Below are 205,000 nucleotides of genomic sequence, written 5' to 3'. Positions count from 1 at the left end.
AAGGAGGACTAAAGCTGGACTGAAGGAGGACTAAAGGAGGACTAAAGGAGAACTAAAGGAGGACTAAAGGAGGACTAAAGCTGGACTGAAGGAGGATTAAAGGAGGACTGAAGGAGGACTGAGGCTGGACTAAAGCTGGACTGAAGGAGGACTGAAGGAGGAGTAAAGCAGGACTGAAGGAGGACTAAAGCTGGACTAAAGCAGGACTAAAGCTGGACTAAAGCTGGACTGAAGGAGGATTAAAGGAGGACTGAAGGAGGACTGAGGCTGGACTGAAGGAGGACTAAAGCTGGACTGAAGCAGGACTAAAGCAGGACTGAAGGAGGACTAAAGGAGGACTGAAGGAGGACTAAAGCAGGACTGAAGGAGGACTAAAGCAGGACTAAAGCTGGACTAAAGCAGGACTAAAGCTGGACTAAAGCAGGACTGAAGGAGGACTAAAGGAGGACTAAAGCTGGACTGAAGGAGGACTAAAGGAGGACTAAAGGAGAACTAAAGGAGGACTAAAGGAGGACTAAAGCTGGACTGAAGGAGGACTAAAGGAGGACTAAAGGAGAACTAAAGGAGGACTAAAGGAGGACTAAAGCTGGACTGAAGGAGGATTAAAGGAGGACTGAAGGAGGACTGAGGCTGGACTAAAGCTGGACTGAAGGAGGACTAAAGGAGGACTAAAGGAGGACTGAAGGAGGACTGAAACAGGACTAAAGCTGGACTAAAGCAGGACTGAAGGAGGACTGAAGCAGGACTAAAGCAGGACTGAAGGAGGACTGAAGGAGGACTAAAGCTGGACTAAAGGAGGACTGAAGCTGGACTAAAGGAGGACTAAAGCAGGACTAAAGCTGGACTAAAGCTGGACTAAAGCTGGACTAAAGCTGGGCTGAAGCTGGACTAAAGCAGGACTGAAGGAGGACTAAAGGAGGACTAAAGCAGGACTAAAGGAGGACTAAAGCAGGACTAAAGCAGGACTGAAGGAGGACTAAAGCTGGGCTAAAGCTGGACTGAAGGAGGACTAAAGCTGGGCTAAAGCTGGACTGAAGGAGGACTAAAGGAGGACTGAAGGAGGACTAAAGGAGGACTGAAGGAGGACTAAAGCAGGACTAAAGCAGGACTGAAGGAGGACTAAAGCTGGGCTAAAGCTGGACTGAAGGAGGACTAAAGCTGGACTAAAGCAGGACTGAAGGAGGACTAAAGGAGGACTGAAGGAGGACTAAAGCTGGGCTGAAGCTGGACTAAAGCAGGACTGAAGGAGGACTAAAGGAGGACTAAAGCAGGACTAAAGGAGGACTAAAGCAGGACTAAAGCAGGACTGAAGGAGGACTAAAGCTGGGCTAAAGCTGGACTGAAGGAGGACTAAAGCTGGGCTAAAGCTGGACTGAAGGAGGACTAAAGCTGGACTAAAGCAGGACTGAAGGAGGACTAAAGGAGGACTGAAGGAGGACTAAAGGAGGACTGAAGGAGGACTAAAGCAGGACTAAAGCTGGACTAAAGCTGGGCTAAAGCTGGACTAAAGCTGGACTAAAGCTGGACTAAAGCTGGATTAAAGAGGGAGCTGGACTGAAGTTGGACTGAAGCTCGTCTTTGGTCGTACAACGGCTCTACTTTAAATCTTTGTCCCTGTTTCACTGTACGACCTTCGACCTTCGACCTTCCCCGCGACACACGAGTCCACCCGGCTGAGGCTCTGAAGGTCTTTGAGCGGCGTCTGAACAGGCAGTTTTCTGCAGTGTTTTCTCTCCTATAACTGTCCACAGGTCCCATAAAGAGGTTCCTGCTGAGATAAAAGTGTCGTCCTGAGTTCTGCCGCCGCTGGTGTGAACTCTGACCCGAGCAGATGTGGAGCAGCTGTGCATTAGCAGATATTTCGACATAACTGATCATCGTCTTAACGCTCCGAGAGAGAGAGAGGAAACACATTAACACGAACGCTAATCCTTCACCGTCTGGATTAAACCAGGACCGGAGCCGGACCGAGAGCGGACTCACGAGGCTCACAGCAAAACAACAAAACACTCACTTCCTCATTGGACAGGAAGTGACATAGATAGAGGACAGTGATTTTAAACTGTTGCCGTGCCGACCGTGTTCTGTCAACGGGAAATGAGTCAAACTGATGTGAACGTCTCAGGAATAAAAAAGCACATGTGGACAGAAAGCTAGTCCAGTTTACTTTCCAGGTTCCATTAGCCTCCTCAGTGTATTCTCTCTATAGCCTTTAGCATTAGCCACCAAACATCTCAAATCATGAACGATTCAGATGTTTTCAGCTGTTGTCAACCCTTCAACCACGTTTAGGAGGGGCCAAAGCCAAGGGAGAAATCATTAATAAATGTGCAGACATTTGGAGATTTGACCTTAGATACAAAGAAGCGTCTGAAAGTGTCCTCTGAGCTAAATGCTAAATGAGTTGGACGAACAAACACATCTAATAGACATTAAACATCATCTTATGACAGGTACAGGATAAAGAAACCACAGGAAAGTACTGTAGCTGCCTTCACTTTCATATGTAGTTAGCATTGTTAGCATTGTTAGCGTTGTTAGCGTCGTTAGCGTAACTGTGGGGTGTGAAGCAGGAGCTGTGCTGTTTTAATCAAAGGACAGTCCAGGTATGAACTATGATTTCAAGCTTATATTGTTATTATGGTCAGTTTATTTGTTTGTTCGTGTGATTTGGTGAACGTTTGTGTTGAGCCCATTAGGAAATAAGAGTTAAGAGTTAACAGTTAACTTAAAATATGACGTGAAGGCTGCCACCTACTGTTTGTATGGATCAATTACAGGTTAATTACCGTCACAATATATATGGACTTTTTTAAATGTGGCAAGAATATCAAACTGTGATTAGTAGCAATCCTTATGATCAGACTTCCATATGTTGTTATAATGGGTTTAATCAGAAAAACAGTCATTATTCCAGAAACAGTGTTTAAAGGGACCATACGGAGTTTAAAAATGTAAAAAAAATGTTAATGACGAAGTATTTTGATCCCCCGACATGTTCCTCCATGTCCTAATGTGTAGAATGAGCTCAGCACGAGCTTAATATTGAAGCTACGGTTACACGTATGGCCTGAGGTGGCAGTAGTAAGCATGAAATGACAAACTTGCATCCTCTTAACTCCCGCCTGAACCGAGAGCATTTTTTTATCACATTTTTGTCATATTTTTGTCATGTTTTTGTCATTTTTTTGTCACATTTTTGTCATTTTTTTGTCCATTTTTTTAATCAAATTTTTGTCATATTTTTGTCATTTTTTGTCATTTTTTTGTCATTTTTTGTGATTTTTGTCTTTTTTTTTTATTTAATTTTTTTTTTCATTTTTTGTCATATTTTTGTCAATTTTTTGTCAATTTTCCTGTGACATTTTTGTGACATTTTTGCCACTTTTTCATAAATTTTTCGTCACTTTTTTGTCAATGTTTTCTCACTTTTTTGTCACATTTCCATCATTGTTTTCGTCTCAGTTTTGTTGCCATTTTCACAGCTTTTTTCCAGAAGCTTTTGGATTGGGGTAAAGCCAGGTTCTCGGTTCAGGTGGGAGTTAAGAGGTTAATAAAGTTATTAAAGTGTACAGTTTTGCGTGTGTCGTACCAGGCTCTGGACTCCTCCCAGCGTGTGGTTGGCGTTGTACATGGAGTAGGTCACCTGGTACACGCCGTCGTTGGTCTCGCTGTTGCCGTAGAAACCCACGCCGACGGCGGCGCTGCAGACACACACGTATCATCAGTAAATATAGTATAGTATAAGTGTGTTTCCCTCCAGCTCCGCCGTCTCTCTGTGTCTGAGCCCGTTTATCAAATCCATTCTTTCAGCGCCGTTTGTTTTCCCGCCGCTGATTTTCTCTGACGGGTTCGGCTTTTCCCAAATCTCCGCAAACGCCACGTCAGGTCTTTGCTTTTGTTTGTCTCAGATTCGAGCAGAAATATCCAGCGCGGCCGTCGCTGTGGGGGGAGGATTCTGCCTGATTCTGCTCGGTTTGTTCAAATCAAAATATGCATAAATATGATTTCAGAGCTTAGATTTCTCAGGAACCGAGACACGTAGAATTGAACAGTTTTCACCTACGGAGAGCTGAGAGTCTCAGCTTTCAAACGAGCCACAGCCTGTGTCCATAACTATAACACAGAATACACTGTGGTGCTACAAATACAGTGCCTCTCGAAAGTATTCAGACACCTTGAACTTTTGCACATTTTGTCATGTTTACAGCCCTAAACATAAAGATTTTATTTAGATTTTTTTTACTGAACGTTCACACACAAGTAACAGACAACTGTGAAGTGAAAGCAAAATTAGGGCTGCTCGATTATTGAAAAAATAATAATCACGATTATTTTTGTCATAATTGAAATCACGATTATTCAAACGATTATTTGTTGCCTTTAAAAAAATCCATCAAAAAAATCCATCAAAAAAAAGTGATTAAAAAAAAACATCAAAAAAGTGACAAAAATCCATCAAAAAAATGACAAAAATCCCCAAATTAGAAAAAAAAAGTTAAAAAAAATAAAGAAAAGTTTTTGAAAAAATAAATAAATATTATAATCGATTTTTTGCGATTATGCTAATTTTGTAATCGTTTACTGTTGTAATCGAAATCGTAATCGAATTTCGATTAATTGCACAGCCCTAAGCAAAATGATACTTGATTCTGTTATTTTTCAAAAAATAGAAAACCGAAAATTGGGGCTTGCATAAGTATTCATACAGCATGAATACTTTGTGGAACCTCCTTTTGCTGCAATAACAGCACAAGTCTTTTGGGTTTGACTCTACAAGATTTGCACATGTAGAGACTGACATTTTAGCTCATTCATCTTTACAAAACAACTCCAGCTCTGTCACATTAGAAGGAGAGCGTTTGTGAACAGCAGTTTTCAGATTATTCCACAGATTTTCAATAGGATTTAGGTCAGGACTTTGACTGGGCCATTCTAACACATTAATATGTTTTTATTGAACCATTCCATTGTAGATTTAGCTTTGTGTTTAGGGTCATTGTCCTGCTGAAGGTGAATCTCCGCCCCAGCCTCAGTTCTCTTGTGACTCCAGCAGGTTTTCCTCCAAAATGTCTCTGTATTTGGCTCCATCCATCTTCCCAACTATTCTTACAATCTCCCCAGTCCCCGCTGAGGAAAAGCAGCCCCACAGCATGATGCTCCCCCCCGTGTATTTGACACTGGGGATGGTGCACTCAGGACCATGAGCAGTGTCAGGTTTGCTCCATACATAACGTTACATTTGGGCCAAAAAGTTCAATTTTTGTCTCATCTGACCAAAGCTCCTTCTTCCACATGGAGCTGTGTCCTCCATATGACTTCTAGCAAACTTCAAACAGGATTTCTTATGGCCTCCTTTCAATAATGTCTTTCTTCTTCCACTCGTCCATGAAGGCCAGATTTGTGTAGATACGACTTACAGTTGTCCCATGTACAGATTCCCCCAGCTCAGCGGCAGGACTTCACAGCTCCTCCAGAGTTATCTTGGGGCACTTGGTTGTATTTCTCACCAGTGTCTCCTTGTTCAGTTTATTAGTTTACGTGAACAGCCGTGTCTTGGTAAGTCGGCAGTGGTGCTTTACTCTTTCCATTTCCGAACAATGGATTGAACAGTTGCTCCGGGAGATGTTTAAATCTTGGGAAATCTTTGTATAACTTAAGGCTGCTTTAAACTTCTCCACAGCTTTATCCCTGACCTCTCTGGTGCTCCTTGACCTTTATGATGTTGTTTAGTGACCAACACACTCCGACCACAGCTCTGAGGGCCTGAAAGAACAGCTGAGATTATACTGAGAGTAGATCACACACACTTTTCTATTTTTTGAAAAATAACAGAATCATGTATCATTTTGCTTTCACTTCACAGTCGTCTGTTACTTGTGTGTGAACGTTCAGTAAAAAAATCCAAATAAAATCTTCATGTTTAGGGCTGTAAACATGACAAAATGTGCAAAAGTTCAAGGTGTGTGAATACTTTAGAGAGGCACTGTATCTTGTAGCACCTGTTAGATCTTCTAAGTGGTGGGACTTTTTCCATCGTCCCACAGATATTGAGCTATCATCACACATGTGTCTTTCCCCTCGGACTTCACAAAGGACATGCCCATATTTGGATGCAGAGTGTTGTCGGGGGGACTCTGTGTCGGCGTTAGTGAATGAATATGTGTGTTTCTGTGGGAGCTTCAGTTTGTTATTCAGGAGTTTATCAAAACCCTTTCAAACACTCTCTTCCCTCCGAGCGGCTGATTCGCTAAATGGACTTTTCATGAAAGTCTAAACGAGGCAAAGTGTTTGTTTTTCAGACGTTATTTCAGCCGAGAAACAAAGCGGCTTCTTCTGAGGAACGAATCACGGAGAAGAAACGACATTTACACAGATGTTTCTACAGGAGACGTGAGGCTGGAGGTCAGAGTGGAGGTTTGAGTCCAGTACAGACGACTGCTCAGAACTAGCATCACGTTCTGGAGCTGCAGTTCTTTCCTCCAGTGAGATGTTCAGAGGAGTTTCGGCTCAGATCTGCTGAAGCTCAGACGCTTTTGGGAAAATCTGCTCATCAATATTTCAATAAAACATAATTAAGACTGCGGGGCTGGAAGAGGAGGAACAGGGAGGAGAACAGAAGAACAGAAGGACAGAAGGACAGAAGAACAGAAGAACAGAAGGACAGAAGAACTGAAGGACAGAAGGACAGAAGGACAGAAGGACTGAAGAACTGAAGAACTGAAGAACTGAAGGACAGAAGGACAGAAGGACAGAAGGACTGAAGGACTGAAGAACTGAAGGACAGAAGGACAGAAGGACAGAAGAACTGAAGAACTGAAGAACTGAAGGACAGAAGGACAGAAGGACAGAAGGACTGAAGGACTGAAGAACTGAAGGACAGAAGGACAGAAGGACAGAAGAACTGAAGAACTGAAGAACTGAAGGACAGAAGAACTGAAGGACAGAAGGACAGAAGAACTGAAGGACTGAAGGACAGAAGGACTGAAGGACAGAAGGACAGAAGGACAGAAGAACTGAAGAACTGAAGAACTGAAGAACTGAAGAACTGAAGAACTGAAGGACGGAAGAACTGAAGAACTGAAGAACTGAAGAACTGAAGGACAGAAGAACAGAAGAACTGAAGAAGGGAAAATCCTGTCACTCAGAAAGGTGTTACTCCGGGTCTGAAGTGCCGTCATGCACGAGCTTAATATAGAAGCTGCAGTTACACGTATGACCTGAGGTGGCAGTAGTGAGTATAAAACTACTAACTTGCATCCAGCCCCTTTAAAGGAACAGGCCACCGTTTTTCCACACTGAGATATGTTCTTACCTGAGCTGTGACGAGTTCTTTAGGACCTGTCTGATCTTCAGTCACGTAAACACAGCGCAGACGGCGTTAGCATTTAGCCTCTCCCTCTCTCCTCTATAGCTCCAAAACAGGTCAAGATAGAAGCTACCAAGCTCTTCCACGTTTTCCCTATTTAAATATGGTTACGTGAAGTGTTCCACTACAAAGTATAATTACACACAATTAAAGAATGTGGATTTTCTAAGCGGATAAAAGGGGGAACTATATTGTAAGGCGTAATAATACCAGGAGTAGTTTGGCATCCGCGCAGTAAAGTGAAGATTACTGCGCGGATTTCGTTTAATTTTGTGTGACCATATTTGGATTGTGTAACTACTCACGTAATTGTAGTTAACCTCTTAACTCCCACCTGAACGGATCCCATTTTCTCCAGTTTGGCTTTACCCTAATCAAAAAGCTGCTTGGGGAAAAAAGCACCAAAACAGCCACAAAAAATGAGAAGAAAACAAGGATGTAAACGCGACAAAGATGTGACAAAAATTCAACCAAAAAGTGACAAAAATTCAACAAAAAAGTGATAAAAATTTAACAAAAAAGTGATAAAAATTCAACAAAAAAGTGATAAAAATTCAACAAAAAAGTGACAAAAACGTAACAAAAAAGTGATAAAAATTCAACAAAAAAGTGACAAAAACTCAACAAAAATGTGACAAAATTCAACAAAAGTGACAAAAATTCAACAAAAAAGTGATAAAAATTCAACAAAAAAGTGATAAAAATTCAACAAAAATTCAACAAAAAATCAACAAAAAAATGACATAAATTCAACAAAAAAGTGATAAAAATTCAACAAAAAAATGACAAAAATTCAACAAAAAAGTGATAAAAATTCAACAAAAAAGTGACAAAAACTTAACAAAAAAGTGACAAAAATTCAACAAAAAAGTGATAAAAATTCAACAAAAAGTTACAAAAATTCAACCAAAAAAGTGACAAAAATTCAACAAAAAAGTGATAAAAATTCAACAAAAAAGTGATAAAAATTCAACAAAAAAGTGATAAAAATTCAACAAAAAAGTGATAAAAATTCAACAAAAAGTTACAAAAATTCAACAAAAAAGTGTCAAAAATTCAACTAAAAAGTGATAAAAATTCAACAAAAAAGTGACAAAAACTTAACAAAAAAGTGATAAAAATTCAACAAAAAAGTGATAAAAATTCAACAAAAAAGTGACAAAAATTCAACAAAAAAGTGATAAAAATTCAACAAAAAAGTGACAAAAACTTAACAAAAAAGTGACAAAAATTCAACAAAAAAGTGATAAAAATTCAACAAAAAGTTACAAAAATTCAACCAAAAAAGTGACAAAAATTCAACAAAAAAGTGTCAAAAATTCAACTAAAAAGTGATAAAAATTCAACAAAAAAGTGACAAAAACTTAACAAAAAAGTGATAAAAATTCAACAAAAAAGTGATAAAAATTCAACAAAAAAGTGACAAAAATTCAACAAAAAAGTGACAAAAATTCAACAAAAAAGTGTCAAAAATTCAACAAAAAAGTGTCAAAAATTCAACAAAAAAGTGACAAAAACTTAAAAAAATAAAAATAAATTTCAAATGAGGTGTTACACAGGCCTACATAATGGCCAAAGAGGACAGAATGCATTTGGTTCAGGCGGGTGGCAAGAGGTTAAACTGGAAAAACATGGAAGAGCTTGGTAGTTTCTAACTTCACCCCCCAGGAGGAGAGGCTAAATGCTAACAACATGTTTGGTCTTGTTACGTGACTGAGGACACGTGTTAAGACCAGACGGGTACACATCAACTCATCTAAGCTCAGGTAAGAACATCTCAGTCTGTAAAACACTGGCCTTTTCCTTTAAGTACTTCCTCGTGCTGAGCATATTTTGTTCAGGGTGCCCGGGTTTGTTTTTGTGTGTGTTTTTTTTAATGATTTTGTCATCGTTGAAGAAGAAAAAACAGTTTTGACCAAAGAAAAGAAAGTGAATCTGCTCCAGAGCTGAGGATCTGGACTTTACTCAAACCGTGTTCCTTCACTGGAGCAACATCTGCCCTTTGACCCCCGGGTTTTCCTCCTTCGACACATTTAGTTTCTGCGTTTCTGAACGAGGAGCCGCTTCTCGCTGACGCGGCTCGGCTGTAATCGGATCAACTCGGAGCTGACAGTCACATGTTTTTTAGGGAAATGAAATTAAAGCGAAGAGGCCACGGAGCCGGTGACATAACCGGCGCTTCATTTCACCGCTCGGGCTGAAGAAGATGTTCCTCTCAGACGTTCTCACAGGACGTCTGGTCTCCTCCGGGCTTTGTCTGTGTGAGATTTCATCACAAAACGCTTTCAAAAAGAAGCTCTGAAACCGAAATAAAGAGGTTTGTGCAGCTCGGGGATTGTCGAGGCTGAAAGAGACGCCCGGAGACTTTAGAAAAGGTTTAGGGAAGAACATTTTCTGGGGGGAGAAAATGGGGGAAACTGAGCTGCTTTAAATGAGGCTGGGAAAGTGTAGCGTTTATTATTCATCTGTTTGTTTGAACATTTGTGCTGAAAGTTTCCCTCCGGATGAAGGAACGTTACTAAAGCTGCACGATTCGTCTGGAGCAAATGACGGCCGGAGCTCAGGGGGAAAAGTCAGAATAACTGGACTAAAACAAGGCACATAAATCGATCAGATCATTTCAGGAGAGAGGAGAGAGAGGAGAGAGAGGAGAGAGAGGAGAGAGAGGAGAGAGAGGAGAGAGAGGAGAGAGAATAGGAGAGGACAGGGGTAAATGAGGGGAGAGAGAGGAGAGAGGAGGAGAGGAGTGAGAGAGATTATCTCCCTTTCTTGAAAAAAAAATCAGTGATTTTGATCCAAACTAGCCTCTGTATAGCTTCCTACAAATATCATGAAAAATGGTCTAGATCAGTGGTTCTCAACCTGGGGGTCGCGAGACAAATTTGGGGCGTCGCCAGATCATTTAGATAAAATATACATATTTTCATTAGCATATAATGTAATGTTTTATTGTAGCATGTGTTTGTCATTCTACCAGAGTAACTTGTTCGCAGTTTGATGAATTTTATTTCAGCCATTTGTTTTTCTTCTTTGGTTTTTAAGAATCATGTCGGCTAATGTTCATATTTCTCAAGGTGTGACCCGGGCGGAGGGTCACAAATCCCTTTACCGGTTATAATGGGGGTTGCGGCTCCAAAAGGTTGAGAACCACTGGTCTGGATTGTTCTGCAGATACATCCCAAAGCAATTGAATTCTCCAAGTTCTTGCTTAAAGAGTAACTAAACACCAAATCCACTTTGTTTTGCTGATAAACGGGCCAAATGGTTGTTGAATAGAGTCAGCTACATGTCCCAGTCAATATGTTGACATTTGGTGCAAACTTGTTCAAAATCTCATTTTAGTGTCTAAAACCACAGGGTTAGCGCCCCCTACTGGTTTCACGCAGCAACTACATTTGATATTTTGTGGTTGGAGGAGAGTGTGTCCACGGCGTCCACAAAACCTCATCAGTTCTGCCTCTGTGCCTCTGTGGCCCCGCCCACACACGCCTCTGTGGCCCCGCCCACACACGCCTCTGTGGCCCCGCCCACACACGCCTCTGTGGCCCCGCCCACACACGCCTCCGCCTCCGTCACGCAGCAACCAGGACACGCGTCGCGCACACACCGCCTGAGCTCATGAGTCAAACCAGTAGATGGCGCCCCTGCGATGCTCACACTTGGGCTGAGGTGGAGTAGAGGAATAAATCCCTTAGAAAAGCTACTGTGCGATGCTCTGTCTCTGTTCGCAGTCACTGACAGCGAGCGAGTATCTACCAGCGGCGATCTTTTTTTAATTTTTTTTCGTAGGATAGTTGCTACTAGTGATGCGCGGGTTGCGGGTTCCACCGTCGTCTTTACAGCAGGTTTTTGGCGTAAATATACGTCGGATTTTCATAAAACAAGCAGCGTTTTGCAGCTTGTGATCCAGAGAACGCTTTTGTGGAGCTCACGTGTCCTGTTTTCCACCGTATGTGCGACTGTGGTGACTTCGCGTTAGGCCGACCTCTGCTCTTCCTCTCTCCCTCTTGCCCAGTGCTCTTCGGAGGGAGAGAGAGAGAGAGAGAGCGCGATGACATGCCGGTGTAAAGATTTTAAACTACCCCCCATTTCAGGCTACCCCCCGGTAATTTGAAATCAGTTTCAAGTTACCCCCGGGGGTAAGATGAACGCGATTTCAAGCTACCCCCCCTGATTTCAGATTACCCCCCCTCTCAACTGCTTTCTTCATCCATAAAATACCTTACAGGACCCGCAGTTGGAGCCGTAACTTTAAGGATAGTGGAGTTTACAAACTAAAGCTAACCTTACATTAGCCCTAACCTTAAGGATAGTGGAGTTTACGAGCTAAAGCTAACCTTACATTAGCCCTAAACTTAAGGATAGTGGAGTTTGCGAACTAAAGCTAACCTTACATTAGCCCTAAACTTAAGGATAGTGGAGTTTACGAACTAAAGCTAACCTTACATTAGCCCTAAACTTAAGGACAGTGGAGTTTGCGAACTAAAGCTAACCTTACATTAGCCCTAAACTTAAGGATAGTGGAGTTTGCGAACTAAAGCTAACCTTACATTAGCCCTAAACTTAAGGATAGTGGAGTTTGCGAACTAAAGCTAACCTTACCTTAGCCCTAACCTTAAGGATAGTGGAGTTTACGAGCTAAAGCTAACCTTACATTAGCCCTAAACTTAAGGACAGTGGAGTTTGCGAACTAAAGCTAACCTTACCTTAGCCCTAACCTTAAGGATAGTGGAGTTTCCGAACTAAAGCTAACCTTACCTTAGCCCTAACCTTAAGGATAGTGGAGTTTCCGAACTAAAGCTAACCTTACCTTAGCCCTAACCTTAAGGATAGTGGAGTTTGCGAACTAAAGCTAACCTTACCTTAGCCCTAACCTTAAGGATAGTGGAGTTTACGAGCTAAAGCTAACCTTACATTAGCCCTAACCTTAAGGATAGTGGAGTTTACGAACTAAAGCTAACCTTACCTTAGCCCTAACCTTAAGGATAGTGGAGTTTACGAGCTAAAGCTAACCTTACCAGATGAAAAGTTACGAGAGTTGTAGCTATTATTAGCAATTAACATCCGGGCATTTTCTATTTAACACAGCCGTGCCAAACAAACAATACATATTGTGGCGGGGGTAATCTGAAATCAGGGGGGGTAACTTGAAATCAGTTTCAGGTTACCCCCGGGGGGTAATTTGAAATCAATTTCAAAGTACCGGGGGTAAGGTGAATGGGGGGTAGTTTGAAATCGCTACACCGGTCCTGTTCATACGGATCATATTTGTAACGCGTAATATTTAATGGTTGCAGGTGCGGGGCGGGGCGGGTTGTAAAAATAGAACAACGTTGCGGGGCGGGCTGGGGCGGGTTAGAACCTGCTCCAAATGCGGGACCCGCGGGTTGAAAAAAACCCTGACCCGCATCACTAGTTGCAATCACAAGTCATGAGAATGTACCAACTCTCCTACGAAAAAATAAACCTTGCGCACAGTGGTGACAGCGGTAACAGCATCTGTCAGTCCTGTCAGATCGGAAAGGCTCTGCCACGCCCGTTTAGTTGCACTTTAACTTAACATGTTCATATTCACTTAGATTTAGTCGATGAAACTTTTGTTTTAAACTCCGTCTAAATGCAACGTCTTTACAGCAGGTTTTCATGTTAATATGAGGCAGGGTTTCATAAAACAAAAGCTGAACTCGGAGAAAGAGTGAGAGGGACTCGTTTATCAGATAACGAATAAGAAGTTTGTTGTTTGTTGTTGCTGATGAAGCTGAAACATAACTGAGCTCCGCGATGTTCAACAACAGAAGTTCATCTCGAAGCTCAGATGTTATGACGGATAAAACATCTGCTGTACATGAAGTATGGAGGTCATGACCGCGGTCCCTCACCAGGTCAGGAGGCCGGCGGTCACGGCCGTCCACGTCACGCAGCAGCTCCGCGGCTTCTTCTCGTCCTGGTCCGGCTCGTCGGGGCGGCAGCAGCAGAGGCAGCTCAGGTACACGGCCAAACACAGGAGGTTCAGGCCGAGGCAGGCGGCCGCCAGGCAGCCGAAGAACACCAGGGTCTGAGGAGGAGAGAGGAAGGTTAACGAGAGAGAGGAGACTGAGGAACACCAGGGTCTGAGGAGGAGGAGGAGGAGAGAGGTTAACGAGAGAGAGGAGACTGAGGAACACCAGGGTCTGAGGAGGAGGAGGAGGAGAGAGGTTAATGAGAGAGAGGAGACTGAGGAACACCAGAGTCTGAGGAGGAGGAGAGAGGTTAACGAGAGAGAGGAGACTGAGGAACACCAGGGTCTGAGGAGGAGAGAGGAGAGAGGTTAACGGGAGAGAGGAGACTGAGGAACACCAGGGTCTGAGGAGGAGGAGGAGGAGAGAGGTTAACAGGAGAGAGGAGACTGAGGAACACCAGCGTCTGAGGAGGAGGAGGAGGAGGAGAGAGGTTAACAGGAGAGAGGAGACTGACAGAAGAGCACCAGGGTCTGAGGAGGAGGAGAGAGGAGAGAGGTTAACGAGAGAGAGGAGACTGAGGAACTCCAGGGTCTGAGGAGGAGAGAGGAGAGAGGTTAACGAGAGAGAGGAGACTGAGGAACACCAGGGTCTGAGGAGGAGAGAGGAGAGAGGTTAACGAGAGAGAGGAGACTGAGGAACTCCAGGGTCTGAGGAGGAGAGAGGAGAGAGGTTAAAGGGAGAGAGGAGACTGAGGAACACCAGGGTCTGAGGAGGAGGAGGAGAGAGGTTAACGAGAGAGAGGAGACTGAGGAACACCAGGGTCTGAGGAGGAGGAGGAGAGAGGTTAAAGGGAGAGAGGAGACTGAGGAACACCAGGGTCTGAGGAGGAGGAGGAGAGAGGTTAACGAGAGAGAGGAGACTGAGGAACACCAGGGTCTGAGGAGGAGGAGGAGAGAGGTTAAAGGGAGAGAGGAGACTGAGGAACACCAGCGTCTGAGGAGGAGGAGGAGAGAGGTTAACGAGAGAGGAGACTGAGGAACACCAGGGTCTGAGGAGGAGGAGGAGAGAGGTTAACGGGAGAGAGGAGACTGAGGAACACCAGGGTCTGAGGAGGAGGAGGAGAGAGGTTAACGGGAGAGAGGAGACTGAGGAACACCAGGGTCTGAGGAGGAGGAGGAGGAGAGAGGTTAACGAGAGAGAGGAGACTGAGGAACACCAGGGTCTGAGGAGGAGAGAGGTTAACGAGAGAGAGGAGACTGAGGAACACCAGGGTCTGAGGAGGAGGAGGAGGAGAGAGGTTAACGGGAGAGAGGACACTGAGGAACACCAGGGTCTGAGGAGGAGGAGGAGAGAGGAGAGAGGTTAACGAGAGAGAGGACACTGAGGAACACCAGGGTCTGAGGAGGAGGAGGAGAGATGTTAACGGGAGAGAGGACACTGAGGAACACCAGGGTCTGAGGAGGAGGAGAGAGGTTAACGAGAGAGAGGACACTGAGGAACACCAGGGTCTGAGGAGGAGGAGAGAGGTTAACGAGAGAGAGGACACTGAGGAACACCAGCGTCTGAGGAGGAGAGAGGTTAACAGGAGAGAGAGGACACTGAGGAACACCAGGGTCTGAGGAGGAGAGAGGTTAACGGGAGAGAGGAGACTGAGGAACACCAGGGTCTGAGGAGGAGGAGGAGAGAGGTTAACAGGAGAGAGGACACTGAGGAACACCAGGGTCTGAGGAGGAGGAGGAGGAGAGAGGTTAATGAGAGAGAGGACACTGAGGAACACCAGGGTCTGAGGAGGAGGAGGAGAGAGGTTAACAGGAGAGAGAGGAGACTGAGGAACACCAGGGTCTGAGGAGGAGGAGGAGAGAGGTTAACGAGAGAGAGGACACTGAGGAACACCAGGGTCTGAGGAGGAGGAGGAGGAGAGAGGTTAAAGGGAGAGAGGACACAGAGGAACATCAGGGTCTGAGGAGGAGAGAGGAGAGAGGTTAACGGGAGAGAGGACACTGAGGAACACCAGGGTCTGAGGAGGAGGAGGAGGAGAGAGGTTAACGGGAGAGAGGACACTGAGGAACACCAGGGTCTGAGGAGGAGGAGGAGAGAGGTTAACAGGAGAGAGGAGACTGAGGAACACCAGGGTCTGAGGAGGAGGAGGAGGAGAGAGGTTAAAGGGAGAGAGGACACAGAGGAACATCAGGGTCTGAGGAGGAGAGAGGAGAGAGGTTAACGGGAGAGAGGACACTGAGGAACACCAGGGTCTGAGGAGGAGGAGGAGGAGAGAGGTTAAAGGGAGAGAGGACACAGAGGAACATCAGGGTCTGAGGAGGAGAGAGGAGAGAGGTTAACGGGAGAGAGGACACTGAGGAACACCAGGGTCTGAGGAGGAGGAGGAGGAGGAGAGGAGAGAGGTTAACGGGAGAGAGAGGAGACTGAGGAACACCAGGGTCTGAGGAGGAGGAGGAGAGAGGTTAACAGGAGAGAGGACACTGAGGAACACCAGGGTCTGAGGAGGAGGAGGAGGAGAGAGGTTAACAGGAGAGAGAGGAGACTGAGGAACACCAGGGTCTGAGGAGGAGGAGGAGAGAGGTTAACAGGAGAGAGGACACTGAGGAACACCAGGGTCTGAGGAGGAGAGAGGTTAACGGGAGAGAGGACACTGAGGAACACCAGGGTCTGAGGAGGAGGAGGAGGAGAGAGGTTAACAGGAGAGAGGAGACTGAGGAACACCAGCGTCTGAGGAGGAGGAGGAGGAGAGAGGTTAACGGGAGAGAGGAGACTGAGGAACACCAGCGTCTGAGGAGGAGGAGGAGGAGAGAGGTTAAAGGGAGAGAGGAGACTGAGGAACACCAGGGTCTGAGGAGGAGGAGGAGAGAGGTTAACAGGAGAGAGGAGACACTGAGGAACACCAGGGTCTGAGGAGGAGAGAGGTTAACGGGAGAGAGGACACTGAGGAACACCAGGGTCTGAGGAGGAGGAGGAGAGAGGTTAACGGGAGAGAGGAGACTGAGGAACACCAGGGTCTGAGGAGGAGGAGGAGAGAGGTTAACGGGAGAGAGGAGACTGAGGAACACCAGGGTCTGAGGAGGAGGAGGAGGTTAAAGGGAGAGAGGAGACTGAGGAACACCAGGGTCTGAGGAGGAGGAGGAGAGAGGTTAACAGGAGAGAGGACACTGAGGAACACCAGGGTCTGAGGAGGAGGAGGAGAGAGGTTAACAGGAGAGAGGACACTGAGGAACACCAGGGTCTGAGGAGGAGAGAGGTTAACAGGAGAGAGGAGACTGAGGAACACCAGGGTCTGAGGAGGAGGAGGAGGAGAGAGGCTAACAGGAGAGAGGAGACTGAGGAACACCAGGGTCTGAGGAGGAGGAGGAGAGAGGTTAAAGGGAGAGAGGAGACTGAGGAACACCAGGGTCTGAGGAGGAGGAGGAGAGAGGTTAACAGGAGAGAGGAGACTGAGGAACACCAGGGTCTGAGGAGGAGAGAGGTTAACAGGAGAGAGGAGACTGAGGAACACCAGGGTCTGAGGAGGAGGAGGAGGAGAGAGGTTAACAGGAGAGAGGAGACTGAGGAACACCAGGGTCTGAGGAGGAGGAGGAGAGAGGTTAAAGGGAGAGAGGAGACTGAGGAACACCAGGGTCTGAGGAGGAGGAGGAGAGAGGTTAACAGGAGAGAGGAGACTGAGGAACACCAGGGTCTGAGGAGGAGGAGGAGAGAGGTTAACAGGAGAGAGGACACTGAGGAACACCAGCGTCGGAGGAGGAGGAGGAGGAAGGTTAAGTAAGGATTAAACACCTCGGAGCTGCATTAGTCGGTTCTAACGCCCGACACAGTGTTGTTCCTCCTGCATTATAACGTCTAACGCGGCTCCTCGTTGTTTAATCCGCTTATACCAGGGTCCCACAAACCTAACATTTATAATAAATGTGTTTTTCATTGACTAAACTCACTAAATCTGCCAGACTACGGGACTATTTTGTGTGGGTTATTAGCCGGTCACTGAAGGCTGGTCTCAGAGCGAGTCATTCTCCGCAGCTATTACGAGGATCTCAGTCAGGCTCAACGACACAACATCAGCACAGAATCACAACACAACAGGACTAACCCGGAAACACTTTTCCCTGGAAGGAAACACCGATATGCGGCACTCGTGGGCAGGAGTTATTTACCTTTTACAAGGTTTAAGGGGAGACACTACAGGCAAAACTCAATTTTTTTCAGTTTTCAGGTTTTGGGCCAAATCTGTCTCTGAACATACAAGCTTTCACCCGGAAACAGAAAACATGCCAAATCTTCACAATAACATGTTTAAATATTGCGCTGATTCAATGTTCCCCCATAGACTTATATGGGAGAACACAATTTCAAGGCCCTTTTTCTCCAAACACATGTTTCTGTCATTGTGGCGACACTATGTCCACGTCAGTCGGACCTAAAGACTTCACATTTTCCAGCCTTGGACTGAACAATATTTGGAAGATTTTTTCAGAGGGATTTTTTATTATTTAATCCCTTAAGCCCCATTTATTGAGTTTTGAATGTCAAAAAATAAGGCGAGAATTACATTTTTACAAATGTTTCCACTAAAAAACAGTTTATTTTAAAACTAAACAAGAAATCCTAAACCCCCTGTGAAAAAGTCTTGGCAACTCATTCATCAATAAAATGAAACCATAAATTTGAATGTAGCTCTGTCCATTATTCAGATTTCGTCGCCGAAAAGATGGGAAATTTGGGGCATTTTTAGGCATAAAACACCTTGTTCTTGTATGAAAAGATAAAATGACAGAAAACTTGCCATGTATTTTTTTCTCACATTTATGCCAGTGATCGACAGCAACAGTTTCAAATTGATATCTGTAAATATACATTTTTTCCCTCTTCACCTGCAGTGTCTCGCCTTAACCTGAAGCTAAAGCTAGCTAGCTCAACCAGCTCAACTGTTTATGGAAACAGCTGCGGTGGAGTCGCTCACACCTGGGCCCCCCCAACTCAAACTTTTATGTTTGACTTTACTAATCCAGACAAATATGCTTCAATGCAGGATCATTTTATGTACGCCTGAAAATGATGAATAGCCTTAACCGTTTCCAATAGAAATGTAAAGCTCATATGTTATTAACAGTAGCTAACCTAGCTGCTCACTCTCCTCTACAAACATTTAGCAAACACTAAATCCATCTCATACGTTCCTGTCAGTCACTAATTACGCCTTTATCTGGTTCAGCTGTGTCATGGTCTAAGTGTGAAAATGACCTCTGACCTCCTAACAAAATCATCTTTAATACACTGTTCATGGTCTTAAATCAGTAAAGACCAGAATCTGTCCTTCTCCGGTGGATTTATCCTCTCGCTCCTCCTCAGCTCGTCCTCACAGAGAGCGAGCCGTTTGATCCTCCGTCTGTTTTCCTCTGGGACGTCCTGAACTGACGGAGGTGATTCAGACTCAGGATTATAAATAACCGCAACAAGGAGAGCAAACAAAAGTAACACGCAGCGCTTCGGCTCTGACGTCGATTAACCTCTTAACTCCCACCTGGCTTTACCCTAATCAGAAAGCTGCTTGGGGAAAAAAGCACCAAAACAGCCACAAAAATGAGAAGAAAACAAGGATGTAAACGCGACAAAATGTGACAAAAATGCGATAAAAATGTGACAAAAATGTGACAAAAATGTGACAAAAGTTCAACAAAAATGTGACAAAAATTCAACAAAAATGTGACAAAAATTCAACAAAAATGTGACAAAAATTCAACAAAAATTCAACAAAATGTGACAAAAATTCAACAAAATGTGACAAAAATTCAACAAAATGTGACAAAAATTCAACAAAAATGTGACAAAAATTCAACAAAAATGTGACAAAAATGTGACAAAAATTCAACAAAAATGTGACAAAAATTCAACAAAAATGTGACAAAAATTCAACTAAAAAGTGACAAAAAAATCAACACAAATTCAACAAAAATTCAACTAAAAAGTGACAAAAACTCAACAAAAAATCAACAAAAACTCAACAAAAAATCAACAAAAATGTGACAAAAATGTGACAAAAATTCAACAAAAATGTGACAAAAATTCAACAAAAATGTGACAAAAAGTGACAAAAAATTAAACTAAAAAGTGACAAAAATCAACAAAAATGTGACAAAAATTCAACTAAAAAGTGACAAAAAAATCAACACAAATTCAACAAAAATTCAACTAAAAAGTGACAAAAAATCAACAAAAACTCAACAAAAATTCAACAAAAATGTGACAAAAATGTGACAAAAATTCAACAAAAAATTTACAAAAATTCAACAAAAAAGTGACAAAAACTCCCCAAAAAAAAACATAAAAAGGTGACACAACACAACAATAACGCGAGGAAAAAGATCAGTTTGTGGGTCTTCGCTTTCAAATGAGGTGCTACACAGGCGTTTAGCCAAAGAGGACAGAAGGCATTGGGTTTAGGCGGGTGGTAAGAGGTTAACAAGGAACAAAAACCTACAGGATTTTTATTCTAGTTGAAAAGTTCCATAATCGAGCGTGACGTGAACATTTATGGAAAGACGTTTGATTGGCTGAGCGTGTTTTGTGTGGATCAGGTCTGAGTCCCACAGACAGAGAGGGGACAGTTCTGCGCTGAATGGAGATCATGTGACGCCCGAGTCTTGTGATTCTGAACCGAGGCACAGGCTGGGACCAAATAACAGGATATTAGAGGAAAACAGAAGCAGCTGCAGCAAAATGATCCGTAATCTAATCAAAGTCACAATAAGGACGGATCCGGGGCAGAGAGTAACGAAGGAAATGCCTTTACAGTTCATTCTCATCTTCATTTTGTAATTCTGAGCCAGTTTCAACCCCTTAACTCCCAAAAGCTTCTGGAAAAAAGGTGTGAAAATAGCAACAGAACTGAGACGAAAACAATGATGGAAATGTGACAAAAATGTGACAAAAAAGTGACAAAAATGTGATAAAAAGTGACAAAAATGTGATAAAAAAGGCGATAAAAAATGAAAAAAAAAAAGACAAAAAATGTGAAAAAATGACAAAAAAGGGACAAAAAATGTGATAAAAAATTACCAAAATTTGACAAAAAATTAAAAAAAATTGACAAAAAAATTGTCAAAAAAATTGACAAAAAATTGACAAAAAATTACAAAAAATTAAAAAAAAATTACAAAAAAATGTGATAAAAATGACAAAAAATGACAAAAAATTTGATAAAAAATGACAAAGAAATGACAAAAAAGTGACAAAAAATGTGATATAAAATTACCAAAATGTGACAAAAATTTGACCAAAAATGTGACAAAAAAGTGACAAAAATGTGATAAAAAATGACAAAAAATGACAAAAAATGACAAAAAAATGCGATAAAAAAGGTGATAAAAAATGAAAAAAAAAAGACAAAAAATGTGAAAAAATGACAAAAAAGGGACAAAAAAATGACAAAAAATGTGATAAAAAATTACAAAAATGTGACAAAACAATTACAAAAATTGACAAAAAATTGACAAAAAATTGACAAAAAATTACAAAAAATTACAAAAAAATTACTAAAAAATGTGATAAAAAATGTGATAAAAATGACAAAAAAATTGATAAAAATTGACAAAAAAATGACAAAAAAATGACAAAAAAGTGACAAAAAATTTGATAAAAATTTGATAAAAAATGACAAAAAAATGACAAAAAAGTGACATAAAATGTGATAAAAAATTACCAAAATGTGACAAAAATTTGACCAAAAATGTGACAAAAAATTACAAAAATTTGACATAAATGAGTTGAATACCCAACAAAAAAATGATGGAAAAACAATCTGATGCCGTGAGGAAAAAGCTCCTCTCGGTTCAGGCGGGAGTTAAGAGGTTAAATTGATCCATCGTTTGACTGTTTTCAGCTCTTGGTCCAACAGCGTTCAAACACATCCCTCCATTTGACATAAATATAAAGTCTTATTTGCAGGAAGTATACGGAGCCCAGGAAGGGACATGAGTGAGATTAAAGAAGAGGGTATTTCTGTCCGGATCCCGACGACTGAGCCGAGGGACTGAGCTAAAAACTCGGCAGCTGGAATTGAATATTATTATGGATGATGGAGCACGGGAGGATGTGAGGGATCAGCATCGACAGCAATTTATGGAAAGAATTAGAACCTCTGATCATTTCTAGATTTTACAAAAACATCCGTTATGTTGGAGAAACTGTGGCAAAGTGTCTTATCCCTCATGTGGGACAGCCTGGTACTTGTTAAAGGGATTATACAGAGTTTAAACATGTTAAACCTAAGTATGTTCCTCCTCTTACATCAGGGGTCGGCAACGTCAGGCCCGGGGGCCAAATCCAGCCCTCCAGCACAGAACCTCTGGCCCCCAAGATGATTTTGAGAAATATATTATGCAAATAAGAGATAAAATACTTGTTAAAGTGCTGCGAGTAATACGAGAAATATTCAGTATTTTAAAAATGTCCCGCTTGGTCAAATATAATGGTAAACAGTGATTCTCTACTGGGGGGTCGGGGCCCAAAAGTGGGTCACGGAACCATTTTCAGTGGGTCGTGAGTCTATGGGGAACTTTTATTCAACATTTTCCATATGAAACTGCACAGAAACACTAACTGTTATTGAGTTGTTTTGATCATAATTTCAGAAATACAATATTTTATACGATATATGACAAATGACATCATCCCCTCCTGGAGCCGCCACCTTAACGTGGTGGAGGGTTTGAGCCCGAATGATCCTGGTGTAGGGTCTCAGGTCCTATAGGTGACGGGTTAGACAAAGAGCGGTTCAGAAGCTCCTTATGAGAGACCAACAGGCCCGGTTAATCGTGAGGCCGTCCTCCTGTGGACCCACCACCTGCAGGAGGCGCTATAGGGGCTGGTGCAACTCCAACAGCCCCCATGACCCGGCAACGGACAAGTGGAAGAAGATGGACAGAGCCGTGGGAAGATGTTTTAGTTAGGGGGCGATGAGGGACAAAATGTACCCCCAAAATACTTTTTCTGTGCATAAATCCTGTTTATGAACCTCTTAACTCACGCCTGAACCGAGAGCATTTTCTCCAGTTCAGCTTTACCCAAATCCTGTAGGCCAGTGTAACGCCTCATTTGAAAGACCTACAAAACTAAATGGATCTTTTTCTTCACGTCAGATTTTTTTCCATCACTTTTTTTTGTTGGGCAGTCGACTCATTTTTGTCAAATTTTCGTGACTTTTTTGTGACTTTTTTGTCAATTTTTTGTAAATTTTTTGCCAGTTTTTTATCAAATTATTTGCATTTTTTGTCAAATTTTCGTCCATTTTTTCTCACTTTTTTGTCAATTTTTTCTAAATTTTTTTTCACTTTTTCGTCAAATTATTCACATTTTTTTGTTAAATTCTTATCACTTTTTCGTCCATTTTGTCTCAATTTTTCGTCCATTTTTTCTCACTTTTTTGTCAATTTTTTGTCCATTTTTGTAATTTTTTCTAAATGTTTTGTCACTTTTTCGTCAAATTATTCGCATTTTTTAAATTAAATTCTTATCACTTTTTCGTCCATTTTTTCTCACTTTTTTTGTCAAATTTTTGTCATTTTTTCTACAGTTTTTGTAACTTTTTCGTCAATGTTTTCTCACTTTTTTCACATTTCCCGCCTGAACCGAGAGCATTTTCTCCAGTTCAGCTTTACCCAAATCCTGTAGGCCAGTGTAACGCCTCACTTGAAAGACCTACAAAACTAAATGGATCTTTTTCTTCACGTCAGATTTTTTTTCATCACTTTTTTTTTGTTGGGCATTCGACTCATTTTTGTGACTTTTTTGTGACTTTTTTGTGACTTTTTTTTGACTTTTTTGTCAAATTTTTGTAAATTTTTTGCCAGTTTTTCATCAAATTATTTGCATTTTTTGTCAAATTTTCGTCATTTTTTTCTCACTTTTTCGTCAAATTATTCAAATTTTTTTGTTAAATTCTTGTCACTTTTTCGTCCATTTTGTCTCAATTTTTCGTACATTTTTTCTCACTTTTTTGTCAATTTTTTGTCCATTTTTGTAATTTTTTCTAAATGTTTTGTCACTTTTTCGTCAATGTTTTCTCACTTTTCTCACATTTCCATCCTTGTTTTCGTCTCAGTTTTGTCGCTATTTTCACACCTTTTTCCCAGGAGCTTTTGGATTGGGGTAAAGCTGGAGAAAATGTGCTCGGTTCAGGTGGGAGTTAAGGGGTTAGTATTGCCTGCAGTTCACAAACTATCCACCAGGGGGTGCTGCAGCGCCCTCAGCACCCTGGGTTCCCACGGCTTTGAAGATGGATGGGTGGTTTGGGTGTTTTGGATGATGAAAATCGTCCCTCCACGACAAAAACCTGCCTCCCCCTGCCCTGCATGTTCCTCCAGAAGGTGGTCGGGGACACAGAGGAAACCTACACAGACTGCGGAGAAGCTAAACTCCACAGAAGCGCAGACTCTGGCCCTGAGTTCGTGTCTTGCACCACCTGCTCTGAAGCTCCTCCCGCTCTAACCCAGTTCTTGGCCTTGTTTGTCCATGTTCCGCACAGACGACGGTAGTTTTCCTAAATGTGCTTCTTCCACAGACTCCGCTGCGGTTTTCTCTCCACCTGCTCCTGACCTACTTCCTCTGAGTCTAAAGATAAACTCCAGCTTTTCCTCTTCTTCTCCTCCTCCTCCTGCTGCAGGTGCAACACGAGCAGGCCTGAATTATGTAAAAGTCTCCCATTTTCCAGCATCTCCAACATGTCTTTCTGGACGGAGGGCACTTCAGTCTCACTGTGCACGGCCCACACTCACAACCCTCCTCCTCCAGATGCATCATGTGACAGAGGTCAGAGGTCAGAGCTGCTACTGTAGAGCAGAGGAGGCAAGTCTGCGTTGTGGAGGCCGATTTTCATCATCGCCAAAACATCCAAGGGCCGAACCTCAACACTGTCCCTGAAGGAAACAACTATTTAGTGCAAATGCCAAAGTTTTACATCAGTGGTTCCCAAGTGTCAGGGCTTTGGGATCCACCATCACCCTCGGACGACGAGCCCAGGACCCAAATAAAACTACAGTTCAGACGCTGGAAGCTCTGCCTGGTCATATATTGTATAAAATATTGTATTTTCCACAAGTTTTTGTTGAACAAGCAGTAGATTTCCCTTTATGACTGAAATTATGATCAAAACAACCCAATAACATTCACTTTAACAGACAGTTCGTGTTTCCATGTAGTTTCAGACGGAAAATATTAAATAAAAGTTCCCCATAGACTCGCGACCCACTGAAAACGGTTCCGTGACCCACTTTTGGGCCCCGACCCCCCAGTAGAGAATCACTGTTTAACATTATACATGACCAAGAGGGACATTTTTAAAATACTGACACTATTTCTCGCATTATAAGACTTACTTTAACAGGTGTCTGAGCTCTTATTTGCATAATAATATTGGGGGCCAGAGGTCCTGTGCTGGAGGGCCGGATTTGGCCCCCGGGCCTGATGTTACCCCGGTTATAATATTTCCTCAGGGTTCACAGATGTGGCCACACATGTGTTTATCCTGTTGAAGACATTGACAGTTGCTAACCGGTAGCATGCTAACGTCTTGAGCAGCTTAAACACTGACTCGGACTCAGACTGAGGCTGTGTCCGAATGTCCACACCGTCCCCTATATAATCACTATATAGTCACTATATAGTCACTATATAGTCACTATATAGTGACTATATAGTGACTATATAGTGACTATATAGTGATTATATAGTGGTCACATGTCGTAGGGGTCTCCGAATGTCCAGAGAGAAAAAAGTAGTGCACTCGAAATTTCCCTCAATGCATCTGGAAAAGTAGTGAGCATCGATGGTCACTAAACGGGTCAATATAGACCACAATGCATTGCGAGAGTGGGAGAAGAGCCTGACAGAGACAGGTCTGTGAACTAAACACGACTGAAGTAAATCAGCTGCTTCAGTCGTGTGTTTGTGTTTCTCATGAATAAACGACCTAAACGTAAACGGTTATGGTGAAAAGATGCTAACGTTAGCTGCTAGCCTTTAGCTGGAGCTGTTAAATGACCGATAGCTTCATGCTAACGTTAGCTGCTAACCTTTAGCTTGAGCTGTTCAATGACCGACAGCTTCCTCTCGAATAATCCAAGCCATTCATGTAAAATCCATGTGAAATATAAAGTGTCTGACTCGTATTTATCCATAAATATTCCTCTGTCTCTGAGTTTGTTTTTTATCACAGAAATACTTTATTCCCGGAGTTTATTGAACTTTTATCAGATGTCGTCGCTCAATCTGCTGGTGTTCGGACACCGGGCTCCCGACTCTCGGCGTCTCTGAGCTCACGCTGGGGAGACTTTTTTTCTTTTCTTCTTTTTTTCGTAACGATAGTTTTAATTTTAATTTAAATGTCAAATAAAACGCCTGTAAAAGTGACAAAATAGTCGTTCTGTTTCATAAAATAAACGTTTGTAACAATAAATAAATTCAGATAAAAAACAACAACAATATATCTGCAGCCGCAGCGCAGAGAAAGTAGTGGCTTGTGTCCGAATCGCCAACAGAATCAGTGACTATATAGCGCGGGCCTGTGTAGTGAATGAGGGGTCAGGGACTAGGATGGACATTCGGACACAGCCTGAGACTCTACATGAACGGATTATTGCCTTTTTGTCTGAGAGGAAGTTATCGATCATTTAACAACTCAAGCTAAAGGTCCGAGCGACGTGTCTGTTTCCTCCGGGGGGTTCACTCCACTAAAACATGTACAATACACCAATCCTAAACCATGAACCGGTGCAGCCCGACGAATAGTTTACAATCCCTCTGAGCAAACCTGTGTCACTAATGTGTCTCTCTGTGTCTTTGTTTAGTTTCACACGTCACAGACACAAAGACACAAAGACACAAAGACACAAAGACACAAAGAGGAGCCGCTAATGAGCCGCAGACACAGCCCTCGGGCCTCGCGTTTCCCCCGTCACAGCAGAGCGTGAAGAGCGTGAAGAGCGGGAGGCGAGCGCTGAGCGTGGACGACCTCAGTCACATCAGTCTGAGATTCATCACAGACACGATTCTGATTTAACGCTGAGGTCTGAGTTACATCTGCTCAAACTGTGACAGGCTTTAGGAAGAGTTCACTCCATCCCGGCCTCGTTTAGTCCAGCTTTAGTCTTTTCGACGAGGGAATAAAAGAAAACTGAAGTAACTCCCTTTGTTTGTGAGACTCACGGGACCAGGAGGAGCCGAGTCACGTGAAGAGGAGGATTTAAGCAATGATTTTAAACTAGTAAGTGTCCTGCTCAGGTCTGTAGAAGCTCTGGGACAAATACAGATCATGGATGAGCAGAGCCGTGGGAAGATGTTGTAGTTAGGGGGCGCTGAGGGACAAAATTTACCCCCAAAATACTTTTTCTGTGCATAAATCCTATTTATTAACCTCTTAACTCCCGCCTGAACCGAGAGCATTTTCTCCAGTTCAGCTTTACCCAAATCCTGTAGGCCAGTGTAACACCTCATTTGAAAGCTAAGACCTACAAAACTAAATGGATCTTTTTCCTCACATTAGATCACTTTTTTTGTTGGGCAGTCATCTCATTTTTGTCAAATTTTCGTCAATTTTTTCTCACTTTTTTGTCAAATTTTTGTAAATTTTTTGTCAGTTTTTCATCAAATTATTCGCATTTTTTGACACTTTTTCATCCATTTTTTCTCAATTTTTCGTCAAATTTTTGTACATTTTTTGCCATTTTTTCTCAATTTTTTGTCACTTTTTTGTCAAATTATTCGCATTTTTAAAATTAAATTCTTATCACTTTTTGGTCCATTTTTTGTAAATTTTTTGTAAATTTTTTGTCAGTTTTTCGTCAAATTATTCGCATTTTTTGTCACTTTTTCGTAACCTGGCTAACACCAGGCTGCTGAGTGCGCTCGAATTATTTCGAACTGCACAACAGCCTGGGGACCATGGCCAAATCTCCGGTGGATTTGGGAACCAATCACAGAGCGAGGAGGGACGGCAAGACGATGACGCGCTATTCGATATACGGAAGCTTGTAGTTTATTTACGGATAATTAAAAAAAAAGTTTATTTACGGATCCAACGTGACAGCAGCAGACACGATGGTATTTTTTGATCAAGCTTTAGACCTTGTTCTAAATAATTTAGCTCAAAAGTTTACAGCGGGTACGTCATACGTCATCTCATACGATGATACGATTGGCTGGGGCTACGTGCAGACGCAAGAGACTTTTTTTTTTTTTTTTTCGTATCGCCCAATAAACGACTATGGACGATCGTAAACCACACCTCTCCTACGAGAAAATGAATTGGTGGTCCCCAGACTAAATATCACTTGTGATTTTAGTCTGGTGTTAGCCAGGCTAACTTTTTCGTCCATTTTTTCTCAATTTTTCGTCACATTTTTCTCAATTTTTTGTCAAATTTTTGTCCATTTTTGTAATTTTTTCTACATTTTTTGTCACTTTTTCGTCAAATTATTTGCATTTTTTAAATTAAATTCGTATCACTTTTTCGTCCATTTTTTGTCACTTTTTCGTCCATTTTTTCTCAATTTTTCGTCCATTTTTTCTCATTTTTTTAAAATTTTAGTCAAATTTTTCTACATTTTTTGTCAAATTTTTGTCCATTTTTGTAATTTTTTCTACATTTTTTGTCACTTTTTTGTCAAATTATTCGCATTTTTTAAATAAAATTCTTATCACTTTTTCGTCCATTTTTTCTCACTTTTTTTGTCAAATTTTTGTCATTTTTTGTAAAAAAAAATTCACATTTCCATCATTGTTTTCGTCTCAGTTTTGTCGCTATTTTCACACCTTTTTCCCAGAAGCTTTTGGATTGGGGTAAAGCTGGAGAAAATGTGCTCGGTTCAGGCGGGAGTTAAGGGGTTAATATTGCCTGAAGTTCACAAACTATCCACCGGGGGGTGCTGCAGCGCCCTCAGCACCCTGGGTTCCCATGGCCTTGTCGATGAGCCGTGATCAGGAGAGCAGCTGGAGGAGGAGACATTCCAGTCTGATCCGCTCATTAAGGAATGTCCCTTAAATATCTCCAGCAGGCGGAGCAGGCGGACCAGGCGGACCAGGATCTGTGTCAGAGGCTCCACCAGGTCAAATACAGAGCTCCACAGTCAATCCAAAAAGAAGACGACATGTTGAAGAAAAGGCAAAGGTACAAGGCTGTGACATCATTCACTTCCTGACTATAGAAACTCCGTATCCCAAGAACCATTGCGACATCGCGCCCGCTGGTCAAGGCAACCAGGCTTTCAGCAAACACGGCCAGTTTCTTTTACTTTGCAGACAAAAGTTCTATATTATTTCACTGTTAAACAATCTGAATCAGGCTAATGGGAATAAAAATGATCTGTGGTTCGTTTAACCTCTGAACTCCCGCCTGAATGTGTTTTCTCCAAATCTAAAAGCTTCTTCGAAATAGCGACAAAAAACGAGACGAAAATGAGAAGAAAGTGAGGATGTAAATTGACTAAAATCCAGCAAAAAAGTGACAAAAATCCAGCAAAAAAATGACAAAAATCCAGCAAATAAATGATAAAAATCCAGCAAAAAAAAGACAAAAATCCAGCAAAAAAAAGACAAAAATCCAGCAAAAAAGTGACAAAAATCCAGCAAAAAAAGTGACAAAAATCCAGCAAAAAAAATGACAAAAATCCAACAAAAAAATGACAAAAATCCAGCAAATAAATGATAAAAATCCAGCAAAAAAAAGACAAAAGTCCAGCAAAAAAAGACAAAAATCCAGCAAAAAAAGACAAAAATCCAGCAAAAAAATGACAAAAATCCAGCAAATAAATGATAAAAATCCAGCAAAAAAAAGACAAAAATCAAGCAAAAAAATGACAAAAATCCAACAAAAAAGTGAAAAAAATCCAGCAAATAATGACAAAAATCCAGCAATTTTTTCTCACTTTTTTGTCCCATTTCCATCATTGTTTTCATCTCAGTTTTGTCGCTATTTTCACAGCTTTTTTCCAGAAGCTTTTGGGGTAAAGCCAAACTGGAGAAAACGTGCTCGGTTCAGGCGGGAGTTAAGAGGTCACGAACCTCTAAACTCCCGCTTCACTTTTTTGTGGCTTCATCACAGTTACTAAAAACGCAACAAAACAACAAAAACTTCTCAAAAATTTCAAATAAAAAAGGACTAAAACTTGACTTCTGTAGGTGTTTTGTAGGTCTTTCAAATGAGGCGTCGCTCTGGCCTAAAGGCTGTGAACTCCAGTCCAGAAGATTTAGATTTAGGTAAAGTCGAAGTGGTTAAAGAGGGGGTGTTCTGCTTTCTTCAGTCCCATAGCACCAGTCTATATCACACTACACTGATGACAAACCTTCTGCTGGTCTGTAAATGCAGTAAATTAGAATAACTGCCTTGTATAAAATGTCTCTCTCAAAATGGCTGTAGTGAATGTCTTGAAATAGGCCTCTGTCTCTTCAACCCCTTAACTCCCGCCTGAACCGAGAGGATCTTTTTCCTCACGTCATCAGATTTTTTTTCCATCATTTTTTAGTTGGGTATTCAACTCATTTTTGTAACTTTTTCGTCACTTTTTTGTCACATTTTTGTCATTTTTTTGTCCAATTTTTTTTATATTTTTTGTCAAATTTTTATCAATTTTTTATCAAATTTTTGTCATTTTTTCGTCAGTTTTTAATCAATTTTCTTTTCTTTTTTGTCAAATTTTTATCACATTTTTGTCATTTTTTTGTAGCATTTTTATCAAATTTTCTGTCATTTTTTGTCATTTTTTTTATCAGTTTTAAATCACATTTTTGTCATTTTTTTGTCCATTTTTTGTGACATTTTTGCCACTTTTTCATCAATTTTTCGTCACTTTTTTCAGTTTTGTTGCTTTTTCACAGCTTTTTTCCAGAAGCTTTTGGATTGGGGTAAAGCCAAACTGGAGAAACTGTGCTCGGTTCAGGTGGGAGTTAAAGAGGGGGTATTATGCTTTTTTCAGCCACATAGCACCAGTCTATAGCACACTACAATGATGACCAAACCTTCTGTTGGTCTGTCAATGCAGTAAATTAGAATAACTGCCTTGTATAAAATTGCTCTTTCAAAATGGCGGAAGCAAATGACTTGAAATAGGCCCCTGTCTCTTTAAGAACCTCTGACCCTTTCCGACACGCCCCCTCCACACGCTGTCAACACTGCGCTCGTTGCGCTCGTTGTCTCAACAGTATTGAAACTACGATCGGTGCATTTTAATTTTTATTGTTGGAAAGGAGCTACTGTTTATCACTTTGTGAACAATGGCCACACAGGATATTATTTGGAGACGAACCTTCCACACCGGACGCTTGGAAGGGGCTCTTGCCTGAAAAATAACTGCTGTTTGGAGGCTTCTCTTTGCATCTGCCATGCCCTATGGATCTCTAACTATACCCCCATGGACGACACCAGGATCTGCAGGAGCCCATATGATTCAAAGACGGACATTATCTGTGCAGGTGGACAATGGTTTTTCGAGGTTACCCGTTAGCTTGTTATAATCGACTACAGCTCATTGTTGATGAAAAGTCTGCAATAAACCACAAATGTGTAAAGCCAGGCTCATTGTGTGATCATCGTAAAGGCTGCTTCGAGTAGTTGCTGCTTTATTGACGTTATTTGTGCATAATATGCTGCCTGTTTTCAATGAATGTTGTGAAGGTGAAGGTTGTTAGCTTGTCGCGGCTAATAGGGCCTTAGCTCCGGGAGAAACCACTCGGCTACGACTCACTGCAGATGAAATGTGAGCAATAAACTACAAAATCAACAAGCCAGGCTCTGTGTGTGATCATCATAAAGGCTGCTTCAAGCAGTTGCCTGTTTTAGTGACGTTTTCAATGCATAATATGCTGCTTGTATTCAGTGAATTTTCCCGTTAGCTTGTCGCGGCTAGCTTGTTAGCTCCGGGAGAAAGCCACTCGTCTATGACTCATTGTAGATGAAATGTGAGCAATAAACTTCCAAATCAACAAGTCAGGCTCCGTGTGTGATCATTGTTAAACGGTTCTTTATGAGTGTGGTGGTTTTATTGACTTTATTTGTGCATATTTCTCGTTTTCACGTGATGACTCGAGGTTTAGCTTAGCATTAGCTTTCTCCGGAGGCTCTGTGCATCATCACGGCCCAGCGCAGAACCAGACACTGAAATAAGTGTTCTTGTCACCGGTTTTAATCCTGGGTGTTTCGGTAACAGAAACACTGATGTGTGTCTTTGTAAAAGTCTGCTGTGGCTCCGGTTCACAACACATGAAGCTAATCCTCCATGATGACTCTGTTTACATCTTAGGGCTGGACACTGCGGGGAGGGGGTTCTGCTGAGGGGCAGTGGTTGGTTACTCGGCTGGTGACGAAAGGTCGGAGGCGTCTCCTGGAGGTCGAGGGCGTTTCCTGAAGGAATCAGGCGTTTTATCCCTAAAATGGCCGCCATCAGAGTTTCTACAGATTACTCAAAAATACGTGAATGTGCCAAGGCAACACTTCAGGCATGGTTTTAATGAGGGAATGACTTAATAACATGATGTAAAGCTTGAAAAAGTCGATTTTGCATAATACCCCCCCTTTAAGAGGTTAAGAACCTCTGAGCCTTTAGACACGCCCCCTCCACACGCTGTCTGTGGCATCAGTGGGGAGGGGGTTCTGCTGAGGAGCAGTGGTTGGTTACTCGGCTGGTGACGAAAGCTCGGAGGCGTCTCCAGGAGGTGGGGGCGTTCCTAGGAGGACTCAGGCAAACCTATCCCTAAAATGGCCGCCATCAGAGTTTTTACAGATTACTCAGAAATACGTGAATGTGCCAAGGCAACACTTCAGGCATGTTTTTAATGAGGGAGTGACAGAATAACATGATGGAAAGCTTGAAAAAGTCCATTTTGCATAACACCCCCCCCCCTTTAATGTCGAGAGTCACGTTTATGAACAGATGACGCGGTGCTTTCTCGGCCCCTCCTCCCCCTGTACAGTGGAGAGCGAGGTCACCGCCTCAGGCCCAAAGCGCTTCCACCAGAGTAAACTCATCTGAGCGAAACCCACCGCAATTTCCTGCCGCTTCAAATATACGAATATGAGCCGGACTTTAGGAGGACGGGGGAGGACTCAGCCTTTCCTGCTACACGTGGATACCAAACGTGTGATTATTCCCTTGTTTCCGCTCCTCCTCGTTTCCCCACGGACTCTCCCTCCCCCGGGGGCCGCTCCGACAAAAGGCCCCGCCCCCAACATCAGGACAACAGAGAGAAAGAGAAGAAAGGAGAGAAAGAAGAGGGGGATGGAGGGAGAGAGAGGGAGAGTGCCCGAGGGATGGACCAGTTAAAGAGAAATGTCACAGTGAGCTGGTGGGACAGAGAGAGAGGAGGGAGAGAGGGGTCTATTGGAAAATCTATAATAAATATAAATAAATCAATGCTTTGCGCTCACTGATCGGGGAAAGCGCTTTCATAACCTGTAATATCAGAGATCAGAGCTTTGTCAGGCAGAACGTTGGATAAAATGTCCAGAAAATAAACAGCTTTCAATCAAAACTTGTGGCTTTTTGACCAGATGTCGGTCATTTAGTGCAGCTGTTAAACTAAAGTATAGAATGTGTTGCTCAGGGGTCGGGCCAAAGTGAGCCACAACAAACGACCACGATAACATTTTTACATAGGGCTGTGCAATTAATCGAAATTCGATTACGATTTCGATTACAACAGTAAACGATTACAAAATTAGCATAATTGCAAAAAATCGATTATATATATTATTATTTTTTTCTAATTTTTTTTTCTTTCTTTTTTTTCAAATTTTTGGATTTTTGTCACTTTTTTGATGGATTTTTGTCTTTTTCTGCTGGATTTTTGTCTTTTTTTTATGGATTTTTGTCTCTTTTTTTTATGGATTTTTGTAATTTTTTTAATGGATTTTTGTCTTTTTTTTGCTGGATTTTTGTCTTTTTTTATGGATTTTTGTCTTTTTTTATGGATTTTCGTCTTTTTTCTGCTGGATTTTTGTCTTTTTTTATGGATTTTTGTCTTTTTTTATGGATTTTCGTCTTTTTTCTGATGGATTTTTGTCACTTTTTCTGCTGGATTTTTGTCTTTTTTTGCTGGATTTTTGTCTCTTTTTCTGCTGGATTTTTGTCTTTTTTTTATGGGTTTTTGTCTTTTTTTTAAATGGATTTTTGAAATTTTTTTTATGGATTTTTGTCTTTTTTTTGCTGGATTTTTGTCTTTTTTTTTGCTGGATTTTTGTCTTTTTTTTCTGGATTTTTGTCTTTTTCTGCTGGATTTTTGTCTTTTTTTTAAATGGATTTTTGTCACTTTTTTGATGGATTTTTTAAAGGCAACAAATAATCGTTTGAATAATCGTGATCTCAATTATGACAAAAATAATCGTGATTATTATTTTTTCAATAATCGAGCAGCCCTAATTTGACATTTCTTTTGGTGGTTTTGATTAAAGTCACGATCTGTAGATGAGCAAAATAAACAGGAACACGAGATTATGATTATGTTTGTGCTTAAAATCTCTAAATAAGAGTTGATTAGAGTCTGGCTCCGACCGCCCCCACGACCCGGCCATGGACAAGTGGAACAAAATGGATGGATGTTAATTTGAACAGGGGCGAGTTCGTTTCATCAGCTCAAAGGATGAAGGTGATGAAATCCTTTATCCCTGAGGTTTTACGACTCCTGAACTCTTTCATCTGAGTCGTCCCTCGCCTGTTTCTGAGGAGATACCAGGTTATGCAGAGGTTCTGTTCATAAAGGAAATGAACAGAACCGGCGACAAAGAGCAGCCCTGCGGAGCCCCACCTGCACCGGGTACAGGATCAGGGTCTGTGTTCCGGGGGTTTAAAGGGGGGGTTTGATAAAGCGCTCGTGCTGCAGCTGCTGTGGGAAAACTGTCCCAGAAAAAGCTTTAATTTCATGGTGTTTTTCAAAACAAAAGCCTTAAATTTGTGATGTTTTCAAAATAAAAGCCTTAAATTTGTGATGTTTTCAAAATGAAAGCCTAAAATTTGTGATGTTTTCAAAATGAAAGCCTTAAATTTGTGATGTTTTCAAAATGAAAGCCTAAAATTTGTGATGTTTTCAAAATAAAAGCCTTAAATTTGTGATGTTTTCAAAATGAAATCCTTAAATTTGTGATGTTTTCAAAATGAAAGCCTTAAATTTGTGATGTTTTCAAAATGAAAGCCTAAAATTTGTGATGTTTTCAAAATGAAAGCCTTAAATTTGTGATGTTTTCAAAATGAAAGCCTAAAATTTGTGATGTTTTCAAAATAAATACCTTAAATTTGTGATGTTTTCAAAATGAAATCCTTAAATTTGTGATGTTTTCAAAATGAAAGCCTTAAATTTGTGATGTTTTCAAAATGAAAGCCTAAAATTTGGGTGTTTTCAAAATAAAAGCCTTAAATTTGTGATGTTTTCAAAGTAAAAGCCTTAAATTTCTGGTGTTTTTCAAAATAAAAGCCTTTAATTCGTGATGTTTTCAAAATAAAAGCCTTAAATTTATGGTGTTTTTCAAAATTAAAGCCTTAAATTTCTGGTGTTTTCAAAATGAAAGCCTCTAATTTGTGATGTTTTCAAAATATAAGCCGTAAATTTGTGATGTTTTCAAAATAAAAGCCTTGAATTTATGATGTTTTTCAAAACAAAAGCCTTAAATTTATGGTGTTTTCAAAATAAAAGCCTTAAATTTGTGATGTTTTTAAAATAAAAGCCTTAAATTTGTGATGTTTTTCAAAATAAAAGCCTTAAATTTATGGTGTTTTCAAAATAAAAGCCTTAAATTTGTGATGTTTTCAAAATAAAAGCCTTAAATTCGTGTTGTTTTTTAAAATAAAAGCCTTAAATTTATGGTGTTTTCAAAATAAAAGCCTTAAATTTGTGATGTTTTCAAAATAAAAGCCTTAAATTTATGATGTTTTCAAAATAAAAGCCTTAATTTTGTGGTGTTTTTCAAAATAAAAGCCTTAAATGTGTGGTGTTTTTCAAAATAAAAGCCTCTAATTTGTGGTGTTTTTCAGAATAATTTCATTTAAAGGGACTCTTTGTAACGTGGGTTTGATAAAGCGCTCGTGCTGCAGCTGCTGTGGGAAAACTGTCCCAGAAAAATGAGAAACAAAGTCATTAAAAATTAAAGCTTATACAATGAGTCTATTCTTAGCCCTGGTTTCGTGAGGATCAGCGTCGCCTCCGCCTGAAGCTGAGGCTGAACATCTCCCAGGCCTGGTCACGATGGAGATGTTTCCTGAGATGTTTCCTCATGAAGACCGAGCCGGCAGACGATACGAGTCTCTCTCCACAGGCCGGGAAAGTCTGGGTGATCTTAGTGTTTCTGAAAAGCGTTTTCCTTTTTGTCTCCGGGCGTCGAGGAGGAAACTGGTTCCATTTTGTGCGGCGGAGACGGTGAGAAGGAGAGAGCGTGAAGTGAAGAGAGAGCAGCCGCTGAAGTGGAAACTGAAGTCCGCGACGAGAGACAAGTGGAGCAGAAACATCAGACCCAGAACCGGGAGTGAACTGAAGACGGTCTGCAGAGATCTCAGTTATATCTCACACCAACATTTCAGCAGAGACTAAAACGAGGCGGAAACTAAAGGAAAACTGTGACTAAAACCTCGACTCCTCAAAACTAAAGAAACTGTTAAAGAAGGAACTGAAAGAACCTCATATGGAAAAATAAATACATGTAGATATATATTTGAAACTTCTGCTGTAGATTACTGATATAGATATGAGGGGAAAATGTACAGCAAGTTTTCTATCATAAAAAAGCCTCAAATTAGTGATGTTTTCAAAATAAAAGCCTTAAATTTGTGATGTTTTCAAAATAAAAACCTTAAATTTGTGATGTTTTCAAAATAAAAGCCTTAAATTAGTGATGTTTTCAAAATAAAAACCTTAAATTTGTGGTGTTTTTCAAAATAAAAGCCTTGAATTTGTGGTGTTTTCAAAATAAAAATCATAATTTTGTAGTGTTTCAAAATAAAAGCCTTAAATTGATGGTGTTTTTCAAAACAAAAGCCTCTAATTAGTGGTGTTTTTGAAAAAAAAAAGCCTTGAATTTGTGGTGTTTTTCAAAACAAAAGCCTCTAATTAGTGATGTTTTCAAAATAAAAGCCTTAAATTTGTGATGTTTTCAAAACAAAAGTCCTAATTTTGTAGTGTTTCAGTATAAAAGCCTTAAATTTATGGTGTTTTTCAAAACAAAAGCCTCTAATTAGTGGTGTTTTTGACAAAAAAAGCCTTAAACCTGTGGTGTTTCAAAATAAAAGCCTAAAATTTGTGATGTTTTCAAAATATAAGCCTTAAATTTGTGATGTTTTCAAAATAAAAGCCTTAAATTTGTGATGTTTTCAAAAATAAAAACCTTAAATTTGTGATGTTTTCAAAATAAAAGCCTTAAATTTGTGGTGTTTTTCAAAATAAAAGCCTTGAATTTGTGGTGTTTTCAAAATAGAAATCATAATTTTGTAGTGTTTCAAAATAAAAGCCTTAAATTTATGGTGTTTTTCAAAACAAAAGCCTCTAATTAGTGGCGTTTTTGAAAAAAAAGGCCTTAAACTTGTAGTGTGTTCAAAATAAAGGCCTTAAATTTGTAATGTTTTCAAAATAAAAGCCTCATCTGGAGAAACCCTGTGGATGTTCCTCCCGTCTTTAGCCGCTGCTGTCTCCCACACAGGAAATGCCCATATTTGGATTACAGCGTCATCTCGGCCACAGCCTTTCCTGCTACACGTGGATACCAAACATGTCAGTGGGAAAGACCAGGAGACACAGACATGATGGAGTCACTTCCTGGATGAATCTCAGAGAATAAACGTCGTAAAGCGAGAGTTCTCAGAGCTAAAACTCAGTACTTTTCTCTCACACGTATTTATCCTCTGAATGAGCCGTCTCTCTCTCTCTCTCTCTCCCTCTCTCTCTCCCCTCTCTCTCTCTTCTCTTCCCCCCAAAACACGACTAAATCTCTCTTTAAAACCCGTCTCCGTTTCCCGTATCGCCCCGAGCGTCTGTGAGGTTCAAAGGCTGCGGCAAAGCGTCTCAAATTGCTGAAAATTGCGGCGTCTCGTCCCGGTCGTTTCTGCCGGTCAGACTGAAGGACGTCTGCGACTCTGCCCAGGAGCCGCAGGACGTGACCAGTGTGGAGGACGTGACCAGTGTGGAGGACGTGACCAGTGTGGGCCACGTACGTTATCACAAGGAGCCGCAATAAATCCAACAGGTCTTCAGTATGATAGTTGTATAGTAGAGTATTCTGCAGCATAAAACATGTAAAACAGGAGAACAAACTACTGCAGGAGAATCAACTTAAAGCTGTTGTAAAACACCCAAATATCCAGGCTCAGGTTTCACTGTTAGAAATGCAAACTTCTACTACGTTTTTGTCACATTTTGTCACATTTTTGTCATTTTTTTTGTCGTTTTTTTGTCATTTTTTGTCACATTTTTGTCATTTTTTCATCAAATTTATATCAAATTTTTATCAAATTTTTATCATATTTGTGTCACATTTTTTCTTTTTTTTTCTTTTTTTTTCTTTTTTTTCTTTTTGTTGTCATTTTTTGTCATTTTTTGTCATTTTTTTGTCATTTTTTTGTCATTTTTTTGTCATTTTTTGTCTTTTTTTTGTCATATTTTTGTCAATTTTTTGTCATTTTTTTGTCAAATTTTTATCACATTTTTATCACATTTCTGTCATTTTTTTGTCAATTTTTTATCATTTTTTTAAAATCATTTTTTTGTCATTTTTTGTCACATTTTTGTCATTTTTTGTCATTTTTTGTCATTTTTTTAATCAAATTTTTGTCATTTTTTGTCACATTTTTGTCACATTTTAGTCATTTTTTGTCACATTTTTGTAATTTTTGTGTGTTTTTTTTGTCATTTTTTGTCACATTTTTATCACATTTTTTGTCACATTTTTATCACATTTTTTGTCACATTTTTATCACATTTTTTGTCACATTTTTTGTCACATTTTGGACAATTTTTTGATCACATTTTGCCACTTTTTCATCACTTTTTTGTTAATGTTTTCTCACATTTTTGTCCCATTTCCATCATTGTTTTCGTCTCAGCTCTTTTCCAGAAGCTTTTGGATTGGGGTAAAGCCAAGCTGGAAAAAATGTCCTCGGTTCATCTCATAATTTACATCCCCTCAGTTTGAGCTTGTGTTTAGCGTAAATGAAAACTCTCACACGGGGACCGGACTCGTTCTTTTAGTTTGTCAAACGTCTGGTCTGCGGGACAGAAACGTGGCCGGCGCTGGTTAATCCCGGTCACAGGAGCCGCCTCACATTCCACAGCGGACAATGGAGGCGTCGCCACAGACTGAAACAACTCCCCACGTTTACTGTCACAACACTGGAGTACTTTACCCAGAGGAGGAGCAGAGGAGGAGTAGAGGAAGACCAGAGGAGGAGCAGAGGAGGAGCAGAGGAGGACCAGAGGAGGAGCAGAGGAGGACCAGGAGGACCAGAGGAGGAGCAGAGGAGGACAGAGACCAGAGGAGGAGCAGAGGAGGAGCAGAGGAACCAGAGGAGGACAGAGACCAGAGGAGGAGCAGAGGAGGACAGGGACGGTGATACTGAGGTCCTGGACTTACAGATCTGTTCGCCAGTTTTCTTCTTACTTTTACTCGACTACATTTGACAGATCCATATGACACTTTGTCCTCGTCGTACAGAGGAGAACCTTCTGTATTTACGGCTGGTTTAGTCCCGGTTTAGTCCCGGTTTAGTCCCGGTTTACTCCCGGTTTAGTCCCGGTTTAGTCTCGGTTTAGTCCCGGTTTAGTCCCGGTTTAGTCCCGGTTTACTCCCGGTTTAGTCCCGGTTTAGTCCCGGTTTAGTCCCGGTTTAGTCTCGGTTTAGTCTCGGTTTAGTCCCGGTTTAGTCTCGGTTTAGTCCCGGTTTAGTCCCGGTTTAGTCCCGGTTTAGTCTCGGTTTAGTCTCGGTTTAGTCGCGGTTTAGTCTCGGTTTAGTCTCGGTTTAGTCTCGGTTTAGTCTCGGTTTAGTCCCGGTTTAGTCCCGGTTTAGTCCCGGTTTAGTCCCGGTTTAGTCCCGGTTTAGTCCCGGTTTAGTCTCGGTTTAGTCTCGGTTTAGTCCCGGTTTAGTCTCGGTTTAGTCTCGGTTTAGTCTCGGTTTAGTCTCGGTTTAGTCCCGGTTTAGTCCCGGTTTAGTCCCGGTTTAGTCCCGGTTTAGTCCCGGTTTAGTCCCGGTTTAGTCTCGGTTTAGTCTCGGTTTAGTCTCGGTTTAGTCCCGGTTTAGTCTCGGTTTAGTCTCGGTTTAGTCCCGGTTTAGTCCCGGTTTAGTCCCGGTTTAGTCCCGGTTTAGTCTCGGTTTAGTCTCGGTTTAGTCCCGGTTTAGTCTCGGTTTAGTCTCGGTTTAGTCCCGGTTTAGTCCCGGTTTAGTCTCGGTTTAGTCCCGGTTTAGTCTCGGTTTAGTCCCGGTTTAGTCTCGGTTTAGTCCCGGTTTAGTCTCGGTTTAGTCTCGGTTTAGTCCCGGTTTAGTCCCGGTTTAGTCCCGGTTTAGTCCCGGTTTAGTCCCGGTTTAGTCCCGGTTTAGTCCCGGTTTAGTCCCGGTTTAGTCCCGGTTTAGTCTCGGTTTAGTCTCGGTTTAGTCTCGGTTTAGTCCCGGTTTAGTCTCGGTTTAGTCTCGGTTTAGTCCCGGTTTAGTCCCGGTTTAGTCCCGGTTTAGTCCCGGTTTAGTCTCGGTTTAGTCTCGGTTTAGTCCCGGTTTAGTCTCGGTTTAGTCCCGGTTTAGTCCCGGTTTAGTCTCGGTTTAGTCTCGGTTTAGTCTCGGTTTAGTCTCGGTTTAGTCTCGGTTTAGTCGCGGTTTAGTCGCGGTTTAGTCTCGGTTTAGTCTCGGTTTAGTCTCGGTTTAGTCTCGGTTTAGTCTCGGTTTAGTCCCGGTTTAGTCCCGGTTTAGTCTCGGTTTAGTCTCGGTTTAGTCTCGGTTTAGTCCCGGTTTAGTCCCGGTTTAGTCCCGGTTTAGTCCCGGTTTAGTCCCGGTTTAGTCTCGGTTTAGTCTCGGTTTAGTCCCGGTTTAGTCTCGGTTTAGTCTCGGTTTAGTCTCGGTTTAGTCTCGGTTTAGTCCCGGTTTAGTCCCGGTTTAGTCCCGGTTTAGTCCCGGTTTAGTCCCGGTTTAGTCCCGGTTTAGTCTCGGTTTAGTCTCGGTTTAGTCTCGGTTTAGTCCCGGTTTAGTCTCGGTTTAGTCTCGGTTTAGTCCCGGTTTAGTCCCGGTTTAGTCCCGGTTTAGTCCCGGTTTAGTCTCGGTTTAGTCTCGGTTTAGTCCCGGTTTAGTCTCGGTTTAGTCTCGGTTTAGTCCCGGTTTAGTCCCGGTTTAGTCTCGGTTTAGTCCCGGTTTAGTCTCGGTTTAGTCCCGGTTTAGTCTCGGTTTAGTCCCGGTTTAGTCTCGGTTTAGTCTCGGTTTAGTCCCGGTTTAGTCCCGGTTTAGTCCCGGTTTAGTCCCGGTTTAGTCCCGGTTTAGTCCCGGTTTAGTCCCGGTTTAGTCCCGGTTTAGTCCCGGTTTAGTCTCGGTTTAGTCTCGGTTTAGTCTCGGTTTAGTCCCGGTTTAGTCTCGGTTTAGTCTCGGTTTAGTCCCGGTTTAGTCCCGGTTTAGTCCCGGTTTAGTCCCGGTTTAGTCTCGGTTTAGTCTCGGTTTAGTCCCGGTTTAGTCTCGGTTTAGTCCCGGTTTAGTCCCGGTTTAGTCTCGGTTTAGTCTCGGTTTAGTCTCGGTTTAGTCTCGGTTTAGTCTCGGTTTAGTCGCGGTTTAGTCGCGGTTTAGTCTCGGTTTAGTCTCGGTTTAGTCTCGGTTTAGTCTCGGTTTAGTCTCGGTTTAGTCCCGGTTTAGTCCCGGTTTAGTCTCGGTTTAGTCTCGGTTTAGTCTCGGTTTAGTCTCGGTTTAGTCTCGGTTTAGTCGCGGTTTAGTCGCGGTTTAGTCCCGGTTTAGTCTCGGTTTAGTCCCGGTTTAGTCTCGGTTTAGTCTCGGTTTAGTCCCGGTTTAGTCCCGGTTTAGTCTCGGTTTAGTCTCGGTTTAGTCGCGGTTTAGTCGCGGTTTAGTCCCGGTTTAGTCTCGGTTTAGTCTCGGTTTAGTCTCGGTTTAGTCTCGGTTTAGTCCCGGTTTAGTCCCGGTTTAGTCCCGGTTGAGTCCCGGTTTAGTCCCGGTTTAGTCCCGGTTTGGTCCCGGTTTGGTCCCGGTTTACTCCCGGTTTAGTCCCAGTTCAGTCCCGGTTTAGTCCTGGTTTAGTCCCGGTTTAGTCCCGGTTGAGTCCCGGTTTAGTCTCGGTTTAGTCCTGGTTTACTCCCGGTTTAGTCCCGGTTTAGTCCCGGTTTAGTCCTGGTTTAGTCCCGGTTTAGTCCCGGTTGAGTTCCCGCTCCGCTCGGCCGTTTCTGACCGAGCTTCAGCGATTGCACAATAACTTCACGTCACGCTGAGTCGCTTTCTCTGCAGTTCAGTCACAAACGAGGACATTGGAAACAACGAGAATTCACAATCCTGAGAACGAGGACTGATCATCACCTCCTCAGTCCTCAGTGGAAGATCTTAGTCCTCAGGAAGACTCAGGCTGGTCCAAGGGGATTCCCAACATTCCACTTCTCCAGAGGAAACACTGTCACGGCCCAGGCCCAGTCAGCTCCTCCTCAGGAACCTCCTCCTCATGTGTGGTTTATAGAAGCGTGAATGATCAGTGATAATAATGATATAAAGAAGGACCATGACCAGCCTGGCCCAAATTAGTGTAAATGCAGCACTTTCCATCCAGCTTTCCATCATGTTATTCTGTCACTCCCTCATTAAAAACATGCCTGAAGTGTTGCCTTGGCACATTCACGTATTTCTGAGTAATCTGTAAAAACTCTGATGGCGGCCATTTTAGGGATAGGTTTGCCTGAGTCCTCCTAGGAACGCCCCCACCTCCTGGAGACGCCTCCGAGCTTTCGTCACCAGCCGAGTAACCAACCACTGCTCCTCAGCAGAACCCCCTCCCCACTGATGCCACAGACAGCGTGTGGAGGGGGCGTGTCTAAAGGCTCAGAGGTTCTTAACCCCTTACCACCCGCCTGAACCGAGAGGAGCTTTTTCCTCACGTCAACAGATTTTTTTTTTCCATCATTTTTTTTGTTGGGTATTCAACTCAGTTTTGTAACGTTTTTCTTCAATTTTTTATAAATTTTTTGTCATTTTTTTTGCAAAATTTTAATCAAATTTTAGTAATTTTTTTTAATCATTTTTTGTCACATTTTTGTCATTTTTTCTTCATTATTTTATCAATTTTTTGTCCATTTTTTGTTTTGTTTTTTGCAAAATTTTAATCAAATTTTTGTCATTTTTTCTTCAATTTTTAATCATTTTTTGTCATTTTTTTGTAAAATTTTTATCAAATATTGTATTTTTCGTCTCAGTTTTGGTGCTCTTTTCCAGAAGCTTTTGCACTGGGGTAAAGCCAAACTGGAGAAAATGTGCTCGGTTCAGGTGGGAGTTAAGGGGTTAAAAAGACAGAGGCCTATTTCAAGACATTCACTACAGCCATTTTGACAGAGACATTTTATACAAGGCAGTTATTCTAATTTACTGCATTTACAGACCAACAGAAGGTTTGTCATCATTGCAGTGTGATATAGACGGTGCTATGGGACTGACAAAAGCATTAAACCCCCTCTTTAAATGAAGACTAAAAATCCTCTTGATTAGAGAAGAACAAAGCGTCCTGTCCCGTCGGCGTCCGCTCTGATTTAAAAACACTTTAAAGTCATTTTCACGCCCGGCGCCGGCTGCATCTGTGGAGCGTGTGAAGCCTCAGCGTCAGCGGGAGGTCAGGGGTCACGAGGAGGAAGTGAGGAGAACAATGGCCCAGATGGAGAGAGCTGAACGTGACGTGGAGGCGCCATCTGTCAAATCAACCGCAATAAAACAGGGACTTTTCCAAAACAGCGCTGCAGGAGGCAACAGCGCCGTCATGTTAACGCCACCTGCTGGTTTATGATGTCATTTATTGTCATTTAAACAATCTTAAAGTTGTACAAAAGTGAGGGTTTTATTTTGCTGGATGAACTCCATGTTCGAACAGAGGAACCTGCGAACTGGAGCTGGACACTGAGGACTGGACGGTCTGTGATCTTGGCCCGTCTGCTGAGGGACTCCCATAGGTCCTGGGTCTATCGCCTGTCCGTCCATGGGACTGGATCTCTCCTTCTGTGGTTCTCCCTGAGGTTTCTCGGGGGGACGCACCTGCTGCCGACGCTTATCTGGACTTTATGTTTGCCTGGACACTTCATTCGCCTGAACTTTACATGGTCTTATTTACTGCTCTGTTTTATTGCCTTAATGTTCGGTGCAGCTTTGAGGAAACTCCTAAGTTCCATCCATCCATTTTCTTCCGCTTTATCCAGGGCGGGGTCGCGGGGGCAGCGTCTCAGCAGAGAAGCCCAGACTTCCAGATCCACACACACCTCCTCCAGCTGTTCTGGGGGACCCCGACCTCCTCCAGCTGTTCTGACCACGAGGCCACACCAGGCCAGCTCGGAGACATTGGGCCAGATCTTGTGGCGGCGCACGGGGCGGCGCAGGCTCTTGGCGGCGCTATATGTGCCATTCGCCTCCGCCGCCTGTGAGGGGGCGTCACAAGAGGAGGCGACTGCACTGATGGAAACACGGCTGACATTCACTTCCTGGTTTACATTGCGCTGTCTTGCGTTCTTTCTTAAGCCTTAGGCTCTCACAGGTCAAACTAAAAACTTTATTTACCCCATCGTGAGCTAAACCATGTTCACGTCTCCAGAGAAAAAGAGCTACAGCGTCCGCTGTGGCGCGGATCGGCCGCGCTCGGCGGGAACGCGAAGCAAAACAAAAGCACATGTTCACCCCCCACTCCCACACAACCCTCTCCTGGACGCGGAGTCGATCTGGTTGGAGGAAAATGTGTGTCTCCACCCACTTAAATGCTCTAAGTCTGGAGTGGCAAGATCACAAAGTGCTGCTACTGAGGCAACATGTCACGCTATCGTCTGCGTTTTGATGCACAAGATCAGGCCCAAAGTCCCTCCAGCGTGTCCTGGTTCTTCCACAAGGCCTCTTTCCAATAGGACATGCCTGGAACACCTCCTGAGGGAGGCGACCAGGAGGTGTCTGCTGACATGTACTGCACTTTGGTCTACAGATTAGCACTAATTCTTATTTATCCCATTTTGGCTGTAAAATAATGAGCTTTAAATAGAGAAGATGATCCAAACACTGATTTTAAATGTTGCAGGACAATAAAAGATGATCAGCTGTGGGACTAAACCAGGACTACAGGATGTTTACATTTATTCTGGAGTCTCCGGGCCCAAACTGGAGCCGAGCCAGGGGGGTTTTAAAGGGTTTGCAAATCAAGTGAAAGAGCAGCAATTGTTTGGCCCAAACCGGGACTAATTTGAGCCGGACCCAGACCGGACTGTGTGAATTTAAACCAGCGCTTTGTCTTCAGTCTGACCCCGAAACCAGGACTCACTGGGGCTGAAGAATGTCCACGTTTGGCTCCGGCGCGTTCCCGGCAGATTTCCCCATGATGAAATATTAAAGTTGAGCTGCGAGTGGCTGAGCGGAGCGGACAGGCGACAAACCGGGCTTTAGAGGCGTCACTGAGGCGTCACCGAGGCCGAGGCGTCACCGAGGCGCCCACGCCGTCACTGTCCTCACACGCTTAGACATACATGTGAATCATTTACCGAAGCTTTTCCACACGTTTCTGAGGAGAATCGAGACACGAACGTCCGGGAGGTTTTTGTCCGAGTCACGTGAAAGAAACTCATTTCACGTAAACAGGGGCCGGACTGGGACTGAAAACCAGCCCTGGACTCGGGTCAGCCTGGCCCAAATTAGTAAATGTGACACTTCCACGAATACATACGAGAACCTCTTACCCCCCGCCTTAACCGAGAGCATTTTCTCCAGTTCTGCTTTACCCAAATCCAAAGGCTTCTTGACTGGAGAGCAACACTGTGACGCCTCATTTGAAAGCTCAAATCTAGAAAAGTGATGGTAACTTTTTGTCAAGTTGTCGCTGCATTTTTGTCATGTTTTTGCTGCTTTTTCATTGCTTTTTTGTGGCCTCTTGGCGGGTTTTCGTCCCTTTTTTATTGTGTTTTCGTCTCTTGTTTTTCTTTTTTCCCCCCCATGTTATTGTTGTTTTTTCATCGCTCTTTCATTGCTTTGTCGTCACATTTTACACACATTTCCTTTTAAAATCCAATTTGTTCATTCTACTTCATGTATAGAAAGGTTTTGGGGGCCCCTGCAGTGCCTCTGAGGCCCCCCCCCCGACCTCACTTTGGGAACCACTGGTGTACAGTACTATCAAAAACGGTGCTATACTGTAAAGACTAGGGCTGAATTTGTTCTACAATAATTAAAAAAGAAAGGCTGGACCTCCCAAATGTGGCAGGATATCACAGTAAAAATAATGCTGGCCCTAAAATCGCACCTTGAGGTAAACCCACACATGACAATCCTGTATGTAGATTAATGTTGGTCGTCCAGTTTTGTGCTCTTTCTCCATTTGTTTCCAGTTTATTTAGTAAGTCCTATTGTAAGCCTTTTGTATATCAATGAAAACCCCAATATTTATGTTTAGATCTGGTTTTGCCACATTTTGTCCAGATTTAACCCCTTAACTCCCACCTGAACCGAGCACATTTTCTCCAGTTTGGCTTTACCCCAATCCAAAAGCTTCTGGAAAAAAGGTGTGAAAATAGTGACAGAACTGAGACGAAAACAATGATCAAGATGTGACAAAAAAGTGAGAAAACTTAGACAAAAATGATTTAAAAAATTACAAAAAAGACAAAAAATTATAAAAAATAAATAAAAAAAGACAAAAAATGTGACAAAAAAAGACAAAAAATTGACCCAAAAAATTGACCCAAAAAATGACAAAAATGTGACAAAAAATAATTTAAAAAAAAGATTAAATACAAAACACAAAATGTGACAAAAAAGACCAAAAATTGACAAAAAAAAATGATTTAAAAAATGACAAAAAAGACAAAAAATTATAAAAAAAATAAATTAAAAAAAGACAAAAAAACGTGACAAAAAATAATAAAAAAAAGATTATAAAAAAAGACAAAAAATGGATTTAAAAAAATGACAAATAAGCTACAAAATTAGTTGAAAACCCCCCCAAAAGATGGAAAAAAATCTGATGACGTGAGGAAAAAGATCCATTTAGATGAGTTTTATAGATCTTAGCTTTCAAATGAGGATTTTACACTGGCCTACAGGATTTGGGTAAAGCTGAACTGGAGAAAATGCTCTCGGTTGAGGTGGGAGTTAAGAGGTTAACCTTTGGTCCTTGTAGAAAACGGTCACTCTCTCTCAATTTTGAACCTTTCTGCCTCTAAAGAATCTCCGTTCAGGCTCATCTTTAGTTATTCCATCAAAACAGCAACTTTATTACAAAACTCAAATCAAACTTTTCTCAATTGTATTGTCTAAGTCTCTCCTATTCCTGGTTTATTACCATATCTGTGAAGCCTGACCGTCCCATCTCCGTGTTTTACGTTCCCTGTGAAAAAACATGAGCCACTTAATCTCCAAACACTTCTCATTTCCACTTCTGTGTTAAACGTCTTCCATCACAGCCAGTCCTTCCGCAAATGGCCTCACGTTCCATTTGTTTACGCGTGCATCCTGCCCGACCCCCACACTCCATCCCCCCAGCGTCTCCCCGCCCGGTCCCTCACCTGCTGGTACTCCTCATTCTGCGGCTGGAACGCGCTGTCCGCCGGCTGCAGCCTGAGGTTGATGTGGGGGAAGTTATGGAGCCAGTAAGTCCACCAGGGCGCGATGTAATCCACGCGGTCCGCGGACATCCTGCGCGGCCAAACTTCCTCCGAGATCCCCCCGCGAAACGATCTTCCCAAACTCCCTCCGCTACGACCCGCGCTCACCACCGTCTCATGTCAAAGGAACCGGCCGTGCCCCGTGCGCATTTGGCACTAAACTCCACAGAACCGGCCGTGCGTAAAAAAAAGACGAAGCCGTGCGTAAAACCCGCGCTCCGGATCGTGTTTCTTGGGAGGAGACGGTCACAGTCGCTGCTCTCCCATGCCGGAGCTTGTGTCCGTGCACCGCGGCTGCCCCACGCACGCAGACAATCGCGGGCGCGCGCACACACGGCTCATGGGACTCTCCCGGGAGCGCGCATCTCTCAATGATCTGTAATCGGTTTTGTGCGTAATACCACGCATTTCGATCCAATTACCGCGGATGATAGGGCTAATTCGATGAGCGTGTTTGCAGATTAGTACAATTTTTTTTTTGGAGTGAACAATGAAGTCACGTGGAGAAATGGAGCCGGGGCGACACCACGTGGCGAGTCGAAGCAATTGCAAGCGTTTACTTAAAGTTTAGGGTGACCCAGGGCTTATTCTCTTATTCGGCAAATTTCCAAATCTACGTTTTTCAGGGTGAAGGATCCGGGAACTATTAAAACCCCTTAACTCCCACCTGAACCGAGCACATTTTCTCTAGTTTGGCTTTACCCCAATCCAAAAGCTTCTGGGAAAAAGGTGTGAAAAGAGCAACAGAATTGAGACAAAAACAATGAAGATGTGACAAAAAAGTGACAAAAAATGACAAAAAATGACAAAAAAAATGACAAAAAAGTGACAAAAATGTGACAAAAAATGTGACAAAAATGTGACAAAAAATGACATAAAAATGACAAAGAATTTGACAAAAAAATGACAAAAAAAAGACAAAAATGTGACAAAAATGTGACAAAAAAAGACAAAAAATGTGACATAAAAAATGACAAAAAAGTGACAAAAAATGACATAAAAATGACAAAGAATTTGACAAAAAATGGACAAAAAAATGACAAAAGTGACAAAAAAAGACAAAAATGTGACCAAAAAATGACCAAAAAGTTACAAAAATGAGTTGAAACCCCCCCAAAAAAGATGGAAAAAAATCTGATGACATGAGGAAAAAGATCCATTTAGATGAGTTTTGTAGATCTTAGCTTTCAAATGAGGCGTTACACTGGCCTACAGGATTTGGGTAAAGCTGAACTGGAGAAAATGCTCTCGGTTCAGGCGGGAGTTAAAAGGTTAATGATCCAGTGATAATATAATGGTGTTTAAGGAGCTTATTCCAGTTACCCGTTTTGGCCTGTTCCTCGAATCAATGACATCAATCCAAAAGTATTTGAGAGACGTTACAAATCAAGGACTGGTGTGACCGCCTTCAGAAGTAAAAAGAATGTATTTGTATTAAACAGTACTTCACGAGGTTATATAGAAAGCAAGACATTCCAAAACAGTCAAGAACGACACTCAACACTGTGGACAAACCGCTCCATGTAAACCTACACTGTTTTATATAGTTTACTTAAGGGCTTTTCTGTGAACGTGTGGCCTAAATAAGACAAACCTTCAACTAAAGATCAGGTTCTTTGAGACATTTGGCATCGAGGACACAGGAGTGAGCACAAACGCATATTTAATGTTCATAGGCAGAGGTAGATCATCCATCTTCTTCCACTTGTCCGTTTCCGGGTCGTGGAGGCAGCTGTTAGATCTGCCCAAATCACATCGCACCAGCCCTGATGCTCCTCCTGCAGGTGGGTCCAGAGGAGGAGTGGTAGATCAATCTCAGAATACACAAAGGCAACCTTCATGTTTCCATAAGGAATCGTACCCTCTGCATTTGACCTTCAGTCTCTGTGGGTTTAACCTTTCTGGAATAACTACAGTGCGAGTAACTTTGACCCAACTTTAATCCAAATACATCACAAGTTGAGGTCTCATTAGAAAGCTGAATACACCATGAACTAAATACTTTCTAATCCTCACTTAGAACCTTGATCATTTGGTTCAGACAACATGCCATTAAGGAGAATAAAGATTCAGATTAAAGTTTTCCATTTTTTATTACAATTTTCTGTACACGGCTTTACTTGAGCTCCTTCACAGCCAAACCTGCAACAGACGAGGCACAAATCAGTCAAAACAGTTTAGTAAACGGAAGGGAACAGAAAAAACCTGCAACACCTGTACAATTCTACAAATGAAAGATTTTCTTCGCTATGACACAGAACAGGATTGTGGATCAAGTCTTGGCCAGAGGTTTCCAAACTTTTCAGGCAGAGAAAGTTCAAAACGACTAAGAAATGCAGGAGTGAAAACTACAAATATCAGTTTAGTGAAAACACTACGTTAAATACAGTGCAAATACTTTTCCAACTGCACATGGTATTATGTCGTTTCCCTGTAAGGCGTCTTAGACTTAATTATTTCCACAGCAATGACTTTCTCCTGCAGTCCTTTTTAAAAGGCGGGAGTAAATTAAATGTATATTCTCTTGCGGCCCACACTTTGGGAACCCCTGCTGACCTAAGTTGAAGCTTCCTTTACTGAGCTTTATCTGCTCAGGTTATTCAGGTTAGGAGGTTTTGCCACTGACTGACCTGGAGGCAGCGACTGCTTGAGCTTCTCAGCCTTTTCCTTGTCGGTGATGACCAGAGTGTACAGGTATCTGCTGCAGCGCACCTTGAACTTCACATTGTCCTTGTTCTTCTTGATCTTTACGGCTAAAAAAAACAAAAACACAGGATTACAATCAATAACATAACGAGAAAAGCTTCACCGCACGACTGCTTTGTTACTCACACTTGGCATCCTTCCTCCTGGCTGTCAGCAGGAAATCTTTGATTTCTTCAATCTTGCGTGGCTGTAAAACAGAACAGGCTTAAGTTTATTCATCGACGTGTGCAGGTCACGGTGCCTTCAGGGTGAACCGGGAGCTTCCAGCGTCCGCTCAGTGATGTAAGACATAAGATAATCCTTTAAGATAACGTGGAGCTGATCATTTGGACTTTTGTCAGTGGACCGGTGGAACTGTCGTTTCTGTGGCACCGAAACGCAGCACTTGGTCCATCCTTGATCTGGCAAGCGTGTTAATGCCCCACAGACACAAGGACTGGGCGCTCGGACAACTTGCTTTAAGAGAATTTAAACTTTTGCTGCATTAAGGATCACAGCTGCAGTTTCTAACATGAGAATCTACAGCCGAGCAGCTGGTACTTTTACACCAACACAACAACTTTCTTGACTTAAATGTGACAAAAACTAAAGAGCTTGTTGTTGACTTTAGGAGGAATCCAGAGAAACCGAGCTTTATCCACGGGAAGAGGTGGAAAAGGTCGACTCCTTTAAGCACTTGGGGACTGTTTTTGATTCCTCTCTACGATTTGATAAAAACACAGAGCAAAGTGTCAAACGTGGACAGCAGCGAGTTCACCCGATGAGGAAACTGAACTCTTTTAATGTATCAGCAAATATCTTAAGTCACTTTTATCATTCTTTTATTGAAAGTGTCTTAACCTTTTCTTTTATTTGCTGGTTTGACGCCGGTCTGTGGAATATCAGAACCGTCTGAACCACATTGTCAAAGTGTGTCAGATTTCTGGTGTGCGTTTTGAAGACCTCGCCTCACTCTGTAAGAAAAGAGTCGTACAAAAGACTCTTGCGGTCGCACTTTACTCTGATGCTTCCGGGAGGCGATGTGTCGTCCCCCAACAGAAAAGAAATCGCTATTCAAAATCCTTCATTCCGACTGCTGTCAAAAATTTAAATAACATCTAGGAAGGCAGAGTTTATCTTCTTTTTCTCCCTCATTTTTACTGGTCCCCTTGTGTCCTGATGCACTTACAGTTCATGACGTCTGTATATGGTTGTTTGTGTCTCCATTTACTGTTTATGACCAGAGAGCAGTGAACAGAATTGCCCATTGGGATGAATAAAGTTGATTTGATAACTTTCTTACAGTAAAAGGACTGACGGCGCCCATGTCTCACTTAACACAAGATGTTTTATACAGTGAATCTTAAAATGTGAGCAGATGAAGTCAGATACATAATGTGATTCTCAAGAAAACGTCTTATGCCAGTGAAGTTGACCCTCATAAAACTGGTACGAAACATTTTAGGAGACTAAAAGTGGAGCTTATTGTCATGACTGCCTTAAAATCCAGATTATTATATTACCTTCAACATTTTTTACTGCTGACAATATTCAAAGCCAATGTTAACAGTAAAAATCCATTCATACGTTCATATAAATGTGCGTGACTGTAAAGCTGAAACTAAACCTCGCACTTTCGCCACAAAAACATTAAATAAATAAACTGACAATGTAACGCTACGGGGTAAAGCTATATTACATAGTGTAGATAAACACTGCTGAGGCTCGAAATAATATAATTTCACGTCCAGAATCAGAAATTGTACCAAAACAAACCAAACAGCAGCGGACAGCGCTAGCTTACAGCCTATGCTAAGCTAACGGGAGTAAAGCTAACACCAACAGCGCGTTAAACTGCACCAAATAAAGCAAGAAAAAGGCCAACAGTGAATATTTAACACGTTTTGGAGGCTTTAATGCGTATTCGCTCTGTTCACACGACACTATAATAACTCGTGTTGGTGAATTTGATGGAAAGTGTCTCACCATGTTGCTGCCGGGTCCGCGGACTGAACGCTGTGGAGGGAAACGCACACATCAGGTCAGTTTTACGGGAAAACAAACATGTTATTTCACAAATGTTTCAACAGTTTTATTCCGAACAATCATGTGAACGTGTAGTTTGTGGCGGATGGCGCGTGGCTGCGTGGATTTAGCGGATGGATGGAGATGTTTGTGTAAAAATGTTCCGACACTCACTTCAGTCTGACAGAGAGGGGACGAAGAGGGGCGGGACTTCCGGTTTACGCGCTTATATAGGGCCGTACGGGGCGCGGCAGGGACAAAAGAGACGAGAGTTACGTTTGGAGAAATTATTTAATCTCTTAACTCCCGCCTGAACCGAGAGGATCTTTTTCCTCACGTCATCAGATTTTTTTGTTGGGTGTTCAGCTCATTTTTGTAACTTTATTTGTCACATTTTTGTCATTTTTTGTCACATTTTTGTCATTTTTTTTGTCACATTTTTGTCATTTTTTGTCACATTTTTGTCATTTTTTTCGTAAATTTTTTGTATAATTACAAGTTACATTTAGGTCATTTTTTGTCACATTTTTGTAATTTCTTTGTCAAATTTTTATCAAATTTTTGTAATTTTTTGTCAAATTTTTGTAATTTTTTGTCCATTTTTTTATCACATTTTTGTAATTTTTTTGTGAATTTTTTCTATAATTTTTGTAATTTTTTTGTTACATTTAGGTCATTTTTTGTCACATTTTTGTAATTTCTTTGTCATTTTTTTTTATCAAATTTGTGTCATGTGTGTTTTTTTTTGCATATTTTGTCACATTTTTGATTTTTTTTCGTAAATTTTTTATCACATTTTTGTCATTTTTTGGGTCATTTTTGGTCAAATTTTAGTAATTTTTTGTCCATTTTTTATCACATTTTTGTAATTTTTTTGTCACATTTTTGTCATTTTTTGGTGAATTTTTTATATAATTTTTGTCATTTTTTGTTACATTTTTGTCATTTCTTTGTCATTTTTTGTCACATTTTTGTCATTTTTTCGTCAATTTTTTGTCAATTTCTTGTGACATTTTTGCCTCTTTTTCATCAATTCTTCGGCACTTTTTTGTCAATGTTTTCTCACTTTTTTGTCACATTTCCATCATTGTTTTCGTCTCAGTTTTGTCGCTATTTTCACAGCTTTTTTCCAGAAGCTTTTGGACTGGGGTAAAGCCAAACTGGAGAAATTGTGCTCGGTTCAGGTGGGAAGTAAGGGGTTAAAAAAAATGTTTGGACAAATTATGATTTATTTCCAGCTTTTATGAATAAATCAATAAATAACGGTAGAACTTCCCTCTTTGTAAACATTTATTGATGAACGTAGTGCATTGACAAACTCCAGAGACACATGAATCACACACAAATGCATCCAAAATGTAGAGTATAGTGCAAATCGAAATCAAAACGTCATACACGAAAGATAAAAAGGCGGGAAACCGAGCTGCCTTTTCTTAACGAGAGCTTCTTCGTCCCAAAGGCAAAACATTTCAGTCAAGTCGAGGCTCAAAAATCTTCCCAAAGACGTGGAATTATGAGAAAGTTCAAAACAAAAGTGACGAAAGTCCAAAACAGCAACAAATGACGACCAAAGGTAATGAAACAACTGATCCAATAACTGCTCATTTGTGCCGTCGTATTTCTAAAGTGAACTCAAAGTCTCCAGTGTTTGTGACTCAGGAATGCAAAAAAGGAACAAAACAAAGTAAACCCGACTCTGTGTTTGTCCTACGACTAAATCCTGAACGCTTTAAATGCTTTTTTTCGCGCCCGAACATCGACACAAATCCACAGATAAATATTCCGTGATAAATTTAACTTCCCTTTAAAGTTTTCCATGAGCGTTTTTCGTTACAATTTCCCGGTGGCACAAACACGGATAAATGGGATATTTACATTTGCAGCTCCTACATTCAAAACCTTTATCAAAAATATGAGGATTTCAAACTTTCAGAGAGAGTGCTACAATTGTGGAATTTGTGCGGAAGACGCGGAGGAAGAGACGACAGGAGGCGGGAGGGAAAAAACGGGATCGCGAGTTCAGTTTTTCTTATGATTTTGTGCCGATTTAGGATTTGTTAAACCAGTTTCGATCAGCTGACGGCCTGACCGGGTTATTCCATCAGTGCGTTTCTTCTCCTCTGGTTGTTATTTGCCATTTTTCAGCTTGTGCAGGGCATAGGCGCCATCTGCTGGAGGAGGGGCCACATTGCGATTTACTTTTCTAACCCCACGAGGTCCCGACATCTTCAATATCGACGACTTTTGGATAGAACTGTGGAACGAAAAGTCCTTCAGCATCTCCACGGCCGTGTTTATGTTCATGTTCATTTCGTTTGAACCCAAAGTAAAGCACAACACTGGAAGAATTACCATCTTACATGAGATAAATGACTTAAATCTGCTTGAGTTAAAGTTCTTCTATGTTGAATTTGAGTCGGTTTGAACTAATCCAAGATACAAACGCTAAAGCGCCAACGGAACAAGAATAAAACCCACTTGAAATCAAACAATAATAGATTGAAATGACACAAATTATCTGAATTAGGAGAATAACTACTAAAGGTTTTGTTTCATCTAAGACCAAATCAACCCAAACCTTAGATTTGATCTGTTCATTCAATAAAACATTTTTTGGGTCATTTTTTGTCAAATTTTGGTAATTTTTTGTCCATTTTTTGTCACAGTTTTGTAATTTCTTTGTCAAATTTATATCAAATTTTTGTCACATTTTTGGCATATTTTTTTATCACATTTTTGTCATTTTTTTGGTCATTTTTTATATAATTTTTGTTAAAAAAAAATGTTACATTTAGGTCATTTTTTTGTCATATTTTTGTAATTTCTTTGTCAAATTTGTATCAAATTTTTGTTTTTTTTGGGCATATTTTGTCACATTTTTGTCATTTTTTCCTCAATTTTTTAATCAGTTTTTTATCAATTTTTTGTCATATTTTCGTCAATTTTTTTTGTCAATTTTTAATCAAATTTTGGTCATTTTTTGTTACATTTTTGTCATTTTTTCGTCCATTTTTTGTCAATTTCTTGTGACATTTTTGCCTCTTTTTCATACATTTTTCGTCACTTTTTTGTCAATGTTTTCTCACTTTTTTCTCACATTTCCATCACTGTTTTCGTCTCAGTTTTGTTGCTATTTTCACAGCTTTTTTCCAGAAGCTTTTGAAGACCAGACCAAATCAACCCAAACCTTAGATTTAATCTGTTCATTCAATAAAACATTTATTAACTAGATCAGTATAAACATCTCAATCTGAGCATAATAATCCAAATGTTAGTTGTTTTGACTGGTTAAGAAGTTGTTGGGCATTTGTCCCAGATTATTTCACTTGTTCTGAGAAGTTTCTGACTCGTTTCGATACATTTCGTCCTTATTTCAGGTCATTTTCTTTGCCAATGGGGTAAAAACAACGGTCTCATCTCATTGGTGATTTTACTTTCTTATTTCAAGCGAGATTTACCCTAGAACTGGTCTGAAATGTCCTCAAACAAGCAAAGCAAACTCGGTCTGATCAGGAAAAGTGTCTAAATGAGTGAAAACCGCTCAAAACAAGAAACATTTCCTCAATTCAAGTCATTTAAGCCAATGCTTGATATTTACTTTTTGTAGTGTGATCGGGTGCATTGACAGTGTTTCTACCTTTTTTCTCTAGTGTTAAGTTCTCTCTGATTTCTCTCTGGTTAAAGTGGGTTTGTCTAAGTCCCGCCTCCGTCTCGCTCCCGCCGCGCCGCACGTTCTGCTACGGTCGGTTCGAGGTCGACAGAAGTTCCTTTGGTTGTGGTTTTGAACGAACGGCGAGTGGAAAACACGGCGAGACGACGGCGAGTAAATACGGGACGTTTATCGAGCACGGCGGGTACGGAACAGTCCGAGACCAGAGCACCAGGAGGTCCAGGGGGTCCAGGAGGTCCGGGAGGTCCAGGGGTTCAGCCCAAAACAGAAGCACTGTGAGGGCAGGGCGGTGAGGTCACGGCGGTGAGGTCACGGCGGTGAGGTCACGGCGGTGAGGTCACGGCGGTGAGGTCACATCAGCCCGAAACATCAGGCCTGTGACACCAGGACTTTCACCAGACAAAGATCAGAGCAGCTGAAGGAAAATGCTGCTGTTTTGCTTCTGATACCGATACTGGGGTTTGAGTATCGGCCGATATCCGATATTAACCGATATCAAGAGACTTTCTTAAAAAGTGAACAAAGTGAATGTTCCTTTCCTCCATTTTAAGATAAATAAAATCTTATTATATCTATTAATAAACTAACACCATGTGAGTTGTGTGGTTTTATCTATTTTTAAATGTTTATTATTGTTTTTATTTTCTTGTGCAGCACTTTGGAAACTCTTATGAAATATGCTATAGAAGTTGGATTGGAAAATCTTATATCTATAAATAAACAAATGGAAAAAATCATTCAAGGACCATCTTCACCATCGACACGACCTCACACAAACTGATCCATCTTTACAACGTGTGCAAAACTAATATAATAAAACAACAAAATAGTATTTTATTTTCCCACTTTAGGTATTTCTATATTTCTATCAGGGTTGCCAGATTCTCAAAAACACGTTATATCTCACAAAGCTTCCAAAACTATTTCAGCACAAACTATTTACTTCCTCTGTATCCGGGGGCATCGCAAACTATCGTCCACTATTTAGTTTATTTTAGTTTATTTGTTCATTTGAGCAGTTAAAATTCTGCTCAAAAGGAGTGGGCCGAAGCAAAAGCTTATAAACGCCCACCCCGAAATCACTATAAAGACGCCAACATGGCTGCAGCGCCGGAGCAGAACGTGGCTCAAAGCAATTACGCCGACGTGAGACGTGAGACGGGGTCAAGTCTTCTGACCAATAAAAACGCTCGGCTGCAGCGTCGGCGGGACGATATGAGACGATGTGCAACACTGTGAAAGAGTCTGACTCCAGATCAGAGTGAAAGGAAAGGTAAAAATCAGGTATCGGGCCTTTAACCAGACTCTATCTGGCTCTGAAACTGCTGATCGTACATCGTACAGCAGCGGCAGGGCCGAAGCCGATGATTATCAGCCCAAAGTAAAGCAACACTGGAAACATGACCATCTTAAATGAGATAAATTACTTAAAATTCCTTGAATAAAAGATCTTCTATGTTGAATTTGAGTCGGTTTGAACTAATCCAAGATACAAATGCCGATGGAACAAGAATGAAACCCACTTGAAATCAGACAAATCATTGTTTTTCACTTGAAATGACACAAAATCATCTGAATTAAGAGAATAACGACGACTAGAGGTTTTATTTCATTTAAGTCCAGACCAAATCTACTCAAACCTTAGATTCAATCTGTTAATTCAAGTAGATTTATGTCATTTCTTCCTTAAAACGATGCTTTTTCCAGTGCACTTCCTTCAAACGCCAGTGTTGTGCATAATATATGAGCTAAATGGGTGCATCGACAGTATTTCTACCTTTTTTTCTCCCATTTAACTCTTAAAATGTCAAAAGTTCTCTCTGATTTGTGTGATAGTGTTTCTCAAAATCATCTGTTCTGTGCTGAAGGGCCGGATTTGACGTTGCCTCCCCCTGTCGTACAGGCTCAAAACGATCGTACAAATATGATCGTTATCGTACGTCTGGCAACCCTGATTTCTATCATAGTTTTGGCCCCAGTCTGGATTAGCTAGCATTAGCGTACCGTTGCTAGCCGCGACGTTTGCGTGGCTCGCAACAATATGCTAAAGCGAACGGATCGACTGGATTCTTCAGGTCCATGACGACATTCAGCCGTTCAGGCGGGTCAGAGGTCAAAGCGGTGAGAGACGAAACTGTATCGGTTCAGTATCGGATATTTGTAGCCGATCTGGTATCGGATCGGTGCGGCCTTGGATTAAAACCTTCCAAATGTAGTGGAGTCTGTAAAGTGCAGATGTTTTTAAAGGGGGGGGTATTCTGCAAAATGTACTTTTTCAAGCTTTCCATCATGTTATTCTGTCATTCCCTCATTAAAAACATGGCTGAAGTGTTGCCTTGGCACATTCACGTATTTCTGAGTCATCTGTAAAAACTCTGATGGCGGCCATTTTAGGGATAGGTTTGCCTGAGTCCTCCTAGGAACGCCCCCACCTCCTGGAGACGCCTCCGAGCTTTCGTCACCAGCCGAGTAACCAACCACTGCTCCTCAGCAGAACCCCCTCCCCACTGATGCCACAGACAGCGTGTGGAGGGGGCGTGTCTAAAGGCTCAGAGGTTCGTGACCTCGTAACTCCCGCCTGAACCGAGAGGATCTTTTTCCTCACGTCAACGGATTTTTTTTCCATCATTTTTTTTGTTGGGTTTCCAACTCATTTTTGTAACTTTTTTGTCATTTTTTTGTCATTTTTTGTCACATTTTTGACACTTTTTCTTCAATTTTTTAATCAATTTTTTGTCATTTTTTCGTCAATTTTTTGTCAATTTCTTGTGACATTTTTGTGACATTTTTGCCACTTTTTCGTCACTTTTTTGTCATATTTTTGTCACATTTTTTGGGTCATTTTTTGTCACATTTGACATTTTTTCTTCAATTTTTTAATCAATTTTTTGTCATTTGTTTGTCACATTTTTATCAAATTTTTGTCAGATTTTTGTCATTTTTTCTACAATTTTTTAGCAATTTCTTGTGACATTTTTGCCACTTTTTCATAAATTTTTCGTCACTTTTTTGTCAAATTTTAGTCATATTTTTGTCATTTTTTTGGTCATTTTGTCACATTTTTGTCATTTTTTCTTCAATTTTTTTAAATAATTTTTTTGTCATTTGTTTGTCACATTTTCTCAAATTTTTGTCATATTTTTGTCACTTTTTTGTCACATTTTTGTCACTTTTTTCGTCACTTTTTTGTCACATTTCCATCATTGTTTTCGTCTCGTGCTCGGTTCAGGTTGGAGTTAAGGGGTTAAAGAGACAGAGGCCTATTTCAAGACATTCACTACAGCCATTTTGAGAGAGACATTTTATACAAGGCAGTTATTCTAATTTACTGCATTTACAGAAGGTTTGTCATCATTGTAGTGTGATATAGACGGTGCTATGTGATTAAAAAAAGCAGAATACCCCCTCTTTAAACTAGAAAATAAATCTCTGAACCGACGACTGTGTGAAAATCCACAAACTCTCACGAAATCCACATCCAGTCTCACGTCCAGGGGAATAAAGAGCTTTCGTTTCATTTCCATCGAACCTGCTGCAAAAGGATCAAACCGAGGCTGAAACTGTAGAAAAACGGTGCATATTTTCAGGCAGTTTGTAAAGACGAAGGCGGAGACGCTGCAGGAGAAACGGGCGAGAAGTTCAAACCTCGGCTTTTTTTGGTTCAAAGCTCAATAAACGGCATCAATGTCGTTATTTCTGATGCCGCTCGTAATACAGAAACACTACCCTTTAACCTCTTAACCCCCGCCTGAACCGAGCCCGTTTTCTCCAGTTTGGCTTTACCCGAATCGAAAAGCTTCTTGGAAAAAAAGGGTCAAAACGGCGACAAAAATGAGCCACAAAAAAGTGATGAAAAAAAAGTGACAAAAAGCAGTGCAAAGAAATGAAATGATTAAATGAGTTTTGTATGTCTTAACTTACAAATAAATGACTTCCTGTTTCGATCCAACACGCCAAAATAAAAGCACCGTCTTATTCATTAGTTGAACTTTCTTTCTGCCAAACTATAAACAGACTAAACAGTTAAAATGTGTGCGTTTAATTATATTCCTGTGATGTTGCAGGCAGCGCACTGCAAAAAGTAATTAACGCGATCAGTATAAACATCTCAAATTGAGCATAATAATCAAGTTTTGTTGTTGTTTTGACTAGTTAAAGGAATAGGCCACCGTTTTTACATACTGAGATATGCTCTTACCTAACCGTAGCCGAGTTAATATATCCCCGTCTGGTCTTTGTCCGTGCGCTCACACATACGCAGCCTCTCCCACATGTCACATAGCTCCAAAAAAGCTCACGATAGAAGCTACCAAGCTCTTCACGTAACTTTATTTAAATAGGGAACACGTGGAAGTGTTTTCATGCGAAGTATATTTACACAGAAATGTAACATGTCGATTTTATAAGCAAATAAAAAGGGGAACTATATTGTGAGGCGTAATGATACAGGAGCACAAATAAATAAATATACTTCGCATGAAAACACTTCACGTAACTTTATTTAAATAGGGAACACGTGGAAGAGCTTGGTAGCTTCTATCGTGAGCTTTTTTGGAGCTATGTGACATGTGGGAGAGGCTGCGTATTAGGGTTGTGCCGATGGACGATATCATCATCCATTGTGATGGATGATGATATCGTCCATCGTGATGGATGAGCAACATCACGATGTAGAGCCTCCATCGTGATGCCACGCCCCCTCCCGTCAAAAACACGCACTGATCTTCTGTAGGCCTTGTAAAACTACAAACTTTGCAGGGATTTCACTGTAAATTAAATCACGGATGTAACTAATATGTACGCTAGTGTCAGTACCTGCCAGAAGCCATGATGTGTTAGCCGTAATTATTAACCTAAAGACGCAGCTCTCTCTCTCTCTCTCTCGTGGTTTTGTTTTGCTTTGCTTTGTACGGAAACTTAAAGCGTTTTAAAATGACGAGATGGCTTTCTCGTCGGAGCTAGCTGAGCGTGCATGGGTTTAGATTATTCTCACGAGGGACCGAGAGAGGAAAGAGAGAGGAAAGAGAGAGGAGAGAAAGAGGCGGTGCAGGAGGTACGAGGTTACGAGCTCACGGACCGGGCGGCGCGTGGAGCGGCTTCAGAAACATAGGCTACGACGCAAACTTCTAAATACTGTCCCTTTCACCCACTGTTTCTTAAACATTACGTTAAAACTGAACAAATGCAAATAATAAGCTCTGATTTACATATGTATTAGTGTGATCAGAGCCTTGGTATTGAGGAGTTGATGCTCTGAAATCGTTCTCCTCTAAGACTTTACGCACGAGTTTTAACACATTTCTTTTGCAAAAGTCGTGTCCGTGACTCTGTTCAGATCATGTTTAGTTTAGATTCATTTATCTGCAATCTCACATTTTCCTAACATACATAGTAATATGCAGCTTCTATATAGGCTATGGAAATGTCTTTAAAAAATGCTTATAATGAGAAATGGACGATGATTCACTGTAAACATCGTCAACGGCCGATTAAGGGGACATCGCCCAACCCTACTGCGTATGTGACCAGACCAGAGACCAGACGGGGATATATTAACTCGGCTAAGGTTAGGTAAGAACATATCTCAGTATGTAAAAACGGTGGCCTATTCCTTTAAGAAGTTGTTGGGCATTTGTCCTGGATTATTTCACTTGTTCTGAGATGTTTCTGACTCGTTTCGATACGTTTCGTCCTTATTTCAGGTCATTTTCTTTGCCAATGGGGAAAGAAAATTGGTCTCGTCTCATTGGCAATTTTACTTTCTTATTTCAAGCAAGATTTACCCTAGAACTGGTCTGAAATGTCCTCAAACAAGCAAAGTAAACTTGATCCGATCAGGAAAAGTGTCTAAATGAGTTAAAACCGCTCAAAATAAGAAACATTTCCTCAATTCAAGTCACTTTTTCATCAAATTATTCACATTTTTTTGTCGAATTCTCATCACTTTTTCGTCCATTTTTTCCTCAATTTTTCGTCAAATTTTTCTCACTTTTTTGTCATTTTTTTTGTCAATTTTTTTTCAATTTTTTGTCACTTTTTCGTCAAATTATTCGCATTTTTTTGTCGAATTCTTATCACTTTTTCATCCATTGTTTCCTCAATTTTTCGTCAAATTTTTCTCACTTTTTCGTCAATTTTTTGTCACTTTTTCGTCAAATTATTCACATTTTTTGGTCGAATTCTTATCACTTTTTCGTCCATTTTTTCCTCAATTTTTCGTCAAATTTTTCTCACTTTTTCGTCAATTTTTTGTCACTTTTTCGTCAAATTATTCACATTTTTTGGTCGAATTCTTATCACTTTTTCATCCATTGTTTCCTCAATTTTTCGTCAAATTTTTCTCACTTTTTCGTCAATTTTTTGTCACTTTTTCGTCAAATTATTCGCATTTTTTAGTCGAATTCTTATCACTTTTTCATCCATTGTTTCCTCAATTTTTCGTCAAATTTTTCTCACTTTTTCGTCAATTTTTTGTCACTTTTTCGTCACTTTTTCGTCAAATTATTCGCATTTTTTTGTCGAATTCTTATCACTTTTTCGTCCATTTTTTCTCAACTTGTTTCGATACATTTCATCCTTATTTCAGGTCATTTTCTTTGCCAATGGGGAAAGAAAATTGGTCTCATCTCATTGGCAATTTTACTTTCTTATTTCAAGCGAGATTTACCCTAGAACTGGTCTGAAATGTCCTCAAACAAGCAAAGTAAACTTGGTCCGATCAGGAAAAGTGTCTAAATGAGTTAAAACTACTCAAAATAAGATACATTTCCTCAACTCAAGTCATTTAAGGCAATGTTTGATGTTTACTTTTTGCAGTGTGTGCTTTTATTTTGGCGTGCTGGCTCGAAACAGGAAGTTGTGCAGTTGTGAGTCGATCAACTGCGCACTTTCACATGTAGGATCTGAAAGGGAAACTGAAGAGCGACGCGGACACTTCCTGGATAAACGGCGTAAAGACAGAGTTTGGTTTATTTTCCCGCTGCAGCGTCTCGCCGTGAGTCCTTCCTGTTGAGGTGCGGAGGCGTCTGATCGGTTTCTTGGCGTCAGGTGTTGCTGAGCTCCGAGTCTGTTTTTTTTTTTTTTTTGCAGGTTTGTAGTTGACGCTCGTTGCCGTGGCAGCGTCCGGTCTCATAGCTGGTGCACGATGCTGTCCGTGTGGCTGTTCCCGTCGGGACGCAGACGCTGCCATTGGAAGTGTGTGCTGAGCGACCCCAGCTCGTCCTCCTCGCTCTCCTGCTCCTTGGCGAACTCCAGGAACACCTGCGGGAACCAGAGCTGACGTGAGCTTTAAACTGCGGGAACCAGAGCTGACGTGAGCTTTAAACTGCGGGAACCAGAGCTGACGTGAGCTTCAAACTGTGGGAACCAGAGCTGACGTGAGCTTCAAACTGTGGGAACCAGAGCTGACGTGAGCTTCAAACTGTGGGAACCAGAGCTGCTGTGAGCTTCAAACTGTGGGAACCAGAGCTGACGTGAGCTTTAAACTGTTAACCACTTTTTCAAATTCAATCAACAGGTGTGAGGGACGACCCCGGTTTGTTTGTTTCTGAACTCTAGTTTAACCTCTTAACTCCCACCTGAACGGATCCCATTTCATCCAGTTTGGCTTTACCCTAATCAAAAAGCTTCTTGGGGGAAGAAGCACCAAAACAGCCACAAAAATGAGAAAAAAACAAGGATGTAAACGCAACAAAAAAGTGACAAAATTCAACAAAAATGTGACAAAAATTCAACAAAAATGTGACAAAAATTCAACAAAAAATCATCAAAAATTAAACAAAAAAGTGACAAATCAGTGACAAAAATGTGACAAAAAAGTGACAAAAAAGTGACAAAAATCCATCAAAAATTCATCAAAAATTCAACCAAAAAGTGACAAAAAAGTGACAAAAATCCATCAAAAATTCATCAAAAATTCAACCAAAAAGTGACAAAAAGTGACAAAAATTCTACAAAAAAGTGACAAAAAAGTGACAAAAATCCATCAAAAAAATTCAACAAAAATTCTACAAAAAAGTGACAAAAATTCAACAAAAAGTGACAAAAATGTGACAAAAATTCTACAAAAAATCTACAAAAATGTCACAAAAATGGAAAAAAAAGAAAGAAAGAAAAAACATAAAAAAGGTGACACAACACAGCAACAACGCAGGGAAAAAGATCAGTTTTGTGGGTCTTAGCTTTTAAATGAGGTGTTACACAGGCCTACATAATAGCTAAAGAGGACAGAATGCATTTGGTTTAGGCGGGTGGTAAGAGGTTAATAAATCCATAATCTCCACCAAAAGGCAGTATTTGTCCACAAATACTGCTGTTCCTTCAGTCATGTGTATTCTCATTTGGCTCATTATATCACTACGTATTTTATGTAACGGATCAGTTTTCTTGGAGGGGGCCCAGTCTGGAATGCCCGCGGGCTCGGGTCGGGTCGGGCTTTATGCGTAAACAAAACTTCCTAAAGCTGATTTCATTTATTGCTACAGTAATGTTTAAAACACTTGAAACTTGTGCCAAATGTGGGAAATCCAGGGACGGGAATTCAGTGGCAAAACATTCAAACAATGTAAAACAATTGTAAGTCGGTGGTACCGCAGATTAATGATACTGGTTTTACGATACCGATATCTGAACGATACTTTTATGACACCTGCACTAAAACATTAGTCGTCTAGAACCAGAAAACAGAACAATAATGATCATTTATTCTAGAAAATCCATCCATCCATTTTCTTCCACTTGTCCGTTGCCGGGGGAAGCTGCACCAGCCCCTGTGGCGCCCCCTGCAGGTGGTGGGTCCACAGAACGACGGCCTCATCATTAACCGGGCCTGTTGGTCTCTCATCAGGAGCTTCTGAACCACTCTCTGTCTGACCCGTCACCTATAGGACCTGTTTACCCTGGGAGACCCTACAGGGGCACGAAGCCCCGACACAGAGCTCCAGGCAGTGTTCATTTTGACAACATATTTTAGTTTTAGTTTTAGTCTTTGACTAAAATGTAATTCAATTTTAGTCGAGATTTAGTCAAAAAAATATATTCAATTTTAGTCTAGTTTCAGTCGAATATTGATTATAATCATATTTAATCTTGTTCCTCTGCTTCATGGAGCTGCTCCACATGAACAAAGCTCAGAGCTGATCCTTTAAACATGATCTGAGGCTCTTTCAGACGGTCAATACAAGTTTGGATGATTTTAGTCTCTCCTTTTCATTTTTATTTAGTCTCATTTTAGTCGACTAAAATATCTGGACATTTTAGTCATAGTTTTAGTCTCATGAAAAACCTTTACTTTAGTCCAATTTTAGTCACAAAAATATCACTTTGACTCAAATTAAGACTAAATATTATAGTCGCCGAATTTAACACTGGCTCCAGGATCATTCGGGCTCAAACCCTCCACCACGTGACGGTGGCGGCTCCAGGAGGGGAATTCTATAAAATACTGTTTAAATTTGTATCATTTATTTGGGCTGAACCAACCCAGTCACTTCCTGTCCCTGAAACAACAGCATCAATAATATCATGATCCTTTTACGATACCAGAACTAAACGGTTTTCCCAGACCATACTGGTTTCAGGGTCCCGCCCCCTCAGACTGAGTATAGATCATTAAACATTGAGAGTCAGAAACAGAAGAACGAGGTCAGACCTGCTCCAGTGTGGACTGTGAGAAGTTGTACTCCTCGAAGTTAAAGGACTGTCTCGCTGCAGAAAACAGAAACGACTTTAATAAGATCAAACAGAGACACAGTTCACCGTCAGGAGAGAGTAAAGAGTGACTGACCCTTCTCCAGCTCCGTGAAGGCCGTGGCCAGAGACTTCACGTCCTCCGTGGGGATTTTATAAACCATCAGCGTCGCGAAGCTGCGGGAGACCAGGTTACACCAGGTTACACGTGTGAGACTTAAAGACACGCGTGTGAGTGAACCAGACCAGGTTACACGTGTGAGACTTAAAGACACGCGTGTGTGTGAACCAGACCAGGTTACACCAGGTTACACGTGTGAGACTTAAAGACACGCGTGTGTGTGAACCAGACCAGGTTACACCAGGTTACACGTGTGAGACTTAAAGACACGCGTGTGAGTGAACCAGACCAGGTTACACGTGTGAGACTTAAAGACACGCGTGTGTGTGAACCAGACCAGGTTACACGTGTGAGACTTAAAGACACGCGTGTGTGTGAACCAGACCAGGTTACACGTGTGAGACTTAAAGCAGTACTAAGTAACTCTTCCCCCTAGAGTGCAACTGCAGGTGTAGTAGCAAGTTACGATTTTTTAACTTATTAATTGTCTTGGAGAGTAAATACTACGCTGACAGGAAAGGCGAAGGGAGAGAGGGTTACTGTGCATCCAATTATACCACGGAAATATTTTTTTTTCACTCAAACTTGGCTGTAAATACTGTTTAAAGTGACGTTAGCCCGCAGTTAGCTTTGCCCGTTAGCATGTTAGCTTCTTCTTCGTGATTCCATTAGTGTGTATTGCTTTCTCCGGACCGGTGGCAGTGAAGTTGCAAACATGGTTTTCTGGTCAGAGACACCAGGGGGAGATGAAAGACCCTCCAATCATCCCATAAACACTTGTATTACCTCCACAGGGACTACGGGGAGGATTTATTAAGGTAAACACGTTACTTAGTACTGCTTTAAAGACACGCGTGTGTGTGAGCCGCGGCCGTACCTCTCCTGACGCCCAGCGTGGGGGAAGATCCTCATGATCTCCTTGTGTAACAGCGCCACCTGCTGGAGCCCAGTGAGGTCCTCCCTGAGCTTCACCTCCAGGCTGTAGCCGCGGCCGAACTTCCCCTTCAGCTGCTGGATGGAGCCGATGCACCTGGACGTTCAGACAGAAGAGCGAGTTAGCAACAGACACGAGTTTAAAGAGGGGGTATTCTGCTTTTTTCCGTCCCACAGCTCCAGTCTATATCCCACTACAATGATGACAAACCTTCTGCTGGTCTGTAAATGCAGTAAATTAGAATAACTGCCTTGTATAAAATGTCTCTCTCAAAATGGCTGCAGTGAATGTGTTGAAATAGGCCTCTGTCTCTTTAAGAACCTCTGAGCCTTTAGACACGCCCCCTCCACACGCTGTCTGTGGCATCAGTGGGGAGGGGGTTCTGCTGAGGAGCAGTGGTTGGTTACTCGGCTGGTGACGAAAGCTCGGAGGCGTCTCCAGGAGGTGGGGGCGTTCCTAGGAGGACTCAGGGAAACCTATCCCTAAAATGGCCGCCATCAGAGCTTTTACAGATTACTCAGAAATACGTGAATGTGCCAAGGCAACACTTCAGCCATGTTTTTAATGAGGGAATGACAGAATAACATGATGGAAAGCTTGAAAAAGTCCATTTTGCTTCCCCTGAGCCCTGACGATGGTTTCTCTGTCTCTGCGGCTTCTCTCGTCCGGGTCGCCCTGAAGGTAACATTAACCTGCTTATTATACGGCCATTTGCCAACTGAACACACACAAAATAAACTTCATACTCTTTTATGAAGTGCAGTGTGGCTAGGCTAAGTTGGAGAGTAGGAGGTGGTGAATCTCTGGGTAAGTTAAAAGTCGGACCCCAGTTAACTTCACGAGCGATTCCCCCAAACTTCTCTCTTATGGACGAGGACAGAGACAGTGTCCTCGACTAGGACGTGTGGAGTGATATGAAAGACCTGTATTACAAGGACGAACTCCGTTGCCATTGGCAGCGGTCATTATTTTTTTCAGAGGTCCTCGGCTCTATCAGAAAAGAACGTTGGAAAATCCCATCAATGGAGCTTCTACTGCATTGTGAAGAGCCGTATAATAGAGAACCATAGAACATTTGTATCATTTGTGACAGAGAAGAGACACTTCCCACATTTTCTTAATTTTAAACCCATTTGTCCACATTTCCCTGCAGTTTTTCACTTTTTTCCTCAAGTTTTGATGACCAACAGCATGAAAAGTTGGATCTAAAGATAATTCGGTTCCTGCTTTCAACACTTAAAAGGGACTATACAGAGTTTAAAAATGTTAAAATGATGTATTTTCCTCCCCCTACATGTTCCTCCATGTCCTAATGTGTAGAATGAGCCTAAAATCCTGCACTGTCACTCAGCAAGGTGTTCAGGTCTGAAGTGCCGTCATGCAGGGGTTAAATATAGAAGCTGCAGTTATGCATAAGGCCTGAGGTGGCAGTAGTGAGTGTAAAAATACCAACAACCACCATAACGTGTGGGAGACCTACAAATTTACAATACCTGAGCTGGCCCGACACCATGATGGCCACGCGGTCGCACACGGCCTCCGCCTCCTCCATGTAGTGCGTGGTGAGGATGGCTCCTCTCTGACGGTTCCTGAACGCAGCACGAATCGCCCGCCTGCAGAAACACAGACTTTAGGATCTTTGTTCTAACGCTGAGGATCAGGACTCTGTGGTTCTCAAACGCTAAACCTTATTCAGATTCATGGAGGCGTTTGTGATGCGTTTGTGACGTTCTTATTAACCTCTTAACTCCCACCTGAACGGATCCCATTTTCTCCAGTTTGGCTTTACTCTAATCAAAAAGCTTCTTGGGGAAAAAGCACCAAAAGAGCCACAAAAAATGAGAAGAAAACAAGGATGTAAACACAACAAAAATGTGACAAAAATTAAACCAAAAAGTGACAAAAATTCAACAAAAATGTGACAAAATCTCAACCAAAACGTGACAAAAATTCAACAAAAAAATGACAAAAATTCAACCAAAAAGTGACAAAAATTCAACCAAAAAGTGACAAAAATTCAACAAAAATGTGACAAAAATTCAACAAAAAGTGACAAAAATTCTACAAAAATGTGACAAAAATTCAACAAAAATGTGACAAAAACTCAACCAAAAAGTGACAAAAATTCAACAAAAATGTGACAAAAATTAAACCAAAAAGTGACAAAAATTCAACAAAAAGTGACAAAAATTCAACCAGAAAATGACAAAAATTCAACCAAAAAGTGACAAAAATTAAACAAAAAGTGACAAAAATTTAACCAAAAAGTGACAAAAAATAAACCAAAAAGTGACAAAAAATAAACCAAAAAGTGACAAAAATTAAACCAAAAAGTGACAAAAAATAAACCAAAAAGTGACAAAAATTCAACAAAAATTCAACAAAATGTGACAAAAATTCAACCAAAAAGTGACAAAAATTCAACAAAAATTCAACAAAAATTCAACAAAATGTGACAAAAATTCAACAAAAATGTGACAAAAATTCAACCAAAAAGTGACAAAAATTCAACAAAAATGTGACAAAAATTCAACAAAAATTCAACCAAAAAGTGACAAAAATTCAACCAAAAAGTGACAAAAATTCAACCAAAAAGTGACAAAAATTCAACCAAAAAGTGACAAAAATTCAACAAAAATTCAACAAAATGTGACAAAAACTCAACCAAAAAGTGACAAAAATTCAACAAAAAAGTGACAAAAATTAAACAAAAATGTGACAAAAATTCAACAAAAAAGTGACAAAAATTCAACAAAAATGTGACAAAAATTCAACAAAAATGTGACAAAAATTCAACAAAAATTTGACAAAAAATCAACAAAAATGTGACAAAAATTCAACAAAAAAGTGACAAAAATTCAACAAAAAAGTGACAAAAATTCAACAAAAATTCAACAAAAATTCAACCAAAAAGTGACAAAAAATAAACAAAAATGTGACAAAAATTCAACCAAAAAGTGATGAGGTGCTACACAGGCCTATATAACAGCCAAAGAGGACAGAATGCATTTGGTTTAGGCGGGTGGTAAGAGCTTAAATAGAGATGGAACTAGAGTTGAACAATTGAACAATGATGAAGTGACAAAAGGGGAGAAAAAACACTCCATATTTTCTCCCAGTTCTTCCCGTTTTGTTTCAGAATTCTTTCCCCCTGAACATTCCCCTGAATAACCCCGTGTGAAGAGTTTGAGAACCGCAGATCCACGTGGCGACAAAGTGAACTGACCACATCCTCTGCTTGGACTTGGGGTCCATCCCCGACGACGGCTCGTCCAGCAGAACGATCTGAGGGTTTCCCAGCATGCTCAGCGCGAAGCACAGCTGCACAGAGGAGACGCCGGTCAGACTTTCACACACGGAACTGTTTAAGCCCAAGCACCAGGACAAACAGGACGGATCAGCTGGAAAAACACAGTGAACACGGACAGACAGGGGGCGCTGTGGCCAGAGCGAGGCGGAGGAAGTCAGTCAGCAAGTCCTTCTCTACAGGCCTCAACCACTTCAAGATCATATAAAAGTATATTATAGAACACTATGTCAAAGGCCTTCGAGGCTTCAAAAGGGAATCGAAAGTTTTCCTTTATCCTTTTATAGTCGAGTAAAAAAATCTGAAAAAAGGCTCCGTTAACACTTTTGTGGTTCCGGAATGTTAGGGGCAACCTTGTTTTTATGTTAATATAAGATGTTGGGAACATATTTCATGAATATGCCAATATCGCCTTCGTTTGTTTTTTATTAAAGAAATAAGAAGAGAATGTTTACCAAAAAGTCTGTCAGATAAAATGAAATATCTGCAATATTAAACAAGATTTTTTTCATGAAATTTGCACTGTATGTGTAGTTTGACATTATCTCATTTCACAGGAAATGTTAGATTTATAGATTTAAAAATGAACAAATTATGTCAGTTTTGTCATAGTGGAAACAAGATGGCTGCCATAACTGAACTGGCTGATAGTCAGTTCAATTGTTGTATCTTCAAAACGATACCGGATTTTCTGAAATAATTTACACAGTATATACACTATATCAGCCTCATGACGTGTGCAACATTCCATCTTCATCGGTTAATGCATCAATAAATTACATTCAATTTAATCTGTGAATGTTAACTGAAATGGCTCATTTCCATCCATGTGCTGTTGTCACATAACATGAAATATCTTCAACATTTTCTCATGAAATTTGCACTATTAAGGCTGAACATGGTCATGATCGTTGTTTGGAATTACAAGACCCTGCAGTTGTTTTTCTTGACCACTGCTTTCAGCCGAACGAAGCGAGACCTACGTCTGGACTAAGGTCACATGACTGTCTCATAAAGGCGTCCAGAAGAGGAGACAATAATAAGAATGAGGAAAGTGTCCGTTTGTGAATCCGGTCACTTCAGGAGGAGGAGGGCAGGACCGCACACACCGGAGAACGACCAGGGCAGGACATCGAGGCGGTTTGAAGGACCCGACACTCATCTCACAGGAGCAGTCAGACCAAAACTCGTCAGGCCCCGGTTCTCGCACATGTCCCGAATAGAGGAAACAACAGCGTAACAACACGTGACCCGAGCGCAGCCTTTTACGCATCACCTGGAGGTTTAGGGAAGCAGAATATATCCCAGCGCTTCAAGCACCCACTGCTCTCGCCCCGCACTGACCAGCTGAACTTACAGATGAACTACACTCAAACATGTCCTTTGGAAAAGCCGATAAAGCCAACACACCGAGACGCTTTGAAACACAGTGAAGAAAAGCCGGTAATATTATTTTCTCGTGAGTGAGAGGGCGAGTGAGCGCTGCTGTGGGTTATGTGTCTTAGCCAGGCGCTCTTCCAGGATCCGTACGCCGAAAAAAGCTAGGTCTGAAGACAAGAGGAGGTCCGAGGCACAGCCGACTTGTAGTAAAAATCCTTTATTTTATGAGGGACACCAACGCGTTTCGACCGCTTAGGTCTTCATCAGGGCAGACACTGTCCCTCATAAAATAAAGGATTTTTACTACTACTTTTACTACTACTCGGACCTCCTTTTGTCTACAATATTATTTTCTTGAAAGGGGATCCGCCATGGAGGAAAACACAGGCTTTTAACCTTCTGCAGTGACACAGACGAGTCTCTGGCCTGTGACAGAAAGGGGGCGCTGAAAACTGAGTTTGGAGGGACGAGAGGAGCAGCAGAAAGATAAACTCGAGTCTGTCCCCAGCTCGTTATTAACCTGCAAACACGTTTTCTCTCTCTTACGACACTGACCTGTTGTATTTTACTTTTGATAAATGGCTTGCCTTGAAAAAAAACTTGAGACTGGGACCCGTGAGACTCCCTCGGGCAGTCAGAGGAGGACAGTCCTGCGGGGGCGCTCGGGAGAGGGCAGGAGGTCTCTGGGTGTGAGACTGGTCCTGCAACACCAAGAAGAGCCTCCACTTTCTGAGGAGACTGAGTTTCCTGACTCCAAAATGGCCGCCTCTTGCAGATTTACATCCTGTTACTGGTTTTAGGAAAGTTTCACGCACCAGCCATGGGGGGCGGGTTCCACGCTGACCTTTGTGGGCGAGGTTGACTGAAAATAAACCCTGACCGGACATTATCATTATCAGACAAGTGTCCAGAGGTTTCAGAACTGGGGCTGGTTCTACATTCCTGACTTTTGAATCCAGCAGAGTTTCTTCCACTTAAACCTTCAGATTTCTACATTAAAATCACACATTTCTTTGCCTTTTTGAGCAGCTCTAACCAAAGCAACAAGACAAACAATAAGAATCATCAGCAACAACATCCCAGAGTCCCGAAGCAGCTGACTGAGCGACAGACAGAGTTTTTCAGCAGGATTTGGACACGAGCAGCAGAAAAAGAGAGACGTTATTTACTCTGTTATTCATTACCTCGGCAGCTGCAGCCAGAGTGGATCCATCGCTGGCCTGTTATTTCTCTACACAGGTGGAATCGTTACCAAACGCTGCCCTGTTTTCCTGAGCACATTTTAAACACAGTGATCTTTGCGCCTCTGCGGGGACAGTACCTTCCTCTTGGTTCCCGCCGACAGAGTCTTGGCCTGTTTGTTCAGATGTTCCTTCAGCTCCAGAGCGTCCACCACTCTGCCAAAGCACACACAGAGCAAACGTGAAGCTCTCGCTGAAGTCCTCCGAAACAAATCACATTCAGCTTCTTTTTAAAGACACGATGAAAATGCCACATTAGATCATTTTGAAAGTGTCAGTTCAGCATCAATTCTTTTATAAGTACATTTTTAATGAACCTTTGTTGACGTCAACGACCTTTAGTTGGAAAACTGGGAAAGTTGATGCTACGATGCTCTGTGATAAACATCATGACACCACAGCAGTGTTTCCTTAAAGAGGGGGTGTTCTGCTTTTTTCAATCACATAGCACCAGTCTATATCACACTACAATGATGACAAACCTTCTGTTGGTCTGTAAATGCAGTAAATTAGAATAACTGCCTTCAAAATGGCTGCCCTAAACGTCTTGAAATAGGCCTCTGTCTCTTTAACCCCTTAACTCCCACCTGAACCGAGCACATTTTCTCCAGTTTGGCTTTACCCCAGTCCAAAAGCTTCTGGAAAAAAGCTGTGAAAATAGCAACAAAACTGAGATGAAAACAATGATGGAAATGTGACAAAAAAGTGACGAAAAATTCCAGAAAAAGTGGAAAAAATGTCACAAAAATGTCACAAGAAATTGACAAAAAATTGACGAAAAATTAACAAAAATATGACAAAAATTTGATAAAAATTTGACAAATGACAAAAATTGAAGAAAAAATGACAAAAATTTCACAAAAAAATTACTAAAATATGACAAAAAATTGATAAAAATTTGACAAAAAATGACAAAAAAATTGAAGAAAAAGTGACAAAAATGAGTTAAACACCCAACAAAAAAAAAGATGGAAAAAAAATCTGTTGACGTGAGGAAAAAGATCCTTTCGGTTCAGGCGGGAGTTAAGAGGTCACGAACCTCTGAGCCTTTAGACACGCCCCCTCCACACGCTGTCTGTGGCATCAGTGGGGAGGGGGTTCTGCTGAGGAGCAGTGGTTGGTTACTCGGCTGGTGACGAAAGCTCGGAGGCGTCTCCAGGAGGTGGGGGCGTTCCTAGGAGGACTCAGGCAAACCTATCCCTAAAATGGCCGCCATCAGAGTTTTTACAGATTACTCAGAAATACGTGAATGTGCCAAGGCAACACTTCAGGCAGGTTTTTAATGAGGGAGTGACAGAATAACATGATGGAAAGCTTGAAAAAGTCCATTTTGCAGAATACCCCCCCTTTAACTTTGCGAAAGGAGTGAAACAGCGCCCCCAATTTGACGCGGGTGGCCAAAAAGTGTACTGCACCCATGATCCAGAATGAATGAGAGAAAGTTGGTATAAAACCAGATATAGCGCAAAAGCAGGTCACCCTCTGACGGGCCAAAGAAACTACTTTAAACAAAAAGGCAGAAAAAAAACACTTTCCAACTTTTTCTTAATTTTTCCACATTTTTTTTTTGCACTTTTTATCCAATTATTTAACTTTTTTCCACTTTCCCATATTATTCAACCCACCACTCCTCACATTTTTTTCTCCAATTTTGTTGCCCCAAACTACTATTTATTTTCCCACATTTTCCCCCAAATTTTACATTTTTTCCATCCATTTATTTTTTTTTTTTCAAAATCTTTCACTTTTATTTTTTCAATTTCCCCCCTTTTTTATTTTCTAACTAGTGTTTCCCTTTTTATTTTATGTCAAATGCTGATGACCAAAAGCATCAATATAAATATAAAGATTATTTTCTGTTCCTGCTTTCGATACTTTTATTTTTTCTAAACAGTAGTAACTGATGCCAGTCTGGTTTGGTTACTTTTTGATGATGCCGGGGACGTCCTCTCCCCGGATGCCCTTCACGGCGGCGTAGATCTCCAGATGCTCCTGGAGGGTGACTCTGGGCCACAGGGGGCTGAGCTGAGGGCAGTACCCCACGTGGTCCACAGGAGAGTCCCCTAAGATCACCTGGAAAACAGAGAAGACCAGGAGAAACATCACCAGGTCTGAACCAGGAGAAACACCAGAACCTGCCTCACAGACTGATCCCCCTGATGTTTCTCCTCACCACAGACTGACCCCTGAAGGCTCCCGTACCTGTCCTGACGTCGGGTCCGTGTCTCCTGATAACATGTGCATGACGGTCGTCTTCCCGGCTCCGTTTGGACCCAGCAAACCCAGAACTTCTCCTGAAAACGTGCATCTGATTTAAGCTTCACGTGAATCTACATTTAAACCAGAAACATCTCCGATCTTCACCTTTCTTGACGCAGAAGGAGACGTTCTTCGTGGCCACGTTTCTCTTTTTGCTGAAGGAAAATCCCTCTCTCTTTCCTTTGTAGATCTTCCTCAGGTTACTCACCACCACCACGGGTTTCTGAACGGAAACAACGGGTTTAAAACCTGTTAAGGACCACCTGAACCGAGCACATTTTCTCCAGTTTGGCTTTACCCCAATCCAAAAGCTTCTGGAAAAAGCTGTGAAAATGGCAACAAAACTGAGACGAAAACAATGACAAAAAATGACCCAAAAAAGACAAAAAGTGACGAAAAAATGACAAAAAATGTGACAAAAATGTGACAAAAATGTGACAAAAAAAGACAAAAAAGTGACAAAAAAATGACAAAAACTGAAAAAATGACAAAAAAATGACTAAAAAATGACCAAAAATGTGACAAAAAAAATGACAAAAAGTGAAAAAAATCACAAAAAAATCACAAAAAATGACAAAAAAAATGACAAAAAAATGACTAAAAATGTGACAAAAAATGACAAAAAATGTGACAAAAAAAGTGACAAAAATGACAAAAAAGTGACAAAAATGTGAAAAAAATGTGACAAAAAATTGCAAAAAAAGACAAAAAGTGACAAAAAAATCACAAAAAATGAAAAAAATGACAAAAAAATGACAAAAAAAGACAAAAAAGGACAAAAAAATGACAAAAAAATGACAAAAATGACAAAAAATATGACAAAAAATGACAAAAAAGTGATTAAAAAATGACAAAAAAAGACAAAATATGTGACAAAAAATGTGACAAAAAAGTGACAAAAAAATGACAAAAATGTGACAAAAAATTATAAAAATGTGACAAAATAGACAAAAAAAGACAAAAAAAAAAGACAAAAAAATGACAAAAAAAATGACAAAAAAGTTACAAAAATGAGTTGAAAACACCCCCAAAAAAGATGGAAAAAAAATCTTGATGACGTGAGGAAAAAGATGTAGATTTAGATTGAGAGATAGATTGAAAGATTTAGATGAGTTTTGTAGATCTTAGCTTTCACATGAGGCGTTACACTGGCCTACAGGATTTGGGTAAAGCTGAACTGGAGAAAAGGCTCTCGGTTCAGGCGGGAGTTAAGATGTTAAGGTTCATTTAAAGGAGACGCTGCAGGAGAACCGGTGAGGAACATCTGCTGTACCTCCTCACACGGCTGACAGTTCAGAGCCTCCTTCACCCGGACTCGCTCCATCTTCACGTCCTCGTCCTCGTTCTCCGTCTCCTCCGGGACTCGCTCCTGACGAGACTTGGACTTGGAGGAAATCCTGGTTCAAAACAAAAACGGGTTATGAGACTCTGGCTCTGAATCCTGCTCCTGTGAAGGTGTGAACGAGTGAAGAAGCACCTGCAGAGCTGGTCCGTCTTCAACGTGCTGCCTCCAAACCGGATCTCCATCCAGCGCAGCAGGAACAGCAGCACGATGCTCTGCAGGTACGGCTGCAACACAGACACCAGAGGTTTAGAGATATTAAACATCTGCAGGAGAGCACTGACAGACAGATGAGGGAAAACGGTCATTTCATAATCTTAATAAGGCAGTTTATTTACAAACATGGCCAAAATGTTCAGCAGCAAAACCTAAATAATGCACAGAGCCAGGTTTAAATGTGTGGTTTTATTCGTGACATAGATTGAGATTTGCTTGAGGGATTAGTTTACTTTTTCCATAAGTTCTATAGAGCTGTATCTACCTGGAACCGTATTCAGTGTCAGACCTGGCATAAAAAGTGGGCAGGACAGGAGGGGGGACAGACTCACATTGCGATGTTGTGGTGCCGCCCCCTCCCCATGCTTTCCCCAGACCTGTGGAAGCCGGTGGTTTGCGAGGGGGGGTTCTCTTGTACACGCGTAACATGCTGATGCAGCGCAATGTTTAATAAAGATTAAAGAAATAAAAGTGTCCCTCCGCTGCTGCAGATCCAAGCTGAGCGGGCGGGACAGAGAGGCCTCGCGCTGGACACCGTTCGAATGCACAAAGTTACGAAATGTACAGGATTTAACTGATCAGAAACTGTCATATCGGCTGTGGAGGAGTTACAGAGTTATGCAGCAGTTACAAGAAAACTGTAGCGTGTTGGAACATTTGAGCTACAGCTGCAGGATTCTTGGAGCGGCTGAATTGGAAAAAAAGAAAAAAAAGTTGCTCTGCGCCCTGTAAAATGTGCTTCTTTCTTTTGGACTGAGCTGTGGCGACACAAGGAGCATCATCAGGAGGTAAAGACTGAGACACGATGGAAACGTCTCCTTAAAACTCAGGTCAGACCTGGTGTTGTGGCACTTGAGGCGTGTGTGGTTTATTTATGGAAAACTGTTGTTGTTTTGGTGTTAGGGGTGTGCGCATTGATCTACTGTATCAAAGATTCTAATGAAGACAAGGCAGCGCGATGTAAAGAGGAACATGATGTGAAGGTTTCCACAGAAGAGCAGCTCCGAGTGCTGCTTGTAATGAACCAGCCTCAGTCGCCTCTTTTTCTTAAATAACACCCTCTAGTGGCGCCACATGCAAGATCGCACGTGCACCATGTTGCGTTTAGAGTTACGCACGGACTGCGCCAGTCACAAGATCTGGCCCAATGTCACTTAAAGGTGTTACTTCAGGTCCGAAGTGCCGTCATGCACGAGCTTTATATAGAACCTGCAGTTACACGTATGACCTGAGGAGGCAGTAGTGAGCATAAAATGACCAACTTGCATCTAGTCCCTTTAAGTAAATAAGATTTAAATAAATAAAACATTGTTGTAAATGTTTGTTGTGACGTACGGCCAGCACGGCGATCAGCAGGTTCTTCCATAAGAAGTTATCCTCATTCAGAGACGGGAGGAACGTGGCCTGGAGGAGAAACAGCAGAGGTGTTTGTGTAGCAGAAGTACTACAGTAGAAGTACTACAGTAGAAGTACTATAGTAGAAGTAGTAGTAGTAGTAGTAGTACCTTGGTGATGGAGTTGAGGCAGCCCATGAGTGGATACAGTGGGTTCAGCAAACACAGCGCGTTGTGGAGGTTCCTGGTCAGACCCGGACTGTCGTTAACGAAGGTGAGCTGCACCAGAGACGCCGACACCACACACACCTGACCACCAGGGGGAGCCAGAGAGATGTTAGCAAAGGGACCAGAGGGGGAGCCAGAGAGACGTTAGGAAGGGACCAGAGGGGGAGCCAGAGAGACGTTAGGAAGGGGACCAGAGGGGGAGCCAGAGAGAGACGTTAGGAAAGAGACCAGAGAGGGAGCCAGAGAGACGTTAGGAAGGGACCAGAGGGGGAGCCAGAGAGACGTTAGGAAGGGACCAGAGGGGGAGCCAGAGAGACGTTAGCAAAGGGACCAGAGGGGGAGCCAGAGAGACGTTAGGAAGGGGACCAGAGGGGGAGCCAGAGAGACGTTAGGAAGGGGACCAGAGGGGGAGCCAGAGAGACGTTAGGAAGGGGAGCAGAGGGGGAGCCAGAGAGACGTGAGGAAGGGACCAGAGGGGGAGCCAGAGAGAGACGTGAGCAAAGGGACCAGAGGGGGAGCCAGAGAGACGTTAGGAAAGGGACCAGAGGGGGAGCCAGAGAGACGTTAGGAAAGGGACCAGAGGGGGAGCCAGAGAGACGTTAGTAAAGGGACCACAAGGGGAGCCAGAGAGACGTTAGGAAAGGGACCAGAGGGGGAGCCAGAGAGACGTTAGGAAAGGGACCAGAGGGGGAGCCAGAGAGACGTTAGGAAGGGGACCAGAGGGGGAGCCAGAGAGAGACGTGAGCAAAGGGACCAGAGGGGGAGCCAGAGAGACGTTAGTAAAGGGACCACAAGGGGAGCCAGAGAGACGTTAGGAAGGGGACCAGAGGGGGAGCCAGAGAGAGACGTTAGGAAAGGGACCAGAGGGGGAGCCAGAGAGACGTTAGTAAAGGGACCACAAGGGGAGCCAGAGAGACGTTAGGAAGGGGACCAGAGGGGGAGCCAGAGAGACGTTAGGAAGGGGACCAGAGGGGGAGCCAGAGAGACGTTAGGAAGGGGAGCAGAGGGGGAGCCAGAGAGACGTTAGGAAAGGGACCAGAGGGGGAGCCAGAGAGACGTTAGTAAAGGGACCAGAGGGGGAGCCAGAGAGACGTTAGTAAAGGGACCAGAGGGGGAGCCAGAGAGACGTTAGTAAAGGGACCAGAGGGGGAGCCAGAGACGTTAGGAAGGGGACCAGAGGGGGAGCCAGAGAGACGTTAGGAAGAGGAGCAGAGGGGGAGCCAGAGAGACGTTAGGAAAGGGACCAGAGGGGGAGCCAGAGAGACGTTAGCAAAGGGACCACAAGGGGAGCCAGATAGGCGTTAGCAAAGGGACTCGAGGACATAGAAGAAAATGTGACAGAAATTTGACAAAAAATGTGACAAAAAGACAAAAAGTGACGAAAAAAGTGACGAAAAAATGACAAAAAATGTGACAAAAAAAAAAATATTTGACAAAAATGTGACAAAAAAATGACAAAAAAGTGAGGAAAAAATGACTAAAATAATGACAAAAAAAATGACAAAAAAAGACAAAAAATGACAAAAAAGTGACGAAAAAATGACAAAAAAAGACAAAAAAATGACGAAAAATGTGACAAAAAAATAACAAAAAAAGGCAAAAATGTGAGAGAAATGTGACAAAAAAGAGACAACAAGTGACCACAAAAATGACAAAAAATGACCAAAAAAAGACGTTGAAACGTTAGGAAGGGGACCAGAGAGGGAGCCAGAGAGAGACGTTAGGAAAGGGACCAGAGGGGGAGCCAGAGAGACGTTAGTAAAGGGACCAGAGGGGGAGCCAGAGAGACGTTAGTAAAGGGACCAGAGGGGGAGCCAGAGAGACGTGAGCAAAGGGACCAGAGGGGGAGCCAGAGAGACGTTAGCAAAGGGACCAGAGGGGGAGCCAGAGAGACGTTAGGAAGGGACCAGAGGGGGAGCCAGAGAGACGTTAGGAAGGGACCAGAGGGGGAGCCAGAGAGACGTTAGCAAAGGGACCAGAGGGGGAGCCAGAGAGATGTTAGCAAAGGGACCAGAGGGGGAGCCAGAGAGACGTTAGGAAGGGGACCAGAGGGGGAGCCAGAGAGACGTTAGCAAAGGGACCAGAAGGGGAGCCAGAGAGACGTTAGCAAAGGGACTCGAGGACATAGAAGAAAATGTGACAGAAATTTGACAAAAAATGTGACAAAAAGACAAAAAGTGACCAAAAAAGTGACCAAAAAGTGACAAAAAAATGACGAAAAAATGACAAAAAAATTACAAAAAAATTACAAAAATGTGACAAAAAAATGACAAAAAAGTGACGAAAAAATGACAAAAAAAATGACCAAAAAAATGACCAAAAAAATGACAAAAAAAGGCAAAAAAATTACAAAAAAAGACAAAAATGTGAGAGAAATGTGACAAAAAAGAGACAACAAGTGACCACAAAAATGACAAAAAATGACCAAAAAAAGACGTTGAAACGTTAGGAAGGGGACCAGAGAGGGAGCCAGAGAGAGACGTTAGGAAAGGGACCAGAGGGGGAGCCAGAGAGACGTTAGGAAGGGGACCAGAGGGGGAGCCAGAGAGACGTTAGGAAGGGGACCAGAGGGGGAGCCAGAGAGACGTTAGCAAAGGGACCAGAGGGGGAGCCAGAGAGACGTTAGGAAGGGGACCAGAGGGGGAGCCAGAGAGACGTTAGCAAAGGGACCAGAGGGGGAGCCAGAGAGACGTTAGGAAGGGGACCAGAGAGGGAGCCAGAGAGACGTTAGCAAAGGGACCAGAGGGGGAGCCAGAGAGACGTTAGGAAGGGGACCAGAGGGGGAGCCAGAGAGACGTTAGGAAGGGGACCAGAGGGGGAGCCAGAGAGACGTTAGGAAGGGGACCAGAGGGGGAGCCAGAGAGACGTTAGGAAGGGGACCAGAGGGGGAGCCAGAGAGACGTTAGGAAGGGGACCAGAGGGGGAGCCAGAGAGACGTTAGCAAAGGGACCAGAGGGGGAGCCAGAGAGACGTTAGCAAAGGGAGCAGAGGGGGAGCCAGAGAGACGTTAGGAAAGGGACCAGAGGGGGAGCCAGAGAGACGTTAGGAAAGGGACCAGAGGGGGAGCCAGAGAGACGTTAGGAAGGGGACCAGAGGGGGAGCCAGAGAGACGTTAGCAAAGGGACCAGAGGGGGAGCCAGAGAGACGTTAGCAAAGGGACCAGAGGGGGAGCAAGAGAGACGTTAGGAAGGGGACCAGAGGGGGAGCCAGAGAGACGTTAGCAAAGGGACCAGAGGGGGAGCCAGAGAGACGTTAGCAAAGGGACCAGAGGGGGAGCCAGAGAGATGTTAGGAAAGGGACCAGAGGGGGAGCAAGAGAGATGTTAGGAAAGGGACTCGAGGACATAGATGAAAATGTGACAGAAATGTGACAGAAAAGTGACCAAAAAAGTGAAAAAAAATTGACAAAAAAATTGACAAAAAAGTGAAAAAAAATTGACAAATAAATTGACAAAAAAAGACAAAAAAATGACAAAAAATGTGACAAAAAAATTGACAAAAAAGTGACAAAAAATTGACAAAAAATGACAAAAAAAGACAAAAAAATGACAAAAAATATGACAAAAAATTAACAAAAAATGACAAAAAAAGACAAAAAAGTGACAAAAAAATGACAATGTGACGAAAAACTTACAACAAAATGACAAAAAATGTGACATTTTTTTCAAAAAAGACAAAAAAATTACAAAAAAAGACGAAAAAATGACAAAAAAAATGACAAAAAATGACAAAAAAAGACAAAAATGTTACAAAAAAATAACAAAAAATTTGACAAAAATGTGAGAGAAATGTGACCAAAAAAGTAAACAAGTGACCACAAAAAGACGTTAAAACGTTAGGAAGGGGACCAGAGAGGGAGCCAGAGAGACGTTAGGAAGGGACCAGAGGGGGAGCCAGAGAGACGTTAGGAAGGGGACCAGAGGGGGAGCCAGAGAGACGTTAGCAAAGGGACCAGAGGGGGAGCCAGAGAGACGTTAGGAAGGGGACCAGAGGGGGAGCCAGAGAGACGTTAGGAAAGGGACCAGAGGGGGAGCCAGAGAGACGTTAGCAAAGGGACCAGAGGGGGAGCCAGAGAGACGTTAGTAAAGGGACCAGAGGGGGAGCCAGAGAGACGTTAGGAAAGGGACCAGAGGGGGAGCCAGAGAGACGTTAGGAAGGGGACCAGAGGGGGAGCCAGAGAGACGTTAGGAAAGGGACCAGAGGGGGAGCCAGAGAGACGTTAGGAAGGGGACCAGAGGGGGAGCCAGAGAGACGTTAGCAAAGGGACCAGAGGGGGAGCCAGAGAGACGTTAGCAAAGGGACCAGAGGGGGAGCCAGAGAGATGTTAGGAAAGGGACCAGAGGGGGAGCAAGAGAGATGTTAGGAAAGGGACTCGAGGACATAGATGAAAATGTGACAGAAATGTGACAGAAAAGTGACCAAAAAAGTGAAAAAAAATTGACAAAAAAATTGACAAAAAAGTGAAAAAAAATTGACAAATAAATTGACAAAAAAAGACAAAAAAATGACAAAAAATGACAAAAAAAGACAAAAAAATGACAAAAAATATGACAAAAAATATGACAAAAAATTAACAAAAAATGACAAAAAAAGACAAAAAAGTGACAATAATGTGACGAAAAACTTACAACAAAATGACAAAAAATGTGACATTTTTTTCAAAAAAGACAAAAAAATTACAAAAAAAGACGAAAAAATTACAAAAAAAATGACAAAAAATGACAAAAAAAGACAAAAATGTTACAAAAAAATAACAAAAAATTTGACAAAAATGTGAGAGAAATGTGACCAAAAAAGTAAACAAGTGACCACAAAAAGACGTTAAAACGTTAGGAAAGAGACCAGAGGGGAAGCCAGAGAGACGTTAGGAAAGAGACTCGAAGAGAGAGATGTTATCAAATACGCAAGGACTGAACAACAAGGAGTGATCAGGATTACAGAGTCCTGGATTAGTCCTGGTTTAGCCCCAGTTTAGCCCCGGTTTAGTCCCGGTTTAGTCCTGACTCACCATCATAGAGATGACGGAGAAGAAGTCCCTGTTGCTCTGGACTCGAGCGAAGACGAAGGAGACGACGTAGGTGAAGAGGATCATGGCCGGACCGAAGCCGATGATGCACAAGACCTGAGGAGACACAGTTCAGTTACATCGTCTACAAGATCATATCGAATCTGTCTGGAAGATATGAGAAAAAAATCAGCATAACAAAAGGTAAAATATGGGGAGAAGTGGAGAAAATAGAAGGAGAAGTTCAGCAGAGTAACAGCAGGGGGCGCCGTACCACCGCGGTGAGGTTGCTGGAGCTGAGCAGGTTGCCGGTGTGGAAGCTGAAGAGGATGGCCGTCATGGCGGAGAGGATGAGGTAGAAGAAGGGGATGTCCACCGCCGCCTGGCCGCACCAGTACGCCGAGGGCAGCAGGCCGGAGATACGCAGCGTCGAGCGGCACTTTATCTGAGGAGAAACACAAACGGCTGCAGGTGAAGAAGAAGCTACATGTGGAGACGTCAATATGAAACTGAAGCTGTAGATCATATCAGATCACATGTTAATGAGACAAAATGTATTGCATTGTCATTTTACCTTTTCATTTGATATTTTTGACAAAGCTAAATTATTTTGTTATATTTTAGTCACAAAGATTTGCTCAGATGGATTTTGTATCTTGTTCAATTCATCATTTTGAAACATTTCATTTAATATAATATAATACCGTAAATTTTCTAATATTGGCCTGTATTCCATTAGCGGCCGGGTCTCCGACAGAGGCCGGGTTTGCGGCTGGCGGGGGCAAATTAAAGCCGGTCTCTGAAACAGGCCGGGACTTTTATTAGAAACTATAGCAGTAGAAATATTCCCCATGTTAGGAATTTGTCTCATACTGGTGTAAATGAAAACTCACGTGCAGGAAGTAACAAACTGAACCCGGGCCGAGGGGGACGCTGCGGAGGAGCTGATCCCAGCGTAACTTTGACACAGATTTAGCCACTTTTCAAACCTCCTGTGACCATATTTGGAAACAGGGCAACAAATGTTGTGTGACCCTCCAGGGTTTTAATAAAGTCTCCATCGCGTCTTCAAAGCACGTCCAGCTGCTCCGTGTGCAGGTCAGTCCCACGCCTCAAAATAACTCCTCCCATCAGCGCGAGCGTCTCGTCTTCTCTCGGGTCAGTCTCATGATCGATCACAAACACAAACGCTCCGTCTAAACTCGCCTTTTACACAAGATAACAACAAATAATCCGGTCCACGGTAAAAACGAAACAGAAACCTGCAGTGACACTGATGTCAAAGCTCCGCTAACAGCAACGAAACACTTCCTGTTGTCCCGACAAAATAAAAGGCGTCAATGTTCCAGCCGCTGGGAGAGGGTTTGAAATGTTCATTAATAAATGAAACTAATATTTTAGGTGCAAATGGACACAAATCTCGTTATTCTTCATTTTCCTGGTCGTCCCGGCCTATATTAGAGCATTTACGGTATACAGGTTTAAATGATGTTTTATTGGTTCACAGCTCATAAAATCTTCCACATGTAAAGTCTGTAAAGTGTGGAGTTTGTAGGAGCAACTTCAGTGCAGATGTTAAAGAGTGGAATGAAATCCTCATTTGGAGAAAACTGCCTGTTTTTTTTTTAACCTTTCCAAACTTTTCAAAATTTCCCCCAAATTTCCCAAACTTTATTGAAACTTTTCTAAAAAGTTCCACATTTCCAAATTTGTTCAATTTTTAAAACTGTTCCAATTTTTTTAGAACATTTTCCAACATTTAAAAAAAAAAAAATCCAACCTTAATTTTTCCTCCCAAAAAATGTTCAAACCTTTTCAAACTTTTCCCCAAAAAATCCACAATCTTCCAAAACTTTTCCAAACTGTCTCCCACAAAGGAAATGCCCATATTTGGATTACAGTGTCATCTCGGTCAAAGCCTTTCCTGCTACACGTGGACACCAAACATGTCAGTATTTGTGAATGAATGAGCGTGGGAAAGACCAGGGAGCGTTGGAGTCACTTCCTGGGTAAATCTCAGTGAATAAACATGTTAAAGGGAGAGTTTGTGCCGTTTCCTGACCTCTCTGTCTCGGGTGTGGTCCATGGCGAAGTAGGCGGGCATCCCGGCCGCCAACATGCCCAGGATGATGGCCTCGATGTAAACCAGGGCGTAGGACGTGGCGTCGGGGATTTTCTACAAAGAAGAAAACGTCGGTTTATAAAAAAGTCGTTTATGGAAGCAGGTCCTGTTTTCACTCACGAAGTCGAAGGGTTTGGTCCAGGTGCGGATGCGCTGAGTCCCGTTGAGGCCGCGCAGCAGAGCGTTACTCAGGACGTTCACGGCCATGGGCAGAGAGTGGACCGTGGTGCTGTTGAAGGCCAGGATGTACCGGAAACCCTGCAGACAGACACGTGTGTGAGGGAGAACTCTTTATGATGTTTAACCCCTTAACTCCCACCTGAACCGAGCACATTTTCTCCAGTTTGGCTTTACCCCAATCCAAAAGCTTCTGGAAAAAAGCTGTGAAAATAGCAACAAAACTGAGACGAAAACAATGATGGAAAAAAATTTGATGAAAAAGTGTGAAAAAATGACCAAAAAATTACAAAAATGTGACAAAAAACTTACAGAAATGACAAAAATGTGATATAAATATGACAAAAAAATTGCAAAAATATGAGAAAAAAATGAGAAAAAAATGAGAAAAATATGACAAAAATGTGACACAAAAATTACAAAAAATGTGACAAAAAATGACAAAAATGTTTAAAAAAAAGACAAAAAAATTGCTAAAATATGAAGAAAAAAATGAAAAAAAAATTGACAAAAATGTGACAAAAAAATAAAAATAAATGACAAAACTTTGACAAAAAAATTGCACAAATGTGACAAAAAATGACAAAAAAATGATAAAAAATGGACGAAAAAAGGACAAAAAATGTGACAAAAAAATGACAAAATGTGACAAAAAAATTACAAAAATGTGATAAAAATTAGAAAAAAAAATAGCAAAAATGTGACAAAAAAATGACCGAAATTTGATTAAAAATTGACCAAAAAAAGAAAAGAAAAAAAATGGAAAAAATGTGATAAAAATGTGACAAAAAAATTACAAAAACTGACCAAAAAATACATAAAAAATAACAAAAATGTGATAAAAAATTGACAAAAAAATGAGTTGAATACCCAACAAAAAAATGCTGAAAAAAAAATCTGATGACGTGAGGAAAAAGATCCTCTCGGTTCAGGCGGGAGTTAAGAGGTTAAAGAGCTGCCTGTTCGTGGTGCGTTCACTGACCTTGTTGGAGCCGGTCACGTTAATGGCGGCGCTGTGAGGAGCTGCAGACATGTAGTCGCTCTGTTTCATCATCTCCACCTGCAGGTCCTGAGCCTCCAGGTTATGGAGCAGGTCCGAGACGTCCGAGTCTGCGGCCGGAGGAAAACGAGGACAGAATTAATGAAAATAAAACAGGCCCCAGAACGCTGCCTTGGGGGACCCCTGAAGGACAAGGTTGGCATGGATGAAGGTCCTTTATATTGCTTTTAATTGCTTTATTTTCCCAAAACGTTTTACAGAATAAGACTTTTCTAGGTGTGCTCCCGTCCTTGTGTCTTTTACAAAAGCTGGGTCCCTCACGCTGACCTCTGACCAAGGGCTGTGCAATTAATGGAAATTCGATTACGATTTCGATTACAACAGTAAACGATTACAAAATTAGCATAATCACAAAAAAACGATTATAATTTTTTTATCTTTTTTTCTAATTATTATTATTTTTTTTGCTGGATTTTTGTCATTTTTTTCCTGGATTTTTGCTCCTTTTTTGCTGGATTTTTGTCATTTTTTTCCTGGATTTTTGTCATTTTTTTCCTGGATTTTTGTCACTTTTTTGCTGGATTTTTGTCACTTTTTTGCTGGATTTTTGTCACTTTTTTGCTGGATTTACGTCTTTTTTTTGATGGAATTTTGTCACTTTTTTTGCTGGATTTTTGTCTTTTTTTGCTGGATTTTTGTCACTTTTTGCTGGATTTACGTCTTTTTTTTGATGGAATTTTGTCACTTTTTTGCTGGATTTTTGTCACTTTTTTGCTGGATTTTTGTCACTTTTTTGCTGGATTTTTGTCATTTTTTGCTGGATTTTTGTCATTTTTTGCTGGATTTTTGTCACTTTTTTGCTGGATTTTTGTCTTTTTTTGATGGATTTTTGTCACTTTTTTGCTGGATTTTTGTCATTTTTTTCCTGGATTTTTGTCATTTTTTTCCTGGATTTTTGTCACTTTTTTTGATGGATTTTTGTCACTTTTTTGCTGGATTTTTGTCATTTTTTTGCTGGATTTTTGTCTTTTTTTGCTGGATTTTTGTCACTTTTTGCTGGATTTTTGTCATTTTTTCTGCTGGATTTTTGTCTTTTTTTGATGGATTTTTGTCATTTTTTTCCTGGATTTTTGTCTCTTTTTATGGATTTTTGTCACTTTTTTGCTGGATTTTTGTCATTTTTTTCCTGGATTTTTGTCTTTTTTTGCTGGATTTTTGTCATTTTTCTGCTGGATTTTTGTCACTTTTTTGCTGGATTTTTGTCATTTTTTTCCTGTATTTCTGTCACTTTTTGCTGGATTTTTGTCACTTTTTGCTGGATTTTTGTCATTTTTTTTTGCTGGATTTTTGTCATTTTTTATGGATTTTTGTCATTTTTTTGATAGATTTTTTTAAAGGCAACAAATAATCGTTTGAATAATCGTGATTTCAATTATGACAAAAATAATCGTGATTATTATTTTTTCAATAATCGAGCAGCCCTACTCTGACCTCTGACCTCTGACCTCTGACTTGGCGGCTTGTGTCGGTAAAAGCGTCTCGTACCGGAGGAGTTGTGCAGTAAGAGGCTGGTGGCGTATCGATGCGGCGCCTGGTTCCTCTTCAGCAGATACACGGGCAGGAACTCTCTGTCCGGGGAGTGGATCTGAATGTTCCCCGTGGCCAAGGACAGCACCAGGACGGCCGCCACGAACACCAGGAAGAGCGCCAAACTGGGGAGGGAGGTCAGCGTTACTGCCACGCAACTACAGCACTGGAGGTAAAGTGTGGGCGTCGCTCTCACGTGTAGACGAAGGCCTTCCTCTCCCTCCGCATGTTGAGCATGTGCAGCCAGGCCACGGCGCTGAACTGCTGCCTCCAGAGGGCGTGGCCTTTGACGGCGTCCGACTCAGAGAAGGTCAGGAGGCGCTGGTCCAGGTCGTCCACAGACGCGCTGTCGGCCTCGTCCTCCGGCTGCTCCCGGTTAAACACGCTGTAGTCTGGAGAGGAGAGGGTTAAAAACGCTGTAGTCTGAGAGGAGAGGGTTAAACACGCTGTAGTCTGAGAGGAGAGAGTTAAACACGCTGTAGTCTGAGAGGAAAATAAACACGCTGTAGTCTGGAGAGGAGAGGGTTAAACACGCTGTAGTCTGGAGAGGAGAGGGTTAAACACACTGTAGTCTGAGAGGAGAGGGTTAAACATGCTGTAGTCTGAGAGGAGAGGGTTAAACATGCTGTAGTCTGAGAGGAGAGGGTTAAACACACTGTAGTCTGAGAGGAGAGGGTTAAACACACTGTAGTCTGGAGAGGAGAGAGTTAAACACGCTGTAGTCTGGAGAGGAGAGGGTTAAATATGCTGTAGTCTGGAGAGGAGAGGGTTAAAAACGCTGTAGTCTGAGAGGAGAGGGTTAAACATGCTGTAGTCTGAGAGGAGAGGGTTAAACATGCTGTAGTCTGAGAGGAGAGGGTTAAACATGCTGTAGTCTGAGAGGAGAGGGTTAAACATGCTGTAGTCTGAGAGGAGAGGGTTAAACACGCTGTAGTCTGGAGAGGAGAGGGTTAAACATGCTGTAGTCTGAGAGGAGAGGGTTAAACATGCTGTAGTCTGAGAGGAGAGGGTTAAACACACTGTAGTCTGTGAGGAGAGACTTAACCTCTTAACTCCCGCCTGAGCCGAGAGGATCTTTTTCCTCACGTCATCAGATTTTTTTTTCCATCATTTTTTTGTTGGGTATTCAACTCATTTATGTAACTTTTTTGTCAATTTTTTGTCATTTATTTTTTGTCATTTTTTGTCACATTTTTGTAATTTTTTGTCACTTTTTTTAATTTTTTCGTCAATTTTTTTTAATCAAATTTTTGTCATTTTTCTGTCACATTTTTGTATTTTTTTTGTCCAATTTTTATTAAATTTTTTGAAATTTTTTGTCACATTTTTTATCATTTTTTTGTCATTTTTTTGGTAATTTTTTTGTCAATTTTTTATCAAATTTTTGTCATTTTTTGTCACATTTCTGTCATTTTTTCGTCAATTTCTTGTGACATTTTTACCACTTTTTCATCAATTTTTCGTCACTTTTTGGTCACATTTTTGTCATTTTTTTGTCACATTTTGTCACTTTTTTCGTCAATTTTTTGTCAATTTTTTGTCCTTTTTTGTTAAATTTTAGTAATTTTTTTGTCAATTTTTTGTCAATTTCTTGTGACATTTTTGCCACTTTTTCATCAATTTTTTTGTCACATTTTGTCACTTTTTTCATTTTTTCGTCAATTTTTTATCCATTTTTTTTCTTTTTTTGTTACATTTTTGTCATTTTTGTCGTCACATTTTTGTCATTTTTTTGTCACATTTTAATCAAATTCTGATTTTTTTTTTGTGCTTTTTTTTGTCACATTTTTATAAATTTTCTGTTATTTTTTTGTCAAATTTTTGTCATTTTTTCGTCAATTTTTTGTCACTTTTTTGTCACATTTCCATCATTGTTTTCGTCTCACTTTCGTTGCTATTTTCACAGCTTTTTTCCAGAAGCTTTTGGATTGGGGTAAAGCCAAACTGGAGAAAAAGTGCTCGGTTCAGGTGGGAGTTAAGGGGTTAAACACGCTGTAGTCTGGAAAGGAGGATTACAAACCGGCCTGGTCGACCTCAGCCTCCGCCTCCAGCCGCAGAAACACGTCCTCCAGCGTCGTCATGGAGACGCCGTAGTGAGTGATGCCGAGGTGAGGACAGGAGTCGAGCTCGGAGAACAGACCTGAGGAGGAGGAGGAGGAGGAAGAGGAGGATCATATCTCTGCAACAGCTGGAGTCACAAGTGTCTTCTCTCAGCACATGTGAACCAAGGTCCCCAATGGGAATTATTTGGGGAAACAATTGGGGAAAATTCAGGAAAAATTGGGGTGAAGAAATGTAAATTTAGGAATTAATTGAGGGAAAATTGGGGGAAAAGAAATTTAAAAAAGAAGGGAAAAATGTGAAATATTCAGGGAAAAATTTGGGAAAATTGGGAAATAATTTCGGGGAAGAAAATTTGTTTGAAAAATGGGAATTCATTGGGAATCAAATTGGGAAATGTGGATTTATTATTTTTTTCATTTAAAAAAATAATTGAATTCATTGAGGAAAAATTGGGGAAAAAATGAAAACTAAAAATTCAGGAACCTTAGTTTTAAGAAAATTAAAATTGGAAAAAAATTGAAAATAAGAGGAAAATTTGGTAAAAAAAAAAAAGAATATTTGGGAATTATTTGGGAAGAAAATTGGGAGAATGTAAAAAAATTTTTTAAAAAATTGAATTAATTGGGGAAAAATTTAGAAATTGGGGAAAAAATGTTTTCTTTCTTTTCAGGAACATTTGTTTCAAGAAAATGAAAATTTGAGAATTAATTGGGTAAAATTGAGAAAAAATGTTTAAAAAAGAAGTAAAAAAATTTAAATATTTTGGGGGAAAAATGGGAAAACTAGAAAATAATTTCGGGGAAGAAAATTAGTTTGAAAAATGGGAATTAATTGGGAATAAAATTGGGAAAATGAGGATTTATTTAAAAAAAATATTGAATTCATTGAGGAAAAATTGGAGGAAAAATGAAAAAAAAAAAAAAAAATCAGGAACATTTGTTTTAAGAAAATGAAAATTTAGGAATTAATTGGGAAAAAATTTGAAATATTTGGGGAAAATTTTGGGAAAACTAAGAAATAATTGGTGGAAGAAAACTGGTTCAAAAAAATGAAAATTTGGGAATTAATTGGGAAATTGTAGATTTATGATTTTTTTTTTATGGAAAAAATTGAAAAAATTGGGGGAAAATGGAAAAAAATAAATCTAAAATTCAGTAACATTAGTTTTAAAAAAATTAAAATTGGAAAATAATTGGGGGAAAATTTGGGGGGAAAATGGAAAAAAAAAATCAGGCAAAGTGGGAACATTTTGAAATTAATTGGGGGAAAATTGAGAAAAAATGTTTAAAAAAGAAGTCAAAAAATTAAAATTTTTTGGGGAAAAAATGGGAAAACTAGAAAATAATTTCGGGGAAGAAAATTAATGGGAATTCATTAGGAAAAAAATGGGGAAAATGTGGATTTTTTTTATTTTTATTTAAAAAAATAATTGAAAAATTTGGGAAAAAATGAAAAATAAAACAAAATCTAAAATTCAGGAACCTTAGTTTTTTTTTTTATCCCTTACATCGTCTGCAGATTTCTCTTTGTAAAAATATCGCTGCATCATCGTTATTGAGAAAGTCTCCAAAAACACTGGTATTAATTTTTGGCCTTTTCTCCAACTCAAATGATCAAATGAGATTCTAATATGTCGTCAACGCAAACTAACAAGGCCCCAAATCTGACAAATGCGTGACTAAACTCAGCTGAAATTCCCCTCAGCTGTGAACCTGAGTGACAAAGCGTGCCACAGTGCAGTCGTCCTGACCGGGGAAGGTGTCCATGCTCTCGAAGGGCAGGGTGAAGGTCAGCTCGCTCTCGTGCCGCCGCGACAGCTGCGCTTTGGCCACGTGGCTCTGCACCAGAGACGCCACCTTGTCCGTGTCGCACGCCTCGCTGATGGACATCCTGCACACGCACGGACACGGTTACCACGGTGACCCGCAGGGGGACACGCCCACGGCGAGGAGGAGACTGACCTGAGGTTGTATCCCACGCCGCACTTGGTCTTCAGGAACAGAGAGGAGCCCACGCATCGCAGCTGGCCCTGGGAGATCACCGCCTTCCGATCTGAAACACGAGGACAACAAGCTGTTTATACTTCAGCCTCTTAACTCCCACCTGAACATGTTTTCTCCTGTTCTCCAAATTCTCCAAATCTAAAAGCTTCTTCAAAATGGCGACAAAAAAACGAGAAGAAAAAGACAAAAATCCAGCAAAAAAAAGACAAAAATCCAGCAAAAAATGACAAAAATCCAGCAAAAAATGTGACAAAAATCCAGCAAAAAATGTGACAAAAATCCAGCAAAAAGTGACAAAAATCCAGCAAAAAAAGTGACAAAAATCCAGCAAAAAAAGTGACAAAAATCCAGCAAAAAAGTGACAAAAATCCAGCAAAAAAGTGACAAAAATCCAGCAAAAAAGTGACAAAAATCCAGCAAAAAAGTGACAAAAATCCAGCAAAAAAGTGACAAAAATCCAGCAAAAAAGTGACAAAAATCCAGCAAAAAAGTGACAAATATCCAGCAAAAAACTGACAAAAATCCAGCAAAAAAATGACAAAAATCCAGCAAAAAAATGACAAAAATCCAGCAAAAAAGTGACAAAAATCCAGCAAAAAAGTGACAACAATCCAGCAAAAAAGTGACAAAAATCCAGCAAAAAAGTGACAAAAATCCAGCAAAAAAATGACAAAAATCTAGCAAAAAAGTGAGAAAAATCCAGCAAAAAAGTGACAAAAATCCAGCAAAAAAATGACAAAAATCTAGCAAAAAAGTGACAAAAATCCAGCAAAAAAATGACAAAAATCTAGCAAAAAAGTGACAAAAATCCAGCAAAAAAGTGACAAAAATCCAGAAAAAAAAAGACAAAAATCCAGCAAAAAAGTGACAAAAATCCAGAAAAAAAGTGTCAAAAATCCAGCAAAAAGATGAAAAAAATCCAGCAAAAAATGTCAAAAATCCAGCAAAAAAAAGACAAAAATCCAGCAAAAAAGTGACAAAAATCCAGAAAAAAAGACAAAAATCCAGCAAAAAAAAGACAAAAATCCAGCAAAAAAAGACAAAAATCCAACAGAAAAAAAGACAAAAATCCATCAAAAAAGTGACAAAAATCCAGCAAAAAGATGAAAAAAATCCAGCAAAAAATGTCAAAAATCCAGCAAAAAAAAGACAAAAATCCAGCTAAAAAGTGTCAAAAATCCAGCAGAAAAAGTTGCAAAAATCCAGCAAAAAAGTGACAAAAATCCAGCAAAAAAGTGACAAAAATCCAGCAAAAAAGTGACAAAAATCCAGCAAAAAAATGACAAAAATCTAGCAAAAAAATGACAAAAATCCAGCAAAAAAGTGACAAAAATCCAGCAAAAAAATGACAAAAATCTAGCAAAAAAGTGAGAAAAATCCAGCAAAAAAGTGAGAAAAATCCAGCAAAAAAAGACAAAAATCCAGCAAAAAAGTGACAAAAATCTAGCAAAAAAGTGACAAAAATCCAGCAAAAAAATGACAAAAATCTAGCAAAAAAGTGACAAAAATCCAGCAAAAAAATCCAGCAAAAAAAAGACAAAAATCCAGCAAAAAAAGACAAAAATCCAGCAAAAAAAGACAAAAATCCAGCAAAAAAATGACAAAAATCCAGCAAAAAATGACAAAAATCCAGCAAAAAAAAGTGACAAAAACACATAAGGGAATTAAAAAGTGACGACAATGGCAAATATTTGTTTCCTGCCTGTACGCAGTGAGAGGACTCGTTACCTGCCAGGATGTCGGCCTCGTCCATGTAGTGCGTGCTGAGGACGGTGACCCTCTCGGCGCGGCGGCTCTTCAGCAGAGTCCAGACCTGGTGCCGGGAGCAGGGGTCCATCCCGGCCGTGGGCTCGTCCAGCAGCAGGATCTGAGGGGGAGAGGGAGTCGTGAGTCGTCTCCCGAGATGTGTGGACGACGGTGGTGAGGGTGTGTGGACGGTGGTACCTTGGGGTCTCCGAGGATGGCGATGCCCACCGACAGCTTCCTCTTCTGGCCTCCGCTCAGGTTCTTGGCCTGAGCCGTCATGATCTTCTCCAGGTCCAGGTCCTTCAGCACTTTGGACACCTGACACACAACATGTAAGCGCGGTTTGTCATTCATAAAGTAGCCGGTGAAGTTTAAGGACAGGATTAGTTTTAGGGCGTTTCAAACATGTTGAAGGCGCTCTAGTTTCATCTATATTTGCTCCACAGCGCTCCAGGGCCTGTCAATCAAAGCCAAAGGTAAGACTTTAGAAAACAGAAAGGGAGTCAGGCTTTGAGCTGTATTTGACAAAGTGCCCATTAGTTTCCATGTTTCCTCCGAGCCACCAGGGGGAGGTATTGCAGCAATACAGTGAGATGATGCCTCTGACTGAGTAGAAATGCACTTACATTGGTACTGAGAGAAAAGCTTTACTGTGCAGTAAGCAGAGGCACAAGGGAGATGTACTTCACTTAAGACTCATTTTTCCTCGACAAAGTAGTAAAAACATCCTGTTAAGCTGGACGTTTCTCTCCTCTTTGCCATTGTCGTCACTTTTTATTTCCCTTATGTGTTTTTGTCACTTTTTTATTTTATTTTTTCTGTTCTTTTGTCACTTTTTTGCTGGATTTTTCTTTCTTTTTTCTGCTGGATTTTTGTCATTTTTTTGCTGGATTTTTGTCTTTTTTTGCTGGATTTTTGTCCTTTTTTGTCCTTTTTCTGCTGGATTTTTGTCTTTTTTTTGCTGGATTTTTGTCTTTTTTCTGCTGGATTTTTGTCTTTTTTCTGCTGGATTTTTGTCTTTTTTTTGCTGGATTTTTGTATTTTTTCTGCTAGATTTTTGTTGCTTTTTTATTTTATTTTTTCTGTTCTTTTGTCACTTTTTTGCTGGATTTTTCTTTCTTTTTTCTGCTGGATTTTTGTCATTTTTTTGCTGGATTTTTGTCTTTTTTTCCCGGATTTTTGTCCTTTTTTCTGATGGATTTTTGTCTTTTTTTTGCTGGATTTTTGTATTTTTTCTGCTAGATTTTTGTTGCTTTTTTTGGTCACTTTTTAGCGCTTTTCTGTTGTGCTTTCATCCTCATTTTCATTTTCTATTTTATCACTGTTTTGAAGAAGCTTTTAGATTTGGAGAACTTGGAGAAATCATGTTCAGGTGGGAGTTAAGAGGTTAAACATTTATGATCATAGTAAAGGTTTTAATCATAGAAACATGTGTAATAGAGGTCGACCGAGTCCGTCTCTGGGACAGACGTGCGACGGCTCCGCCCTGATGTGACCCAGTTCCTCTCGCTCACTCACCTCCTCGTCGATCTCGTTCTGGGGGATGCCTTTGATGGCGGCGAACACCCTGAGGTGCTCCTCCACGGTGAGCACGTCGAAGATGATGTTGAACTGCGGGCAGATCCCCACCAGCTGCTTCATCTCCAGCCGCTCGGCCACGTCGCAGACCGGGGAGCCGTAGATGGAGGCGGAGCCCGAGGTGGGCGGGCAGATGCCGCACAGGATGTTCAGGAGCGTGGACTTCCCGGCGCCGCTGTGGCCCAGCAGCGCCGTGATCTGGCCCTCGTAGATGTCGAACGTCAGGCCTGCAGACGGAGAGTTAGAATCAGCTTTAAGGTTATTTATCTCCTCAGTAAAAACGTGTGACACCGGCCTCTGAGCGCCTCCACCACGATGTCCTTCTCCTTGTAGACTTTGCGGATGTTGTTGATTCTGGAAAACAAAAACACAAACGAGTCACGGCATCAGATCAACGTTCGCACCAATGTTGAGAAGAAAAGATGAAAATGAAGCCAGTTTTGTGAAGGGCTGGGTATCGTGACACTGTATCCGATACCGGGAACGATACTTCGATACTAAAGTATTTGTCGAACACACCAGAAAACAGATTAAATACATTATTTAAACAGATTAAATAATGTTCATTTATTCCTTTTCCTTCCATTTACTTTCTTTTACATTTGTATCATTTGTTTGAGGTAAAACAACAACAAGCAAGAAACTTCCTTTAACGACAAAAGGGTGGAAAAAACACTTCAAAGTTTTTCTTATTTTCCCCCCAAAAAATTACATATTTTTTCACATGGTTTTCCCTAAATTTACCCCAATTTTTATGTGTTTTTCTCAATTTTTTTCAACATTTTCTCACATTTCTCCCCCCCTATTTTTTCCAAATAATTTCCTTTTTTTCCCAAAATGTACCCCAATTTTTCCACTTTTTTTCCTCCAATTTCCCCCCCCCATTTTCCCCGAAATTTTCCCATTTTCCCCCCTATTTTTTTTCAAATAATTTCCCATTTTTTTCCCAATTTTGCCCCAAATTTTCCCATGTTTTTCCCCCAAATGTACCCCAATGTTTCCACTTGTTTTTCCCTATTTTTTCCAAATAATTTCCCTTTTTTTCCAAAATGTTCCCCAATTTTTCCCCTTTTTTCTTCAAATCCCCCCCCCCCATTTTGCCTCAAATTTTCCAATTTTTTCTCCTATTTCTTCCAAATAATTTCTATTTTTCCCCCAATTTTGCCCCAAATTTTCCCCTATTTTTTCAAATAATTTCCCATGTTTTTCCCCCTTTTTCCCCCAAAATGTACCCCAATTTTTCCTCAAATTTTTTCCCCATTTTGCCCCAAATTCCCCCCCCTTTTTTCCCCCCCAAAATGTACCCCAATGTTTCCACTTGTTTTTTTCCAAATAATTTCCCTTTTTCCCCAAAATGTACCCCAATTTTTCCACTTTTTTTCCTCCAATTTTCCCCCCAATTTTGCCCCAATTTTTCCCATTTTTCTCCAAATAATTTCCCATTTTTTCCCAATTTTGCCCCCAAATTTTCCCATGTTTTTCCCCCCTTTTCCCCCAAAATGTACCCCAATTTTTCCACTTTTTCCCCTCAAATTTCCCCTCCCATTTTGCCCCAAATTTTCCCATTTTTTCTCCTATTTCTTCCAAATAATTTCTAATTTTTCCCCCAATTTTCCCCAAAATCTTCCCATTTTTCCCCCTATTTTTTCAAATAATTTCCCATGTTTTCCCCCAAAATGTACCCCAATGTTTCCTCTCGTTTTTCCCAATTTTTCCCACTTTCTTAATTTTTTCTGTCCAGCATCAAAGCTTGAATATTAAGATTTTTTATTTCTTTTCAGTTCCTGCTTTCGATTCTTTTATTTTTCTTCACCAGCAGAACCTAAACCCGTCCTTTCTCTTTCAGGCTGGTCTGGTTTCTAGCTTTCCGACCCGTTTCCTTTAAAGAGTGCGTTACCGAATGGCCTCTTTGCCCCTGAACTCGGGGGAGATGGGCTCGATGGACACGCCGGCGCCCCCTGGTGTCCCGTTGGCCTCGGTGTCGCAGCCCGAGTTCACCTCCACGTAACGTCTGCTGCGTTTGGACCAATAGGACGGCTGCAGGAAGTAGAGGAGCGAGCGCCGCGAGCCGAACTCCCCTGAGAGGAAAAACACAGGCTTTAGATCAGGAACTTTTACTGATACAGGAAACATTTAATCCAGGACGGAACCAAGAGTAAAAACAAGGGCGAAACCAGGACTAACAGGATGTTTTCTGTTTTATAAAGTGACCAAACAAAATCTAAACAATGAGCCAGGTCTGTGTGGTTTCATGACATATTAGTTCCATGATCTTGTTTAGTTTTTGAATAAACTAGTTCCAACTAAAACAAAAGCCTTCGCCTTGTTTATGAGGTTGCTGGACTAAGCCTTATGCTGCGTCCACACCAAACACGTTTTGGGCGTCAAAAACGCGCCTCAAGCCCGTAGTTGGACGCTTGTGCTTTACTAAAGTCAGACGCTTGTCACAAATGTCACCGAGCGTCAGCTCAGAGAGTGTTCGTCCATCTTGGAAGCAGCTGTTGCCTGAAATACACCTGATACAGCTCATCGTTGATTAAAAGTCTGCAATAAACCACAAATGCGTAAAGCCCGGCTCAGTGTGTGATCGTCCTAAAGCTGCTCTATGTCGCATAATGCTTGTTTTCATGGGAGAAAACCGGAGCTCAATGCGAGCTAACTTTAGCTGAGCTAACTGAGCTAACTGAGCTAACTGAGCTAACTGAGCTAACTGAGCTAACTGAGCAAACTGAGCTAACAAGCTATGGTTTTCTCCCGGAGCTCATTGTAGATGATGTGAGTAATAAACTACAACATCAGCCCAGCTCAGTGTGTGATCATTGTTCTTTATTGACTTTATTTGTGCATATTTCTCGTTTTCACGTGAGGACCGGAGGTTTAGCTTAGCATTAGCTTTCTCCGGTGCTAATGCTACAACAGGCTCCTCGAGGCCCAAACACATTCCCAGCGCAGATTCAGCCACTGAAATAAGTTTTCTTGTCTTTTAATCCTGGTGTTTAGATAAAGAAGCACTGATGTGTCTCTGGTTCACCATTAAGCTAAACCTCCGTGACTTGTGACTTGTTTACATCTGTGGGGCCGGCGTAGAATCTGCCCCAGTGGCTCAGCTACAACGTCACTGTGGGGGGAAAGCTCCTGATTGGTCCACGCTCGCGAATTTTTCCAAAAAGTTAAACATTTCCCAACTCGAGTGTCGGCAGCGCTCGATGCCCTGGAGGCGTCAAACGCTCACCAAGCGCGAAAAGCTTCAAAACGCGCCGCACAGGAGGCGCGTGAGGCGCTGCGGGACCTCCTGACGGCCCCTCGAGGCGCCTCCATGTATTTTAAATGTAAAACTGATGCTTTGGAGGCGCCGGCCGCGTTTGGTGTGGATGCAGCATCAGGCCAGTCCTCCAGAACCATCACCCTGAACACAGGGGCTCCCCAAGGCTGTGTGCTGAGCCCCCTCCTGTTCACTCTGCTGCCCCATGACTGAGCTCCAAAGTACGACTCAAACCTCTTCATCAAGTTTGCAGACGACACAACAGTGGTGGGCTTCATCAGCAACAGAGACGAGTCAAACTACAGGAGTGAGTGAGCAGTCTGGCCATGTGGTGACACAGAACAATCTCTCTCTGAATGAGGAGAAGACAAAGAGATTGTTGTGGACTTTGGAAGAGCCAGCATGTTCCTCTAACAAACGGCAGTGGAGAGGGAAGATCCTGGACCGTACACACCACATCACTGGTCAAGAAAGGTTTGGAGTTTGGGCTATTTGTTTACTATTTAACCCGGTTGTGAGCGGCTCTGACCTGGCAGCACTTGGTCGAGGTAAATGGCCAGCAGCAGATACAGCACACAGTCCAGCACCAGCATCAGCAGAGGCACGTACAGAGGGTGAGGGCCGTTCAGCAGAGACGAGAACACGGCGCCATCTCCCTGCGCCTCCAGGTACACCACCTACAGCAAACACACATCAGCGGAAGGTTCCTCTGTGTTCCTGCGGCTCGTTCCTGCGGCTCGTTCCTGCGGCTCGTACCTGCGCGATGCCGATGGAGAAGGCGCTGGGCGAGAGCAGACACAGCAGCCACACGAGCGGCTGAGGGAAGTCTCTCATCAGCACGGTGAAGAGCGACAGGCAGCCGAACACCACCGTCAGCATGGAGCCCACCGTGCTGGCGAACTTCGGCTTCTTAAAGAGCGGCGTCAGCATGAAGGAGAAGAAGATCTGAGGACAACACAGCCGTCAGGAAACCATACGTCAGGGGTAGGAACCTTTGGCCCTCAAGATGATTTTGAGGAATATTATTATACAAATCAGAAGTACTTTCATCGGTTTAGAGTTTAATCTTAACCTTTTACCACCCGCCTAAACCAGATGCATTCTGTCCTCTTTGGCTGATATATAGGCCCTCATTTGAAAGCTAAGACCCACAAAACTGATCTTTTTCCTCGCGTTGTTGCTGTGTTGTGTCATCTTTTGTATGTTTTTTTTTTTTTTTTCATTTTTGTCATTTTTTGTTGAATTTTTGTCACATTTTTGTTGAATTTTTGTCACATTTTTTGTTGAATTTTTGTTGAATTTTTGTTGAATTTTTGTCACATTTTTGTCGAATTTTTGTCATTTTTTGTTGATTTTTTGTTGATTTTTTGTTGATTTTTTGTTGATTTTTTGTTGAATTTTTTGTCACATTTTTGTTGAATTTTTGTCATTTTTTGTTGAATTTTTTGTCACTTTTTTGTAGAATTTTTGTCACATTTTTGTTGAATTTTTGTCACTTTTTTGTTGAATTTTTGTCACATTTTTGTTGAATTTTTGTCACATTTTTGTTGAATTTTTGTCACATTTTTGTTGAATTTTTTGTCACTTTTTTGTAGAATTTTTGTCACATTTTTGTTGAATTTTTGTCACATTTTTGTTGAATTTTTGTCACATTTTTGTTGAATTTTTATCACATTTTGTCGAATTTTTGTCGAATTTTTGTCGAATATTTGTCGAATTTTTGTCGAATTTTTGTCGAATTTTTGTTGAACTTTTGTCGAATTTTTGTCGAATTTTTGTCGAATTTTTGTCACATTTTTTGTCAATTTTTTTGTCACTTTTTTGTTGAATTTTTGTCACATTTTTGTCACATTTTTGTCATATTTTTGTTGAATTTTTGTCACATTTTTGTCGAAAGTTTGTCGAATTTTTGTCACATTTTTGTCACATTTTTGTCACATTTTGTTGAATTTTTGTCACATTTTTGTTGAATTTTTATCACATTTTGTCGATTTTTAGTCGAATTTTTGTCGAATATTTGTCACATTTTTGTTGAATTTTTGTTGAATTTTTGTTGAATTTTTGTCGAATTCTTGTTGAATTTTTGTCGAATTTTTGTCGAATTTTTGTCACATTTTTGTCACATTTTTGTTGAATTTTTGTCACATTTTTGTTGAATTTTTGTTGAATTTTTGTCACATTTTTGTCGAATTCTTGTTGAATTTTTGTCACATTTGTGTAACTTTTTTGTTGAGTTTTTGTCACATTTTTGTTGAATTTTTGTTGATTTTTTGTCATTTTTGTTGAATTTTTTGTCACTTTTTTGTAGAATTTTTTGTCACTTTTTTGTTGAATTTTTGTCACATTTTTGTCGAATTTTTGTCACATTTTTGTTGAATTTTTGTTGAATTTTTGTCACATTTTTGTTGAATTTTTGTCACATTTTTGTTGAATTTTTGTCACATTTTTGTTGAATTTTTGTTGAATTTTTGTCACATTTTTGTCGAATTCTTGTTGAATTTTTGTCACATTTGTGTCACTTTTTTGTTGAGTTTTTGTCACATTTTTGTTGAATTTTTGTTGATTTTTTGTCATTTTTGTTGAATTTTTTGTCACTTTTTTGTAGAATTTTTTGTCACTTTTTTGTTGAATTTTTGTCACATTTTTGTCGATTTTTTGTCACATTTTTGTTGAATTTTTGTTGAATTTTTGTCGAATTTTTGTCACATTTTTGTTGAATTTTTGTCACATTTTTGTTGAATTTTTGTTGAATTTTTGTTGAATTTTTGTCACATTTTTGTCGAATTCTTGTTGAATTTTTGTCACATTTGTGTCACTTTTTTGTTGAGTTTTTGTCACATTTTTGTTGAATTTTTGTTGATTTTTTGTCATTTTTGTTGAATTTTTTGTCACTTTTTTGTAGAATTTTTTGTCACTTTTTTGTTGAATTTTTGTCACATTTTTGTTGCGTTTACATCCGTGTTTTCTTCTAATTTTTTTGAGGCTATTTTGGTGCTTTTTTCTCCAAACTGAAGAAAATAGGATCCGTTCAGGTGGGAGTTAAGACGTTAAATGAGGCGTTACACCTATAGGCTGTAAGCTCCAGTTGAGAAGCCCTTAGATTTAGGTAAAGCTGAACTGGAGAAGATGTGCTTGTTTAAGGCGGGGTTTTACTCACGGAGGAGATGCCGTACAGGAAGATGAGCAGGAAAATGACCAGGAAGTTGCTGTTTGGGAACAGAGCCGTGTAGGTGGCGATGATGGACATTAAGATGGACATCGTGGTGACCAGGGCTGCATACAGGAGCCCCCAGGACAACCTGCAGGACACGAGGAAAACATAAACATCGTAGAGACATCATCTAACGCTGTCGCCTCACCAGAAGGCGCTGTCGTAGAGCCCCATCATGGTCATGGTGTCTTTGAGCCTGTGCTCTTTCTCCGCCGCCACGTTCACGATGAGGAAGGTGACGAAGGGCGTGAAGGCGAGGACCAGGTAGATGGAGATGAGAGCGTGAGGAAACTTCTGCACCTCCACCGAGCCGGGCTGCCCCATCATGACCACGCGGAAGTCCAGCTCGCTCCACACCGAGCGCTTCGTCTGCATCTGAGGGAGAGGCGGACACGTTCAGGGACGGGAACCGGATCTAAGGGAAACTAGGACTAGATTTAGGGCTGTTTTACATCACAACTCCCGCCTGAACCGAGAGCATTTTCTCCAGTTCAGCTTTACCCAAATCCTGTAGGCCAGTGTAACACCTCATTGGAAAGCTAAGATCTACAAAACTCATCTGAATGGATCTTTTTCCTCACGTCATCAGATTTTTTTCCATCTTTTTTTGGGGGGGGTTATTTAGCAAATTTTTGTCCTTTTTTTGTAATTTTTTGTAATTTTTTCGTCACTTTTTTGTAATTTTTTGTGTTTTTTTGTAATTTTTTTGTCTTTTTTATGTCGTTTTTTTGTCATTTTTTTGTCATTTTTTGTCACATTTTTGTCATTTTTTTGTCATTTTATTGTCATTTTACTGTCACATTTTTGTCACATTTTTTGTCACATTTTTGTCACATTTTTGTCATTTTTTTGTCATTTTTTTGTCACAATTTTGTCATTTTTTTGTCATTTTTTTGTCATTTTTTTGTCATTTTTTTGTCAATTTTTTGTCATTTTTTTGTCACATTTTTGTCATTTTTTTGTCATTTTTTTGTCATTTTTTGTCACATTTTTGTCACATTTTTGTCATTTTTTGTCATTTTTTGTCATTTTATTGTCACATTTTTGTCACATTTTTTGTCACATTTTTGTCACATTTTTGTCATTTTTTTGTCACATTTTTGTCACATTTTTGTCATTTTTTTGTCAATTTTTTGTCATTTTTTTGTCACATTTTTGTCACATTTTTGTCACTTTTTTGTCATTTTTTTGTCACATTTTTGTCACATTTCTTTGTGATTTTTTCGTCACTTTTTTCTATTTTTTTTGTCACATTTTTGTCATTTTTTCGTCACTTTTTTGTAATTTTTTGTAATTTTTTGTAATTTTTTGTAATTTTTTGTCACATTTTTGTCACATTTTGTCAAGGCAAGGCAACTTTATTTATAGCGCGCATTTCGTACACAAGGCAACTCAATGCGCCTTGTCACATATTTTCTCACTTTTTTTCTCACTTTTTTGTCACATATTTTCTCACTTTTTTGTCACATTTCCATCATTGTTTTTGTCTCAGTTCTGTCGCTATGTTCACAGCTTTTTTCCAGAAGCTTTTGGATTGGGGTAAAGCCAAACTGTAGAAAATGTGCTCGGTTCCGGTGGGAGTTAAGGGGTAAAGGCCTCGCTTAGTCCCAATGGTTCTCCCCATATGAAGGCGTGCTGAGGAGGTTCAGACCTGGATGATGGCGGCGTCGATCAGAGACTGGAGCCTGGTGAAGCCTGAGTACCAGTAGTTTGCCGCTCTGCAGTTGGTGGAGCTGGAGAAACAGTTCGCTGTGAAGAAAAACACCAGAGAATAATGAAACTTTTCTGACTGTTCACCGATCGGGTTTGGTATAAAGAGCTCACATTACAATAAAAGAACAAACCAGCTGTTTTGACCTGAGTTAAAGAGCGTTCATGTGTTAACATTAAAGGGGGGGATTCTGCAAAATTGACTTTTTCAAGCTCTACATCATGTTATTCTGTCACTCCCTCATTAAAAACATGCCTGAAGTGTTGCCTTGGCACATTCACGTATTTCTGAGTAATCTGTAAAAACTCTGATGGCGGCCATTTTAGGGATAGGTTTGCCTGAGTCCTCCTAGGAACGCCCCCACCTCCTGGAGACGCCTCCGAGCTTTGGTCACCAGCCGAGTAACCAACCACTGCTCCTCAGCAGAACCCCCTCCCCACTGATGCCACAGACAGCGTGTGGAGGGGGCGTGTCTAAAGGCTCAGAGGTTCGTGACCTCGTAACTCCCGCCTGAACCGAGAGGATCTTTGTCCTCACGTCAACAGATCTTTTTTCCATCATTTTTTTTGTTGGGTATTCAACTCATTTTTGTAACTTTTTTCCTCATTTTTTTGTAATTTTTTAGTCAAATTTTTATCACATTTTTGTCATTTTTTCTTCAATTTTTTATCATTTTTTTGTCAAATTTTTATCAATTTTTTGTCATGTTTTCGTCAATTTTTTGTCAATTTCTTGTCAATTTCTTGTGACATTTTTGTGACATTTTTGCCACTTTTCCATAAAATTTGTATCACTTTTTTGTCACATTTCCATCATTGTTTTCGTCTCAGCTTTTTTCCAGAAGCTTTTGGATTGGAGAAAATGTGCTTGGTTCAGGTGGGAGTTAAGGGGTTAAAGAGACAGAGGCCTATTTCAAGACATTCACTACAGCCATTTTGAGAGAGACATTTTACACAAGGCAGTTATTCTAATTTACTGCATTTACAGACCAACAGAAGGTTTGTCATCATTGTAGTGTGATATAGACTGGTGCTATGGGACTGAAAAAAGCAGAATACCCCCTCTTTAACACGTTTTTTCCCCCATAAATGGCATGTGACTTCTTGCAGTTTTGTTTTGGTCATGTTAAATACAAAGTACATGATTATTATAACGTTCATTCATTTGAAGTTCAGGTAAGTTTGTATCTGCAGCGTTAGTTCTTCTGAACGATTACCAAAGGTCTCGGTGTAGTCGCTGGGCAGGGGCAGCTGGTTGTAGGGGAACCTCAGTCTGTAGGAAGTGGCCGCCTTGTCCAGAAACACCACGCCCACGTAGCTGGACGGCTCGTACAGCGACGCGTTCTCCAGGTCCTCCTCGGTGGCGAACATCTCCAGGTGCTCCTCGATGTCTGAGCCAAACACACGGGTCCGTCACGGGAGGAAACACGGATAAACACGGTAAAGAGCAGAGGTGGGAGTGAGTCACTAAATGCAAGTCTCGAGTCAAGTCCAAGTCGTGAAGGTCCAAGTCCCAAGAAAGTCCAAGTCAATCGGTCATGGGGTCAAGTCAAGTCAAGTCAAGTCTTGCTTAAGTCGGCAAGTCGCCTCAAGTCACAAACGGCAGCGTGTCGACTTTTCAAAATGTGTTTAATCTTGAAAATAACAAGTGCTTTCTCAAGATTGAGCGATTTTAAAAATTTTGGCTAAAATCTAACTTTTTAAAATCTCATGGATTTGGATTTAAAGTTTAATTAATATTTAATCACCAAAATTCAAACTATATATTTTAAATAAACAGTCAATGTACAAAATTACTGGGACAGCATTTTAAGGAAGGTGTGAGGTGACAAAAATGTGGAAAAAAAGTGACGAAAATGTGAGAAAAAAGTGACAAAAATGTGAAAAAAAAGTGACAAAAATGTGGAAAAAAGTGACAAAAATGAGAGAAAAAAGTGACAAAAATGTGATAAAAATGTGACAAAAATGTGGAAAAAATGTGACAAAAATGTGGAAAAAAAAGTGACAAAAATGTGAGAAAAAAGTGACAAAAATGTGAGAAAAATGTGAGAAAAATGTGACAAAAATGTGACAAAAATGTGACAAAAATGTGATGAAAATGTGACAAAAATGTGATGAAAATATGATGAAAATGTGAAAAAAGTGACAAAAATGTGATTATAAAATCTACGAAAAAGTGACAAAAAAGTGGAAAAAAAAGTGACAAAAATGAGAGAAAAAAGTGACAAAAATGTGATAAAAATGTGATGAAAAAGTGACAAAAATGTGATGAAAATGTGATGAAAAAAGTGACAAAAATGTGATGAAAATGTGACAAAAATGTGAGGAAAATGTGAGGAAAATGTGAGGAAAAAAGTGACAAAAATGTGAAAAAAGTGACAAAAATGTGATTAAAAAAGCTACGAAAAAGTGACAAAAATGTGATAAAAATGTGAGGAAAATGTGAGGAAAAAAGTGACAAAAATGTGATTAAAAAAGCAATGAAAAAGTGACAAAAATGTGGAAAAAAAGTGACAAAAATTTGGAAAAAAAGTGACAAAAATGTGAGAAAAAAGTGACAAAAATGTGAGAAAAAAGTGACAAAAATGTGATAAAAAAGTGACAAAAATGTGAGAAAAAAGTGACAAAAATGAGAGAAAAAAGTGACAAAAATGTGATAAAAATGTGATGAAAAAGTGACAAAAATGTGATGAAAATGTGATGAAAAAAGTGACAAAAATGTGATGAAAATGTGACAAAAATGTGACAAAAATGTGAGGAAAATGTGAGGAAAATGTGAGGAAAAAAGTGACAAAAATGTGAAAAAAGTGACAAAAATGTGATTAAAAAAGCTACGAAAAAGTGACAAAAATGTGATAAAAATGTGAGGAAAATGTGAGGAAAAAAGTGACAAAAATGTGATTAAAAAAGCAATGAAAAAGTGACAAAAATGTGGAAAAAAAGTGACAAAAATTTGGAAAAAAAGTGACAAAAATGTGAGAAAAAAGTGACAAAAATGTGAGAAAAAAGTGACAAAAATGTGATAAAAAAGTGACAAAAATGTGATAAAAATGTGACAAAATGTGATGAAAATGTGACAAAAATGTGACAAAAATGTGACAAAAATGTGATTAAAAAAGCTACGAAAAAGTGACAAAAATGTGGAAAAAAAGTGACAAAAATGTGAGAAAAAAGTGACAAAAATGTGAGAAAAAAGTGACAAAAATGTGACAAAAATGTGACAAAAATGTGACAAAAATGTGATGAAAATGTGACAAAAATGTGATGAAAATATGATGAAAATGTGAAAAAAGTGACAAAAATGTGATTAAAAAATCTACGAAAAAGTGACAAAAAAGTGGGGAAAAAAAGTGACAAAAATGTGAGAAAAAAGTGACAAAAATGTGATAAAAATGTGATGAAAAAGTGACAAAAATGTGATGAAAATGTGATGAAAAAAGTGACAAAAATGTGATGAAAATGTGACAAAAATGTGACAAAAATGTGAGGAAAATGTGAGGAAAATGTGAGGAAAAAAGTGACAAAAATGTGAAAAAAGTGACAAAAATGTGATAAAAATGTGAGGAAAATGTGAGGAAAAAAGTGACAAAAATGTGATTAAAAAAGCAATGAAAAAGTGACAAAAATGTGGAAAAAAAGTGACAAAAATTTGGAAAAAAAGTGACAAAAATGTGAGAAAAAAGTGACAAAAATGTGAGAAAAAAGTGACAAAAATGTGATAAAAAAGTGACAAAAATGTGATAAAAATGTGACAAAATGTGATGAAAATGTGACAAAAATGTGATTAAAAAAGCTACGAAAAAGTGACAAAAATGTGGAAAAAAAGTGACAAAAATGTGAGAAAAAAGTGACAAAAATGTGGAAAAAAGTGACAAAAATGTGAAAAAAAAGTGACAAAAATGTGACAAAAATGTGACAAAAATGTGAGAAAAAAGTGACAAAAATGTGAGAAAAAAGTGACAAAAATGTGACAAAAATGTGACAAAAATGTGAGAAAAAAGTGACAAAAATGTGACAAAAATGTGACAAAAATGTGACAAAAATGTGATGAAAATGTGACAAAAATGTGATGAAAATATGATGAAAATGTGAAAAAAGTGACAAAAATGTGATTAAAAAATCTACGAAAAAGTGACAAAAAAGTGGGGGAAAAAAGTGACAAAAATGTGAGAAAAAAGTGACAAAAATGTGATAAAAATGTGATGAAAAAGTGACAAAAATGTGATGAAAATGTGATGAAAAAAGTGACAAAAATGTGATGAAAATGTGACAAAAATGTGACAAAAATGTGAGGAAAATGTGAGGAAAATGTGAGGAAAAAAGTGACAAAAATGTGAAAAAAGTGACAAAAATGTGATAAAAATGTGATGAAAAAGTGACAAAAATGTGATGAAAATGTGATGAAAAAAGTGACAAAAATGTGATGAAAATGTGACAAAAATGTGACAAAAATGTGAGGAAAATGTGAGGAAAATGTGAGGAAAAAAGTGACAAAAATGTGAAAAAAGTGACAAAAATGTGATAAAAATGTGAGGAAAATGTGAGGAAAAAAGTGACAAAAATGTGATTAAAAAAGCAATGAAAAAGTGACAAAAATGTGGAAAAAAAGTGACAAAAATTTGGAAAAAAAGTGACAAAAATGTGAGAAAAAAGTGACAAAAATGTGAGAAAAAAGTGACAAAAATGTGATAAAAAAGTGACAAAAATGTGATAAAAATGTGACAAAATGTGATGAAAATGTGACAAAAATGTGATTAAAAAAGCTACGAAAAAGTGACAAAAATGTGGAAAAAAAGTGACAAAAATGTGAGAAAAAAGTGACAAAAATGTGGAAAAAAGTGACAAAAATGTGAAAAAAAAGTGACATATATCCAAAGAAATATTTCCTCCTGCCTTTTCGCGCTGTATTGATTAGATGTGCTGTGTCGGGAAACCGAACACGAATGTGGATAATCACCATAATGTAAACAAAGATGCGCCGCTTTTACATAATGAATCCTGATCTTTCCACAGTTTCACTCAAATAAATAAAAACTATAAAGTCACAGCGAGTCACTGAGAGTCACTGGCCTCAAGTCCAAGTTAAGTCTCGAGTCTCAAACAGCAAGTCCCAAGTCAAGTCTTTTCGGAGCTTTGGTCGAGTCAGTCTCAAGTCCCGAAAATTGGAGGGTAAAGACGTACGCATCTCCTGGGCCACCTCCTCCATGATGGCGGAGGTGATGTTGTTGATGGGGGTGTAGCCCAGCGCCTTGAGGAACGGCCCGTCCTGCTCCAGCTCCATGGTGCTGACGCTGCCGTAGTAAACGTGCGGGTTCAGGGTGCTGATGAGGATGAGGAGGCCGAGCAGCAGCAGCGGCAGAATCAGCTCCTAAAGAACCGACAGGAACATGAACATGAACACAAACGTCTACGCAGCTGCAGAAATACTTCATCGATTCACATTTGATCAAAGCTCTCGGGAAGTTAGGGCTGCTCGATTATTGAAAAAATAATAATCACGATTATTTTTGTCATAATTGAAATCACGATTATTCAAACGATTATTTGTTGCCTTTAAAAAAATCCATCAAAAAAGTGACAAAAATCTATCAAAAAAATGACAAAAAAACATTAAAAAAGTGACAAAAATCCAGCAAAAAAATGAGAAAAATTCAGCAAAAAAGTGACAAAAATCCATTTAAAAAAAGGCAAAAAAAACAGCAAAAAAATGAGAAAAATCCAGCAAAAAAGTGACAAAAATCCATCAAAAAAATGACAAAAAAACATCAAAAAAGTGACAAAAATCCATCAAAAAAATGAGAAAAATCCATCAAAAAAGTGACAAAAATCCAGCAAAAAAATCCATCAAAAAAGTGACAAAAATCCATTAAAAAAAGGCAAAAATCCAGCAAAAAAGTGACAAAAATCCAGCAAAAAAATGAGAAAAATCCATCAAAAAAGTGACAAAAATCCATCAAAAAAAGGCAAAAATCCAGCAAAAAAGTGACAAAAATCCATTAAAAAAAAGGGAAAAATCCAGTGACAAAAATACAGCAAAAAAAATGACAAAAATCCATTTAAAAAAGACAAAAATCCATTAAAAAAAAGGCAAAAATCCAGCAAAAAAATAATAAAAAATACAGCAAAAAAATTACAAATATCCAGCAGAAAAGTGACAAAAATCCCAAAATTAGAAAAAATAATGTGGAATTTAAAAAAAAAAAAAAAAAGTTTAAAAAAAAAAAAAAAAAAAAAATTATAATCGTTTTTTTGCGATTATGCTAATTTTGTAATTGTTTACTGTTGTAATCGGAATCCGAATCGAATTTCGATTAATTGCACAGCCCTACGGGAAGTCGACTTTATTTTTCAATTAGTTCAGGTTCAAAATCAAAATGTCAGACTTTCTGTCCCGTCTGCCTCATTGTGTAATTGTCAACATCGGACTTCAACATAACCTGGGACTAAATACAGGGGAATAAATCCTTCCATAAGTAAAATCCTGAACTTTTGTTTTTCTCCCTCACATGGATCGATTTCGGTTTAATTCAGTTTTATTTTCTTATAATAAAATAAAGACATATTACAAAAAAAAGACAAATACAAAAACAAATACTTTCCTCCAGTTTCATTTAACGCACAATGATCTTCCATCGTCTCGTCCCTAATACCATATTGACTTTTTGGCTTTGGGGCTTTTCCCACAATCAAAAAAGTTTTCTTGAATAATGCAGTTTCTGTTTTGTCTCAATATTTGCACATGGTCAATATTCTACAATTAAAGCAGTACTAAGTAACTCCTGCCCCCGGAGGCCATCAGCGCCACTGCAGGTGTCGTACATGTTGTGTTTTTTTACTCATTAATTGTCCGTGAGAGTAAATCCTGCGCTGACAGAAAAGACAAAGGGACAGAGGGATATTGGTTGTAAATACTGTTTAAGTGGAGCTAGCCCGGAGTTAGCCTGTTAGCTTCTTCTTCGTGATTCCATTAGTGTGTATTGGTGCCTCCGACCCGGTGCAGGAACAGGACACCAGGGGGAGATGAAAGCCCCCCCAATCATCCCTTTAACACTTGTATTACCCCCAGAGGGACTACGGGAAGGATTTTTTAAAGGGGGGTATTATGCAAAATTGACTTTTTCAAGCTCTACATCATGTTATTCTGTCATTCCTTCATTAAAAACATGGCTGAAGTGTTGCCTTGGCACATTCACGTATTTCTGAGTAATCTGTAAAAACTCTGATGGCGGCCATTTTAGGGATAGCTTTGCCTGAGTCCTCCTAGGAACGCCCCCACCTCCTGGAGACGCCTCCGAGGTTTCGTCACCAGCCGAGTAACCGACCACTGCTCCTCAGCAGAACCCCCTCCCCACTGATGCCACAGACAGCGTGTGGAGGGGGCGTGTCTAAAGGCTCAGAGGTTCTTAAAGAGACAGAGGCCTATTTCAAGACATTCACTACAGCCATTCAACTTTTTTTTCCAACTCACTGTCTTTTTTTTTAAATCTTTTTTTTTGTCACATTTTTGTCATTTTTTTGTCACTTTTTTTGTGATTTTTGGTCTTTTTTGTGTGATTTTTTGTCTTTTTTTGTCAATTTTTTTGTCATATTTTTGTCATTTTTTCTGTCATTTTTTGTCTTTTTTGTCTTTTTTGTCATTTTTTCTGTCATTTTTTCTGCCATTTTTTGTCGTGTGGAGGGGGCGTGTCTAAAGGCTCAGAGGTTCTTAAAGAGACAGAGGCCTATTTCAAGACATTCACTACAGCCATTTTGAGAGAGACATTTTATACAAGGCAGTTATTCTAATTTACTGCATTTACAGACCAACAGAAGGTTTGGTCATCATTGTAGTGTGATATAGACTTCAAAGTTAGGAATCGTGACGGGTCAAACAGAAACTCATGTTCCTCGTCTCCTTCACTCACATCGAAAGGAGCGGCTCATGTTTTAGCTTCACGGCGGCTCATGTTCACCCAGACTCACGTGCAGAGACTGCTGCTTGGTCCTCCACTTGATGAGCAGGTTCTTGTAGAGGAGGCTGCGCGTCTGGTGCCACACGCCGGAGTCTCTGCGCCGGGCGGGGTTCATGTCTCCGCCCGGCCGCACGGGGATGATGTACGGACGGGAACGCACCTGCTCCATCCGCGCCTCAGCTGCACAAACGCACCACAGGTGATGCAATATCCGTAAAACGATATATCGCAACATCAAGGGTTCAATGTGTCAGTTTAACCTCTTAACTCCCGCCTAAACCGAGCAGATTTTCTCCAGTTTGGATTTAACCGAATTAAAGCGTCTTGAAGAAAGCGTTAAGTTAGTGACAAAAACAGAAACTAGGATGAATGTGCAACAAAAGGGTTACAAAAAGTGACAATTAGATTAGACAAAAATGTGAGAAAAAATGTGACAAAAATGTGATGAAAAAGTAACGAAAAAGTGACAAAAATGTGACGAAAAAGTGACAAAAATGTGACAAAAATGTGATGAAAAAGTGACAAAAATGTGATGAAAAAGTGACAAACATGTGATGAAAAAGTGACAAAAATGTGATGAAAAAGTGACAAAAATGTGATGAAAAAGTGACAAAAATGTGATGAAAAAGTGACAAAAATGTGATGAAAAAGTGACAAAAATGTGATGAAAAAAGTAACGAAAAAGTGAGAAAAATGTGAGAAAAAAGTGACAAAAATGTGATAAAAATGTGATTAAAAAAGCTACGAAAAAGTGAAAAAATGTGGAAAAAAAGTGAAAAAATGTGAGAAAAATGTGAGAAAAATGTGATGAAAAAGTGACAAAAATGTGATGAAAATGTGATGAAAAAAGTAACGGAAAAGTGAGAAAAATGTGAGAAAAAAGTGACAAAAATGTGATAAAAATGTGATTAAAAAAGCTACGAAAAAGTGACAAAAATGTGGAAAAAAAGTGAAAAAATGTGATGAAAATGTCACAAAAATGTGATGAAAATGTGAGAAAAAAGTGACAAAAATGTGATTAAAAAAGTAACGAAAAATTGACAAAAAAGTGACAAAAAAGTGATTAAAAAAGTAACGAAAAAGTGACAAAAATGTGACAAAAAAGTGAAAAAAAAAATAACGAAAAATTGACAAAAATGTGATGAAAAAGTGCAGAAAGTGTGGTGGTAAAATATGGCCATAATGTCGATATGTCGATATTGCACCACCTCATCACTGATCAGAGACAGAGAAGTGAGTGTCTTACCTACTGTCCTTCAGCTTCAGCTTCAGCTTTGAGATGTTTATTCCTCAGACTGGTTTAAAGATGACCTCATATGTACCGTGATTATGATGACCGCCTCAAACAGTAGTGAAAGTGGGGGGGACATGGAGGGACAGAGAAATGCAAAACTTAGACTAGATGAAGAACATTATCGAAGCGTTTCATCTGAGAGAAGGTGAGAGTTCAGCAGCAGCAAGTCACATGTTCTCATCCCTACAGATCTGGAAACGCGAGATTAAATAAAATCAATTGTGAAATGAATAAGAACAAAAAAGTCCTAAAAAAACACACACAGTTGAATGAATTTTGGACCAGAGGATGTTGATGTTTACCTAAAGGTGAGATAGGAGGGGAGGGGCTTAAGCTGACTCCTCCCTGTGGTCTTTATCTAGTCTGCAGGCTGAGCTTTAGTGTTGCTGATGAAGAATTTTGTATGAAGAGGCAAAACGTTTGACACTTCAACAATTAGTACAGACGACGACTCAAGAACCTCCATTGACGTTACTCTGGCCTATAGGCTGTAAGCTTTTAGATTTGGGTAAAGCTGGACGGGAGAAAATACACTTGGTTAATGCGGGGGCTCCCCAAAGTCAAAACAGGTGACTAAGGCACTTGATATTAAGAATATTATTAACCCCTTAACTCCCACCTGAACCAAGCACATTTTCTCCAGTTTGGCTTTACCCCAATCCAAAAGCTTCTGGAAAAAAGCTGTGAAAATAGCGACAAAACTGAGACGAAAACAATGATGGAAACATTGACAAAAAAGTGACAAAAAAATGACAAAAATGTGACAAAAATTTACAGAAAATTGATAAAAAATGGACCAAAAAATGACAAAAATTCAACAAAAATGTGACAAAAAATCAACAAAAATGTGACAAAAATTCAACAAAAAAATGACAAAAATTCAACAAAAATGTGACAAAAATTCAACAAAAAATGACAAAAATTAAACAAAAATGTGACAAAAATTCAACAAAAATGTGACAAAAATTCAACAAAAATGTGACAAAAATTCAACAAAAAATGACAAAAATTCAACAAAAATGTGACAAAAATTCAACAAAAAATGACAAAAATTTAACAAAAATAAAACAAAAATTAAACAAAAATGTGACAAAAATTCAACAAAAAAATGACACAAATTCAACAAAAATGTGACAAAAATTCAACCAAAAAATGACAAAAAATCGACAAAAATGTGACAAAAAATGACAAAAATTCAACAAAAAAATGACAAAAATTCAACAAAAATGTGACAAAAATTCAACAAAAAAATGACAAAAAATCTACAAAAATGTGACAAAAATTCTACAAAAAAATGACAAAAATTCAACAAAAATGTGACAAAAATTCAACCAAAAAATGACAAAAATTCAACAAAAATGTGACAAAAAATGACAAAAATTCAACAAAAAAGTGACAAAAATTCAACAAAAATGTGACAAAAATTCAACAAAAAAATGACAAAAAATCGACAAAAATGTGACAAAAAAATCAATAAAAAAAAGGACAAAAAATAAAAAAAAGGGGCAAAAATTCAACAAAAATGTGACAAAAATAAAACATAAAAAAGGTGACACAACACAGCAACAACGCGAGGAAAAAGATCAGTTTTGTGGGTCTCAGCTTTCAAATGAGTTGTCACACAGACCTAATGGCCAAAGATGACAGAATGCCTTTGGTTCCGGCGGGCGGTAAGAGGTTAATAACATTAAACCCGTTACAGAAATGTGAGAGTGGATTTGAACATTTGATCGTTTATACCGTTTAAACCCGTGTCAGAATCAACGCTGTCCTGATGGAAATAAAGCGATTACACGTGAACACATGGGAGACCGAGGCGCACGCGGGCACAGTGGACCACATTCACCCCCTGATGTTTTTAATTACGAAATAATGAGTTGAACCTGAGAACAGCTTCATTTGTGGGTGAAAAGTGAGTGTTAGCCGCGGCTAGCTTCACTTCACGCTGATTCTACCATTAAGCTAGCGGCTAACGGCATAAACGCAGGCACGGCGGGTGTTTTTTTGCTACTTACGGATGAAATACATTAAGGCATATCCTCTCGCTGGCCGCGCAGAGTCTCAGTCACATTTGTCGAGCTTCGTGCGGCGAAAACAATGAAAGAAATTGTTGTTATTCCGTGGTTCTGACGCTACTTCCGCCTGTCAAACTGGAGCCCCGCCCCGCGCCACAAGGCCAGCCAATCAGCGCCACGGAAATGATGAGCGGTAGTGAAGGTGACCAATCAGTGAGGAGGAATGCAGACATGATAGACATAATATAAACACAGCAGGAATATAGCGATTTAAAGGCACATTAAAGCCGCAAGAGGCATTGGAGGGCCCTCGCGCCTCCGTTGGCCTGTTGTAGCATCTTTGTGTCTTTGTTTTGATTAGTTTACTCCACAATTGGCTTGTTGCACGGTGTGGCTATGCTAGCTCCTCTGACCTGAAGGTGTGAGCGCCTGGACTTCCTGTCTGTTTTCTTTTCCTGGAATAATAATCATATTTTCTAAAGATTATGTTGTGGGCGGTGAGTTCCCGGTAGATGATCATTTACTGTGTTCAAATCATGAAGTTCAGATCAGAGACGCCTGTGATCATAAAGGATTGATAGTTTGTCTTGAAGCTAAAGGCTAACATGCTATGAAAATATATATATAAAGGCACTATTTCAAGTTGTGTAATGCATTAACCGCTTAACTCCCACCTGAACCGAGCACATTTTCTCGACGAAAACAATGATGGAAAAGTGGCAAAAATGTCACAAAAATGTCACAAGAAATTGACAAAAAATTGACGAAAAATGACAAAAATGTGACAAAATAATGACCAAAAAATTACAAAAATGTGATAAAATGTGACAAAAATGTGATAAAAATGTGACAATAAAATGGCAAAAATGTGATAAAAAATTGACAAAAAAGGGACAAAAAATTGATGATAAAGTGGCAAAAAATGTCACAAAAATGTCACAAGAAATTGATGAAAAATGACAAAAATGTGATAAAAAATTGACAAAAATTTGATAAAAAATGACAAAAATGTGATAAAAAATTGACGAAAAAATGGAAAAAAAAAAAGTGACCAAAAAAAGACAAAAAAGTGACAAAAATGATGACGTGAGGAGAAAAGATCCTCTCGGTTCAGGCGGGAGTTAAGAGGTTAAATTAGCCTTTAGCTTCAAGACAAACTCTCTGATCCTCACAAACATAAACGTCTCCTCTATGGAAATATTTCTACCAGAAAATCACTGGTCTGAGCTCATCTTAATGGAAATGAATACAAACAGGAAGTACTAGCGCCCACAGCTTCAGCTCAGAGGAACTAGCGTAGCCACATTGTGCAACAAGCCTATTAATGGCCAATTTCAGCCAAATTTCTTTTGTCAACAACATACCTCATTTTTAATCATCATATTATTTTTTTTGTTTTCCCCCGGGTGGCGCTATTTTACTTTATTATACCTTTAACAACCTGCGTAGAGGATGTGGAGCGGTTAAAATGTCACTGTGTCAACGCCCTGGGGTGAATTTGGTCAAAGATTGTTTTGTTTCGAGGAGTCGTGACGCTTGTACCCATTTTGATCTGGCTGTGCCAAACTTCACACCGGGTTTGTCCCATTGGCGGATGTTGCGTTTGGGTTGGTTTTGAGTTTTATGATCAGGGTCATGTGACGGATGTCTGTGCCAAATATTTTTGTCTAAAACAAAACCCTGAAGTCGACCTTTGGGAAACCCTGTATAGCGTAAATTCTCTAATACTGGCCTGTATTCCATTAGCGGCCTGGTCTCTAAAACAGGCCGGGGCTTTTATTAGAAACTATAGCGGTAGAAATATTCCCCATGTTAGGAATTTGTCTCATACTGGTGTAAATGAAAACTCACGTGCAGGAAGTAACAAACTGAACCCGGGCCGAGGGGGACGCTGCGGAGGAGCTGATCCGAGCGCAACTTTGACACAGATTTAGCCACTTTTCAAACCTCCTGTGACCATATTTGGAAACAGGGCAAATGTCGTGTGACCCTCCAGGGTTTTAATAAAGTCTCCATCGCGTCTTCAAAGCACGTCCAGCTGCTCCGTGTGCAGGTCAGTCCCACGCCTCAAAATAACTCCTCCCATCAGCGCGAGCGTCTCGTCTTCTCTCGGGTCAGTCTCATGATCGATCACAAACACAAACGCTCCGTCTAAACTCGCCTTTTACACGAGATAACAACAAATAATCCGGTCCGCGGTAAAAACGAAACAGAAACCTGCAGTGACATTGATGTCAAAGCTCCGCTAACAGCAACGAAACACTTCCTGTTGTCCCGACAAAATAAAAGGCGTCAATGTTCCAGCCGCTGGGAGAGGGTTTGAAATGTTAGTTAATAAATGAACCTAATATTTTAGGTCCAAATGGACAAAAATCTCGTTTTTCTTCATTTTCCTGGTCGTCCGTTTTGCTCAAATAGAAATAAAGGCCTGTCTCTAATTGTGGCCTGGTTCTAATAAAGGCCTGGTCCCAGATGCCCTTGAGTAAATAAAGGCCCCGGCCTATATTAGAGCATTTATGGTATATAATGTTACTTTAATATTAGTCATAATTCTGCACCTGGAATAAGAATGTTTTATGGAAAAGCAAATGAAATGGAAAAACAACATCTTAGGTCTTAAGTTTGTTTAAAGAAAACATGTATAAAAAGTATTATAAAAGTGTAATTGATTTAAACAGATAAACAGCCCCAGCAGAAAGGTCTAGGGCGGCAACTAACGATTATTTTGTAATCAATTAATCTATCGATTATTTTTATAATTAATCGAGTAATCGCTTGGCTGTTAATGGTGCAGGAAAATTTTATTTTTTCTATTTTCTTTAATCAGATAAAGCTTAAGTGGCGCTGCTTGCAGATGTGTTAACAGTAAACTAAAGGGAAATGTTTGTTGGAGGCTTTATTCATGAAATTTACAATGAACAAAATGTACACAGACCCAAACTACATAAACACAGTAGGATTTCATCAAAAATACTGCATTTTTATGTCATTTTTGCTCCATTTAAGGCGAGACGCGGCAGGTGAAAGTATTGATGTTTCACGCAGTGGTGGAAGTGGAGATTTGTATCTGTTTTCCTCCCTTTACATCTTAGTTTTCATGTCAGATATAAAAATGATGATGTTTATTTGATGATGTTTTGTCTGCGAGGTGGGGGCGACCCGGAAGTAGAAAGGCCGTCTTTCCCGCGTGTTTTCATTCATAAATATTGACAGATTTGACATCCACGTGTCCTGCTAAGGGGCCCCGTGACGACGCTTTCACCCAAATATGGTGTTTTTCCTCCTACGAGACGCTGGAGCGGAAAAGTGGAAGAACGGGCCGAGCATGCGCACTCGCTACAAAACTTCAGGGCTGGTTTTCTCTGAATGAGAGAAGCCGCACTCGGGCAGAGCCTGAGCCCTTATAGAAGCTCCCACAGACTCCAAACTTTACAGGCTGAGACACAACAAGATTCTGAAGGTTTTTTCAGAGGGATTTTTTAATATCTAATTCCTAGCCTGATTTATTCAGCTTTGAAACCAAAAAAACAGGCGGAATTTGAGTTTTTACAGATTTTTTCACTGATGATTAGTTTATTGAAAAACTAAACAAAATATCCAAAATCCCCTCTGAAAAAACCTTAGTTACTAATATGTCAATGAAATAAAACCATTTAATCTGGCTCAATTCATTATTTTGATTTCCCAAAATATAGACAATTTTGGCCATTTTAATGCTCAAAATGCCTTATTTTTATGTGAAAACATAAAATGACAGAAAAAGTGCAACACATTTTTTTCTCATATTTATATCTGTGATGTTCAGCAAAAGTTTCAAATTGACATCTCTACATTTATTATTTTCCCCCTATTCACCTGCAGTGTCTCGCCTTAAGTCTGTGTGAACCAGAAAACGATTAATCGATTACTAAAATAGTTGTCGACTATTTCAATAATCGATTAGTCGTTTCAGCCCTAGAAAGGTCACATGTCATGTATATAAAACAGGACAACATTATCTCCACAGAAATGGGCCTTTCATGGTGAAGTTGGTTAAACGTATCCTGGAAAAGTGTCTCTGTCTCGAACTCTCTGACTCAGACCTGAGAGTCTCTGGATGACTTGGTTCCTGAAGCAGCTGATGAGCAGAGAAACCACTAAGTCACTTCCTGTGATGATGTCCCGGGACCAACAGCATCAAAACGTGGATCTAAAGATAGTTTTTTTTTATACTTTCATTTCTCCTATACCTGAACGATACTTGTTTTGATGCCTATTCTAAAATATATGGAGCCAGAAAACAATAATGTTAATTTAATCCATAAAGTACCGAGCAGGACCTCCTCCAGGTCTGAGCATCTCCGGGAGGGATCATTGTTCATGTTCGCCCCTTAAACCGTTCACTGGACGTCTTTAAACTGCAGGAAGTGATGAAACAAAAGAGGAACCGGAAGCTGATCCAGGACTGAGGCCTTCGTCACCGAGGCCGAGCCCAAAACGTCTCTGATGAGCAGCCGACACAGGTGGAACAGGCTGGGGATGGAGTCTGCAGAGAGAGAGGAGAACAGAAGATAAACGGCTGAACATCTGAATAACGCCACGAATGATCTGTGTATGTTTCATTTCTTATGATTTGCAACCAAGTCTTTCCTCACTCTCTTCTTACCGAACATGGGCAGTGGTTCCCAGGTTCTGCTGGTGCGTCGCTGGTCCAGGATGAGTCTCCGGCCCAGACTGAGGCAGGACCAGTTCAGATGCTGCAGCAGGAGGTTCAGCGATGCACCGGGGGCTTCGGAGCATCTGGGACAGACAGAGGACGTTAAAGTCGCTGGTTTAAGTCCTGTCTAGTCCTGGGCTGCATCTCAAAAGTGTCAAAAACAGCTCCTTCCTTCTCCTCCTCCTGTTCCAAACTTTTAAGTCTTTCCCAACTCCTTTAACAAGTTTACCTGACACACGACTAGGGCTGGGTACCGTTCATTTTTTTCTGATACCACTGCTTTAACGATACCAGCTTTTCGGTACCGGTGCCTTAACGGTACTTTTTTCGATGCCTTTGTTATTTTAATTGAGTGTGTATAAAAAGTCTGGTTCAGGAGGAAGTCCAAACATCAGAAAACAGGAGCAGCAGCGTCACCTGGAACTTCATGTTTTGAGCAGAATTCCCACTAAAGCCGTGATAAAAAGAGAGTTCGGACATTATTACCTCCTGAGCTGCAGGAACAGACCAGATCCACATCAGGACGGTTTACTGAAGATAAACTTTTCTAAACTCACTGAGCTGTTCGACAGTGAAAGCTCCTCACACGTCACAGATCTGTTACATAGTGAGAGCGCTCACTCTGTTACTGACAAAGCACCATAACTGTTCCAAACATGGCTAATGCAGAGTGAGCCTCACCTTTTCCACAAACAATCTTTGATCCAAACGCTCCGGTGCAGCTGGAGTTTAAACAACAGCAGTAACTTCAGGCTCTGCGGCTAAAGCTAAAGCTAAAGCTAAAGCTAAAGGTAAAGCTAAAGCTAAAGGTAAAGCTAAAGCTAAAGCTAAAGGTAAAGCTAAAGCTAAAGCTAAAGCTAAAGGTAAAGGTAAAGCTAAAGCTAAAGGTAAAGGTAAAGCTAAAGGTAAAGGTAAAGGTAAAGCTAAAGGTAAAGCTAAAGCTAAAGCTAAAGGTAAAGCTAAAGCTAAAGGTAAAGCTAAAGGTGAAGCTAAAGGTGAAGCTCATGTGTTTCTCGTTGTCACTGCTTTTCTATTTGTCTAAGAGTCTAGTTTCTTATTCAGTCCTGGCTTAGTCCTGGTTTTTAACCAGTTTACTGTAAGTCCTGGTTTAGTCCTGGTTTAGTCCTGGTTTAGTCCTGGTTTAGTCCTGGTTTAGTCCTGGTTTAGTCCTGGTTTAGTCCTGGTTTAGTCCTGGCTCAGACCGCGGCTCTGCCATCTCTGATAATGACTGAAGTGTGAGTAAGTTATAGCTTTGCTTCTGCATTTGTGCTGAAGCTGCTCATGAGTTCAGGCTTTTTTAGACTCACTGTGGATCATTTATTGACGTTTGGAGAGAAAAAGCACCAAAAATTAGCACCGAAAAAAAAGTTTTTAGATACCGCCCCCTTACCATAGCTTTTCGGTCGGTACCAAGTAGGTACCGTTTAACGGTCCCCAGCTCTACACACGGCCGGATCAGTGCCAAAGAGGCGGAGTTTCCTCGACTTACTGCCACATTTCAGATGCAGCCCTGGTTTAAAACTGTTTCATAAATATCGGCTCCTACATTTGGTCCAGCAGGAGGGCGTGAGGGTCCAGCCCGGCCTTCAGGAGCAGAGGCATCCACATGGAGCTGTTCTGCACTTGACTCCCGCACTCCTTCACCAGGTCCTCCACCTCCAGCTCCGTCAGGGCCCTCGCCGATCCCGGACCCGGACTCTCCGATCCCGGACCCGGACTCTCTGATCCCGGACCCGGACTCTCCGAACCCGGACTCTCCGAGACAGAGGAAGGTCGTGAGAAGGTCCTGAAGTCCAGAAACAGCTGCAGTAACTCCGCCCCCTCTGATTTTAAAACATGAGCCCAGATTTCTCTGTGGGCTGTGGCTCCAGCGGACAAAAGAATCCTCACGGTTTCCAGGCTGAGAAAAGAGAAGAACAACATCATGAAACAAACATCGTGAAGAGAGAGTGTGGGCAGTTTTTGGCTCTGACAGGGATAAAACTGAGAAAAGAAGCTACAACTCTCCACAATTAGGCAGGACTGACCCTCTCTCCGGCTCGCTGACAGCCAGATCCACAGCCAGCGACAGCGGACACTTGAGCTCCAGCAGCTCCTCGCTGTCCTGGGCGTCGGGGCTGTAGCCCTCTGTGAGGAGCAGCTGCAGCGCCCCCCTCTGGTCGCTCATCACGGTCAAGTACACGGGGCTCACGTGCTCGGGGCCGCGGTCGATGCAGCGGTCGGTGACGGGGATCAGTCGCTTCAGGACTCTGAAAATACATATACACAAGTTATACAAAGCACATTATCTCCAGTTTGGCTTTGCCCAAATCTAAAAGGTTCTTGAACAAAGCAAGAAAACATGGATGAAAAAACATGCAAAAAGTATGAATAAGTGAGTGACTAAAAAAGAACGTGACGACAACAACGCGAGGAGAAAGGTCTGTTTAGATCCGTTTTGTAGATCTGACACTGGCCTATCGGCTGTGAGCTCCAGTCAAAAAGCTTTTCAACTCATTTTTGTCACATTATTGTTATTTTTTCGTCCATTTTTTGTGTTTTTTTGGTCACATTTTTGTAATTTTTTTTAACACCTTTTTGTAATTTTTTTGCCTTTTTTTTCAAATTTTTGTCATTTTTTTCGTCACATTTCTGTCTTTTTTCGTCATTTTTTTAATCAATTTTTTGTCATTTTTTCGTCCATTTTTTATCAAATTTTTGTCATTTTTTTGTTATTTTTTGTCACATTTTTGTCATTTTTTCTTCAATTTTTTGTCAATTTCTTGTGACATTTTTGTCACATTTTTGCCATTAGCACATTATCTCCAGTTTGGCTTTGCCCAAATCTAAAAGGTTCTTGAACAAAGCGTCAAAGATAAACAAAAACAAGAAGAAAACATGGATGAAAACACAAGCAAAAAGGATCAATAAGTGACTAAAAAAGAACGTGACGACAACAACGCGAGGAGAAAGATCTGTTTAGATCCGTTTTGTAGATCTGACACTGGCCTGTAGCTCCAGTCGAAAAGCTTTTAGATTTGGGTAAAGCTGAACTGGAGAAAATGCACATGGTTAACCTCTTAACTCCCGCCTGAACCGAGATTTTTTTTCCATCTTTTTTTGTTGGGTATTCAGCTCATTTTTGTAACTTTTTTGTCATTTTTTGTCACATTTTTGTATTTTTTTAATCACATTTTTGTAATTTTTTTGCCAATTTTTTATCCCATTTTTGTAATTTTTTCGTCCATTTTTTTATTTTTTTTGTCAATTTTTTGTAATTTTTTTGTCACATTTCTGTCATTTTCCCCCCAATTTTTTTATCCAATTTTTGTCATTGATTTGTCACATTTTGTCACAAATCAGCCTCCCGCCCTACAGCCTCCCGCTCTACGGCTGTAGGGCGGGAGGCTGTAGGGCGGGAGGCTGATTTGTGTAACTCCCCCAAACACACTTATTATTTATTTTAAAATAATAATAATAATGTACCCGCTGTGGCCGAACTGCGCGGCCGCGTGGATCGGCAGCTGCGCCCACTGCAACACGTTCCTGCAGCTCTTGTTGGGATCGGCTCCGCTCGCCAGGAGCTCGGCCACGACGTCCTCGTGCCCCTCCTGAGCCGCGATGTGCAGGGGCGTGGCCCCGTCGCTCACGTGCACGGACACCTCTGCACCTGCAGGACAGGAGCGGGTCAACCAGGGCTTAATCCAGACCGAGACCGAGACCGAGACCGAGACTGAGCCCAGACCGAGCCCAGACCGAGCCCAGACTGAGCCCAGACCGAGCACAGACTGAGCACAGACTGAGCACAGACCGAGCCCAGACCGAGACAAGACCGAGCCCAGACCGAGACAAGACCGAGCCGAGACCGAGCCCAGACCGAGCACAGACTGAGCCCAGACTGAGCCCAGACCGAGCCCAGACCGAGCCCGAGCCCAGACCGAGCCCAGACTGAGCACAGACTGAGCACAGACTGAGCACAGACCGAGCCCAGACCGAGCCCAGACTGAGCCCAGACTGAGCCCAGACCGAGCCCAGACCGAGCCCAGACCGAGCTCTCACCTGCGGCGATGAGCTTCTTGAGGCAGGTCAGCTGTCCGTACTGAGCGGCCAGGAACAGCGGCGTGATGCGGTGGTCGTCCTGTGACTCCAGGTCGGCTTTTGCGCTCAGTAAATCCACGATCTCACCGTGACCCTGTGGAGAACACGTGACCAGAGGATCAGACTGGAAACAAAATGGATGACCCGATGAGGCCAGTTCTTTTTAATATTTGGTTTTCGATACTAATTCTAAAATTTCATCGAGAACCAGAAACAGACAAATATTGTGTGGAGGATCTGCAAATTTACAATGTCAGGCAGGGCCGGACTGGGACTGAAAAACAGCCCTGGATTCTGACCAGCCTGGCCCAAATTAGTGTAAATGTGACACTTCCACAAATACATATTAACCTCTAACCCCCCGCCTAAACCAAATGCATTCTGTCCTCTTTTGGCTGTTATATAGGTCTGTGTAACACCTCATTCGAAAGCAAAGACCCACAAAACTGACCTTTTTCCTCACGCTGTTGCTGTGTTGTGTCACCTTTTGTATGTTTTTTTTTCGTCACATTTTTGTTGAGTTTTTGTCACATTTTTGTAGAATTTTTTTTTTTTTTTGTCACATTTTTGTTGAATTTTTGTCACATTTTTGTTGAATTTTTGTCACATTTTTGTTGAATTTTGTCACATTTTTGTTGAATTTTTGTCATATTTTTGGTAAATTTTTGTCACATTTTTGTTGAATTTTTGTCACATTTTTGTTGAATTTTGTCACATTTTTGTTACATTTTTTTGAGTTTTTGTTGAATTTTTGTCACATTTTTGTTGAATTTTTGTCACATTTTTGTTACATTTTTTTGAGTTTTTGTTGAATTTTTGTCACATTTTTGTTGAATTTTTGTCACATTTTTGTTGAATTTTTGTCACATTTTTGTCACATTTTTGTTGAATTTTTGTCACATTTTTGTTGAGTTTTTGTCACATTTTTGTTGAATTTTTGTCACATTTTTGTTGATTTTTTGTTGAATTTTTGTCACATTTTTGTTGATTTTTTGTTGAATTTTTGTCACATTTTTGTTGAATTTTTGTCACATTTTGTTGAATTTTTGTCACATTTTTGTTGAATTTTTGTCACATTTTTGTTGATTTTTTGTTGAATTTTTGTCACATTTTTGTTGAATTTTTGTCACATTTTGTTGAATTTTTGTCACATTTTTGTTGAATTTTTGTCACATTTTGTTGAATTTTTGTCACATTTTGTTGAATTTTTGTCACATTTTTGTTGAATTTTTGTCACATTTTGTTGAATTTTTGTCACATTTTGTTGAATTTTTGTCACATTTTGTTGAATTTTTGTCAGATTTTTTTTGAATTTTTGTCAAATTTTTTCTGAATTTTTGTCAATTTTTTGTTGAGTTTTTGTCACATTTTTGTCACATTTTTGTTGATTTTTTGTTGATTTTTTGTTGATTTTTTGTTGATTTTTTGTTGATTTTTTGTTGATTTTTTGTTGAATTTTTGTCACATCATTTAAATTATTTTTTCTATTATTTTTTGCTGTTCTTTTTAGCTTTTAGATTTGGGTAAAGCTCGGTTGAGGCGGGACTGGTGGCCCTAGAGCCAGTGGCCCTTCTGTGCTCTTCCAGAATGGACATATGGCCAGTCCGCCCCTGATATCAGGTTCGTAAAGAAATGTGGGAAAAATGGGAAAACGAGAAAAAATCACTCATTTGAGCTGAAACAACCAAGTCAGTTTTTTAGTTGTTTCTTTGGTTTCTGCCTTCAATTCTTGCACTTTCTTTCAAACCTAAACCTTTTTCCCGATACCAGACTGGTGTCGTTGAACGGTACCCAGCCCGACTTGTGGAGGATAGTCGTGTCTTGCCTTATAAACTGCCAGGTGCAGACATGTCCACCAGGAAGCAGTGTGGCTCCGGTTCACCTGTGCTCCCTGGAGAAGAAGCAGCTTCACGACCTCCGTGTGGCCCCCGTCCACAGCTGGAAGGTAACGTGAAAGAAAAGTGAGAAAGTCCAGAGTCTCGTCGTCCTTACCTGCGTCCAGGGGCGGGGCTGGTCTGAGGGGGCGGGGCAGGTCTGAGGGGGCGGGACATGTCTGAGCGGTGTTTACCTGCGTACAGGGGGCAGGACAGGTCGTTGGTCTGCAGGTCGATGTCGGCGTCGCCCTTCAGGAGGAGCTTCACCACAGAGACGTGTCCGAATCGAGCGGCTAAAAACACGGGCGTCTCCCCCTCGTGAGTCTGAGCGTTCACGAAGAGGGGGAAGTCCAGCGTCGACGAGGCGACTGCGAGGAGGAAGAGAACTGTTATCACTGGGGGGGCTATTTCTGATTGATAAGATGACCCATCATGAAAAAACTTAATCAAACTACATTAACCTCTTAAAGGGGGGTATTCTGCAAAATGGACTTTTTCAAGCTTTCCATCATGTTATTCTGTCATTCCCTCATTAAAAACATGGCTCAAGTGCTGCCTTGGCACATTCACGTATTTCTGAGTAATCTGTAAAAACTCTGATGTGGCCATTTTAGGGATAGGTTTGCCTGAGTCCTCCTAGGAACGCCCCCACCTCCTGGAGACGCCTCCGAGCTTTCGTCACCAGCCGAGTAACCGACCACTGCTCCTCAGCAGAACCCCCTCCCCACTGATGCCACAGACAGCGTGTGGAGGGGGCGTGTCGGAAAGGCTCAGAGGTTCGTGACCTCTGAACTCCCGCCTGAACCGAGAGGATCTTTTTCCTCACTTCAACAGATTTTTTTTCCATAATTTTTTTGGTTGGGGATTCAACTCATTTTTGTAACTTTTTAAAGTGATTTTATTGTCATTTTTTCTTCCATTTTTTGTCATTTTTTAGTCAAAATTTTGTCATTTTAGAAATCATTTTTTGGCACATTTTTGTCATTTTTTCTTCCATTTTTTGTTATATTTTTGTAATTTTTTTGTCACATTTTGTCACATTTTTGTCATTTTTTCATCAATTTTTTGTCAATTTCATGTGACATTTTTGCCACTTTTTCATAAATTTATCGTCACTTTTTTGTCACATTTCCATCATTGTTTTCGTCTCAGTTTTGTTGCTATTTTCACAGCTCTTTCCCAGAAGCTTTTGGATTGGGGTAAAGCCAAACTGGAGAAAATGTGCTCGGTTCAGGTGGGAGTTAAGAGGTTAAAGAGACAGAGGCCTATTTCAAGACATTCACTACAGCCATTTTGAGAGAGCAATTTTATGCAAGGCAGTTATTCTAATTTACTGCATTTACAGACCAGCAGAAGGTTTGTCATCATTGTAGTGTGATATAGACTGGTGCTGTGTGACTGAAAAAAGCAAAATACCCCCTCTTTAAAAGCAACAAAAAAGTGACAAAAGAGCGACAAAAACATGCCGAAAAACACGTCTAAAGCGCGATGAAGATGCAACATGAAAGCCACAAAAGAGCAACTAAAAACGGTGACGAAAACATGACAAAAAAGCCACATAAAAGGGACAAAAATGCGATTGAGAACTGATAAAAGCACGCCAAAACAGCAACGAAAGAAAGTGATGAAAAAGAGACAAAAACGTGACAAAAAATGCTTCAAAAGTGTGATAAAAACGCAGTCAAATGAGGCCTAAAGGCATCCATTAGCTTTTAGATTTGGGTAAAACCGAACAGAAGAAAATGTGCTTGTTTAAAATGGGGGGTAAAATTCAAGTTATCTTTTAATTTTTATTTTGTGAGAATTTACTTTATGTTGAAAAATCATGTTTTATTATAAAATGCTATTATTTAACCCCTTAACTCCCACCTGAACCGAGCACATTTTCTCCAGTTTGGCTTTACCCCAATCTAAAAGCTTCTGGAAAAAAGGTGAGAAAATAGTGACTGAGTGAACTGAGACGAAAACAATGATGAAGATGTGACGAAAAAGTGAGAAAACTTTGACAAAAAAGTGACGAAAAAATGACAAAAAAAGACAAAAAAAAGACAAAAAAGTGATGAAAAAAAGATAAAGACAAAAATGACAAAAAAATGTGACAAAAAAATGACAAAAAAGTGATAAAAAATGACAAAAAAAGACGAAAAAAATAACAAAAAATGTGACAAAAAATGTGACAAAAAAAGACAAAAAAATGACAAAAAAGTGATGAAAAAATGACAAAAAAAGACAAAAATGACAAAAAATGTGACAAAAAAATGACAAAAAAGTGACAAAAATAAGACAAAAAATGTGACAAAAAAATGACTAAAAAGTGATAAAAAAGTGACAAAAAAATGACAAAAAAGTGACAAAAAAATGACCAAAAAAGACAAAAAAGTGAGAAAACATTGACAAAAATGTGACAAAAACTGACAAAAAAAGACAAAAAATATGACAAAAAATAACAAAAAAAAAGACAAAAATGTGACAAAAATGCGACGAAAAAAACGACAAAAAAGGACCAAAAAAAGACAAAAATGTGACAAAAAAATGACAAAAAAATGACAAAAAATGTGACAAAAATTGTGACAAAAAATGTGACAAAAAAATGTAAAATGTGACAAAAAAATGACAAAAAAGACAAAAAAAAATAAAAAAAAAAAAAGGGACAAAATTCGACAAAAAAAAAAGACAAAAAAAATTACAAAAATGAGTTGAATACAAAAAAAAATTAAAAATCTGACGACGTGAGGAAAAAGATCCATTTAGATGAGTTTTGTAGGTCTTAGCTTTCAAATGAGGCGTTACACTGGCCTACAGGATTTGGGTAAAGCTGAACTGGAGAAAATGCTCTCAGTTCAGGCGGGAGTTAAGAGCTTAAAAGAAAGTAACATTTACACATTATTTTCCTACAGTTTTGTTGACTTCATGCTGTGACAAACGGCGCTCGTGCATTTCTACTGTTCATCTCTTCACGCCTTTATTATTGATTACAAAACCCTGGCAGGGTCCGGTCACAGTAACAGAGTCCGGACGTTTCCCACCTGCGGCTCTGAGGATCTCCCTGACGCAGCCCTTGTGCCCTTTGGCAGCGCCCTCGTGCAGACAGGTCCAGCCGCGATTGTCCCTCACGTCCAAACTGAGTCCGGCCCGGATCAGAGTCCGGACCCCGGCCAGCGACCCGGAGCGAGCCGCCGCCGAGACGCTGCCCACAGAGTCGCTGTAGGACTCGGAGAAATCCATCTGAGAGGAGGAGCAGAGGCGGGGTTAGAGCAGAGTCACACCCGCATTACTCACTTTTCAGAAATAAAAACATCATCACAATAGCCTTAGCAACATTCACACCCAGAACTTCCCCTTTCCACAAACTGTTTATTTACAGCCTGACCACATTTCTCCAAGAACGAAAGGAGAAGGTTCAGCGATGACGGCCAGTGGCGAGGTAAACAGTGCCATGAAGCAGTGGTGGAGAGATGATGTAACTGCATCAATTAAACTCTTAACTCCCGCCTGAACCGAGAGCATTTTCTCCAGTTCAGCCTTACCCAAATCCTGTAGGTCAGTGTGACGCCTCATTTGAAAGCTAAGATCTACTAAACTCATCTGAATGGATCTTTTTCCTCACGTCATCAGATTTATTTTCCATCATTTTTGGGGGGGGGGTTTCAACTCATTTTGTCACTTTTTTGTCAAGTTTTTGTCCATTTTTGTGACATTTTTGTGACATTTTTGCCACTTTTTCATCATTTTTTTGTACATTTTTTCGTCACTTTTTTGTTATTTTTTCGTCCATTTTTTGTAAATATTTTGTATTTTTTTTGGTCATTTTCTGCATTTTTTGTCCTTTTTTGTCTATTGATTTGTCTTTTTTTTTCTCATATTTTTTGTAATTTTTTGTGACATTTTTGCCACTTGTCCATTTTTTGTCCATTTTTTGTTATTTTTCATTATTTTTGTAAAAAAAAAAAGAAATTGTTCATCATTTTTGCCACTTTTTTGTTATTTTTTCGTAAATTTTTTGTCATTATTTTGTTACTTTCTGTCATTTTTTTGTCATTTTTTTCTATTGATTTGTCTGTTTTTTGTCACATTTTTGCCAATTTTGTTATTTTTTCATCATTTTTGTCAATTTTTTAGTATTTTTTCCTCATTTTTGTCAATTTTTTAGTATTTTTTCATCATTTTTCGTCCTTTTTTGTCCTTTTTTGTCTATTAATCTGTCCGTTTTTTGTAATCACCAACTCGTGTCAAAGTAAGACAAAAAAACTTCCACACATCGAGCTTTAAATATGTCGCCTGCGTCTTTCAAGCAGATCCTGAGGAAGTGAAACTAAGAAGCCGCTCTGGGGTCATTAACATAAAGCACTTCCACATGTGAGATTTTTTTGTCACTTTCTGATTTGATTTGTCAGGTTTTTGGCACATTTTTGTATATTTTTTGTAAATTTTTGTGACATTTTTGCCACTTTTTCATCATTTTTTTGTCAATTTTTCGTCAAATTTTTATCACATTTTTGCCACTTTTTTGTTATTTTTTCGTAAATTTTTTGTCAATTTTGTCAATTTTTTGTCAATTTTTCGTAATTTTTTTGTCTTTTTTTGTCTATTGATTTGTCAAATTTTTATCACATTTTTGTCACATTTTTGCCATTTTTTTTTAATTTTTTCGTCAATTTTTTGTCAATTTTTCGTCATTTAATTGTCACTTTCTGTCATTTTTTTGGGTCATTTTTTGTCTATTGATTTGTCAGTTTTTTGTCACATTGTTATTTTTCTGTGAAATTTTTGTTAATTTTTTTGACATTTTTGCCACTTTTTCATAATTTTTTTGTCCATTTTTTGTCACATTTTTGTCACATTTTTGCCACTTTATTGTTAAAAACCAAACCTGCCACAGTGAAATCTGCCCAAAGATTGTTTCTAATCTAACGTCACATCGAGCTTTAAATATGTCGCCTGCGTCTTTCAAGCAGATCCTGCGGAAGTGAAACTAAGAAGCCGCTCTGGGGTCATTAACATAAAGCACTTCCACATGTGAGACCAGACAGTTCCTGCAGAGACAGATGGAGGATGGCTCCACATCAGATGCTGCTGCTCCTCTTCATCGCTGCTCCTTCCTCAGGTCAGGACATTCACTCCATGTAGAAACACTGAAGTCCCCATAGAGCTGGACTTTAGATCCAAAAAGGTGATCTCGAAATGTATACAGTTTTGAGAGGCTAAGATTTCACTGCACTCAAACTTAGAGTGATGTTGTCTTTTCATCACTTTTTCCATCACTATTTTGCAGCATTTTCATCCAGACTTACATCCCGTTTTTGTCAAGAAGCTTTTAGATTTGGGTCAAGTCGAACTGGAGAAATGTGCTCGGTGAAAGTGGGGGTTTAAAGAGGGGGTATTCTGCTTTTTTCAGTCCCATAGCACCAGTCTATATCACACTACAATGATGACAAACCTTCTGTTGGTCTGTAAATGCAGTAAATTAGAATAACTGCCTTGTATAAAATGTCTCTCTCAAAATGGCTGTAGTGAATGTCTTGAAATTGGCCTCTGTCTCTTTAAGAACCTCTTAACTCCCACCTGAACCGAGCACATTTTCTCCACTTTGGCTTTACCCCAATCCAAAAGCTGTGGAAAAAAGGTGTGAAAATAGCAACAAAACTGAGACGAAAACAATGATGGAAATGGGACAAAAATATGATAAAAAATTGAAGAAAAAATATCAAAAATGTGACAAAAAATGACAAAAATATGATAAAAATTTCTGAAAAAGTGGCAAAAATGTCACAAGAAATTGACAAAAAATTGACGAAAATGTGATAAAAAATTGACAAAAATTGACCAAAAAAATTGATAACAAAATTTGACAAAAAATGACAAAAAAATGTATAACAAAATTAAAGAAAAATGTATGTAAAAGTGGCAAAAATGTCACAAGAAATTCACAAAATGTGACAAAAAAGTTACAAAAATGAGTTGAAAACCCAACAAAAAAAAAAAGATTGGAAAAAAATCTGTTGACGTGAGGAAAAAGATCCTCTCGGTTCAGGCGGGAGTTAAGGGGTTAATAACCTCTGAGCCTTTAGACACGCCCCCTCCACACGCTGTCTGTGGCATCAGTGGGGAGGGGGTTCTGCTGAGGAGCAGTGGTTGGTTACTCGGCTGGTGACGAAAGCTCGGAGGCGTCTCCAGGAGGTGGGGGCGTTCCTAGGAGGACTCAGGCAAACCTATCCCTAAAATGGCCGCCATCAGAGTTTTTACAGATTACTCAAAAATACGTGAATGTGCCAAGGCAACACTTCAGCCATGTTTTTAATGAGGGAGTGACAGAATAACAGGATGGAAAGCTTGAAAAGGTCGATTTTGCATAACACCCCCCTTTAATCGATACCGAGTTCACCGATTCGTCTCATGTCCTTTCAGATTGTTCAGAGATTCACTTCGTGTCGGTGCGAGAGGGGGCGGACGCCGTGTTGTCGTGTGGAAGTGCGTTCGCTCCGCGCTGTGAGGTCGGCTGGCATTTCCTGGAGGAGACTCGGTCGACGCTGCTGATCGTGGGAGGAGCGGGTTCTGGAGGAGGAGCGGGTTCTGGAGGAGGAGCGGGTTCTGGAGGAGGAGCGGGTTCTGGAGGAGGAGCGGGTTCTGGAGGAGGAGCTTCTCTGCTGAAGAACTGCAGCCTGTTCTTACACAACGTGACGCGGGAACAGGCCGGACACTACAGCTGCAGCGCCACAGGCCACCAGCAGGAGGCAGACACCGACACCGTGCTCTCCGTCATCAGCGGTGAGTGTCGTACTCACTAGTCCGAGGATCATACAGCAGTTTATTAAGTCAAGTCCTTCCAAAGTCCCCGATACTTCAGGCTGGCCGATACCGGTCTGATACTGATCCGATATAATATATAATAGATATCATTATGTATTAGCATATATCTATAATATATTTTAGCCAATATATTAGTCTATTACAGGTCTTTAAGCTCTTACCATCCCCCTAAACCAAATGCATTCTTTTGGCTCAACCTCATTTGAAAGCTAAGACCAACGAAACTGAGCTTTTTCCTCGCGTTGTTGTCGTGTTGTGTCACTTTTTTGTTTTGTTTTTTTTGTCACATTTTTGTCTAATTTTTGTCGTTTTTGGTAGATTTTGGACATTTTTTGTTGAATTTTTGTTGAATTTTTGTCACTTTTTTGTTGAATTTTTGTCACATTTTTGTTGAATTTTTGTCATTTTTTGTTGAATTGATGTAAATTTTTTGTAAATTTTTTTTCACTTTTTTGTTGAATTTTTGTTGAATTTTTGTCACATTTTTGTTGAATTTTTGTTGAATTTTTGTCACTTTTTTGTTGAATTTTTCGTCCCATTTTTTTTTTTTTTTTGAATTTTTGTCATTTTTTGTTAATTATTTGTTGAATTTTTGTCATTTTTTGTCAAAATTTGACCAAAAAAGACAAAAAAATGACAAAAAATGTGACAAAAAAGGACAAAAAATTTGATTTAAAAATGACGAAAAAATGACAGAAATGTGACAAAAAATGACAACAAAAAAAAGTCCAAAATGTGGCAAAATGTGACAAAAAAAAAGACAAATATGTGATAAAAATTTGACCAAAAAATAACAAAAATGTGACAAAAAATGACAAACAAATGACAAAAAATGTCACAAAAGGATCATTCGGGCTCAAACCCTCCACCACGTTAAGGTGTCAGTTCATGAAGGGTCTGCTCATCTGTGTCACATCTTATTTACAAAGATCATACATTGGTTTAGGATCTGCTCTGTTTGAGTGTTTAAACCTGAGCGCGGGTCGTTGCATTTCCTCATCTTTTTCACACGCTTCCTTTTTCACAGAAAACGAGCTGGAGCCGCAGATTCAATGCAATGTGAGCTTATAATTATCGGCCCCTTCCTGAATCCCCACCTTAAAGGGGGGGTATTATGCAAAATGGACATTTTCAAGCTTTCCATCATGTTATTCTGTCACTCCCTCATTAAAAACATGTGTTGCCTTGGCACATTCACGTATTTCTGAGTCATCTGTAAAAACTCTGATGGCGGCCATTTTAGGGATAGGTTTGCCTGAGTCCTCCTAGGAACGCCCCCACCTCCTGGAGACGCCTCCGACCTTTCGTCACCAGCCGAGTAACCAACCACTGCTCCTCAGCAGAACCCCCTCCCCACTGATGCCACAGACAGCGTGTGGAGGGGGCGTGTCTAAAGGCTCAGAGGTTCTTAAAGAGACAGAGGCCTATTTCAAGACATTCACTACAGACATTTTGAGAGAGACATTTTATACAAGGCAGTTATTCTAATTTACTGCATTTACAGACCAACAGAAGGTTTGTCATCATTGTAGTGAGATATAGACTGGTGCTGTGGGACTGAAAAAAGCAGAAAACCCCCTCTTTAAGGAAATAAAATTCTTAAATGGTGTCGTTTGTGAGTGCACGTTTTGGGGCCGTGCGACAAACAAACAAACAGTGAATAATCTAAAAATGCAGCACAGTCACGGAGCTGCTGAACCTACAGCCTTAAATCTGTTTGTTTACATTATTTTGATGTTTTCAAAATAAAAGCCTCATTTGGAAAAAACGGCCCTCCGATATGAAGGTTGTTTTTTGGTGCTATGTCACTGAAAAAAGCAGTATACCCCTCTTTAACGTGGTGGAGGGTTGGAACCTGAATGATCCTGGAGCTCTGCTGTCGGGGCTTCGTGCCCCTGTAGGGTCTCCCAGGGCAAACAGGTCCTAGGTGACGGGTCAGACAGAGAGCGGTTCAGAAGCTCCTTATGAGAGACCAACAGGCCCGGTTAGAACCACGAGGCCGTCCTTCTGTGGGGGCAACTTTATTCATGCCGCGCATTTCGTACACATTTATTTACTTGCTAGTTCAGGAAAGGCCCATCAATACTGGTAAAATAATCATTTTTCAGCCCGACTCTTTGGTAAATCGCTGTTTCCTCCTCCTGCAGTGTCCGAGCGCAGAGCTGGAGCAGCGCTGACTCTGACCTGCTCCGTGTGGACAGCTCACTTCCACAAACCCAGAATAACGTGGCTGAACAAAGGAGAGGAAGTGCCCGAAGATCATCGACAGCTCAAGATATCTCGCTCCAACTCCAGCGTCTCCGTCTCCTTCAGCGACACAACGTCTGCTTTTCATCACTCTCTGAGCTGTGGAGTCACAGGCAGACGGCAGGAGGGGGAGGAGTCAGGCGTCAGGACGTGGCCCTTCAGAGGTGACGGAAGCTTTTACAGTTTAACCCCTTAACTCCCACCTGAACCGAGCACATCTTCTCCGGTTTGGCTTTACCCCAATCCAAAAGCTTCTGGAAAAAAGGTGAGAAAATGGCAACAAAACTGAGACGAAAACGATGATGGAAATGTGACAAAAAAGTGAGAAAACATTGACAAAAAAGTGACGAAAAATGACAAAAATGTTACAAAATGTGACAAAAAATGCACCAAAAAATGACAAAAAAATTGACCAAAAAATGACAAAAATATGATCAAAATTTGACCAAAAAAATGACAAAAATGTTGCAAAATGTGACCAAAAAATGACAAAAATATGATCAAAATTTGACCAAAAAAATGTTGCAAAATGTGACAAAAAAATGCAAAAAAATTGATAACAAAAATGGACAAAAAAATGACAAAAAATGACCAAAATATGATCGAAATTTGACCAAAAAAAATGACCAAAATGGTACAAAAATGTGACAAAAAAAGGACAAAATGTTAACCTGGCTAACACCAGGCTGCTGTGTGCGCTCGAATTATTTCGAACTGCACAACAGCCTGGGGACCATGGCCAAATCTCCGGTGGATTTGGGAACCAATCACAGAGCGAGGAGGGACGGCAAGACGATGACGCGCTATTCGATATATGGAAGCTTGTAGTTTATTTACGGATAATTTTTAAAACAGTGTATTTACGGATCCAACATGACAGCAGCAGACACGATGGTATTTTTTGATAAAGCTTTAGACCTTGTTCTAAATAATTTAGCTCAAAAGTTTACAGCGGGTACGTCATACGTCATCTCATACGATGATATGATTGGCTGGGGCTACGTGCACACGCATGAGACTTTTTTTTTTTTTTTTTCGTATCGCCCAATAAACGACTATGGACGATCGTAAACCACACCTCTCCTACGAGAAAATGAATTGGTGGTCCCCAGACTAAATATCACTTGTGATTTTAGTCTGGTGTTAGCCAGGCTAACAAAATGTAACAAAAAATGCAAAAAATTTGATTAAAAAATGAACAAAAAAATGACAAAAATATGATCAAAATTTGACCAAAAAATGACAAAAATGTTGCAAAATGTGACAAAAAAATGCACAAAAATTGATAACAAAAATTGACTAAAAAATGACAAAAAATGACAAAAATATGATCAAAATTTGACCAAAAAAAATGACCAAAATGTGACAAAAAATGACCAAAAAATGACCAAAAAAATGACAAAAATGTTACAAAATGTGACAAAAAATGCAAAAAATTGTATAAAAAATTGACCAAAAAATGACAAAAATATGATCAAAATTTGACCAAAAAATGACCCAAAAAAAGACCACAAAAATGACCAAAATGGTACAAAATGTGACAAAAATATTTGATTAAAAAAATGACAAAAAATGACAAAAATATGATCAAAATTTGACCAAAAAAATGACCAAAATGTTGCAAAATGTGACAAAAAAATGACCAAAATGTAACAAAAAATGCAAAAAATTTGATTAAAAAATTGACAAAAAAATGACAAAAAATGACAAAAATATGATCCAAATTTGACCAAAAAAAAAATGACCAAAATGGTACAAAAATGTGACAAAAAAAGGACAAAATGTAACAAAAAATGCAAAAAATTTGATTAAAAAATGGACAAAAAAATGACAAAAATATGATCAAAATGAATACCCAACAAAAAAATGCTGAAAAAAAAATCTGACGTGAGGAAAAAGATCCTTTCGGTTCAGGCGGGAGTTAAGAGGTTAACAGTTGCAACACTAACCCAGCATCTCAAAACCACAACATATCACCAGCTTCACACGTCTTTCACAAACAAAGCACATTTGTTTCCAGACTTCCTGCTGAGACACGTGGCTTTGACTGTGGGGCTGGTGGTTCTGCTCCTCGTCTGTGTCGGTGCTTCTCTTTACAAATGGACCAGAGGTAAAAGAACGGACACAAGAAAACGTAAAACTACATCTCTACATTTAAACATCTGTTTGTTTTACTTTTCCAGTGAAACGAGCGAAGCAGGATCCACAGAGACAAAGACCCGGCGCGCGCTACGTAAAGTGGCAAAAGTTATTTCAGCTGCATTTAAAGCACGTCGGTCATTTCTGTGTCGTGTCTCTGCAGGTGGGCAGTGACGATAATCCATCAGACGTTTACGAAGTCATTGAAGATCCTTCTGCTTCAACAAACCCTTAAATCGCTCATGCTAATTGCTAACTCTTTGACGCTTATCCCTGTGTGTGCTGGAATCCACAAAAACTAAATATTAAAACCTCTTTGAAGCATTTCATTAAAAACATTTGGAAGACTCGAGCTCGTGCCCGCCTGTTACTGACTGACTTTAGTTCAATGTTTAATTCACTACAACCACCTCTTTAAATGAGGAGGTTTGACTGAGCTCAGTGTTCACCCTCCAGATGCTACAACTCATCTCAGTCCACGGGTCAATGTGAACCACACTGTCAAACAGCAGACCTTTAACAGGAGCGCAGCCAGGTGACATCACAGCGTTCTAAAGGCCTATATTATTCAATGGCCGCTGGCTGCCCTGCTTTTTGACCACAAACGTGGGGGCCGCCATTGCTCCGCCGTTGCTGCAGTACCTCCATATCGCCGCTAGGCCCCCATTGAAAAGCATTGGACTTTAGACACGTTAAAAACTACTTTAAAGCCTGGTTTCAATATTTTCAAACCTAGACTAGGCTAGATCTTCCTCCTGAGATAACGCTGGGTTAATAACAATATATGAAACCAGGCTGGTTTTCGTAATATGAATTTTTGAAATCTCGTACTTAATGAGGCTCGGACTGTTAGCATTGGAGCAGCGCGAGCTACACGTCACGCAAGGGCCGAGTCTACGGTGAAGATCCCGCCCTTATGCCCTTTTTAGGAACAGGCTTCGTCAGGGCTGGGGAGGGGGAGCCTGTAAATCCGCCATGAATTGCCCCACGGCCGTGGTCATTATGGTAAACGGGGAGGAGTGAGCATAAGACGTCCATTTTTTTTTTACAGTCTATGATATTATTATATAGAGGAAAGAATATTTTGTTTTTGAGGACATTTTTGGTCTTGTACAGGGAGATCATGGACACAGTGACTGATATTAATGATATTTTTTTTAACTCATATATTTTCTTTCTAGCTACGACTTGTGAAAGTGTAATGCTGTTAATAGGAAAAACTGGTCCGATGACATCATCATATTCTAGAACCTGCAACCCAGCAATACACAGATGGATGTAAGAGTTTTTATCCAGGGAATCATATTTTTACATTTTCTGACGATTCCACAAGGAGGTGACCACAGGCTCGTGGTCATACATGATGTTCAGGTGACTGACATTAACTGACAGTAATATCATTGTTATAAACTCGGATCGGCTGAATCAACAGGATAACAACAACAACATTTACTTCCAGGTTGGTTTCGGGTCCTTATAAAACACGCTCACGCCTACTGTCCGAGCTGATTAAATAAAATAAACGCCTCCAACAGATATTTGTCACACCCCAAACAATGTGTTTTTAACGGCCACATTCACAACAATTCTGTGACTTCACTCTGAAAACTAAAACCCTCTGAAACTGAAACAACGTTTGTCACAACTGAATATAAACATAAATATTAAATAAAGTAAGAATATGAGGTTAGAAAAGTTAGAAAATGCCAGAAAAGCCTGATTTACCTTTTTCCCCGATGTTGCCGCTGTCTCTCACTGACGACGTCACATCACAACATCCGGTTCTAACCCCGTGACACTTCCGGCACATATCCGGTTAGCAACATTAGCATCAGCGTTAGCATCCAACGAGTTATTTTCGGCAAAAGGCGCGGTTATTTCTGTACTGTATTATTTTATCTGGACCTGTGTGGATGAACATGTAGAGGGAGGATCTACAGGTGATGTTTGATGGGATTTGGTGAAGATTTAAAGGTAAAAGTCGCGCACTTTGTAATGAATGTCATCGGTGTATTTGTGATTACTGTGTATTGCTGGTTATTAACGATGTAAACATGTCAACAATAGACTTTAACTCTCGGTTTACTTGTTATTTTATACACCTGCCTGTGGATGACAATTATTCATTCATAAACTGATGAGAGTTATTTGTTTTTCAGAGGCAAAACTAATGCATTTTTCTGGTATATTTCGAATGAATAAGAATTATCGCCTAAATTAATTGTTTTGCTTTACTGTTATTGTTTTACTTCTTATTTTAGCTTCTACTGATGTGTAATGTATGGACACAGTTCAAATACAGAATATAGTTTTCATGGAAGGGACTGAAGTGTTTTTAGGACAAAGCCTCCCCTGTGTTGTTGTTGTTGTGGGTTCTCTGGCATTTCTTAAACACAAGGAAACAGAAACAAGCGGAGCATTGTTCAAAGCCCAGGGAAGGGCACATTAGTACAACATTTACAAATCATTTTTCCTGCTCATTTATGTCAGTAATCACATCCACTGTTTCACAGTCGTTAATCTAACCACAGCCAGCGTCCACTAGGAACGCCGTATAGTCTCACTCACCACAATGACTCAATACATCAATAATTCCCTTGTCTCAAAGAAATTAACTACTTGATATGGAAGAGTATAATATGGTTACTCTGCCGATCACTAGACGGCACAGACACTCGAAAACGGTACATTATTTGTGGATAATAATGCATTTGTTAAAAAAAAAAAAAAACAATTAGGTGAGATTGGATAATTTCCCAAGGCACACCAGACAAAATCTCACGGCACACTAGTGTGCCACGGCAGAGTGGTTGAAAAACACTAGTGTAGAGAGCTGTGTGTGTACATGGAGGCGTCAGTGGACGTGTGTTAGAAGTTCTATGGTGGGGATTTATTTGTTTGTTTGTGTTGTCTGGTATAGTTTGTTTCCTTGTCTGTTCTGCTGTATCTGTTTTTGTGCTTTGTTTCTTTATTTGAGGACCTTCTTGTAAACAAGGTGGTGCTTCTCCAGTTTGGCTTTACCCCAGTCCAAAAGCTTCTGGAAAAAAGCTGTGAAAAAGGCAACAAAACTGAGACGAAAACAATGATGGAAATGTGACCCAAAAAAAGTGAGAAAACATTGACAAAAAAGTGACGAAAAATTGATGAAAAAGTGGCAAAAAATTGACATAAATGTGACACAAAAAAAAGACAAAATGGGACAAAAATTTGATTTAAAAAATGATTAAAAATGGACCCCAAAAAAATGCCCAAAAAAAATTACTAAAATTTGACTAAAATTCGACAAAAAAATTACAAAAAAATGACCAAAAAAAAGAAAAAAATGTGACAAAAGTGACAAAAAAAATTGACAAAAAAAAGTTACAAAAATGAGTTGAATACCCAACAAAAAAATGCTGGAAAAAAAATCTGATGACTTGAGGAAAAAGATCCTCTCGGTTCAGGCGGGAGTTAAGAGGTTAAGTAAAATGTTATGTTCCTTATTTACTGAAAAGTCACATGTTTTTGTGTCTCGTTCCTCTTTTGTTCTGCACTCGATCACAGCTTGACAGTTCCAGTGTATTTGTGGGATTTGTCTGTGAAACATCGCGTTGTTTCGCTGCAGTGGCATCATGGTGAGCGTGTCCTCCTCCTGGATTTGTCAAACCGAGGGCCCGTCTCTCTCCGACGTCCTCGTTTCTGTGGACGTTCAGAATGACGAGGATCCCAATGAGAACCATGAGCAGAACTGGTAAGAAAACCCTGTGATGTGAAGTGTGAGGAGGATACACTGCGGCCTCTTCTGTCTCCTCAGCGCTGCAGCTCCGGCCCTGTTGTCTCAGCCGGAGGAGGGCGCCCCCTGTGTGCTGTCTCTGAACTGCAGCCCCCCCTCGGCGATCGCGAGGCTGGAGCTGGTGAGCGAGGCGCGCACGGTGGAGGTTTACGACCAGCAAGGGGAGTACTGTGGGACTGTGAGAGGAGAGCGGGAGCAGAGCAGAGCCGCCGACAGGTACAACGCATTGTATTTGTTTTCAGATTTAAGATTTATGTTTTAGTTTTTAGTTTCAACTTTAGTGCACACTTTAAACATATAAGGACCTTTAAAGCCGCTCCAGCTGCTGCATTTGGCCAGACCAGAGAGGTTGCATTCCCACATTGCATCGTTAGACAGGGTGTCCGCGGGGTCTTAACCTCTTAACCCCCGCCTGAACCGAGAGGATCTTTTTCCTCACGTCATCTGATTTTTTTTTCATCATTTTTTTGTTGGGTGTTTAACTCATTTTTGTCACATTTTGTCATGTTTTGTCACATTTTGTCATTTTTTTGTCAATTTTTGTCATTATTTTGACATTTTATTGACATTTTTTTGTCATTTTTTTGTCCATTTTTTGTCATTTTTTTGTCCATTATTTGTCACATTTTTGTAATTTCTTTGTCACATTTTTGTCACATTTTTGTCAATTTTTTTGTCAATTTTTTATCAAAGTTTTGTCATTTTTTTGTCCATTTTTTTTTCATTTTTTTGTCCATTTTTTGTCCAATTTTTGTCACATTTTGTCATTTTTTTTGTCCAATTTTAGTCATTTTTTTGTCACATTTTTTTTCAAATTTTTGTTATTTTTTTTGTCAATTTTTTATCAAAGTTTTGTCAAATTTTGTCATTTTTTTGTCCCATTTTTGTCACATTTTGACATTTTATTGACATTTTATTGACATTTTTTTGTCAATTTTTTGTCATTTTTTTTGTCATTTTTTTGTCATTCTTTTGTCAATTTTTTGTCAATTTCTTGTGACATTTTTGTGACATTTTTGCCACTTTTTCATAAATTTTTCATCACTTTTTTGTCACATTTCCATCATTGTTTTCGTTTCAGTTTTGTTGCTTTTTCACAGCTTTTTTCCAGAAGCTTTTGGACTGGAGAAAATGTGCTCGGTTCAGGAGGGAGTTAAGGGGTTAAACAGTTGTAAAGTTTTGTGTTTTGTGTTGTTCTTTGCAAACAAGTGGAAAAGCTGCTTTTATTTTTAGAAACAGTGAATGTTTCCCAGCTCAAGTGTTACAAAGCATTTTAAATACAAAAACTAAACATCTGTTGTTTTCTTTCATTCAGTCGATAATTGTGAGTAATTGTAACAAACAAATAAGAAATCAGGGGGGTGAAAAAAACGTCAAAATATAGGGGGGAAAATGGAGAAAATATTGGGAAAATATATGGCAAAAAAAAATGGGGGGGAAATTGACAAATTTGGGGGAAAATCTGGAAATTATTGGGGGGAAAATTTTCAAAATATAGGGGGAAAAAATAGCTAAATCTGAGGGAAAAAATCTGGAAAATATTGGGAGGAAAAATGGGGGAAATGGGGAAAAAAAAAAAGTCAAAATATGGGGGGGATGGGGAAAATATATGGCAAAAATGGCAAAATGTTGAGGGAGAATTTAGAAAAAATAGGGAAAATATTGAGGGAAAGTATGAAAAAAATGGAAAAATAGCCAAATTTGTTGTGGGTTGTCGATGGTGCGATGAAAATAAAACTAAAATGCTGGACTGCAACAAAACTGGCGAAGTTTAATGAATGACGAAAAATAACCAAATACAATTGTGAGTAATTATTCAATCTCAATATTCTTATTATGGGATGAGGTCGTTAAAACTTGAACGGTTGTTAAAATGCCTAATGTGAAAAATGAAGTTCTTACATTTGTACGTCCCACTGTGAAATCATGAGCATTTTTCCTCCTCAGTTCAGACTCGGGGCCGTTCTACAGAAAGCAGCTGGTTCTCGATCAGCCGTCGTCCTCCTGCGAAGTCAAGGTTTGCCGTTATTATTTATTTTCTATCCCTGTTTTCGTGAAGTCGTCTCATCCGCCGCCGTCCTCTGCCTCAGCTGCTGTCTCTGTGCGGCCGGCGGTGCGTTCGAGTGCTCTCCGTCACTGTGGGACTGCAGACGGTGCGTTCGGGCGCCGCTGTAAACCCCAGCATCGACCTGCAGCAGGTGCAGACCATGATGGAGCAGATGGGCACCAGCCTGTCCCCGGGGGCGCAGCACCTCATGGACATGGTGCACTTCCAGCAGCAGGTGACAGGGGGGGGTGTAGTCCAGACTCTGTTTATTAACCTCTTAACTCCCGCCTGAACCGAGAGGATCTTTTTCCTCACGTCATCAGATTTTTTTTCCATCATTTTTTTTGTTGGGTATGCAACTCATTTTTGTAACTTTTTTGTCATATTTTTGTCACATTTTTTGGTCAAATTTTTGTTTTTTTGTCAAATTGTTGTCAATTTTTTGTCAAATTGTTGTCAATTTTTTGTCACTTTTTTTTGTCAAATTTTCGGATTTTTTGTCAAATTTTTATCACATTTTTGTCACATTTTTATCAAATTTTTTCATATTTTTTGTCAATTTTTTTGTATTTTTTTGTAATTTTTTTATCACATTTTTATCAAATTTTTGTCACATTTTTGTCAATTTTTTGTCACATTTTTTTGTCAAATTTTTGTTTTTTTTGTCAAATTTTTATCACATTTTTGTCAAATTTTTATCACATTTTTGTCAATTTTTTTGTCAAATTTTCGGTTTTTTTGTCAAATTTTTATCACATTTTTGTCACATTTTGTCACATTTTTTTGACAAATTTTCGTTTTTTTTTGTCAAATTTTTATCACATTTTAGTAATTTTTTTGTAATTTTTTTATCACATTTATGTCACATTTTTTGTCAATTTTTTGTATTTTTTTGTCAAATTTTTATCACATTTTTGTCATTTTTTTGTCACATTTTTGTCATTTTTTGTCACATTTTGTCACATTTTTGTCATTTTTTTGGTCAATTTTTTGTGACATTTTTGCTACTTTTTCATCAATTTTTCATCACTTTTTCATCAATGTTTTCTCGCTTTTTTGTCACATTTCCATCATTGTTTTCGTCTCAGTTTTTTTTTTTTCACAGCTGGAGAAAATGTGCTCGGTTCAGGTGGGAGTTAAGGGGTTAACAAAATAATTAATGAATAATAAATGAATAATAATGGACAGGGACAAACCCAGGAATAACGTTGTTTTCTTCGTTTCAGAACCAGACGTCGTCTCTGAGCTCCTTGTTCCCGATGTTGATGGGAGCGAGAGCCCTGTCCCTGCCCCAGACTCCGCCCCCACAGGTAAACCCCTCCCCCCTCACAGCTCCGCCTCCATCTTTAATCTGACTTCTTCCACTGAGAAAGAGTTCATAATGTGTTTTGTTTCAGTCTGAGTTCACGTCCTCCGCTCCCGACGCCTCGCCCAATCAGAACGGAGCGATGTCACACGACTCGGGCCCCGCCTCCTCAGACTCCACCTGCTCAGGTAGCGGCTTTTTATGGGTTTTCTCCCGTTTAGGGCGGGGCCACGTATCGAAATTACATGGATTTACACTATCAAGGTTATCTCCAGTGTGGGGAAAATTGTAACAAAAAAAAAAGAAATGGGGAGAAAAATATGGGGGGTGTAAAAATGTCAAAATATAGGGGAAAAAATGGGGAACACATTGTGAAAATATATGGCAAAATATTGGGGGGGGGGGTATGAAAAAATGGGGGGGAATAGCCAAATTTGGGAAAATATATGGAAATTATTGGGGGGGGGGAAATGGGGGAAAATGTCAAAATATAGGGGGAAAAATAGCTAAATTTGAGGGGAAAAATCTGGAAAATATTGGGAGAAAACATGGGGGAAATGGGAAAAAAAGTCATAATATATGGGGGAAATGGTTGGGAAATTATATAGCAAAAATGGCAAAATATGGGGGAAGTATGAAAAAAATGAGGGGCAAATAGCCAAATTTGGGAACAAATATGGAAATTATTGGGGGGGAAAAAAATTCAATTTTTTTTTCAAAATTGGCAAAAATAAATAAAAATATGGAAAATATTGGAAGAAAAAATGGAGGAAATGGGAAAAAAATTCAAAATATAGGTGAAAAAATGGGGAACACATTGGGAAAATATATGGCAAAATGGCAAGATATTGGGGGAGTATGAAAAAAATGGGGGGAAAATAGCCAAATTTGGGGAAAAATATGGAAATTATTGGGGGGGAAATGGGGAAAAATAGCAAACTTTTGGGGGGGAAAAATGGAAAATATTGGGAGAAAAAATGGGGGAAATGGGGAAAAAATGTCAAAATATAGGGGGGGTTATGGGGAAAAGATATGGCAAAAATGGTAAAATATTGGGGGGTGAGTATGAAAAATTGGGGGAAAATAGCCAAATTTGGGAAAAAATATGGAAATTGTTGGGGGGGGGGAATGGGGAAAAAATTTCAAAATATAGGGGGAAAAATATGGACAAAAATAGCCCAAAAAAATGAAATATTGGAAGAAAAAATGGGGGAAATGGGGAAAAAAAAGTCATAATATAGGAGGAAAATGGGTAAAAGATTGGGAAAATATGTGGCAAAAATGGCAAAATATTTGGGGGGGGGAGTATGAAAAAAATAGGGGGAAAATAGCCAAATTTGGGAAAAAATCTGGAAATTATTGGGGGGGGAAATAGGGGGAAAAATAGCTAAATTTGAGGAAAAAAATCTGGAAAATATTGGGAGAAAAAATGGGGGGAAATGGGGAAAAGATTGGGAAAATATGTGGCAAAAATGGCAAAATATTGAGGAGGAATTTAGAAAAAAAAATAATATTGAGGGGAAGTATGAAAAAATGGGGGAAAAATATGGAAATTATTGGGGGGGAAAAATAGGGGAAAACATTGGGAAAATATGTGGCAAAAATGGCAAAATATTGGGGTGGAAGTATGAAAAAATGGGGAAAAATTATCTAAATTTGCGGGGGGGGAAGTAAAATATTGTGAGAAAAAATGGGGGAAATGGGGAAAAAAGTCAAAATATAGGGGGAAAATGAGGAAACGATTGGGAAAATATATGGCAAAAATGGCAAAATATTGGGGGGAAAGTATGAAAAAAATGGGGGGAAAATAGCCAAATTTGGGAAAAAATATGGAAATTATTGGGGGGGAAATGGGAAAAATGTCAAAATATAGGGGGAAAAATAGCTAAATTTGAGGAAAAAAATCTGGAATATATTGGCAGAAAACATGGGGGAAATTTGAAAAAAGTCAAAATATAGGGGAAAATGGGGAAATGGTTGGGAAATTATATAGCAAAAATGGCAAAATATGGGGGAAGTATGAAAAAATGGGGGAAAAAAAGCCAAATGTGGGGAAAAAATATGGAAAATAATGGGAGAAAAAATGGGGGAAATTGGAAATAAGTCAAAATATAGGGGGAAAATGGGGAAAAGATTGGGAAAAATATGGCAAAAATGGCAAAATGTTGAGGGCGAATTTAGAAAAAAAAATAGGGAAAATATTGAGGGGAAGTATGAAAAAAATGGGGGAAAAATAGCCAAATTTGGGAAAAAATATGGAAGTTATTGGGGGGAAAATGGGGAAAAAATTTCAATATATGGGGGAAAAATAGCCAACCTTTTGGGGGAAAAAATGGAAAATATTGGGAGAAAAAATGGGGGGAAAATGGGAAAAAAAATGTCAAAATATATGGGGGGGGGGGAATGGGGAAAAGATATGGCAAAAATGGCAAAATATTGAGGAGGAATTTAGAAAAAATAGGGAAAAAATATTGAGGGGAAGTATGAAAAAAATGGGGGGGAAAATAGCTAAATTTGTCGTGTGTTGTCGATGGTGCGAAGAAAATAAAACCCAAAATGCTGGACTGCAACAAAACTGGCGAAAACCTAAATAACCAAATACAGAGAAGAACAAACCGAGGCTGACATAGACAATGAACTGACAAAGGACGTGGGAAACACATAAATACATGAGGTGAAACACATGAGGGCGGGGCCGGCAGGAAACACAAGGGAAGTAAAGCAAAAACACAAAACATCAAAACAAAACCCAGGACGAGCCCGACTGAAGCGACTCCGAGATCCCGGGTCGTCCTAAACGTCTGGATTTGTGATTTCCGTGTGGTTTTCAGACAGCAGCGACGCCCGCAGCCCCGTCAGCCCCGCCCACGTCTCCGAGATGATGTCGCAGCTGATGATGGGAGGGCGGGGCCGGGCTCTCGGCTCCGCCCCCGACCTGCTCCCCGTCCTGCAGAGCGTGTGCGGTCACGTGACGCAGCTCCGACACGACAACGCGGCGGCGCTGAAGGAGCTGAACGGCGGCTGGTCAGTGATAAAACGTCTGCTCTGTCCTGATGTTTCCAGTGTGGTTCAGAGTTTGCCTGTGACATTTTGAATCGTGGGGAGATCCTGCGGCGTTTGCTCCACATTCACGCGGCTGCACTGAGCGTCTTTTGTGTCGCTGATGAACAGTGTCTTTGTGGCGAGGCCGGTGCAGTGGGCGGAGCCTCCGAGTCAGGACGCTTCTGCTCAAACTCACACTTTTACTCTTTAACTCGTCTAGAGCACTCTCGTCTCCAGCACAGCGCGGCTTTAAGGTACTGTCGTGTTCGGGCCGGGGGTAAAGTGTCTGATCTGACGACATTAAGCTACATCAGGTCGATAATGAAAGGCTGTATGAAAGGGGGGGGCAGAGGGGGGGGGGGGGGGTGAACGCGAGCTTGTTGATGATATTTGCATGGCAACGATGAAGGCAGCTAAAAGACGGGACAACTACATCGGTCTATTTACTCCAAACACGTGTTTTGCGCAGTCTCTTACCCCTTGGCGCTGCTGCTGCTGCAGTGACTGCATTGTCTTGGTTGTTTCTGTTGGTCCTCTGGGGGCCCTGCTGGCTTGGCGGCCCCATATTGCTTTATTTTGAAAGTAAGTTTTAAAGGAACAGGCCACCGTTTTTCCATACTGAGATATGTTCTTACCTGAGCTGTGACGAGTTCTTTAGGACCTGTCTGATCTTCAGTCACGTAAACACAGCGCAGACGGCGTTAGCATTTAGCCTCTCCCTCTCTCCTCTATAGCTCCAAAACAGGTCAAGATAGAAGCTACCAAGCTCTTCCACGTTTTCCCTATTTAAATATGGTTACGTGAAGTGTTCCACTACAAAGTATAATTACACACAATTAAACAATGTGGATTTTCTAAGCGGATAAAAGGGGGGACTATATTGTAAGGCGTAATAATACCAGGAGTAGTTTGGCATCCGCGCAGTAATCTTCACTTTACTGTGCGGATGCCAAACTACTATAAGAGCTTATAAGAGCTTGGTAGCTTCTATCTTGACCTGGTTTGGAGCTATAGAGGAGAGAGGGAGAGGCTAAATGCTAACGCCGTCTGCGCTGTGTTTACGTGACTGAAGGCACGGGGGAAGATCAGACAGGTCCTAAAGAACTCGTCAAAGCTCAGGTAAGAACATATCTCAGTATGGAAAAACGGTGGCCTGTTCCTTTAAACCATATACAGTTTAACACTTCTTTATATGCGCTCTTGTTTGACCCTCAGTCCCTCTGCTGCCCGTGTCAGCTCCGCTCCTGCTCCTCGCCCTGAGCTGTGAGGAGACAGAGGCTCTAAAGACTAAACTTTAGTCAGGACTCCTGACTTTTTAGTCACATTCATACCGGGCAGATTCAGAGGAAACATTGTGTGAAAAAGGCCTCTTCTTTTTGCCCCTAAAGTCATCTCTAAAATCGACTGATGTGAAATATAAAGTGGGCCAAAGCTCGGGGAGAGTGGACTTATGTTGAGGTGCATTAAACCCGTACATACGGGGAGTGGACTGAACAATAATGTGCTCTCCTTCTTTGTTTATTTGGTGTTCGTGTTTGTTTTTTCACTACTCAAGGTGGTGGAACTCAGTTCCAGGGGTTTCTGATCCACTTTAACCTCTGGCCGTTTGTGTGCAGATGTTTGGGTGATTCAGATCTTACTCAGAGGAGCTGAACGTTTGATACTTCCTCCATGTTTATTGTTTATCTCAGACACATCTTTGCTTTGACTAATCCCATGAATCAGTTCAGTCTGACTCCACATCTCACGCTCAAACATCTAAACAAAGACACACTGGTTTATTACCTTTCCTGGTTCAGGGTCTCCTGTACTGTGGCTCCTGAACCTCCTGGTGTGAACGTTCCTCTGATTTAAACGTTCCTCTGGTGTGAACGTTCCTCTGGTGTGAACGTTCCTCTGTTTTCCAGTGAGCTGGACGCAGAGATGGAGCGGCGTCTGGAGCAGATGGAGCTGCGTTTGAAGGAGCACTTCGACAGGAGGATGGAGGCTCTGGAGCAGAAACTGGACTCTGTTTTGAACCTGGCTCTGACGAACCGGAATCTCCCAGTTCTAACCCCGAAGAACGTCGTGGAGGAGGAGAGGGCGGAGACCACGGTCACCACGGACTAAACCTGAGCCTGATGACTTCAATATTAACCAGCTACAAACACGACGAGGGAAGGAGCGAGTAAACGGACTAATATTTATGTAATGGAGTTTGTTTAAGCGACTAAAACGGTAAAAACAACCTTCACGTGGGCGGCAGGTGTGAAAACATGCTTTTTTTCTAGGGCCGTTTTCTCCAAGTGAGGCTTTTACTTTGAAAACATCCAAATAATGTAACTAAATGACAGATTGTAGGTTCAGCAGCTCCGTGACTGTGCTGCATCATGTCACAAACTGCACCATTTAGGAATTTTATTTTCTTAAATGGAGTCGGTGCAGCTACGAATACAAATGTGGTAACTATGATAACGGTCAAATGGTTTATGGTTTAACCCCTTAACTCCCGCCTGAACCGAGCGCATTTTTCTCCAGTTTGGCTTTACCCCAGGTGAGAAAATAGCAACGAAACTGAGACGAAAACAATGATGGAAATGTGACAAAAAAAATGAGAAAACATTGATGAAAAAGTGGCAAAAATGTCACAAGAAATTGACAAAAAAATGAAAAAAAGCAGGGGAAAAATGACCAAAATGTGACAAAATGTGAAAAAAAAATTTATAAAAATTTGAGCAAAAAATGACCAAAATGTAAAAAAAAAAAGACAAAAATTTGATAAAAAATTGATGAAAAAATGACAAAAAATTGACAAAAAAGTGACAAAAATTGGATTAAAAATTGACAAAAAAATGACAAAACTGTGATAAAAATGTGACAAAAAATGACAAAAAAAATGACAAAAAAATGACAAAAATGTGAGAAAACATTGACAAAAAAGTGACAAAAAATTGATGAAAAAGTGGCAAAAAAGTGACAAAAAATTGACAAAAAAGTGACAAAAAATTTACAAAAAAATGACAAAACTGTGATGAAAATTTGACAAAAAATGACCAAAAAAATGACCAAAAAATGACAAAAATGTGACAAAAATGAGTTGAATACCCAACAAAAAAATGAGATGACGTGAGGAAAAAGATCCTCTCGGTTCAGGCGGGAGTTAAGAGGTTAATGAGGGAGTGACATAATAACATGATGCAAAGCTTCAAAAAGTCGATTTTGCATAATACCCCCCTTTAATGTAAGAATCCTAATGTGGTAACTATGGTAACGGTCAAATGTTTTCTGGTTAATATCTCTGTAACGGCTGTATTTATCCACACGAAACAAAAACGGTCACAAAGTCCAGCGAGACAATATTCAGATTTCAATTTTTGCAAACCAGCAGAAATATTGACTTGAATTGAGGAAATGTATCTCGTTTTGAGCGGTTTTCACTCATTTAAACGTTTTTCCTTTGCTCATTTGAGGACATTTCAGACTAAATCTCTCCTGAAATAAGAAACTAAAACTGCCAATGGGATAAGACCAGTTTTCTGACCCCATTGGCAAAGAAAATGACCCGAAATAAGGACGAAATGTATTGAAATGAGTCAGAAACGTCTCAGAACAAGGGAAATAATCTGGGTCAAATGCTCAACTAAATCTCCAATTTGGATTATTATGCTCGAATTCAGACATTTAACCCCTTAACTCCCACCTGAACCGAGCACATTTTCTCCAGTTTGGCTTTACCCCAATCCAAAAGCTTCTGGGAAAAAGTGTGAAAATAGCAACGAAACTGAGACAAAAACAATGATGGAAATGTGACGGAAAATTTATGAAAAAGTGGCAAAAATGTCACAAGAAATTGACAAAAAATTAACAAAAATGTGACAAAAAAAGGACAAAAATTTGATGAAAAAATTTATGAAAAAATGAAAAAAATCTGACAAAAAATGACAAAAATGACAAAAAAAGTACAAAAATGTGATAAAAATTTGACTTTTTTTTTCTTTTCTTTAAAGGACCAAAAAAAAGACAAAAAATGTGACTAAAATGTGATAAAAAATTGACGAAAAAATGACAAAAAAGTTACAAAAATGAGTTAAATCCCCAACAAAAAAATGATGGAAAAAAAATCTGATGACGTGAGGAAAAAGATCCTCTCGGTTCAGGCGGGAGTTAAGAGGTTAAACTACTTTTTGCAGTGTAAGCCCCTTCTCCCCCCAAAAAATACCCACATTTTTCCCTGTTTCCCTTATTTTTTTACATATATATGTATATTTTAATTCCCATTTGTTTTGATACTGATATTTTCTTTCTTTTTTCTTTTTTTCCACAATATTTCCCCCCATTTTTCCCCTCATTTTTACCACTTCTTCTCCCAATTATTTTACCATTTTTTTCCTATTTTCCCCCAATTTTTTCATTATTTCCCCTTTTTTTTCTTTCTTCATTTGTGCCCTATTTCTTCATCTTTTCCTCATTTCCTGACATTGGAGATCACCTCAGTATTGCACGTTTCTCCCGTGTATCTTTGTGGACTTTGTGTTTGTCCCGGTTTAAACCTGTTCCTGTCGTTACTGTACTTTCTTAATCCGTGTGGAGTGAAAACGTTTTCACTCAAACGGATCCAAATGGTTTCAGTCGGGTCTGAGTCACAAAACAATAAAGTGTAACATGAAACGTATTAAACTCGAAGTGAAAACAGAACAGACTTTGTGACTTTTTCCAACTTTGAATCCGAGCTGAAGTTTCTGATTATGTGAGAGTCGCTTTGAGTTAATGGAGGAGTTACAAAAGGTCAGACTGTTTTACTGCTTAACCTCTTAACTCCCGCCTGAACTGAGAGCGTTTTCTCCAGTTCAGCTTTACCCAAATCCTGTAGGCCAGTGTAACGCCTCATTTGAAAGCTAAGACCTACAAAACTCATCTAAATGGATCTTTTTCCTCACGTCATCAGATTTTTTTCCATCTTTTTTGGGGGGGTTTCAACTCATTTTGTAACTTTTTTGTCTTTTTTTTGTGTCATTTTCCTCCTTTTTTTTTCATTTTTAGGGGCTTTTTTTGTCACATTTTTGGTCATTTTCTTGTCCATTTTTTGGGGCTTTTTTTGTCACATTTTTGGTCATTTTTTTGTGTTTTTTTGGTCAATTTTTTGTCTTTTTTTGGGCATTTTTTGTCACATTTTTTGTCATTTTTTTCCATTTTTGGGGCTTTTTTTGTCACATTTTTGGTCATTTTTTTGTGTGTTTTTTTGTCAATTTTTTGTCGTTTTTTTGGTCATTTTTTTGTCACATTTTGGTCACATTTTTTGTCATTTTTTGGGGCTTTTTTTTGTGTCAATTTTTTGCCTTTTTTTGTTGCTTTTTTGTATTTTTTGGTAATTTTTTGTCACATTTTTGGTCATTTTTTTGTCTTTTTTTTTGTCAATTTTTTGTCTTTTTTGGGGCATTTTTTTGTCAAATTTTTTGTCGGTTTTTTTGTCATTTTTTGTCATTTTTTTTAGTTTTTTGTCACATTTTTGTTACATTTTTGTCTAAGTTTTCTCACTTTTTTGTCACATCTCCATCATTGTTTTCGTCTGAGTTCTGTCACTATTTTCACAGCTTTTTCCCAGAATCTTTTGGATTGGGGTAAAGCCAAACTGGAGAAAATGTGCTCGGTTCAGGTGGGAGTTAAGGGGTTAAAACAGAGTGTTGTAGCATCAACTTTCACATTTTTTCAGCAAAGGTCATTGACGTCAACAAAGGTTCATGTCAAACATTAACTTATAAAAGAATTGATGCTGAACTGACACTTTCAAAATGATCTAATGTGGCATTTTCTTTGGGTTAATGAACGAATGAGGTAAAGTCACTGTAAAACTTGTTTACATTTTGCACTATAGATACTTTACTTTGTTCAACTAAAATAGCATATAGCATGGCATTTGCATAGATAGAATTAAATGCAAATATAAAAGAATATAGCCGTGTTTGACCCACAGGCACTTTTTCATTCGGGCCCCCGGAGACAAAAAGTCTGGACCCCCCTGATTCAGAGGCTCAAAAACACCCGTTACGATGTGTTTTAAACTCCACTTCTGGACAGAGCGAGCTAACATTCGCTAAGAGGGCGGGGCTTCTGCGAAAGGTCAGTCGTGTTAACCATGTTTTGCACTTAAAGCTTGTCGGGAAAAGCTCTGAAACACATTCAGTTCCAGTTCTGGCTCCGAGCGTGTGCATGTTTTCGCTCAAAAGTTTCCCGTAGAGTCCAATTTGCTTTTGAATATGGACGTTTCCTGTTATTCACTTTGGAATCGTCCGAGTTCTCGTGTTTGTGCCACAATAATCCCAGTGTTTGGACGTTAAAATGGCCTTAAATGTGACCACAAACCTCTCCCTGATCTTTGAATAACAGAATCCTCCTCCCCCTGCCTGGACCTGACCCGGGTTCTGCTGCCGGGTCTGACTCACTCCAGGGGCCGGACTGGGACTGAAAAACAGCCCTGGACTCTGGACAGCCTGGCCCAAACCTCTGACCCCCCGCCTTAACCGAGAGCATTTTCTTCAGTTCGGCTTTGCCCAAATCTAAAAGCTTCTTGACTGGAGAGCAACACTGTAACATCTCATTTGAAAGGTGAAATCTAGAAAAGTGATGGTAATTTTTTGTCACGTTGTCCGAGCTCATTTTCTCCAGTTTGGCTTTACCCCAATACAAAAGCTTCTGGGAAAAAAGCTGTGAAAATAGCAACAAAACTGAGATGAAAACAATGATGGAAATGTGGCAAAAAAGTGACGAAAAATGACAAAAATGTCACGAAAAATTTACGAAAATGTGATAAAAATTTGACAAAAATGGACGAAAAAGTGACAGAAATTTGACAAAAAAATGACAAAAATGTGAAAAAAGTGACAAAACATTTACAAAAAAGTGACGAAACATTGATGAAAAAAAGACAAAAAAATGATGAAAATTGACAAAAATGTGATAAAAATTTGACAAAAATCGACGAAAAAATGACAGAAATTTGACGAAAAAATGACCATAAAATGACCATAAAATGACCAAAAAAATGACCATAAAATGACCAAAAAAATGACCATAAAATGACCAAAAAATGACAAAAAAGTGATGAAAAATGTATGAAAAAAAGACAAAAAATTGACCAAAAAATGATAAAAAATGACAAAAATGTGACAAAAAATTGATTAAAAAAATGACAAAAATGTGACAAAAATCTGATAAAAAAAAGACAAAAATGTGTAAAAAGTGACAAAACATTTACAAAAAAGTGACAAAAAAATGACAGAAATTTGACCATAAAATGACCATAAAATGACCATAAAATGACCAAAAAATGACCAAAAAATGACCAAAAAAGTGACGAAAAATTGATGAAAAAAAGACAAAAATTTGACCAAAAAATGACTTAAAAATGACAAAAATGTGATTAAAAAATTGACGAAAAAATTGACAAAAATGTGACAAAAATGACACTGGAAAAATTGTCAAAAAAGTGACAAAACATTTACCAAAAAGTGACGAAAAATTGATGAAAAAAAGACAAAAATTTGACCAAAAAATGACATAAAAATGACAAAAATGTCACAAAAATGTCACGAAAAATATACAAAAAATATCACATAAAATTGACGAAAATTGACAAAAATGTGATAAAAACTTGACAAAAATTGACGAAAAAATGACAGAAATTTGACCAAAAAATGACCATAAAATGACCATAAAATGACCATAAAATGACCATAAAATGACCATAAAATGACCAAAAAAGGACCAAAAAAAGGACCAAAAAAGGACCAAAAAATGACCATAAAATGACAAAAAAATGACCATAAAATGACAAAAAAATGACCATAAAATGACAAAAAAATGACCATAAAATGACAAAAAAATGACCATAAAATGACAAAAAAATGACAAAAATATGAAAAAAGTGACAAAACATTTACAAAAAAGTGACGAGAAATTGATGAAAAAAAGACAAAAAATTGACCAAAAAATGACATAAAAATGACAAAAATGTCACGAAAAATTGACAAAAATGTGATAAAAATTTGACAAAAAATGACGAAAAAATGACCATAAAATGACCAAAAAATTACCAAAAAATGACCATAAAATGACCATAAAATGACCATAAAATGACCATAGAATGACCATAAAATGACCAAAAAGTAACAAAAATGTGAAAAAAGTGACAAAACATTTACAAAAAAGTGACGAAAAATGGATGAAAAAAAGACAAAAATTTGACCAAAAAATGACCCAAAAAATTGACAAAAATGTGACAATAATCTGATAAAAAAAAATGGAGGAAAAAATGACAAAAATGTGAAAAAAGTGACAAAAAAATGACAAAAAAGTTGAATACCCAACAAAAAAATGATGGGAAAAGAATGTGATGACGTGAGGAAGAAGCTCCTCTCGGTTCAGGCGGGAGTTAAGAGGTTAAGCTTTTAGATTTGGGCAGAGCTCAGTTTCGCCCGGGGGGTGAGGGTACAGTAAAGTGAGAGGCCCAGACCGGTGGCCCTCGAGCCAGTGGCCCTTCTGTGCTCTTCCAGAATACAGGACATATGGCCAGTCCGCCCCTGACTCACTCCGTTATAAACACATGTGCTCCGGATCCAGGTCCAGTCCCGGGTTTGGCCTCGGACCCGGAGGTGATTCAGCCTCGACGGGAAACGCAGACTTTGATCTTTATTATGGTCGGAATAAATCTGCAAAGTCAACGTCTGTGAGTCACGGCCGAAGCATCGAAACACACTCGTACTGAAGGATTTAAAGAGCAAATTCAGTTCAATAACAACAAACTCTGCAGACTTGGTCCTCCAGTCACTTCTTCTCTGTTTCTGTTTCTTCTTCGTGTGACCTTTGACCTGCCTATATTAAGGGTTTGACCGTGGCTGCCTCAGAACTCTTGTAATCCAGCGTTTTAAATATGTTTTTCTTTACTTGATTTTGCCTTTATTTTTATCAATCTCATCAACCGAAAAGAAAGCTGAACCCCTGACTTGACATTAGAGGTAAATGAAACAACTAAACATACTTTAAAGGGACTATATGGAGTTTAAAAATGCTAAAATGAAGTATTTTCCTCCCCCTACATGTTTCAAAAATGTCCTAATGTGTAGAATGAGCTCAGACCTGCCTCTAAAATCCTGCACTGTCACTCATGCACGAGCTTAATATAGAAGCTGCAGTTACACGTAAGACCTGAGGTGGCAGTAGTGAGTATAAAATGGCTAACTTGCATCTAGCCCCTTTAAACTACTTACAGGACGAGTCTTGAGCTAGTTTTAGTTTGTGTTAGCCGCGTTAGCCTCAAGACAAAAACATCCCCCGTTATGAACACGGAGGTTTCGTCTCATGTAATGTTTTTAACCCAACTTTTACTCGCTGTCTTTTACCAAATCTTGAGCTTTCGCTTCATTTCTGTGAGACCTGCGAGTTTTTAGAGAGAGCGGACAGGAAGGACAGCGCCTGGTTTACTGTCCAAGCGGAGATCACGTGGGGTCACTGTGCATAGAGCGCATTGCAGAGCGGGACAAGACTAGGAGGGCCGGCTCCGTCCTCTGCTGCCCCCTGGGGGACAGGAGGGCGTTAGCCAAGCTCACCTCCATCATGGACAACACCTCCACCCACTGCACGGGGCTGTAGAGGAGCTGAGCAGCTCTTTCAGTGGCAGACTGAGACACCCTCAGGTCCTTCATCCCCACTGCTGTCAGACTGAACAACAAGACTGTGAAGTAACATGTGCAATAACCTCTGTATCAGCGTGTTACGGCCCCTCCAGGCTCCCTCCTTTTTGTATATTTTTGTTTGTGTGGCCTAAACACAAACAGGTAGATAACGAGTTTAACATAACTTAAACTGAGGTTGACGGGCCGTGGTTTGTTTTTTGTATGTTGCCAATGTTTGGATTTGTGTATTTCCACTCACTGCAAATGAATTTCCCCACGGGGACCAGTGATAATTTTGACGACATATTTTAATTTAGTTTTAGTCTTTTGACTAAAATTTAATTTAATTTTAGTCGTGATTTAGTCAAAAAAACCTTTTCAATTTTAGTCTAGTTTTAGTCGACTAAAACTAAGACTAATTCAGTGGACTTTGCATTGATAATCTTCATTATAATCATATTTAATGTTGTTCCTCTGCTTCATGGAGCTGCTCCACATGAACAAAGCTCAGAGCTGATCATTTGGCAGAGGATTTACATGATCTGAGGCTCTTTCAGACGCTCAATACAAGTTTGGATGATTTTAGTCTCTCCTTTTCATTTTTATTTAGTCTTATTTTAGTCGAATAAAATATCTGGACATTTTAGTCACAGTTTTAGTCTCATGAGAAACTTTTAATTTAGTTTTAGTCCAATTTTAGTCACAAAAATATCACTTTGACTAAAATTAAGACTAAATATTTTAGTCGACGAAATTAACACTGATGGGGACGATACATTTCTACTACTACTACTACTGTCCTTTCCCTCCATGAAAACCTGGCTGTGAGAGCTCAGGCCTGTGATTGGAGGACTTGTTTCAGGCTTGGTTCTGGTTGGCTGCTCGTTCTTGGTCCTGATTGGTGCGGTATCGGAACCCCTGGCCCCCGATCACCCACCTGCTGCAGCCACGCCTAAAAAAGGCAACACCCAAGACTCCCAGGGCAAACAGGTCTTATAGGTGACGGGTCAGACAAAGAGCGGTTCAGAAGCCCCTTATGAGAGACCAACAGGCCCGGTTAGAACCATGAGGCCGTCCTTCTGTGGACCCACCACCTGCAGGGGGCGCCATACGGGCTGGTGCAGCTCCAACAGCTCCCACGACCCGGCAACGGACACATGGAAGAATATGGATGGATGAATGAAAGAATGTATGAAGGTAACTTTTTTTTAAACTGGAGATAATTGTAATTGCAGGTGTAAATACTGTAAACATTACCTCTGAATGTTTTTTGAGGTGATCCTTTTGCCGGTGCTGTGTTTTATATTGTGAACGGACTCAGTAAGATTCTCATTGTCCACTGTGTAAACCTGCTGTGTTGTGTAATGTCCCTGTCAGATACATAAATAAAAAAGGTAAAGACCCCTGATAGGCTCTCCAGTCAGTCAGCTTTGAGATTTGGTTCTGCGTAATTGTAGAAAATAACTCTAACCCAAAGGAGTCAGTTAACATGTAGTTATTATTTTATATGTAACTATAAACTTTGGATTGCCTTATGTATGGATTGTGCTTCACAAATAAACCTGCCTTGCCTAATCACATTGTTTTCATGGATCTCCTGTATATATGTCGGCGCAGCGCCCCCCGCAGGCGCCCCGAGGAGCTGCGTTACAGAGCCAGTGTTAACCTCTTAACTCCCACCTGAACGTGTTTTCTCCAAATTCTCCCAATCTAAAAGCTTCTTCAAAACAGAGGCAAAAAACGAGAAGAAAATGATGATGTAAACGCAAAAAAGTGACCAAAAAAAGCGACAAAAATGACAAAAACTCAACAACAAAGTGACAAAAATACAGCAAAAAAACAAAACAAAAACAGAAAAAATCCAGCAAAAAAAAAAGACAAAAAAACAGCAAAAAATGACAAAAATCAAGCAAAAAAAAAGCAAAAAATCCAGCAGAAAAAAGAAAAAAATCCAGAAAAAAGTGACAAAAGAGCAGCAAAAAAGTCATAAAAAAGTGACAAAAACACAAAAGGGAAATAAAAAGTGAATGCAAGTGAAAAGAATGCATTTGGTCTGGGCGGGTGGTAAGAGGTTAACTCTCACCTGAACCGAGCACATTTTCTCCAGTTTGGCTTTACCCCAATCCAAAAGCTTCTGGAAAAAAGCTGCGAAAATAGCAACAAAACTGAGACGAAAACAATGATGGAAATGTGACAAAAAAGTGAGAAAACTTTGGCAAAAAAGTGACAAAAAATTGATGAAAAAGTGACAAAAATGTGATTAAAAAAATGACGAAAAAATGAAAAAAAAATGAAAAAAATGTGACAAAAATGTGATAAAAACATACGAAAAAAATGACAAATGTGATAAAAATTTGACAAAGAAATTACTCAAATTTGACCAAAAAATGACAAAAAATGATGGAAAAAGTGCCAAAAATGTCACAAAAAATTGACAAAAAACGTGACAAAAAAATGACAAAAAATTGATCAAAAAAGACAACAAAAAAATTACAAAAAATTGACAAAAATGTGATAAAAATTTCACAAAAAATGTACAAAAAAAATGACCAAAAATGTCACAAAAATGAAGAAAAAACATTACAAAAAAGTTACAAAAATGAGTTGAAACCCCCCCAAAAAAAATGATGGGAAAAAAAATCTGATGACGTGAGAAAAAAGATCCATTCAGATGAGTTATGTAGATCTTCGGCGTCACACTGGCCGACAGGATTTGGGTAAAGCTGAACTGGAGAAAACGCTCTCGGTTCAGGCGGGAGTTAAGAGGTTAAAGCTGTGCTGATGCTGCAGTGAAGGAATGTGGCCCGGCCTGATCTGATGAGCTCACGCTTTTATATAAGACCCAGAACTCGCCCCCGAATCAACATCCACATAAATGTTTGGTTTCTCCGACGACGGCCGCCGAGGAATCAGCCCCGACTTCCCACGAGCCAAAGAGCGGGAAGTCCAGGAAACCGGATCAGAACCGGATCCACATGTTCTGGATGTTCTAGCCACTTTTAAGGCCTTCACTTTGGGCACGATCCTTTAATGGAGACGCCGTTAAAGTCTCTTCGTCTGTGTGTTTCCAAATCACCCGAATGAAGAAGCGACTCCTCTTTCTTTTTTTTACAAAACAACTTTATTCCACTTGAACAAATAAACTTTACAGATCCGTCTGAGCCGCGGGCAGAGTTACATCTGCTGACAGAGGGCTCGGAAATAAATACCAGACTTCAGTGTCGACTCAGGCCACGCCCACAACGCGGCGGCCGATGGAGTGAAAGACATTATGGACCTGCTTTATCAGGGTGGTTTAAGGCGGCAGGTGAACAGGGTCAAATGTTCTGTCTCGTGTTTCACATCAGAAAAAGGCGTTTGCTTCAAATGTATAAAACTTACTGATATAAGAGCTTTGAGCCCAGTGTAGGTGAGGAAGTGCTTTACAAAGAGAGACCAGTTACCACTTATATTTTCAATGATAAATGAAAAAAAACCTTCAGTTTGTTTTTAAAGGTGCATTACGCAACTTTTTATGTTTATATTTGCCCGTACTTGACTTTTAAGTGACCCAGCGGCTGTGTTGAGCAGTCAGTGGCCTCTAGGGGGCACTAGGGGACAGTTTCCCCACGTGACGTCTTCCTGGACAGTGAGACGCTGGACTTCCTGTTGCTGATCGTTTACGTTCACAATTAGCAGGTCCCACACAAATATAGAGAAGCTCAGGATCTGGTTAACGACGAGTGACTGATGGAGTCACAGAAACGTGTTACAAACATCATGTATATGATACTTAATTTATCTGTAGTCTGTTCATCACTATTCACATGGTGTCTCCTGTCTTACTCCCCCGGAGGAACCTGCCTTCTGGAATCTGAGGACTGGACGGTCTGTGATCTTGGCCCGTCTGGTGAGGGATCCTTCGGCCCTGGGTCTCTATAGCCTGTCCGTCCATGGGAGTGGATCTCTCCTTCTGTGGTTCTCCCCAAGGTTTCTCTTTTCTCCTGCCGGGTTTTTGAGTTTTTCCTTGCCGTGCTGGAGAGTCTAAGGACGGGGGACGCCCACGCCGCTCGTCGCTGCCTCCTATTGGACATTATATTTGCCTGGATTCACCTGAACTTTTAATTGTCATATTTATTGCTCTGTTTTATTGCCTTGATGTTTGGTGCAGCTGTGAGGCCACTTCTGTTGTGATATCGGGCTAAACAAAACCATTAAACTTGAAACTTGAAACTTGAATCATGTTCACTGTGAATCCAGCCCTAAAGGAAACGCCAGCGGTCGTGAGGGGCGGAGCTTTATCTTAGAGCTAAAGGCTAGTGTTGAAAAATGACATGTAACAAGTAAATATTATTTAAACTACTAACAGGACGATTCTTTTTTGCGCAGGCTCGTTCAAAACTTTGCGCTAGTTTTATTTTGTGTTAGCCACGTTAGCCGCGTTAGCTTCAAGACGAAAACATCCACCGTTATGAACACGGAGTTTCCTCCAGTGAAGTCGTTGCGTCTCATGTAATATTTAAAACCTGCTCCGTCACATCTTAACTTTTACTCGCTGTCCTTTACCAGATCTTGAGCTATCGCTTCATTTCTGTGGGACCTGCTCGTTTTTAATGGGAAGAGAGAGCGGACAGGAAGGACAGCGTCTGGTTTACTGTCCAGGCGGAATCACGTGGGGTCACTGTGCATAGAGTCCATTGTTTGGGGTTTCTGGTTGGCTTTCTGATGGAACTGTCTCCATGGTAACGCATAAATTCCATCCAGAAACACCGGAGGCCACTGGGAGGAAAAGTAAAGGTGTCGAACTGACCTCTCAATACGGCCACTGGGTCACTGAGAAGTCAAATACACACAATATACACATACATATATACATATACACATACACACACCGTGTTCCAAACTATTATGCAAACGATTCTCGAATTCTCTGATTTTCTAAACTGTCGGCTCAAATGAGCGTCAGCATAATTTTCAAGTCTTCAACTGTTAGAGGATCAGTTGAATGTGATTGAAAAAACCTCCCAGTGAAAACAGTATTTGTTTCAAGAATAGATATAGTGAAAAACTCAAAATCTGCTGTTCCAAATGATTATGCAACTCATCGTTTCACCACACCTTAAAGCTTGTAATGAACTGAAAATGGTCATTTGTTGTATTTGTAGCATTAGGTCATATTTACTGAAATCAAAAGCTATTTCAATAAAAAAAAAAAAAGAGGCACCAGCAGCTTCAAATACCTGTTTGCTGCTTTGTAGCATCTGTTCTCTTAATCTGATGTGTTTGTCTGGCAGAAACCGTCCTCATTGTGCCTTTAGCTGTCTGAATCATCCACAAATCTCTTATCAGTTTGATGATTACGCTTCATCTTTCATGAAATATCGAAGGTTTTCAGACCGAGACCAAGACATTAAACTGTTTCACACTTTTCATCAGCAGAGATCCTTTTTCTGTCCCTTATTGCTTGAAAATGTTGATCTGCTTAATAATGTGGAACGTCCTTTTTGACACTGAAAGACAATTTGCATAATCATTTGTAACACTGTGTTTGTATTTTGGGGTCGGGCGTTTATGAGCCTTTTGCTTCGGCCAATTCCTTTAAAACAGATTAACTGCTCGAGTAAACAAATAAACTAAACTAAACTATATATTTTTAAGTATAAAGTTACATAATGCACCTTTAAAGGAATAGGCCACCGTTTTTACATACTAAGATATGTTCTTACCTCACTTTAGACGTGTTAATATATCCCCGTCTGGTCTTTGTCCGTGCGCTCACACATACGCAGCCTCTCCCACATGTCATATAGCTCCAAAAAAGCTCACGATAGAAGCTACCGAGCTCTTCCACGTGTTCCCTATTTAAATAAAGTTACGTGAAGTGTTTTCATGCGAAGTATATTTACACAGAAATGTAACATGTCGATTTTATAAGCAAATAAAAAGGGGGACTATATTGTGAGGCGTAATGATACGAGGAGCACAGCGTCCGCGTAGTAACTCCTAAAGACTTCCCCCGCTCACTTCCGTCAATAACCTTTAGGAGTTACTGCGCGGACGTTTTACTCCTCGTATCATTACGCCTCACAATATAGTCCCCCTTTTTATTTGCTTATAAAATCGACATGCTACATTTCTGTGTAAATATACTTCGCATGAAAACACTTCACGTAACTTTATTTAAATAGGGAACACGTGGAAGAGCTTGGTAGCTTCTATCGTGAGCTTTTTCGGAGCTATGTGACATGTGGGAGAGGCTGCGTATGTGCTCCGTTTGCGTGACAGAGCGCGCGGACAAAGACCAGACGGGTATATATTAACTCGACTAAAGTGAGGTAAGAACATATTTTAGTATGTAAAAACGGTGGCCTATTCCTTTAAGTCTGAGCCTGTAAAGTGTGGAGTCTGTAGGAGCGACTGAAGCGCAGATGTTGTTAAAGAGTGGAATAAAAACCTCATTTGGAGAAAACAGCCCTAAAGTTGTTGTGAGTGTGCAGCAAGAAGGTCCCGGGTTCGATTCCCAGCTGGACGGGGCCTCTCTGTGTGGAGTTTGCATGTTCTCCTCGTGTCTCTGTAGGTCTCCTCTGGTCACTCCCCCACTAAAAATGAGCCTGACTCACATCTGCAGAGAAAGTATAACTTAACCTTAACCGTTTGTCTCCCACAAAGGAAATGACCATATTTGGATTACAGCGTCATCACACGTGGACACCAAACATCAGTATTTGTGAATGTTGGAGTCACTTCCTGGAGAGTAAAGCAGGTAAAGAGCCTGCGTGTGGGCGTGGCCGTGGAGTTTGTGAAAAGTGGAGTTAAAAGTGCTAATATTTACAGTCCGAAACCCCGGCGGCTCCGTCTGATTGGTCCGTCGGCGCGGTCCGAGCCTCCTGATTGGCCGGTGGGAGCCGCCGGTTCCTCCTTCGCGGGTCAAGGGTCGATCTCCTCGGGGACGATGTTGATGATGACGTCCTCGTTCCCGCGCCGCACCACCGTCTGCAGCGCCGGGTCGCGCTTGATGGCGGCGCTCACGTCTCCGGCCGACGTCACCCGGTTCCCGTTGATGCTGATGATGACGTCGCTCTCCCGCAGGCCGGCGCTGGAGGAAGCCACACAGCGGTCAGTGTCATGTTACCAGCTGGAGTTAAACCTGTGACTCACGCCTCGGCTGGAGTCCGGCTGATCACTTCGATCACGAAGGCGCCCGACGTCACGTCCGGGAAGTCCAGCTCCCGCTCCTTCAGCTCCATCGCCAAACTGACCCGACACAAACGACGAGAGGAAAGTCCATCAAACTGACCTTAAACTTCAGGTAAATGTGAGGATGTGAAGTTCCTGTGGAGGCGAGTCTTACCTCGGCGTGAGGCTCATCATCCTCACCCCGATGTACTTTTTCTTTGGCATCGTTTTACCTGAAAACAGAAGAAAACAGATGAAAACAGATGAAAACAGCGTTAGCTCAGTGTTGTACCTTTGGTCAGCCTGTTGTGAGACTCGGTAAAGTGTGTGTTAGCCCTGTTAGCTCGGCGTTAGCTCGGTGTCGTACCTTTGGCCAGCCTGTCGTGAGACTCAGTAAAGTGTGTGTTAGCCCTGTTAGCTCAGTGTTAGCTCGGTGTTAGCTCGGCGTTAGCTCGGTGCCGTACCCTTGGCCAGCCTGTCGTGATACTCGGTAAAGTGTGTGTTAGCCCTGCTAGCTCGGTGTTAGCCCTGTCAGCCCTGTTAGACTTGTTAGCTCGGTGTTAGCCCTGTTTGCTCGGTGTTTGCCCTGTTAGCTCAGTGTTAGCTCGGCGTTAGCTCGGTGTTGTACCTTTGGTCAGCCTGTTGTGAGACTTGGTAAAGTGTGTGTTAGACTTGTTAGCTCGTGTTAGCCCATTTAGCTTAGTGTTAGCCCCGTTAGCTCAGTATTAGCTCAGTGTTAGCCCTCTTAGCTCGGTGTCAGCTCGGTGTTAGCCCTGTTAGCCCGGTGTTAGCCCTGTTAGCTCGGCGTTAGCTCAGAGTCGTACCTTTGCCAGCCTGTCGTGAGACTTGGTAAAGTGTGTGTTAGCCCTGTTAGCTCGGCGTTAGCCCTGTTAGCTCGGTGTTAGCTCGTGTGGTCCTACCTTTGGCCAGCCTGTCGTGAGACTCGGTAAAGTGTGTGTTAGCCCTGTTAGCTCTGTTAGCTCGGTGTTAGCCCTGTTAGCTCGGTGTTAGCTCTGTTAGCTCGGCGTTAGCTCAGAGTCGTACCTTTGCCAGCCTGTCGTGAGACTCGGTAAAGTGTGTGTTAGCCCTGTTAGCTCGGTGTTAGCTCGGCGTCAGTTCGGTGTTAGCCCTGTTAGCTTAGCGTTAGCTCGGTGCTGTACCTTTGGCCAGCCTGTCGTGAGACTCGGTAAAATGTGTGTTAGCTCTGTTAGCCCCGTTAGCTCGGTGTCAGCTCGGCGGTAGCCCTGTTAGCTCGGTGTTAGCCCTGTTAGCTCGGTGCTAGCCCTGTTAGCTCGGTGTTAGCTCGGTGTTAGCTCAGAGTCGTACCTTTGGCCAGCCTATCGTGAGACTCGGTAAAGTGTGTGTTAGCCCTGTTAGCTCGGTGTTAGCCCTGTTAGCTCGGTGTTAGCTCGGTGTTAGCCCTGTTAGCTCGGCGTTAGTCCTGTTAGCTTGGTGTTAGCCCTGTTAGCTCGGCGTTAGCTCGGTGCCGTACCTTTGGCCAGCCTGTCGTGAGACTCGGTAAAATGTGTGTTAGCCCTGCTAGCTCTGTTAGCTCGGTGTTAGCCCTGTTAGCTCGGTGTTAGCTCTGTTAGCTCGGCGTTAGCTCAGAGTCGTACCTTTGCCAGCCTGTCGTGAGACTCGGTAAAGTGTGTGTTAGCCCTGTTAGCTCGGCGTTAGCTCAGAGTCGTACCTTTGCCAGCCTGTCGTGAGACTTGGTAAAGTGTGTGTTAGCCCTGTTAGCTCGGCGTTAGCCCTGTTAGCTCGGTGTTAGCTCGTGTGGTCCTACCTTTGGCCAGCCTGTCGTGAGACTCGGTAAAGTGTGTGTTAGCCCTGTTAGCTCTGTTAGCTCGGTGTTAGCCCTGTTAGCTCGGTGTTAGCTCTGTTAGCTCGGCGTTAGCTCAGAGTCGTACCTTTGCCAGCCTGTCGTGAGACTCGGTAAAGTGTGTGTTAGCCCTGTTAGCTCGGTGTTAGCTCGGCGTCAGTTCGGTGTTAGCCCTGTTAGCTTAGCGTTAGCTCGGTGCTGTACCTTTGGCCAGCCTGTCGTGAGACTCGGTAAAATGTGTGTTAGCCCTGCTAGCTCTGTTAGCTCGGTGTTAGCCCTGTTAGCTCGGTGTTAGCTCTGTTAGCTCGGCGTTAGCTCAGAGTCGTACCTTTGCCAGCCTGTCGTGAGACTCGGTAAAGTGTGTGTTAGCCCTGTTAGCTCTGTGTTAGCCCTGTTAGCTCGGTGGCAGCTCGGTGTTAGGCCTGTTAGCCTTGTTAGCTCAGAGTCGCACCTTTGGCCAGCCTGTCGTGAGACTCGGTAAAGTGTGTGTTAGCTCTGTTAGCCCCGTTAGCTCGGTGTCAGCTCGGCGGTAGCCCTGTTAGCTCGGTGTTAGCCCTGTTAGCTCGGTGCTAGCCCTGTTAGCTCGGTGTTAGCTCGGTGTTAGCTCAGAGTCGTACCTTTGGCCAGCCTATCGTGAGACTCGGTAAAGTGTGTGTTAGCTCTGTTAGCCCCGTTAGCTCGGTGTCAGCTCGGCGGTAGCCCTGTTAGCTCGGTGTTAGCCCTGTTAGCTCGGTGCTAGCCCTGTTAGCTCGGTGTTAGCTCAGCGTTAGCTCGGTGTCGTACCTTTGGCCAGCCTGTCGTGAGACTTGGTAAAGTGTGTGTTAGCCCTGTTAGCTCGGTGTTAGCCCTGTTAGCTCTGTGTTAGCCCTGTTAGCTCGGTGTTAGCCCTGTTAGCCCTGTTAGCCCTGTTAGCTCAGTGTTAGCTCGGTGTTAGCCCTGTTAGCTCGGCGTTAGCTCGGTGCCGTACCCTTGGCCAGCCTGTCGTGAGACTCGGTAAAGTGTGTGTTAGCCCTGTTAGCTCGGTGTTAGCCCTGTTAGCTCGGTGTTAGCTCGGTGTTAGCCCTGTTAGCTCGGCGTTAGTCCTGTTAGCTTGGTGTTAGCCCTGTTAGCTCGGCGTTAGCTCGGTGCCGTACCTTTGGCCAGCCTGTCGTGAGACTCAGTAAAGTGTGTGTTAGCCCTGTTAGCCCTGTTAGCTCGGCGCTAGCTCGGTGCCGTACCCTTGGCCAGCCTGTCGTGAGACTCAGTAAAGTGTATGTTAGACTTGTTAGCTCGGTGTTCGCCCTGTTAGCTCGGTGTTTGCTCAGTGTTTGCTCAGTGTTAGCTCGGTGCCGTACCCTTGGCCAGCCTGTCGTGAGACTCAGTAAAGTGTGTGTTAGCCCTGTTAGCTCTGTTAGCTCGGTGTCAGCTCGGTGTTAGCCCTGTTAGCTCGGCGTTAGCTCGGTGCCGTACCCTTGGCCAGCCTGTCGTGAGACTCGGCGAGGAACTGCCTGATCTTGTCTGAGGGGATGGCGAAGGAGATTCCAGCGGTGACTTTCAGAGTGTTGATCCCGATCACTTCTCCGTCCTGGAAGATCAGAACAACAACGAGAAAACATCAGGATGACTTCGCAACGTTCGGGCGGCTCAGAGGAAGAAACGAGACCAGACCAAAAAGACACGTATTTTACATGTTGGTCATTTCATTCTCACTACTGCCACCTCAGGTCTTACGCGTAACTGCAGCTTCTATATTGAGCTCGTGCATGACGGCAACACTTTCTGAGTGACAGTTTAGAGGCAGTTGTGGTGAACAGGTCTGAGCTCATTCTATTAGGACATGGAGGAACATGGAGAGGAGGAAAATACTTTACATTCGAACCTCTTAACTCCCGCCTGAACCGAGAGGATCTTTTTCCTCACGTCATCAGATTTCTTTTTTGTTTTTTGTCACATTTTTGTCAAATTTGTGTAATTTCTTTGTTAAATGTTTATCACATTTTTCTCATTTTTTTTGTCAATTTTTTATCACATTTTGTCACATTTTTGTCATTTTTCGTCATTTTTTTAATCAGATTTGTCATTTTTTGTCACATTTTTGTCACATTTTTGTCAAATTTTTATCACATTTTTTGTTATTTTTTAGTCATTTTTATAATCAATTTTTTGTCATTTTTGTCACATTTTTTTTCTATTTTTTTTGTTATTTTTTTGTCATTTTTTTATACATTTTTTGTCACATTTTGTCACATTTTTTTGGTCATTTTTTGTCTTTTTTTGGTCAAATTTTTATCACATTTTTGTCACATTTTTGTCATTTTTTGTCACATTTTTGTCAAATTTTTATCACATTTTTTGTTATTTTTTAGTCATTTTTATAATCAAATTGTTGTCATTTTTGTCACATTTTTTTTTCAATTTTTTTATTTATTTTTTTGTCAATTTTTTATTAATTTTTTGTCACATTTTTTTGTCACATTTTTATCACATTTTTGTGATTTTTTTTTTCATTTTTTGTCTTTTTTTTTTTCATTTTTTGGTCAAAATTTTATCACATTTTTGTAAATTTTTGGTCATTTTTTAATCACATTTTTGTCATTTTTTGTCACTTTTTTTGTCATTTTTTTGTCTTTGGTCAATTTTTTTTATCGCATTTTTGTCGTCATTTTTTCGTCAATTTCTTGTGACATTTCTGTGACATTTTTGCCACTTTTTCATCAATTTTTCGTCACTTTTTTGTCAATGTTTTCTCACTTTTTTGTCACATTTCCATAATTTTTCGTCTCAGTTTTGTTGCTATTTTCCCACCTTTTTCCCAGAAGCTTTTGGATTGGGGTAAAGCCAAACTGGAGAAAATGTGCTCGGTTCAGGTGGGAGTTAAGGGGTTAACATGTTTTAACTCCGTGTAGTCCCTTTAAGGCCACTTTGAGTCCGACTTCAGTCTGAAAGCAGCAGCAGTGACCCCGCTCTGAGCCAGATCTAACCCACTTCTATTCCATGTAATCGTTCCCAGACGGGCCCAGAGTCCCCGGAGCCCCACATGTTTCTGAGAGAAAACACGGGAATGTGTTTCAGATGTGGAGTCAGCGCCAAACATGAGCTCAGCAGCAGCGGCAGCGGCAGCGCACGCTCCAGAGCGGAATAACCTACTTATTACATAACCTACATAACCTACATACTGCATAACCTACATACTACTGCATAACCCAGATACTGCTGCATATAACTGAATGTAAAAAGTACTCACCAAGTTGACGAGTGGTCCTCCTGAGTTGCCGTACTGTAAATAAAGCAAAGGTGTTAGATGCAGTGTTGGGAAAGTTGAGAGTGAGAAGTATATTTCTCCTCTCAGGGATGTGTTTTTATATTCCATATCTTAAAGCAACAATCTGAAGTATTTTGAGATGCATTGTTGCCAAGCTTGGGAGAGCTGGAGAAAGTTGACTTGAGCCATGAGTCAAAAATATTATGGCCTCTTCACTTAGTGTTAAAGCTCTTTCATGTCAGCCTGTCACTGTTTTCAGAGTGGATTTTGGAAATCTTTGATAATAATATTTTATTTTATTTTATTTAAAGGAACAGGCCACCGTTTTTACACACTGAGATATGTTCTTACCTGAGCTGTGACGAGTTCTTTAGGACCTGTCTGATCTTCAGTCACGTAAACACAGCGCAGACGGCGTTAGCATTTAGCCTCTCCCTCTCTCCTCTATAGCTCCAAAACAGGTCAAGATAGAAGCTACCAAGCTCTTCCACGTTTTCCCTATTTAAATATGGTTACGTGAAGTGTTCCACTACAAAGTATAATTACACACAATTAAACAATGTGGATTTTCTAAGCGGATAAAAGGGGGGACTATATTGTAAGGCATAATAATACCAGGAGTAGTTCGAAATCCGCGCAGTAATCTTCACTTTACTGTGCGGACGCCAAACTACTCCTGGTATTATTACGCCTTATTATCCGGCTCTTCACAACGTAAGTAGAAGCTCCGTTGATTTGAATGGGATTTCCCAACGTTCTACCGGTCATTATTTTCTGATAAAGGACGTCTGAGTTGGTGTTTTCATATCACTCCGCGCGTACGTAGCAGCGACACTATCTGTCCCGTCACTGCGAGAGAAGTCGGGGAATCGCTCGTGAAGTTAGCGTGAGTCTGACTTTCAACTTACCCAGAGATTCACCACCATTCCTCCAACTGCACCTTCAGCTAAGTAGCTAGGCTAGCTGCTAGCCTTGCTGCTTCTAGCCTAGCCAAACGCACAAACTTTTGGGAACTATTTGTCGCGGAAGTCATTAAATAAACCTTTCAACCTTCATAAAAGTGTATGAAGTTTATGTTGTGTGTGTTCAGTTGGCAAATGGCCGTATAATAAGCGGGATAATGTATAGAACGCTGGTCATTATCGGGAAAATAAGCACCTTCAGGGCGAAACAAGACCCTTACTTACAATATAGTTCCCCCTTTTATCCGCTTAGAAAATCCACATTGTTTAATTGTGTGTAATTATACTTTGTAGTGGAACACTTCACGTAACCATAATTAAATAGGGAAAACGTGGAAGAGCTCGGTAGCTTCTATCTTGACCTGTTTTGGAGCTATAGAGGAGAGAGGGAGAGGCTAAATGCTAACGCCGTCTGCGCTGTGTTTACGTGACTGAAGATCAGACAGGTCCTAAAGAACTAGTCAAAGCTAAGGTAAGAACATATCTCAGTGTGTAAAAACGGTGGCCTGTTCCTTTAAATCACTGACATATGAAATCTGGCATCATATTGAACGAACGTGAATAGAACGGGAGCGGCGTTCACAGACACCAGAATGGTTAGATGTGTGTTTCCGGCAGGAGGGGGCGGGGTCTGAGGCGCTCGTGTCGTACGTTGATGATGGCGTCCGTCTGGATGTAGTCCATGTCCGAGTTGCGCAGTCCCAGCTCTTTGCCGCCGCGCTGCGTGGTGCTGACGATGCCCGTGGTCACCGTGTTCTGGAGCGAGAACGGGCTCCCGATGGCCACCACGAACTCCCCGGGTCGAAGGTCGGCGGAGCGTCCGAGCAGCAGCACCGGCAGCTTCGTCTGAGGGAGAGAGAGCGAGTCAGACCAGGACTAAATAAAACATCTGCTCGTCTGAGGGAGAGAGAGCGAGTCAGACCAGGACTAAAACCTCTGCTCGTCTGAGGGAGAGAGAGCGAGTCAGACCAGGACTAAATAAACCTCTGCTCGTCTGAGGGAGAGAGAGCGAGTCAGACCAGGACTAAAACCTCTGCTCGTCTGAGGGAGAGAGAGCGAGTCAGACCAGGACTAAACCTCTGCTCGTCTGAGGGAGAGAGAGCGAGTCAGACCAGGACTAAAACCTCTGCTCGTCTGAGGGAGAGAGAGCGAGTCAGACCAGGACTAAAACCTCTGCTCGTCTGAGGGAGAGAGAGCGAGTCAGACCAGGACTAAACCTCTGCTCGTCTGAGGGAGAGAGAGCGAGTCAGACCAGGACTAAAACATCTGCTGCTTCGTCTGAGGGAGAGAGAGAGTCCTGGTCCAATTTATTCCCTCTTTTCTTTGATTTCCCCCCCCAATTTTTTACTATTTATTCCCTTTTTTCTTTGATTTTTCCTCCAATTTTTTCCTATTTATTCCCTACTTTATTTTTTTTTCCAAATTTTTTTCCTATTTATTCCCTATTTTCTTTGATTTTTCCCCCAATTTTTTACTATTTATTCCCTTTTTTCATTGATTTTTCCCCAATTTTTTTTACTATTTATTCCCTTTTTTCATTGATTTTTCCCCCATTTATTTCCTATTTATTCCCTTTTTTCTTTTCCCCCCAATTTTTTCCTATTTATTCCCTTTTTTCTTTGATTTTTCCCCCCAATTTTTTCCTATTTATTCCCTTTTTTCTTTGATTTTTCCCCCCCAATTTTTTCCTATTTATTCCCAATTTTCTTTGATTTTTTCCCCCCAATTTTTTCCTATTTATTCCCAATTTTCTTTGATTTTTCCCCCAATTTTTTCCCTATTTTCTTTGATTTTTCCCCCAATTTTTTTCCTATTTATTCCCAATTTTCTTTGATTTTTTCCCCCCAATTTTTTCCTATTTATTCCCTATTTTCTTTGATTTTTCCCCCAATTTTTTACTATTTATTCCCAATTTTCTTTGATTTTTTCCCCCCAATTTTTTACTATTTATTCCCTATTTTATTTTATTTTTCCCCCCAATTTTTTACTATTTATTCCCTATTTTCTTTGATTTTTCCCCCAATTTTTTCCCAATTTTCTTTGATTTTTCCCCCAATGTTTTCCTATTTATTCCCTATTTTCTTTGATTTTTCCCCCCAATTTTTTCCTATTTTCCCCCCATTTTTTCCCTATTTATTCCCTGTTTTCTCAGAGGGGAATTGCTGCAGCTTCGTCTGAGGGAGAGAGAGCGAGTCAGACCAGGACTAGATGTATTTTAACAGACATAGAGCTGCTGTTTGACCCACAGGGGGCGCTGACGTCACCGCCGCTCTCATCCTCTCACTGTTCCCAAACTCTGCACATCCTTCGGTCAATTTCACTTTTACGACTGGAATCGTTTAAAGTCTCTGTTCCGTCGCCGCTCGGACCAGGACACGTGTTTCTAATGGAGGAAACAGAGTCTGTCGCCGCGTGTTTTCTTTTATCGACTGTTTTGATTCTAAAAGTGAACAGTTAATCCCCGACTTCCACCAGGGACCATGAACACGACGTCAGAGAAACAACTCAGCCCGACCTGGCAACCCAGATCACACACGATTCAGTCCAGTGTGGGTTATTTTAGGCCCAGTTCAGTCTTATTTCTCCTGTAGCCGTTAGCATTAGCCTCACGAAGGATCCAGATGTTTTCAGCTGTTGTGTTTTTATAGAGCTCCACAGTCCCGCCTCCCCCTGCTTTGAGACCGTATTGATTTTGATAATAAAAAGAAATCTGAGAAAAATGGAATAAATAGGAAAAAATTGGGGGGAAAAATCAAAGAAAATAGGGAATCAATAGGAAAAAATTGGGGGGAAAATCAAAGAAAATAGGGAATAAATAGGTAAAAATTGGGGGGAAAAATCAAAGAAAATAGGGAAGAAATAGGAAGAAATGGGGGAAAAATTGGGGGAAAATTGGGGGGGAAAAAATAAAAGAAAATAGGAAATAAATAGGAAAAAATTGGGGGGAAAATCACAGAAAATAGGGAATAAATAGGTAAAACTTGGGGGGAAAAATCAAAGAAAATAGGGAATAAATAGGTAAAAATTGGGGGGAAAAATCAAAGAAAATAGGGAATAAATAGGTAAAAATTGGGGGGAAAAATCAAAGAAAATAGGGAAGAAATAGGAAGAAATGGGGGGAAAATTGGGGGAAAATTGGGGGGGAAAAAATAAAAGAAAATAGGGAATAAATAGGAAAAAATTGGGGGGAAAAATCAAAGAAAATAGGGAATCAATAGGAAAAAATTGGGGGGGAAAATCAAAGAAAATAGGGAATAAATAGGTAAAAATTGGGGGGAAAAATCAAAGAAAATAGGGAAGAAATAGGAAGAAATGGGGGAAAAATTGGGGGAAAATTGGGGGGAAAAATAAAAGAATATAGGGAATAAATAGGAAAAAATTGGGGGGAAAAATCAAAGAAAATAGGGAATAAATAGGTAAAAATTGGGGGGAAAAATCAAAGAAAATAGGGAATAAATAGGTAAAAATTGGGGGGAAAAATCAGAGAAAATAGGAAATAAATAGGAAAAAATGGGGGAAAAATTGGGGGAAAATTGGGGGGAAAAAAATAAAAGAAAATAGGGAATAAATAGGAAAAAATTGGGGGAAAAATCAAAGAAAATAGGGAATAAATAGGAACAAATTCAGATTCAGCTCAGTTTCTGCTTTTTGTGGCCACTAAACTGTCCCTTCACTATTAATGCAAAACCCTCCTGCAACAGAGTGACCGCTTCTGATCAGTTAAATCTATGTTTTATCTTCACGCCTGGAGACTGGTTGGAGACTCGAGCTGCTGCCGGTCTCTGAGACGTCTCCTGGAGATAAGGCGAGTCTCCAGGTCCCGGTGAAAACAAACAGGTCTGATTTCAGCGGAGTCTCGAGCAGCTGCGTCGGATACAGAGGAGATCTTAACGGGTTCAGCCTCAGTCATTGTGAAGGTCCCGAGTCCTGTGTGAACCTTAATGGCCGCTCAGCAAAAGGGCGGGACTTCCTGCTCTCGCCAGGTGGACTCTCCAGGGGACGCCTCTGAAATGGTGCTGTAAGAAGCTGCAGTTACACATAAGACCTGAGGTGGCAGCAGTGAGTATAAAATGACCAACTTGCATCTAGTCTCTTTAAAATAGAGCCTGGTTCTTTTCTTTTATATGGACAGAGAACCATAGAAATCGTTGAAAAACCTTTCGCTCTCTGACCCTGGACCTGATTTAATCTCCAAAGGTCTGGACAGAACCCTACACGTGGACAACAGCTGCAAACATCTGTTCACAGTTTGCTTGAGTTTGAGGCGACATTCTATAGGAAGGAGGCGTGTCCTGTCCCACTGACCCACTTCCCTCAAACTCCAACACAAAGCAGATCCAGAAACACTTCCAGACGGGAGAGTTCAGGCCGGGCCGTCAGACCTGGAGCAGATGTTCAGTTTCAGAGGAACGAGACGATCCACCATGAAACAGGCAAACGGAGCCTCTTTCACTCGACAAGAAGACAAGAAGTTTGTGAGTAACGTTTGCTGTGAGTCAGAAACGAGTGGAGGCCAAAGTCAAACATTTCAGATCTCACCACAGCGGCAGGAGAAGAAGAAGAACGTGGGAAACAAACTGCAGCTGATGTTTGAGTCAGAGACACCTGAGGTTCATCATGTTCGTGCTGACCAGGTTTTTCTTTTTCTGCAGAACTTCAGGCCATAAGTCGCTCAGAAGCATCGCATTTGATTCAACTTTGTCAAAAATACAAAAAAAACACACTCGAAACGATCCAGCTCAGAGTTTGGCAGAAATCTGAGCTCGAATTTTCCATCTTTTCTTGGAAAGGTTTTAAATCTTTAGACGTTATAAGGATTTGTTGAAAAAATACCAACAAAAATAATTAAATAAAAATCTATCTAGACTTTGGCGATATGTGCAATTTTACAATATCGAGTTTATCTCCAATGTCGAGAAATGTAGGAAAAAATGGGAGAAAATTGGGAAAAAATAGAAAAAAAGGGTAAAAAAAAAATGGAAATAATGTAGGAAAAAATGAGGATAACTGGGGGAAAAAATCAAAGAAAATACAGAATAAATAGGAAAAAATTGGGGAAGAAATTGGGGGGAAAAATCAAAGAAAATAGGAAATAAATAGTAAAAAATTGGGGGAAAAATGGGGGGGGGGAATTGGGGGAATAAATCAAAGAAAATAGGGAATAAATAGGAAAAAATTGGGGGGGAAAATTGGGGAATAAATAGGAAAAAATTGGGGGGAAAAATCAAAGAAAAAAGGGAATAAATAGGAAAAAATTGGGAGAAAAAATCAAAGAAAATAGGGAATAAAAAGGAAGAAATTGGGGGGGAAAATTAAAAGGAAATAGGGAATAAATAGTTAAAAAAAAATGGGGGGAAAAATCTAAGAAAATAGGAAAAAAAATGGGGGGGAAATTGGGGGAAAAATGGGGGAAAATTGGGGGAAAAAATAAAAAAAATAGGGAATAAATAGTGAAAAATTGGGGGAAAAAATAAAAAAAATAGGGAATAAATAGTAGAAAATTGGGGGGGGAAATTGGGTGAAACATGGGGGAAAATTGGGAAAATTTTGGTTCCAGTTTCTGATGTAGAAAATGTGACCCCCTACACTGGAGCCTCTGCCTGGACCCACGTCCACTGACCTGAAGCTCCATCAAGGACTGGACGTTTGCTCCCCAGCCCTGTCTGCTGATGGATTCCAATCAGCCCTGGGTCTAAAGCCTGTCCGTCCATGGGAGTGGATCTCTCCTTCTCATGGTTCTCCCCAAGGTTTCTATCCTGAACCAGGTCTAATATGTCCAAATTTACAATATTGACTTTATCTCCAATGTCGAGAAATGTAGGAAAAAACGGGAGAAAATTGGGAATAAATAGGAAAAAAAGGGTTAAAAAATTGAAATCATGTAGGATAAAAGGGGGAAATTGGGGGAAAAAATCAAAGAAAATAGGGAATAAATAGGAAAAAATGGGGGGAAAAATGAAAGAAAATAGGGAATAAATAGGAAAAAATGGGAAAAAAATCAAAGAAAATAGGGAATAAATAGGAAAAAAATGGGGGAAAATTGGGGGAAAAAATCAAAGAAAATAGGGAATAAATAGTAAAAAATTGGGGAAGAAATTGGGGGAAAAATAAAAAAAAAAAGGGAATAAATAGGAAAAAAATGGGGGGGAAATTGGGGGAAAAATCCAAGAAAATAGGGAATAAATAGTAAAAAATTGGGGAAGAAATTGGGGGGAAAATTGGGGGAAAAAATAAATAAATAGGGAATAAATAGTAGAAAATTGGGTGAAAAATGGGCGAAAATTGGGAAAATTTTGGTTCCAGTTTCTGATGTAGAGAATGTGATCCCCTACACTGGAGCCTCTGCCTGGTCCCACATCCACTGACCTGAAGCTCCAACAAGGACTGGACGTTTGCTCCCCAGCCCTGTCTGCTGATGGATTCCAATCAGCCCTGGGTCTAAAGCCTGTCCGTCCATGGGAGTGGATCTCTCCTTCTCATGGTTCTCCCCAAGGTTTCTTCTTTTCCGAGTTTCTATCCTGAACCAGGTCTGAACCAGGTCTGAACCAGGTCTAAACCGGGTCTAAACCGGGTCTAAACCAGGTCTAAACCGGGTCTAAACCGGGTCTAAACCGGGTCTAAACCGGGTCTAAACCGGGTCTAAACCGGGTCTAAACCGGGACTAAACCGGGTCTAAACCAGGTCTAAACCAGGTCTAAACCGAGTCTAAACCGAGTCTAAACCGAGTCTAAACCGGGTCTAAACCAGGTCTAAACCGGGTCTAAACCAGGTCTAAACCAGGTCTAAACCGGGTCTAAACCGGGTCTAAACCGGGTCTAAACCAGGTCTAAACCGGGTCTAAACCAGGTCTAAACCAGGTCTAAACCGAGTCTAAACCGAGTCTAAACCAGGTCTAAACCGGGTCTAAACCAGGTCTAAACCAGGTCTAAACCGAGTCTAAACCGGGTCTAAACCAGGTCTAAACCAGATCTAAACCAGGTCTAAACCAGGTCTAAACCGGGTCTAAACCGGGTCTAAACCGGGTCTAAACCAGGTCTAAACCGGGTCTAAACCAGGTCTAAACCAGGTCTAAACCGGGTCTAAACCGAGTCTAAACCGGGTCTAAACCAGGTCTAAACCGAGTCTAAACCAGGTCTAAACCGGGTCTAAACCGGGTCTAAACCGAGTCTAAACCAGATCTAAACCAGGTCTAAACCGGGTCTAAACCGAGTCTAAACCGGGTCTAAACCAGGTCTAAACCAGGTCTAAACCAGGTCTAAACCGGGTCTAAACCGAGTCTAAACCAGATCTAAACCAGGTCTAAACCGGGTCTAAACCGGGTCTAAACCGGGTCTAAACCGGGTCTAAACCAGATCTAAACCAGGTCTAAACCAGGTCTAAACCAGGTCTAAACCAGGTCTAAACCGGGTCTAAACCGAGTCTAAACCGGGTCTAAACCAGGTCTAAACCAGGTCTAAACCAGGTCTAAACCGGGTCTAAACCGGGTCTAAACCGGGTCTAAACCAGATCTAAACCAGGTCTAAACCGGGTCTAAACCGAGTCTAAACCGGGTCTAAACCAGGTCTAAACCAGATCTAAACCAGGTCTAAACCGGGTCTAAACCGGGTCTAAACCGAGTCTAAACCAGGTCTAAACCAGGTCTAAACCGAGTCTAAACCGAGTCTAAACCAGGTCTAAACCAGATCTAAACCAGGTCTAAACCGGGTCTAAACCGGGTCTAAACCGGGTCTAAACCAGGTCTAAACCGGGTCTAAACCGGGTCTAAACCGGGTCTAAACCAGGTCTAAACCGGGTCTAAACCAGGTCTAAACCAGGTCTAAACCAGGTCTAAACCGGGTCTAAACCAGGTCTAAACCGGGTCTAAACCGGGTCTAAACCGGGTCTAAACCGGGTCTAAACCGGGTCTAAACCGGGACTAAACCGGGTCTAAACCAGGTCTAAACCAGGTCTAAACCGGGTCTAAACCGGGACTAAACCGGGTCTAAACCAGGTCTAAACCAGGTCTAAACCGAGTCTAAACCGAGTCTAAACCAGGTCTAAACCAGATCTAAACCAGGTCTAAACCGGGTCTAAACCGGGTCTAAACCGGGTCTAAACCGGGTCTAAACCGGGTCTAAACCGGGTCTAAACCAGGTCTAAACCGGGTCTAAACCAGGTCTAAACCAGGTCTAAACCAGGTCTAAACCAGGTCTAAACCGGGTCTAAACCGGGTCTAAACCGGGTCTAAACCGGGTCTAAACCGGGACTAAACCGGGTCTAAACCAGGTCTAAACCAGGTCTAAACCGAGTCTAAACCGAGTCTAAACCAGGTCTAAACCAGGTCTAAACCAGGTCTAAACCGAGTCTAAACCGAGTCTAAACCAGGTCTAAACCGGGTCTAAACCGGGTCTAAACCGAGTCTAAACCAGGTCTAAACCGGGTCTAAACCGGGTCTAAACCGGGTCTAAAGTCTGGACTCACCGGGGCGTCGATCTTGATCAGGGCGATGTCGGCTTTCTCGTCCACGTCTGTGATCTTGGCGTCGTACGTGGCTCCGCTCTTCAGCTCCACCTGCAGGACACAGTGGTCAGTCAGACTCCTCCCCCTGCCGCGCCCGGCCTCACCCACTGCTTTACCTTGACGCGGTGCTTGTTGGCGACCACGTGAGCGTTGGTGACGATGAGTCCGTCCTCCGACACCACGAAGCCCGAGCCGCTCGCCACGGCCACCTCGCGCTTCGAGAACACCAGCCTGCAGACGGAGAGGGGGGCGTTCAGGACGAGCGCGAGAAACCGCCCCCTAGTGGCCCGGGGCGGCTGCAAAAGACACTTGGCAAACAGGGTTCCTATGGAGCTTTGGGCCTCGTTTAAACTAAGCTTAAAGTCTGGCTCCAGAGGGTCTTATTTCTGAAAATGACCCATGTTTTTGTAGCTTAGAAATGAAAAGTGGAAGTCTGTGATTGACAGGTGGAGCGAGGGCGGGGCTTCCCACCTTTTTGCCCTTTTAACCACTTAACTCCCACCTGAACATGTTTTCTCCAAATCTAAAAGCTTCTACAAAACAGCAGTAAAAAAAAACGAGATGAAAATGAGGATGTAAACGCAACAGAAAAACGCTAAAAAGCGACAAAAATGACAAAAACTCAACAAAAAAATTACAAAAAAGTGACAAAATTCCAGGAAAAAAGTGACAAAATTCCAGGAAAAAAGTGACAAAAATCCAGCAAAAAAGTGACAAAAATCCAGCAAAAAAGTGATAAAAATCCAGCAAAAAAGTGTCAAAAATCCAGCAAAAAAGTGATAAAAATCCAGCAAAAAAGTGTCAAAAATCCAGCAAAAAAGTGATAAAAATCCAGCAAAAAAGTGTCAAAAATCCAGCAAAAAAGTGTCAAAAATCCAGCAAAAAAGTGTCAAAAATCCAGCAAAAAAGTGACAAAAATCCAGCAAAAAAAAAAAAAAATCCAGCAAAAAAGTGACAAAACAGCAACAAAAAAGTGACAAAACAGCAACAAAAAAGTGACAAAACAGCAACAAAAAAGTGACAAAATGCATCAAAGTTTTTTTGGGGTATTCAACTCCTTTTTTGTCATTTTTTAATCAAATTTTTATCAATTTTTTTGTAATTTTTTCATCACTTTTTTGTCACATTTCCATCATTGTTTTCGTCTCAGTTTTGTTGCTTTTTTCCAGAAGCTTTTGGATTGGGGTAAAGCCAAACTGGAGAAAAATGTGCTCGGTTCAGGTGGGAGTTAAGGGGTTAAATAGTGAAAACGTGGAAGAGCTCGGTAGCTTCTATCTCCACCTGGTTTGGAGCTATAGAGAGAGAGAGGGAGAGGCTAAATGCTAACGCCGTCTGCGCTGTGTTTACGTGACTGAAGATCAGACAGGTCCTAAAGAACTCGTCTAAGCTCAGGTAAGAACATATCTCAGTCTGGAAAAACCAAAACCTGAACAGGACCTGAGATCTTTATTATGTAGATCAGGGTGGGGAACATCAAGGACCAAATCAATATTTATAAAGTCCTACAAGGGCTTTGTTTATTTAGAGCATTCATTCATGATAAAAAAAAATACAAATAAATAATAATAATAATACAAAAAACAACAACAAAAAAGTGACAAAAAAAAAAGAAAAAATACCAAAAAATGACAAAAAACTGGTCACAAACAGGACAGACTGGCCTGAACTTCAACAAAGAAGAATGAAATGAAATCTGCCTGGGGGGCCCTGGTCACATGGTCTCGCATCGGGCCCTGAGGTTCCCCGCCCCTGACTGAGATCGATGCCTGATTTGAAAGCTAAGACCTGGCAGTTTCTGGAACTGTGTGTGAGATCTGAGAAACATCTTTGTGAGAAATGCAGCGAGCGACGGGGCCAAATGTGCTCATGATCTGCCGGACACGCTGCGATGGCGTGACTGCGTTTCCGCGGCGACGTAAACATGTTTGGTGCGGGGCGGGGGGGCGCCGAGGGAGCGGGAGGTTTTAATGCAGCTTTTCAGAGCGTTTCCTCATCAGCCAAACATTCTGCTGATGAGAGACGGATCACAGACCAGAGAAAGTGACTACAAAACACACGCGAGACACGGGCCGGACACGGGCCGGACACGGGCCGGACACGGGCCGGACACGGGCCGGACACGGGCCGGACACCGGACACGGGCTGGACACGGGCCGGACACCGGACACGGGCTGGACACGGGCCGGATGTGGGCCAGAGAGGGAGAAAACCGGGAGAAAACAGGACCAGAGAACGTGATTACGAAACACACGCAAGACACGGGCCGGACACAGGCTGGACACCGGCCGGACAGGACCAGAGAACATGATTACGAAACACGGGCTGGACACGGGCCGGACACGGGCCAGAGAGGGAGAAAACCAGGAGAAAACAGGGATAAACTGGGACACGGGCCAAACACATGCAAGACACGGGCTGGACACGGGCCGGACGGGGCCAGAGAGGGAGAAAACCGGGATAAAACAGGGATAAAACAGGGATAAAACAGGATCAGAGAACATGATTACAAAACACACGCAAGACACGGGCCGGACACGGGCGCGACGGGGCCAAAACCAGGGTTAAACCGATAAAATAGGGATAAAAAAAGACCTAAAATAGGGGTAAACCAAGGCTAACACAGCTTTGTAAAAACAGGCATCTACATATTTTTTGTCACTTTTTTTCAAATTTTTTTCTTATTTTTTGTCCGTTTTTTGTCATTTTTTTGTCTTTTTTTAATAATTTTTTTATTGCTTTTTTGTCACTTTTTGTCTTTTTTTGTTGATTTTTTTGTTGATTTTTTGTTGATTTTTTGTCATATTTTTTGATTTTTTTGTGTGTCTTTGTCACTTTTCTGCCACTTTTCACAATCTTTTGTCATGTTTCCGGCAGGTTTTCATCCTTGCCGACACCTTGTTTTTGTTGCTGTTTTGACACTTTTTCCTAGAAGCTCAGATTTGGGTAAAGTTAAATGATGCCGTGGAGTTTGGAGTTTCAACTTTTCGACTTGTCGACCAAAAAAAAAAATTGAGAAAAAAAAAAAAGACAAAAAGTGACAAAAAAATGAGAAAAAAATTGGAAAAAATATGAAGGAAAAAAGGTGAAGAAAAATTAAAAAAAATGACAAAAAGTGACCAAAAAAAAGTGACAAAACAGTGAGGAAAAAAGATAATTTTTTTTGGAAAAACTTTCAGAAAATGAATAAATAACAAAATAAAAAAAAAAAAAAGACAAAGAAATGAGAAAAAAGTGACAAAAGGATCAATGTTTGTGTTTGTGACGTATGTTGGCCCGGGGTCCCGCAGGGCTGTTTTTTGAGCCCGCTGCTGTTCACGACCATCATGGGGCGGATCAGTTGGAGGAGGTGGAGAAAAGAACATGTGAACTTGTTATTAATGATTGATTCCTCTGTTTCTCTCCGTGATTCTGAAGTGCAGATTGTTCTCGGGCGCGACTCTGGAGCTTCAACACAAACATTGCTGAGAAAGTGAGAAACGCCTCTGCTTTTCCCCAACGCCAAGTCTCTTAAACTGACATTATTATTTATTAGGGCTGGGCCGGTGTCGAGATGCCAAACTGGATATATTCATCACAACATAAACCACCAAAACTGTCAGACCCAGTGAGTCCGAAACGAGCTGAGACCAGGGATAAACCGGGGAGAAACTGGGGATAAACCGGGGAGAAACCGGGGAGAAACTGGGGAGAAACCGGGGAGAAACCGGGGAGAAACCGGGGATAAACTGGGGAGAAACCGGGGAGAAACCGGGGATAAACTGGGGATAAACCGAGGATAAACTGGGGATAAACCAGGGATAAACCGGGGACAAAACCGGGGATAAACCGGGGATAAACCGGGGAGTAACCGGGGAGAAACCGGGGATAAACTGGGGATAAACCGAGGATAAACTGGGGATAAACCAGGGATAAACCGGGGATAAACCGGCGATAAACTGGGGATAAACCGGGGATAAACTGGGGAGAAACCGGGGAGAAACCGGGGAGAAACTGGGGATAAACCGGGGATAAACTGGGGATAAACCGGGGAGAAACCGGGGATAAACCGGGGATAAACCGGGAATAAACCGGGCATAAACCGGGGATAAACCGGGGATAAACCGGGGATAAACCGAGGAGAAACCGGGGAGAGTCTGGGACAGTGAACATTCACACTGACCTGTGGAAGGGCGTGATGACGTCCACGCTGAGGCAGAAGAAACGTCACGAACTGTTACATGAGCAGTGTTTACCTGCAGGTTTAACCCACGCATTTCCTCCTGTTCGGCTTTACCCAAATCTGAGAGCCTCTAGTGAAAAGTGTCAAAACAGCAACAAAAGCAAGGTGTCGACAAGGATGAAAACCTGACGGAAACATGACAAACAAATTGTAAAAAGTGGCAGAAAAGTGACAAAGACGTGATGAAAAAAGTGACAAAAAATTTAAAAAAATGACAAAAAATCAACAAAAAAATCAACAAAAAAGACAAAAAAAAGTTAAAAAGTTACAAAAATATTATTTCAAAATGACAAAAAAAAAGATGACAAAAAGTGACAAAAAACAACAAAAAATATGACAAAAAAAATCTACAAAAAAAAGACAAATTACCAAAAAGTGACAAAAAATATTAAAAAAAATAGAAAAAAAGTGACAAAAAATATGACAAGAAATCAACAAAAAATCAACAAAAAAGACAAAAAAAGATAAAAAGTGACTAAAATATTCTTTAAAAATGAGAAAAAAGTGACAAAAAATAAGAACAAAATTTTAAAAAAGTGACAAAAAATCAGAATTTTTTTTTGAAAATAAGTGACAAAAAAATGACGACAACACAGCAACAACACAAGGAAAAATCATCAGTTTTGTTCAGGCGTTACACTGGCCTCTCGGCTGTAAACCCTCCAGTCGAGAAGCTTTTAGATTTGGGTAAAGCCGAACTGGAGAAAACGCGCTCGGTTGAGGCGGGGCTTCAGAGGTAAAACAGAGAGAGAAGTTTGTTCTTACTTTCTGTAGAGCTCGATGTGGACCACGGCCGGGGCGATCTTCTCCACCACGTCAGCGATGAAGTTATATCTGCTCCTCAGGCTGTCGGGGTGAGCGGCCTCTGAAACACAAACGTACGACAGTCAGTGAAGTGCACACGGGTAATAACACCATGTCAGGGTGAGGCCTCTGAAGCACAAAGGTACGACAGTCAGTGAAGTGCACACGGGTAAATAACACCATGTCAGGGTGAGGCCTCTGAAGCACAGAAGTACGACAGTCAGTGAAGTGCACACGGGTAATAACACCATGTCAGGGTGAGGACTCTGCAGCTAAGAACCTCCAGAGTTCAGCCACTGAGCCGTAGTGACTGGGACTTTATCAGGGACTGAGGACGTTTATTTCCAAATTGATTTAAACCAGGGGTCGGCAGGTTTGCTCGGGGCCGTTTTTCTTCACCGTCCAAAGACCGAGGGCCGGACCCTCCAACTGCAGCCAAACCGACACCGAAAAGTGACAAAAACATGACAAAAAAAAGCATCAAAAACTTAATAAAAAACGCTGCGACAAAAGAGTTACGATCAGTTTTGCAGGTCTTAGCTTTCAAATGAGGTGTTACACTGGCCAAGCTCTCAGTCGAGAAGCTTTTAGATTTGAGTAAAGCCGAAATGGAGCTGAGTTTTTGTCACATTTTTGGTTTAATTTTGGTTAAATTTTTGTTGAATTTTTGTTGAATTTTTGTTGAATTTTTGTTGAATTTTATTGAATTTTTGTCACTTTTTTGTCACTTTTTCGTTAAATTTTTGTTGATTTTTTGTCACATTTTTGTTAAATTTTGTTGATTTTTTGTCACTTTTTGGTAACATTTTTGTTGATTTTTTGTCACATTTTTGTTGAATTTTTCTCACTTTTTGGTTAAATTTTTGTCACATTTTTGTTGAATTTTTGTTGATTTTTTGTTGATTTTTTGTCACTTTTTGGTTAAATTTTGGTTAAATTTTTGTTGAATTTTTGTTGAATTTTTGTTGATTTTTTTGTTGATTTTTTGTTGATTTTTTTGTCACTTTTTGGTTGAATTTTTGTTGAATTTTTGTTGATTTTTTTGTTGATTTTTTGTTGATTTTTTGTCACTTTTTGGTTGAATTTTTGTTGAATTTTGTCACATTTTTGTTGAATTTTTGTTGAATTTTTGTTGATTTTTTTGTTGATTTTTTGTTGATTTTTTTGTCACTTTTTGGTTGAATTTTTGTTGAATTTTTGTTGATTTTTTTGTTGATTTTTTGTTGATTTTTTGTCACTTTTTGGTTGAATTTTTGTTGAATTTTGTCACATTTTTGTTGAATTTACATCCTTATTTTCTTCTCATGTTTTGTGCCTATTTTGGTGCTTTTTCCCCAATAATCTTTTTGATTAGGGTAAAGCCAAACTGGAGACAATGTGCTCGGTTCAGGTGGGAGTTAAGAGGTTAAGGGGATGTGGAGTCTCGTATGGAGGCGTCGTTCTTCTCGGTTCCTCTCCCGTGGTTCCTCTCCCGTGGTTCCTCTCCCGTGGTTCCTCTCCCGTGGTTCCTCTCCCGTGGTTCCTCTCCCGTGGTTCCTCTCCCGTGGTTCCTCTCCCGTGGTTCCTCTCCCGTGGTTCCTCTCCCGTGGCTCCTCTCTGTCGTCCGTCCTTCTGTGCGAGTCGAGCCTTGGAGGTTTTTCTTTTAGCGCCGTCTGGACCTGCCGCACATTTCTCACATTTCTGACGCTTTAATCAGATCTCGGCGTTTCTGATGGAGCCAGTGCAGGCGTGTCCTCGGCGTCGGGCGGATCCTCTTCTGCATGTGCCCCCTGCTCTAACCCCTGCGCCTCCAGATGTTTTCGCAGCTGCCGTTTCCCTCGATGACTCACGCTGAATATTTAAAACTTTTACGAGAGGATAAAAGCGGAGGATTGATGCTGACGTTTCCTGGAAAGGGGAGGATGTTTGCAACGATAATAAAGTGTCGGAGAGACGTCCCAGATGTGTTCGAGCGCGGGCGGGGGCGGGGTTACGTAAGGGGACAGCGCTGATGTCACTTCCTGTCCTCTGCAGATGTGGCGTCTCTGTCAACATCAGCAGATCGGAGAGGAAACTGCAGCGGGACTTGGAAAACACATTTCTCCACCAGTCCACGCATTCAGCAACATGCTCTTTCCCCACGCTTAGTCATTCACAAATACTGACATGTTCGGTATCCACGTGTAGCAGGAAAGGCCGTGACCGAGATGACGCTTTAATCCAAATATGGGCGTTTCCTGTGTGGGAGACAGCAGCGGCTAAAGACGGGAGGAACACACAGAGGAGCATGTGCAGACAAAGGGACTAAACTTTAGGGCCGATTTCATTCCACTCTTTAACAACAATTATTATTATTTTTTTTAAAACATAGAAAAGAATTATTATTATTATTATTATTATGCAAAATTGACTTTTTCAAGCTTCACATCATGTTATTCTGTCATTCCCTCATTAAAAACATGCCTGAAGTGTTGCCTTGGCACATTCACGTATTTCTGAGTGATCCGTAAAAACTCTGATGGCGGCCATTTTAGGGATAGGTTTGCCTGAGTCCTCCTAGGAACGCCCCCACCTCCTGGAGACGCCTCCGAGCTTTCGTCACCAGCCGAGTAACCAACCACTGCTCCTCAGCAGAACCCCCTCCCCACTGATGCCACAGACAGCGTGTGGAGGGGGCGTGTCTAAAGGCTCAGAGGTTCTTAAAGAGACAGAGGCCTATTTCAAGACATTCACTACAGCCATTCAACTCTTTTTTTTCCAATTCACTGTCTTTTTTTTAAAAATCTTTATTTTAGTCACTTTTTTGTCATTTTTTGGGTCTTTTTTGTGATTTTTCTCACATTTTCTGTTATTTCTTTTGTCTTTTTTTGTCATTTTTTGTCACTTTTTTGTCATTTTTTTTGTTATTTTTTGTTTGTTTTGTTTTGGGGCGTGTTGGAAAGGCTCAGAGGTTCGTGACTTCTTAACTCCCGCCTGAACCGAGCATGTTTTCTCCAGTTTGGCTTTACCCCAATCCAAAAGCTTCTGGAAAAAAGCTGTGAAAATGAGACGAAAACAATGATGGAAATGTGACAAAAAAAAGTGACAAAAAATTGATGAAGTGGCAAAAATGTCACAAAAATGTCACACAAAAAAATCTAAAATGTGATAAAAATTTGACCAATAAAAAAATTTAAAAAAATTGACGAAAAAATGACAAAAATGGCAAAAATGAGTTGAATACCCAACAAAAAAAATGATGGAAAAAAAATCTGATGACGTGAGGAAAAAGCTCCTCTCGGTTCAGGTGGGAGTTAAGAGGTTAAAGAGACAGAGGCCTATTTCAAGACATTCACTACAGCCATTTTGAGAGAAACATTTTATACAAGGCAGTTATTCTAATTTACTGCATTTACAGACCAACAGAAGGTTTGTCATCATTGTAGTGTGATATAGACTGGTGCTGTGGGACTGGAAAAAGCAGAATACCCCCTCTTTAAGTATTTCTGTTGTTTGAGCTCTGTTGATCTGCTCCTGAAGAAGAGTTTTAGACTTTTCTACTAAACAAAACCTGAGCGAAGGATGTCGAGGTTTCTGAACAGCTGTTCTCCTTTCAGCACAAGGTGAGCTCTGAACAGTGGTGTTATCTAAGAGTTAGGTATAAAAGGTATGAGTACGATATTATTTACAGCTCTGTCAGGCTGCGCTGGTGTTTCAGCTGATCAGACGCGTCACACAAACCGAGCGGGAGGGAATCTTTAAAGGAACAGGCCACCGTTTTTCCACACTGAGATATGTTCTTACCTGAGCTGTGACGAGTTCTTTAGGACCTGTCTGATCTTCAGTCACGTAAACACAGCGCAGACGGCGTTAGCATTTAGCCTCTCCCTCTCTCCTCTATAGCTCCAAAACAGGTCAAGATAGAAGCTAGGGCTGTGCAATTAATCGAAATTCGATTACGATTTCGATTACAACAGTAAACGATTACAAAATTAGCATAATCGCAAAAAATCGATAATTTTTTTATATTTTTTTTTCCACATTTTTTTTCTAATTTTGGGATTTTTGTCACTTTTTGCTGGATTATTTTTTTTTTTAATGGATTTTTGTCTTTTTTTTTGATGGATTTTTGTCATTTTTTTGATATATTTTTGTCATTTTTTTGCTGGATTTTTGTCATTTTTTTGATAGATTTTTGTCATTTTTTTGATGGATTTTTGTCACTTTTTTATGGATTTTTCTCATTTTTTTGCTGTATTTTTGTCATTTTCTTTGCTGTATTTTTGTCACTTTTTTGATGGATTTTTGTCTTTTTTTTGCTGTATTTTTGTCACTTTTTTGATGGATTTTTGTCACTTTTTTTATGGATTTTTGTCTTTTTTTTTATGGATTTTTCTCATTTTTTTGCTGTATTTTTGTCACTTTTTTGATGTTTTTTTGTTATTTTTTTGATGGATTTTTCTTTTTTTTTAAATGGATTTTGTCTTGATGGATTTTTGTCACTTTTTGCTGAATTTTTGTCATTTTCTTTGCTGTATTTTTGTCACTTTTTTGATGGATTTTTTTAAAGGCAACAAATAATCGTTTGAATAATCGAGATTTCAATTATGACAAAAATAATCGTGATTATTATTTTTTCAATAATCGAGCAGCCCTAATAGAAGCTACCAAGCTCTTCCACGTTTTCCCTATTTAAATATGGTTACGTGAAGTGTTCCACTACAAAGTATAACTACACACAATTAAACAATGTGGATTTTCTAAGCGGATAAAAGGGGGAACTATATTGTAAGGCGTAATAATACCAGGAGTAGTTTGGCATCCGCGCAGTAATCTTCACTTTACTGTGCGGATGCCAAACTACTCCTGGTATTATTACGAATTTCGATTATTTGCACAGCCCCACTGGGAGAGGCTAAGTGCTAACAACATGGCTGAGCGCACGCACAAAGACCAGACAGGTACACATCAACTCGTCTAAGCTCAGGGAAGAACAGATCTCAGGATGGAAACTGTTCCTTTAACACATACATTTGCAAAATAAGATCTATTTTGTTGCCCCAGGACCAGGCTGGACTCGGAGGGAGACTCTGTGCGGCTCAGGGCGAGGTCTGAGCGGCCCCTGGAGCAGAGAGGCTGCACATCTGGAGCCGCAGTAACTCTATCCCACCCATCGATCCGGGATGAGGACGGAGTGACTCGGCACAAAGGAAACGCTGCGTCAGAAATGCCCTGGTTTTGTTTTCCTGAAAGACGGCCTGTGTTAAAGCCTGTGCTGAAGGTTCTGCTGCTCGCGCTGCATATTTCAGAGTCTGCGACGCCGAGTCAGCGAAAAGCAGAGCGCAGGAATTCACGGAGGTCAGACCAGTTCACAAGGACGGGATCCACTCGCTCATCATTGTTTCCTAATGTTCAGCAGGAGGTCTTACCCCCTTTACATTCACTTACTCAGCATTTAAAACAAGCATCAGTGAACTTGTGATCCAGGTTCATGGACAGAAGGTTTAGATTCTCATCTTTCAGAGTCTTATTTCACTTTCTCCAGATGAAGTGTCTCTTTAGTCACTTATCGAGCGCTGGTTTTGTGCTGCTGCTGTGGCCGTGAGCTCCATCTGTCCAGGACCCGGAGTGGGTTCAGACTCATGAGCGATAATAAGACCTGATAACTCTGTGTCAGACTCATCACTTAAAGCAGCTGCACATCTGTAAAGACCCTCAGCTGATGTTCTGAGTCATATTGTTGTTTCTTCATCTTTCTGTTTCCTCACTGTGAACCTGTGACATGAACATTCTGATCCTGAACCTGCTTCAGATTTCATTTACTTTTCCTCCAGGTCCAAACCTGACTCTTTCAGACACTTTCCTTAAACTTTTCTCAAACTTGTGTGAGTGGCGTGTGCGCGTGCATGTGCTTACCTCCGCCGCACGCGCCCCTCTGCACGGCGATGACGCTGGGCTGCTGCAGGCTCGCGCGCTTCAGTGCGCAGAGGTTGCGGTAGGAGACTCCGTCGCTGCCGCACACCGCCTCCGGGTTCGCGCACACGCACGCGCCCAGCGCGCCCCTTTGTCTGACGGTGGCGGACACCTGCACCGCGCCGCTCGGGGGCGCGCAGCGCATGCCCTCCGCGCAGTCCGCGTCCGCCGCGCACGCCTCGCCCTCGCCGCTCGCGCACACGGGGCAGCACCCGCACCTGTCAAGCGCGTCCCCGCGCGCGCAGTCCGCGGGCAAAGGCGCGCACGCGGACTTGTCGCACTTGCCCGGGCACGGGAGCGCGCGTCGGTCTCTGCCGCATTGTACGCGCGGCAGAAGCAGCAGGAGCGGCAGGAGGAGCGGCAGGAGCGGCAGAGACACGCGCATCTTCAAACTCTCACAAAGTCACAGAAACAGAGACTGATCTGAGTCAAACAGCTCCGAGTTTATAAAGGCTCCGGGGTAAACACGGGCTGCCATTGGCCCGGCCTGCGTGACGTCACAGGGGGCGGGGCTTCGTTATAGATCTGTGGAATAATAAGTCCCAGAGTCAGAAAGATCGATCTGTTTCTGCTGAAGAGAAAGATCTGTTTGTACTTTTCCCTCTGCACCTTCTTTAACCTCTGAGGCGGGGCCTCAGCGGAGCTCAGTCCACCAGCTCGACTTTACCCAAATCTAAAAAGAGAAGAAGTGACAGAAACAAGACCGAAATCAGGAGGAAAAGGCTGAACAAAAGCATCAAAAGAGCAACAAAAAAGTGACTCCAGCCGAGAAGCTTTTAGATTTGGGTTAAGCTGAACTGGAGAAAGTTGAAAGACCACACCGGGCTCTCTGTGGCCCCTCCCTCTGTGGCCCCTCCCTCTGTGGCCCCTCCCCCTGTGGCCCCTCTCTCTGTGGCCCCTCCCTCTGTGGCCCCTCTCTCTGTGGCCCCTCCCTCTGTGGCCCCTCCCTCTGTGGCCCCTCCCCCTGTGGCCCCTCTCTCTGTGGCCCCTCCCTCTGTGGCCCCTCCCTCTGTGGCCCCCCCGTGCTCCGCCCCTGGACAGTCCTGTGTTGCGTCACTGTTCAGAACTCGCTCCTCATCAATACTTCCCCCCGTGTGATGATGTAACCGCCAAACACCCCGGGGCCCGAACACCCCGCGGGCCCCCGTGTCCGACGCCACAGAAACGTGTTCAAGTCAATACATTTACATAATAAATGATGAGGTCGAGATCACATGACTCTTGATACAAGTCCTTCCTGAGCTGAACAGACACAGATTTTCAACACAGTATTCAAAAGCACAACAGCCGACTGGGACATTAGTTACAGATGTTTGTAGAATCAACCAAACAGAACATTTGATAAGGACAAAAGAAAGAATGAACCTGACCTTTGAAGATGTAACTGGAGACTCATCACAGCCAGGGCTGGACGGGCCATCGGGAGATTCGGGAGTTTTCCCGATGGGCCGACGTACTTTTGGGCCGGTCAGACCGAGATAAGGCTCGTAATACCTTAACACCGGCCCATAATTAGCTGGAAAAGCCATCAGAGTCTCTATCTCTACTAAGATGCAATTACGCAACTCCTCCACTAGAGGGATGTGACGCCCTCTGGTGGCCTTTCTTGAGTTATGGTTCACAGATAATCTCTATAATGACTTATGGGCCTCTGGGACATCACACTCATGCCCCTCACATTGTGAATATAAGAGGAAACAGTTTATTGTAACTCCCTCCAGGACCCACAGAACCTCAGACCTCGATTTTTTATACATTTTAGACAAATGTTTGCATAGAAGTGCATGCTGGGATAGGGCTGCTCGATTATTGAAAAAATAATAATCACGATTATTTTGTCATAATTGAAATCACGATTATTCAAACGATTATTTGTTGCCTTTAAAAAAATCCATCAAAAAAAATGATTAAAAATCCATCAAAAAAGTGACAAAAATCCATCAAAAAAATCCATCAAAAAAATGATTAAAAATCCAGCAAAAAAAGACAAAAAATCATAAAAAAAGACAAAAATCCATCCAAAAAGTTTTTGAAAAAGAATAAAATATTATTATTATTGTTATTATTATTATTTAAATTTTAATTATTATTATTTTTTATTTTTTATTTTATTTTTTAAAATTATTAATAGATAATCATACTAAAATCAAATGAAACGAGCCTTTTCCATATTATTAAAGTGTGTCCCAAAGGATTGGGATAGAAAAAGTAAATAGACATTTCAGAAAAGGCCTTTCTGCATGTGCTCTACAAAAACACACCGAAATCTAAATAGAAATCATTAAGTGTATATTATTATCATTATTATTTGTATGATATATATTTTTTATCTCTTAAATTTTTCTTAAAAGTGAAATCTTTCCCAGGGCACAGAATTGGCCCTGGGTGCATGGGGATTCTTTTCTTTAGCATTTTATTTTAACATGAGCTTTTATAGAGACCACATGTTTGGGTCATTTGTACATGTTTTACCTCATAGAGCATTTTGAAAAAATAAAATAAAAATCAACAGTTAGTTCAAAACGCAAAATCACAAACATTTATCAAATTTCATGTCTCGTTTCCGCTCTTTTATACAATTACCAATGTGTTACTGCGCAAAGGAAGCACTGCCCAGTTTACATGATGTAACAAAGATAAAAAGAAATAGGCTAAAAGTATTGACTGTTGTTGTTAGTGCTCTGGAGCCCCCTGCTGGCTGTTTGGGTAATTGCATGCATCGGGCCCTCACGTGCGTTCCCTGCGTCCCCATAGCAACAGCAGTAGATGTGGAGGAAGGTGAGCGCTCTAAACTTGACTTTGCTAAAAAAAAAAAAGAAGACATTATTATGCGGAGTTAGTTATATGTGTAACTTCTGACGTGTATATTAGACCCACTAGAGTGAATTTGGTAAAGACCCGCTGAGTAAATATTATAATAACCACTTTATTTGACGTTATAATCTTCGGTTAGCACGCTAGGCTAGGCTAACGGAAGCTAACCGTTCGCCCAGTCACGCAGATTTTTAATAATTGTGGTTTATTCTTTGGCCTGAACAGACCCTTGAAGCAGCTGCCAGTGCCACACACAGATGGGATTTCGAGGGTTTTGTGACTGTTAGTCAGGTATGCTCCAAAATATGTGTTAGAAATGTTAAAGATGTCGCTGTTTGACTGTTGACCGTTAGCCGTTAGCCGTTAGCAACGCTGTTCATCCAGTTACTGTTACTGTAATGGCTGTCCGTCGCATTCGGCTGCTTTTATTTAGGCTACTTGTAGTTATTTCTGTTTTTTTTTTATTGCAAAATTTAAAAACTGCAATTATGAATAAAAAGTAGTTAAGGGGGCAGTAATAATCCGTGTACCTTTCGATCATTAGTTATTCCGTTTCAAAATAAAATCAGAAAAACAACATTTCCATTTGTTTTTTTGTTTTTTTCCCTTTCTAAACTTGAATTAGAAAAATAAATCTTGTATACGTCAATGTCAGTGTGTTTGTTTTGGTTCTAGTTGTTTTTAATTCCCTCCAAAATTATGACGTTACTATTATTTCGTTTTATTATTGTTTTCGACACCGGAAGTGAGGAGAGACCTCAGCTCAGAGCCGCTCCTACACTTGTTTGGAAAGTTTTATGCATATACTTTTTAAAAATTGGGCAACACATGCAGAGATCAGAGATGCTTTATATTACCACGGAGGGAAGGGTTGCTCAGAAATATCCGTGAGGAGATTCTGCTTGGAAAACATCCTTAAAAAGCTGGGCAGACACTGTGCGTCTCTGTCGTGCAGTGGACAGGGGCTGCGAGCCACGAGCTGCTCACGACGAACGTACGAGTGAAAATCGCACGGTCACAAGGTTTTCAAACATGTTTGATATTTTTTGCGAGTCGTGCGGTCCTGGCCCTGTGGCAGCGACACTGAAGCCGGCGGAAAGCAGCGCGAACACGGGGAAATGCAGCTGCAGGCGCCAGGAGGAGAGGACACACGCGTTATCAGTCCCGTCGCCAGACGTCAGTCTTAAGGGGGCCATATGAAATCCACGGCACATTTACTATTAAATACATATTTTTCATATGGTATTCACGTAGCCCTGGCGCACACTGATCATTACATTAAACATAATCAACAGAAAATATGACCAGACCAACTACAGCTGCAACATGAGTCCTCGTGGAGGAAACATCAGTGTGATGCAGGTGGCGTTTCTCCGAGCTGAACCTCCTCAACACATCCTTCCACTCAGACTTGAATTCATGAGAGTGAGGTCCTTTTCAGAAGCAGCTGAATGAGCTGGGCCTTGCGTCTGTGCAGAATACTGCGCCGATGCAACGAAAACAAGTTTCTGAGTGTGGAAAAACGACCGGACTCTGGGGCAGTAGAACGAGTACCTGTGCCCCCACACCCCCACACCTCCACCCCACCGTTTTTGGACCTTGAATCTGGCTCGGTCAGTGCTGTGGCCGCGTCCACTTTTCAGTCTCTCTCAGCTTCACTGAAGCTCCAGTGTCTGAGTGTAAAACGCACACTTGGAACGCGGGCTCTTTTCAACTTCAGCGCTTTGTAGTAAAACACACACGAGCACCTGTCACTGCCTTTAAGAGCCTCTCACGAGCCGGGACGGGAAATGAGCATAAAGAGGCGACATCGTGGACTCTCAGAGCGGAGGATGATCGTTAATACCCATATCATATCAGCTATATTTTATTTTGTGCCCAGACAACACGGGAGCCGTGCGCAATTACGCACGAGCGCAGCTTAGAGGGAACCGTGCCAGAGAAAGAGAGAGAGGGATGAAATGCCTCGGTGTCAGGAGAGGAAATAGTTACTTGTTGTGGAGTTTGGGCTGGTCTAATCAGGCAGAAAGCGCAAAAGTAACAGTGATACGTAGCCTATCTTTGCCCAATTTGTAGTGGCTTCTCGTGGTTATACGGCGTATACCTGCGTATCACGTAGACTACAACACATCTGTGTCTGGGGGGCACAAGCATCTTGGGACGGGCACGGCCCCCTATGGCCCGCCCATAGCGACGGGTATGCGCATCATTATATATATATTTTTATTCCTCTTCGTCACTTTAGTTGTGCATGATTACTTTGCAAAACAAAAGTCACTGCTGAAGTGGGGTAGACGGAGAGAGGAGTGGCAGAGGGACAGTTTGGGAATGCACGACGGGAAAGGGTTTTAGAGCGCGGCTCTGGGGAAACAGAGAGAGAGAGAGCGCCCGAACGCTCCCAGCACCAGCTCTCCCGGGCCATGGGAGAGAAAAAGGCGTGTGGAGTCCGTAAGTGAGGCGGCTACACGAGCCCGACACTCACATCTTCCACCTGTTCGCTCAGCTCCGCTCTCGGCCGCCTCCGAAGCGATATCACCGCCCACTGCCTCCTCCCCCTCCGCCCCGGTCACCCCGGCTGCTGCTGCTCCACGAGGAGCTCAAAGTGAGCAGCAACGAGTTTGAGAAATAAAAGTCCTAATGACATAATAAACAACGGTTACAGAGGAGATCGCGTTGAAGCTCGACCTCTTTTGCTTAAGTTTGTTTTTGTTTCCCTCTTGCGCGAGGGAGAGAGAGGCAGAGAGAAAGTTACTCATCATTTCCAGTAGCAAATCAAACCGAAGCCGTAGTGAACAAAATAACGGAAGTTGTTTTAGCAGAGTTTGTTTCCACTGCATAGCAAAGAAATGGGTCAATATTTTATTTAGAATTGTTTGCCTTTCCAATTTAATTTAGAAAATGGAAATACAATAAAACAACCACATAATTAGTTTTTCTGATTTTATTTTGAAACGGAATAACTAATGATCGAAAGGTACACGGATTAGTAATCTTACAGGAATGTATTGTTTTTACATGTGTAGGGATAACGAAAGGACTGACGCAAAGAGAAAAGCATAAAAAGGGGTAAGTGTTGTGTGAGTTTTTTTTTTTAAACCTAATGTTGAGCCAGGCTGTAAAAATATGAAACACGGCCACCAGGTGGAGCTGTTCATTGGGGAGATGAGCAGCTGCAGGCCCCGGCAGTTCACACCCCGTCTCTCTTAACCTCTTAACTCCCGCCTGAACCGAGAGCATTTCCTCCAGTTCAGCTTTACCCAAATCCTGTAGGCCAGTGTAACGCCTCATTTGAAAGCTAAGATCTACAAAACTCATCTTAATGGATCTTTTTCCTCACGTCATCAGATTTTTTTTTCATCATTTTTTTGGGGGGGGGTTTCAAGTCATCTTTGTAACTTTTTTGTAATTTTTTTTCCTCATTTTTTTTCCACTTTTTGTCACATTTTTTGTACATTTTTTGTGACATTTTTGGTACTTTTTCATCACTTTTTGTCATTTTTTGGTCAAATTTTTGTACATTTTTTGTGACATTTTTGTCTCATTTGTCATTTCTTTGGACTCATTAATTGTCCGTGAGAGTAAATCCTACGCTGACAGAAAAGACAAAGGGACAGAGTATGTGTGTATTGTTCATCCAGTTACACAATGCAGATCACGTTTTTCACTCAGACTTGCCTGTAAATACTGTTTAAGTGGTGCTAGCCCGCAGTTAGCTTTGCCCGTTAGCCTGTTAGCTTCTTCTCTGTGATTCCATTATGTGTATTAGTGACTCCGACCCGGTGCATGAAAGCTGCAATTGTGGTTTTCTGGTCATAGACACCCAAACATCAACCCAATCATCCCATTGGGCGGCACAGTGGCACAGCGGTTAGTGCGGTTAGTGCTTGTGCTTCACAGCTAGAAGGTCCGGGTTCGATTCCCACCAAGGACGGGGCCTTTCTGTGTGGAGTTTGCATGTTCTCCCCGTGTCTGCGTAGGTTTCCTCCGGGTACTCCGGTTTCTCCTACCACTAAAAACATGTACAATAGGCCAGGATGTATGAGAGTGTGTTTGAGAGTGTGCATGGGGGACGACGGATGAAAATTAGCCTAAGGCTACGATCCGGTGTGGCTTGTTCATTAACTTGCAGTGTCCCTACCAAATAAACCATAAATAAATAAATAAAAACACTTGTATTACCCCCAGAGGATTTATTAAAGCAGTACTAAGTAACATGTTTACCTTAATAAATCCTTTTCGTAGTCCCTGTGGGGGTAATACAAGTGTTTATGGGATGATTGGAGGGTCTTTCATCGCCCCCTGGTGTCTCTGGACAGAAAACCATGTTTGCAACTTGACTGCCCCCGGTGCGGAGAAAGCAATACACACTAATGTAATCACGCAGAAGAAGCTAACATGCTAACGGGCAAAGCTAACTGCCGGCTAACGTCACTTTAAACAGTATTTACAGCAAAGTTTGAGTGAAAAAAAATATTTCCATTGTATAATTGGATGCACAGTAACCCTCTCTCCCTTCGCCTTTCCTGTCAGTGTAGGATTTACTCTCCAAGACTCTCCAAATCGTAACTTGCTACGACACCTGCAGTTGCGCTTATGGCCTCTAGGGGGAAGAGTTACTTAGTACTGCTTTAAGGTAAACCAGTTACTTTTTATTGCTTTAACCTGTACTTTTGCTCAAGTAAGTAAATGGTGTACTTCTTCCACTACCACATTAATGGACTTCATTTTGGCACAATTCATTTCAGGGAAACACTTTATTGACAAAGTGGGACATCATCTAAACCGGTGGGACAGAGCGACCAAAGGAGGGGCAGGAGGTCGAGCGATCAGTGATGTTGTTTCCATGTTCTGGTGAAGGGTCGGCAGCAGCTGATGCCTCCGGGTTTGTGAACATTGTCTCCATGTTCTGGTGAAGGGTCGGCAGCAGCTGATGCCTCCGGGTTTGTGACTATTGTTTCCATGTTCTGGTGAAGGGTCGGCAGCAGCTGATGCCTCCGGGTTTGTGACTATTGTTTCCATGTTCTGGTGAAGGGTCGGCAGCAGCTGACGCCTCCGGGTTTGTGAACATTGTTTTTGCCGATTGAAAACATGAAATAGCCCATCAGAGCTTCTGTTTCACCCAGAGGGGGTTTCTCTCAAGAAGATGCTCGTGTTGCGCAGGGGGCGGGGTTTTCTCACAGGTGCAGCTCAAGGGAAAAACAATCGGCTGGAATTCTGCTAAAAATGTCCCGCCGGCGACAATGCGCCCTCAAAAACAAGATTTGCATATTGAGCGAAACCAGTGGGGCAGTGCACAAGTGTAAGAATGTTCCAGTTCAAGCAGATTCTTTGGTCCTTTGTCCCCCCGTCCCACATATTTAGATTCAGTCCCTGTAGGAGGAGTAAAGATCAAGCATTGGCTTAAATGACTTGAATTGAGGAAATGTATCGTGTTTTGAGCGGTTTTCACTAATTTAGACACTTTTCCTGATCGGACCAAGTTTGCTTTGCTTGTTTGAGGACATTTCAGACCAGTTCTAGGGTAAATCTCGCTTGAAATAAGAAAGTAAAATTGCCAATGAGATAAGACCAATTTTCTTTCCCCATTGGCAAAGAAAATGACCTGAAATAAGAACGAAACGTATCGAAATGAGTCAGAAACATCTCAGAACAAGTGAAATAATCCAGGACAAATGCCCAACAACTTCTTACCTAGTCAAAACAACTAACATTTGGATTATTTTGCTCAAATTGAGATGTTTATACTGATCTAGTTAAATACTTGTTGCAGTGTGGTTTACGATTGTCCATCATGCGTCTGAATCATCGTATCATCTTACCCGATGACGTATGACGTACCCGCTGAAAGCTTTTAGCACTTCCCGCTTCCTGGGTGTGAGTGTGGGGCCTGTGAGAGTGAGTGGTCGGTGGTTGATGGGACGAAAGTAAATTCCCTGCTCCTGAATCTGAATCTGTACCATCTAAGGACTTCTTCCACCACCGACAAAACACAGGTCGGTTCAATGATAATCGGTTATTTTTCTCTGTTTTATTTGTTTATTTATTTAATAGGGACAAATAAGGTTCAAACAACGAGGAGCCGTTCATTATACAGTTTTAATGCACGACCCGGACGACTCCTACTGTAGCCACAGCTGTCCTGGGCACTCACACATCTGTAATGTGAGTGAAGTGCCCTGCTCAAGGACACATCAACATCATGCACTTGTGGGAGGAGGGACTGGACCTTCCTGTCATAAGAACCTGCTCTCCACTGTGAGCCACCGCCACAGGAACAAACAATGATTCATGTGTGTGAATTATTACATTATTGGCTGAGTTTATTACATTTTGTCATGTAGGAACCCAGGGCCGCGTGGCGTCGGCGAGGGCGAGTGTCCCGGGGCGGTGCACCTGTTGTGGGAGGAGGCCTGCCCCGGGGGCCGCGGTCCTGGCTCAGTCTGGACTGTGGAGCGTCCCGTCAGACCTGCTCCGCGCTGACGTTTGAGTGACGGCCCCTCCATCACCACAGGTTTCGTCGGGAGGTCAGGAACGAAAGGCATCTCTTCCACTTGAACTTCATCCTCTCTCAGCCCGAGTCCTGGGCACAGAGCGGGCCCCGTTGTACATGTTTCTGCCAAACTGTGCCATCAGCTCAAAAAACAAACATTTGAGATACAATTTTATTACATTATTGGCTGAATTTATTACATTTGTGAGCAATTTTCATCTCTTCAGGCCAATAATATCATAATTGTTCAATGCGACCTGCACCGAACCCTTTTTTGTCTTTTTGTCTCATGATACAAAATCGTTTCCTTCCAAAAACAAAGAAGTCGTCTGACGCTTTTCCATATTGTAAAATGGTCCATTGGCTGATCAGATGCAGACAGTCAATGAGAATAACATCAAAATGGTGGAGAAAAAAAAAGTGGCAGAAGAAATGAGAAACAATGGGGAATACCTTAAACCAGGGGTGCCCAAAGTGGGGCCCGTGGAACAATTAGGTTGGCCCGCCAGAGGGTGACCTACTTTTGCGCCGCATCTGGTCAATAACTCTCTCTCCCGTTCATTGTCAATGGCAAATATAGATGCAGTTCACTTTTTGTCCACCAGCGTCAAATTGGGGGCGCTGTTTCACCCCTTTCGCAAAGTTGACATCTATGACTTATAAAAGAATTGATGCTGAACTGACACTTTCAAAATGATATAATGTGGCATTTTCTTTGACTTAAAGAAATTAATGAGTTAAAGTTACTGTAGGTGCTGCAGGTACAGGTGGTGCTGTTGTTTCCATTTTGCTCTATATTTCTACAATAATTGATTTTGTTCTACTAAAACTAGGCTTTTGTAGCATGTTAACCCCTTAACTCCCACCTGAACTGAGCATATTTTCTCCAGTTTGGCTTTACCCCAATCCAAAAGCTTCTGGGAAAAAGCTGTGAAGATAGCAACAAAACTAAGACGAAAACAATGATGGAAATGTGACAAAAATGTGACAAAAATGTGATGAAAAAAATTGACGAAAAAAAGCCAAAAATGTGACAAAAAAATGACAAAATAATGACATAAAAGACACCCAACAAAAAAAATCTGATGACGTAGGGCTGTGCAATTAATGGAAATTCGATTACGATTTCGATTACAACAGTAAACGATTACAAAATTAGCATAATCGCAAAAAATCGATTATAATTTTTTTATTTTTTTAAACTTTTTTTTAATATTTTTTTTATTCCACATTTTTTCCTAATTTTTGGATTTTTGTCACTTTTTTGATGGATTTTTGTAATTTTTTTAATGGATTTTTGTCTTTTTTTTTAATGGATTTTTGTCTTTTTTTTAATGGATTTTTGTCTTTTTTTATGGATTTTTGTCACTTTTTTGATGGATTCTTTATCATTTTTTTGATGGATTTTTTTGCTGTATTTTTGTCACTTTTTTGATGGATTTTTGTCACTTTTTTGATGGATTTTTGCCTTTTTTATGGATTTTTGTCACTTTTTTGCTGGATTTTTTTAAAGGCAACAAATAATCGTTTGAATAATCGTGATTTCAATTATGACAAAAATAATCGTGATTATTATTTTTTCAATAATCGAGCAGCCCTATGAGGAACGTGAGGAAAAGGATCCTCTCGGTTCAGACGGGAGTTAAGAGGTTAATTGCATAGATTGAATTAAATGCAAAGCTATACCAAAAAAGAAAATAAAGTAACTTTTATCATTTGCAGTTACAGTATATGTTTCACGCTTGACATTGCCGTGTTTGGCCCGCGACCCACAGGCACTTTTTCATTTTTGCCCTCAGAGACAAAAAGTTTGGGCCCCCCTGCCTTAAACCCACCCCTAAAGAGATTACTAATGCTTTTTAACACCTTTTTAATACTTTAAATGAATACCTATGGATTTAATCTAATTGCTCCAACTCTCAGCTGTCACTGAATAAGATAAGATAAGATGGTACTTGAATGTCCCCTTGAACTGGGACATTCTTAGATAATTACACGTCTCCATCAACTTCGGTTAAGTCCTGTTTTTGAAGTCATTCTTTCGACATTTTTCGCATAATTCCTTCAGTTACATGTGTGAGAAAGCCCCGCCCTCTGCACAACACGAGAAACACCAGAAAAAAAACATCCATCAGAGAGACGAGGTATAACTTTATTAATCCTGAAGGAAACTTATGACGAACCCCCCCCCCCAAAAGAGTCGGCACAAAAACAAAATCTGCTCTAATAGTTGTTCTCAGCGCCTTTAGCTTTGATTGTTTCATCATTTGAGTCAAAGTAATATTTTTACAGACTAAAATGAGACTAAAACTGAATTAAATTATGAGTAAAATGTCCAGGTATTTTTGGTCAACTAAAATATGACTACATTTATTCATATGTTTGTTTGATAGGGACAGAACAAGAAGCATTGTTACCAGTAAAAATGAAAAGAAGAGGCTAGGAAGAGTCCATAACAGTGGTAGGCCCTCCAGCATAGAACCTCTGGACTCCAAGATGATTTTGAGGAATCTTAACACACAAATCAGGGATCAAACACCTGTGGACGTGCCCCAAAATACTACAAATGCAGTCAGTATTTCCCAGAGGACGCCCCCGACCCCCAAATTAGGACTGATACGAAGACCGACTCTGGGACTTGGAGAATGTGGGACTGAACTTTGGGCCACGATTGGGAGATTCAGCCCCTGGACTTTTGATACATCCGAAAATTGGTCCACCACAAAACCAACTTGTGGTGGACCAACCCTGGTCTACAAGATGATCCAATGTGAGGAAATGTTAATAAAGGGGGAAAACTCCAAACAAGCGTCCCTTAAAATAAAGTGATACCTATGGATTTGATCTAATTACACCAACTCAGCTCTGAGTCTCAGCTCTGAGTCTCAGCTCAGAGTCTCTCTCAGCTCTGAGTCTCTCTCAGCTCTGAGTCTCTCTCAGCTCTGAGTCTCTCTCAGCTCTGAGTCTCAGGTTCATTAGAGACTTTCTATAGAGGGAAAAAAATAAAAATCACAAAACATAGATAATCTCCCCCATATCTGTGCTCGTTTTGACAAATGTTGGGCTGACCCAGTTCTTTCCAGGCCTCGCCTTGTGCCTCTGTTTTACAGTGTAGAAAAGAGACTGGAGATCAGGCCTAAAACTCTGACTAAACCTGGATTAAAACTACATAGAAATGTTGCATTTCAAACCCTGGTCCTTGTTTTGTAGACAAGCTTTGGGGCCCCTGTCATGCCTCTGAGGCTCGTCTACAAAACAAGTACACTTTTAGCCCACAGTCCTTACTAGATGTTGCTTTTTATGTCATTTTAGCTGCAAAGAAAATTCCTTTGAATAAAACATTTCGGATCATTAATGTCCTGGACTTAAGGAAAGGCTGGTCTACAAGATCATGTACAAACAGCTATTTGGAAGATATGCAAATTTACAATATTGAGTTTATCAAGTCAAGAAATGTGGGGAATTGGGGGAAAAGGAGGAGAAACCTTAGCCCTAAACAGAAAACTAATGCTTATTAACACCTTATTAATACTGAACAAGCACCCCTTAAACTAAAGTGACACCTATTGATTGTATCTCACTGCACTAACTCTCAGCTGTCACCAAATAATGTCCTTGAACCGGGACATTCTTAGATAGTAACATTTCCGCGATGCCTCCGTCGGTCAAGTCTTGTTTTTGAAGTCGTTTTGTCGCCAGCGGGACATTTTTCCGCCTGTTGGACCTGTTTACAAACCCAGAGATTATCCATTCTTTGTACTGATACTTAAACCGTCATCGTTTGAGGTCTACGTGTGATTTATTCCGTATTTTAGGACCACAAACGGACACACAGAAACTTTTTGTGGATGTCCAGGCATGGGCAGTTTTAAATTGATCCAAGCTCCTTAAAGTATTGTCCCTCTCTTTCAGAAATCAAATAAAAAATATTTAACTTTTATTTAAAGTTGAGATAATAATTGATCTTAGTGAAAGGCTTAATAGATTGACCTATATTTATTGAGAACTTGGGCCTATAGTTGTTAACGTACGTCTGCAGTTGTAGCAATAAAATGGGACTGATAAATATGTGTAATGTTCCAGAAACGCCCACTGGCCAGTTTCTTTCTGTCTTTCTTTCTTTCTTTCTTTCTTTCTTTCTTTCTTTCTTTCTTTCTTTCTTTCTTTCTTTCTTTCTTTCTTTCTTTCTTTCTTTCTTTCTTTTTGGTAGTTGTGGTAGTAGCAGTAGTTGTAGTTGTGGTAGTTGTAGTAGTTGTAGTAGTTGTAGTAGTAGCAGTAGTTGTTGTAGTAGTTGTAGTAGTTATAGTAGTAGCAGTAGTTGAAGTAGTAGCAGTAGTTGTGGTAGTTGTAGTAGTTGTAGTAGTTGTAGTAGTAGCAGTAGTTGAAGTAGTAGCAGTAGTTGTGGTAGTAGCAGTAGTAGTAGTAGTAGTAGCAGTAGTAGTAGCAGTAGTAGTAGTAGCAGTAGATGTAGTAGTTGTAGTAGTAGCAGTAGCAGTAGTTTTAGTAGTTGTAGTAGTAGTAGTAGTAGCAGTAGTTGTGGTAGTTGTAGTAGTAGTAGCAGTAGTTGTGGTAGTAGTAGCAGTAGTAGTAGCAGTAGTAGCAGTAGTCGTAGCAGTAGTTGTAGAAGTAGCAGTAGTAGCAGTAGCAGTAGTTTTAGTAGTTGTAGTAGTAGTAGTAGTAGCAGTAGTTGTAGTAGTAGTAGTAGTAGCAGTAGTTGTGGTAGTAGTAGCAGTAGTAGTAGCAGTAGTAGCTGTTGTCGTAGCAGTAGTTGTAGAAGTAGCAGTAGTAGCAGTAGTTGTTGTAGTAGTAGCAGTAGTTGTAGTAGTTGTAGTAGTAGCAGTAGTTGTAGAAGTAGCAGTAGTAGTAGCAGTAGTAGCAGTAGTCGTAGCAGTAGTTGTAGTAGTAGCAGTCGTAGCAGTAGTTGTAGTAGTAGCAGGACCGTGGTCGGGAGGTTTAGCGCCAAGTCTCTACACGAGAGAATGAAACCACAGCCACACAGAGGGCGGCCATTTTCTTTATTATGATCGATCTCTATCTTCAATTCTCTTATCCAAACCTCGGCTCAAACAGAAACTTTCAAACATTTTCAAACATCTTCCTTTCTCCAAACTCCAAAACGATTATGGAGATTGACATTGGCCCTGTGTTTGATGTCACGTAAACAGGTCATTACTTAAGAGCTGGTTGTGAAAGAGCCTGACAATGACACGTGGGGTTTTAGGGACAAATGTGAACATTTTACAGATACCTGCAGGCCACGCCCACTCCCGCTCCATTGGTTAGACGACCTCCAGGAGTCCCATAAAAGAGGGGACTCCAGAGAGAGAGAGAGCAGACCGAGGGGGACCACCCAGAGACCACCCAGAGACCACCCAGAGACCACCCAGAGACCACCCAGAGACCACCTGAGCCCACCTGAGCCCAGAACTACACCAGCACTTCACTGGTAACGCTCTACTTTTCTTCTTTCTTTCTTTCTTTCTTTCTTTCTTTCTTTCTTTCTTTCTTTCTTTCTTTCTTTCTTTCTTTCTTTCTTTCTTTCTTTCTTTCTTTCTTTCTTTCTTTCTTTCTTTCTTTCTTTCTTTCTTTCTTTCTTTCTAATTATTAATCTATCTTTCTTTCTTTCTTTCTTATTAATTAATTAATCTTTCTTTCTTATTAATTAAACTTTCTTTCTTTCTTAATTTGTTTCTTTTTTTCATCTTTCTTTTTTGGTAGTAGTAGCAGTAGTAGTAGTAGTTATAGTAGTAGCAGTAGTAGCAGCAGTAGTAGCAGCAGTAGTAGTAGCAGTAGTACTAGCAGCAGTAGTAGTAGTAGCAGTAGTAGTAGCAGTAGTAGTATCAGTAGTTATAGTAGTAGCAGTAGTAGCAGCAGTAGTAGCAGCAGTAGTAGTAGCAGCAGTAGTAGTAGTAGCAGTAGTAGTAGCAGTAGTATCAGTAGTTATAGTAGTAGCAGTTGTAGCAGCAGTAGTAGCAGCAGTAGTAGCAGTAGTAGTAGCAGTAGTATCAGTAGTTATAGTAGTAGCAGTAGTAGTAGCAGTAGTAGCAGCAGTAGTAGCAGCAGTAGTAGTAGCAGCAGTAGTAGTAGTAGTAGCAGTAGTAGTAGCAGTAGTATCAGTAGTTGTAGTAGTAGCAGTAGTAGCAGCAGTAGTAGCAGCAGTAGTAGTAGCAGCAGTAGTAGAAGTAGCAGTAGTAGTAGTAGTCGTAGCAGTAGTAGCAGTAGTAGTAGTAGTAGCAGTAGTAGTAGTAGTAGTAGCAGTAGTAGTAGTAGTAGTAGTAGTAGCAGCTGTAATAGTAGTAGCAGCAGTAGTAGCAGCAGTAGTAGTAGTAGCAGTAGTAGTAGTAGTCGTAGCAGTAGTAGCAGTAATAGTAGTAGTTGTAGTAGTAGCAGTAGTAGTAGTAGCAGTAGTCGTAGTAGTCGTAGCAGCAGTAGTAGTAGCAGTAGTAGTAGTAGTCGTAGCAGTAGTAGCAGTAGTAGTAGTAGTAGTTGCTGTAGTAGTAGTAGCAGTAGTCGCTGTAGTATTAGCTGTAGTAGTAGCAGCAGTAGTAGTAGCAGTAGTAGTAGTAGTAGCAGTAGTCGCTGTAGTATTAGCTGTAGTAGTAGCAGCAGTAGTAGTAGCAGTAGTAGTAGTAGTAGTAGTCGCTGTAGTATTAGCTGTAACTAAGTGCCTTATTTGGGCGTAGCAGACTGGAGTGATTGACAGGCTCTTTGTTTTGCAGCTGTGATCTGATTGGCCCGTTCCAACATGCTCCGCCTCCTGCTGTTCCTGTCCGCCCTCGGCCTCGCCGCAGTTGCAGGTACGTGTTCCACCTACACACATGTGTTATCATTCAGTCCGGGACATCATCTGCACCCCTCCACACTTCACATCTAACCCCTTATAACTAATAACTGCTTTATCGGATACTTGTAATGCAGCGGTTCATCCAGCAGGGGTCAGTAGTCCATTTCCCAGAGTGATCTAAAATGGCTGCCTGCTAAAGACTTTTAATTAGATGGGAGCCATGTCAGAAGACGATTGGGGGATTTTTTATTTTGTGTGTTAAATGATATCTCATTACTGGGGAAACAGCTCCCCTGGTGGCCGTGTATTATGATGTCATTAGTGGGTAAATATTCAGAATTGTTAACCCC

General features: G+C 40.7%; 6 protein-coding genes and 1 long non-coding RNA gene across 7 annotated transcripts in view; 2 read left to right on the top strand and 5 right to left on the bottom strand.

The window, feature by feature from the left end:
• Positions 1-47,500, bottom strand: part of LOC306978384 (protein tweety homolog 2-like) — a gene marked incomplete at its 3' end in the record, with an annotated part of 61,024 nt that extends 13,524 nt beyond the window's left edge. Inside the window, exons 1-3 of the mRNA XM_079576907.1 lie at positions 47,023-47,500; positions 13,249-13,424; positions 3,593-3,704 (exon numbers count right to left, since the gene is read on the bottom strand). Coding sequence (XP_079433033.1) covers positions 3,593-3,704; positions 13,249-13,424; positions 47,023-47,151 — 417 coding nt within the window. The 5' untranslated portion in view covers positions 47,152-47,500. The remainder of the gene's footprint in view (positions 1-3,592; positions 3,705-13,248; positions 13,425-47,022) is intronic.
• A 1,695-nt stretch (positions 47,501-49,195) lies between these two features.
• rpl38 (ribosomal protein L38) lies at positions 49,196-52,083 on the bottom strand. Its single transcript, XM_079577722.1, has 5 exons — positions 52,006-52,083; positions 51,793-51,822; positions 49,954-50,014; positions 49,752-49,874; positions 49,196-49,263 (listed from the first exon to the last, which is right to left on the bottom strand). Exons 2-5 carry the CDS (start codon positions 51,793-51,795, stop codon positions 49,238-49,240), a joined length of 213 nt encoding a protein of 70 aa, XP_079433848.1. The 5' UTR covers positions 51,796-51,822; positions 52,006-52,083; the 3' UTR covers positions 49,196-49,237.
• A 10,485-nt stretch (positions 52,084-62,568) lies between these two features.
• On the bottom strand, positions 62,569-114,416 carry abca5 (ATP-binding cassette, sub-family A (ABC1), member 5). The gene is made up of 38 exons (XM_079577085.1): positions 114,276-114,416; positions 110,977-111,146; positions 108,196-108,382; positions 104,232-104,405; positions 102,956-103,053; positions 101,453-101,679; positions 101,251-101,392; positions 98,850-99,038; positions 98,623-98,770; positions 96,729-96,909; positions 95,127-95,185; positions 94,772-95,058; positions 93,452-93,571; positions 93,236-93,374; positions 91,466-91,556; positions 91,255-91,394; positions 89,461-89,580; positions 87,637-87,832; positions 87,399-87,565; positions 85,836-85,963; positions 84,797-84,934; positions 84,617-84,730; positions 82,829-82,999; positions 82,558-82,671; positions 77,494-77,631; positions 77,324-77,392; positions 75,908-75,999; positions 75,704-75,827; positions 74,536-74,653; positions 74,374-74,465; positions 74,096-74,244; positions 72,252-72,327; positions 69,470-69,564; positions 67,737-67,856; positions 66,187-66,339; positions 65,286-65,365; positions 65,151-65,206; positions 62,569-62,761 (listed from the first exon to the last, which is right to left on the bottom strand). Exons 1-38 carry the CDS (start codon positions 114,286-114,288, stop codon positions 62,630-62,632), a joined length of 5,007 nt encoding a protein of 1,668 aa, XP_079433211.1. The 5' UTR covers positions 114,289-114,416; the 3' UTR covers positions 62,569-62,629.
• A 4,198-nt stretch (positions 114,417-118,614) lies between these two features.
• On the bottom strand, positions 118,615-128,147 carry asb3 (ankyrin repeat and SOCS box containing 3; the record flags this gene model as incomplete). Its single annotated transcript, XM_079577417.1, has 9 exons — positions 118,615-118,800; positions 118,921-119,054; positions 120,518-120,871; positions 120,999-121,220; positions 122,437-122,620; positions 123,010-123,142; positions 124,874-124,986; positions 125,117-125,290; positions 127,949-128,147. 9 exons carry the CDS (start codon positions 128,145-128,147, stop codon positions 118,655-118,657), a joined length of 1,659 nt encoding a protein of 552 aa, XP_079433543.1. The 3' UTR covers positions 118,615-118,654.
• A 7,847-nt stretch (positions 128,148-135,994) lies between these two features.
• On the top strand, positions 135,995-136,367 carry LOC306979037. The gene is made up of 3 exons (XR_013793935.1): positions 135,995-136,086; positions 136,160-136,209; positions 136,279-136,367. It is a non-coding gene; the product is annotated as an uncharacterized lncRNA (long non-coding RNA).
• A 1,559-nt stretch (positions 136,368-137,926) lies between these two features.
• On the top strand, positions 137,927-148,406 carry cUnh10orf88 (chromosome Un C10orf88 homolog). The gene is made up of 9 exons (XM_079577344.1): positions 137,927-138,089; positions 139,720-139,845; positions 139,909-140,103; positions 141,835-141,904; positions 141,978-142,169; positions 143,161-143,244; positions 143,332-143,428; positions 146,072-146,264; positions 148,190-148,406. Exons 2-9 carry the CDS (start codon positions 139,727-139,729, stop codon positions 148,389-148,391), a joined length of 1,152 nt encoding a protein of 383 aa, XP_079433470.1. The 5' UTR covers positions 137,927-138,089; positions 139,720-139,726; the 3' UTR covers positions 148,392-148,406.
• A 14,275-nt stretch (positions 148,407-162,681) lies between these two features.
• On the bottom strand, positions 162,682-188,978 carry LOC306978868 (serine protease HTRA1B-like). Its single transcript, XM_079577558.1, has 10 exons — positions 188,506-188,978; positions 182,593-182,692; positions 177,725-177,839; positions 177,570-177,659; positions 169,761-169,955; positions 168,130-168,162; positions 166,356-166,470; positions 163,260-163,317; positions 163,067-163,162; positions 162,682-163,004 (listed from the first exon to the last, which is right to left on the bottom strand). The coding sequence occupies exons 1-10, from the start codon at positions 188,945-188,947 to the stop codon at positions 162,836-162,838; spliced, it is 1,413 nt and encodes a 470-aa protein (XP_079433684.1). The 5' UTR covers positions 188,948-188,978; the 3' UTR covers positions 162,682-162,835.
• Positions 188,979-205,000: the final 16,022 nt, after the last annotated feature.

This window comes from Gobius niger (genome assembly GCF_951799975.1).
Source record: "Gobius niger genome assembly, chromosome: 19".
Classification (NCBI taxonomy): Eukaryota; Metazoa; Chordata; class Actinopteri; order Gobiiformes; family Gobiidae; genus Gobius; species Gobius niger.
Note: the sequence above shows the minus strand (reverse complement) of the source record. Positions and strands in the feature narration are given on the sequence as shown.

Bases quoted from the DNA above. Each gene is read 5' to 3' on its own strand.
- abca5 (XM_079577085.1), bottom strand. The intron at 101,393-101,452 runs GTGAGGCGACAG...CGTGTCCTGCAG, and splicing joins CTCTACGACAGCGCCTTCTG to GTTGTCCTGGGGGCTCCTGT. The intron at 77,632-82,557 runs GTGAGTCAGGAC...CCTGGTGGTCAG, and splicing joins TCTCCGTCATCTCTATGATG to GTGTGTGTGGTGTCGGCGTC.
- LOC306978868 (XM_079577558.1), bottom strand. From the start codon at position 188,947: ATGCGCGTGTCTCTGCCGCTCCTGCCGCTCCTCCTGCCGCTCCTGCTG. The intron at 182,693-188,505 runs GTAAGCACATGC...TTTGTGTTTCAG, and splicing joins GAGGGGCGCGTGCGGCGGAG to AGGCCGCTCACCCCGACAGC. The intron at 177,840-182,592 runs GTAAGAACAAAC...CTCCGTCTGCAG, and splicing joins CACATCGAGCTCTACAGAAA to GCTGGTGTTCTCGAAGCGCG.
- rpl38 (XM_079577722.1), bottom strand. The intron at 49,875-49,953 runs GTGAGTAACAAA...TGTTTTTTTTAG, and splicing joins CAGGAGGAAGGATGCCAAGT to CCGTAAAGATCAAGAAGAAC. The intron at 49,264-49,751 runs GTCAGTCAGTGG...CGTCTGTTGCAG, and splicing joins CAAGCAGTCGCTGCCTCCAG to GTTTGGCTGTGAAGGAGCTC.
- cUnh10orf88 (XM_079577344.1), top strand. From the start codon at position 139,727: ATGGTGAGCGTGTCCTCCTCCTGGATTTGTCAAACCGAGGGCCCGTCT. The intron at 142,170-143,160 runs GTGACAGGGGGG...TCTTCGTTTCAG, and splicing joins TGGTGCACTTCCAGCAGCAG to AACCAGACGTCGTCTCTGAG. The intron at 143,429-146,071 runs GTAGCGGCTTTT...TGTGGTTTTCAG, and splicing joins CTCAGACTCCACCTGCTCAG to ACAGCAGCGACGCCCGCAGC.